The sequence below is a fragment of the Ursus americanus genome, chromosome 23 (genome assembly GCF_024610735.1).
Source record: "Ursus americanus isolate L20-20 chromosome 23, mUrsAme1.1.p, whole genome shotgun sequence".
NCBI classification, from domain to species: domain Eukaryota; kingdom Metazoa; phylum Chordata; class Mammalia; order Carnivora; family Ursidae; genus Ursus; species Ursus americanus.
In genome coordinates, this window is record NC_142149.1 from 39,841,730 (window position 1) to 40,123,580 (window position 281,851).

Below are 281,851 nucleotides of genomic sequence, written 5' to 3' on the forward strand. Positions count from 1 at the left end.
AGAAAAAGATGGCCCCCTGGCACCTGCATCGTAAAACCCTCCCCAGCTTTGGGGTTTCCATGATTAGATATTGGACGTCTTCTCGGGATCTGCACTGGGAGCGGAACCCTGGAGCCTGAGTCAAGTGGGACAGGCCGCAGCAGCACTGCTGGGAGGAGAAGCCTAGGTCTGGTGGAGGCCAGTGACATCATCCCTTCCATCTGGAGGGGACTGACGTCATCAGTGGAAGCTGGGGAGTAGGTTGGATGGGTCGGGGGTGAGTGATTCAGGTTTAAGAGGGCGATGAGAGGAGCAACAAGAGGCCAGCCGGGATGTGCCCCCGGCTAAGTCAGACACTGAGATGGGTCCAGTCTTAGCATTTAAAGGGCCACACAGTGTTGGTCTGTCCACTCTCCTTCATTCACCCCACTCAGTGATCGCCATTTTCCATCCTGGAGAACGTGCATTTGAGACTTTATGGCCCCCATTTATCCTTCTGTCGGTTGCCTTAAATCAAACAAGCTCCTTCCTGTCACTTAATCCCACTATCCTCATGCAAACATGGAGTACATGGCCTTGACCTGACAAATCATGTGAATGCAATTTCTTATGTAATTGGGAAGGTAAGTCTGCTGTCAAAAGAAAACAAGTGGGGCTTCTGGGTAGCTCAGTTGCTTAAGCGTCTGCCTTCGGCTCAGGTCATGATCCCAGGGTCCTGGGATGGAGCCCTGGGTTCGGGCTCCCTGTTTAGTGGGGAGTCTGCTCCTGCTTCTGCCTCTGCCCCTCCCCTCCATTCGTACTTTCTCTCTGGCTCTCTCTCTCAAATAAATAAAATCTTAAAAAAAAAAAAAAAAAAAAAAAGAACACAAGTGATGTGTTCAGGTGTTAAAAATGCCTGTGACCCTCTCTTATCCCCACCACCACGACATCATCTATGTGCCTCCTGCCGCCCCCGCCAAGTTAGTGGAGATTTATATGTATCCTGCCGTTAGTGTCCAGGGTGTGAAAGAGAGGGGGGTGAGTCTTCCTGGCTAGTATCCCTCCGTGCTCAGCAAATCAGTCCCATGCGCATGCCTCTGCCTACCACTGCGTAGTTGGGCCATTTAACTGAAGCGCACGTGGAAATTCCTTGCCATGACCCTTTAGTCTCCTTCAGTCTGGAACGGTTCCTTAGTCTTCCCTCGACTATCATGACCTTGATCCCTATGAGATTACTGGCCAAGTGTTTTGTAGAATGTTTCTCAATTAGGGTTTGCCTGATGTTTCTTTATGGTTGGACTAGATGGTGCATCTTCCGTGGGAAGGTTCCGTGGGAAGGTTCCGTGGGAAGGTTACTTAAGTACAGCTGTTCCCCTCCTGTGGCATCCCATCAGGTGGCGTGATTTTTTTTTAAAAAGATTTTATTTATTTATTCGACAGAGATAGAGACAGCCAGTGAGAGAGGGAACACAAGCAGGGGGAGTGGGAGAGGAAGAAGGCAGGCTCCCAGCAGAGGAGCCTGATGTGGGACTCGATCCCATAACGCCGGGATCACGCCCTGAGCCGAAGGCAGACGCTTAACCGCTGTGCCACCCAGGCGCCCCAGGTGGCGTGATTTTGATCTGTCCCATTACTGGTGATGTTCACTTTGTCACTTGATTAAGGTGGTGTCGGGCAGGCTTCTCCCCTGTGAATTACACATTCCTTCTTTGTAACTAATAAGCATTTTGTAACAATGTAAATATCCCATTTCTCCCTAAGCACTCAAGTGGTGTACTTACTTATTTATATCCAAATGGATTCATTGCTTCTTATTTTATCCAATGGGCTATAATCTCTTCCTCTCATTGTTTATTCTGATGCTCAAGTTTTCCCCAGATTTGGATTGTGAGAGCTCCTTCCAGCCAGCATCTGTGGCCTTTTGACAAGTCCCCATCGTTCTTAAGTGCCTTCTTGCCTTCTGGTTTAATAAGATATTTTAGGTTCATCTTGTACTTTCCCAGGCTCAGCCTTGGGATCTGCCATTTGTCTATGGAGTTCTAATTCCATTTTGTGCAGAGTGCATTTAGAAACCAAGATCTATGCCCTAGGTGTGCTCGTTGTAGTTGGGGGACACACTCGCTCTATCAAACACCATGAATTTATACCTTTTGAAAGTTTTATCATGGACTATAAACCAGTCCGCTCTGGAACTGCAACTTCTCAGGCCACATAAGCCTGGAGCCGCTGGGAGTCATCTTCTTACTACTGAGTAAGATCCTGTTGGGGGAATGAAGTCAAGCAGAGGCAAGTGGATGTGAGAGGGAGAGACACATAGGGTCCCATGGCACCATTAGATCTCGCCACGCCTAAATCCCTTGAATTTTTTGGTTCCATGAGCCAATATGTTTCTTTTTTGTCTAAGGGTGATGTGAATCAGGTCCCTGGCAACCAAAGGAATCCTGATTCATATACTAAGTAGCTTATGAGTGGCTCATCGGTGGCTTTATGCGATGGGATCTAGCCTCCGGCTTTCAAGGTTTGTTTGCCTGCCCTGCAGGGAGAAAGGGGAATTATTTCTGCCTGGTCCCCAGCCATCAATGCCTGAGGCTGTGACTAGACCGCCACCTTGCTCCATGGCATCACTTTCTCCTCCACACGGACCTCCCTCACTTGGCTTCTAGTGTCCCCGGGAGATGGCACTGTGCTGTCCCACAGGCCTCAAGAAGGGCGCCGTGTGGGGAAGGCTATCGGCTCCCTTGGGGGTCGGTGCCAAGCCTGGGCACTGGTTGCCTGTCATGTCCCAGGCAATGACTAGGCTGCAGTGGTCAACCCAGAGTTCCCGGAGGCGTGGCGAGAGCAGGAGGCAACTGCAAGTTTGGAGAAACCAGTGGAAACCCAGACGCTGACAATGACCTCACTAGGGCAAGCCGCTCCCGGGTCCCAGCCCCAGCCCCACTGAGAGCCTCCTTCTCCCTCCTGGGCATCTGCCCTTTTCCTCCTCCCCAGGTAGAGAGGCAGAACCTCTCTGCTCCGGATCTACGTTCTCTGCACCCTTTTCCAGGGTGACTGGTTGAGGGGCTGCCTGGCTGCTTCAAGAGACAAAACTCTACTCCTCCCACAACAAGCTAGGAGAAGCCAGGGGTCTGCAACCAGGCATGACCAAAGCCTGAGGGTTTCCTTCTCCTTCGGGAATGACACCAGGGGGCTTGGCACGATCGTCTAGGGGTGCTCAGCACTCCCCACCCAGTCCTGAAGGCTCTGTCGCCTACAGGAAATGAAGATTGGCTTCGGCATTCTGCCTGCAAATATAGACCTGATCCCCTGGGGACGCTCCTGGACAGAAAACATAGACACACACACACACACACACACACACACACACGCTGCTCACACCACATGCACTCCACACCCACATGCTCAGACCCTCACACACACATATACACTGTACACTCTTCTCCCCACAAACAATTTTCAAAGCAGTACAGTCCATGTCTATACACCAAGCAGGGTTGGGGATCTGGTCCCTAAAGATAACATCAGTGAGCAAAATTCCCATCTGTGTACATTCAAGGCAGCCTTTTATGGCCATCCCGGTCCATTCCAAAATAAGATTTGGTCTAACCTGTGGTTAGCCAAGGGCCGTGGAAGTGTTTCTCCCAAACCAAGAGGGGCCTGTGCCCCAAAGGCTATTTTAAAACTCTTCCTCCCCCAACACGGAAGACAAGGAACTTTGAAGTTAGTATTCTTTTTTTCCCATAGGAAAATGTTTCAAAAGTCTCAGATAAATTTGAGACGAGGTTCAAGGGTAAAGTACCTGGGCTTCCTGGCCCCTTTCCCTTCCTTCCCATCTAGGGATCTTTGCAAGTAGGAAGTTATCCCAAGCTCAGACTTCTTGGGACAAACCCTAGGGCATAAGCCTGAGGGTTTCCTTCTCGTTCTGGAATGACACCCTTCGCCCTCCCCCACCCCCAACTCCCCACAGTTGGCTTTCTCCTGCATGTTAGCAATCACACACCCTTCATCATCTAATTTGTTCAATCTTATTTGCAAAAGTCATATGATGCAACCTTCTTTCTGGGGTTCCTGTACCCCCCAGTGGTCACATCCTGCAGAGGTGATGGCTTCTGTCAGTCTAGGGCAATGGCAAGAATGCAAGTAAGATGTGCCTTGAATTCTGTCCTGGCCACTTCCCAGCTCCGGGGCTCTGAGGCAGCTGCTGACCCTCTCTGAGAATCAGTTTCCCTGTCTCGAACTTTCTTCTCATTGGACTCTTGCAAGGATTAACTGGGATAAATGTTTCATTCATTCCAAAAAATACTTCCTATTTGAGCAAGTGGCATGCGTTGAGTATCAAACATAGAATCCCTACCTTGGGTTTAGTAGCTTACATTGAAGCAGGTGAGGCCCAACACACACACACACACACACACACACACACACACACACACACACACACACAGTACTCAGTAAAGGCATTGTCCCTCCCTCCTCCCTCTCCAGACCTCCAAAGATCTCTTCGTATTGATTTCACTGGAAAATTTCCCATTTCTCTTAAGTTTCCCAGGAACAAGCAGTCTCTGGTGTGGTTTTGCCAATTAGTACATCCCTCTGCAGATGGCAGGCCCGAGATCAGAGGAGTACACCATGGGTACAAAGTCACATGGCAGGCTGGTGGGCGGGTGACAAGGAGGGCGCCAAGCCTGGTTGGAAGACTCTTCTGCCCTGCTTGGATAGTTCCGGGCCTTGCTCCGCCCTCTTGTCTCCTCCCTCCCGGGGTGCCTACTTTGCTCCAGCTTGCACCTGCTCAGGACAGAAAGAGTGTACGTGGCAAGTCCGAGGGAGGTGCGGGCGCGGCTGGATCCAGAGCTCCAACGAGGTCTTGAGGGCATTCCCTGTCTCATGTCTCTTTTCTGCTCCCCTCCCTCTGTTGGTTTGAGTCTTCAGCAGACGTTCATGTAGCAAGAAAGATGTCCCAGGGCAGCCCCAATTCTGTTTCCTTGTTTACTTAGCACCTGCGCGAAAAAGACGGCCCTTCCCAGTAGATCCAGCCCCCAAATCCAGGGAAGACCTCTGATTGGTCCTGCCTGGTCACGTGCCCATCCCAGGGCCTCCGAATGGGGGATCGGGTCTGTCTCCCTTTGGGAGCTGGGCGAAGAAAGGGCACGACCAGCTCACCGCCCCCTCGCAGAATGAGTTTCCTGCTGGAAATGGGGGGTGTTGCTACAAGGGGGGGGGGTCTAGGGGCAGACGAACCCGGCAGGTATCGCCCTCGGAAGCCTACTAAACCCATTAGCAGCTGCGGGTGCCTCTGCCTCCTGGTCAGAGAAGCTACAGGGAGAAAAGAGCAGCGTTGTTGGGGTCAGGTGGATCTGGGCACAGAAGTGTGACTTTTTTTTTTTTTTACATTATTTATTCATTTTTTTGAGTAGGCTCCATGCCCACCGTGGGTCTCAAACTCGCAACCCCACGATCGAGAGTCGCACGCTCCACCGACGGAGCCAGCGCCCCCAGAACTGTGTGATATTAATCAAAGCCCTCAACCCACTCGAAGCTCAGTGTTCTCATCGGTAAAATGAGGATGACAGCTCCTATCACCGACTTCGAGGATTAAACAAGTCAACCCCCAAGTCCAGTACGTGGCGTGAAGGAGATCATCGGTCTACATCTGAGCTTGGCTTCTGGGGCTCCACTTCCTGGACCCAGACCCAGTGGTCTGTAGTTGGGGCACCACCTGCTCCTCCGGCCTAGACTGAATGCAGAGAGGGGCTGACTCCGGGGTGGGGCGAGGGCGGGGGCGGGGCAGAAGGTCTCGCCAGGCGGTGGTGCATGCGGTTTTGCGTTCTGTTGTTTCCATCTTGATGAAACATGTGCAGAATTTACACTGTCACAGAACAAATAGAACCTTGACATATGGGCCTCTATTTATGTGCCTGACTTAACTAATCGTGTTTCATGTTTCATCATCTTTCTATTAGCAAGAATACTATGTTTCTCGGGGACTTTCCTTCTTCCTTTCTTCCCTCCCTCCCTCCCTCCTTCTTGCTCTTTCTCTTTCATCCTTCCTCCCCACTTCCTTCCTTCGTTCCCTCCTTTCCTCCTTCCTTCCCCCCTTCCTTCCTTCCTTCCGTGCCAGGCTAGGGACTAGATCCTGGGGGGCTGGTGCTTAACAGGACAGATACGCCCCCTACCTCCACAGAGCTTACAGTCCAGCAGGGGACTTAAGTGACACAGCCATTTAAAAGCACCTGTGGCAGGTGCTAGGAAGGAGAAACAGATAGGGCTCTGAGAAAGGACTTTGACCTTGCTTGGCGTGTTCAAAAGGGCTTCCTGCAAGAGGTGCCGTTTGAGCTGAGCTCCTCAGAACAGGTGGGGTTCTTCAGTGAAGGAACTGGTTGTGGAGTTGAATGAGGTGGGAGTTCCTGCAGCAGAAAGAGTATCATGAAGAGGCCAGAAGGGAAGGGGTGTCGTGCCCTCCAGGATAAGCCGGAGGGCCAGAGTGCCTGAAGGGAGCAGGGCACCCAGCAGAGCAGCTTAAGACCAGGGAGTGGACAGGGGCCAAGATCACGCAGGGCCTAAAAGCCACACGAAGGCTTTTGGTCTTAATTCTAGCGCAGCGGGACTACAGTGGTTCGAGGACTGCACTGTGCTGGGAGGTGGGAGCTCTTTCCAGGAAGTGGCACTTGGAGGCTTTGCTTGTCTTTTCCAGCTGGGTGAAGAGTTGTCCATTGCTCGCAGTCATTGAGCAGGGAGCGCGGGGGCGCAGCAGGCACTCTGCTTTTGCTATTTCCCCCAGACTCTGCCTTGGGAGTCCCTGCAGTCCTGCCTCCAGCCCAGCCCTCAAGGAGCTCACAGTTGAGGAGGAAGCCTAGGTGGGAGACCACGAAACAGGTGCCCAGAGTGTCCTGTGTGATAAGTGCTGTGATGTGTGTAAGGTTCTGAGAGGCCAGAGGAGAAGTCTGATTCCTCCTGGGGAAGGAGGAAAGGCTTCCAGGAAGAGGTGTCCCAGGAGCTGAGTTCTGAAGGATCAGTAGGAGTGGACCAAGCTGGGTCAGGAGAAGGGAAGAGATACAGGCAGAGCATTGGGTAGGGCCAGAGAGCGCCTGGGACACTAGGGGAACTGCAAGGAGCTGTGGGAAACTCTAGGTAACAAAAACAGCTCTGGGGCCTTGCCCCTTCCCACGCTAGAGAATGCTTAGGAGGCCTGGGACAGCAGAACCTTCCTGTCGTGGTGCCAGGCCTCTTTTCTGGTCCTTCTCCCCCACCCCACCCCAAACTTGCCCTTCAGCCCTGCGGCTTGCTGGCCACCACCTTTCCTGATTATAGATAAAGCAAGGCTGGAGGGATTTACCCCTTAGGCACAATTCAGCCCTGGGGAGGGGGAAAAAGAGGAGGGGAGCAGAAGGGAGTGGAGGGGAGGGCCTTATAACTATTAATGTCTGACCAAGGACTGAGCCCAGGGCTCCTGACTCCAGCCCAGGGATCCCAAAGGAGACGGATGAGCGATTGGTTTCGAGACTCATTCTTAAGACGCCAGCTACAGATACACATCACAAAGGATCTGGGTGATAGCAACAATGGGGAGGAGAGACTGTGGATATTCTTAATTTTCTTTTTAAAATCTGTGCTTTCTGAGTTGTGTGTAATCGGCAGATACTGGTTTTGTGATTAGAAACAGTAAAAACATAGGAAAAACTTTGTAGGAAGAAAAGCAGAAAATCAAATCATATCTACAGTAAAATCCTAGATTTTATTTTTATTTATTTATTTAAAATTCCATTTTCTTTTCTTTTCTTTTTTTAAAAAGATTTTATTTATTTATTTGACACAGAGAGAGAGAGAACAAGCAGGCAGAGCAGCAGGCAGAGGGAGAGGGAGAAGGATGCTTCCTGCTGAGCAGGGAGCCCAATGCAGGACTCGATCCCAGGCCCCTGGGATCATGACCTGAGCCGAAGGCAGATGCTTAACGACTGAGCCGCACAGGCGCCCCTCTCTTCCTGAGTTTTTGTATGTGCGTGTCCAGATTTGAACATGTTAGATGAACCTATTCACCCACCTGCCCCCTAATCGGTCTCCCTGCTTCCGTGGCGCGTCACTGTGCTGGAGGAAGCCCCGATTCTCTGTGCCTAGTGAACTCCTACTCAACCATCAGTACCCAAGGATCACCCCCACTTAGGGAGGACTTCTGGGGTGGGTGCTGTGGTGTGTCACCCAGAAGTCCTCTTCAGGATCGGGGCCCTCATTCTCCCAGCTGCTGGGAGGGCTGGAGGCTGACATTCATAGAGGGATCTCTCCATGAGCTGTGTGGGGTCAGCCTTCGTCCACCGCCCAGTGCACTGGGGGAGAGGAGGGATGCGTAATGAAGACCCAGGCCCCTTGTTTTCATTCAGAGCGCCTCTGAAGTGCCGTCTCTACCCCAGAGCTCCCTGGGATCCGCTGAGACCTTTGCTGTGGCTGTAACATGGTTTCTCCCTCTGCCCAGTGCTGCTGCCTTCACTCTCCCATGGACGCTAGTCCTGAGAGTGTCCTGCCCGAGCAGCTTGTCTGACCAGAGACGCCTTCCTTGACTTCCCAGGCTCGGGCAGCCCCCTTTATCACATGCCCTCCCAAAGCGCATGTCTCCTTTGTAAGTTTTATGTCCATTGTGCTATCAGGCTACTGTCTGTTTCCTCCCCTGACAGGAGAGTCACGCGCCTTGCTCCACATGGCCGCATGGTTAGAAACATTTGTTGAATGAATAACCTTATTAAGCATCTAATCTAAACCCTTAGGAGGCCATCAGCTTTACTTAGGGCTCCAGAATGTCTCTCCCATTCATTCGTTCACTCAATAAATATTTACTAAGAGAAACTAGGTCTCTGTCTCTCAACACCCAAATAATTCCAGATGGTTCAAAGATGTTTACATGTAAGAAAATAAAGCCAATGAAGTTCTAGAAAAAAGACAAGTTATAGAAAATAACTTCAGAACATGGAGGGCCTCCATAAGCATGACACGCAAAATTTGAAAAAAAAGTTACTATACACCATCACATAAAATTCTAAAGCTTTATAAAGCAAAAATAAAGGTAAACAAAGAAAAAGAAATCAATGCAGAATATTTGTAACACCTACCTATGACAGGAGGCTGACTCTTCGAATATACCAAGAAGGCTTACAAATCAAAAAGAAAAAAAAAACATAGAAAAATGGGCAAAGAATATGAAAAACTATGAGAAGCCTTATTTATATTCTAAGAAATGCACATTACACAAGAATACAATGTAATCTTTCTATCAGAATTGAACAAGTTAAAATGATCGACAGTGGGGCGCCTGGGTAGCGCAGTCGTTAAGCGTCTGCCTTCGGCTCAGGGCGTGATCCTGGCGTTCCGGGATCGAGTCCCACATTGGGCTCCTCGGCTGGGAGCCTGCTTCTTCCTCTCCCACTCCCCCTGCTTGTGTTCCCTCTCTCGCTGGCTGTCTCTCTGTCACATAAATAAATAAAAAATCTTTAAAAAAAAATGATCGACAGTATCCAGTCTTGGCAAGAACGTGGATTAAAATTCCTGTTTATTGGCAAAAATTGTCATGAGGTCTTTGGAGAGCAGTTTGGTAATATCTATTAAATTAACAGCATTCACCTCTTTTGACCTCACAATCCTACCTCTGGGAATTTGTCCAAGGGCATGAGTTTGCACAGAATGTACAAATTAGAGCGATGCCACATTGTAATTGCAAAAAAAGATAGGGGGTACCATTCATGGGGAATGGTTAAATTGTGATCAATCCATACGATGAAGTCTGAACATCTGTTTTGAAGAATGAAGCATCTACGTACTTGACATGGAAGAGTCCATGATGTATTAAGAAGAAAAAGCAAGCCTGAGTGGCTCAGTCAGTGAGACGTCTGACTCTTGATTTTGGCACAGGTCATGATCTCATGATCTCAGGGTCATGAGATGGAGCCCTGCATTGGGCTTCCTACTCACCGGGGAGTCTGCTGCCGATTCTCCCTCTCTCTCTCTCTAAAATAAATAAATCTTAAAAGAAGAGGAGGAAGAAGAAAAAGCAAGTTTTTTAAAAAAAAATATTTTATTTATTTATGTGACAGAGAGACAGCCAGCGAGAGAGGGAACACAGCAGGGGAGTGGGAGAGGAAGAAGCAGGCTCCCAGCGTAGCAGCCCGATGTGGGGCTCGATCCTGGAACGCCGGGATGATGCCCTGAGCCGAAGGCAGATGCCTAACGACTGCGCCACCCAGGCGCCCCAGAAAAAGCAAGTTTTAAAGCAGGCATTTCCCGTTTTGGGTGGCGGGGGAGATCTTCAGGGTATGTGTGTGTGAGAGAGAGGGCACAAGTGCGTGCACAGAAAACACACCTGGAAGGATGTAGCCCAAAAGTGTACTGATGAGGGATTTATTACAGGGAGCTTTTACTTTCCGTGTCGTACGTTGTCCTTGTATTTGAGATCTTGATAACGAGTCTGCATCACTTTTGAAATCTTAGAGAGGAAATAGTATGTGCAAAGGTCTGAAGCAATGAAACGCATCTGGGGACATAGGCTGGTCCAAAGGAGGATGGCGGAGTGAGATGAGGCCACAGGGCAAGGCGGAGACAGGTGGCCCAGAGATCCGGCACCGTCCTGAGGAGAGTGGGGTTCGCTCTGGTGCAGCCGGTTCTCTGCATACGCACCGGGAGATCCTCACAGTCTCCGTGGACTCCCTCCTCCACCCCACTGATCCTGGGAGTCTCTGGGGCTCAGTCCTGCGTCCCAGTCTCTTCCTCTCCCTCTGTGATCTCATCCATGCTGCTGGCTATGAAAGCCATGTTCACAGGAGCCCCTTCCACATCTCTCTCGCTCGATCCCTCCTGACCACAGGCTCAGATGCAGAAGTGCCTCTTGGACACCAACATCTAACAGGCGGCTCAAACTCATCAAAACCCGACTTCTGACTCGTAGCCAGCTTCACACTCCTGCTTCTCCTTCAGCCTTCAGCTCAGTAAATGATGCCCCATCCACCCGGTGAGTCTCCTTGATTCCCCTCTCTCCTTTCCTGGAGCCCTCGCCCCCCTCCAATCCCTCAGCAGGGCTGGCCTGCTTCATCTCCAAAACCAACCTCAGATTGTCCCTTTGTCTCCATGACTCCTGCTGCCCCTTGTCCAAAGTTCCGGAATGAGAGAAGAACAGGCGGACGTTTTTAGGGCTTTCCGGAGGGAGTCACCCCACACGTTTGGCAGAGCCTCAAAGGCGGCCAGGGGTGGAAATGATTTCGAGTGGGAAAGGGGAGGCTTCAGGTGCACCCCGACTGGACGCTGCTGGCAGGGGAAGCCAGACGAGGCTAATAGAAGGGGGGCAGAGGGAGAAGCAGGCTCCCCACTGAGCAAGGACCCCAATGCAGGGCTCGATCCCAGGACCCTGGGATCATGACCTGAGCTGAAGACTTAACCGACTGAGCCACCCAGGCAGCCAAGCTGCAATTATTGATCTAGTCTTGGCCATTTGGGGTGATGGCAGAGTTCCGTTCTCACAGTGGCCTGGCCTCTCAAAGTGACCATCTCCTTTCTCACAGTAACTTTCCCATTGCTCCTGCCTCCTATTCTTGCCCTGTTTAAAGAACCCTGGCCTCCGTGGGGACCAAGTTGTGGGGAAGCTGCTCACACCTGCCCGCAGTCCTCCTCCTACATTGCCCCCCGCGCTCGAGGAAAATCCAGTCTCCTGCAGCGCCTTAGCTCTGGCCTCGGAGACGTCCCCGTGCGCCCGGCTGGTTCCTGTCGTGGGGCCTGTTTGTGAGCTACACACTCACCCACGGATCTCCACGTTGTGGCCCCTTGACAAGCTCTGCTCCGATCAAACACCATATGCTGGACCACGCTGTCTGAATTTACTCCCACATAAGTCTACCAAATCACCGGGCATTCTTTTCCCCAAAGCCCTTCTCGCCAGCTCTCCGAGTGTGTCCTGGTGCTCTGGCGTTGACCGCTTTACTGTCTGTCTTCCCCGCAGGAACGTTATCTCCATGAGGGCAGGGACCCCATCTGTTCCTTTCCACACAGTGGCCCCAGCCCTGTGCTGAGATTGGAACCTGCTAAATCCTTAAGATAGGTCTGCCGAGTGGAAGAGTGAGTTGAATGGATGAATGGAGAAAAGGCCGACAGCCCTGGAGATGGAGTCCGTGTTCTCTTGCTCTACTCCCAGGGATGCACAGAGCACCAGGCTGGTGCTTTGGCCGCATCTCCCCTAAGAACAGAGAAATCTTGCTGAGGAAGTCGACTGCAGGGCTAGAAGGGGGCTCTATTTTGCAAGAGAGGACTTAATGCCATCTTTTGGGGGGGGCTATTCTTTCGTTCTGAGACAAACGCCCCAAATACACTTTGGCCTCAAAAAACTGCAACAGAGACATTTCCGATCTAGCATCTTAAACGAACCTGCCTTCCAGTAGATTTGTCTTTATTTTTTTTTAAAGATTTTATTTATTCATTTATTGGAGAGAGAGAGAGAGAGCGAGCACAAGCAGGCAGCGGGGCAGAGAGAGAGGGAGAAGCAGGCTCCCCACTGAGCAGAGAGCCCAACGTGGGGCTTGATCTCAGGACCCTGAGAACAGGACCTGAGCCAAAGGCAGATGCTTAACCGACTGAGCCACCCAGGCACCCCTTATTTTATTGTTTAATTTTTTTAAAAGATTTTATTTATTTATTTGACAGAGATAGAGACAGCCAGCGAGAGAGGGAACACAAGCAGGGGGAGTGGGAGAGGAAGAAACAGGCTCATAGCGGAGGAGCCTGATGTGGGGCTCGATCCCATAACGCCGGGATCACGCCCTGAGCCAAAGGCAGACGCTTTAACCGCTGTGCCACCCAGGCGCCCCACGTGCACGTGTGTGTTTTAAATCTAGCTGACAGGATTTGCTAATGCACTGATTGTTGGGAAAGAAAGGGAAGAATCAAGAATGACTCTAACGCTTTTGGCAGAGCAAGGGGCAGGATGGTGTTGCCATCTTCTGAGATGGGGGAGACTGGGCGAGCAGCAGGCTGAGGGTGGGGGCATCAGGAACTCCATTTGGACACGCTGAGTTGGTAGTTGTCTGCTAGAAATCCACACGGAGATGCGGAAAGGTGGGTGGAATTTGGAGCCCACGGACAAGGTCAGCTTATAGGTGCGATGGCCGGTGGGCCCCGAGGAGGGGAGGACAGAGGCCTGCCTGCCCCAGCACTCCATGGTTAGAGGCTGGATGACCAGGGAGACCCAGCCAGGAGACTGAGAAGGAGTGGGTAGTGAAGTGCAGTCAAATCTTCCTAACCTAAACGTCAGTTTCGCTGTCATAAGTAGGGATTAGTAGTTATAGTACTTCCCTGATAAGGTGGCCCTCAGGATCCTGAGCTATGCATTAACAGTGGTCAGAACAGGACCTTCCTCGCAAGTAATAAGTGCTCAGTGTATGTTAGCTAAAAATCTGCACCTTGTCTCTGAGCCTTGCGAAGAATCGCTCAACCTGGCCGCACTGGTCTTAGCTGTGAGGAGAGAGCATCTAGGGGGAGGGTTGGAGCCTGTGTTGACCAGGTTGTCCCTGCGCCTGGCACCTGGGGCTGGTCGAGGCCCATCACGGAGCCGGGAGCTTTGTGTGACAGGCTTAGCTCCCAAAGGGGAGGCCCAGACACGCCCAGGGACAGGGCATGGATGAAGACTGTGATTAAGGAGGGTGAGTGTTTCAAGTCCTTGTAAGTGTGATATTAACCAGAAATGTGACCTCGTTTTATGCTCCTGAGCCTAGAGTCCCCTCGGATGCCCAGGCCACAGGGAATAGACACAGGTCTGCTGCATTTCAGCTTCCATAGAATGGGGATGACCCTTGCAGGTATGTAAATAATTGTAGGAACTAGTATCTTTCAGCAGCTCCCTTCCCCTCTAGGCATTTATCCACCCACCCAGCTCTCTCTAGTCCTGTCGGGAGAATAAGAAGATCAGTCCAAGACTACAGACTCTTCTCCAGTGATGGTATTTCAGGGACACAGTTGTGTTTATGGGGAGCTGTAGGTGGCAGGAGGGAACGTTTCCAAGTCTGTCTTCTGCCTGGGACTAGGTTAGTGCCGCCTCGATGTCTTGTAAAACAAGTCCTCCCAGCATACGAAATCCAACTTGAGAAAGACCTTTATACTAATTAAATGGGTTCATTTGGTACAATGATGAACCACAAACTTTTTGGAGCACTGTGCAACGGGCAAAGATCCCTTCCCTTGGATTGCTCAGGGCCCAGGGCAGGAGGCAGAAGAGGAAACAAAGTGTTTTGATGCAGGGCGTCCTGTGATCTTGGGACCCAGCACAGGACTTTGGAAGCTTGGAAGAGGTGAGCCAGGCCAGCTGGAAGGGCAGGGAGGCCTTCTAGGAAGAGGCAGCACCTGGGTCCTGAGTCTTGGGTTGCGAGTTGGACTGTATGAGTAAAAGGTGAGTGGGTGATGTCTGGGCGAAGAGTACTTTGAAGGTCATTTGGCTTGTAATTTGGTAGGTCCAGGGGCCTAGGCTACCTTTTGGTTATTCTGTGAATGTGGGGCCGACCCCCAACAATCAGTTTCTCTGGGTTTCAACCCAAGGAATACCACCACATCCCGAAGATGCAGAGTTCAAGAGAACTAATGTAGGTGAAAGAACTCTGATGAATTTCAAAACAATGGGACAATAAAAAAGGCAACACATTATCGTTATCATTAGTTATATTATGGGTGTAGAAATATCTCTTGGCAGTCAGATCCTAGGAATTTTTTATTATTATTATTATTTATTTATTTATTTATTTATTTATTTATTTATTTATTTGACAGAGACAGAGACAGCCAGCGAGAGAGGGAACACAAGCAGGGGGAGTGGGAGAGGAAGAAGCAGGCTCCCAGCGGAGGAGCCTGATGTGGGGCTCGATCCCAGAACGCCGGGATCACGCCCTGAGCCGAAGGCAGACGCTTAACCGCTGTGCCACCCAGGTGCCCCTGGTTTTTTTTTTTTTTTAAGATTTTATTTTATTATTTATTTGACAGAGATAGAGACAGCCAGTGAGAGAGGGAACACAAGCAGGGGGAGTGGGAGAGGAAGAAGCAGGCTCCCAGCGGAGGAGCCTGATGTGGGGCTCGATCCCAGAACGCTGGGATCACGCCCTGAGCCGAAGGCAGACGCCCAACCACTGTGCCACCCAGGCGCCCCAAATCCTAGGAATTTTTGAACCTGGCGTCGGACACGTGCTGGATTACTCGGAGGTAGGCAACACACCAAGGGCACAGGAAAATGAAGAGCTCGGCTTCAATGAATTTATCTAGAATTTTGCAATTAGAAGATCTAGGGAGGAAAAAAAGCCATTTTCACTTCAGCATTCATGCAGATTTTGTGTTTTGTGGTCTTATTTTTATTTTGGCTCCTATTAGTGGGAATGGGTACCATAACCTTTCAGCGCTTTGACCCCGGCAGGGATATTACATTATCTTTAATTTCTAGTCATTTCCCGCCCCCTTTCAAACAGCCTGCCAGAAACAGCTGCCAGCCTTTACCTCCCCGATTCACATTCATTGCTCCCTTTTGCAGGCTGTGATCAGTGGGAGGCTTCTGAAATTGGAAAATTGTATCAGAGCTGTGGAAATGATTGGAACTAATATAGTGTGCTTGCAGGGCCAGGCTCCGAGGCTGAGGGCTTTTCATGCGCTGTTCACTTAATCCTCATGACAGCCCTAGCCAGGCAATTATACAGGAGAACCTAGAGGCACAGAGAGATAAAGTCACCTGGTTAAGATCATGTTATGAATGAAGGTTAAAATGGAATTTTTAAAAAAGATTTTATTTATTTATTTGAGAGAGAGAGAGAGAGAGAACACAGGGGTTGGGGAGGGGCAGAGGGAGAAGGAGAAGCAGGCTCCCGCCGAGCAGGGAGCCCCACGCGGATCTTGATCCCAGGATCCTGGGATCATGACCCGAGCTGAAGGCAGCTGAGCCTGAGCCACCCAGGCGCCACTAGAACTGGAATTTAAACCCAGTTCTGGCCTTATTCCACCGTGCTGGCCCTTGACCTGACCCTTGACCATTAACCAGACGGGGCCAAGAGATGATCTCATTCTGAGTCTTTACGGAACTATGTGACATGAATATGGAGCCCCGTCCACTTCCAAATCTGTATTGCCAGATTCTCTGCTCGGGTTCTTTCACATATACGTATAATAGATGTGAGTATAAATTTAATAAGAAAGGGAGTTGCTTTCAAAGGAACCAATAGAATATTTAAGTGCCTCTCAGGAAATTCAGTTTTGCAGAAGCAACACAGTGTTCTTGAATTATTGGCTTTCTCTTATTATGTGACATTGGCAAAGTTCCTGATCATTCACGCAACAACAGTTTACTTAGCACCTGGTATGTGCGGTGCACTGTGGAAGTACTAGGGATGTAGGAATGGGCGCCACTGCTGGCTACCAAGTCCCTGCATAAAGAAGGAAGCAAATCCATTGGCCAAGCAGGTTGACAAATAGCGATATCCGAGGAAGGAAATGAACGGGGCAGCATGACCCAGCGCCAGGGGCGGGAGGGCCGCTCTGGAGAGTGTGGCTAGGCGGAGCCTCTGTGGGGAGGTGGCACGTGAGCTGAGAGCTGAAGAGTAAGAAGACGCCGTGCATCTGGTCAACCGGAAAGTGGACGTGAAGGTGACAGTCCTCATAGGTTCGGGGTGGAGCCCTGGAGCAAGCTTGATGAAGAGGATGAAGGGCTGGCAAGGAAGACCGAGCAATAGCACTCAGAGAGGCAGGAGGAAAAGCAGATGTCTGAGGGGCACGGAAGCCAAGAGAACTGTTTCAAGATGGCGATGTGGCCACTGCTTGAGAGGCTGGCTCTCATTTGGGATCGTGGCCACCACTGGCGACCTTGAAACGAGGAATTTCGGTGGAAAGCTTGTCAGGCTGTATGATGGAGACCAAACTAGACCAATAGGTTGGAAAAAGCATGAGAAGTAAAGAAATTGAGCATAGACAACTCTTCCAAGAAGCTTTGCTATGAAAGTTAGCAGAGAAACAGGGCAGAAGCTGGAAGGGCATTTAGGGTAAAAGCAAGGGGTGCTGTCCGGTCTCCCATCCAAGATCTGTTCTCTGCCCATTCATGTCCCGCTGTGGGATCTGGGAGGGGGACCTTTTGTACTGCATCACCTAGACTGTCCTGCTAGAATGTTCCCAAGTGGGTTCAGCCAAGAGGAGACAAAGGCAGGAGAGCTGAAGGTAAGAAGGAAGAGAGGTATTGTGTTCCTCCCCTCTCCCTCACTGCTTGGGGGCCTTGTCTCCAGCAGGAGCCCTGTCCCTTATGCTTGCAAGTCCTTCCTGGCTGTTCGCTGTTCCCTCCTGCATGGTACAGAGAGCACTATATCTTCCCCTGCCCTTTGTGCACTAGGAGCTGCCAGGCCTACCCAGCGCTGCTTGTCTCTGGCTGCCCCAGCATTCTTGTTTGGTCCCTTAACGGTGTAAGTGGCCTGTTCTTTCAGGTCAGTTGAACAAACTGAGTGAAATTTTGCTTCCTGCCAGGACTCTAACTACTACAGAGGTCTGCTTTCCCTTCCCCTTCCTCCCTTCCTTCCTTCATTCCTCCCTTCCCTTCCCTTCCCCCCTTCCCTTCCCCCCTCCCCTTCCCTTCCTTCCTCCCATTCCCTCTCTCCCTTCCTTCCTTCCTTCCTTCCTTCCTTCCTTCCTTCCTTCCTTCCTCCCTTCCCTTCCCCCTCCCCTTCCTTCCCTTCCTTCCCTCCCTCCCTCCCTTCCTTCCTTCCTTCCTCCCTTCCTTCCCCCCTTCCCTTCCCTTCCCTTCCCCCCTCCCCTTCCCTTCGTTCCTCCCATTCCCTCTCTCCCTCCCTCCCTCCCTCCCTCCCTTCCTTCCTTCCTTCCTTCCTTCCTCCCTTCCCTTCCCTTCCCCCTCCCCTTCCTTCCCTTCCTTCCCTCCCTCCCTCCCTTCCTTCCTTCCTTCCTTCCTTCCTTCCTTCCTTCCTCCCTTCCCTTCCCTTCCCCCTCCCCTTCCTTCCCTTCCTTCCCTCCCTCCCTCCCTTCCTTCCTTCCTTCCTTCCTTCCTTCCTTCCTTCCTTCCTCCCTTCCCTTCCCTTCCCTTCCCTTCCCCCTCCCCTTCCTTCCTTCCTCCCTCCCTCCCTCCCTCCCTCCCTTCCATGAAGGGGGTACTAGAACATGTCTGTGTGCAAATGAGAATAACGGCAGAAAGGGAGAAAACGATGATGCAGAAAAAAAGCAAGATAGTTGCTGGACTGGAGGCCTCAAGCCTGCTGGAGGGGCTGTGGGTCACCTCTTCTGCGGTCACAGGAGGACGGGCAGGGAGCACAGGCACAGGGCTGGAGAGCTGTAGATTTGGTCTGATGGCCTCTAGTTTCTCCCTGAAGGATGAGCCCAGAACATGAGCTGACAAGTGCAAGGTAATTTGTAGAGAGAGAAGAAAGCATGAAATAGCCATCTCTGGGAACACCTGGGGGGGCTCAGTCGGTTAAGCGTCTGCCTTTGGCTCAGGTCAGGATCCCAGGGCCCTGGGATCAAGCCCCGCATCAGGCTCCTTACTCACTGGGGAGTCTGCTTCTCCCTTTCCCTCTGCCCCTCCCCCCTGCTTGTGCTCTCTCTCTGACAAATAAATAAATAAAATCTTTAAGGAAAAAAAAAAAGAAATAGCCATCTCTGAGAATGGGAAAATGAACTTTCTAGGAAAGACTGGTAGGCTTGCCAGGCCTGAGAAGTGCCAATTTGAGGTTTGCGGTCATGAATTTAAAGAGCAGCCCGTCAGCAGAGCCGTGTTTTTCTGCGACATCGTTCAGCTGCTCTGGCACAGGCCTGGCGAAGGTGGAGGGCTGGGTTTTCCGGATGCTAGGACTTCGTTAGCCAGGTTCCTCCGGCGGGAAGACAGGGCCAAGTTCGCTGAGGGGGCTAGCCAGGGACCAACCATTGTGATGGAGCGAGGACTCTGCGTGGGGCAAGGAGGGAAGGAAGGCTGAGGGCAGGGGATAGTGGGTAAAGGTGACAATGGGCACAGGTGGGAGGGTTGATGAAGCGCAGGGGTTGGGGCCGGGGGAGCTGGAGCCTGCAGTGACAGAGCCGAAGTGTGTGGGAGATGCCGAGCACACCGTGGTGGCTCAGAAGGACAAGGATTTGAAAGTGGAGGTGGGGGAAAGGGTTGGGAGAGTAGAGGGTACCCATGTCACCTCCTGCCCTCCCTGGATGGGTTTCTCTCCACCAGGTTGCCTGAGGAAGCACACAGCAACTGGAGTGACTTCCGTCTCAGGGCTGAGAAGGGACCTTCTCAACTCGGCTCTTTCTTGTGACCGGAGCCAGAGTGCGTTCTGAGCACGTGGCACTGGTGGTGGTGATTTCTGCTAGAGCCAGCACCTAAGACCACACAGGCTTCCTCGAGAGAGGCCCTGGCTTCTTCGCCTATAAAATGCAATCCAGGGGCGCCTGGGTGGCTCAGTCGTTAAGCGTCTGCGTTCCGCTCAGGTCATGATCTCTGGGTCCTGGGATCGAGCCCCACCTCGGGTTCCCTGCTCAATAGGGAGCCTGCTTCTCCCTCTCTCCCTCCCTCTGTCCCTGCTTGCGCACTTTCTCTCTCTCTCAAATAAATAAGTAAAACCTTTAAAAAAGATAAAATGCAATCAGTCCTTTGTTTATTCAATCCCAGGTTAAACAGTCGTGTGCCAGGCCTATCTATTTCCTTTATCTCTTTGGGCCACCCTGGAGGGAGAGATTATTATTATTTTATTTAAATTCAATTAATTAGCATATAATGTATTATTAGTTTCAGAGGTAGAGGTCAGCGATTCATCAGTTGTCTATAACATCCAGTGCTCACTACATCCCGCGCTGGAGGGAGAGATTCGTACACCCATTTTTATAGACGAGGAGCACAGGCTCAGGGAGGGGTCTCCCAAGGTCATACGGAATCTGTATGAATCCAAGAAGGCTCATTATCCAGTCAGGGAAACGGGCAGGGGAAGAACCAAAAATACATGGTGTGTGCAAAGTTCTACGGGCATCTGGAAGTTAGAGTGATTCTGTTGTGGGAGGGGTGGTGGGGGGCATGTGAGCTCCATCTCCAGGATGAGTGGAAATGTATGTGGGGGAGGTGGAGAGGAAGGACTGCAGAGAGAAGTGACAGCTGAGCGAGGTCACTGTGACATGACACTCCCCGATGTGACCCACAATTGTTGAGTAAAGGCAGTCGGGAGCAACCGCTAAGCAGGGTTCCTAAGCTTGTCTACAGCCCTGGGGTTCATGGATACCCTTAAGGGGGCCCACAAACCCCAGGAAGTTGTTTCACAATTGTGACTGTGTGTGTATTTTTCTTTCCTGGAGAGACTTTTTTTTTTTTTTCCAGATTTTTAAAATTGGGACATGGACTCCAAAAAACCTTGAGTGGCCCATGAACTTGGACAGGGCAGCGGGGCCTGAGAATGAAGGACTTTGTGGGCCTTGTTTCAGGAATTCATACTTCAGCCTGAGGTCAACGGGACCCCATGGGGTTTTCTAGCAGGAGAGCAAGATGGGACAAGCCTTAGAAAGCACAGCATAGGTTACTGTGAGCGTTCCTTTCAAAGGAAAGTCTATTTATAAACTATAAAGGGCTGTATCACTGCTCTGTTCCCAGAGGCTAACGCAAGGCGTAGCACATCACGTATTGGGGGCTCAGTGGATATTTGGTGAATGAATGAAAGAATGAATGAATGAGCACAGGGAACAGATTAATAGAGTCCATCTCTCCAGGGTGACTCATGCATTTCCTGGATAGTTCGACTGACGGTAAACGCCATGAAAACAAAGCTTCTTCTGTACTGCCCTAGGTTCCAAGAGAAACCTGCCACCTGTCAGTCCTGAGCTGGGCGTGGAGGTGGGAATGGAGCAAGTGGGTGCAGCCACACCTGACTGCAGGGTAAGGTTCCTCCGACAGCGCCCCGCAGGGTCTTAGGATGGGCAGCGGCCAAAAGGGCCCAAACCATTTCTTTCCTCCTTCCTCGTTCAACCGCTCGGCTTGTCGGGCATCCTGTCTATTTCTTCCGTACCCTCCTCGCGGACTGCACTTGAACCTGCGTCTGTGACCTCACGTAGGCAGCAGTCTCAAAACCAGCGCCCCTGCTGCGTGCCTCTGCCCCTCTCACATCCACGCTTCATGTGGTCAGAGAGATGTTTTAAGACACAATTGTTAGGAATGTGGCTTCTTTCCATGTACTTAGAGAGCTGTGCTTCTAAAACTTTAACACGTACTCAAAATCCAGGCTGCGATTCAGCCGCTCTGGGGTGGGGCTGGAGACCTTGCATGTCTAACCAGCTCCCAGGCGATGCAGGAATCCTGGACCCCATTAGGAGTAACAAAGACTTAGAGAAGAATCCAAACTTCCTTCCCAAGTCCTACTTTATTGGGCCCCTTCCCAGCAGTTACCACCTGCCCCCGCCCCGCCCCGTCCTCTCCAACACCTGTTCTTCTCTGCTGGTGCTGTAGCCACACTGGCCTTCGTTCTGTTCCTGGAGTGTGCCAAGTTGTTCCTGCCGCAGGCCATTTGCACGTGATGTTCCCATTGCCTAGAATGCCCCCTTCCCGGAGCTCCACATGGCTTGCTCCTTCTCGTTATTTAGATATTAATTAGACAGCAGTCGGAGAGTACTTCTCCGACCACTTCAGCTAATGAAGCACCACAGATCCTGGGGACTCGCTATCAGCTATTAGCTTCCCCCCACTTCACACCACTTATCCTTCTTCGAATTTATTCTGGGAATATATTTGTTGACTTGTTAACTTCCAGTCTCCGCTCTCAGGTTTGTTGCACGGGAATAAGGACTTTGTTTCCTCCGCTTGGCCTATCCCAGAGCCTGGCACATGGCAGGTGCCCTTCTCGTGCCTCCTGGGTCTAAGCATGAACTTGGCCACGCGGCTGCCATGGCGTTGAGACGCACGCAGGGTTTTGCAAACTTCGAAGACTTAGTGTGCCGATGGAGCAGGTCCCTGAGGCCGAGGGGAGGGGGAAAGGAGGGCGAGAACTCTCTGTACTGAGGATGCCTCAGAAAAAGTCTCAAGGGCGCGGAGATGAAGTTAAACCTAAGAATCGCCACATGGTGGATGAATCCGTCAAACCAGGAGAGGCTCGCTCGGGAGGGTGGGAAAGGAAAGTAACTAACGTTAGTTAAGTGAGTTGACTAAGGATGGCGCTTGGAACAGTGCTGCCCATAGTAAGCATTTAACTAATAAATAAAAATAAGTATGTCGAACCCTTACTCAGTGACCATTGCTTTGCAGAATTCTCTCTGTTCATCCACAACACGTGACCTCCATCTTGCAAATGAGGACAAAGACTCTCCGAGATTAGAGAGGGCTTGCCCGGGGTCAGACAGCCACTCCGAGCCAGAATTGAGAACCCCATGCCCTGAGACAGCTCCGGGGAAGGTCGAAAACGCCACACTCCCTGCCCCTCTCCCTGCTTTCTGCTGCCTCCCAGCACCTGTTGCCATCAGCCATACTGGGCATTCATTCCACTTCCTTCTTTCTTGTCTGTCTTCTCTCGCCAGAATACAAATTCCCGGAGGGCAAGGATTTTTGTTTTGTTCGCTACTGTTTCCTTGAGCCTAGAACAGGGCCAGCCACATAAGTAAACACTTAAGGAGCACTTACTGAATGTTGAAGGGATGAATGGAGGGGTTATTTTGCAAGCCTTGCTTTCTGCATCTCTGAGAGGCAGTTCTGTAAAAGTGTGGCTGACGGGATACCCGAACCCGCTCCAGGAGGGTGTCAGTGCCTCCGAGATGGAGTGGGTAGGGAAGCAGACTGACTGCTTTCAACAGATCAGAAGGAAGACCGTGTCCACAGAAGAAGGCCTGGCCACACGGAGCCCGGAGGGACAGCAGCCAGAGAGGCAGGGTTTGTCCAGTGTCCAGCCCCAACACCACGGCCAGGCTGGCAGTTATTCTCCTCAGGCTCTGGCTTCCCCTGGGGGGAAAATGTGTCAACCAGGCCCCAGTGACAATTACAGCTCCATGGAAATGCATAAATAGGCACTTCCCAGGAAACCTCTGGTGAGTTGAATTAGAGTGAGTCAGTCACTCAAGCCCGCAGCTCTGGCTGCTGAACAGATTATCGACCAGCAGGGACACACTATGGACGGTCCCTGGACATAGTTCTCTGGGCCCACTGACCTTCCTCTGCACCACCGGTTCTCGAAGTTCAGGCTCCCAGACTCACAGCGGCAGCAGCAGCACCCGAGGACTTGTTAGAAATGCAAATGCTCCAGCCCCATCCTTAAGCCACTGGATCAGAAACCCTAAGGGTGGGCTCCATCACTGCCTATGACCAAGACCCCGGGGAGATTCTGATTCACGCTCAGGTGGAGAACGACAGGTGCACAGTTCTCTTCCGGGAAGTTACTACTCTCCTGCAAGGGCCGTGGGCTGGGCTACGGTTACGGTCAGGGGTGGGGGGCTTCATAGATACAGAACAGGGAGTCCTGTTTTAAATGAAGTGAGGAGTGGGAAGGGTCAAGAGTTAGGGAGGAAGCCCCTTGTGTTCCAGAGAATTATCAGAGGAGGGGTTAGTTTGCAAAAGCACATTTTAAAGTTATCATAGTTTTGTATTTAAGTTTTGAAATTTCAAATGACATTAAAGGAAGGTTTAATATAAACTGCCACCCAGTACTATGTGTAGAGTTCAGGCAAGAATACAATGCTGGGACCTTACCTCCTGTTCAATCCTCATTCTTCAAACAAAGATGGGAGAGAGAGACAGACAGACGCAGAGAGAAAGAGCCCAGGCCTGGGCTGGCCTAAAAGCTAGGAGAAACTCAGCAGAGGATGTGTCTGAAGAATTCATGAAATGGGTTGCACAACTTCATGGAGCTCCTGCTGTGGGCCATGCGCTGTGTTGGGCTTTGGGAAGAGGATACAAAGATAAATCAGCCAGCCTCTTCTGCAGCCAAGGCACTTACAAGAGAAAATTCAGAGCTATTCCTTCTGGTTAGCAGATGTTGGAAGTATGGAATTGTGCTCTTTCGATTAGAGTCTTGGCTTTTCGGTTTGGCCAAGTAACAGGGCACATGTGAACCCGGCAGGAGGTAGGGGGTGGGGGGAGTGGGGGGATGGGTTGCAGCTTGAATGCTGAGTTAGAAGGCACAGACAGGCCCGCACAGACAGGCCGGCACACACAGGCGAGTGGCGGTACTGTGCCCGTGTCCACAGCTGGGCTCTGGGGCCATGGTTAGGACATCTGAGGTTGGCTTGTAGCAATTGCTAGCATTTATCCAGTGGCAAATGTGTCAGTAATCAATTTAGGTCTATACATTAACTCATTCTTCATATGAACTCTATGAGCTAGGTACTATCATCACCCCATTTTTACTGATGCAGAAACTCAGACACTCAGGGGTAAGCTCACTTTGCCCAAGTCACAGAGCTAGGTCGAGTGTGAATTTGAACCCAGGCTGTCTGTTCTAGAGCACTCCAAGCTCATGATAAATCAATGTGCCACCCCAGGCGTCTGGACTGGCCTGCTGGGTTGGGGTGGCGGAGGGACGGGATACTTACTTTGGTGGGTAAATAGGTTCCTGAAGAAAGCCCTCAAGTCTTTCTCCAGGCCTGAGCATTCCCTTTGGCGTAGACAATCGAGAGTCCAATGCTCTGCGAACCAGCCAGAGGACAAGTACTTTAGGCCCCTTCCCACTAGATGGCGGCTCCTAAACCCACATAGAAATTCTGGAACCTCCACTGTCCCCATCTTCCAAGGGTTGAGCTGCGGCTGCAGAATTGCAGGAAGCCCACCCTCCGGCCCCTGCCCCGCCCCATCCGGGGGTCGTGGGAAGCCCCCAGGCTGGAGGCGGGAGTGGCGTTGTGGGGGGCGGGGATAGGGCGGGGAGACGAGGCTCCCCTGGCTCTGGGCGCCCGGGGGAGGAGCTGGCGCGCAGCAGCCACTCCCGGGCCGCAGAGGCGGGGCGGTCTCGCACAGCCCGAGCCCGCCGCGGAGGGGGAAGGTCTGGACCGAGGCGCACGGGGCTCCGGGCACCGGGCGCGGATCCGGGCCCCGAGGGCGCGGGCCGGGCGGCAGGTGCGCGGCGCGGACTACAAGTCCCAGCATGCCCAGCTACCCTGACCCGGCCCCTGCTGCCACTTAAAAGCTGCGGGAGCCGCAGCCGTCGGGTCGCCGCGGCTTTCGCTTTGCCGCCGCGGCTGGGCGGGCGGGAGCGGCGTTCTCGGCGGCCGGTTGTCCTAGCGTCCGTGCTCCGGCTGCGCCGAGGGGCGCTCCTCGTCCAGTCCTCCCCGCTCGCGGATTCCCTCCCTAGGCGCCCGCGCCTCCCGGGCTCCCCGCCTCGGCCACCCCGCGGCCCCGATGCCGAGGCATGGATAGAGCGGCGCTGCGCGCGGCGGGGATGGGGGAGAAGAAGGAGGGCCGCGGCGGGGGGGACGCGGCGGCCGCGGACGGGGGCCCCGGGGCCGCAGCCAGCCGGGCGCTGCAGCAGTGCGGGCAGCTCCAGAAGCTCATCGACATCTCCATCGGCAGCCTGCGCGGGCTGCGTACCAAGTGCTCCGTGTCCAACGACCTCACCCAGCAGGAGATCCGGACCCTGGAGGTAAGGGGGCCGCGCGCCCGGGAAGCGGCCCCCAGCACCTCCCTCGCTGCCCCGGTGCACTCCTTCCCAGATGCATCCTGGAGCTCGGGTCGCCCCTTTGAGGGTTCCCCTCCTTCCTCCACTCGCTGATGCGGCGGCTTGGGGACCCAGGACCAGCTCCTCACCTTGGGCGGGATTTGGGGGGGATGGGCGGAGCGGGAACTGGGGTGGAGGCTGGAGGCGCCCGTGGGCGGGGTGGGCTGCGAGCAGGCATCCCATTGCTTCCCCATCTCTGCCCCCACCCCATTTCCATTTTGCGGGGCTGCAGGACTCATTCTCCCACTGAGTCACACGCTGGACTTTTCCCTGTGTGACTGTGACGAGCAGCCGTGGGCTGGGGTGACGGGGTGTGTGTGTGGGGGGGGGGGTCCCCCTGAAGTGTGACCACAGGCCCGCCATTCTGTCCCTCTCTCTTCCCCTCACGCCCCAGACTCCGGCTTGTTCCTTCCTTTCCTCTCCTCCAGGATTTTTGTCTGCCGCTTTTCAAAACGTGTTTGCTGAAACTGCATTTTTACTGTTCAGGCATTTGGTGCTTTCCTTTCTCACAGCCACAGCATTTCACTGCTCAAAATATAATTACCCACCGACTCCCCCACTCCTCCGCACACACTGGATTTTGGTTTAGGGAGGATTGTGCTGGGCCACGACGCCTTTGGTGGGAAGATGACACTATTTAAGGGGTTCTGGAAGAGCGGGTCTCCAGTGTAAAGAAGAAATAAGATCTGCAGGCCCTCCTCCTTCAAATTATAGCTGGAAAGTATAGTATTAAAAGGATTTGGAAGAACCAGTCAGAAGGGTGGTTGGGTTTTCAGAAAGGGGGAGTCTCACCCTCCCCCATACACAATAGAGGGAAACTAGTGCATTCCCAACTAGCTTTTGTCCGGAGACTGGAAAAGGCTGCGAAATGCCAGGCACCACTTAATTGCTTACGCGATCTTGAAGAAGCACCTTCTTTCCACCTTGCACCGGTGCATCTGGCCTTCGGCAGATCTGGGACTGTTTTGTTTTATTAGAACCTTAATTTCTCAACCTTCCTGCTCCCCCCCCCCCCAACCCCTTATTGCTGATTGCCTCCGCCAGCTGTCAGAGGGCCAGCCAGTGATTTTGAGCACAGCAGAAGCCGAATCCCTGTTTGATCCAAAATGCTTGGGGGTGACTTCTCTCCTGCAGTTCTGTTTTCTTAAGAGCTGCACAACCGGGGACATTGGAAGCATCTAATCAGTGCTGGCTATTACTCTTTTTGTTCCAGTTGCTATAGCAGTGATGACCAGGGCTTTGCTTAAAAAACAAACCAACCAACACCCCCCCCCCCCCAGCTGTCCCTTCTTGCATGCATGCTGCTGTTTTCCAAGTGGTGAGAGAAACTGGTTTCTTGAACATAGCCGAATGTGTTTGCCCAGCAAAGTTCAGTTTTTACACGGACACAATAGGGGGCCTGTGTGGCTTAGTTGTGGGAGGAGGGATCATCGTCGGGTAGCATGTGTCTGGTTGGACTGCTGTGTTACTGAGATGAGAGAAAGTTCTCTGTGTGGGCCTCTCTCGGGTTGTCCCCATGTCGCTCCGAAGAGCTCCGGCTTCAGAGTGGATACAGGAGAACCGTTTACTCTTCATTCCCTGCAAACGGTGCCTTGCCCCTCTGACTTCCAGAGTCCTTCATTTTGGCAAAGGTATGGCATCAGGACACCACAAAGCATCCAGCTCTTGAGGTCTCGGGGCTCCCTCCCAAGGGTTTATTGGAGGATGGTCTCTGGCAGCCAGAAACCCATCCAAAGGCCCAAAGGGGGAATACCCAGCTCCCCGTTCTCTCCATGGTGTGGATTTAGAGCCACCCCACTCCCTGAAAAGGCAGGACCTGGTTTGTTTTTCGGGATGGGAATTTAGATCCTCGGAACTGGTTCCCTAAGGCTGTCTCCAGCTAGTTTGAATGAATCTCTTCATCCTGGAGGCCTCAGCCTCCTAACCTGAACAGGGAGGTTGGAGTGGATCTCTTCAGGCTCTCGTGGCTTAAAATTCGGTGGTTTAGTGAAGGGGCCTCAGTTGGGTTGAATCAAATGTTTGTTAACACATGCCCTGTTTAAAAATAGTTCTAAAACCCAGATTGACCAAACTGATAAAATGGGGGGGAAGTGTAGTCATCAAAGAATTCTGCTGATAGGGACAGTGTGGTGGACAGCTTTGAGTTCAGGTTTGGGGGGGGGTCTGTCTGTGTGATCTTGGGCAAGTCCCATGACTTCTGAACCTCAAGCTTTCCCATCTGTAGAATGGGGATGAGACTGCAGAAACCTGCAGTGTTGCGAGTCTGGAAGTCTGTGTCTTACCACCAAAAGATTCTGCCTATAAACTTTCCCTAGTGAGGGTCCAGTGACATTCATGACCCATGCCACCTGCAGGGGAAGGTACTTTTACAGAGCTGGCTCCTGTTTCCTGGAGGTAGGTGACCCAGGCCAGGAGACAGTCCCACCAGCATGGAGTGAGGTAGACAGGGCAGCGGCGATGTCCGCTCTGGATTTCTTTTCTCCTCTGCGGGCTCCTCTCCCATCATATTCCAGGCCAGGGCCCCCAGGGACCGTGCTTGCAACATCGGATTCCTGGCTTTTGAAGAAAGGGGCTGACCAGAGGGCTTGGCTTACGCAACTGCGCCCGACTTCTCCCAGAATGTTAGGAACCCCAGCCCACTCTGGCCTTCGTTCAGTAAGCGCTCGCTGGGAGAAACAGCACGTGGGCTGCCCCGGAAGCCTCTGACCTGGGCTCAGCTGCCGGTGGCCGAGATTGCGGGTTGTGGTGATGTGCGGGGATCAGCGTGTCCAGCTGCCCTGTGAGGACTTTCCTCTGCGTAGTGGTCCAGTTTGGATTCAAAAGAGTGGAAGGAGGGGGGCCTGGGTGGCTCAGTTGTTAAGCATCTGCCTTCGGCTCAGGGCGTGATCCCAGGGTCCTGGGATCAAGCCCTGTATCAGGCTCCCTGCTCCACCGGGAGCACTTGGAGCCTGCTTCTTCCTCTCCCACCCCCCCTGCTTGTGTTCCTTCTCTCGCTGGCTGTCTCTCTCTGTCAAATAAATAAATAAAATCTTAAAAAACAAAAACAAAAACAAAACAAAAAAGAGTGGAAGGAGCCGGGGTTTAATGTTTGCCTCCTACCTGGCAGCCGGTGTGCTGGACCCTTCTCGGTCTCCTAATATTTCCTGGAAATCCACCAACCTTCACCACACAGTTTTTTCTCTCTAGATGGGGATGGGGGGAGACAAAATCTGAACTCAGAGTCTGAATTTGCAAACAGGAGTTGTGAGGCTACTTCGTCCTGGTGGAAGCTGGTGCCCTATCTTCATCAGACCCTCCTAGGAGGTCTGAGAACTCCACCCCCCCAGGCAGGATAGAATGTTCCCGTTCCCAGGTGTGCTCACATCGGAACACCTGGCTGTCCTCACAGGTGGGCCTGGAGCCCCCATGCCAGTTCTTTGTGGGCCTTTGTGGGCCACGTCTGTGCTGGGCTCTGGGGAGATAACAGAGCCTCGGGAAGATTCGTGTTCAGTGGCCTGGTAACTTTGCCCTTGTCTGCCCACCTGCTAGTACTTTTCCAGAAGAGGCCAAGGCATGCCAGGTCTCCTCACCTTGTGCCCTTAGAGAGAGAAATCCCTCCTATGCAAGTGACTTGGAGAAAGGAGTCCCCAAAGGATCTTGCCCATGGGCCTTGCTGGGAAGGCGACACTGGGGAGCTGTGGTAGGTACAGGCTGTGTTTGGCCCCTTCCCTGAGGAGTGGCCTGGGAGCCAGGAGGCCCCTAGGGGAGGCCCTGCCGCTACTCGCTACTCGGAAGGTCAGAGAGCTTGCCTTTCATCCAGCTTGATTGTGGGTGACAGAGGTCAGAACCCTGCTGTGAGGAGTACCCGAGCGCTCCCCGTGCCCCCTCCCCCCGGAACTGCTGGAAAGGAGAGCGGTCCATTCATCCTCACAGATCAGGCCCTTGGGCTTTGCATGGACATCCGCTCACTGGACACACCTTCAGGTATTACTGGTTTGCCTGCTGAGCTCGCTGCGGCCACGCTGGCAAGGATTCTGAGGCAGGGCAATGCTCTCCTGGACTTTGGGGGACACTTTGAGTCCAATGGGGAGCCAGGCAGGTGAACTATAGTGCATCCAGTAACTTGGCTTGCTGAGTGCTTAGGGATCAGGAATAATGACCTAATGGTTGGCCAGGCTAGCCTTCTGTTGTTGTGGGAAATGTTCCCAGAGTCTTGGTGTCCCAGATTATGTCCCTGGCAGAACTGCGAGCGAAAGCTGGTTTCCCTTTTCCCATCCGCCATTGCCCCAGAGGGGGGCATTTCTCTCCTTCTGCTCCATTGCCAGAGTTTTCAGCCTCCTGCTGGAGGGACGCAGAGATGGGGCACTGTCCCCTTTGGCGTCTCCTTTTGCCTCGGCAATTTTCCCCTGGTGGAACTTGCCACCAGCGTTCCTCAGCGGTGGCCGGGAGAGGGTGCTACAGTTTTCCGAGGCTGGGGAGGCCTGGATAGCCCTGGAGGAGGGCCTCACTGTGGCTGCAGCCCCGAGTTCATGCCGATGCCAGGAGGTGGCTAGTTTGCTGCCTGGGGACAATAATGGGAAGGCCTTCTTCCCCTCTGGGCCGGCCCTACCTTCAGGGGAGCGGCATTCCCCACCACAAGTATTCTGGACCTGCCTGCTGGCTGTGGTCTGGAGAGGGACTGCAAAGGCCCTGGTCCTCAGTGACCGTGTCTGCGGTCATGGGGGGACGCAGGGAATGGCCTGCCTGCACCGTGAGGGGGACACAGAACAGAAACAGTCTTGTTCACCTGTTCTGGGTCGGGCACTCTGCTGGGCTCTTGTGTCGCCTTAGGACGGTTTATTCTCATTTTGCAAATGAAGACTCCGCGGCTCAGAGACCTCAGGAGGCTGGGTGAGCAGGTGGCCGTCCTGGGTTGCCTGGTCTTCGGAACCTACATTCTGAACCTTGCAGCGGCCTCTCGCGGACAGGCTGGCCATTCTGATCAGGATCAGAGCTGCTAAGCCCCGGGAAGTGGCCAGTGGAAAAAAAAAAGGGCAGCGAGGGGTGTTTGTTGGGTCCCGATGACTGGGCCTACTGGTGGCCACCCCAGGCTGTGCGGCCTCTGAGCTGGGCTTGGGGCCGCTTCCCTAAAGTGCAGCCCGGCACATCCTCAAAGACGGGTCTGTGCTGGTGTCACCCCGAGAAACGAGAAGCTGCCTAGAGATCGGCTTGCTCATAATTTTTTAAATGGATACCTGCCTTATTCTTCGTGAATAATCCCTCTGGTGTGCAGAATAGTTTAGCTTTCTCCTTTTTACAAAAATATTTCAGAAATACACATAATGGTCTGTGGTCAGTGTAAAGAAGAAAATACGGATGAGCAGAAGGGAAAAAAAACGCCCATGATGGCCCCTCTCAGATCTGGTTAATTCTGCTAACATTTTGCTGTATATTCTCTCAGCGTCTCTGCCGTCTGCATTTGCATACAGACACACGCGGGTGTATTCGTGGAGCTGACCATGCGCCTTATAGTGGGAGATCTTCTCCCTACCAGTACACACAGATACACAGCGTCACTGTCGGTGGCTGCATGGTGGGGTCATACCATCGACTCCTCGAACCAGCTCTCCTGGTGTTGGCCTTTCAGGCAGTTTTCAAGTCTTGCTGTTACAAATCCTGCTGCAGAGAGCCTCCTCCTAGAAGTAGAATTTGCTGGCTCCAAGTGCAGGGACACATGCAGTCCTAATCCTATTCTTTAAAATCTTGGGGGCGTAGGGGCGCCTGGGTGGCTCAGTGGGTTAAGCGTGGCTCAGGTCGTGATCCCAGGGTCATAGGATCGAGTCCTGCATGGGGCTCCCCGCTCAGCGGGGAGTCTGTTTTCTCCCTCTGCCCCTCCCCCCTGCTCACGTGTGCTCTCATGCTCTGTCTCTTAATTAAATAAAATCTAAGAAAGAAAATCTTTGGGGTGTGATATATTGCCCCTTCCCCAGCACGAATGGCAGGATTTGTAAATGGCACCCTTGATGCATTTCCCCATTTGCCAGTGCGTCTACATCCACGGTGAGGTCGAGGACGATGAACAGGAGACAGGAAGGACATGTCCCCAAGGTGGAGGTACCGGGTTCTGTGTGGGCGGTGTTGGGTTCTAGGTTTGCAGCTGCTGTGGCTGAGGGTCTGGGGTATGTGTTGAGGACTGTGGATTCTAGTTCTGTGGTTGCCTGCAGCAAATTGGGAGGGGGCTTGGGCTGACCAGTTAGAAGAGGGAACGTTACTTGATGCAAGACTGCGGAGGGGATGCTGGGTGTCAGGTCTTGCTGTGTCCAGGGACTGGGGGCCTCTGTGCGGGGAGGTCTTTATCCCCAGGAGCTCATGAAAGGCACCTCACTGAACTGGAGCCTCGTGTTCCTCACCAACCACAAATACCGATCAGATAGATAGCTCTTTGGGGTGTCTTGGCAAGAGGGTTTCAAAGGATCTTGAGCTTTCCATTTGGTCCAGCCTTGTCATCCTGCAGGCGACTTGAAGGCCTGAGGGGGAAGTGACTCGGCAGGAATCCCTATGAGAGAATTAACCTTGTTGAAGGGTGGAGGAGGGACCAAGCCCTGGGCTAGGATTCAGATCTGAAGAGGGGCTGTCTAGACTGATGGCCACAGCCTGCTTTCTCACGCTGCCTGCTTTCTCACTGTCCCGTGCTGCTGGGGTCCTCGCCTCCAGGAATTCCCTGTAAGAGCAGGCAGATGGGTTTGCCTTCCCAGCCCCAGTCTCTGTGTCTTGGGGGCCCTGGGCAGTGGGGAGATTCTGGGGGAGCAGCTTGGGGTATCCTGTGGGTGGGCCCTTTTTTTCAAAACCAGTCTAGCCAATGGGTTGGCTCAGTCAGAATGGGCTCTCCGACTCTTTGAACCTGTGTACTTTCAGGGGCTTCTCATCCTTCCACTGAAAGATCCCCTGGGACTGGGGTGCGCATGAACTTTTACTCCTGCAGGGCCTGCTGTTTGTCTTAAATTCGTACAGATGTTGCATTATCTGCCACAATACATTGTTGTTGGTTTTAAGGTCAAGGTAACATTATAAATTATTTGCTAACACTTCCAGAAGATACCACCTTATAATCCAGTGTTTTTGTGTCCATCTTGGCTTTCTGCCCTGTCGTAGACCCCAGGTAGAGACGCGGAGGGTCAGATGCTGGGATCAGAAATGCTTTGTCATCTGTTCCTAGGCATGACTGTCTCTCATCTGCATTGAAAAAGCCTCAGTTCGAGCTGCGGCCACATAGAAAACCTATATATTTACCTGCGTCTGTATTCCTCTGCCATTCTGGCCTTGGTGGGCAGCAGTGTGTTTTAACTGGGCAGATTGCCTTTCAAAATAATGGAGCTGAAGTATCCTGTTTGCTTGCCATTTTTCTCTCCTTTTCATTTTTCCACCCACAGAATAATTGCAAGAATGAATTAAGACTTGTGTTTAAAATTAAAAAAAAAAAAAAAAGAGGGGGCAAGAAAGCATACTGCAATCCATGGAAAGACCAGCTATGGTTAGGAAAAATAACTTTTTGCATAGAATAAACCACAGCCTCCAATCTGTAACATTGATGAGGGTTTTGCTTTTGTGGTGAGATAAACTGCTTCTTGAGCGGTGGGGTTTCTTCAGCATGGCACCCGCAGCTTTTGAGTCCCAAGTTAGCCAGTGAATTTGGGTTGGGTTTGGGCAAAGATGAGCAGCACTGGCTTTATTCATGGTGCATTCGGAGTTTTTGTTGGCTGGGAAAAAAGTTACGGGCATATTTAAAAAGGTGACTTGAGTGTTCTCCGTCATTGGGCACTGTCTTGAAGCCTCCTCCCCCAGTCTGGGGCCCTTGAAAGGGCTTAGCAGCTTTTCCCATACTGTACCCGTGAAAGAGGCCTTCTGGTGGTTAAGAATGCACCACATCAGCCCCCTCCCTCCTGGAGATTCCTGAAGATGATTAGTGTTTTAAAGGCTCTGAGAAGTCCTGCAGCAAGTGTTCCCAAACTTATTATTTATCCAGGGATCTTTATTCCATTGAACATAGTTGGGAAAGTACTTCCTTAAGCCATGAACAGGGAAAGAGGCAAGAAAGGGGAGACTTAGTTTCAGCTAATCTTTATGTTTTTATGATGCTGGCGTCCCATTTGAGATTCCGGTTTAAATCAGGTGGGTTGAGGAGAGGTTGGTGACTCCCAAGACTTACCAAGCTGTGTAGGGTTGCCTTTTATCAAGGGAGGTGCTTTACAAAGAGAGGCAGAGTCTGTTGTGGGCCCCATACCAGCACTTAAAGACACATTCCACCTAATCCTTCCAACTAGGTGAGGAAAGGAGGTCCAGAGAGGCCTGGGTGCCCGGTGTCCCTGCTCGTGCTCTGCCCCACATGCCAGTTAGCCTGGTGTCAAGGGCATGCTCTCTCAGGGTCTACCAGGAACCTCAGGACCATGCTAGTGGGCAGAAAACAATCCAAGAGCCATGCAGATGGCTGTGGGTGTGTTTGAGCCTGGGGCTGCTGAGGGCAGGGGAAGGGCTGGGCTGCAGACAAGGAATGCTTTTTAAAACAAAAAAGGAAATGCTGGCTCAGAATGGAAAGGAAAGGAAGCAGCTTCCTGTTTCTCGTGCTGGCTTTTTGAAAGGAGGAGCTCTCTCTAGCCCTTTGGCCAATGGAGGCCTGGGTCTGCCTGGGCTACTCTAGGTCCGCTGGACACACTGCTCTCACACACTGCCTGAGGTCTCAGAAGTGGAGGGTTAGTTTCACCCTTTTCATTTTCTCCGGATTACTGATCGAATGGATAAATGGTTTCTGAATGACTATCCCTGCTGTCGCAAAATGGATGTACCCTAACAGCTGACTTTCACTGCAAGCTTACTTCATGCCTGGCCCCCCCTGTTAGGAGTTTTCTGTGCCATTTACTGCCCCCAGCAACCTTGTAAGGAAGGTCCTATTGTTATCCCCATTTTACAGAGGAAGAAACCGAGGTACAGAGAAGTTAAGTGACTTGCCCAGAGGCACACAGCTAAGGAGATACCAAGCTGTGACTTAAACGTGGACAGTCTTAATGACCTGCTTGGATGCCTGGCTTACATTTGCAAACTGCTCTCTCTTCCCCCTGAAAAACCTGTTGGCATAGAATAATTGTTTAAGACTCTGGTGGCCTTTGTCTAGGATCCAGGGACAGCCCCAAAGCCTCGGCCAGGCACTGGTGATTTTTAGATGCAATGCCTGGGTTTGAGTTTACATGTTTTTGAAAACTCTATTATGGAAATGTTCAAACATGCACAAAAGTAGAGAGAATGGTAGGATGAACCCCCACACAGCAATCCCCCATTTTCAGTAATAAACAGCTCTAGCCAGTCTTGGGTCATCTATGGCATTTGTCCTCTGAGTAAGCCTGGCTTGGGAGTGGTGGCTCTAGGCGGTTGGCCTTAAGGAAGCAGAGTGACTCAGGGAGGCCTTCTGGTCCAGCCCTCTGCCTCCAAGCAGAGCTGTACCTACCCCAGCAAGCAGGTGGAATCGCTATACTTTGTCTCATGAAATGACTGTCTCTGTTTCCTCTGGAAGCTTGCCCTGGCTTCTGGTAGCCACAAGGTGCAGGGAGGCCATGCCACCAGCTAAGCCAAATCTCCGGCCTGCACCTGACACCTGTTCTCAGACGATGGAGTCCAGGAATGGTGCATTGCCTTCCTTAGTCCCACTGCTCTGCTGTGGGCCACCAGAGCCCGTGGTCACACTGTGGCGGTCCTGATTTCCAGTCCACTCATCTCCCTGGTTCTAATATCTCCCCTTCGGTTTTTTTCTCTTGCTTTATCTACATACCACGAGATGTGTGTATTTCAGCCAGCATTTATTATTATTTTTTTAAAGATTTTATTTATTCATTTGACAGAGAGAGAGAGAGCACGAGTAGGCAGAGCACAGGCAGAGGGAGAGGGAGAAGCAGGCTCCCTGCTGAGCAGAGAGCCTGATGCAGGGCTCGATCCCAGAACCCTGGGATCATGACCTGAGCTGAAGGCAGACACTTAACGGACTGAGCCACCCAGGCGCCCCTCAGCCAACATTTATTGAGCCCTGCTGAGTGCGGGCCCGGGGAGAAGAGTGGGCGAGGAAGGGCAGACCCAGTTTCCAGGAGCTCCTGGCTTGCTTGCCCTTTGTGCTTTGTGTCTCACGGTTCTGCTCAGTCCTTCCCAACGCCTGGTCTTGCTGACCACCCTCTGGCTTCTTTTCTCTGTGCTTTCTTGCCCCCAACAAAGGTGTTATCCTTTGTCGTTTTGTTTTCTTTGCTTCATGCTATATTCTCACAAGCGTTTCTCAGGGGCCCTGACACTTTTTGCTAGCTGCTTCAGATCAGGACTGGCCGCCCCAACACAGTCATGATCGGGAAAGGACGGTCTTGAGCACTAAGGAGGACATGGAGGGGTACAGTGAGGACCTCAGGGTGTGCATGGGCTCTGGGGGTAGAAGGTCATGTATACATCGGGACTCTGCTCCTTGCTAGCTCTATGACCTTGGGCCGGTTCTTTAGCTTTCTGAACCTCAGTTTCCTTGCTAGTTAAAAGGAATAGGAGTAGGTTTCTTTTGGACTCGTGTGAAGTGTTGCTGAGATATGGGAGGTGTGTTGGACAGTGCCTGGTACTTAGAAGGGATTCAGTACTTTTTTTCTTTTTTTTAAGTTTATTTGACAGAGAGAGAGAGACAGTACAAGCAGGGGGAGTGGCAAGCAGAAGGAGAGGGAGAAGGATGCTTCCTGCTGAGCAGGGAGCCCACTGTGGGGCTCGATCCCAGGACCCTGCAATCATGACCTGAGCGGAAGGCAGACGCTTAACCGAGTGAGCCGCCCAGGCACCTCTGGATCTAATACATTGTAACCTCCTCTCAGCACTGTTCTAAAACACGTTTGCATAGTTCTTTCTTCTCTTCCTTTCGGTCATTTTAATTGCTGCATGATATTCCATCCAGCGAACGTGCCGTAATTTGCCAAAGCATTTCCCTTATTATTGGACATTTCGGTTGTTTCCAGATTTCTGCTATTATAAACAATGTGACTGTAATCGTCTTTGTACAGACGCCGCTTTATTTTTGTTCCAATTCTGAATTCATTTCCTTGGGATAATTCCCAGGAATGGAATTATTGGGTCAAAGAGCATGGGTCTTTTTCGTGGTGGGAATTGCTAAACTGTTCTCCATTTTACGCTTTTCAAATGATAGCTATCTTAAAAAAAATCGTACTCCTGGGTAAATATCTTGGTTGGTTTTTTTCTTTCCCCCCAATCTTCTTGGCCTCTGTTCTTCTCCCCCGCTTTTTCTTTATATTTATTTTTTGCCCTTGTTAAATCATTCCCCACCTTTCTGTCTTCTATTAAAAAAAAACAAAAAACCAAAAAAACCAAACAGTTGTAATCGACAAGGAAGATTGTAATATATTTGAAGTGTGGAAATCTTTCCCCATCCTGAACTTGCTATTTATTTCTCTCTTCTGTCGATTGATCGAGTGACCATTGAGTATCTCCCGTATACCAGGCGCTGTTTTAGGCCCTAAAAAGAAGTACTGAGAAGACGGAGCGGTTCCTTTAGCGGAAAGAGAAAGATTCAAGCCAGCACACAGGGAAGGGGGCCTGGGAGAAAGGAAAGGAACCTGAAAGGGTGAGAGCGATGGGGGCCGAGAGGAGGTTGCTGCTTTAGCTTCGGTGGCCAGGAAAGGCCTCCTTCCCGGAGGTGATGTTTGAGCTGAATCTTGGACAGATGAGAAAGCAGCAGCCTTATGAAAACCTGGGAGAAGAGTGTTCTAGGCGGAGGGACCAACTTGTGGAAGAGCCCTGAGGCAGAAATGAGCCTGGTGTTTTCAAAGACGGGAAAGGAGGCCAGTGTGCCGAGAGGTCAGTGGGACATGGTGGCCCATGGGACCCTGGTTGGCCGTGAGTGATGCGCTGTGAGGTCAGGGATGTAGACAGGAGTTTGGGACTGTTTCCCTGCCGTTGGGCCGTGGTAGAGAAGTCCTGTACTTACTCAGCAGGTAATTGTTGCCCCCCAGTTACGTGCCGGGCACTGTTCTGGGATATCAGAGTAAATAAGAAAGTCGGCTTCACAGACAAGTTTGTAAATGAGTAAACCACTAGAAGGTGCTGGTGAGGGTGTGAATGAAAGCCCATCGGGCGGCACAGTGACTCATCTCTGCATCCTGAGGTGTGCAGGGACTTGGGAAATGTTTCTTGATTTGAACCAAGCTGTGCTCTGTGCCACCAGCCTTCACCGTGCTAACTGAAACTCAGTTCTCTCCTGTAAGGCCTGGAAGCCACAGCCTGCCAAGTTGGGGGGTTGGGGGGGGGGACCCTGGGCCTCTTGCAGGGAAGGGGCCCTGAGAACTGAGGTCGCCAACTCAGAAGTGGGGCTGCTGATACCAGGTATGAGTATCTAGGTGCCACTTATGGGAAACAAGGCTGAGAAATAGACTCGGGAAACCCCCTTCTTGCTGAACTGCTCTGCCCGGCCCCATCCTTCCCAGACCAGGGACTCCGACTTGTGAGTCTTTTTGGGAATATAGACTAGAGGGCACTGTGCTTTTCAAGGTTGTTTTTTTTTTTTTTTAAGATTTTATTTATTTAATAGAGAGAGATGGCGAGAGAGGGAACACAAGCAAGGGGAGTGTGAGAGGGAGAAGCAGGCTTCCCGCTGAGCAGAGAGCCCGATGCGGGGCTCGATCCCAGGACCCTGGGATCAGGACCTGAGCCGAAGGCAGACGTTTAACGGCTGAGCCACCCAGGCGCCCCAAGGTTTTCTTCCCTTAGAGCAGAGCGAAGAGATAGGGAGGGGTGAGGTCTGAGCAGATGGTCCAAGAGACTCAACCTCGGGGCAGCCTAGAATGTATTCACCTACTGAGCTGTGACCCTGTGGCAGTTCCAGGAACTGGGCCTGTGGAAGCTGTTGGCTGCCATTTTGTTTGGAGCAAGCTAGATGACACGTAAGCTAGAGGGTGCTCTGATAGCATTGAGTTGGGGATCAGCTTTGACCAGCTCCTTGGGTTTCTAGTCTATGAGTTTATTGCCAAATGGGAAGGGAAGGCCAGATCCTAGGAATATGGTATCTTGGGCTCCCCATGTCCTCCTCCCTCAGTTATAGCTAACCAGAGGCAGTCTTGCCCAACTTTAACAAATCAAGCTTTTTACAGATGTTCTTTCCATGATCTCCTCAGTAACGATAGCTTTACTAGCCCACTTGGTGGGTGAGGAAATAAGGCCCAAAGTCACATGGTAGTTGGTGGAGCTGGGGTTCAAATCTAGAATTGTCCTAGTTCATATTCGTGTTCATTTCTCTGCACTCCTCAGAAATCTGCTTGATCTTGGGTCATGTCTGGAGCAGAGAGGTCAGAAAAGGCTTTGGTAACGCTCAGCGTTTTGGAAGAACGCTAGGTGGAAAAAGGTTTCAAAGTCTCTCCTTTTCCACTGGGTTTGAACGGGATGACCTCAAAGTTGTGAAGAAGTGGAGATGATCCCGATTGGCAGGTGACCCTTTGCAGCAGAAAGGAGGCACAGTGGGAGGTGATGGCTCCGGGTGGGGAAGGAAGCTCGAGAGAGAAGCATCCTTGTGTGGGGGAGGGGAGGGGGAGGCGCGTTCAGAGCCAAGGCTCTTATCTGACTCCATCTCAAAGAACTTGACTTCTGGTGTAGAGCGCTCTGGTTAGAAAGGCAACGAAGTGGGTCGCACTTGGGCCTGGTGCGGGCACAGTTGGATCTCGAATGTTGGTGGTGAATTTTAGGAGAAAGAAGGTAAGTCCCTGGGGAGATTCCCTGTGGTGGCCCTGACGCGCCCCGGCCCCAGGGGACAGAACAGCGAGGAAGAATCCATCAGCGAATGGAAACTTGTCTCTTCAGGGGACAGGAAACTTTTTATGTGTGGTTGGTCTGGTGGTTTATGAGGAGAGGTGAGCAGTAGAGACAGAGCCCTGGGCCAGTCTTGCAACTGCATCTTTGACAATGTTGAGAGTTTTAGGAAGTAGTTTAAAAAAAAAAAAAGTAAAAAGAAACCAAAAGCCAAAGATGTTGTTTCATCCCCATACCTGTGAGCGGTCAGCCACGTGGGCTCTGATTGCCACGGGACTAGTGGAAACCTGTTCGTTCGCACCCTCCCCCACCTTTGGTCCCTAAATCAGAGGGGGCTTCTGACTATTCTTAGAAAGAGACTTAGGTGGCCTCAGATGACCAGACCTTGTCTTGGGCATCTCACAGCTTAAACTAAACTTCCTTTCAGGCCTTGTTTGGTTTAAGCAGTTTCCTGGTCTGGCAGGATTTGTTTTCTTAGCACCCTGCTTGTCAAAGCCCCAATTCCACTTGTCACAGCTAACTGGCCTCTGTCACCCTGTGGCCGCCAAACTAGCCTGGGCTTGCGTTCCGAAAGTCACACTTGCTGTTCTCCTGAGGAAGTGGAGCGGGGCTGGGCTCCTGGGGTCCACTGCTGGGGCTCCCCACTCCTGCCTCCTCTTCCCCATTTTGATCACAGGGTGGATTTTCTCTCTCTCTTTTTTAAGTAAATTCTGCCCCTGACATGGTGCTCGAACTCATGACCCCAAGCTCAAGACTTGCCTGCTCTACCGACTGAGCCAGCCAGGCCCCCACGGGGCGGGGGGGGATTCTTGGTCTTGTTCTGGAAGGCTCTGCTAGCCGATACAGGGCTGCTCTGTATTTGGATAAGAGGCCGGGAGGGTAAGCAGCACCTCGTAGGAAGGAGCACCGATTCTGGGCACTGGACAGCCTGGGTTCGAGCTCCACACCCTTGCTGGCTGGCTGTGCATCTTTGGGCAAGTTGCAGAACCTGTCTGAGCAACAGTTTCCTCATCTGTAAAATGGGGATTATAATAGGATTGTGGTTCATAGTAAGCGGGATGAGCCGTGAAAGCTATAATGCCTGGCACTGAGGAAGAACCTTTTTATATTTGTTTTTTCAACAAGTATTTAATTAGTGGGTGGGGCCCCCACTGTGGGCTGGGCACTATTCTAAACTTGGGGAAATAACAGTTAACAAAATGGACAGAAGTACCAGTTTCGTAGAACTTCGGTTTTGGTGTTGGGAGATGGTAAGGTAGTAAGCAAGTTAATAAAATAGATTGATACATTGTGACCGTGCTATGGAAACAGTGAGAGCCAGGAAGAATGCCAGGGGCAAGGGGTGGTATAATTTTTTTTCTTCTTAAGATTTTATCCACTTAGAGAGTGCGCGCGCGCGTGCGAGCACTGAGGGGAGGAGCAGAGGGAGAGGGACAAGCCAGCTTCGCGCTGAGGGCAGAGCCCGACGCGGAGCTTGATCCCACGACCTTGAGATCATAACCTGAGCTGAAACCAAGAGTCAGACGCTTAACCGACTGAGCCCCCCAGGTGCCCCAAGGGGTGGTATAATTTTAAGTGACGGGTCAGATGGCTTTGCAGAGAGGGTGATATTTGAATAAAGACCTCAGAAAGGTAGAGAGGGACACCACGGGGATATACCAGGGAAAGAGCTTTGGAAGCTGAGCACAGCCAGGGCAGAGGCCCAAGGGAGTGAGTTGGAAGTCCTGACGCGCCTCCAGCTGGTCCCCTGGGCAACTCGGAGGCAGGTGCCGCGCTCGGGGGAGCCCGGAGCCTGGCAGCGAGGAGGATGGAGTGATGAGAACGGAAGGTTATGGGGGTGCCAGGGTTACAGGTGGCTCTTCAGCAGCCTCGCGTCCAGCCTGTAGAATCCTCTCGGGATTTTGGAAGTCAGCCCTCATTTCTTATACGAAATGGAGTTTGGGGGTCGTATACGCACTAAGCCTGCTCCCAGAAGCTCTGTTGCTGACTTACTGGAAGCGTACTGGGAAGCGGGTCCTGGTTCTGACTGTGGGGGGGGGCAAGCTGCAGCGGCTTGTGTTCGTCCCGCGAGCCTCCGGGCAGGAATTTCTCTCCTTGTCTGTTAACACCAGGACAACAGATACTCTTTGACTCGGTTCATCCCTGCAAGGGAGCTTCTTCTAAGGCATTCACTCCGCGGGAAAGAAATGCAACATTTATGAGATTATGTGCATTATCTCCAATACAAAAAACCCCCAACAGAACAGATGTCTAGCAGCGAAGGGATAGTTAAGCATACCCTAGGAGAGCACACGATGGCTTATTAGGTGCGCGGCTGTTCTTAGGAAGACAGAGTGGCCACACAACCATATTTATATTACATTAAGTGGAAATACACGGAATGCAAAATTGCATGTGTGCCGCGTTTGTAGTTATATAAATATGCAAAAATATATCTGTCCGTGGAAAAAATCTAGGAGAGAAACGCATCGTGTGTGCGGGGAACTGTTTTTGGAAAAATTCTTTGATTATCATTATTATTTTCCTTCATTCATTTACTAAGGTAAAGAATGTTCGAGTGCCTGCCACCCTTGAGGTGTGAGCTGGGGCTCAGACACAGTGGCGGACCTGCCCTGAGCCCCCTGGCCTGAGGTCCCACTTTTCTCAGCCCCCTCGCCTTCTCAGTGCCCTGGGACTGAAGGCTAGCCACGTGGTGAGACGCAGAGCTCAGACCTGCTGGAGTAGAAATGAGTCTTGGTCCTGCAGCTTTTCTCCAGGGTGTTCAGGCCTTTGTCGAGCTGGTCCTGGATTCGGCTGAGAAGCAGAGAAGTTTCCAGAGCTGCCACCCCTCCTGAGGGTAGCACGCTATTCCCAGCAAGCAGTCCTGTGGGAGCAGAGCCTGCCTGGCACTGAGAAGGCTTCCCGGGTTTTGGGTGCCCGGCCTGAGCCATGCTGGGGGCCCCCAGTCAGCACCCCTGTGCTTGTGACCGTGAGGCCATCTGTGTGAGGGGCTGTCCGAGAAAGGAGAACCGCTGCTGTGGGCTCCGTCTCTGGGTGCCAAACACTCAGGAGCTAGACCTTGCCTGTGACACGGTCCCGGGAAGCTGGTGGTTGGCTCAGAGAGATCTTGTGGAGATGTCGGACAACCACTTACAGTGCTTGCTGCCCATACTCTGAATAAAGTGCTCTGGGTGTTTGGACGATGGAGGGAGGTGATGAGGAGGACATTATGACAAAAGCAAACGTGGAATGCTCTCGATTCTGGGCTCTTGGCTGGCACCCAGAATACCACACCCCACCAGTCTTTCCAGCCGCTCTGGGAGGTGGGTGAGTTCTCACCACTGTAGCATAGGAGGGAACAGAGGCCCAGACAGCTGGGTTAGCCTCCTGACGTCACACCGATGGGGACAGAGGGGAGATCCGGTCAGGATCTGGCTGACTGCAGAGCCCATGCCTTTGCATTTTCTGTGTCACAGCACGCTTTGGCTTCACAGAGACAAGTGTCACCAGTGGACCCCTCTCTGCCTCCCACTTCCACTCCCTGTCCGTCCATCCCAAAATGCCATTGTCTGTCTCCTTGGCAGCCCCTCCACTCGGCACACCACATGCTTCCGGGACAGCCCTCTTTAAGAAGTGTGATTAGAGCCCTTCTGCGTTAGAGAAAGGATTTCCTGTCTCTTTAAGGACAAAGACTGTGTGTGACCTCTTCATCCAGAAGTTTTAGGGCCCTAGTACAGTGCTTGGTACATGGCAAGTGCTGAGTAATTAAATGAGGATGTATTGTAATCAGTGCTAAATTAATCTCACCGCATCCTAAAGAAATAATGTGCATCAATAATAATAATAATAATAACGATATGAATCAATGCAGAAGGCCCTCCAGTGCAGAAGTTGGGAAAACGGCCTCTGGAATCAGACCCAGACAGCCTGGGTTTGAATCGTGTCTGTGCCGCTGCCTGCTCCTAACCTTGGTGAAGTTGTGATTTCTCTGGGTCTCAGTTTGCCCATCTGTACAATGGGGGCAGTCCTAGTACGGTTAGGGCTGCTGTGAGGATTGATGCGTAAATGCGTAAAGCGTGTGGAGCAGATCTTTGCCACAGTGAGCGCTGCATGGACACGAATTATTGTTCTTTACCGTTCCTGTTATTGTCACACACAAGGTTAAGCAGAGCTGGACTTCTAGGGAGACTCCCCACATCCGAGGTGTGGATTCTTACCCCACCTCTGGCTGCAGAGCCCCGGTCAATGCCACCGACCTCCCTGCCGGTTCTCCGCCCCTGTCCTAGGGCTCTGCTGGTAGAGTGGGTGTGAAGCTTATTTCCCCAGGAAGACTGGATACACCTCGGGGTGGGGGTGGGGGGAAGGCTGGGGCAGAGCCAGGCCTGAGTCCAAGCTGTGTCACTTTGTGAGCCTGGATGGGCCCCCTCGGCTTCAGGAAACCCAGTTCCTAACCTGGGAAGTGAGGACAGTCGTCCCTACTCCATGGGTCATTACTGGGATGACGAGAATAGGATCCGTGCTGTAAGACATGGCATTGCAGGCACTCAGCCCATGTGCCTCTCTCATCCTGGAGGGCGAGGGCCACTCTCAAACCTGTCCAAGTCCCCCCAAGCCTGTACCAGTGAGACCATGGCGTGCGTCCCCCAGACTCTGTGCCAGCGAGCGAGGGTTGTGGGTGCAGCACTGAGGCTGAGCGCACCTCTCCTCCTCACCCCCCTGCCTTGTCTCTGCTCTTCCTTTTGTTCCTTCTGGGGCAGCTGCTGCAGGGTGAGGAAGGTGTCCTCCCAGTGCAGGTGACAGACGGGCCACTGGGAGCCTCCGTGGCCCTCACCCTCCTCTCCCTGCTCAGACCCCAGGCCCCTCCTTTCCCGTCAAGCACCCTTGAATGCTTGGGAGTGGCAGACACTTGGATTGTGGTTCAGGCTTCCCTTCGGAGGTGGCCCCCCAGCCTCTGCTGGTGGTGTCTCCTGCCGGGTTTCCTGGGTGAGGGATGCTGGGTTCCGGCCGGAGGGACAAAGGGCTTCCGAGGGCCGTAAGCTGCACGCGCGGGACATAGTTGCAACCATGGATCCAGACTGTTGAAAGGAGGGTTGTCCCCAAGGCTCTGCAGGCACAGGTGGGGTGAGAGCCCTACTCAGTTGGGCTGTGAAGGTCACCGGCTCCTAGCGGGCCTGATGGTTGGGGTGACTGCTGGCATTAGGGGCGACCTGTGCTGCTGGGGGCATCGCGGCCCAGCGCCATTCTCAGCAGGACAGCTGGCTGTGCTGGCCGGGGGGTGGTGGATATCGTGGAGAGGAATCCGGAGAATTCCTTGGTGTGGGTAAGTCTGAATGTAAAGAGGATCCCCGTGAAGTTGAGGGAGAGATCCAATGATGAAGCGTTCCTTTAAAAATGTAAGTCAGGGGCGCCTGGGTGGCTCAGTCGTTAAGCGTCTGCCTTTGGCTCAGGGCGTGATCCCAGTGTTCTGGGATCGAGCCCCACATCAGGCTCCTCCGCTGGGGGCCTGCTTCTTCCTCTCCCACTCCCCCTGCTTGTGTTCCCTCTCTCGCTGGCTGTCTCTGTCTCTGTCAAATAAATAAATAAAATCTTAAAAAAAAATAAAAATGTAAGTCAGCTCGTGTCAGAGCCCTTCAGTGACTCCCAGTCCCCTTGGTGTAAAAACCAAAGTTAAGGCAAGGGTTTCTCTCCTCCTTTCCATTCTCTGCCCTAGCCCCATTGGCCTCCTTCCTGCTCCTGGAACACACCAGGCATCCCACCTTGGAGCCTTAGTCCCTCTTGGAATGTTCTTCCCTCAGGTGCCCACAGGGCCCGCTGCCCCTCTTGAGCGAGCGAGGTTTTCTCTGACCTTCTCTGGATGAAAGCACCTCCTCTCTGCTGTCCCCCCCCCCCTCGGGCTTCGTGTCCCCCACGCCTTGTACAACCCATACACGGCGTGTGCATTACTCCCGAGTGCCATCTTTCCTCACTAGAATAAGAGCTCTAGAACGGGAGGGATTTCTACCTGTTTTAGTCACTCATCGATCCTCAGCACCTCAACAGAGTGGACTCTTCCATAAAATTCAGATCAATAGAAGAAGGAAGAAAGGCAGTGATAAAACAGCCAATGCCTAGGGGCGGTTTGGCTGTTGGAGCCCAGCGGGAGCCACTGAGTAATTTTCCAGTTTTGGAAAATTGGAGTCATTATGACACCAGTCAAGCCTCCAGTGGGTCTGGGTGAGAACCGTCTCCTAGACGCGCGTGTGTGCGTGTGTTCTGTGTCTGCCGGGATGATGCTGGGTGTGCCCCAGGCGTTGGAGACTAAGGTGGTGGCTCTGTGCCACGGGTGTGAGGAGCCCCTCATTTATGTTCTTGGCATGTAAGTTCGATAAAGTTATGTGTGTGAGCACTGGGAATTTGGGTTAAGGACCAACGGGATCTAAAAAGAAGCTGGCCCCAAGGATGATTGCAGCATTATTTATACTGACCGAGATGACAAGTAACCTGAGCATCCAGGATCCTAAACGTACAACGTTGGGATGACGCACAGCGTGTATCACAGCGCGTTTAGATCTTAAAAATGCCAAAAACTTGCCAAAACCTTTACTATTTATTAGTGTTTGTAATATACCGTTAATAGAAAAAAAAATAGGTTACTACACGGCATGACACCAATTAATTATTAAAAATGAAATATGTGGAGGAGAAAGAGAAGGTCATGCACGCGCTCGTTAATGCTGGGTGGCTTGTCCCTGAATTGTGGAAAAATAGCTTATTTTCGGGGCGCCTGGGTGGCTCAGTCGTTAAGCGTCTGCCTTCAGCTCAGGGCATGGGATCGAGCCCCACGTCAGGCTCCTCCGCTATGAGCCTGCTTCTTCCTCTCCCACTCCCCCTGCTTGTGTTCCCTCTCTCGCTGGCTGTCTCTCTCTGTCAAATAAATAAATAAAATCTTAAAAAAAAATAGTTAGCTTATTTTCTTCTTGGTGCTTTTCCTTCCCAATTTTTCCTCAGTAAATAATGTGTTTCTCATGAATTAGGGAAAAAAGTTGTGTTCTAAATGTAAAAATATTTTGGCTGGATTTTCGTGTACTTTAAAATGTGACAAACACTTCTCGTGTTTTGTTTTTAGGCCTATCGTAATGTTTTAACCACGTGATTACCCAGACCTTGTCCCCGACTTAATGCGAATATCTGCTCCCATGATGTGGCTCGAGTCTACAGATCAAAAAATAGATTTTTTTTTTCAAATGTTGTGAACTAGGAGCTTGAGAATGAGGAGGGATAAAATGGAAAATTCACAGAGCAACCCGTTGACGGGTTCTTTGAAGTGAAATTATGTGTTCTTAAAAATTATCTAAGACCAGGAAAGAGATCGTTAGATCCTATCAGCTCCCTTACGAGTGACATAAAAATAACAGACAAGTGCTTTTTCTCTGTGACTTTCGGTGCCATTTCACTCTGAGATTATGAGACTGAGCTTCTCTTCTGGATGAACCTCTTGTTGAGGAACCATTTGCAAAGCCTGAGGCACATCGAAAAGGCTGTGCTGGGCTGCCCGAACCCCTTTCGGAGTTCACGCCCCCACCCCAGCTGCCAGGAGTGATGGCTGCTGACAGCTGATGGCTGACTCCCTCCCTGGGATTGGCCTTCAGCTAAAGGAAGCTTCCTCTCTTTGGATGGGGTCCCAAGGCTGACCCCTTGCCTTCGTTTGGGACACCTCGAAGGGCCGTCCCGGCTCAGAGTTCCCATGGGTCTGGCACCTGATGTCCTAGCCCAGCTGCCCGTCTGCCCAGGCCTGCTTACCTCACGGGTGTGAACTGTTTGCTCCTTAGGCAGACCTCCTCTTCAGAGTCTGTTTCTTGGGAAACCCTACCTCACACCCTGATTTTCCAGTGAGGAGGTTGTGGAGAAGAAAGTGGGACCCTCCTTCCAAGCTCTGGCAGTCCTCGCTGACATGAAGGGAGCTTGGCTCTCAGAATTGCAGCCTGGTGTCTGCTTGTCCTCTGACTCCATTCGTGAGGAGTGGCTTTGATTCTTTTTTTTTTTTTTTAGATTTTATTTATTTATTTTAGAGAGGGAGAGACAGAGAGAGAGACAGAGACAGAGAGACAGCACGAGCAGGGCTAGGTGCAGAGGGAGAGGGACAAGAAGACTCCACGCTGAGTGCAGAGCCCCACGCAGGGCCTGAGCCTGGGACCCTGAGATCGTGACCTGAACTGAAATCAAGAGTCAGATTCCCGACTGCCTGAGCCACCCAGGTACACCTAAGTGGCTCTGATTCTTGGGGTCCTCGGTAAAACCCGAAGGCCGCAGACATTGGCCTGCCCGCCTCTCCAGCTGTGTCTCCTGTGGCTGCTCCCAGAGACTGGCCTTGACCGCTGGGGACAGGCTGCCTGCCACAAGCCGTGGCCTCCAAGGGTTTGTGGGGCTGGACCTGAAAGGTCTTTACCTGTGCGCGGGCAGATCCGTCATTCTGCCAGAATCTTCGGCGGCCCTTCGCTTGCTGCTGTCAAGCACCGGATTTTACTGCGACTCTGTTACAAACTCAAAATAGTACCAGACCGGGGGGCCTTCTGTTGATAAGTGGATGATAAATGGAGGACAGTGTAGCTCCTTAGCATTTGGTTGGGGGCCACTCCTCATGCCTGCAGGACAGACAGAGCTGCACCTCTTCATTGTGGCACCTTGCCTGCCTCTCGAGTCCAGCGTCTTCTCTGGCTACTGGGCCCCATCCCTCGAATCTTAGCGTAGCCGCAGGGAACTGCCATCTCCCCTGGGCCGCCCTGTTTCAGGCCTTCAAGCTTCCTCTCCCTGGAATGCCTGGAATTCCCCCTTGTCTCACTGGATGGCCTCTCTCATCTGTTTCCTTTCTCTTTCCTGGCCTATCTTTCCCCAGCAGGGAATGTGCTGGGCCCTGGGCCCTGAGCATCTTGGTTTTTTTTGAGACTTCCCTTGTCTTTGTTCCTTTGTGGCCCCCTGCCCTGTGAATGCTGGAAACTTCTCTCCTGCCCTTTCCTCCCTGTGTTGGCGTGGTGCATTTCCTAGCTGGTCCTCTGACCCCCACACTTGCTCTTGCATACCTATCAGGAAAGACATTTTGATCATGTGTTCCTGGCATGGGTAGTTTCACCTACAGATTACACACACATTCTGCTGTGCCCACTGTATCATGGGTATTATAATAATACAGCCCTACAAACAGGCTTTTGACAGGATGAGATAAAGAAAGTTCTCTTTTCCTTATCGGAGGAAAGGGCCTCTGAACAAGAATTCCTGAACTGAGAACTAGCTGGGGGAGAGTCAGGCATCGTGTCTCCCCTGCCTTCTCAGTGCCTGGTACAGATCAGATGGACGTAGCTTCTGGGAGGGATGTTCGTGTTTGGGTATGAGAAGCTTTTGCCAAGAAGCAGACAGCCCAGGGAAGTGTGGGTGTTCTGACGGTCTGGGTCAGTCTTCATGTGTGGGAGTCCCTGTGGGGAGCCATCCGCCCAGGAGGGTTATAGCCTGTTCACAACTTCCAGAGGCTGATAATAACACTATTAACACTTTTCATTTATTTGGCAAACATTGACTGAGCACCGAATGTATGCCAGACGGATGTCGCAGGAATTGGGGGTGTAGAGGAAGACGCCACCTCGAGTCCCGCCCTCGGGAAAAACTGGCCAGGAGGTGCCCAGTTCCTGTCTGGCATGATGAGGAGGCGGCCGAAGGTACACGGGGTACCTGTGAGTGAGGGGGTTGGACGTCAAAGGTGACTTCTCCAAGGAGGTGATTCCTGATTGAACCTTCCCAGTCAGAAGGGCACTGGGAATATTCCAGGCCCGGGCAGAGGGTGGCTGTCGTGGGAGCTGTGTGTGGTGTGTGGCTGTGGTGGGGCGCCAGGAGTGTACCTCCCGTCTGTAAAATACGTCTCTCGTTCTCAAGATCTTTGGAGAAGTTTGTGTGACTGAGTCCCTGTACTAACACTCCCCTCCCTGTGGGATTTAAGGATTTATCCCCACTCTTATAGATGTGGAGACATCCCAGAGAGGTTTAGGAGACTTCCCAAAGAGGGCTAGTGGCCGGTCCTAGATTAGAGCCCCCTCCCGTGCGCAGTCCACCTCCCCAGCCCTGCGGCACCACCCTGCCCGCAGGAGGGGCTGGCTGGGCCTTCACAGCAAGGTAAGTGGGGGGGAGGGTCCGCTGTTCCCTTGGACCAGTGTGGAGCTGATTCTCTGTTGGGGGGTGAGGGTTGGTGAGGGTGCCAGGTCCCCTGTGACACAAAGCCTTTTCACCCAGGCTGTCACCCTGGCTTGGCATCAACACGGAGGTCACTAGGGCCCTTGGTCTGGAGCCGAAGCAGAGAGGGCAGCATCCAGGATGGAGCCCGGGCTCTTGATTTATTTGCAACTCCTGGGGACATGCTCCCCCTTTAGAGTGTGGGGAGGAGTGGGAAGTCACAGGCCGGATTGGCCCCTTGCGGGCCGAGTACATTTAGAGGAAGTCCCGACCCTTGCTAGAGGAGAAGTTCTGTGGACAGGGCTGTGTCTTGCTCAATGGGTGGGAACGGGCTTTGGAGCCCGACCGACCTCAGTTTGCCACTTGCTAGCCCTGTAACTTTGGACGGGTTACCCCCAAAGCCTTGACTTCCTCTTCTGTAAAATGGGGTAACAGCCAACTCTCCCCATAGGACCGCTGTGAGGCCACGAAGTGCCACGTGCAGAGAGCTCAGCAGGGTGCCTCGTGTATTAAATGCAGCCGTCTGGTAAACGTTCTCCAAACCTTAGCTGTTGTCTTTACCTTCCGTGCTCCCGGTGTGCCCAGCTCACAGTGGGATGCTGTGTGCTGAAAAGAACATATGAACTTGGATTCGTTAGCATTTATTAAATAAGGAAGTATTAAACTTTGGATTGAGTTGTTTCTGGCCTCCGATAAATGAAACAGGCGCGCTAGATTTTTACTGCAGGGAAAACCGTCCAGTTTTCTTAAACTCCCCCTGGCTCTGAGGTTTTATGATCCTTCTGCACAGCCTTGAGGATTTTCTTCAACGTAAACACACGGACGAGGGCGGTGGTTTACAACCAGAGTCTGGTTTGGCTTCTGGTGCCTGGCTGCTGGCTTGGGTCTGGGATCTAAGACTGTCGAGTGGGTAGGTGTGGTGCCTGGTTGCTGGCATGGAAACACCAGGGTAAGTGCTTTCCGCCCCCCCCCCCATGTGGTTATGACTGCAAAGTGGCCAGAATGTGGAACTCGTCCCGTGGGTTTGCCGGGCGGTGGTTTGCCAGGCAGCGGTTAGCCAGGCGGATGCCTACCGAGGACGAGGACGCAGGAGTGGCTGACAGTGCCTGGAGGGTCAGGATGGGAGCCCTGGAGCCCGCCTGCCTGTCTGTCTGTCCTTCTGTGTGCCCATGGGTTGGAGGCGGCAGACCAGGGGACATGGGGGCAGGAGACTCCAGACGTGGGGGCTCCGACCTTGACTATGCCCCGCGACTCCCACTGTGGGACTTGCGGGCGCCCCCCTGCCCCGATTCTCCCTGCCCCAGCTGTGACTGGGGTGGGGGAAGGGCTGCAGGAGGGTTTGACCAGGCCGGGCAGGTGGTCCTTGGCTTTGAGCAGCCCGGGCACCACTGGTTGAGAGAGTTAAAAGTGGAGAACACTGGCCTGCACCTGGAGGCTTGGCCTCTCTTCCAGTCTACCGCTCCCTTGCTACGTGGCCATGGATAGGACACTCAGATGCTCTGGGCTGCAGCTTCTTCAGCTGCAAAATGGGGAAACTGGCCCCCTGGGTACTTTCCCGATCTATGATGCCAAAACACCCTGGAGGGTTGCCAGGGACTGTTTTTTTGTTTTTTTTTTTTTAAGATCGGCAATTCATGCATGTGGTAAAAGATATTGAAAGTTATAAAAGGATATACAGTCAAAGCAAACCTGCCTCACACTGCACCCCGCTGCCCCGACCCCCCCAGTTTCCCTTATCAGAGGCATTTACTTTGAAGTTTAGAGATTTTCTATGCATATGCACCTACCCTTAGAAATTTTTTTTTAAAGATTTTATTTATTTATTCGACAGAGATAGAGACAGCCAGCGAGAGAGGGAACAAAGCAGGGGGAGTGGGAGAGGAAGAAGCAGGCTCATAGCGGAGGAGCCTGATGTGGGGCTTGATCCCATAACGCCGGGATCACGCCCTGAGCCGAAGGCAGACGCCCAACCGCTGTGCCACCCAGGCGCCCCCACCCTTAGAAATTTTTAATTGTGAAATATCATATACTCAAAAGCATGCATAAAATGGATGTGCGGTTTAATAAACTGAACACCTGTGTACGTGCCACTCAGGTTGAGAAATAAGAGAATTCCCAGCGCCTTAGGCAGGACTCATCCCGTTCACCGTGGTCCTCGCCCCGTTCCCTCGCAGGCGCGTGCTGTCCAAGCTCTGGTGTCCTTTCCTCTGCACGTGCTCCACCTGGGAGACGGGCTCACAGCAGGACAGGTAGAGCTGTCTTGTTCTTTTTGATAGCCACGTATGATAGTCGCGTAACATTGCCTCCCTACGGATGTGCCATTATCTTACTATTATTTTTTACCAATCCCCTCTTGCTGGATATTCAGGGTGTTTCCAATCTTTTGTCGTTACCAACAATACTGCAGTCATTTTTCTGTCTTCCAGGAACCACCATTAATTAAAATATGCAGTAAGAGGTCTTATTGCATCAGCCTCCCTGACCTGCCAGTCATTTCTAGAACAACATGGAAACGCTCTAGCAGGAAGCCCTGCATGGCTCCGCCGTCCTCAGGCATGGATGTCTTGGGCCACTCGCCTGGAACCAGCGCTGCCTATCTGATGCTGCCCTTTCCCGGACGCCCCTCGGGGCCGGGTCTTGGAGGGTGTGGGATCTCCAGTTGGGCGTGTGCCGGGTTGCTGGGGAGAAGCGCAGGGATGGGAACACAGCTGCAGGCTTCCCTCCAGGCAGAAAAGTTCCTTTTCTTTTGATTATGCAATGTTCCAGCGAGGGGCCTGGGTCTGCTCTTCTGCTTTTCTTCATCCTTCTGCAGACGGGAATGAGGCAGGGGGGCTCGAGCGGGTGCTCCGGCCAGGCCAGTGTGTTTTTGGACCGCTCCTCCTCACTTGTCCTTTCCTGCTTCATCTGCCTCTTCCTCATGTCCTCTTTCTCTTTTTGTTCTTCCTTTTCTCTTTCTTCATTCCCACACCAACCCCTTTGAACTAAAATCCCTGGGAAGCTGGCGGATTCCTGCATCCATGCATGCAAAAATTCTGGCCTGCCTGTTCTCTCCTTTCTTTCCCGGTTCTGAGTGTGGACAGTCCTGGGGCGCCTGGGTGGCTCAGTCGGTTGAGTGTCCAACTCTTGGTCATGATCTCAGGGTTATGAGATCGAGCCCCCCCATTAGGCTCTGTGCTGGGGTGTGGAGCCTGCTTAAGATTTTCTCTCCCTCTCTCTCTGCCCCTCCTCAGCTCTCTCTCTCTGCTCTCCTTCTCTTAAAAAAAAAAAAAAGATGAATGAGAACAGCCCCTGGCATAGAAATTGTGGGGTGGTGCACGATGAGGTCCGAGGCCAGTGAATCATCGGCATCGGGGCCTTGGCGGCCTTTTGCTTCTTCTTTCTTCTTTTGAGCGGATCTCCTGCCGCTGGTCTCTTTACTTCCTCCTTCAGGGTCTGTGGCTGTGACGTGGGGAGGATGGACCTGGCCAGGAGGTCACAAACAGGCCACGATGGAGAGGATGGCCTCCGGATTTGGAAGGGTGAGGGGCTGGGAGGTGGTGGAGTTCTCAGGGGGAAGAGGAGGTGGCAGGCACCTTCTCAAAGTGACAATGCTCCTTGGGTTCACCAGTCTGGGCAGAAGCTTGTCATAGTTGGTTCGGGGCGAGGCCAAGAGTTCTGGGTCTGGAAGCATTTTTGTACCTGTGAGTCTGCGTGGACCTGTGTGCTCAGACGGCTCTAAAGCGCTTAGCAAGTGTGTGGGCTCCAGAGTCGGGTCGCCTGGGTCTCTCCAGCCTCCACCTCTTGCCAGTGCCCTGGAGGGACCTTATAAAAATTATTGCGTCTCAGTTTCCGCCTCCGTGAAATGGGGCTGTTAAAGCATGAAATGAGATTATCCTTATAAAGTGTTAAGCACGGAGTAAATGACGTCTGAATGTTAGCAGTTAGTACTGTCTTTTAGGTGGTTTCCGAACATTTCAGGCAGAGCAACCCCCCCCCCCCCCGCACGTGAAATCTTTTGTGGAAGTGCTCCAGAGCGCTCTTTGCAACTCGTAAGTGTAATTGAGTTGTGCCCCTTGATACCACCTTTGTGCCTGGTACTTTGACAGTTCTTATTAAAACTGAAAATGTATATTGCTTAGGATTCAGCTATGCAACGCCTGGGAATCTGACATCTGACACGAGCCATGCCTGCCTACACACGGCTATATGTTCACTGCAGCTTTGTCCGTAGAAGCAAAAGGTTAGAGACCCCTAAGGGTCCAGCAGGAAGAGAAAGATTGGATCATTTATGAAATACTCTATGCCTGTAAAACAGACAAGAGAGATCTATGGACTGTCTTGGAATTCTTTTCATGATCTATTAAGTGTAAAAAAAATCAGAGGCAGAATGATGATACATGGTGTATTCCTGTTTTTTTAAAAGCTTCTCAGTACGTGTCTGTGCCTCTGTGGACAGATGCGCACAGACCCAGAGAGCACTCCATCACTCACCAGTGCCTCCCAGACTGCTCCCAGCGCTTGACTTTTGGGGGCTGGAGAAGTCGGCATTTCTTACTCTAAGGAAGTTCTTCCCTGCCCCCCCCAAAACCAAGTTCTTTGGGTGGTTTTGCTTTCCAGTTGGTGTTGTCCTGCAAATTAAGAAGAGGGAGGCCGTCCTGGAGGAAGCGTGGATTTGCACAGGTCTCTGTGGGAAGAGTTGGGCTGTGGGTGCAGGCTCTGCTGCTCTTGAAGGTGGCCTGCGAACGGAGGCCCCTGGCTCCTGCCTCGTTTGGCCCCTGGGCAGGCTGCGTCTGGGGCTGTGTTCCCGGCACACTCTGCTCGCCATCTGTTGCGGAGGCAGTCGTGAGGCCGTTAGCAGTGCTTCCCTCACAATAGGCCTCCCCTAGCAGTGCTTCCCTCACAATAGGCCTCCCCGACGTGATGGGATCACCCTTTAATTATTTACAGGGGTCAGCCACCTGATGGAAGCCCCTTGCTGGGGACAGAGGCTACCGACAGCAGGTGATTGCGTGTTTCAGGGAGAGGCGGGACCAGGAGGGTGCGCGCCACAGCTAGGAGCAGGCGGCCTCAAAATAGAAGCGCACGAAGCATCTAGGAAGGTAATTTTACACACTGATAATCTCGAGGTTGTGGTTCAGGGGTGAACCAAGCTCAAGGCAGCCAGCCCAGCACACATCGGGCCGGTTTGCTTTCCCGGCAGCCTGGGGAGGCAGGGTCTGCTTAGGTCACGTCTGCGTTGCTTTGAAATCTGTTCAGAGGTACGCCTGCTTGTTCCCAGGGCTGACCACTCCTCTGGGACCTGCTGGGGCATCCAATGGCAAGACCCTTCTCCAGAGCCTGTAGACCTGTGGCTAAATACCTGCCCTGCCTCTGGGCCATCATGTGACCTTGGACAGGGCACTTCCCCCTCTCGGGCTGAACTATCTTTCTTTTTCTTTTCTTTTCTTTTCTTTTCTTTTCTTTTCTTTTCTTTTCTTTTCTTTCTTTTCTTTCTTTTCTTTCTAGATTTTATTTATTTATTTGACAAAGAGAGAGACAGCTAGAGAGGGAACACAAGCAGGGGGAGTGGGAGAGGGAGAAGCAGGCTTCCCGCCGAGCAGGGAGCCCGATGTGGGGTTTCATCCCAAAACCCCGGGATCATGGCTCAGACCCTGAGCCGAGGGCAGACGCTTAACGACTGAGCCACCCAGGCGCCCCTGGGCTGAATTTCTAACACTCCTAAATCAAGGGATTGGATGAGGCGAGCCCCACGGTTTCTCAGCTCTAGAACATTCTGTGAGTAATACACTCACACGACACGCTGTTGCAGGGGGAGGGTATGAGCTAGACGGAGGCCCAGAAGTTGAGGCTTGGTGCTTTAGTGCTTGCCATCGGCCCTGGGCGCCCATCCTGATCTGCCGTGTCGACATTGAGACTCACCGGGCACCAGGAGGCGATGGGACATGTTTTGAGCTGAGCGCCACCTGTGAAATGGGACTCACACTACTTGCCTTGCAGGATGATGAAGATTTGTGAATATACGGTTAAATTCCTGGCACGTGCTAGGTGCTCAGCAAATGGTATTACACACTTAGTACTTGGCATTCCCAGCCCTGCTTTTTGTCTTAGCTAGAAAATGTGTGCCACGTGGGGAGGGAAATGGCGATTACCTTGTTTTAGAGATGCCACTTCATAGAAAGCATTGGCACTGGGCCTTACTGACCTTTCCCAAAGCGACGTGTGTTCCTTCATCGTTCGGATTAAGGTTGGCATTCATGTTCACTCTGTGATGTCTGTGACAACTCTAATCTCCTTCACTCCTCAGGAAACCCTATGAAGTAAGAGGCACTATTGTCCCCATTTTATAAAGTAAGAAATTGAGGCTCTAGGGAGTTAAGTGATGTGCCCACGATCACACAGCCAGTAAATGGTTGGTGAGGGCAGGACCGGAGCATATCTTTCTTTAGAGCCCTCGTCCCGTAACCATCAGTGTGCGCTTTCAGAAAGGGGGGGTGCGTTAGGGGACCAAGAAAAGCGGTAAAACACCTGAGTCAGACAGGAAATCATGCGCTTGAATTTCTTAATGTGGTAGATTTTCTAAGAGACATTAACAGTCAGCTCTATTCCGCGCTTACGGCTTGTCAGCCCTGCAAGGTGGTGGAGCCCCAGGGTACATTTGATTCAGACGATTCCGTTTTCTGTCTTGTTTATTGCAAGTGACCTTGAATTACCTAAGACCCAGGGAAACGCGTTCTTAATTTTGCCCTTTTAACAATAATGATCTCCCCCCTCTAGCTCAGATTTAAATAGTCCTTCTGAGTTGTCACCCACTTAAAAAGCATAAAAAATCCCAACCCCACACTCTCTGTAATTATGGGGTAGGGTCGAGAGGGAGAGTGCTGAATGGGGAATAATGCGATCTGCGGAGCATTCTAAGTTGTGCTGGTTATATTCAGTGGCAGGGTTGAAGGCTTGTGCCTGCTGCTGGAAAGTCACAAACAAAACAGCCCCTGCTTTCGCCGGGAGGTTTGGCTGTTCACTGCCTTTAATTTGGGGCACCCAAGGCTCCCATTCTGTGGTATGAGTGGTTGGCTGGGTGCTCACGGCCTTTTCCTCCGCCTGGCCAGAGAGAAACAGCAGAGGCCTGGAAATGCTTGCTGGTCACCCGTGAACTGGAAATCGGGCTCCTCTTCCTCTTCCCCTGTCGGATAGCAGGGGAAAAAAGTACAACAAGCTTCCAGGAACAAGTAAGAGATTTTTTTTTTTAAGGCCCTTTAAACAAAGACTGGAAATTCGGGAGTGAAATTGCCATAGGGTTTTGGGCAGGGAGCATATAGGATTATTCCTGGGGGAGGTGGGCACGTGCAGGGGTGGGATGTAGGAGGGGCATTTTGCCTGACCCGCCAAGCAGGTGAGCACTGTGGGCCTGTTGGAAGCGAGGAAGGGAAGGCGGGAAGGTGTCGACAGGTGGCAGTAATTTGGAAGCTCCGCCTCTGAGTGAGGTCACGGAGAATCCATCTACCCTAGGTGTGAAAACAAGTGAAAAGGCTGGATTTCACCTGCCTGGGGCCCTGGGCCTGGTCAGTGCCTTCATGGACCCCGGCTTGTCGCCACTCCAGCCCGCCATGACTCTACAGGGTTAATGTTTCCCTGGAGACCAGTGGAGGGACTGATATTTTGGATTCCAGAGACGTGAAGGAACAGGTCTTTTAATTTACATCGAAAAGCAATAAAGAGCAGGAAGGAGATTTCTGTCATTTGCATTAAAAAAAAAAACACCTATGTAAAATGGCTCTTGAAGGAGCTGGTTCCCTGATCTCCCCCCCCCCGCCCCCATCAAGATCGATCTCGGTTGGTAGCCCTGTCTCAGGCTCTCTCTTCGAGAGTGACATTGGGTGGCGTCCCTTCCAAGTCCTCCAGGAAGCCAATTTTGGACCCTGGCCTCTGACTCAGTGTGGCCTGCTGGGTGGCTCCCCGCGCTGGGAGGCGGCCCTGGCAGTGTCCCTTGGCCCAGCCCAAGAGCAGGTGCCCCAGGTGATCCTGCTCTCTTACTGTGCGGCCCGAGAGACGCAGGGAAGGGGCTCCCGGGCAGCGCAGGTCCGAGGTGGGTGCAGCCACTAAGGGCGGTGGCGGTGGTGGTGGTGGCGGTGGCGGGAGTGAAGGGAGGGAGGGCTTTCTCTGGGTGGAGGCCTCAGGTGTGCGGAGTGGCTGTGAGTTTCGCTCCGAGCTGGAGGCTGGGGTGGTTTCCTAGCTGTCTCCTGTATCTGTTGGGTGGGGAAAGCAGTTGGAAAAGTGGAGCCTAGTTTTGGAGACAGTGCCTGCTGGAAGCAGGGCAGGCGCTTGTAAGTTTTGGAGAAGAATGAGTGCCTTCGGGGCAGAGGGGGTGGGGGTATATTCAGGAGCGCTCCCCTTCCTTCCCCTCCCCCCTGCCCAGGTCTCTACTCCTGATCTCTCACTCCCTTGGCCTGATCCAGTGTCTTGGCAGAAAAGCTGTTTATTTGTGCATTTGCCCTTGTGTGGCTGTGTGCGCCTGTGTTTGTGTCTGTGTGTTAACTCAAGAGGAGACCAGAGGCCCCCTCCACACAGAGGAGGTGAGGTGCGGCGGACAGCCTGGGCCTGGGGTTCCAGGACGTTGAGTCCTGGCGTCTGCCTGGATGGTGACTGAGAACTATTTCCTGCATCTCCCTGGGACCTGGCCCCCTCCTCTGGCCACAGGGGTGGAGATGGGTAATGAGTCAGGCTCGGCGATCATTTCTAATGCCCCCTCCAGCCCTGAAATTCTCTGAACAGTGTCCAGTAAGACTGTGTCTACCAGGTAACACATGACTGCCAAGCGGGTATTTTAATCACTGCAATTTTGGAATACCAGAGCCAGTTCTCACAGAGGGTTCATCGCTTCGTCAACCCTGTGGTGCCTTGGAACCGGAGCTCGTGGCGGGTCTGTCATGGGTTCAGTCTTCTTGGATCTGTCTGTCCCTAATCAGGCACAGACATTCTCTTCAAAGCCCCAAATCATGGTTTTTTTGTATTTTGGATTTTGTTGTTGTTGTTGTTATGTTTTGTGAGATTATATTTGCCTGTTATGGTTATAAACTTTTGTTGTCCCATGTTACCCCTGGGACCTCAGAGGGAGCTGTTTGGAAAATGCATCCTTTTTGGGATGGGATGCTATTGCCTGGAAGCCTAATTTAATGGCTGGGTCCTGTGTGAACAGATAGTAAATGTTTCTGGAACCTTCTAGGCCCTGCCACTGCCCCATGAGGACCCCCAGGCTTTGGCTTGTTGGGACCTCATGGGCCAGTGGTCAGGCTTGGCATTTTGAATCCACTTTGGCCAAGCTCCCAGGATAGGCCTGTCTCCTTCAGTAACTGGGGCCTTATTTTGGGTAAGACATTGAGGCCCATGGGTGGTGGTTAATGTTTGCTCGATGGGATGTCTTATATCCAGCCACCCAAACGTGACCAGAAAGAGACAGCCATGACGCATCTTTTGTTTGTCTCCAATTATGTTTAATAAGATGGGGGGGTGTACACAAAAGATACTTCTAGTGAATGAAACCCCAACTTCCCTTAAAATTAGAAACCTTAAAACCCATGAGTTGAATAGAAAAACCCAAATAATTTGCTGCCCTCTTTTCTGTTTTGTCTGGCCTTGTAGCTGATTCTAAGTCTTTGAAATCTGTCACAGCCAGACTTCCTGGTCCCCTTTCCTCACACCTCTGGGCCCAGTGGGGGCCCCTGGCACAGCACAGGGTCTGTTCAGCCGGGCCTCTGGTGGACCAGGCCTGAAAGCAGGAATGCAGATGGAGACTTCGTGGGTGCCATGGTAACCAGCAAGCGAGGCCTGGGGACCTCAGGTTGATGATTAAGTCCTTCGTGCCTTTCGCGATGTGGTTAGTGGCCCTCAGGATTCCCAACCCCCAGCCAGACACAGGGGCTTTTCCTCCTGTTATTTTCATCTTCAGTTGGAAAGACTGTCTTGGAGGGGCTAGCAGTGTGGAGGTGGGGAACGTGGCTCTTGGCGGGAGGGGCGGGGGGCGAGTGAATGTGCTGGAAGCCACAGCTGTATCATCTTCTTGAGGTGAGGGTGGGAGCACCCGGGACCAACCCTTCAAGTTCTGCTTCTGTTGGGAGAGTTCCTATTTGTTTTCATTGTTATGTAAACAGGAAGCAATAGATCCTCGCTGTTCTGGTATTTTCTCTGGGGGCAGCAGTAAGTGGTCTCTTCCTCCCTCCCCTGGGGGAGAAAGGGATGCTGGGAGAAGGGGAGGTGGAGCTGCTCACTGAGGCGGGCAGGTGGGCTGATGTTTGGTCTTCTGCTCTCAGTTGCACCTTCATTTTTACGTGCGGGGCAGTGAGTGGCCATGCATCTGGGCTCATCCTGGGCCGCCTTCATCGTCGCGCTCCACCCCCAACCGTCTGCAGGAAGGTGAAGGGCTGGCAAGCCCCTGTGTAGGCGCTGAAGCTGGGGTCAGCGGAGTAACCAGCACAGGAGTGGGCCGTGGGCTGCTGTGGCCTCGGGTGGGATCTGTCCTCTTTCTGTCGCGGGGCGAGCAATCCCAATTATCTTTCACTTCTCAGTAGTGGTGTCCTTTCTAGAAAACTCGGCTAAGGACAAAAGGCAGGGTGGGCACCCCGGACCATTTTAGGTGACACCCAGATGTGGCATTAGTTACCTGAAGTCCCCTGAGAAGCCCTTCGGTGGCCTTGAGGAGAAGGTCCGAGGCCATCTCCCTTTTTAAGAAGCAAAGGAGCATAGGACTAGGAAGAAATGGGACCCGGGATGCCAGACTTCTCAGAGAAGAGGGTCCGCTAGATTTAATCTCGTTGTTTTGTTGCCGCTCGCCTTGCTTTTCTGGAAATCTTCTCTGACTGGCACAGATAAGCATCCCCTTGGTAGCAATTACGTTAATTTTTTAAAAAGTGAGTAGATTTAAGAAAACAACAACGCTAGCACTTGTGGCGTGCGCCAGCGTGTGCAGCCACCACTGGTTAAGCGGCTTGTTCGGGGCCCGGCAAGTGCCCGAGAGGGAAGCCCTCTTTCTGGGAAGTGTGGGAGCGTCAGGGCACACACCAGACGGGCAGGGTGGTGGTTTCTTCCCGGGATGGGCAGACAGGTTTGAACAGGTTTTGCTGCAAAGATGCGGAGTGTGTGTACGTGTGGTTATGCGTACGTGTGTGTACGTGTTGTGCGCACACGTGTCATATGAACATGTGCGTGCAAGCGTATGCGTGTTTTTTCTCAGCAGCAGTAGTACTTAGCCCTTCGAGGTGCCTCCTGACCGACTCTAACGCCCAGCCTTTTTGGGGCAATCCTGTTTGGGTGATTTTAACCACAGGGAAGCAGCCCAGAAATTTCCAAGGAAAAAGCTGCTTTGCCGTATCCCTTTTTAAAAACTGTGTCTGAGGTCCTGTTTTCCAGACAGCCTGGTGGTTCCCAAACTTGAGTCATTCCCAGAATCGCCTGGGGACCTTCATGGGGACAAAGGCTTGGGACCTGCCCTGCCCCGCCCAAGGGGACCTCTGTGTGCCCCAGGGTGATGCCGATACACTCCAGTGAGCAGCCCGTGGGCTAGGTTGCGGAGCCCAGCTCTGGCTGCCCATTAGAATCACCTGGAGAGAGAGCTGTGGAGGATTTTGAGGCCTGAACCCCACCCCAGAGAAGCCCAACCAGAATCTGGGGTGGGGCCTGGCGCTGGGACTTAAAAACTGCTTTCGGGTCCTGGGGAAACTTTACTCACGCCCGGGAGCGCTCAGGATGGAACAGAAGGACCCATGAGGCGTTTAAAAAAAAAATTAGTGTGGCTGCAGAGGGACATGTCTGGTCCAAGTTCATTTAGTTTCTGGGGGACTTCTGCGGGAAAGTGGAGACAGGCAAGCAGCCCAGGGTGAGAGGGAGAGTGGCACCGGGGTCAGGAGGGCTCAGAGCTTCCAGCAATGCTAAGGTCATCAGAAGGGCTGTTACAGGTTTGTTCAGAGCGAGGAGACCAAGGACCCAGTAGCCCTGCAGCCCAGCCAGGGCAATGCGGTGGGGGCTCCTGGCAGGAAGACAGAAGGGAGGGGACAGCTCACGGAGGGGGGCTGCTCTGATTTCTGTGAGGCCCCTGGGCAGCAGGGTAAGCCAGCTAGGAGGACAGAACCGAGGCTCTTCAACGAGGTTTCCTCACCTCGCCCTCGGGAGGGGACTCTGGACCCTTGGAAACCTGGCCAGTCCACCGTTACTGGTCAGTTCGTAGAGCTACGAAGAGAGAGCCAGGCTCCTGGACACTGGAGGGTTGCAAAAGTTGTCCCAGTTTTTAAGAAGTTAGGAAAAAGTGAAGCCATAGTCTGGTGAGCTTGGGCTCCCTTTCCAAGGAACTTCCAGAAAAGCGTTCCTAAGCAGCTGTTCCGTGAGCCGCTGTGGAGCTCAGTCTGGGGCAGGGCAATGACCGCTTTCTTTTCTCAGAGCAAAGCACGCCAGGCTGCCCTTTCCTACTCTGGTAGGTAGCCAGCCGCCAGGTCTGGGAGGGCCTCAGGCCTCTCTGCGAAGTATTTGGCAAAGTCCTCGTGATGCCGCCTTCGTGGGCTCCCTGGAGCGACCTGCACTCGATAATCCATCTATGAACGTCCTTGTGCCAAGATTCAGAAATAGGGCCTGGATGGGATACAGCCGTGTGGCTTTGGAGTAAATTCATCAGCTACCCCAAAGAGAGGGGTCCCCTGAAATGTGATGTTGAAGGCATCTGCTGAGCTCTCTGCTTGGCATGAGGGCAAAGGGGATCTGACGGTTTGGCAGATATACAGCCTGGGGAGCCCGGGAGGGGAGAGGGGAGACCAGAGGGGCTGGAGTCCTGTGCGGTGTCTGTGCCATCTCTACCCTGTGACCCCGCCAGGCCTGGCACAGCCCCTTCGTGAGTGTTAACTCTGAATGCTTGAATCATGCTTGGGTGAAACTCCAGGATGCAGAATTTAGACCAAAGGCTGTGCACGTCTATAGTAATAATTGCTGGCACTTAATGAGCCTTCCTGTCCTGTGCTTCTCTCGTACGTTATTTCATTTAATCCTCGTGGCAGCCCCGCGAGGCGGCATTTAGGATTGTTCTGGTTGCTTTGGTGGCAGGACTTTGACCAAGGCTATAAATTAAGTCATCATTATCATCATCATCGGGATTTATTATAATGATCATCACAGTGATCACTGAGCACTTCCTACATGCCAACCACTAATACTTTGCATGCGTTGCCGTAAATCCTCATAATAACCCTTTGGAGATTTGGGGATGATTCTTCTTATTTAGAGGTGGAGGACCTGAAGATCAGCTGGGCCGCTGTGGCCTATGCATGCAAATTTCTTCTTGTCTTTTAAGTTTTTATTTTAATTCCAGTTAGTTAACATATGGCGTTTATTAGTTTCAGGTGTACGATGTCGTGATTCAGCACTTCTATACATCACCCCGTGCCCGTCACAACAGGTGCGCTGCTTAATCCCCATCGCCTGTTTCCCCAGTCCCCCTGCCACCGACCTCCCCTCTTGATAACCATCAGTTTGTTCTCTAGAGTTTGTTTCTTGGTTTGTGCCCCCCCTTTTTCCTCCTTTGCTCATTTGTTTCTTAAATTCCACAAATGAGTGAAACCATGTGGTATTTGTCTTTGACCTATTTTACTCTGGCTCCGTCCATGTCATTGCAAATGGCAAGATTTCATGCTTTTTAATGGCTAAATAATATTCCATGGTATCTGTATACCACATGTTCTTTATGCATTCATCAGTTGATGGGCGCTTGGGCTGCTTCCCTATCTGGGCTATTGTAAATAATGCTGCTATAAACATAGGGGTGCGTGTATCCGTTGAATTAGTGTTCTTGTATTATTTGGGTAAATACCCAGTAGTGTGATGGCTGGATCGTAGGGTAGCTCTATTTTTAACTTTTTGAGGAAGCTCCACACTGTTTTCCACAGTGGCTGCACCAGTTTGCATTCCCACCGATGGTGCAAGAGGGTTCCTTTGTCTCCACATCCTCGCCAACACCTGTTGTTTCTGATGTTGTTGATTTTAGCCATTCTGACAGGTGTATGTGACTATGCATGCAAATTTCATGCAAATTCCTAAAGGGTGTCCCTGGGGTCGGACTGGTCCAGGGCACTGGGTTTGGTGAGGGTTGTGGCCTGGATTCCTGCCGCCATCCTGCCTCCTGGCCCGGTGCCGTAATGCAGGGCCCGGACCGCACGGCAGTAGGTGAGGGCCCTGAAGATGAGCAAGGGTGAGGAGATGGTCAAAGTCGCACAGCAAGGAAGTGGCAGAGCTGGAATTCCAAGGCTGGGCTGTTGATTCTGGAGCTGGTGCTCCTAAACAGCATCTAGGCGAGAGAAGTGTTGCCCATCAGAGCCTTCCAGTGTGGCCTGGACTGCCCCAGGGTTGGCGCTTGGGAGAGGTCCAGGGAGACAAGGTGGCTGTCGTTGAAGGGTGCCTCTGCCGATTCTGAGAGCCTGTGACCCAAATAAGGCATCTGAAAATTTAAATGTCTTAGAATCTGACATTTCTCTTCCACGTTCCTTCCCTTTTCCTTTTGCTGATTTAAAGTCAAAGGCAGGGGCACCTGGGTGGCACAGCGGTTAAGCGTCTGCCTTTGGCTCAGGGTGTGATCCCAGCGTTCTGGGATCGAGCCCCACATCAGGCTCCTCTGCTATGAGCCTGCTTCTCCCTCTCCCACTTCCCCCTGCTTGTGTTCCCTCTCTGGCTGGCTGTCTCTATCTCTGTCAAATAAATAAATAAAATCTTAAAAAAAAAAAAAGTCAAAGGCACCCTCTGCTCCCCTCCCCTGCCCTCCGGCCCTGGGGAAAGGGCTGCTTGACTCATGGGGGCTGGGGTGTGGATGCTGGGAAGGGTGGGCTGGCCTCCAGCCTTGGGAGGAGGACCATCTCACAGTCATGGTAGCCGGCGGGGTGACCATGTCACTGGTCAGGGCCTTTTTCTGGGCAGATACTCGTTTATCATCCATTGCTTGCCCACACTCGAGCGCCAGTACATTCTGCCCGACAGTCAGTCGGCGTTATCGTGACAGAGATGTCTGACAGTAGGCCTTGGGGATTGGAGAGCAAATAGCAAGAGCATTGCAGCAGCCGCCCAGCCTTGAACTTGGAGGCGGGGGTGGGGCAGCCAGAGGTGACCTTGGGCTGATTGAGGGCCTGTGCTGCTGTCTCAGGGAGAAATCTGGGCCTGGCCCTTCCCACGTCTTCTCTGGGCCTGCAGTGCTCGCAGCAGCTCTGGTGGGGATACTAACAACGAGCCTGTATTACTTGGAGGTGGCGTGATGCCGGCTCACGCTCCCGGGTGCAAGGCCCCGTGCTGAGTGCTTTATGGGCACTTGCTGGTTTACTTCTCCCAACGACCCTTTGAGGTGTGGGTATCAATGAGTATTCCTATATTGCAAATGAGAAAACTGTCTTTTAAGGTAGTTCTGAGTAGGGAAGAGGATGCTGATATTTTGTTGAGGAGAGATGATGCTTTTTTCTAAGTCTAAAGCAGAGGTTCTCAACTGGGGCCATCTTATCTTGCAGGGGACGTTCAGCAATGTCAGGAGACAGTTTGGGTTTGCTACTGTCCTCTTGTGGGTAGAAGCTGGGATGCCGGTAAACACCCTGCCGTGCACAGGACAGCCCCTTAACCGTAGAAGTATCCAACCCAAATGTCAATAGTGGGAGGCTGAGAAACGGATATCTAAAGAGAGTTAGAAACAGTCAGTATTCAGCCTTTCACCCAGTTTGATATCATTAACTTCTTCCTAAAAAAATTAATTGATCGATTAATTTGTCAGAGAGAGAGGGAGAGAGAGCAGGAGCAGGGGGAGCAGAGAGCCCGATGCGGGGGCTCGATCCCAGGATCCTAGGATCATGATCTGAGCTGAAGGTACACACTTAACCGTCTGAGCCACCCAGGCATCCCTGATGTCATTAACTGCTGCTGAACCCTGCTTGCGGTCACTGGTGCAGTTCACCATCTACTTCTCGTCCTCCCAGTGAACACGAGGTAGGGGCGCACCTGCTCCCTTCATAGAGCGAGGTGGGGATGTGACTTGTGTTGGCCGATAACATGTGAGCAGGAAGTAATGTGACATTTCAAAGTGGAAACCTTTAAGAGTTCAGGTGCAATTCGCCACATTGCTTCCTCCTTACTGTGGCAACCATCCGAGCTCCCAGATGGTGGAGGCGCCAGCAGCCCGCGTCCTGGAGTGAGGAGGACCAGGTAGAGGTCTTGGTCAACTTCTGTGCACGTACAGGGTGCAGGAGAGCTAACCGGTTGTTATTTACACCACCGAGATTTCAGGGTGGTTTGTTTTGGCATAGCCTGTCCGATGCTGGCTGGTGTGTTCTCAATAGAACAAGAAAAAGCTAGGATTTGGATTAGGCTGGTGGCATGTGTTTTCGATCTCTCTAGATCCTGTGGATAAAGGCTCGAGTACCCAGAATTGGAGGATTGCATGCTCTGAAGATGTGCTCAACCCATGGGAGGTTTGGAGGTGCTGGCAGATTGCTTCGTAGGAGAAGGAGGAGTTTAGAAGAACTGTCAGGCCCATCCGGACCTTCCTGAGGTCTAAAGAGGTTAAGTGGCGTAGCCAGTCATCTGTGAGTCCCTGACTGGGATGCTCCCGCAATTCAGGGAAGGATGTTGTCGGTTCCTGGCCTGGGAATGCTCCAAGGGCAAAGTCCGTCTTTACCTGCCTAGGGCTTCTTGCCGCATCTGACACCATATTGTTTATCAAGTGAATTGGGTGGGGGGACAGGGTAGAAAGTGTCAGATGGTGTGCAGCTGGAGGGCCTGGAGGGTTCTGGGGGAAGAGGTGACCTGAGGGCACGAAGGGCCTGCGTTCAGGGGTGGGGCGTGGCCTGGGTGTTTCTCACTTTCTCTGGGTTTCAGAAGTGCAGGAAGCACCCGGGGTCTCTATGAAAAAGGGAGACTGCAGGGTGGGGTGTCTTCCCGCAGCTCGCCCTGGCGAGGACCTCTGGCCTCCCTGGCGGTGCCTAAGCCGGTACTGCCCTACCTGAACAGCACGCATGGCTTTGGAGAGGGTGTCACCATGCAGGCATTGCTCCAGAAACTCATCAGCGGTGCTCGTCTCCCTCAGAGGCTCGGGGAATGATCGTGGCGCGCCAGGAGCAGGCTTCTCCTGGCCCGGAGCCAGCGCCCTTCCCAGCCGCGCACAACAGTCAGCTTGACTCATGCGCCCAGGTGCCTCGGTGTTCCCACCGACAGACAGAAGGGACATAATCAGGAGAGCCTGCCCCAGCTGCCTTTCACTGAAGGGGTCCTGTAAAGCCAGGGACAGATGCCCTTACAAGGCAGAAAGGGAGGAACGGCATACTGAGTCTCTTGGCACTCTTTCCCGAAGGGGTCAGGATGGGAGCCTTGGGACGGCTCTGACAGTGCCGCTGAATGGACACCTGCTGGCTGTGGACAGGGTCTGAGCTAGGAACACTCATCAGGGGGACTGTTTAAATCCTCAGGTTGCTGGCTGGAGGGATCTGTTGTGGCCCCTGCAGCCCTGGCCTCCCCATTCCAGGTGCTCCTAGTCTCAGGGGTTGGTTCTCACTGTGTGGGCTCCACAGTGCACCCGCCCTGCCCAGCAAGACCGCCTTTCCCACAATGCCTGCAAGCCTGCAGGTGCCTGGGTGTGCTTCCTGTAAGTCCGCTCCTTTCCCCTGCACTAGCTTCATGCATCCGGGTAGGACTGGTCCTTAATCCAAGAAGGTGCCAGCAGGGTCCACCTCAGCTGGGTGATTCATTCAGATCCGGCCAGAAGAGGTTCAGAATTGTTACGACAGGTAACATGGCATAGAGGCCGAGAGGCCGGCCCTGGAGCCAGACGGCCTGGGTACGAGTCCCAGCCTCGCCGTTCCCTAGCTGTGTGATCCTGAGTGAGTTACTGATCTGCCCGTGACTCAGTTGCCTAATCAGCAAAACGGGAGTGACCGCAGTATCTGACCTCCTCCCTGACCTCCTCCGTAGCGTTGTGGTGCGGTTCCAACGAGCTAGTACATTTAGTATGGGCAGAATGCTTACAGCCGAGCCGGGACGCCATACACATGGCAGCTGTTCATATTTTTTATTGCTCTTTCCCTCATTTTGTGCCAGGTCGTGGCATGACCAGCAGGTTGCCGTCAGCCATGCTCTCCCCAGTTCTTTGATGTCACCATCGTGTTCTCACTCTCACTGGAAGCACCAAGCACACATAGGTCAAGTCTTAGCTCCCCAATCCCCCACCCCCCCCACACTGGGGGAGGGGGGTATGGGACTCCAGACCTTGGGGGCAGCTTTGTGTATACTTGGTTTTCTTGGTATTTCTCTCATTTTTGCTCTTCCCGGAAGGTAGCCGCCTTTAAAAAAGGATGCGTTGCATCAACAGCGTAATGACGTTAAAGAAAATTGGCTCACTGCCCCTGACCTAACTTAAGCGTTGATGGCTCCATGCCTCCTGCCTGCCCTTGTCTGTAGGCAGATAGGCATCTAGTCATGAAAGAGCAGACACAGGTTGGGACAACGCTGTCTCCCCCACTGCCCCAAGGAGAACACACTGGAAGGCGGTAGAAGAGTAGTACATTTAAGGCGAGGGGTCTGGTGGGCTTTGGCTCAGGGTGGCCTTAGCCCTTGCTGGCCGGGCCATCTTGGGCAAGTTCGTTTGACTCAGTGGAGCCTTGCTCTCTCTCTCACGTAGCATGGGGATAAGACTATCCTGACTCCTGACTTTATAGTAATAAAAAGTGGTACTACAGGTAAATATCCTAGTTAGTGTGGTTGTTGAACAAAGCATACTCTTTTTTTTTTTTTTAAAGTAGGCTTCATGCCTAGCATGGAGCCCAACCTGGGACTTGAACTCGCAACCCTGAGATCATAGACCTCAGCTGAAATCAGGAGTCTGACTTACCCGACTAAGCCACTCAGGTGCCCCCAAAGCATTCTCTTTATTAGAAAAGCTGTGCGTGTTTACCATGCAGTTTTTACTGACTGCCTGATATTTGGTTGTATGCATCGAGCCAGATTTTTCCAACCTGTGTGTGGGGTTGGACATTATTTCCCTTTTGATTGTATTTTTCTGGAAGCAATAGTCTTAGGGGCTGGCAGCTGCGAGCCCCTAGAGTCAAACTTTACCCTTGGAAGTTAGTGACTTGGTGTTCTTTGGGGTTCGCTGAGCTGAGAGGCTGCCCAGAGCCCTAATGAGGGTCAGCTTTTATCTCTTGATGTGGGGGCGGGGGTGCCCCTAGGCTGGATTTTTCTCTAATGTGGTCTGGGTGTAGGTTCAGCTCCCTGGGGGACCGTGCTTTGGTGCTTTGGTGCTTCGTGCTTTGCGTTCTGCAGGTGTCATGGAAACCCCCCAGCCCTGCCCAAGCCCGAGGAAGAAGGAGGGGAAAACTTTTTCACAGCGGACAAACAGGTATTTCCTGTTGGCCCCCAGCTGTCAGAGAAATCGGCCCCCTTGGTAATTCAGAAAGAGGAGCCCCACCCAGGCCACTCCCCACCCGCCAGGGGTCAGAAACTCCCAGGATTTAATGAACAGGGACAGCTGCGCTGTCCAATGAAACTTTATGTAATAGTGGTTAATTTCCACTATTCTGTTCTTTCCTGTACGGCAGCCATTAGACACAACGTGGCTATTGAGCCCCGAAAAATGGGGCTGGTCCACCCCGGGATGCGCTCTAGCTGTAAAAATGTGCGCAGATTTAGAAGCAGTGTGAACCAAAGAATGTAAAAGATCTCCTTACTTTTCAATGTTTTGTGTGTTTTTTATTACACATTATAGTGATTTGGGGGTATGATTGGTTAAATAGATACCATTGCAATGGATCTGTTTCTTTTTCTAACGTGGGTACTAGAAAATCCGAAGATCCGTAGGAGCTAACATTATATTTTTTTGGGCAGCACTGTTCCAGAGCGTAGGCTGCCAGCGCTGTCCTGACTTGACTTGGAGAGGGGAGAAGTGAAACCCACCTGGGCACCCCCTAATCCCTCCCTGTGCCGCAGGTGCCCCGGGGCAGAGTATCCACAGAGGCAGCTACCCTGGTAATACCTCTGGGGTCCTGGGCACAGGAAGTCAGGTCACTGAGGGAACTTCTCGTGGAGTAGAGTGGCTGGCTTAGGGTGGACTTAGTGGGGGGTGGACACGGGCTCAAGGGTGTCCTGCCGGACCTGATTTCATGAGCCCTGGCTGGGGTCCTGGCTCTAGCAGTTAGAATAATGGCTACCATTGGTGGGGTGCCTGTGACACCCCATGCCCTGTGCTTCATCCCTCTGAACCCTCCCACTGGTTGGGAGGGTCCACGATGCCCATTTTGCAGATGAGAATCACAGGGCCTGCGTGGTAGTGTATTGGCCCAAAGTCCGACCGTCTGGTCAGTGCCGGCACTTCCGGTGAAACCTGTCTGACTCGGGCCCTTTGCCCCACTCCGCTCCTCTCTGGGCTCAGTCCCTCTTTTCGCTCTGACTCTCCGTGTCCTGCTGAAAACAGAGGGGCTGGACACTTGCTCCCAGGAGGTGCAGGAAGGGCAGGGGGTAGAGCACAGGCTTCAGACCAGGGTGCCCGACCTGGAGAGAAAACACTTGTCTCCATTGGGCTCTTCTTTCCTGGGTTAACTGAGTGTTGGCCTGAGTTGTGAACAGCCCCGTCAGAGAACCCGGGCGCCCAGAGGCTGGCCAGCCAGTCCCGATGCCCCAACAGATCCTCTGTAGGGCTGGGCCGGGGAAAGCCCAGGTTTCTGTGTTCCTGGCATTTGGGTGCGACCCTGCTTCCCGGGCCACGTGCCTTTTAAAGATCGGGTAAATATTGGTTGAAGAGGCCGGAGCCCTCTAGTACCTAGGTGTGTGTTGAGGGGGCCTAGGGCTCCACCCGCTTGTCCAGGGGCCAGGGTGGGGGGCAGATTTAGTTCACAGGCAGTGGGGGGGTTACTGTATAATCCTAGCTTGGGAGCCAGGTTCAGCACCCCCCGACCTCCCCACCCTCACCCCAAGTGTCCAGGGCATTGGCCGGTCCCTGTCTCCACCCAGATCCACCTGGGCCACTTCCTCACTGCTTGCTCCGCCCTGACCTGAGCTAACACGGTGGTTTTCTTGGTTTTCTCTTTCTCCACGGACTTCCGTTCGTGCGTCCTGAGGGCTGTGAGTCTTGGCAGCCGCGTCGGGAACCACCGTTCCTGACAAGCCTGGGGAGGTGGCAGGGGTTGTCCTCTACCCCACGCTCTCCTGGGTCTCAGTGACCTCATGCGAGTCACTTTGCCTCCCCGAGCCTCCGTTTCCTCATCTGTAGAAGGGGAATGTTGGTCATGAGAAAACCCACCCCGAACAGAGGTGAGGGTTGAGAACGTGTCCGAGGGCTTGGTGAAGTGTGTGGTACCACCATGAGTGGTCATTTGTGTCGTTCGATGGCCATTTTGCAGACGTGAAGGAACTGGAAGGAACACCAGTGCTGGAGGGGCGTCTGGGTGGCTCAGCCGGTTAAGCGTCTGCCTTCGGCTCAGGTCATGATCCCAGGGTCCTGGGATCGAGCCCCGCATCGGGCTCCCTGCTCAGCGGGGAGTCTGCTTCTCCCTCTCCCTCTCCCCCTGCTTGTGCTCGTGCTCTCTCTGTCAAATACATAAATAAAACCTTAGAAGAAAAAAAAAAGACCACCAGAGCTGGAGAAATCTGAGCCCTAATACCGAATAGCTGAGTGGCCTTAGCTTCAGGTAATCGAAGTAACGTACCCTCCGGAGCCTCAGTGGCCTGATCTGCAAAGTGGGGTTGCTGAAGAGGCTTTAGCGGAGACTGTGTGCCTGGCTTGCCCGGAGCAGATGCTTCGGCGCCTCTCTTCTCCCGAATGCTGGGGCCGGGCTATGGTCTGCTGAGCTGAAGGCTGTCGGGGGAGTGCTTGTCTAGCTTCTTTTTAAAGTGTACAGATACCACTTCCTGGCTCGGTTCTCAGCAGTCGAGGAGTTTTAATCCTTTGAGCATCCTGCAGCCTCCCAGGCACACGTCTGGGCCCGTGTTATCTCAGCATTGGCAGCTGCTCTGCTCCAGTAACAATGTGGCGTCTTAGCAAGTCATGGAGCGCCTTCACGTCCCCCATCTTCATAGCTCTCCCGGCAGCGGGCTGGACGGCCATTGTCCCATCTTAGAAGGTGGGTTCTCAGAAGGTGGGGTGAGCATACCTATGCACATAGTCCTTGGAAGAACAATCTAGAAACCCCAAAAGAAAGCCTTGCTATCAGATTCTTTGCTGTTCACTTCTTTCTTAGGAAAAATGTTAGGAGGGTGGGATAGAGATTTTGTAGTACGTTTGCTCTTGCAGAATAGTTGCCTGGGAAGAGGTGGACAAAAAGTGTGTGGTGGGGGCAGTGGCGGGCCGGAAACTTGCCATTGCTACATCCCTTGCCACCTGTAGGGAGCTGACTGTTGGGTGTAGACCCCATCATGATGACTTAGAGCCAGGAAGGGTCTCTGCTTTTAGTTCCCTCCCGGTCTGAGTGCTTTGGGGGTTCCAAGCTGGTAAAGGGAGTACCCGGGAGTGGTTTTGCTCGCCTGGGCTGAGGGGGTGTGCAGGCTGCCTGTACAATGCTGGGAAGAGGTTTTAACACCCATGAATGGGTGGGGGCATCGATGGGCACTTGGGGACTAGAACTCAGAACGAAAGGACAACAGCCTGCCCTTTACATCTGTCAGGTTCTACTCAGGAGGGACCTGTGGACGGTTGGGTTTCTTCCTGCAGGACCCTACCGTGGTGGAGTGCTAGGCTGGCAGGGCTTGGCCGTGGCTTGTTGAGGCATCTCTGTAGAGAGAATATGTGCTTTAAAGGCGGTTTGGTCAGCCTTGAAAGCTTAGGACGGGGGAGGGGTCCTGAGTGAGCCTCAGCAGTACCCAAGCAAGGTTTCCTAGGGGACAGGACACCCCAAGCCATGAACCTTCTGTGCCTTCCTTCCATTACTGTGGTTAGCTGTAAGCTTCCAGGGTGTGTGTGTGTGTGTGTGTGTGTGTGTGTGTGTTTTCCTCAGTGCCCCCAAACATGGCAGTTTTCAAACTAGGTGTTCGGTAAGGACAAGCTCTCCAAGCAAACATCCGCTTGAGTGTAAGCCTGCTCTCCAGGGGGCATATGTGGATTTACAGCCTTCGTGCGAGAGCCGACCCGAGACAGCCGTTTGTCAGCATCAGACCCTAGAGTGGCTCTGTGCCGTCGCTAGCTGTCTCGTGTGTGTTCAGTTAGCTTGGGCCCGTCCTCAGGGCTGGCGGCGGGCTAGCCCCTAGACCCGCTGTCTCCTCACGGAGGTCCTGGCTATGGACTGGGCTCTTAGCTTTTGCTCTGATGGCTCAGCAAAGCATCCCCCTCTTTCCGCCGTACTGACTTTTCTAGTGCTTTCTGAGCTTCTCCTGTGTTAGGTCCTCGTCACTAATCTGTGGAGTAAATGTGTAAGTCCCACACTATTTCCTTCCTGCAAGGGGCTTACAGTTCTGGTTGTGGGAGATAGAGACAAATATACTTGAAGCCTCTTAGGGAGAATGTGGTGTGCTGCCTCGGCCAGTTTGTGGACGAACACAAATGTGAGCACCGCCCCCCCCCAAAGAGAAAGGGGGGGCACCCTGGCTGGGGTGGGGGTGGGGTGGTAATAAGGTAGCAGGAGATTCGGGTTCAGTTCAGATGTATCGAGTACCCAGAGTGGGCTGGGTTTGTTATCCAGGTCATTCTTCTTCATTTTTTTAATTTTTAACTATTTCTATTGTAAAATATAACATAGAAAATACGCAAAACATAACGGGACAGCGCCGTGAATGATCACAGAGCGAGCACCCTTATAACTGCTGTTGGGATCAAGAAGTGGAACCTTGCCAGCACCCCAGAAGTTCTCCCTGGTCACAACCCCTTCCTCTTACGACCCAAAGTAACATTGGCCTGACTTTCACAGTCGTCACTTCCTTGCTTCTTAAAATAATTATTTTACCGGGGCGCCTGGGTGGCACAGCAGTTAAGCGTCTGCCTTCGGCTCAGGGCGTGATCCCGGCGTTGTGGGATCGAGCCCCACATCAGGCTCCTCCGCTGGGAGCCTGCTTCTTCCTCTCCCACTCCCCCTGCTTGTGTTCCCTCTCTCACTGGCTCTCTCTCTCTGTCAAATAAATAAATAAAATCTTTAAACAATTTATTTTACCATATTGATAGGCATCGCTGAGCACCGTCATTTCGTCTGGCCTGCTGTCCGGACCTCCTCTTGGGAGAGTCAGGCTGTAGGTACTGGTAGTTGATTTTTTTTTGCTCAACGTTCTACTTGTGAAATGAAGGCGTTTTTGTCGCACGCAGCCATCCCTCATTTTCACTGCAGTGCTCTGTTCCATCGAGGGGTTAGCACAGTTTCTGTTCTCCTGTTGGTGGACATGTGGTTTGTTTAGTTTGGGAACATTACCCCAAAATCCTGCTGTGATCATCTTTGGACGTACCTTTTGGACACACCTGTGCGTACACACGCGCGTGCACACGTCTTCCTGCTTCCTGTTGGGTGTCCCTGGTGGTGTAACTGTGTCACCTTGTTCCTTCTTTCCATCGGCCCCTGTCAGCAGGTTGGGGCGGGTTGGCTCAGCTCAGCAAGTGGGAATCTTGGCTGCTCTCCTGCCTCCGTGCTCCTTGGGTTGTCTCTGAGCCCCTAGTGGGGCCACATCGCCTTTCCAGGCATTGCGGGAGTTCCCGCTCGTAAGGCCTGTGTTTGGGTCTGGGTAACCCTGCAGGGGGACTGTGTGTCATGTGACAGACCGGTCAGGAGGGTGGGTGGACAGTGTCGGGGGTGCAGCCTGTCCGTCACCGTCCTCCAGGTGGACCCGAACGCCCAGCCCCTCGGAGCTTCGGTGTCTGCCCACAGTGTTTCCCCCTGAGTGGCCCTGCCACCCCTCCAGCATACCCAGTGGAGAATGGTCAGGAAGGCCCAGGCCTCAACCAAGTCTCCTGGCCGCTGCTTGCGGTGCAGCTAAGCTCTTAATGTGTTTTCATAATGAAAGCAGAAAGGTCCCATTGTGGCACTAACGCCTTTGCCATAAAGCGCTTTTTGTTTCCTAATAAAATTCCAAGTTGCAAAAGCAAGTCAGCTTAGCAAAGACACAATACCAGTGAGTGGCCACTTGCCACGCGTGGCAGTGAGGCGAGCTCCTGGTGAATCACGGGGGGCCGGCCGCTGGTTTGTTGAGGCGTCCCAGGGACACCAGGATACTTTGCAGACCCCTTGGAGGAACACAGTAAGATACTGAGGGTGGTTTTGGTCATCTTGGAATTATAATCTGCTGTTGAAGTGTCAGAGTTAACTTGGCTCCGTGTCTAGAAAATCCAGATGGGGGCGCCTGGGTGGCACAGCGGTTAAGCGTCTGCCTTCGGCTCAGGGCGTGATCCTGGCGTGATGGGATCGAGCCCCACATCAGGCTCTTCTGCTATGAGCCTGCTTCTTCCTCTCCCACTCCCCCTGCTTGTGTTCCCTCTCTCGCTGGCTGTCTCTCTCTGTTGAATAAATAAATCTTAAAAAAAAAAAAAAAAAGAAAATCCAGATAACACTGGGTTAAACACATAAGGGGGTTATTTTTCTCATGAAACAAAAAGTCCAAAGTCAGGCAGTCCTAGGGCTTCCTGTTGACCCCTTGTGTCTCTTTGCTGTATCATCCTTAGCGTATAAACTTTTCCCTCAGGCTCAAGATGGCTGCTGCAGCTCTGGGCTTTGCAGCTGCATTCCAGGCAGGAGGAAGGGGAGAGGGAAGCTGGAAGCTGGTTTTTGCTAACTGACTCTTACCCGTTTGAATGAGGAAGACTAACTTCTCAGAAGTACCGAGCAGTAGGCCTCCCTTTACGTTTCAGTGGCTAGAACTGGGTCATGTGGCAACCGCCGGTTGCTAGGGAGCCTGGGAGATACACGCTCTACACAAAATCAAGGGTCCCTGACGTTCTGGAAGAGGGGAGAATGGATACGGGAAAGCCGCTAACAGCAGGTGCCCCGACGTGCTGGAGCGTTGGGAACAAGTTCTTGTGCCGGAAAGTCCATTTCCTTGGTAACACACTTACTCCCGTGAGCACCAGAATGTGTTTTAATCATTCTACATGGATCCAGAAGGCGCAGACACGGTTTTTGAAACAATCTAACGGCCCCGGACTTTTCACCGTGGCTGGGGAGCCTCAGTGCCTCTCTTGAGGTGTGGTCTGAAGGGCCGCTTGGCCTGAGACAAGTCTGCTTTTTGAATGTTGGGGCTGCTGTGGTTTCTCCCGCCTGTTCCGTCATTGCTGTCACATCTTGTGGTCTCTGTGCACTTGTCTCTACCTGCCATGGTTCTTCTCACCTTCAGATTGTCTGCTTTCTATAGTCTGTGGACAGGAGACCCCAGGGCATCAAGTGTGACAGAAATGCGCGTGGATGGAGGCGGCGGCTCTGGGGACAGGGGGAAGGACAGGTTAGTTCGAGCCTTCTCGCACAGGCTCTGGAGTCCGTTTTATCCCCCCAGGGGCCTTTGCTTTCTTCTGGCCTACCAGGTAAGAGAATTAGTGATTATACTTCAAAACAAAACCAGAAACAAACCAAGGACGGTTTTCGGTCCTAGCCTCCCATCAAGGTGATACCAGGGAATCGGTTGTATGTGGCTCACTTGATGCTGATTTTCCCATCACCACTCCGCTAACTTCCACCTTGCCTCGTCTGTGTGTCGGAATGTAGAACCCCATTTTATAAGCACAACATCTGTAAAACCCGAGAGACCTATCACATTCAGGCAATAAACAAAGGAGAAAATCGGGAGATGTGGCTGTGACTTCAGACAAGTTACCCAATCCCTCTGGGTCTATTTCCTTCTCTGTAAAAGGAGGGTAAATATTAATTGCTTTGGCATCATTTAAAGAAGTAAATTAGAACGGGTTAAAACATGGAATCGTTGCCTAGCATATAGTAAGTGTACAATAAGAACTATTGATACTGTCATCATTATTACAGAAGGGGCGGGTTCAGTGTGGGAGCAGGCCCCTGGGAAAGTATGTGGGCAGACCGCAATCTGAGCCGTATTTACCTGATGGCAGAGATAAACCCATTGTTTGGACAACACGAGGGAACCAACAACAGATGTCTTAGTGTGTCTTTGCCCTTGCTCCCTTCCCGTGTCAGTGCAGAGTGCAGTTTCTTTTTCTTCCTTCCTTCCAATAATAATTTTATATCTGATTAGAAAACTAGGTATGTGTTCATTGTGGAGAATTTGAGAAACGTAAAAACATAAAAAGAGAATTTTAAAATCACTCTTAAGACACATGTACCTGTGTGTGTGCGTGTGTGTGTGTGTGGAGAGACAGAACTTTATCTTTTTATTTATTTATTTAAAAAGATTTTATTTATTTAGTTGACGGAGATAGAGACAGCCAGCGAGAGAGGGAACACAAGCAGGGGGAGTGGGAGAGGAAGAAGCAGGCTCCCAGCGGAGGAGCCTGATGTGGGGCTTGATCCCAGGACTCCGGGATCACGCCCTGAGCCGAAGGCAGACGCTTAACCGCTGTGCCACCCAGGCGCCCCTATCTTTTTATTTTTTAAAAGATTTTATTTATTTATTTGAGAGAGAGAGCGAGAGGGAAAACACAAGCAGGGGGAGCAGGGGGAGAGGGAGAAGTAGGCTCCGTACTGAGCAGGGAGCCCCATGCGGGGTTCGATCCCAGGACCCTGGGGTTATGACCTGACCCGAAGGCAGATGCTTAACAGACTGAGCCACCCAGGCGCCCGAGACAGAACTTTAAAAAGGTGGGGCCACCTGTGCTTTCTGCCCCCCTCCCCATTTTCATGCACAGTGAACCAGGTGAATGGTGCTATGTTCGGTACAGCTGCACAGCGTTCTGTAGGTGGGTTTTTACCCAGTCGGAAGAGACCCCCGAGGATTCAGACCGACTCGCTTTCCTAGGTGATCGTCGGGAACATTCCCTCGGCCCCCTTCCATACTGTAGAAGCTGCTTTGTCCAGCTGTGAGACTAAGTGGATTGCGGTTGGGTCCCCGGGTTCTGTAACCGTGGCTGTTGTCAGGTGGGATTGTGAGTAGAAGATGGGGGGTCTGGAATGATTTCAGATGCAGGCAGGTGTGTCGTTAAGGCAGAGGGACCCTTGTGGACTAAAGGAGTCAGATGATTTAAGTTGTTTATTCATTCAGTCATTACTGAGGACCTGCTATGTCCCACGACATCAAAGGCTTTGCACGGGGAAGGGCATCCAGGGAGGGGGCCTGCCCAGCAAGGCTCTGGAGGTGTGGAACAGCTTGGATGGCTCAGCTTAGTAGCAAGGTGAGGCCATAGCTCTTAGCTTTTCATTTCTAAAGCGTTTCATGCTGGGCGGGGAAGCTGCACTTGTGAAATTTGGCATGGACTTTAATATTCTTAAAGTGAAAAGAAAAGGCTGAAGGTACTTGCTTTGAAAGCACTTTCTCTGGGAAGTGTAGACATTACTCAGAATAGCATAGAAGTAGTTTCTAATAATCCTAATAATCCAGTCTGCCCGCCTGTCCATCTGCCATCCGTGTGCCCGCCCCCTATGAGGCACTGTGCTGGGGTCCCGGGGCCTGCCCTTGCCGGGCCCTCACGGCCTGTCGAGGGAGGCGGACATCTGCGTTAATCACTGGTGTTCTGTGCTGACAAGTCCTATGGGAAAGCAGAAGTGGGAGTGGGAATCTGTTGGCAGGAGTGGGGAGAGCTTAAGATGGTGATGTTAAGATGGGAGAGAAGGGGTACCATCAACCCCCGCCCCCCCAGGCAAAGGACACGGTCACACTACTGCCAGGAAGGTTCCACATCCCTCGGTTGTGGCTGCAGTGGCCAAAAAACTGGGAAGAGCCTTCAAGGCAGCAGACATTCGCTGGTGCCTGTCTTGGCTAGACGCTGCGGTAGGACACGTGTATCCGTAACCCCACGTCGTGTTTTAGAGTCTTAGATATTATGGCTCAGACGTTGGGTGATTCATCCAGGTCACGCTGCCCCGAGCTGGCAGGGCTGGCCTTAGCCCCAGGCTGGCTTGAGCCTGAAGCCTTGGGCTGCAGAACTCCCTTCTGGGCCTTGCAGGCTGCTGCTGCTGCTGGGAGGGATAACGGCTGACCAGAGGCCTGCACAAATAGTGGCTTGTGGCGGTCAGCAGATGGAAAGCCTGGCCGTGGTTCCCCTGCAGAGGGGCGGTCCTGCTGATCGGAACTGAGGCTTTGGACTAATCAAAATAGTAAATTACCTGGATGGCCCCCACCCCTTAAGAAGCCCCAGTGACTCCACAGCCCTCAGATGTGGGAGATCTGGGAGCCTCAGCCTGTCTCTGCACCTTGGTTGCCTACTCTCCAAATGCGTGTCCCGGCCTGCCCTGGGGCTCAAGCGTGAGGCACTGTTGAGGCAGGAGGACAGGAAGTCCCTTCAGGGTTGTTTGTTCAGCAACACTCTTTCCCATGCCCATTTTACAGTGGAGGAAACTGAGGCTTGCTTCACCCCCAGCATTTGGTCAGCACGGCTCTCTCTCTGACTTCCAGGCCAAGGGGAGTTTGATGCCAGGAATGAGGAGCCAGACAGTGATGGCTAGTTTGCGCCATGCTGAAAGTCACGGGACTCAGCTGTCCCTGGAGTGAGATGTCCCCTCACCGTACAGCCTTCCCTCGGGCACCCAACTGAGGCCGGGACTGAGGGCCCTGCTCCATGGGCTGGGCGGTGTGAGCGCCTCGAGTGGCCAGGTTGTCGTGTGGAGCTTTGGGGGATGGTTAGGCCAAATGAACAAGCAGAAGGGCTACTGAGTTTTATGACCCTGTAAACCCTGGACGTTGGGGGGCTGGTGGGTGTGGCAGAAGTAAGGGACCTGAGCCAGCACCGCAGGAAGGCCCGTGGCACGGGCTTTGAACCTGGGCCCTGGAGATGGGGAAATCTCTCGGGGCTGCCTCCAGATGCTGGACAGAGGGAGGTCTCAGGAACGGCCGATGGTGCTTTGCTGATGGGAAAGGGGATGAACCCACAGGCGATGTCGGCGCTCTGCGGAGCTCCTTGGATCTAATTATTTCATGTCCCCCCAACGCTCCTCCGTGGAGCGTTCTACACACGTGGAGACAAGGTTCTGGGAAGTTACGGACCTTGCCCAAGTTCACGTATTAAGTGGAGCTTGACTCCCAAATTCTTGCTATCTCGCCATGACAAAACGCCCATCCTGTTTGGGGTGCACTCCGAGATCCAGGTGGTGTTAGACCTGGCCACCGGCTGGGCAAAGGAGCAGAACTCAGGAGGTAGATACCACCCTTAGGTGATGGTTCGGGCGCCCCTGCAGGAGCGAGAGTTCTGTGTCTCCCTCCGGGAGCAGGAACGTTGGAAAGCTCAAACCTCTGAGTTTGTGGCCGGGAAACTGAACGAGTTAATCTTACGCTGAGTGCTGTGCCCACCAAGTGTTTGTTAAATAAAGTGAAGGTAAATAAATAAATAAGTAAAATGCTAATCACGCCCCCGTTGGCCCTGCAGTCTCGGCTGGCTTCTCCATGCAGAGCGTGCACAATGCAGCTTTGTTCTTGGGCCCCTTTGTCTGCAAGAGGCCTCTGCGTGGCTGACTCACAGGCAGGAGGCCAGGCTGTGCTTGCCCGAGTTTCCCAGGCCCCCCGGCCGGCCACCTCCAGCTCCTGCTGTTTTCCACCGGGGCTTCCGGACAGGGAGGTGACCCTCCGTTCCGTGGACGGCAGGGGACGCCGCCTTCAGCCTGTGGTTACCTGTTTCCCCAACAGACAGGAGGAGAGGGTGAAACCCTCCCCTATGAAGGGACATCCAGCTGGCTGAGAGCAGGTAGAGAGAAGGTGAGCTTTGGAGACGGTGTGATATTTTCCATTTGCCTGTCTTCCTAACTGTGCTCTTGGAGAATTGGGCCTTAGATCATTACATCCCTGTGAGAAGGGAGCTGGTACGGAGGTGCTGTTGGCCTGTCTGCTTTGTGACTTGGGAAGTTCCGAGGACAAGTTGGTCTTGTGGAATGGGATTCCCAGCCTTCAAGCACCGGTGGCTGCCACCGCCTGGATCGCTGCTTGCCACTGTGGTTCTTCACCCTGTCCGTATATCACCTCGGCTGCTTTTATTTTATTTTATTTTATTTTATTTTATTTTATTTTATTTTATTTTATTTTATTTTATTTTTTAAAAGATTCTATTTATTTATTTTAGGTGGGGAGGAGGGCAGAGAGAGAGAGGGAAACCCAGGCAGACTCTATGCTAATTGTGGAGTCCGACAGGGGGGCTGGATCTCATGACCCGGAGATCATGACCTGAGCCAAAATCAAGAGTCAGGTGCTTAACTGACTGAGCCCCCCAGGCGTCCCTCCTGGGATGCTTTTAAAACATACTGATGTTGGTGGGGCACCTGGGTGGCGCAGTCGTTCAGCTTCTGCCTTCCGCTCAGGGTGTGATCCCGGCGTTCCGGGATCGAGCCCCACATCGGGCTCCTCCACTAGGAGCCTGCTTCTTCCTCTCCCACTCCCCCTGCTTGTGTTCCCTCTCTCGCTGGCTGTCTCTCTCAAATAAATAAATAAATAAATCTTAAAAAAAAAACCACCATAATGATGTTGGGGACACAGCCCCAGCCGGATGGACTTCATACTCTGGGGTGGGCCCTGGGCACCCCATCCCTGAGCTCTCTGTCGGCGATGCTATACACAACGAGGGGTGGGAACATCCGTTAGAATGCTGGGGATGAAAAGACTGTTCCAGTCGCTTGTCCCTCCCTCGGGTTTACCCACAAGAAGGACGATGAGTTGGCAAAGGCTACTCTGGTAGGGGCACACTGGGTCAGAACAGGGCTTCCGTTGTGGGACCCAGGCTTTCCCCCAAGCCCTGACCTCCTGGTTATGGGAAAGGAGGGCGGTTGTTTGGCGTGATGTTGATAATAAATTGTCCGCTTGTCACCCATGCTGGTAGGGAGACCAGGCTTAGCGTCACCTTGTCCGGGAAAGCCTGCCAGTGGCTTCCAGCTAGTGTTTAGTCTTCCCGTCCTTCTCCGTGCTCCCTTTATCTCGCATATTGTTGACATTGCCTCCTTTAACGTAGCATGACCATTATTTATTTTCGGGGCTGTGAGCCTCCCGGGGTTCTAGCCGTCGTTATAAACCCGTGCCGGGATAGAGCAGGCATTCAGGAAGTGTTGGTGGGGTGGGAGGGTGGATACCTGTCCAGGAGTGTTCCATCGTTCTTCTGAGCCACTGCGTTAAGTGGGTCAAGGCATCTACCCTTCTGTATCTGAATCGAGTCCAGATGAAAAATGCATGGTCAGACCGAGTCAGGAAAAACAAGACTGGGAAGGGGCTGTGTACTTGATCAGGGGAAGTCTGGCTTACCTAAAATAACAACCACTGCTTCTCCCCAGCCCTCCCTCCCCTCTGCCCTCCTGCCCAGCGTCCTTTCACAGTGGGCAGATCCAGTAAGCGTGCAGCTGGAATCCCTGGCTTGTGTTTGGAAATAAACAAGTTGGCCCCTCTCTCTGCTTGGGACTTTCCTTTATCAGGAGATACTCACAAGCCACCACCCCAGATGCGAGGTTTCTTTCCAGCAGCCGGAGAACTCTGGGGGAAAACAGGGAGGGCTCAAGATGGGCCAGACACCCCAACCCGTCTTCTTCTGCGTTCATGTTGGTTTTGGGGGAGGCTTGAGGGGATGTGGATGCAGAGGACTCCCCCTACCTGCCTCCCTTTTGCAGGGTGGCCCATCCCCACGTAGCAGCCAGGAAGCCTACTGGGGAGAGGAGCTCAGGCTGAGGTATTCCTGTGTGTCTGCTGCAGCTCATTCAGAGTATTTAGGGGCGTGCGCATGCTGGGGGGCGGGGTTGTGGATATGGAGGCAGATGACATCAGCAAGGTAAAATAACAGTGATTCAAACAAGTTAATTTTTCTTATATCTAAAAGAGGTCCAGAGGTAGGTAGCCCTTGGTTGGTGTAGTGGATCTGCAAAGACACAGGGAAGTCACATTCCTTCCAGCTCATCCCCTCTGCCATGCCTTGTTCTCATGTGCCAAGATAAGCTGCTAGAGCTCCAGCTATCACAGCATCATTTCAGGCAGTGGGATGGATGAGGGACTGGGGGAAGAATGTGTTCTTTAAATATTCTTTTTGAGATGGCCACATGACACTTGGATTTACGTGTCCTTGGCCAGACGTTAGTCATACAGCTACACCTAGCTACAAGAGAGGATGGAAATGGGCCAACTAAAAATCGGCATTCTGTTAGGAAGAGTAGAGAATGAGAAGTGGGAGGCAACTAGATGATGAAGGGCAAGAGAGAATGAGGTTCGCTCAGACCTCAGACAGCTTGCAGGCAAGCTGCCCCTTTGGGATTTGCGCAGATGGGTCTGGAGTTTGAGAGAGGGGTGGGCCCAGAGTTTCTGGTTGAGGGGGCATCAATATACAGGTGGTGATGGGGTTCTGGGAAGGAATCTCCCGTGCCGTCAGAAGTAGGAAGGACAGCTGGAAGCCAGGGGCAGGCAGGAGGAGAGGCTCCCTGTGCCAGCTGCCCTAGTGAAGTCAAGCAGATATACATGGAAATAAGAAGACTGAGTCTGCAGGCTTCTGCAAGAACAGTCCCAGTGAAGTGGAGAGACCGAGACCTCTGGGTCTGAAGGAAGAGGAGGGAAGGTGGACGCTGGAGGGAAGGTGTTTTCTTAGGATCTAAAAGACTTGAGTGAGGGTTTAGAGGCTGTAGGCCAGCTCGACCCCGTTTCTCTAACCCCAGCTGCCTTCAGAGGGAAGGAGGTGACCATGGGGGGTGATGAGTTCTCCGGGGTGAGCAGAGGCACGCCGAGGGAGTTCCAGGCCAGTCCGTCTGCGTGGGGGCTCCTCCAGCGTGAAGCAGGGAGACCCAGGAACCGGGAAAGAACGAGCAGTTAGGTAGAAGCAAGTGAGAGAACTTGCTAAGCCACAGGAAGGAGCTTCAAACCCACAACTATGAGGGGATTCAACACACCTGAGTATTTCGTTTTCTCCAGTAGCAATTAAAGAAGCAGAGAAGGATCTGTTCCCCAGGGTCAGGAGGCACAGGCTGGGTGTCAGGAAAAGGCAGGAGGCTACGGGGTCCTGGGCAGGGGTGATGGTGGAGTTCAGGCAAGGTTCAATTGTATTTCGTGCTCTTTCATAAGTGGCAGAGAAGGATGGGACATGTTTTAGAATTATTCTCATTAGAAATGGTGAAAAAGCTAAAAAGTCATTGCTGAAAATCTGATCACCCTTGATACACAGAATTGAGTGCTTTCAGTCACCCAGATCGGCGCTTCAAAAATCTTGGCTTGCATTAATTTGTAGGCTTATTTAGTATTAAACTGTATCCGCTTGTTACATCCACTTGGATGGGGCAGCGTATCGTCAAGCAGGTTGTGGACTGCACAAGGGGCTGAGAGGTGCTGAAATCCAGACTGCCTCCGTTTGCCAGGCACGTGGCCCTGTGCATGACTGTGCTGTGTCTCCATACAGGCAGGGACACCCTCTTTCGACTTGGATCAAGGGCTAGTTCTGGCCCTGAACTTGGGTGTCTTAATCTCTCCATGCACGTTTCTTCTTCTGTGGCAAGGATAAATGAGTTACCCCAGGTAAAGTGTCCAGAACTGTGCCTGGCACTTGTTAGGCACCATTCAACGATTGGCTGCTGGGATTATATTTAATTGGGGAGTAATTTGAGCCTCCTCGGTCACCTTTTCTGAAGGCTTATCTTGTTTGGTTTGTCAAAGCCTGGCATTTGGAATGGGTTTGGGGCTCTTGATTGCTTGCAGTTTGGCTGAGCTTGCATTTCCCTCCAAGGATTCTTTCCAAACCTTAAGCTTTCCCAGAGTGCATCTGCTTACTCTTAAGGCAGCTGACCTTGGCATTGCTGGTGCCTTCGTCATCTGAAAGGTGATGGAGTGGTTGCGGACAAGGACACACCCCAGGTGGGCTGGCGGAACTAGCTGTTCAGAATTTTTCGTGAATTCTCTTCCGAAATGTAAGACTGGAGAGCTAGAGGCAGTTTCCAGGGAGAATGAGAGCAGCACTGTCCAATCCAGAACTATTTCTGTGAAGGGTGGGGCCTCACCCCTACGATATACAGGTCTGCTTTGGAACTGGGAGCTGACTTCTGGTCCATGGCCTCATTTTGGATGCAAGTCAGACCACACACGATGCATGAGAAACAGCAGCATGTCTTGGGCTATGACCCATGGCCTGATCCTGGTCATCACCCTCTTTAGAAGAAATTTTTGTGTTTTCTGCATTTTAGGACAGATACCTTTTCAGAGTAGAATCTTTCTGAAATCCAGATGCATTGTACGCTGGTCTAATGTGACACTTTTTGTTTTCCGCACATTCTCTTGTTATATTGGCGGTGTGTTTTACAAATGTTTTATAAATTCCTACCTCACCCGGGTGCATCCAGAATGAAGTTTGTTTGGTCCGTAGAGAGGGATCTGACTTTGTTGACTTCCAACAGAGAGCAGATGGGGGCCCCGCCCGCCAGTGTATCAGGTAGGTGCTCGGTATAAGTGAACACAGGCTTTGAAGGAACCTGAAGCCAGAGTGGTTCAGTCATTTGTTAAAGGTTGCACAGCTGGAAAAGAATGGGTCCAGGATTTGAGCCCAGCTCTGTCGGACCCTAACATGTGGCCCTTTCTCCTCTGCAGACACGGCTCTTCTTCTTTACTTCTGCCTTCTGCTGTTTTCTGTCTGCAGTGCCCCCTTCTCCCACTGAAATCCTATTACTCTTTCATTTTGAATCACGTTATGGGTTTATAAAGAGAACACATGTTCTTAGAGAAAATACAGAAAGCCTCAAAATAAGATTCTGTGTTTCCAGTGTTTACATTTTCATGTTTATTTTGCTATAAACCATACTTTGACCTCAGTGAAGCTGAAAAAAGAAAAATCACACTTTAAAAATTGCTTAAGGATCCATCGAGATTATATTGTGGATGTAGTTTCTGATCTGGAGTTTTTACCTTGCTATAATATCATGGGCATCGTCCATGCCATTAAATGTTCTTTGGAAATGGGATTCGTTTATTTAGCCGCTGCAGCTTTCTGCTGTGTAAACACACCGAAATGTAGTTACCCGCTTCCCCACGGTTGCTATTTTAAGTTGCACTTCCGTGAATAGCCCTACGTGCATGCTTAATTGTTTCTTTAGGATATATTCCTAGAATATATCCTGAGTAAGGCCGCTGCGTGGTTCTCGGCGACCATCCAGGAAGGCTGGCCGTACTGCTCTGCGCTCCCACCGCAGCCCACACCCGGGACCGTTGGGAGTGGCTGCAACCCCATTTGCTTTCCTCCTGCGTTTCCTTGCTTATGATTAAGGTGGAAGGATTTGTTACAGTTGCGCGGGTCTGTAACTTTCCTTTGAGATGCGCGTGGATGTTTCCGTAACCTGTTTTACTGACCTGACCCTGTCCGGGGGTGCTCCTTGTTCTTCGAGACCGAATTCAAAGCCCCCTTTTTCATGACCCCTTCCCGGCTACCTGTCATTTCTCTGAAGCTGGAAGTTATTTTTCTTTTTTAAAGATTTATTTATTTGTTTGAGAGAGAGAAAGAGAGCACATGAGTGGGAGGGGCGGAGGCAGAGGGAGAGAGAATCCCAAGCTGAGCACAGAGCCTGAATCCAGGGCTGCATCTCACAACCCTGAGATCACGACCTGAGCTGAAACCAAGAGTCAGACGCTCAACCGACTGTACCACCCAGATGCCCCTGGAAGTTATTTTTATTTTCACCTCTGAATTCTCAGAGCAGCTTGTTATCTTAAAACAACTTTGTCAAATACCCCTTTGCATTATAACTTGATACCTTTGGCCCCTGATTAAGGGGGGGAAATGGGTCTTACTCATTTCTGTATGACTCGGAGGGCCTGGCACAGTGCTCGTAACTAGCAGGTGCTCAGTATTCTTAAATGGATGGATGGTGGATACACACAGTTCTTAAAAATTAAAAAAAAGGGAGGGCTGGCTCTGCTGGTGGAGCACATGACTCCTGATCTCGGGGTTGTGAGTTTGAGCCCCATGTTGGGTGTAGAGATTACTTTAAAAAATCTTTAAAAAAATGCAGCAAAATGAATCTAATGCCATCTTGTCACATTGTTTTCTTCCTTTCTTCCTCTTTCCTTTCTGAGTCAGTGAGATTTTGCTCCGTCTGATAACCTGTTGGGGCTTTCGGGGGAAGACCGGGCATGGCGGCCCGGCCAGGGCTCTGCGTCGAGTAGGACACCGACGGTTGGCTGCCCACCCAGACTTTTCTCCCCATCAGCTTCCGTTTTCCTCTTTTGACAATTTAAAACGTAATATTCTCCCTAATCATGTTACACAATGCGCACGTGGTAATTCTAGAATATTTGGAAAACGGAAAAGTAGAAGGAAGAAAGTGATTACCTGTGGCCTGCCCACCCAGACTCGGCTGGCGTGTGGTTGACGTCTCGGCCGTGTTTTCTGGGAGCTGCAGCTTCCAGGGACACGTGTTTAACCGTCTATCGTGCGGGAGAATCGCACAAAAAAACTTCCCGTGTTTTTTTAAAGTTGTTCGATGGTTTTGTACTGTCGTAAGTGGTTTCACCGTCGCCTCCTCGGGCCCTGCTTCTCTGGGCGGGTCTTTGGGTCTCGTTCCCGCTGTGTCACCCTCCTGGATGGGACGGACAGGCCGTGCACAGCGTTGCCGTGTCGCTTCTTCAGCTGCACCCCCGGGGGACAGACTCATACCAGCCCTTCCCTTCTCTCTCCTCCCCTTGTGGCCGGTGCCCCATTTGCCTCTCGGTGTGTGTTTCTCAGTATCCGTGTGAAGCAACATATTGAGAAATGGCTTCCTTTTCAGGAGGAAAACTCAAGTGCTTGAGCCTCGAGGAGGCCACACAGGAGTGCAGAATCATGGCCTGCGGGTGTCGGGGCCGTGGTGTCGCCTAGCCAGCCCCTCCTGCCCGCCGAGGCTCACGGGTGCAGAGGATGTCGGGGAGGGAACATTTAGCTTTTGGAGGGGCCGTAGGCCTCAGACCTGACAAAGCTGCTCTCCCTGGTTGTAGACTCCGGTCACTGTCCCAGGTCCCCCTAGGAGTTTATAGTGAACACCCAGGTCCATTTTCCGGCTGGTCCCAGGCTTGGATCCTGTGTGGCAGATCAGTCCTGGGTGAGTCCTAGGGGGCTGCTGGGATGGGAGCAGTTCTGGAATGATCTTCAGCCCCGTTCCTCTGAAGAGCTGCTCAGGGCATGCCGTGGAGCTCCTGACGCCAAGCGGCCCACTGAGGGGCTGCAGTTACAGAGGTAATGTGGCTCAAAAGTCCAGGGCTGGGGCTGCGGAGGAGCACTGCCTGCGTTCACACCCCACCCGACGGGTACTTGATCTCTGTGTGTACTTTCCTCCTCACGTGGGTATAATAACACCTCCTCCAATGACATGAGTTAGCGTTTATAAACTTCTTTAAATAGTCCCTAATTTGCTAAGTAAAAATAGGGCCCCAGACGCCTGCTAAGCTTCTTGGTCTCGCAGCAGGTGGAACCCGTGCCTTCTGCCTTCCAGCAGCGAGGGAAGAGCGCTGGACAGCAGCCAGGAGACCAGGAGGCCTTTCGACTTTTCTCTGTGGCTAGGTCACTGCCCTGTCCTGGGCCTTCATTTCCTCACTGGTTATTCGTTACATATAGGAGATGACCTTGAAGGCCTTTCTCATTTTAGAACACTCTAGGATTTTGTGGTTGGAAGGTATTTCAGATTAGCTCAAGGAGGGGCCAGTCCTGCCAATAGCCCCTCCTGGTTGGCGTCGTCCTCAGTCTGGCCCGCTTGCAAAGACTGGTGGCCAGGAGGAGATCCAGAACCCTTTGGGGTTTGCCTGGAGTTTGCTCTGCATAGGCGAGCTCGCCTCCATCTGGAGGGTGAATTCAAGTCCTGGGTCACCGGTCATAGGAGAACCGGCCTCCCTGGGGATGTAGGGTAGGTACGGTCCTGCATGTGGAGTGGGGCCAACGTGTGAGCTACCCGTGCCTCTGCTCTGTGGGGCTGCAGTGCACCCCTGCCCGCAGAGCTCACTGCTTGCCCTGAGGTCTGCATGTGAGCGAAATCGGGTCTTACGCAAGAGCTGGTGTGTATCTCTCTGCCTCGAGTGGCAAAGTCTGCAGAGCTCTTAGCAGAGCTCTCACAATCGGGGAACCAGCAGGAGGAGGCTCTTCTGTCTCTTTCTGCCGACAGGTAGGAAGGAGTAGGATGTGGATTGCAGGCCCCTGAGGAGGGAAGGACTGTGTGCTCTTGCAGGCTCTGCTGGTCCTCCAGGCCTTCTAGAACTTTCTGGCCTCCTACCGGCGGGGTGGCAGAGCCTCACCTGGGTTTGTGCGGCGTGTAAGTGACGTGTCTGCTGGGGGAGCACGGTGGGTAGGGTTTGGTGTGGGGTGGCTTACAACAAGATGAAATGCAGTGCATTGAGTCAGGAGGGGCAGCTGGGGCATTAGGTCCTCCCGGTTTGAGCTGGCTCTCTGAACCGCTGAATCCTTGTTGGTAAATGACGATCCTCACGCCGGGATGCTTAGCCCTGGCTCACACTAAGCGCCCCCAAACACCTGTCAGTCAAGGAGGTAATCTAGTCTGTGCTCCGAGCATGGACTCAGCAGTTAGACTGCCTGGCTTCAGATTTTCATCCTGCCACTCAGTAGCCTTGTGACTTGGGACTGCTCCTTGGCCTCAGTTTACCCCTCTGTGAAATGGGGATAGTGCTAGGGCCTCTCTCACAGGCTTGTTATGAGGTGTAAGTGACTTAATGTAGATGAAATACTTAAAGTGGTGCCTGACTCCTATTAAGCACCTAGTCAGTCTTATGATCTGATTTCTGCAATAAGTTGTGGTCCGTTGATTTTGGGGAGGTTGGCAGCACACCCGCTCTGTTTGTTTGGGAATGGGCCCTCTCTCTGTCCAGCTGGAGCTCGTCCAGGGTGCCGGGCGTGCGTGTGTGCGTGCATTCTTGCGTGTCTTTGTCTTTGAGCTGTGTCAGAGAACAGCCCCCGTTAACAGCCTGTGTGCTGGGCCCCATGGCTGCTCTGCCCCCCGCCCCATGCTCTCCTCAGCGTGCTTCCTCAGCTTGTTTTTTTTAAGACTTAATTTAAAACTTTTTTTTAAGGTAATCTCTACACCCAGCATGGGGCTGGAACTCACGACCCCGAGATCAAGAGTTGCGTGTTCCTCTGACTGAGCCAGCCGGGCTCCCCTGGTTACGTGCCTCTTCATAGCCGTTCGGTTTGCCTGGCTCTTCTGCTCAGTCCACTTGCAGGGGTTCATGTGGCACAGTCTGGCTTGTGTGTTGAGCTGCTCCTGACCTCCTAGAAATCCAGTGAGGGTCAGGAAGGCCATCCACTGTGCTGAGTGTATTCTAGCCTCACTGGACCGTGTTTTCATCTACCCCTTTCAAGGCACACATGGGAGTAGCTTGGGGTTTGCCACGTAAATGGACTCATTCAGGAACATGTTTAAGAATCTTAAAGCAATAAACATGTCAGAATTTAACTGCCTTCAATGATAGTAAGATACTGGAATTTTTTTTATGAGTTTATTTGAGAGAGAGAGAGAGAGAGCACAAGCAGGGGGGAGGGGCAGAGGGAGAAACAGACTCCCTGCTGAGCAAGGACCCCCCATGTGGGGCTCAATCCCAGGACCCTGAGATCATGGCCTGAGCCGAAGGCAGACGCTTAACCCACTGAGCCACTCAGGTGCCCTGAGGTACTGGAATTTTTATGATAAAGATGATGGGAGATGAGTGTTAAGAGTCTACCAGGCCTGGGGCTAAGCACTTTCCATTTTTACATTTTCCTCCCATAAAGGTAGTACTCCCCCCCCCATTTTACAGATAAGAGAACTGAGGCGTAGAAAGGTTAACTCAAGTTGCCCATGTTAAGGCAACTGGACAGCAGATAGAGGTGGGATTTGAACTCAGGTCTGCCAGGCTCCAAGCCCAAGCACGTGACTGGCTTTCATTCCTCTGGCTGGCATTCCTGGAATGACTCCACAGTGATTTTCTGTTATCCGAGCCCTTTCTCACTCTCTGCTCGTGGTCGTATGGGATGTGTGGATGACATGAGCCCAGTTAGCGCTGTGTCCGCTGAGGTGTGCAGGGCTCGGGAGAAATCCAGTAGTCTTTGGCTGTTGCTTGTTGGAGAGGGTGGTCTTCTGCTGCTCCTGTCTCCCAGAGCTGACATCACCTCAGCCCCACTGCAGTTCCATCCCAAACTCTGTGTGTGTGTGTGTGTGTGTGTGTGTGTGTTTTTCCTATCTTCCTCTGCCCAGATAAAATGAGAGCTATGAAGATTTTATAAGGGGTAATTGAATGGCCATCACAGATCCCTTAAGAAAAGAGGTGTGGGTGGCATTGTCAAGCTGCCCCCCAGACTCCTTTCCCCACGAGGCATCTGAGGAGTGACCCCAGCAAAACTCAGTGTTTCAGGAGTGCTCAGTTTTAATCTACTGTCCCCTCCTGGGGTTGGGGTCGGAGGAGACTACCTCGCGCTCGAAACTATTTGTTTCTACAGCTGGTCGTTCTGGTTCCTCCATGGGGAGACGGCAGATGTGTCAATAGATCAATCAGCGACACCTGCATTGGGACACTTGCCTTTTGAGTTCCCCCAGCGCCCTGTCCCGGTCTGCCTGTCAGCTGTCAAAGCCGTCTTTCCCATGATTGAGGTTGCAGAGAAGGGAGATGGGGACAAATATTTGCCGGTCGCTTCCAGCAGTCGAGCTGCGGGACAGGTATTGTATAGTTTTTGTCTTCACAGCTGTGTTCTGAGGCTCCCCCCCGCCCCCCCCAACCTGGCTGCCTCATTTACAACAGGAAATAAAGGCTCAGAGACATTGTGTCAATTGCTCATGGTCTTTTAGCTTAGCGTGGGGGTGAGACTTGAACTTGGATCTATCTGACACTAATCCCCATGATCGGCTGGGCCCACTCTCCTTAAGAGGGTGGCATGTTCCCTGACAGACGGGTTGGAGAGGGCCAGACAGAACCAGCAGCCCTATGCTGGCTGGAGAAGGCTCCTCTTGGGTCTGGCCCCTCTGGCGAATGCTGCCCCTCTCTAGCCCCTGTCTATCTGACCCACCCCTGGGGGCTGCAGGGAAACTAGAGACGAACTGTTAGAGGAGTGGGCTTTTAAGTTCTCAGCCTGGGAGGTTCCCCTCTGCCTGGGAGGAGAGGAGGGGCCAGAGCTCAGGAGTGGGGAGATAGCTGGGATGGGAGCTGCCTGTGGCCTGACGTGGCTTTGCTGAGCTGGACCTTCAGGTAGCAGGTAGCAGGCCCTCTCCCCCCTGAAGCGCCCAGTGAATCAAACAGATGGGCTCTCTGCTCTGTTGGCCCTTCTGCTGGAGGAACTCAGCTCTTCAGTTTCCTGCATTCCACGGGGTTGGTATGCCAGACATTCCCTGGACAAGCAATCAGGGAAGTCTTGTCTTTATAGTAAAAATGCTCATAAAACATCTCTCGAATCTGCTCCTTCCTCTACACCCACGTTGCCACTAATGACATTACCTTTTGTTCTCATCATTTGCTGAATTGCGGTGACTTTTTAATTGATTTTCCTGACTCTGGTTTCTCCACACCCACTCCAATCTGTCCTCCACATGGTTTCCAGAATGATGATCGTTCAGAAATGCAAATCTGATCACGTGTTTTCCTTTGCTTCCCTCTCCATGCCTGTGAGATCGAGTGTAGATACTTCTGAGTGACATTCTGGGACCTTCCAGAACCTTCCTGGATCTGCATGTGTGGGCCCTGCCCCCTGGCTGACTTTGCTCTCCTGCTCTTTCCCATCCTCTCTACTCCTTGGCTATTGGCTATATCTTTTTTTTTTTTTTTAATGTTTCTGTCATGGGTGCATGGGTGATTCAGTCGATTAAGCATCCCACTCTTGATTTCGGCTCAGGTCATAGTCTCAGGGTCGTGAGATTGAGCGCTGCGTCAGGCTTGGCAATGGGCATGGAGCCTGCTTAGGATTCTGTCCCCCCCCACAAAGTTTCTGTCATTACTCTGGTCTTTGCTCATGCTGTGCCCCCCACCCGAAGTGCCTTCTCTGTCCCTTACCCTGTGTCTGTGTGCCATATATCATGGCCCACCCCAACCTGTTGATGCCTTCCCAGCATCTTAGCACCACGCCCCTCAATTAGACCCAGTCTCCTTGGGTTTGTAAACCTCTATTGTGGCAGAGATGGTATGTTCCATGTGACATCAGCTGTCCTGGTCCGGTGGGTCCAAGAAGACCCTATAGGAGTCCCAATCAGAGGTCTCATGTGACTCGTGAATGAGACAATACACATGAAATGCAGAGCACAGTGCCTGGCACGTAGGAATATCCAATTTCAAGATCAGTGCAGGGTTTTGGTAAAAACCATCTTGGAATACAGACATTACTTCAAATTTTGTAGATCATAGACCTACCTAAACAAAGATTAAACTATAAAACTTACAGAGCATAGGAGAGACCCATCTTTGTGAATGTGGGCTTGGCAAAAATTGCTTAGGAAATGAAAAGCACAAACCAAAAAAGAAAAAAAATGGGCAAATCGGACTTCATAAAAACATAGCTGCTCTTTGAAATTTGGAAGGACTTTTGGAGCGATGCTTTTGGATAGCATGTGGTCCCAAGAGGAATGAAGGGATACTTTTTCCTCTTGTAGGTTTTCTGGAAGCCAACAGGAAGCCTTCGGCTTAGAAACATTAAATTAGAAGCTTTAGAACGAGGTTTGAAATAGTGTGGGCATAATAAGCGTTAGCAGAAAGGACCGCTTTCCTTTGCAAGTAGCAGAAAACGGGACTTCAACAAATAGGCCATTCGGTTTCTTCTATAGTGAGAAGTTTGGGGTTAAGTGGCTTATGTATTAACAGCCACTGAACGGTGCTGCTGTCTCTGGTTCTCTGGACAACTGTTGGCAGTCAGATCTTTAAAGCAGGAAGGAGGTCCTGGACAGCCCCAGAGACTGCCCCACTTGGGAGGAAAGCAGACCCTTCCCAGCAGTCCAGTGGATAGGTCCTCGCGTCCCTCTGACCAGAACTGTCACACATAGCTACAGGGCAGGCTGGACGTGGCCACAGCCATGCTGGGACCCTGTCCCACGGGAATCGAGGCTGGGACTTGTGTTAGTGTGATGTGAAGTCAGCGTAGAGAAACACTGACTCAGACCCGTTCATCACCGGGCACAGTGACAAAACAGAATCGGTCTGTGAGTGAGGAGCGAGTCAGGAACGGACATTAGGTAGGTCATGAGCAACGCCTAAGGCAGAGGCTGTCATCACTTGGGGGAGTTTGCCATCGCATCAGTTGACCTCTGGTTGTCCGCGGCACTCGCCTGCACTTGACCCTTACTCCCTCCATAGCCCTTTATCCTTTTCTGTGGTGACCCGGGTTGCTAGGCAGACAGTCCTGTCTTGCTTCTGGAGAGAAAAACCTTCTATGTCCCTGGCATATGGCACAGTATCCTGCACACAGCAGGTGCTTCCAGATCGAATTGGAAGTGCTTCCCCTCCCCCATCCCTTCCTTCTAGAAGCTTCCAGGAGATGAGGTCTTCAGGATTGTTAAGGGGGTGGTCCCATTGGCAGGACTCCACCCTTGCATTAGATTGTGCCCTCTGCCTTTTTTTCTGGGTCCCCGTTTAGTAATTCACACCCGTGTCCCCTCCGGGATGTAGTGTCAGGACTTCTCTCGGATAACCTTTAGTACTTGAGGGGTTATGGGCTAAGCCGTGCCCTGTGGGCCTGGCGAGCTTCAGTCAGGCAGATGGAGTGAGTGTTTGAACGGAGACAGAGGCTGCGTCATTTAGGAATCTGGTTTGTGGGCAACACCTGTGCCTGCCCTCCCCTCGGTTTCCCTGCAGAAGCACCGAGCATTGAGACTGGGGGGGGGGTAGGGAATGCTCATGGGGTGGACACACCTGCTCCCTTTCTTTGCCTCCCACAGTCCTCTGGTGAGGCCTGTTCACGGATAAGTCTGTCACCTGCACTAGGTGGCTTAGGACTGTTTCACGGTACCTGGCATTGGGAAGAAGTCTCCTGACGACTTGTTGCACGATTATAGATAGAGCTTTATATTATATCATAGAGGATTCTAGATAGAAGATTGTAGAAAGAGGTTCTCCTTCCCTTCCTTTGTGCCTTCACTTGAGGCCCAGGGCTGTGGGGGGTGAAGCAGGTGTCTTGCTTTCTCATGATTTAGTTCATTTTGTCCCACAGCCCCCCCGGGACTGCTGGTTCGAAAACACACAGAGTCCTGGGGGCTTAGAGGATTGAACTGGGGCACGAAGCAAAACTGGAAAGGTAGCCCCAAGACAATTGCTTCACTAGCTCTCCAAGCTAGAGGTTGCTTTCTGAAGAGCATATGTGTTTGACTCACCCGTGGCTTCTCAGGTGGAGGCTGTCTGAGCATATTTAGGTCAGGGAACTGCCTTCCTCTTGAAAATCTTTCCTGTCAAGTCTCATGACCACAGCGGAGCCTGCGATGGAAGAGGGGGGTGTTGCCTAGAAAACCCCCGTCTGGAGCCGTCCACCCTGGCCCGGCTCCAGCTCTCTCTTTCCCAGGAAGCTTTGTGCATACCTCCTGGTCACATCCGTCTCTCCTTTCCCTGCATACTCGTACTTAGTGCCAGGGCAGTGACAGCCGGTGATGTTATCTAAGGGGGTGCTGACTGCACTGTACTTTGGACGGGCTCACTGGTCCCAGGCTGGCACTCACATCCATCACCGAGGCCAGACACGGATGGCATTTGGTCTCAGCCTGGGCCTGAGGCTCCCACCCGCAGCCTCTTGTCAGGCCTCGGAGTCCGTAGCTCCAGTGGAGTCAAGGAAGGGCAGGGAGCCCTGAGCTCCCAGCTGTGGCCCTGTCATCTCTGGCCTCCTTGGGAACAGCTCCACTTGTGGTCTGGGGCAGACTTGTTTGTTTGTATCTGAAGTTCCCCGACTCTGAGTTTGACGTCAGGGCAGGGTTGCTGGTGGGAGGCCTGGCGGGGAGATTGTCTCCGCACAAATGCACACGGCTGGCAGCTTCCCCAGGAGAGCACAGGCGCGGGACAGAGCCGGGCCGAGGATGGCTGGTTGCAAAATGCCCAGCCTGGGAACTGAGGTCACTTTCTCTTTTCCTCGCCCCACTGGCTTGGCACTCTTGCTTTCTCTGCCCCTTGCTCGCCAAGAACAGCCCCACTGGGTCCCCTCGAGGGCTCCGGGAGGCTCAGCAGTGCTGGGGACCCAGGGCTGCCTCTGGTGCTCTTGGAGCTGAGTGCTGTGGTCGGCCTGTGCCTGTGTGTGGAGCTGTCAGCTGCGTCACAACCTCCAGAGGCCTCCTTACATTCTCAGAAATCATTTTGCAACACATTGGCCATGGCAGCCAGAGCAGACGCCTTAGCTGGCTGGGCTGGCAGGAAGTCCGCAGAAGTGCACTCTGGCTTTGGGGAGGGGGTAGGAAAAATAAGAGGAACAGCCCAAAGGCCTGGGCAGGGCCAGAGGTGCCTGGGAAGGAGCAGCAGTTTCAGGAACCATCTAGGGAAGATGGGAGTAAGTCTCAAGAGCTTTAGCAACTCCCTAAAGTTTGGGATGGGGTGGATAGGGGCTTGGCACTAGCAAAGCCTGCTGTCAGCATCTTCTTAAAGAGTACGGTGTTGCCCACATGGAGGAGGGAGTCAGGGTCCCATAGGTGTCGGCTAGCTGGAGGCTGGTCCAAAGTGGCCATCCTGGTGCCTCTCACCTCATTCTGCAAAGAATCTGGGATATCCTTGAAAGGGGTGGCTCTAGGTACTGGCAGGTTTTTTTTGTTTTGTTTTGTTTTTTTGGTTGTTTTTTTGTTTTGTTTTGTTTTGTTTACAGATTTTTATTTATTTATTTGTCAGAGACAGAGCACAAGCAGGGGGAGAGGCAGGCAGAGGGAGAAACAGGCTCACCGCTGAACAGGGAACGCGATGCGGGACTCAATCCCAGGAACCTGAGCTGAAGGCAGACGCTTAACTGACTGAGCCACCCAGGCATCCCAGGGTGGTGGCTAGTTTTAGTGAATTCAGAGCTGGTTTGGAGCCAGGGATCGGGTGTAGCCCAGATGATAGGTTTTGCAAATTAGGATCAGAGCTGGTGGCCCGCTTGAGTGACTGGACACATTTGGAGAGTGGGGAAGTCTGTGGCATTTATTCAGAGGATTTACCACCCGTAGCAGGCTGGGCATTGCTGGGTTTGGGGCTTCTGACCACAAGAGGGGTAGGCCCTGCCCCTGGCATCTCACGCTGGCCAGGACTGCTCGATGAGCTGGGGGGTGGGTAGCGGGAGTCATTATTCTGGGAGATGGTATGGCACAGCGTTGGGTTGAGGTCTGAACACCTTCTCTAACCACGGGCTTCAGGAAAGTTACAAAGCTCCTGGTGCACCAGCTTCCTCATTTGTGAGATGCAAATAGTGAAATACACCCCTAAGGCTCATGGGTTTAGCATATGTGGTTTGACAGTTTGCGAGTGACCCTGAGCGATGGGCCATACTCGCCAGCGTGCTGAGGCTGGGCTCAGAATCACAGACGGCTGTGTGCAGGGTGGGCGGGCGTCCCTTAGTCAGTGAGTGAGCCAGGCCCGCTGCCCAGCATCCACGTCTCGGCACAGCTCTGATTTTCTCGACTTGATGTTGAGTACACAGTACTTCCCACCAAGAGTCCAGAAGGGTCTGTGGTGTCCTCATTTACGCTCGACTGTGTTTTGTGGGGAGAATGATATAGATGCTGAGGCACATTGCCAGCTTTGGGGTTATGTGAAGGTTGGGACAGCACTCCTGTGCGTTCAGGGGTCTGCAATTCCTACCTCCTGGACTTTTCATTGAGAATCCAGGGAGAGAAAGTGATAAGTTACTATGTAAAGAGAAGAGCTCGTGCTAACTACTAGGGTTGATAATTGAATAATGACATGATAGCATGATAGGTATATTTGAGAGAGCCCGTTGCTGTGCCCGGGAATCTGGCGTCCATCCCTGTCTGTGCCTGGGGTTCATGTGTCCATTTATCTTTCAGCCTCTGTCACATTTGTCCCTGTAGACTGTACCGCCTGCCCTGCTTGAGCCCTGAAAACCTGTGACACTGAGAAGGCAAGCATCTGCTCGGTGGCCAATGCCGGAGGCAGAGTTAGGGTTACAGATGTCTTGACATCTGTCTGCTTCCATAGCCCGGATCACAGATTTGGGGTCAACCAAATGGGGACCTCCCCATCCCAGGCCATGCACAGTTAGGGGATAGGTGACTTTTTTTTTTTTTTTTTTGCAAAGCCAGTTGTCTGCAAAGCCATGTTTTCTGCAGGGGTGCAAAAGCCTGCATAAAGAGTAAATCCAGATGCCGAAAGTCTTGAAGCTCGTCCTCCTGTGCTTGCAGGCTGAGCAGGGCTGAGGCTAGGAGCGTCCTGTTCAGTGAGCAGTTCACCTGTGCTGGCTGTCGGCCCGAGCACCTTGCGTGCATGAATCCCACCTCGAGTTTTCGGCGGTGCTATGGAGCATGCGCGGTTTCCTCCAGTCTGCGGGTGAGGAAGCTAAGATGAAGTAAACTAGGCACGGCCGCATGGCGGGGAAGTGAGAACACCAGGGCTGGCACTTCGGTCTGCCTGGCTGCTACGCCTGTGCTTCCCTCTCCGGGTGATGGAACAGTGGACAATGGGAGGTGTGGCCCCCGACCAGTTGGAACAGGTGCCGGGGGTACAGGGAGGCGTGGGCGCCTGCGTGACCACGGGTAGGATGTTTGCCCGGTCATTACCAGCGCACCGCCCCGCCGGTCAGGCACAACGGCTGGCCCCCGTCCCACTGCCCTGTGGGAGCCTGCGGGAGGTTTCTGCTGGGACGGCCATTTCAGCCAGCGTTGACCTCTCTCTTTTGGGGGCAGGCAGCTACCTGCCCACCCACTGTGGCTGCTTCCAAGGCACGTTGGTACTCTGGCTGCAGAGGAGCGCGTGTCCCAGGTCAGCCGGGCTCGGGTTGCCTGGGACAGCTGGGATGCTCTCTGAAGGGTGAACTTGGGAGCGGTGGATGCCTAACACAGAGGCATGTTGGGACGAGCTTTGAGCAGAGCAGACGTGGAAGGTCTCTCAGGTTCCTGGGCCCCTTGAGTTCTGGGAGCAGCTTCCCGTTCCTGCGGAAGTTTCTCTCTCCTGGTGGCATGTACTTTGGGAGCTCTGCCAGGTGTCTGCTCTCCAGAGATGTCTAACAGCTCCTGCCTCAACAGAAGCCATGCTTCCGGCAACCTCCGTTTGGGAGGCCCGTGTTGGGTCATGCTAGAGCAGCCGGAGGGGTGACAGTCTATTATATCTGCGTTGGTAGGGATGCCAGATGAGACAGGAGCACTCCGGAGTTGATGCCGCCCCGCTCCGGCCACGCCTTCAGGTGCTGACGGTGGACGTGCGAGTGGCTGAGGGAGGGATCGTGTTCGCTGGAGTCAACACGTGAGCCAGGTCCTGGCCCTCATGCCTTTAAAATAAATGTACCAGATCTGTGAGTTCCACCAGCATTGTCCTGAGGACCGATGCCAGCCGTCCGGGTCTTCTTTAACCCTGGTCTCTGAAACGGGTACAATCCCACCCACATCTGCCCTGTTGCCCAGAGAGGCTGTAAGAGAACCCGAAGGCTTGGCTTGGTGAGGACGCCGCCACCGAGCACGTGATTTCCTTCTTCCAGGCGCTTTGCTGAACATTTTACCTCCCTGTTTTCTCACGTAAATCCCCACGACAGCCTTTTGAGGCTGATCGGTCCCATTTTACAGGCGGTAAAACTAAGGTTGACAGGCTAAATCTGCGTCCCCTCGCAGAGGGAGTGTGGTGGCAAGGGGCTGAGAGGCCAGGCCCATCTGTCTTGAGCCCGAGTGCTGCCTCTTGGATATGGTTGGAGTAACCAACAGTAATGTAGTAGGACCTGTCATTTTTTCCCCCCTTATTCCAAGCAGTTTTATATATGGTGACTCACTTGGCCCCAACTTGCATAAAATGATACCCTTTTTATAGGTGGTGAGATTGAAGCTGAGCTAAGGGGGATTTCCCCCAAGATCCTTGATCTGGGGGGACACTTAGTGAGTGCCTCCTGTGTACCCTTGTGGCTGGTCCTGCCTACCAGCTGTTAAGCCAGGCTGAATGTCGGGGCAGGGGTGGGACACACATTCAGTGAAGCAAAAGAATATTGGGGGTGGGGGTTGAGACTTCACTTCCAGCCCAGGGTCCTCCCTGGTGGCCCCAGAGCCAATGACTCTTTCCCTCTTGCTGCTGGTCCCTTTGCTGAAACCCCAGGTGCTTTCCTATTCCGGAAAATTTATATCTTGCGGTTTTGTGGTTAAGAAAAAATGACACTGCCCCTGAACGGTCCCCTTGTCGGCCCCTGGAGCTGGGCTGGCAGGCCCCCCACTGCGGTTTGTCTGGGAAAGTAGCCCCCGGGTGCTTCTGCGACTGTGGCCAACTTTCCAAAAAGTGAGGTGGACTTGTCTTGCTCAGCTGGAAGCTGGTACACCCTGGGTCCGTGCATCCTTTGTGAATCAGAATAGCTTGGCGACTTTAGCAGAAACCAAACCTGTAGCTGTCCTTTCTTTACAAGCTCCGGCGGAGAGCAGCCGCCGGGACATCAGACCTGCTGGCAGGTGGGTCACCACGCACTGGGTGTCTCCCCCTGGCCTTGTCTCAGCACAGCCGGCTAGGCATATGGGTGGCTAACTGGGCGTAGTGAGGAGTCCCTTCAAGTTCTGCATCGTCCTCCCCATGGGACTGCTCCGTGCCATCTAGCGGGGATCTCCAGCAGCCTTTAAGAAAAGAAGCCACTTGTTCCCCTTCTGGGGAACTTGCCTTGCTTTTTGAGACTCTCAAGCTCCCGAGTGACCGCTTGTGCAGTTGGCCTTTGTTTTCTGCGATCCTTCTGGTAAACGTGCGTACCTGTCAGGCCTGCAAGATGTCTCGTGTGTTCATGTGTCCATTCATCCAGCAAAGGTTCCACAGGGACAAACCGTGTGTCCCAGGGGCCCTGCTGGTTCCTAGTGGGGGCCCAGAGCACAGACACACACCTGACCTCGTGGAGTGTACAGTCTAGGGAGGGAGACAGACGAGCACAATATGAGAACTTGGGTGCATGCTCTGGTAGGGGAGGCGGGCAGGGGGAGGCTGAGGAGCAGGACTGAAGGGCGTGGGTGGTGCTCCCTGGAAGGATGGAGTTCTAAGCTGAGCTGTGTGTGGCCCAGGGGTCACGGGAAGAGCCTTCTGGGCAGAGGGCCTTGAGGCCAAAAGGGCCTGGATATGCGGGAGGGGGCTGAAGTCAAGAAAGCTTCAACCCTGGCTCATTGTGGAGGCCAGGTTGGCCAGTCTTCATGTTGACCTGTGGTGGCCAAAGTGGTGTGTAGAGTGGACGTGTTCTTAACTGGCTCCCAGGGGCCTGGCCCTCAGTTCTCACGCCCGTGGCGGACGGCCTTCCCTGCTGCTGCTGTGAGTGCCTGCAGCCCGACCTGTCTCATGCGGAAAAGAACGGTTTTGAGTCCGTCCAGTTATCTGATGCTTGGCCCTGTCTTTGGTCAGCTCTTCGAAGCTGTGGTTGGAGAGCAGCTTGGATGGAGGGAAAGAGCGTCTGTGAGAAGCGCCTCAACGCGGGGATGAGGCCCGTGTGTGTCCTTGCCTCTTTCCTTCCTCAAGCCGTGGTGAGCACATTGTATACCGTAGTAGGCGTGTGGGGACAGTCCCGCATGAGGTGGACACAGTCCCTGCCCCGATAGGTACTGATTTAGGGACTTATGTAGCCTTGGGGCTTTTCTGTACCATAGTTCAGTCCTCCCAACAGACCATGGGCTCGATGTCGCCACGCCTGTTGTACAGATGAGAGAACCACAACTCAGAAAAATGAACCAACTTCCCCGAGGTCACGTAACTGTTAAGTGGCAGAACCTGCATTTGAACCCCGATGCGGTTCAGCTCCGGAGCCTGGTGCTGTGTCTGCCGCCCTGCGAACTCACATCTGTTGGGGGCGACCGGGTCAGAAGTGCGAATATGAGGCCTCCGTGACAAGGGCTGCCTTAGCGGTGTAGACCCCGTGTACACAAGGGGAGACGGGGATTACGAGTAGGCCTGAGAAGTCTTACCCAGTTCCCCAGCCTGAGGACACTGGCTGGAGGAGGAGGGGACTGCAGGCGTTGGAGCAGAGGCCCAGGGGTAGGACAGTACTGGAAGTCTTGGGGAAATAGCTCCTAGATGAGTGTGCACCTGAAGGGCAGGGTGGACCGGAGCTGGAGTGGAGTGGAGATGAGCCTGGGAAGGAAGGTTGGGGGCCCTGATTTTGGATCTGGCCTCTGGTCACCCTGGGAGGGATGGATCGTTGTGGGGGGAGGCTGGACGAGGGACACGAGTGCCTTTACCTAACTCTATAGGATAAAGTGGCACCCACACCTTCTGGTGTGTTCACCGTGGCTGAAGGTGTTCCCCGGGGCTTAGTCCCACGGTGGGACAGCGAAAGCACCTCTTATACAGGATGACGCGGGCTTGCCAGCCTCAGCAAGGAGTGTTCCATGAGCAGTGGTGCGCAGGGGCGTGAAGAGTGTTTATTAGCGGCGTCAGCTTGGGGTACACGTGCTTCAGGAAGGCCGGGCTTTGCCTCCGTGTCCGTGTCTCTATCGAAACTGGGAATTGGGAATAATTTTTGTTCTGACTTGCTGTTCCCTCCCTAGCATTTGTGCCCACTTGCCACTGAACCCTCTGAGAGTGGCAGGACTTAACAGTGCTCAGGGCCACATGAGGGGGCCGGTGCCCTTCAGTTTGCGAGCCCAGGACCGAGGCTTCTAGGGGACATTTCAGAAAGGCCGATAGAGAAGCAATGGTTTTGTTGTCCGTGTGGGTCTCGTTTCATGCCTCACAAGGATTCTTTTTTTCTTTTTTAAGATTTTATTTATTTATTTGAGAGAGAAAGAGAAAGAGCATGAGCGGGGTAGGGGAGGGGAGGGCAGAGGGAGAGGGAGAAGCAGACAAGGTGACAAGGGAGCCTCATGTAGGTCTGGATTCCCGGACCCTGGGATCATGACCTGAGCCAAAGGCAGATGCTTAATGGACGGAGCCACCCAGGCGTCCTACAAGGATTCTTTACCTGGGGTCTGTGGATGAATTCAGGGGGTCCATGAGTTTGGAGGGGAAAAAAGTGGAACCTTTAGTTTCACTAACCTTAACTGGAATTTAATATGTTACTCAGTTTGGATGTAGGCAACAAGGCCCATTTGTGTGACTCGGTCACTGGCAAAAAGCACAGCTGTTTGCATATTACGTTACAGTCGTGGCGATATCTAAAAAAGTAGTTTATGCTTGTCACAACTTCAAAGCTATGCTAGTTATGAGACCCGCGGCCAGCTATTGTTTCATGCTGTAATAAAGAAGGGCTTTTAGGGGCGCCTGGGTGGCTCAACTGGTTAGGCATCCGACTTAATTTCTGCTCAGATCATGATCTCAGGGTCATGGGGTTCCAGCCCCATGTCAGGCTCCGTGCTCAGCAGGGAGTCCCCTTGGGGCTCTCCCTCTGCCCCTCCCCCTGCTCACGCCCCTCCCCCACCTCTCTCTCAAATAAATAAATAAATCTTTAAAGAAGGAAAGGCGGCCTTTTATTTTAGTACTCTATCACAGGTCTTTTTTTTTTTTTTTTAAGATTTTATTTGACGCAGAGAAAGCACACAAGCAGGGGGAGAGGCAGAGGGAGAGGGAGAAGCAGGCTCCCCACACGGGGCCCGATCCCAGGAGCAGACGCCCAACAGACTGAGCCACCCAGGTGCCCCCTCTATCACCATTCTAAATAATATTTTGAGAAACGTGTTTAAATATAGTTGGTTTCTTTATAATCCTAAGTGTTTCATTTGAAGCATTATTCTTAGAAAGGGACCGGGGACCTCCCTAGACTGCTGGAGGGTTCTGTGGTCCCTAAATGGCCAAGACTCCTATTACCAATTTGGGAGCCTTTCTAGATATTTGAAATGTTATATCATTAATTATTATTACTTTTTAGTATTGTGAGTAACAAAGAGAGTCCTTACCCTTTAGAGAAATCCGCTGCGAAATTTGCAGATGAGGAAGGAAGGAATTAACAAGGAAAACCCTTGAGGAGAGGTGGAACTGGGAAGTGGCTCCACCCGGCAGGGTCTCTGCACAGGACTTTGAAGGTGGTGCATGCCTCTGGGGAAGCTTGAAAGTCACCAAGAGGAGGCTGTTAGAGTTTCGCCAACGTGACAGGAGCCCTCACGGGGTCCCTGGGGCCCTGGATGTCAGCTGAGCCTGGCAGCTGCCTGGTCCTCCTCTCGGGGCTGTGAGCTCATTTCCATTGGTTCTGCTCACCCTTCTTCTAACCAGCCCTGAGCCGTGACCGGGGTTGGGTGGGGGCCTCCCCTGCACATCCCGCATTCCTCAGTACTGTGCAGGCACCTGGTTGGAGCCCAGGGTTTGTCAGAGAGAGCACCAGGCTGAGCTAAGCCAGGCTGTCCTCCTTTAAACTCACCTTGAGATTTTAGCCTTTTGAGAGGCTTTTGAAAACTGTAGACACCGTTCCTCTGGAAAATGCACGGACTCGTACTCTGAAATTTGCATACATTTTAGGGTGTGCTTCTTGAAAGCCTACTGGTGAGCCCAGGTCAAGGACCTTGGCCAGTCATGCCACATCCCAACAGGCATGGCCGGCACCTGGCATGCTCGCGTGTGCCAGGCACACACCGAGTGCTTCATTTCTTCTCAGCCTCCCTGAGAGGGAGGTTCTGGTTTGTTTGTTTGTTTGTTTGTTTGTTTTTTAGATTTTATTTATTTATTTGGCAGAGAGAGACACAGCCAGCAAGAGAGGGAACACAAGCAGGGGGAGTGGGAGAGGAAGAAGCAGGCTCCCAGCGGAGCAGGGAGCCCGATGCGGGGCTCGATCCCAGGACCCTGGGATCACACCCTGAGCCGAAGGCAGACGCTTAACGACTGAGCCACCCAGGGGCCCCAGGAGGTTCTGTTGTTATCCCATTTTCTGGAAGAGGCAACTGAGGCTTTTCTGGGTATGGGGGTTCAGTAACTTGTCCAAGGTTACAGGGCTAGGGGGTGCCTGAGCCCCCAGATCCCAACCCAAGCAGTCTGATTCTAGGTGGGAAGTCTCCTAAGTGGGAGACTCATTCTCTCCAAACCCCCACGTCTTCCATACGCTCACCTACTGACTCCTGCCCAACCCCTCCTCAGGCAGGAAGCCCTTCTTTTTTTTAATAAAGATTTTTATTTATTTATTTGACAGAAATAGTGAGAGAGAGAGAGAGAGAGAGCACAAGCAGGGAGAGCATCAGGGAGAGGGAGAAGCAGGCTCCCCTCTGAGCAGGGAGCCTGGCGCAGGGCTCGATCCCAGGACCCTGGGATCATGACCTGACCTGAAGGCAGATGCTTAACCAACTGAGCCACCCAGGCGCCCCCGGGAAGTGAGCCGGCTCCTGGGGATAGTGCTTGGGGCGGCCCGAATGAACCGGCCTTTTCTTTCCTGGGCTCCCACAGGCGAAGCTGGTCCGCTACATTTGCAAGCAGCAGCAGTGCAAACTGAGCGTGGCCCCTGGCGAGAGGACCTCGGAGCTCAACAGCTACCCTCGCTTCAGTGACTGGCTGTGTACCTTCAATGTGAGGCCGGAGGTGGTGCAGGTAAGCGGGTTGTGGGACCTGGGGCGGGGAGAGGGGGGAATGGTTGGGTGGGGGCTTGTTAAGCAGAGGGACCACACACAAAGCCAGGAACTAGCTCTGCTGGGACTGTGACCGAAAGGCCATGCTCTCTACTGTCACAGAGGGGACCCGGGAGGACAGCGGCCTTGGGAGGGACCCAGGGTAAGTGTGGCTGTAGCCTGTGTCCTGGTGCCACTGCTTAATGAGCTGGACAGCCTGACCACACTGATGGTTCATTGATTCCCCACATAAGGACAGCCCGCCAACATTTCTGGAAACATTGGCTGTGTGACAGGCACCGTGCTAAACACTTTGTCTAGATAATCTCACTTAATTCTCGCAAAACCCCGCGAAGGAATTACTGTCACTATTGCTATTTCATACTCGAGGAGGTTAAAGCACAGAGTGGGTACGTGACTTGTTTGAAGTCCTGCAGCTAGCAAGGGATCACTTTGGGATTTGGAAACAAGAGTCTGAGTTTAGTTTTCTCTTGTGTCTGCTGTAATGCACTCTTTTTCCTCCTCGGTTCCCTCTTCCTATCCATCCAGCCTACACCCCCGCCCCCCCCAACGAAATAACTCATCAGCCAGTGAGCGTGGAGAGTGTGTCCTATGCCAGGTGTCGGGGGCACAGGACAGCTCTCGTGAGGCATCAGTAAATGAGTGCATAGTAGGTGTAGTTCACTCAGTCAGGTCTTTTAAATCCCTTTGGTTCTAAAATTAAAAAGATTGCTCTTGCTATTGTTTTAAAAGCAATACGATTATTTATAGACACTTCAGAAAACAGAGGAGGAAAAAAAATCGCATGTATATTCCCACTACTCAGTGAAAGTCCACTATCATTAAGAGTTTGCTATTTCCTTCTAGTTCCCCCCCACACCCCCCGCTAACACGTAAGTCTTTTTAAAATTTCTAATGGGTCAGACCCGTGCCGTAAGGTAGTTACTAGCCAGCTTCGCTTTTATGTACTTGGAATGTGGCAGATACGCACTGAGATGTGCTGTGATTTCAAAGATAGAAATCCAGAGAGTTGCTGAATTCTGAAGACTTCATACAGAAAAAAAGTAACATATTAATAACTTTTCATGTTTAGTATACATCCAAGTATACTATAGTATACACTATTTTACTATAGTATACACTATAGTATACACATCCAAGTATAAAATAGTATACACTATTTTGGGTATATATATATATTTTTTAAGATTTTTTTATTTATTAATTTGACAGAGAGAGACAGCCAGCGAGAGAGGGAACACAAGCAGGGGGAGTGGGAGAGGAAGAAGCAGGCTCCCAGCGGAGGAGCCTGATGTGGGGCTCGATCCCAGAACGCCGGGATCACGCCCTGAGCCGAAGGCAGACGCTTAACGACTGCGCCACCCAGGCGCCCCTATTTTGGGTATATTAAGCTAAATAAAATGTTGTTAAAATTAATTTCATATATACTCAGTTTTTTAAATGTGACGACTCAAACCTTTAAGTATGTGGCTTGCATTAAATTTCTCTTGGGCAGCCCTGGTTTAAACCATCCCAAATAAACAGTTTGGATTTGCTCTTGCTAACCAGCATGTTTTCTTCGTACTGGCACACTTAATAACCACCCCCCCCTTTAAGTAGCTGCTTGGTGTTCGATAGCATTATGGGATGTGGTTTATCAGCCAGAGGCTCATCCCAGTCCTTGCCTATTATACGTAACACAGCGGTTAATATGATTTATGCAGCTCTTTGTATATTTAGGAATTTTCCCTGGGAGAGATTTCCTGGACAGGAAGTGACGCGATCATTAAAGGTCCTGTCATGGGGAGGAGGAGTGGGAGTACATGGGGGTAAATGGGGGGGAACCCATGGGGTGCTGTTAACACGTCACATGTGTCTGGCCTGGCCTGGCTCTGGCAGCCCTCCTATTTGTGGTGCAGGCCAGCAGTTACAAAGCTTCCAGGAAGGGGAGCCTGGGTGGCTCAGGGGTTAAGTGTCTGCCTTTGGCTCTGGTCATGATCCTAGGGTCCCAGGATCGAGCCCCGGGTCGGGCTCCCTGCTCAGTGGGAAGCCTGCTTCTCCCTCTCCCATTCTCCCTGCTTGTGTTCCCTCCTTCTCTCTGTCAAATAAATAAATAAAATCTTAAAAAAAAAAAAAAGCAAAGCTGGCAGGAAGGAGCTGGTCTTTGTGAAGGTTGAGGGAGCCTACCCTGTGAGATGGAGTTTCCTGGGGCTTTATTAACACTTACACACGCACACGTGTGCGAGGAGCCACGTCTCCCCACCCACCTGTCTAACAGCTTCCTGCCACCCAGGAAGGAGATCTCAACAACATGTAATGGTTGTCTGTGGTGACGTGTTTAAAATCATGGACTTGGGAGCTAGGGAGAGTTGAGTGGTCACCCCTGCCCCCCAGCCAACCCAGCCTTTACCGCGCCCCTCCCCTAGTCTCAGAGACAGAAAGCAGCCTCTCCTCACAGCTGCGTCTGTAGCTTGCAGTGGAGGGTGCCGGGGCCCCACAGAGGTAGTGACTTGCCCAGCGTCTCACTAGCGTCATCCCTAACTTGACAGACGAGGACCACGGGTTCAGAGCGGCCGAAGGGCTCTGTGACGGTCCAGAGCTGGTGACAGGGATGCTCTCGAGGTTCAGACCCGGGCCTGCTGGGCTCCAGACTGTGCGTTGTAACTTCTTCCGAGGGCCCGAGCCACCTCTGGCGGATGGCTTAGCTGCTCAAGGCCTTTCCTTGGATCTGCAGAGATCTGGAGTGTGCCGGACACCTGGTTCCACCCAGGTCCGTCTGGGAGAGAGGAGCCAGGTGTGCCCATCGCAGAAGCCGGGACCATGGAGGCTGGCTGCAGGGGCGTGTAGGCCCCTGGAGAGCCCCATGGGGGCAGCTGGGACAGGGGTCTTCCTGCCAGGCCCAGAGGCATAGCAGCTACTGAGCCAGGTGGTGTTTGAGTCATGCTGGCGGTAAGGGAGGGGTCAGGCAGGTGGGAGGGCCCAAGAGCAAGATGGGGTTTGGGAACCAGGCTGCTACCCGGCCTGGGGGACTGGGGTAGACATAGAGCAGAGAGCTCGGTGGAAATGATGGGCTCAGGGTGAAAGAGTAGGAGTGTCTCCAGCTGCCCAGGGACCTCCCCGGTGACCTGGAGATCATGACGCAGCTCAGAAATGAGCATGTTTCAGGCCGAGCTGTTGTTCTTCCCCTTCCATTCACAGAGATGTATTTTCTTCCCACCCCTGCCCATCTCAGAGAATGGTGGCATCATCCACCCAGTTGCTCAAGCCACAACCCAAGAGGCCGTCCCTGAGTGTTCCCTTGCCCTCCCTCACATGTGCAAGCCCTTCGCTAGCCCTGTGGGCTCCGCCCCCCCAGATCTGCAGACCTGTCCCGCTCTCCATCCCCAGCGCCAGCACCACCACGGTCAAGGCCAGCATACCTCTCTTGCCTGAACTCTTGCAGCAGCCCCTTAGCTGTCTCCCTACTGTATCATTCCCCTTCCACACAGCAGCCAGAGTGCCCACTAAGAAACATAAACTGGATCGTGTCATTTTCCAGTGCTTCCTGTTTCTTTCCGAATAAATGCCAGATTCCTCACCCACTTGGGCCTCTGTTGGCCTCTCTGACCTCATCTCTCTCGCCCTCCTCTTTGCTCGCTCCGGTCTGACCTTCGCACTCCCTCTTCCTCTCCCTGGAGTGCTTTCTCCTCGGACATCACTGTAGCACCAGGTCCATTGTCACCTCGTCTGAGCGGTCTTCCCTGAGAACCTGATCTAAAGATCACTCCTATCCCTTGTTTCCTACCAGTGCATCTTGGCTGATTTTTCTCGATGACACCGACCACTTCCTGGAGTGTATCTAACTTATTTGTTGTGTGTGGTCTGTCTGCTGGCTCCCACTGGAAACCTCCCATATGGAATAGCTCCATAACAACCCACTGAGTGCTGGGCTTGTTGTGACAGTCGCGAGGGAGGAGGGGTGAATCTCATCGTTTCGTCGTGGATGTCCCAGGAGTCGAGGGTTTGGTCCTGAGTGGGTGGTGACACAGGTTACTTCGAGGTCTGGCTTTTCATGCCCTGCAAGAGAAGCCCCTTTAGAATCATAGCCCCAAAGATTCATTCACCTCCCCAGCTCTGCTCAGCTCCTCACGAGTCGGCCTCTGGGAAGAGCCCTGGGAAAGTTGGTGCCCTTGGGAAGGCTGGGACAAGCCAATGCCCCAAGGAGTCCTTGGGCCTGTTTGGCACTCCTCTTCTGACCATACCAACATGCCTCACTCATAAAGGGCCTGTGATTCCGGGGAGCCTGACTAGCCCTTTGCTGTGAGGCCTCTGTACTCTTGTTCCGGGCTGCGCCATGACCTCTGCGCCTCTTGTGCTCTGAAGCACTTGGCGAGGGTCAAGTGGAGGCACAGTAGTGCTCCCTGGGGTGGAGGAGAGAAAATTCAGGCAATTTCCTCACCTTTCGTCCTCGGCCACTGTTACTCCTGAGTGAGAGCCCACCTCACAGAGACTGCTAGAGGTTTGCACACAGGTGGCTCGAAATAGCCATCTGGGGAGTGCAAAGAAGGGGAAGTCAAGGGAAGGCTGGGAGAGCAGGAGCGGGGTGGAGGCAGTTTTCTGAATCAAGAGGCCGTGGGAGTTGGCTCAAGGCCTAAGAAGGGCAGCAGAACAGAAGCTGGGCCCGGGTCTGCCTCCCACTCCCTTTCTGGTTCCAAAGCTCACTCATGGGCATGCTCAGTAGGAGTTTGGAGGAACTGAGGCCAAGGGGGTGGGAGCAGGACAGGGGTGGGCCAGCAGCTTTCTGCATGGGTTTTAAGAATCCCAAGGAATCATTGGCTGGGTATTCGTATGTCTTCCCCAGACTCTCCAGACCCCTTCTCTCAAGATTATTGTTTCTTCCCCTTAAATCTCAGGTTGGTTCTTAGCCCCGGGCCAGAGTATGCTGAAGGTTAGAAAGAAGGGCTGTTGCCATTAGTAACCCCTGCCGCTGCTGATCCGGGAGGGGGCTGCCTCCACGTGGCTCTGCTCCTGGAGTCTCTCCTTGTACCTGTGTGGGGGGCACAGCGATGGGGGCCCGGAGTTAGAGCCGTTCCCCGGCACAGGCTTCAGGGTGGGTCCTGGGGGTATGGGTCTGAGTTTTGGACTCTGACGCCCACCCTACCCTGCTCACCCTCGGCCCTGATGGGTCTTCTGTCTGCTTGTAGCTGGAATTGGTTCTAACACTTCCACCTGTCAGAGATTGGTGCAAAGCTCAGAAATCAAAGCTCCAAACAGCGTAAAAACCCATGCTTTGCTTAAAAACAGAAAAACAAAACAAACATGACCTCAGAGATAGAACCCTTTAGCTTCTGAATGTCATCTGAACGTTGCTTATTTTCTTAAATAAACATTTGATTTTGGAATTGTTTTAGTTTTACAGGAAAACTGCAGTGGTTGTACAAAGTTCCTGTAGACGGCCTTCACCCAGATCCCCCCATCGTTAACATCAGACGTTACCGTAGTACGTCTGTCAGAGCGGAGAACACAGTGTTGGTACACCACTGGGAACTGAATTCCAGACTCTCTTTGGATTTCACCAGTTTTTCCATTAGTGGCTTCTTTCGGTTCTAGGAGCCAATCCAGGATAGCACATTGTTCTTATTTACATACACATTTGTTTCCTTTTTATTTTTGTTTTTTATAGTTGCTAAAATGGGCTCGTACAGTATTTTTTAAGTCTTAATCTCAACTCTGTGTTAGTCATACAAATCCATCTCATTCCTCTCTCATGGTAGACTAGTTACGAGGGAAGATTTCCTCAAGCCAGCTTAGCAATGACTGTGTGAGGGGTTCCCATCTGCACACGTGGAGGCTTCAGCTTGTGCCCCAAGAGTCGGCGTGCCCGCTGCACGGCGCCTGGCCTATGGGAAGCCCTTGGCAAATACTTGCTGGGTGAGGGAGTGACTGAGGAATGAATGAAAGTCATCACAGGATGGAGGCTGGAGATGGAGACTTGAAAACAGGGTTCTATCTATGTGTCCCTTTTTTTTTTTTTTTTTTGCTGTGGTTGGATTGTTGGAGAAGGGATCTGAATCATGAAGTCTGGCAGTTTTCTTTGCTGAGCCGTCTGAAGGGCCCCAGCACTGGCGTAGCCCATGGTGGTGGGAGCTGTCCCTTCTGGCCTCTGCGTTCTCTGTTTATCTTGACCCTTCCGGGAAATAGTGCATTTCTGCTGCTTCAAGAGAGGGGTTGGATGTGGAAGTGGCCCCAGGCTAGTAGTGGCCTTTCCTGGTTTCTGGTGTGGATGAAGGGCCTCTGTTCTCCTCCTTTCCTTTCTGAGTTAGGTCTCAGCCCCCTACAGCTCCAGACCCCAGTGGTGGGTGCTTCTGATATACATGACCTTTGATTTCTCTTCCTTCCTTTCTTTCTTTCTTTCTTTCTTTCTTTCTTTCTTTCTTTCTTTCTTTCTTTCTTTCTTTCTTTCAAGATTTTATTTATTTTTTTGACAGAGAGAGATAGCGAGAGAGGGAACACAAGCAGGGGGAGTGGGAGAGGAAGAAGCAGGCTCATAGCAGAGGAGCCTGATGTGGGGCTCGATCCCAGGACTCTGGGATCATGACCTGAGGCGAAGGCAGACGCTTAATGGCTGAGCCACCCAGGCGCCCCGGGACCTTTGATTTCTAACTCCGTTGGAGACAGACAGTCCGGAGACGCCTTTGTCTGTTTGCCCCAAAGCATCAGATCTCCATCTAGAGCGACGCTGTCCAGTAGATAGCAGCATTCTGTACTGCCCTACCCAACGGAGCACTTGAAATATGAGTGCAATGGGAAAGCCAACATTTAAATTTTGTTTTATTGTCATGAATTTTCACGTAAAGAGACATATGGCCCTCGCTGTATTGGGCAGTGCACGTCTGGAGCCTGCCCTGGCGGGACCCTGCGCTCACAGCCAAAAGGCTGGAAACACTCCCCCCACCCCAGGAGCTCCCAGGCTGCAGTGAGACTGGCCGAGAGTTGACACCAGGCGCCCTGACAGAAGGCAGCATGGGGTCTAGGGGAGCGAGCCGGCAAAGCCCACCTTGGGAGGTCGGAGAAGGACCAACAGCAGGGAGGACTTCCCTCAGAGCTGGGAGCTAGGCTGGCAGGAAGGGCAAGAGGGCGGGAACCGTAGCAGCAGAGCCCCTGAGGGCTGAGAGCTGAGAGCGCTGGTGGGGCGTCCAGGAAGTGCTTGCAAAGGGCTTGGCCTGGGAAGGGACTGGCGAGCAAACGGTCCGTTCGTGGCCATCTTCATGTGGGGGGATTTATCTGGAGACCAGTGCAGTGCCTGTGTGTGCACCAGAGGGGAGAGAGAGCATTAGAATTGTTTTCGGGAAGCTAAAACCCCTGCCGGCGAGGAGCCTGGGTTTATCATGAGGACAGTGAAAGGTGAGACCGCGCTGGTGTGGGAACGCGGGGCACCTCGTGGAGGGGGGCCCTCGGGCCTGGCACCGCGCAGGACAGTGATGCGGAGGCAGGGAGGGTGCCTTCGCCCTCCCCAGACACCTAGAGTCACACACCGTGGCTCTTTCCACCCCCACCCCCCAGATCTTCCACAGGTTAAAAGTCGCAGCTGGGGGGAAGTGATTTCAGAGCCTGCTGGCGTGGAGCCATTTTGTTTTCCTTAGCAATTTCCCCGCTGGAAGTTGCTAGAGGAAGTGGCGAGCGCTGGCTGGGATCAGTCCTAGCCGCAAGAGGTGGGCGCTGCAGAGGCCGGGATTCCAGGGCGCGAGCCACAGGCCTCAGGCCCCCCCGACGGAGCTCTTGCTGCTGGCATTTTCTGAACTGAAGATGCAGGCGGGTCCGGTAAGGGGTTTTTGTTAAGGCCCTGACGGGGCAGGTTTCTCTTTCCCCTTTCCTCTCCTACCCTCGCACTCCCGTGTTTAAAACCAGGCCTTCTCTTGGGATGGGGAAGAGAGCTACCCGAGGTCTGCCACCGGCCTGGTTCCGCGTGGGCTGGGAGTGGCCGTGGCCCCGTGTGGGCCCTGGCGGGTGGGCCGTGTGAAGCCAGAGGCCGTGGGAGAGTGAACCAGAAAAGTGAGCTGCTATTTGGCTCCTGGGTTCAGCTTGCATGCACGTGAATCCTACTGCCGTTCCGCCCAGCCTGTGCTCCTGTCCATCTTCCTGTCATCCCCACCCTCTCCCCGGGGAGCCAGAGGCCCCACTGTTCAGCGGCCTTGCTCTTGGCAGCTGGGAGCGGCGTCTGAGGGCAGCGCACGCTCTCACCGGGCTGCGTGGAGGGATCTGCGTCAGCTTGTGGGCCCCGGTGGCCTGGGGCTGCCCTGCGGCTGAGGATTGGAGGTGTCAGTACCAGCCCAGCGGGGTGGGGAGATGGAGGCCTGGGGGTGGGCTGGCGTGCCCACGTCACCCAAGCAGTCAGGAGAAGAGCTGGAGGTGGGACATGGGAGGAGGGTGGCGTTTTGTGTGTTTAGCATCCTGTTCAATCCTTACACCTTGGGGGGGGGGGACACCTTGGTCCCCATTCTATAGCTGAGCAAACGGAGGTTCAGAGAAGTTGAGTGACATGTCAGTGTCACACAGTGAGCTGATAGCTGGGGCAGGATTCAAACTCAGGTCCCTGTGGTTCCAAAGCCAGTCTCTCTTCCTGGACTCCACTTCTTTCTTAGATTAGCCCAGCCGAGGGTCACTGTGGCAGTTTTATGATTGACTTGATCCTTTCTCTTTCTCTGTACCTCCCTCCTTCTCTCTCTCCCCCCTTCCTTCCTGCCTCCCTCTGTGCTTCCTCCCTCCCTTCCTCTCCTCCTCCCCTCTTCCCTTGCTATCCGTTCATTCTACATCCGTTGATCACTTACCCGGATTAATTACCGCTGGGGATTAACTGCTGAACAACATATAGGCTTCCCTGGGGGCTCCTCGGGGGGTGGGATGTACACATCTACAAATAAGCACCATGGAAACAGGCTGACGGGCCCCAAGGGAGGAAGGGCTGAGATGGGGCCGACACAGAGCTGAGGGCCTTCCTGTGTTGCCTCCTGTCCACCCAGCCATGCACTCGTTCCGTGTATACTTAGCTCCTGTCATGTGCCAGGCCCTGTTCGAGTGCTGCGCCTGAGTTCCTGTCCTTACTGAACCTGCATCTATTCCTTCTCTCCAGTTGACAAAGTGATTTATTTTCTGATTCTGAGCCAGAGTGCCCTCTTTTAAGCTTTGAGTGTGAGGTTGCCCCTGGTTTCTAGAAATCTGAAAAAACCAGAGCATGACTGTTCTGGACCGCCCTGAACCGGTCGGCAGGTATGAATGGTGAGCCCGCCTCCTCAGTCCTCTGGACTTCTGGGCTGCCACGTCCAGTGAAAACCGACTAGACTGGGCCTGCCATGCGGGCAGGAATCTGGCTGTTCTGTTCACTGCTCTGTCCCTGCTGTCTGGCACATTGAAGATGTCCTTGTTGAATGAATGACTTCGGATCAGATCATCCAAAGAGTTTTGGTCCCTTGGGCTGAGGGGTCTCAGGAGCGTTCTCTGGGCTCGTGAAGGTTGAGTTGCAGGGGCTGCTGGGGGCAGGGTTGTGGGGGCTGCCGAGGGCAGGGTTCCTGAGCAGACCCTGCTGTCTTTGGTGAGGGGCCGGACGTGGCACGGCTATGTGCCTTTGCCCTGCTGTGGGATGACTTTGGCTAGGGTGTCCCTAAGCCGCCTTTGGGACCACCCAGCTCCTGGGCTGTCAGTTTGTGTTTGGGGTCCCCTCCTCCGGGACTGGCCTCAAAGGCAAGATTGCTCTAGAACACGCCTAACCAGCCAGATCGATCACTGGGATGTTCTTGTGTCAACACCACCCTGTTTTAATTACTGTAAACAAAAGCCCCTTCTCTTATTGCCCTTCTTTTAAAGGAAAATCAACATATGCATTTTGGTGGCTCGGTTCTCCTCTGTATACTTTTGGGCAGGTAGAAAGATTGGAAATAGACAGCCCAGAACCTGGTGTTGGGAGGCAGATAGAAACTTGATTTTGCCACTTGCTCAGGGACAAGTCCCTTCCCTCTCAGCCTGTTGACTCGTCTGTCAGTTCTCTGGCTAGAAACTGAGAGTCCCTTCTCATTCCTTCTGCTTCCTTACCTCCACATTTGATCAGCTAGCAAAGCCTCCTGGTTCTATGTCCAGATATACATCCCAAACCCACCCGTGTCTCTTCTTACTACTGCTCCCCTCCCCCTTCACCCCATCGCAGGCCTAGCTAGTGCACGGACTTGTGCAGTAGCACCTGCGTCACTCTCTGTATCTACTCTTTTTTTTTTTTTAAAGATTTTATTTATTTATTTGACAGAGATAGAGACAGCCAGCGAGAGAGGGAACACAAGCAGGAGGAGAGTGGGAGAGGAAGAAGCAGGCTCATAGAGGAGGAGCCTGATGTGGGGCTCAATCCCAGAACGCTGGGATCACGCCCTGAGCCGAAGGCAGACGCTTAACCGCTGTGCCACCCAGGCACCCCTCTGTATCTACTCTTGCCCACTCCTTCATTTCATCTTTCATAAGCCAGGAGTGATTTTTCTTAAAGCCCACATCTGATCATCTCACTTTTCTGGGTACAGTCCTTCATTTAGTGTCTTGCCCTCAGCGTAAAATCCAAGCCCCTTCACCATCACCTGTGAGGCCCCGAAGTATTTGGCGTCTGCCTCCTTCCACACCGTCTCCTGCCCCTCCTCGCTCTTTGCCTTGTGTTAGAACACGTCAGGTCTCCTGTCATAGCCCAGGGCCTTTGTATGTTCTGTTTCCTCTGCCTGGAAATTTCTGTACTCTCACGGCTAGGATCTTCAGATGTCTGCCCTTCAGAGAGGCCACCCTGTCTAAAATTAGATGCCCCCCCCCATGTCTCAGCGTGTGCTTTCCTTTTTAGCATTTATTCACAAATTTCAATTACATAGTTTTAGTTATTTTTTGTTTTGTATTCTGTGTTTCCTGTTCGGGTGTAAGCTCCCTAAAGAAAGGACTACGTATTTTGTGTGCTGTTGTACCCCTAGCATGGGATAAAGTGCCTGGCGCACAGTGGGTGTTCAGTAGCTGTCCATCGATGAGATGGATGAAGGGGAGGGATAAACAGACGGAGGAATTCATGGTACGAGGGCGCACAGTAAGTACTTACAAAGTACAAGCTATTATGTTCTCCTATTAGTTAGAATGTTCCCGTAGCAAGTTCCAATGCCGACTGGCTTACACTAGACTTGTCAGCTTAAGTAATAGAAGTCCAGCGAGGTCTGGATGCAGAGGCTCAGATGATGCTGTTACAGTGTACTTCCCAGCCAGGCCCAGTCCACCCAGGCGCCAAGGACACCAGCAGCTAAGCCTGCATCGTGGTGGTGCTTGCCCATGGAGAGCTTCTTCCCCTAGGACTGGAGCTGCAAAATCGCACGGAAGGCTCTGCATGGCCTGCCTTTGGTCACGTGTTAGACCAGAGCCAAGCGCAGGGCTTGGAAGATGAAAAACTCCAGTTAGCCCACACTGGGTCATGGCTCAGCCCTGGAGCAGCAAGGCAGAGCGCGTGGGGACCTGAAGGGTCAGTACCACCTGCGCTCCTGGAGGGAAGACAGCCCTGCTGACGCAAGAAGAGACGTGCGTAAATGCTCGCACCCCAGAGAGCAAGAACGGTTATACTGCAGCTGCTGCGGTCCCCACCCTCACCAGGGGCTCTCCGTGGGGATGGTCACCTGGCTTTCTTCTGAGGGTCTCCGGGGTGACCGCTGTGCCCCATTTCCATCAGTGAGCAAGACTCCTGTGTCTGTGTGGGAGACAAAGGGCCTCAGGCTCGAGATGGTATGTGAGGTCTAGACCCTGGCGTGGGGCCGGGGGGGCAGCAGAGATCACATTTCTAGAATAGGATCAGTGAGCCTGTCCCCTCATTTTTTGTTTTTAATGACATTTCTCATTTTCTTCACTGTGACGGTAATAAGTATTTTAGATTGGGAAATATAGAGAAGCAAAGGAAATGAGTTACTTGTAATCCTGCACAGAGCTAATCATTGCTTCTTGGCTTTCTTTTTTTCTTAATATCCAGTAATATACCTGGATATTCACTTTCAAAATCTGAAAAGTGTAGAAATGAAAACAGTCATTCTACCATTTATGGTTGGTTTACCCCATAATCTTACTACTCTGAGGAAATGCTATAAACATTTTGGTGCATTTCCTTCCAGTCAGCCTTCATTGTTGGCTTTTCTTTTCTTTTTCCTTTTTTTTTTTAAATGAAGTTTATTCATGAATTTATGCTATAAATTCTTTTCTTTTTTAAGATTGTTTTATTTTTAAGTAATCCCGCTACCCAGCGTGGAGCTCGAACCCACAACCCTGACGCATAGAGTCGCACGCTCCGCTGACTGAGCCAGCCAGGCGCCCTGTGCTCTAATTCTTCAGTGAGTGTTCCCAGCGTGCCTGGTGCTGAGCTGTGAGCTTTACACAGAGTGTCTCTCATTCAGCCATCCCAATAACCTTAGGAGATGATGTCTTAGTCCCTCTGGGCTGCTATAACAAAGCATAGACTGGGGGCTTATAAGCACCAGAAATTTATTTCTCATAGTTCTGGAGGCTGGGAAGTCCAAGATCAAGGTGCCAGCAGATTCAGTGTCTGGTGAGAACCCACTTCCTGATTCATAGCCCGTGGTCTCTCTGCTTTGTCTTCATGCGGTGGGAGGGGCCAGGCGGCTCTCTGGGGTCTTTTATATAAGGGCAGTAATCCTATCCTGAGGGCTCCACCCCCTAATACCATCACCCTGGGGATTAAGTTCTGCGGTGGGGGCATGCGTATTTTGTCTCTAGCAGGAGGCAATGCTTTTATGACCAATATGCAACTAAGCCAGAGAAACTGATGGTGTCGCTTACTTGAGGTCACCTAGATGGTACGTGGTACAGCCAGGATTCCTACCCAGGATATCTGGCTCCACACCAGGGGTGACAAAATCCACACAGACAGACAGACAGACACACACACGTTTTAAATTATCATAGATAGAACCATGTGGTACCTTCCCTCTGTGATGCCTGAACATTTTTCCTTTTTCAAAATTTTATTTCGAAGCAACATTTCCTAAATCTAATCACAAATGTACATTGCAGGAAAATTTGAAAATAAAAAAATAGAAAAGAAAACAAAATCCCGCACAACTCCACCAGCCACTATTAGCCAGCCCCTTAACTTCTTTTACATTTTTTCCCCATGTACATCGATCGAGTAAAGTTCGCTGTTTCCAGTGTATCATTCTAAGAGCTTTGACAGCTGAGCCTCATTTTTAATGGTTCTCTTGTGTGCCATCTAGGGCATCTGCTGTCCTGTGGTGGTGCAAACCAGCCAGCCCCAAATGTGTGAGAGCTCCAGGAGGTTGGGGTAGTTGGAGTTCGTGTGGGGGTGGGGGTTCCCCAGATGATTCACAGGGAGGAGGGAGATGAGCGTGTTCCTTGGTGACTCAGGTCAGACTTTCTGGAGGTGAGCAGTGAGGCAGAGACCACCTCTCTGTCCAGGGCCTGGTATCCCGGGATCCTGGGTGCATGGGTCCCCAGGTTCCCAGGTCCCCAGGCCCCTGTATCGAGGCCCCCCAGAGCCTGAGTATCTCACAACCAGCACCTGCTCTGGGAGGTATGTGCTGACTCCCCAGCTCCCAGGCACAAACTATTTTTGGCTACAGTGACTGTTCACTACAGTCATGAAAACAGAAACTCCTCTCCCTGCCTTGTCCTTCTCTGAGACACTGCGCCCAGGGCTGTGGCTGCCGGGGACCCTGGGCCTGGGCCCCTCACCATGCATTGCCTGTGGAGCTGGGTGATGGCCAAGGCTGCAAGGGGCACGGGGACCCCACCACCTGTGGTCCTGCAAGAAACAAGAAGCCTGGACCAGCCCAGGCTGGAGGGTTGCAAGGTAGGCACTGGGGTCCGGGATCAGGCGGCCCTTGTGTGAGTCCCCAGAACCGGGTACATTTGGCTGGGCTCTGAGTTCTTGGGTTGCTCACTGTCTGTAGAACATGTCTGGGGAGATCTCGATTGTGATTTCCATTTCTTTGTTTCATTCCCTGACTCTCTTGCGGTACAGCGGCTGGGGAACCATCAGGATCTTACCGAAATAGATCTTCCCCATCCTTCTGGTGAATTAATGACTTTTGGCTTGTTCACGCTTTGGGTTTGAACAGAGTACGTAGTTGTTCTGAGCCTGCTCCTTCTGCAGGGAGCTTAAGCAACTGAAGTTGCACAGGCAGCCCCAGCCCCGCCTGGCAGAGCCTCTGGTCGCCCAGGCCAGCAAGGCCAAAGGGTGTAGAGGCTGTGAGTGCCAGCTTTGGAGTTACACGGACCAGGGTCCAGTCCGCGCTCCGGCGCTCCTTGGCTGCGTCTTAAGTGAGTAAGTCGATCTCTCTAAGCCTCACTTGCCTTCGCTACCAAGCAGCTATACGCAGGCCATTTCACGAGCAGCGACAGTACCAGTAGTGGTTATTTTTGTGACGAGACTGTTTGTGGAAAGAGGAAGCACGCAGAGAAGCTGAGTAAGAGTCCGTGTGCCTCGGCCCAGGGCAGGTCTCAGGCCGTGTCACAGGACCTGGGTGTTTGGGATTAGCTGGTGATGTGGGGTTTGCTGCTGCTTGTCGAGAAGAAGGAAAGCATGCACTGCCATCAGTGGGCGTGGGTAGAGGTGGGTAAGAACACGGAGTTGAGAATTTCTACCCACTTGCTATCTTTACCAAGACGTAAGGGACTTCAGGCTCTGGGTGAGGCGAGGAGCCCAGAAGCTCACTGCTTCTGGATTCCGTAGGGCTCTGGGCCCGTGAGGCAAGCAGCCTGGCCTGGCATCCCTCAGCCTAGCGTATTTGGTGGTGATTCTCAGGGTAGTCCTTACCCTTTTGGCTCACCTCCTAGAGCAGCTCCGAGAATCTGGCAGGAATGAAACCTTTGCATCTGGGTGAGGAATGCCCATAGGGAACAACACTGAGCGCTCGCAGGGGCCCGGGATAGCTAGTGTCCACACTGGCAGGGGTGTTGGGAAATCTGGGACCTGGTCTTGGTGCTGTTGTTCAGGGTGACCCAGGCAGGTCCCCTCCCCTCTGTGGCCCTCCGTTTTGTCGTCCATAAAATGAGCGTTGGACTACATTGTCTCTAAGGTCCCTTTTAAACTTTGCCCTTTGACCTTAGCAGAGGAAGGATTTCCCCTCTCTTCATTACCCCCTTTATGCCCTCACACCTTGGTGGCACCAGCGATGGCCTCCTTGACTTGAGTCTTGGCTGTCCACTTGGGCTCCACTGGGTTCCCATACTTTGAGGTCCATTGTGGCTGTGGGGCAGGAGTTGTTTACAGGGTTTCTGGAAAACTACAGAGATCTCCTGAAAGATCTTGGTCTCCTGGTTGGGTGCCCGTGGGGTAGCGTGGAAACAATGTGGCCCCTGTTTTCAGGTCTCCGGCCTGGTTCTCAGGTCTCCGGACTGGGCTCACTTTCTGTGGCCTAGTGTATCCCCCACCCAGACAGATAGACAAACAACCCCAAAGGACAGACTGCATAACTGTGCGTTAGCACGTGCCAGGGCCCTAAGCAAAGCTGCCGTGGCCTGAGGCCTGTTCGCCAGTCTGGGTGCGCTCTGGTGCAGTGGGCCTCGCTGGCTGAACTCAGCTCCTGCCCTGCAGGTATGGAGGAGGAGGGAGTAGGAGATTGGTAGACCCGCCTGGGAATCCTCTTTTTGATGGTGTGTTTGGATGGGGAGAGCTGAAGGGGGCATCAGCCAGCAGTAAAGATGGCCACACCCAAGAGCCCCTGTCCGTGCCTTTGCCCTCAGGAGAGCTGGGGTTTCCTATGTGGAGATCCCTTTCAAACCAGACTCCACTCCCTGCACCCTCTGCGTGGAATTAGCAGGCATCCCAGTTTGCCAGGTACAGTCCCGTTTTAGGGCTGTTGTCCCCAGGCAGTTACAGCACCCCTTCTCCCCTCTGAGGTGTCCCTGTGGGGAGGGTCCCTCAGACACCCACCCTCACTCAGCAGCCTCTCGCCATGCAGCTGCTGGCCTGGCTCGCATCCCCACTGCCCCCCGCTTGTCCTGCTCTCACCTGCTGTGTCAACCAGGGATGCCAGGGAGGGCCTGCTGCTCTGGGGAAGCTGTGCCCCCCCCTGCCCTACTTGTGCAGGAAGGGACTTTCCTGTTTGCCAGTTCCCCAGAAGTCAAGCGTCACCCAAGGTTCGTGTCGCTCTCTGGCTGCTGGCAAACCCTCCCCCTGTCCCACTCTGACCCCAGTCTTATCTTTGAATGTTCTCGTTTTTGTTTGTTTGTTTTAGAGTATTCCATTTCTGACTTGAGGCTTACTCTGGAGTCTAGTGGGCAATAGGGCTTTTTCCCCCCATATCAGCAAGCATCCTGGGTGTAGAGAACTGCTCCTGGAGAAGCCTGTGTGTCTCGTGTCTCCATTTTGGAAGTTGCGCGTACTGAGGGGTAAGCATGCAGCCCTGAAGCTGGGTGTGTGTGTGTGTGTGTGTGTGTGTGTGTGTGTGTGTGTGTGTGTGTCTAACGCTGGACGCGTCTGGCTGTTTTCGAACTGCAGCCTGGAGGAGCCATTTTGGGAATGTGTGTCGATGACACAGAGGAAGGTGACAAAATGCAGGTGGCCCAGATGGCAGGTGTGGGCCTCCCTGGAAGCCTCTCCTCTGGGTCTCCTTCTGCACGTTGTGTGCTGTGCTGAGGGGCCGGGCGGGGACAAGACCTGCCAGCACAGAGGCAGGTGGGAAGGAAGGAGCAGTGAGGCGCAGGGCCCCAAGGAGATGGAGCCCAACAGAGTTGTGTGTTTGCTGAGGGGCTGGATGACCCCCCAGGATCAGGGGTTGCCAAACGGTGCCCCGGGGCCAAGTCCAGCCCACCACTGTTTTTTTGTATAGCTTTGTAAACGAAGAATGGTTTTTACGTTTTTAACTGCAAGAAAAAAAGAGAAGACTGTTGAATGACATGTGAGAATGATAGACATTCAAGTTGCAGTGTCCGTACTTAAAGTTTTATTGGAATGCGGCCTCACCCATTTGTTGACATACTGCCTGGCTGTTTGGCGCTCTAACGACAGGGTCTCTGACGGAGACCATATGGCCTGCAAAGCTGAAGATAATTCCCTCTCTGTTCAGCTTGCCAATCCCTGTTCTGGGTACCTCGGGGCTCACAGGAGACACAAGACAGGCTGTCCAGGAAGGGGGGGGGTCCAGCGCCTGGGGCGACAGCGCATGCCACCAGAAGCTGGAGATCTGGTGCCAGGCAGAGTTAGGAAGCACTGGTGTCCTCCAGAGGGCACGAGGAGAACGAAGGGCCTTGAAAAGGAACGTGGGGGAGAAGACCCTGGGAGGCCACCTGCGGGAGCTTTTAACCCCACAGCCAGAGCTCGACCTAGCTCGGCAGGCGGGGGTGGGGCGGGATGTGGAGCCAGGGAAACCGGATGTGGCCCCAAGTAAACTCTACCCTGGGCTGAGGAGCTCACTCGATAGAGCATATCAGTGGGCAGCAGCGCAGGCTGGGCCAGCTGGCTGGGAATAGGAAGAGATGGCCGTGCCTCAGCCTTCCCAGTCGGGCTGTGTGGTCTTGGGCAAGTTACCTACCCTCTCTGAACCTTACCACCCATCTCAGGATGTTATGGGGACCGTAAGCACTGATCTCTGTCGTTCATCTAGCAGACACCTGGCCCCTAGGAGAGGCATAATAAGTGGCTCATCACTTGGCCTTTCTTGACCTCCTCCTCAGCTCCTCTCCTTTGACCTGCATCCGTCCACCTCCACACCTTACCCCACCACTGCCCCATCTTTCTGCAGCTTTTAAGCCCAGACATACCAATGCATAGGCCAGAGACAGCCACTCCCTGAAGATTCCAGCCTGGCTCCCCACTCTGTAAGCCCCCACCCTGTCTTGTGGGAGGGAGGGAGGCAGGCACAGACCTCTCCTGGGACATCTGGGAGCTTGGGCTAGGCTGGGGTTGAGTTGGAGGAGTGTGAGCCTTATGAGAAGACAGGCAGGGGTCAACCCCAGGGCGTAGCCCTGCCCTACCCCAGCCAGACCTGCCTTCTGAACTGGGCATTCTCAGACACTCCCTGTCCTGTGCTTCTTTAGCCCGACTTAAGGCCCTGCAGCCTGTCTTCTCTCATGGTCCCCACCCTGAGAAATTCTGATTTGATTGGTTTGAGGTGAAATGTGAGCGTCAGGACCCTTTTTAAAAAGCCCCCCCACCCCGCCCCCAGGTAATCCCAGGGTGCAACCAGGGTTGAGAGCCACTACTCTAATTCAGCCAAACCCACTCATTTTGCAAACGATGAAACAAGACTCCAAGAGAGGGGTAGGGACTGGCCCAAGGTGATGGGGTCCCAGCGAGCAGGTCTGGCCCTTCCTGCACTATGTTATCTGGCTGGGAGGTGGTGGAGAGAAGCCTTCCAGAAAGTGGTTGGCTTCTCCTGGGAGAGGGGCGATTTCTCATTTCCCGGCGCTGAGATAGGAGGAGACTGGGCCCAGGACCGGTCTGTAGACCAAGCCAGTACCCTGTGGACAAAGCTGTCTGTTGATCTCCACGGAAACCCCAGAAGGCTGCCCGATCCAGGCCCTCACTGACTCTGCCCACCCCCCCCCCCGCCCCGTGCCTCACAGAATTTCCAGCTGTTGTCACCCAAGTCTTGCTGTCCCTCTCCCTCAGCCCCAGCCATGGGCAGAGGGCAGAGAGGAGCATCTGGCAAGTGTTGCCTTGCCAACTGGAAGCACATAGGCTCCCCACCTGGGCTGCCAGAGAAACTCCCTTGCTCTTCCCCCTCTCTTTCCCCAGCTGCCCCCCTGGCCTCGGAGGGGTGTGCAGGGGTCTGCATCACCATCCACAGGGCTCTGGGGGTCCACCTCTGGCCTCTCTGGTGTGACCAGTCCCAGGGAAGCCTCTGTGGTGAAGGGTCCTGGGCCTTTCGCTAATCCACAGCCAGGGAGGTGGGGCTTGGGCAGGGGGTGCCCCTGCACCCACACACCAGAAATCTGGGTTCTGCAAACGGACCCGGAGAGCCAGCAGCACTGACCCATCCTGCGCTCTCGGACCAGAAGGCTAACTAGAAACACAACGTGTGGGTTTGCTTCTTGGCCTTCCTTTAACCCAGGCCTTCACCGGAATTCTGCCTGGAGCTGCCCCACGTACTTGAACGTGGCCCACAAACAGGCGTTGGAGCCCCTGGCATTTCTAGATTTCTGACTGACCATGGTGAGTGCGGACGACTGTCCGTGTCCGCCGGCACAGGTTTCTAAGTATAGACCCCAGGCAGCCCCACGGCTGCCGGTAAGTCCCAGCATGCCATCTGATACTCATCTTGGCCCCTGCCGTGACCTGCTGCCAGTTGCTGAGGGGAGGGGATAGCTGTGTTTGGCCCGGCCCGGCCCCGCCTCCTGCTCTAGAGAACAGAACCAGCAGGTGAATTACCATAGACTGGGAGTGACCTCAGCCCTCCCCCAACCCTGCTGTCTAATGGTCATCGGGAAGAATAACTTCCCTGTCACCTACCAGAGGACATAAACCGGGACTTGAAGGAACAGGCCGAGGCCGGGAGCCAGTGTCCTCCGGAGCTCTTGCTCTGTCCCAGGTTCTCGCTGCCCCACTTCTGTGCTCAGGTGTGAACTGGAGCCTTGCCGGAGCCAGAGCTTGGGGTCCCCTGCACTGCCCAGGCAGCACTGTCTTCCCTTCTTGGTTTCTAGTTCATGATTTATTTTTATTTTTATTTTATTTATTTATTTGACAGAGAGAGAGAGCCAGTGAGAGAGGGAACACAGGCAGGGGTAGTGGGAGAGGAAGAAGAAGCAGGCTCCCAGCAGAGGAGCCTGATGTGGGCCTTGATCCCAGGACTCCATGATCACGCCCTGAGCCGAAGGCAGACGCTTAACGACTGAGCCACCCAGGCGCCCCCATGATTTCTTTTTAGACAGGAGCTGGGATGGGGTGGGCAGGAATCCTCCTCGAAGCGGTGTGGACTGTCAGTCTTCATCCCCTCCGAGAGCCCCAGGGTCCAGGTCCTTGTCTTTGAGACAACTTGCCATCTTCCGCGTGCCTCCAGGGAGGTGGGAGGCCCTCCTGGGACCGTGGGGCCTCTCAGACTGGAGGGGGCTTCAAAGCAGCCTCGCCTGCCCGCTCGTTGGTGGGTGCGTGAGGTCACCTGCAGCTGTTGGTGAAACTCATTCCCTAATGTGCGTTCCATTTAGAGATGATCCAGAGACGTTGCAAGGGGTCTAAAAGAACTCCTAACTCAGACTTGGCTGTGCCTGTCGTGGTGGGTGGGCAGATCACATCCGTGTGTGAGGTTTGGGGGTGCCGAGTTGTGTAGGGCCACGGCTTGAAGAGACATCAGGGCCACTCCCAGGGCCTGCCCGGCCACTCACCCAGCCTGACCACCGTCTAGCTGGAGGTCCAGCCGAAAGCTGGGGGCATGCCTTTTCTTTGTATACTGATTCCCCTGGTTCCAGCGTGCTTGCTCACCTCATGCACTTTCCCACCTTGACTGAGTTAACTTCAGGTCTGAAATCACTTGTAGGGGTTGAAAGGCCAGGGCACTTTGTTTTCATGGTGGGGTCCCAGGGCCAGCGTGGACACCTCACTGAGAAGGCCTGTCCACCCGTGCTGTGTTGTCTACGGCATCTGTCGCTGCGCTGCCTTCCCTCCCCACTTGCCCACGGAGATAAAGCTTTAGAAGTTGCTGATGAGACAGAACTTGGGTGTCACATCTTCATAGGGTCTCCTTGCTGGGGCTCTGTGTACCTCACAGATGTGGTTGTTGGTCTGCACAGTTTTGCAGTAGTTATTACCATTTGAAAATCAGCTACTTAATTTATTTATTTATTTGAGAGGGAGTTTGAACATGAACAGGGGCAGAGGGGAGGGAGACTCTGATGTGGGGCTCGATCCCAGGCCCCCAAGATCATGACCTGAGCTAAAGTGAGATGCTCAACTGACTGAGTCACCCAGGTGCCCCCAAATCAGCTATTTTAAAATAAAGATCCAGTTTTTTTCCCTTTTTTTTTTCTTATTTAGAGGGGGAAACAACTGGGGGAGGGGCAGAGGGAGGGACAGACTCTTAAGCAGGCTCCACGCCCAGCCCAGCACAGAGCCTGACTCAAGGCTTGATCTCACAACCCTTGAGATCAAGACCTGAGCTGAAATCAAGAGCCAGAGGCCTAATTGACTGAGCCACCCAGGCGCCCCCAGATTTCTTTATAGTAAGATTTAGCAACCCTTCCATTGCCTCCCCTCAGACCCCAACACTGAGCAAAGGCAGAGGGTGGGTTTCTGATTATAGCGTTGTCCTTGCTGCTGTTGGCTTCCTTGTTGTCCAGTGAAGAGAAGAAGTGTCTTTACTACTTCTGTCTCGAATAAAAGATGGATCAAGAGGGCCACATCCCCCCTGGTCTCCTTTCTTCCCACGGCCTGGCCCTGAGGCTTGTGTATGGGAGACTCTTACTCTGCCAGGTAACTTGCTGACTGGCGGCTAGCTTTCTTGGCTGCAGCTTTTAGGTCGAGTGGGGGTGGTCCCTCTCCCCAGTTCGGTGATCTCACCCTGTAGGAGGGGGAGGGGTTTGGAACGGAAGAGCCCTCGGACACGATGACCATGACCGTGTGCTAGCATTCTCATGTCACGGGTGGACACGCACAGTTCACGCCCCGGGAAGCTAGGCTCATCCTGGGAGAGGCAGGAGCAGCTCCGATTTTAAATGGGCCCCTGGATTGGCTCTTCTGCCCCAGTCCCCCCGCCCGCCCCCGAGTTTTGTCTTGCCGGCCCCTGGTTTGAATCGGAGCATAAAGAGAGGGCAGAGGAGGAGGAGGAAGGTGGCCTTTGTTGCCTCGTTCCTGTGTGGTGGGCTGATCCACGAAGCCTCATGGCAGTGGGAGACACTTTCCAGCTAATTTGAAACTTCAAGGGAATACCTTCTTTCTTCCTTTTTTTTTTTTTAAAGGAATGGATTTGAACATATTCTTTCTCTCTCCTAAGGGATTACTTCACTTTGATAAAGAACAAAGAAGTTCCATTTCATAGTAATAGTTTTTTCCCCAAAAAGTAGGTGGAAATGAATTCCTTTGCTTTGAAAAAAATTATTTCCCCTCGGGGTAACTGTTGTGCCCCAAGGCTTTGCCAGGTTGAGGAATGATGGGGGTAGGGGGGTAGTCGAAGGAGCTTGGGGTCCCACGCACGTGGGTCTGTCTGTTTCTTAAGTTGCCCTGCCTGAGGTCTCTGGCAGGTGCACCTCGCTGCCTGTGTGTCCTTGCTGGGTGGTGCTGAGCCAAGAGCGTATACAAAAGCACTGGGCGCATTGTCCTGGCAGATGGCTCGTCATAATAAAGTACTTACTGTGTTTGAGAACTGCAAACTCGGTGTGGGTGGGGAGGAGAGGAATAGAAAGACCGAAAGGAAGAAAATCCCTATTTGCATGATAATTAGATTGGGGATTGGGTTTACTAGGCTTGTTTCTGCATCTCTGTTCTGGAGAACTGCTGAGTCATCACAGGCTGGGGGAACCGCAGGCTTGGTGAGCTCTGAGGACACTCCAGGGAAGGGTGGTGGGTCGTCTTGTGCCGTTGCGTAAAGCTCCACGCCACTGCCATTCGTTCTTGACAATATTGCCAAATTGGTTTTCATAGTAGAGGGAGGGGAACAGATGTCAAAACTGCATTTTGATGAAGAGCGTCTCAGAGGCCAGTGAAGGAAGACACAGGGATTGAACAAAAGCTGCTGCCTGGGGACCTTTATCTGACTAGCCTCCTGTCCGTGCCGTTATCAGCGGTTTCCTGTGACGCTCTTGTTTTATCATCTGGAAGGATTTCTGACGACCAAGGGTTTGTCCAGCCGATGATGAGCTGCTTGGTGCTTCTTTCGCGTCTGTTTTTCCAAATTTCAGTGTGAATCACTCTAAACAGCTATGTGATTCTTGTCCACAGCCCTGGAGATTGAAGAATATACGGACAAGGACACAAAGGTGCAGGGGTGGGGGTGGGATAAAGAATATACGGACAAGGACACAAAGGTGCGGGGGGTGGGGGTGGGATATGGCCAGACCCCAGGCCTCAGCCGTGGCCCCCACCACCAGCATCGCAAAAAACGCCCAGACCGTTGCTCTTAGCACTCACTGCGGGTATCTCCATCAGGTTCAGGTCAACACCTGCGTCTACGATTTACAGCAGCGTGAACTGACAATAACTCTTCTAAAAGAAAATTACACAGCTTGCTGACATCAGTGAAAATCCGCTTAGATTCTGAAGAACTGCAAGCTCTATGTGAATTGTTTGATGTGGGATGTCTGGCCTTTCCTGACATAGAAAATCTGGAAAATATAGAAAGGGGCCAAAGAAGAATAGGAAGAAAAACCCTGATCCCCAATCCCACGCTCCCTTCCCGACCCCGTCAGGTGGCTCTTGGAGCTTTCTCTGTGCTAGGCCATATGATAGTACTTTGCAGTGACTTGTTTTTTTATGTCAATTACCTGCAAATCACTTGAGGCCAGAGACATGTGTCATCTTTCTGTGGGTCTGCTCCAGACTTGGTATCACATAAGGCTCAGAGCAGTCGGAGCCGGAGGGGTTTCCTTCCTCCTTGATGAGAAGAAAGAGCACAAGCTTTGAAGTCAGGCCTTGATTCAAATATTCATTCTCTGTATGAGTTTTCTTTTTTTTTTTAGAAAGATAATCCAATTTTTTTTTTTTTAGATTTTATTTATTTATTTGACAGAGATAGAGACAGCCAGCGAGAGAGGGAACATAAGCAGGGGGAGTGGGAGAGGAAGAAGCAGGCTCATAGCGGAGGAGACTGATGTGGGGCTTGATCCCACAACACCGAGATCACGCCCTGAGCCGAAGACAGACGCTTAACGACTGCGCCACCCAGGCGCCCCTCTGTATGAGTTTTCTGTTGCCGTTTAACAAATAACCACAAACATAGCGGCTTAAAACATCCCCCGTTTCTCAGCTCACGGATCTGTAGGAGGAGAGCAGGATGAAGGGCTCAGGCCACTCAGCTGGCTTCCCCGTGTAGGATCTCACCAGGCCTAAGACCTTAAGGTGTTAGCAAGGCCGGCCTCTTACCTGGAGGCTCTGGTGAGAAGCCGGGTCTAGGTGCCTTGGGGTTGTTGGCAGAAGCCAGTTCCTTCTGGCTGTTGGTCTGAGGCTCCCTTTTCTTTGCTGGTCAGCCAGGGGCACTCTCTCTCCTAGAAGTGCCCTGCGTCCCTTCTCATCTGGCCCCTCCGTCCTCAGAGTCCACATGGAGTCCTTGTCACACCCCAGTCTCTCCCTTCCTCTCTGCTACCTTGAACCCTTGAAAGGTTTTGACTGAGAAATAAGGTGCCTAGACGGCGCTTGGTGAGGGTTAATTCTTTTTAATCCTTCTGTTAAGCCAGTTTTATTTGGAATCTGTCTTGTCTAATTCAGATAGAGCAAAATTGCAAAGGGCCGTCTTTATCTGAAGTTCTTGTCATTCTAAAAAGTTGTCATGATTCATCATTTTTCTGTGCAGAGGCATAAAAAGAAACAAGCGGGCAGAGTGCCCTCATCGTAACTTTGCTGTTTTTTCTGTCCTTCCCCCACCCCAGCCCTGAAGCTTTGGCGTCTCAACCTCAGCTGCTGTCTCTGGGAGCGCTGGGGGTGGGGGCGAGAGCCGGCTGCCTGTGTCCTCTGACAAGTGGTGGCTTCTGGTCCGGAGGCCGGCCTGCCAGCACCTGGCCCCTGCCACTCAGCGGGGAAGCCCAGCCCTGGCCATGGAGAGGATGAGGAGGGTGCCAGGGCCGGCCTGATTGCTCACCGGCTCTCCGCCTGTCCCTTCTGTTCTTCCTCAGGAGATCCTCAGCGAGCTCACGCTGGATGCCCTGCTGGACATGAATGAGGTCAAGGTGAAGGAGACGCTTCGGCGCTATGGGGCTAATGCCGAGGAGTGTGGCCGCCTGCAGTATGCCCTTGCCTGCCTGCGGAAAGTGACAGGTCTGGGAGGTAGGACCGGCCTCCCCAGTGCTGAGGCCAGCCCCGTTGGCTCCCTGTCTCTCCACTTGGGCTGGGACACCAGCCTTCCCTCTCCAGGCCTGTCCTTGTTCTCTGGGGCCACTGACAGGGGTGGGGCAAGTGTGGCCCAGAGTTTCTGGGGTGGCGTGGAAAGGCCAGACAGTGGCCTGACCTAAGATGGAGGGTTTGCACCCCAACTGTTCTGGCTAGGATGAACCCGGGGAAGCTTTTGCCGTCGTCAGAGACCCCAGACCGGTCCACTGGGTGGGCCCTGTGTGATTTCCCCTCTTTTGAGCACACCTGTTGGGCTCCGAACCCTCCCTCGGCTCCCTGCATTCCAGCCCCCTCCCCACCTCGGCTCACCCCCAGCCTGCTCCCTACCTGCTCCTGTCTCCATTGGCTGCTGGGCTGTGTGCTTGGAAGGCAGAAGCATGATGAGAGAAATGGTATGGTGTTTCAGCTGTGAGCGTGTACACGGCCGCCCCAGGCAAAGTGTGTCATCCTGGCATTATGAGGAGTTCCTCGGGAATTATTGACAGGCTTTTTAAATCTTGCCTTGGAAATGGCTTTAAATGCCGTGATTTAACGTTCCCACTACCACACTGAGAAGGCTTTACAGTGAGCCTAATGAATGGAGTTAGTCCCATTTTTTTTTTTTAAAGATTTTATTTATTTATTTGACAGAGATAGAGACAGCCAGCGAGAGAGGGAACACAAGCAGGGGGAGTGGGAGAGGAAGAAGCAGGCTCATAGCGGAGGAGCCTGATGTGGGGCTCGATCCCAGAACGCCGGGATCACGCCCTGAGCCGAAGGCAGACGCTTAACCGCTCTGCCACCCAGGCGCCCCGAGTTAGTCCCATTTCTAATGCTCTGAGCCACCTGTCTTATTTCTGGCTGCCTGAGGCTTAAGGAAGCTACTGGGGTTTGTATTCTCCTTGATCACTCCCCTCCCCGCCCCGGAGGGGATTGGGCTTGATTTCTTCCTGGACCCCTTTGTCCCAAGTCCTCTGAACACAGAGCCCGGTGTGGAGAGAGCTTCACTCAGTTCTGAAGACTTCGACAGGCCAGGCCTCCCAGCAGGTGCCGAAGAATAAACATGAGAGAGACATAGTTTGCATTCTCATCCCCACATGTTACAGAGGAGACTGAGCCCAGAGAGGAGACAGGGCTTCGCTGAGGACACACAGCAGTGGGTGGCAGAGCTGGGATTCCAGCCGCAGTCTTTGCGGGCGGCTAGCTTGTTTCCACGTTGTGGAAATTTAGAAGTACTTGCCACCCAAGCCGGGACTGGGGCGGGTGACTCTCGGCCCTCCCTCCTTATGCCTGAATTGTAAAGAATTTGTGGAGGGGCCAGGAGTCGAGGGGTGGTGACCTATTTGTGCTGGGTAGATGACCGCTTATCATGGGTGCCGAGCTAGGGAGATCCCCAACTCCTTAAGTGCTAATTTATGAAGCCAGGCACTTGACGTGTGTGTGGCAGCACCTTTGTAAGTGGTGGTGGGGAGCGCCTCTTATAGCTAGAGCGTCGGAGGCACTGGGGGAGTTGTCTGGGGTCCCACACCTGGCACGCCCCAGAGGAGGGTCTTCTCCACATCCTTCTCATCTGGTCTCAGCTGTGGACCCCAACCTCCCCAAGAGGGTCCTGGCCACGCCTCGCCCACACGGGTCTGCCCAGCGATGACCATACTTCTGGGGCACCTGCTGGGGACCGGGTGGGTTCCGCGATCGCCCTGCCTCTCAGGTCACGCGGTCAGAGTCTATTTTGCAACTAACAGAGCTTGGTAAGAGTAGTCTAGTTGCGGTAAAGAGGGACCATGGAATACGTCTGCCTGGGCCCAGCACTCTTAGAGTCCGCGGGACCATGGTCTGTGACTTAACCCCACTGTGCCTCAGTTTCCTCATCTGTACAGTGGAGGTCATAACAGTATTCTCTCATCATATTGTTGTGAGGATGAAATGAATGACGGTCAAGTGCTTAGACCAGAGCCTGGTGTATACTAGTGCTGCTTTCAGTATTAGCCTTGTGGGGTCGTGGAAAATGTTGAACACATTTGCCTTGTGGCCCCTGGTCTTAAGAAAAGTGAGTTAAGGATGGTTCACTGTGCCAATGGCCGGTGAACAAGGGAAATCATTTCTGCTGATGCTTCGTGTCCCTCATCCATAGCACACATCTCTCATCACTCCCCAGCTCTCCCTGCTGAGCAACTCCAGACTCATTTTCGAGAGCCACTGCCGGTTACCTGGGGTTGGCGTGCGCGTCGAGACCCATCTGCCATCCCTGGGCGGGCTCAAAGCAGCGGTGACTCAATGGGCATGTGAAGCGTTTGGGACTCGTTTCCTCGGGTGGCAGACCTGTGCATGGGTCACGGAACTCGCTCTTCCATCCCCTCAGTGAGAGACGGCCAGAGCCTCTGGGAGGCCAGTCTCTAAGTTCCAGTTGTGGCTGCAGTTTCTACAAGAGCAAACGCTAGGAACACACAGACTGAGTCACTCAGTCCGTGGAGTTGATTCCTGAAGAGAAAGTCCCGAGGCAGTGAAGTAGGGGAAGGGTGCTTGAGGAGGGAGGGCATGCACGAGGAGCCCTGAGCGTTGGGAAGGCCACTTTCTCTCTACCATCCCTGATAAGTGGCTGTCCAGGCTGGGCTGGAGCGTCTCTCATGACAGAGAGCACTTCAGCTCGCCAGGCTGGGCCATATTTGTAGGAGTCTGTGGGAGGAGGCCTACTGCCGCGGTCAGGACCGAGGGCCCCCCTCCCGTCCCACCTCCTGCTTAGCAGCCTGGCGGCAGCGGTCCCATCCTCCCTGTTGTGCTGGGAAGACGGAGCGAGACAGGGACAAAGCACACAGTAGAATAACTCCAGTGTGGAAGTTCGTTTTCTCTTAAGTCAACGTCTGCCTCCCTGTACTTTCCCCTCACTGGTAAAATGTGGAGGGGGGCGTCTTTTCCTTCCTCACAATGGGATCTCTGTAGACAGGCCCCTTTCTCCCTGCCCCCACCCTGCAGTGTCTCCCCATCCCTTATAAACTCTGACCTAAAGTCCTTAGCGAGGCCTCGGAGACCCCTCCTGAGCTCGCCTCTTGTATCTCTCTGGCTCGTCCTGACCTCTCCAGGCACGAGGAACTCTTCGTGGTTACCAGAAGGTGCCACGTACTCCCTGCCATTGCATGTGCTGTTCGCTCTGCCTGGTGCCCCTGCTTCACCTTCTTCTCCAGCTCACTCAGCCCAGGCACCACCTCCTCTGGGAAGCCCCCGACCTCCAGGCTAGTTAGGGCAGACGTCTCTGTCTCAGCACCCTGCTGTCCCCGTCTTCGGACTGTTCGAGCACAGTGGATGTCTTTTGTCGTGGCCTGACGCCTGGCATCCAGCATGTGCTTGAATGAATGGACAGACTGGGCTGTTGAGTTGGAACTGCCCAGAGCCTCAAGGTCTGGGGGGTCCACTGTGTGGGCAGCCAAAAGTCACGAGCTCCCCTCAGAAGGAATTGGCTCTTGATCCTCTTCTAACCGTGTCTCTTTGCTAGCAAATTCCCAGGGCAGGTGACTACTGAAGGTTGATACACTGCTTTCCTGGTGTTTTAATTTTCTTGACATGGAGTTATCCTCTTCAAGCACCCCAGCTTCCCCTTCCTGACTCGTAAAGATCAGTTACCACTTCCCTCTCTGAGGTCACCCATTTTGGGGTTGGGTTTCCCGGCTTGCTCCCTGCAGACCTGCCAGCAAGAACTCTGGACGAGCCCATTCTCTGTGGGCCTCATTACCCCTCTAGAAAATGGGGACAGTAATATCTGAGCCGGTGGCCTCACAGTCACAGGTGACACGGGTGGTGATGTGTGTGCATGAGAGGCCTCTATAAAGGCTGGGAGTCGAGGCCTGCCTCGCAGCCCTGGGCAAGGTGTTACCGTCTCGGGGCCCTGGCCACCTCACCTGTAAGTCCCTCTAGCTCCGACCACCTGTGACTCCACTTCTTGGCCCACAGGAGGGGAGCACAAAGAGGACTCGGGCTGGAGTTCATTGGATGCCCGGCGGGAAAGCGGCTCAGGGCCTTCCGCAGACAACCTCTCGCCGGCCAGCCTGCCCTGGCCCCCGGGGAGCACCCCGCTAGGCAGAATGGGTGGCAGCACCCAGGGCCCACGCTCCGTGTCCGTGTCTGCCCTGCCCACCTCGGACTCCCCAATCCCCGGCCCCTGCGAGGGCATCTCGGACACCTGTATCCTCCTGCACACGAGCGGCCGGCTGACCCCCCGGGCCCTGCACAGCTTCATCACCCCCCCGACCACACCCCAGCTGCGAAGGCACACCAAGCTGAAGCCGCCGCGGACGCCGCCCCCACCCAGCCGCAAGGTCTTTCAGCTGCTGCCCAGCTTCCCCACGCTCACCCGGAGCAAGTCCCACGAGTCTCAGCTGGGGAACCGCATTGACGAGGTCTCCCCCATGAGGTGAGTGTTCCCGCCAGGCTGGTGCTCAGTGTGCCATCCCCTGAAAGTTCTGTCTACGGTTTTCTCATCATAAAGGAAATACGGGCTTTACTTTATAAGGACAGATAAAATCAATCGACCTAGAAGGGTGCAAAGTGAAAAGTGCCTCCATCTCTCAGTCCACTTTCCAGGCTTCATTAGCAGTTTGGGCTGAATCCTTCCTGCTAGGTTCTTTCTGGACACGCGCGCGCATGCGGAATGGTACCATGCATTAGTCAGGATAGACTGGGTTATGCTGCAGTAACAAATAACCCTTAGCTTTCTGGGTCTTAAAGCACCAAAGATTTATTTCTTGCTCTTGGCTACTTGTCTACTGTGGGTCGGCCTCATTCCAGGTCCCAGGCTGATAGAACAGCCACTTTCTGGAACATTGTCTGGAACATTCCACTAGGACAGAGGAAAAAAGAATTTTAGATGTTACACACTAGTTAATTGCATTACATTAATTAGTTACATACTAGTTAATTCCTGCAAGTTCCACTCACCATTCGTGGCCCCACCCAAACAAAGGAGCCAAGAAATGTAATTCTCCCATGTGCCCAGATGGGGAGAACTGGCATACCTGGCTAAAACCTCTAATGATTACCAAATACCATGTATTCTGTTCTAGAGCCTATTTTTTTTCCTCTGAAGATTTATTCGTTAGAGAGCACAGAAACACGAGCTGGGGAGGGCCAGAGGGAGAGGGAGAGAATCTCCAGCAGACTCCCACTGAGCTCAGAGCCTGATGTGGGGCTTGATCTCATGACCCTGAGATCATGACCTGAGCTGAAACCAAGAGTCAGACGCTCAACCATCTGAGCCACCCAGACACCCCTAACCTATTTTTCTCCACTTAGCTTGATATCTGAGAACTTCATGTCCATACATCTTAAAATATCTTACCCTTCTACGTAAAAAATGTTCTTAACCTACGTACTTAAGTAGGTACTAATAGTGACATGGGCCAAGATGCAGAAGCCTCGTAGCTCCTGTTGTTTGTAGGGGCCGGTGGTGTGCGGTTCCCCCACCATTTTTCCTCAGTCACCCCATTACCCTTGCAGAGCCAACCAGATTATCAGTTTTGCATATACCTATAATTATTCAAACTACCCATCTTTTTAACTTCTTTGGGTCATTGCATCGTATAGTTTAATTCTCTCTTCCCCTCCTGACAGACCTTTAGGTCGTTGTCAGTTCTGCCATTGTAAGAATCGCCCTCGTCAGTGTACTCTTGTGGGCAGGGCAGAGGGGAAGGAGCGAGTTTTCTTTGGGTGCCTCCTAGGGTTGGGGAACTTGGCTTTTCTCCTGACATGGGCTCTCCTTTTCCAGTCTTGGGTAGGCTTGCTCCCGCTGTCCCAGTGCGGGCTGTCTTGGGTCCCTTATGGGATGGGCCCTGAACATCTCTGATGGTTTTGAGTGTGTCAGCCAAGGAGAGAAAGCCATGCCATGACCTCCCGTGCCACTCCTCATCAGCCTGTCCTGCTGGGACCTGGTCCTCCCCTCTACCCCCCAGAAGGGACTGCAGCCTTCTTCCCCTTGGGGATCCTCCTGCCCCAGAGAGCTCTATATAACTACCATGGGGACACACGGACGTGGGTCATTAGAGGCCATCTCAGTGCATAAACCCAGTGCGTCTGTTTCTCATCTTCCCCTGAGAAGAGCGTCAGAAGGGCTCTGGTCTCATTCTGGGCTCTGGGTGGAGAACAGAGCCTCAGGCAGATGACAGCACTTCCTCGGATCCCACAGCTGGGGAGCTGGCCTCACCCTGGGATTCTGAGTTGTGTCTACACAGAGCCACCAGAACTAGTAGTGACATGGACACTCGGGTCACCTTGCTGCTCTCAGCCCACAGGACAGACTAGGTGGCTTGGGTCTCCCCCAGTTCTCTTTGTCCCTGGGGTAGCGGCACCCCTTGGAGAGGCTTGCTCAGGGCACGTCCCCGTCTGCCCCTCCTTGAGGACCACCTGGCTGTTCTCACAGCTGTTCTCCTCGTCCTTCTGCTCCAGCCACTTCCCCTTCTCCGCCCGGAGCCTGAGCATCCCTCCCCGCGGGGCTCTGGGCGGGGTGTCCCCGCTGGTGGGTGTGTGACCTTGGGAGACTGTGAGGCTGTTTGCTCGGTTGTGAAGTGGAGTGAACCCCAGCGGGCTGCATGGCTGGCGAGGCTTAGACACGCTAACGTAGGAAAGCACACGGCACAGGGGTGGCTCCGGTACCCATGGGCAGTAACTTCTAGCCCTTTCCATTGAGGAATCATCCCCACAGTCATGCAGCCAGCCTGCCCCATGCGCCAGGGGCCCAAAGCCCTTACCTGAGCATGTTGCCCTCTCCCTCCCAAGGGGGGAAGGTTCTGGAGAACACACTGAGCCAGCATGGTGACATCATCCCACTTTCTCTCTCTTTTTGTCTCCTGCAGGTTTGGTAAGAGTGATTCATTTTCATCCCCTCTGCTCCCCGGGAGTCATGTTTGTGTTGCTGTCCCCATCAGGGGTGGATTTCCTTGACCCTCCCTCAGCCTGCTCGGCCTTTCCACCACACAGAAGCAGAGGTGCTGGGGACCGCCTCAGGACAGAACTCTAGGACGGGTGACCTCAGCCCGGCCAGGAGCTGCTCTCTGCGAAGCTGAGACCTGGAGAGCGTTACGGGCCGTGGACAGTCCCCACTCAGGCCCTGTCTGTCCCTGGCCATCCCCACAGGTGACCTCTGGCAGGGAGCCTTGCGTGCTGGGCTGCTGGGGTCACCCAGAGGCACGTGCCGTCGGTCTGGTGTAGGTGGATATGAGCTGATGTCTTGGGACCCCTCTTTCAGGAGAGAGGCAACCCGGAGGCAGGAACGTGGCTTGACTCTGCATGAGGCCCCAAGAGATTGGAGGGCGTGAATGGGAAGGCCCCTTTGGGAGGGGCGGAGGGAGCCCCGGAGGCCCCCGAACCCTTTTCCGTCTGTCCACCTCCAGCTTGGAAGCAGGGTCTCGCACTTGGCTGCGCTGTAGGGCTTCTCTCTCCTAAGTCAGAGCAGAGGGAAACAACCATGCCTCTGGGTCTGCTTTGAATTGTCTCAGTGGAAATGCAGAGACGTCTGGTTTGGGCCTGAGCGAAATAGCCGTTTATTTTTGTCCTATCCTGAGCTGGCTAAGAGGAGTGACGAAGCCGTCACTAGGGTCTTAGTGACCAGGCGGAGTGTGGGGGGGAGCGCGGGGTGGGGAGCAGGATAATAGGCTGGAGTTCTGCCAAAATAAAGCTGGCTGCAAGACCCCCAGGGAGGTATAGGGGGAGCAAGGAGGGAGGCTGCACTGCCCCTTCCCCAGGGCATGGTGCAAACTTCAGGCCGTTGTCAGAGCCTTGGGGGAGAATGCAGCACCCGCAGCCCTAGGACAGTCCAGCCCTAGGACAGTCCGTCCTGTCAGCCTCCTGGTTGCTGTAGTAATGCAGGGACCGCAGCAGTGAGGCCGCTTGCCTAGCATGCGGGGAGGCAGGCCGAGGTCTTCAGGGCAAGTGTTTCATCTAGATCGGGGCACTTGCTGCCTGGCCCACATGCCGTCTCCCCTCCCTCCTATCCCACACCCGCAGCAGACGTTACAGGTCAACCACAGGTGGCATATATGGTTGAAATCTCATTTTCCATAGTCCGTTTCTCTTAGGCTGGCAGCCTAACCCCTTTTAGACCCATGTGCTTTGCTGGCCTTGACTGCTCACAGTGACGTGGGTCCCAGGAGGGAGTTGGGACAAGTCAGCCCCAGGGCAGATGTGCCAGAGAGAGCTGGGGCAGTGTGATTGGTTTTTGAATCATCACGGGGCAGCAGAGGGCCCTTCTGGTTCTGATCAAACTCCCCTTGGTATGGGAGGAGGAGTCAGCACCCCAGCTCGCCCTTCTCTCTGTGCTCAGGTATGTGGGACTTGGCATTAAGTGAACCAGCACTTAATGAGCACCAGGTGTGTGCCAGGCCAGCACGTGCGGCGGGGGGTAGGGGGTGTTGCTGGCTTTGAGGACAGGAGACAGCCGCAGATCCCTCAAGCACCACGTTCCTGACTTTCCTGGGTTATGGTTCCTTTTGATAACTAGATAAAAGTTTAGACCCTCCTTCCAAAGAAAAGACCACAAAGCTTACCAATTCATAGGATTCCCAGAACCCTTGAAGCCCATCAGGACGTAGTGAGAACCCCTCCTCCAGGAGGAGGTAGGCTATGCTGAGTAGGGGCAGAAGCAGGCCGGGGAGGAGGGGGAGGAGTGGGGTCCCCAGGCAGAGGAGGGGCAGGAGGCAGTGGGACACGTGGGCTGCCCATAGATGAAGGCTCACCTCCAGCTGCCCCACTGCCTGACCTGTAAGGCCTGAACACTGGGGATGCTATTCTAACGGGGAACCCAGGATTAGGACAGGGAGAGCCTAGGGTCCCCTCTAGGAAGGCAGACGGAATGCTCATCTCAAAACTCGGGGCCCGAGTGAGACTCCTCAGGAAGCCCCGGGGGCTGGCCCACGTCGGGGTGTGGTAAAGCTTCACCTTGTCCTTGCGCTGCCTGCCAGCATCTGGCACTGGAGGCTCTCAGAGCAAAATTCTCAAGGTGCTTGCAGCTATCAAGGTACAGGACGTGCTAAGCAGCCTCAAACCCTCCACCGCCAAGGGCCAGAGACCTCCTGCCCACCAAACGAGTGACCCACATTAAGCCCTTGCAAGCCGGTGACGTATGGATACATCCGTGCGGGAGTGCGAGAGGTGGACATCGGTGGAGACAGCTGTCCTCACCGTTGCTTTGCCTTCTGCCTCTCAAGGCTGCCTCCTTCTGTAGCTGGGAGCCACACAGGGATGGTTTCCGAACCATGGGGGGAGACCAGGCAGTCACGTTCCCAGGAGAAGCAGGGCCAGGCATGAGGGTAACTGTGCTGGCCCATTGGTCTCCGTGGCCTGTCCCTGTTTTGAATGTTCAGGGACACCTTTATCTACTGTTCAGTAAGTCCTCTCACCCACCCAGCCTGTGATCTCTGATCTAGAAGGCCACGGACATGGGCCTCTCAGCCTTCCCAACCTGGCCTCTCTCCCTGCAGACCTCCCACACGGATCCCCACAGATGGTACGAAGGGATATCGGGCTGTCGGTGACTCACAGGTAGGTGAGCCAGGCTGGGACGGGGAGGGGGCCCAGAGCTGGGCTGGGGCCTGCATGGACTGGGGCCCCCACTGAGGGGTTGCTTTCATCGTGTGGGGAGGGGTCTGTCCTGATCCTTGTTTCTCGGGGCTCTTTGCTACTGGTCTGTCCATCACCTCGGTGAACACAGCCCTGTGCCCGTCTGGAACCCCTGCCCATCACCAGTGGCTGTATGGGCTGGCTGGACCCTCCCCGACCCCACCCCTGCACCGAGGGAAAACACAGGTCTCAGGAGAAACACGGTCCCAGTCTCAGGGAGGAGGAGCTGAGAGCTTCCTGCAGATCCAGCGTGAGATCATGGGGGGCCTACAAGTGGCCGCACATCAGAGCCCACGAAGCTTTGAAACCCCAGACTCCCCTGGCCCATCCCTGAAGTTCTCAGCTTGGCAGTCTGGATTTCCAACAACGTCTGGGGACTCTGGTGGCCGGTCATGTTGGCATGGGCTGATGTGGGCCTGTGACGTGGACCAGCCCGAAGGCTCGGCCTCAGCACCGTGAGGCTGGTGTGTGCCACAGACAGCAGGTCTGCGTGGCATCTCGTCGCGCTGGACACCCCGCAGAGCGGCGCCTTGGCACGCCTGTGCCCTGGCTGTCCCCACCAAAGGCTGTGGGGAACACCACAGGGCACGCTTGTCAAGAGCTTTGCAACTTGGGGCGGCCTTTCGTTTCCGCCTGGAGCGTGAGTGCTGCTGCAGTGAGCCTGGGAGTCTGGCCCGGCGTTCTTTTTTTTTTTTTTTTAAAGATTTTATTTATTTGACAGAGAGAGAGACAGCCAGTGAGAGAGGGAACACGAGCAGGGGGAGAAGGAGAGGAAGAAGCAGGCTCCCAGTGGAGGAGCCCGATGTGGGTCTCCATCCCAGGACCCTGGGATCACGCCCTGAGCCGAAGGCAGACGCTTAAGGACTGAGCCACCCAGGCGTCCCTGGCCCAGAATTCTTGCCCAGAGGTGGAGACCCGGCTGTGGCTCTGAGGGCTTGAGTAATTTGCCTGAGGTCATGCTGCCCGTAAGATAGCGGCTGAGTCCTCTGGCCGTCGCCCAGGCCCCTCTGGAGCCTCGTCAGGGCTGATCCCTGTACACTGGAGTCTCGTGGAAGAGAGGCTGCTGCACCACGATGGGGACAGGGCCTCCCTCCTCCGTCCGTGGCACACCCAGTGGGGTCTTCTTAGGCTGTGAGGGGGCTGCTCAGCACAGGACGGGAGCCCCACCCTTTCCTCCTCCGTGGGCTGCACGCCTGTGGGCAGGAATCCCTCCGAGCCTCCGTTTTCCCCTCTGCAAACCAGACTCCCCCCAGTCCTGTGATGAGGATAAAAGGGGGTGCCGCGCAGCTGAGCCTCACTTGTCCGGCCCTGGGGTGTGCCTGGTGTGTAAGCACAGACTCCAGCCCGAGATCTGGTATGTGAGGGACACCGGGATCGGCCGGCTGCTGTTTGTTTTGTCTCGGGCGCCCCTGGTTTCACAGAGGCTGTGGGGCTGTGGCAGCTTGCCCCGGGTGCTTCCCAGACCGCTGCTCCCTTCCCCTTGTGGCAGTGAGTTCCAGAGGCTGCCCCCCATGCAGGGCAGCGGCACCCCTCTTGGTGCGACGTTGCCAGGTCACCCTGCCTTGCCCCACCCAGGTTCTGGGCTCACTGTCACACCCGCCTGGTATATTAAACCCAGATTCCAGGCCTCTCTTTCTCTCTCAGGATGGTCTGAAGTGTTTCAGTCTAATCATGGTCCCTCCCTGGCCTGGGACAACTTTTACCCCCCACCCCACACCCCTTCCTAGCACTTGGACTTTCTCAGGCCCAGACCTGACTGCCGTGTTGCCCTATTTTCAAGATTGCAGAGGGGAGGTCGTCTCAGACACCTCTGAGCTGCTCCCCTTATCCCCGCTGTTAGCGTGAGAGGAGAATAAAGCCCAGAGAGAGTATGTGGATCCCAGAGAGGCAGGATTAGGGCTCCTTAATAGGCATGTTGGGGACATGGGTGCCTTTGTCTTGGTCCCTGAAAACACCCATGTTGGCTGGGTGGAGACAGTAGCGCTCGTGTGCACTACACACTCGCACATATGATCTCCCCGGGCCCCTGCGAGGGAGCTCCAAGGCATCCCACAGCCAGTAGCCTGTAGGAGTCACACTGGTGCAGTCTTACCCCAGAGCCCATGCTCTTGCCCTGTGCTTGGCCCTAGTTGTCTCTCAGAGAAGCCATGCAGCTCTGAGTTTAGGCACCTGGGGTGCAGACCCCATTGCACAGCATCCCAGCTGTGTGACCCTGGGAAAGTCACCTAACCTCTCTGATTCCCTCGTCTGTGTACTTAGAATCTCCGACCTGCCTCACTCCCCGGGGCGTTGTAAGCAATGCGTGAGCTCATGTTCAGGATACATTACAAACCGTTCCCCAAATACTGTTGCTATTTGTTGTTGTTACTGTGATGGACTCTGCTTTCAAAAATCTGTTCCTCCAAAAATGTGAGCTCTTTCTGCCCTTCGGCCTCCCCACCCTGTGGACTCTGCCGTACCACCCACTCAACCCCTTGTCCTTCCTTCCAGTCTGTCTTTTGTGTTTTTACATTTTTAAAATTTTGATTTAGTTTGGGTTGAAAGACATTCGAAATTCAAGAGGTGTACAGAGAGGGTATCTATGCGGTCCCCTCCTGCTGCTGCCCCCAGCCCTCTGGGTCCCCCTGTGGGCAGATCTTGGCAGTTTCTTGAGATATTTTTATACAAGCAAGTACGTACGTGTATTAAACATGCTGTTCTATACTTCTTTTCTTGTAAAGACGGAGGCACCATTTACGTAGAACTGAGAGCACAAGTGCATTTTTATGTATGGATACACCCATGTGTACCCCACAGGTGGAGCTCCAGAGCATCCAGCACCCCAGAAATTGATCTTCTACCCCTCCAGGGTCATAGCACTACCACCCAGGGGTTACTGTTCACTTCTGTCCTCATTGGTTACTTCTTCCTGCATTTGAATATCATATAAGTGGAGTCATGTACTTTTTCCCTGATAACGTAACTTGGAGATCGTTCCATATTTGCGCAGAAAGGTTTTCTTATTTAATTCTCTGGCCTCATGGTGTCCGATGGTGTGGTTGGACTGTACTTTCCAGTCAGTCGCCTGCACACCTCAACAGCATAGGCTGTTCACAGTCTTTTACTGCTGCAGACACGCGGCGGGGAATAACCTTGTCTGTACCTCATTTGACACCCGCGGGAGTGTCCCCTGGATCATTTCCTACAATGGGAATCGCTCGGTATGCACACTTGTAATTTCGATGGCCGCTGCCAGAGAGCTGGCCTCCGTGACCATGCTGACTTTGGGATTTTGGCAAGGATGACATTGTGGCTGGGAACTCTGAATGCCCTGGGAACAAGCAGTGGCCCTGAGCATCCCTGCCGTGGGAGAGGGCACCGGTGGCTCCGGGATGAACCTCCGTCTTCTGGTTTCCTGGGCGCCCTCCCCTGTCCGGGCTCTGGTCTCCCAGCCACGGGAGCATTTTCCTATGTCCCCCTGCTGCAGGTTCTCCACCAAGTCCTGGTTGTCCCAGGTCTGCCACGTGTGTCAGAAGAGCATGATGTTTGGAGTGAAATGCAAGCATTGCAGGTGATGTGCGGAGGGTGGAAGGGGTGGGAGAAATGAGTGAACTCCATACATTGGGTTCAGTAGGGGTCCTACTACTTGATGCTCAGCCTTAGGTTAAGTCAGAGTTCACGGGAGCCCCTTTGAGAGTTCTTTTTTTTTTTTCTTTTTAGGTTTTTTTTTTATTTATTTGGGAAAGAGAGAGAATGAGAGAGCATGAGAGAGGGGAGGGTTAGAAGGAGAAGCAGACTCCCTGCTGAGCAGGGAGCCCAGTGTGGGACTCGATCCTGGGACTCCAGGATCATGACCTGAGCTGAAGGCAGTCGCTTAACCTACTGAGCCACCCAGGTGCCCCTCCCTTTGAGAATTCTTAAACCTGCTATTTATAATCCCATTCAGCACACCATGATATGATCAGCCCTCCCTAGGGAGATGAAGGAAGCATCGAGCCAGGCATTCCCAGAAGAAGGGGAAATTGGGGGTGGGCTTTGAAGGATGAGTAGAAGTCTGCCAGGGAGACCAAGGAAGAAAGAGCATTCCAGGCCTTACACCTTGTACAGAGTCCGAGAGGAATGGGAGGACTGTTCTGGAAACTATACGGAGTTCTAAAGTTTAACCTTAACGTGATAGCACACAAGATGGGGAGAAGGGTCAGGTGGAGGTGAAAACAGTGGCTCATGGCGTTCACAGAAGAGGAGAGTTCAGGGAGAATGTTGCTTCTATACAAACCCAGCTTTCTTGTTTCTTACCATGGTGCTTTCTTGTAGGACAGAAGGACGAGGAAGGGAACAGCGTGGGCGGGGGGGGGGGGGGGTAGAGTGTCCTCTGTTGCTTATAGAGGACGGACCTGGAGTCACTGCTCCCAGATCACTGCCCCTCCATTGCTTTGTGACCTGGGACAAGACACTTGCTCTTTCTGGGCTTCATTTTCACAACTGGGCAGATGGTTCCAGGTCCTTTATCTATCAGGATGGTGTCCAGATTCTGAGCTAGTTTGTGTAGGAAAGGCGCTTAGGCTCCCGCGAGACCAGAGGCCACAGGTCTCATGCATGTCTGTTGGATAAGTTGTGTTTTCCTGGTGACTCCCCTGGCCACCAAGGAGACGCCAGAGTTTTCCACCAGTCTAGGTCTTCTGTGGCTCCTGCCTTTAAATTGGGGACTTCCCGCTCCCTTTCAAGCAATGCCTTTCATACAGAGAGCACAGAATGACCTCTGAGCCCCACACTCTCCGATGATCGTGGTGTGAGGTTGGTAGGGCCCCAATGTCAACCCATTTGATTGTCTAGAACCCCAAGACAGGGTGCAGCAGGCAGGACCAAACTGAAGGCCAGGTCTTTCCATTTGGGCCCGTGCTGACCCTCAGACCATGTGGCCCATATTGAAATGCAGCGGGAGGGGCCACCGCTCGCATCCCTGGAATGTTATGGTCATGTAGACGCTCTCCTTCTGATTCATCTTTCTCATAAGTTCAGATTTTTGTCTCCAGTTTTCTGACTGTGCGTGGAGGGTGTCCTTTTCTTTAGAGAAGAGAAAGACATGTGACCCACAAAAGATAAAATGACAATTAAAACTGCTTTGCTGTGAGGTTAGGCAGACGACCTTGGGAACGTCTCAACAGACACTGCTAGGACGATCAGCGTGGAATATTCCAGACTTCTGGGCTAATGTTTGTTGAGAAATGGCGTGGAGATTGAGGCAGTCACGAGTGAGTGTTGCCCTGGGAGCCCCGAGTGGCCCTCCGCGCACTGACCCTGCCGCCTTCTTTACCAGATTGAAGTGTCATAACAAGTGTACAAAGGAAGCCCCTGCGTGTAGAATATCTTTCCTTCCACGTGAGTGCTCTCGTCTGCCTTCTGGGCTTGGGGTGTACTTTGCCGTAGCTTGATCTGCTTCCCTGCTCACGGTTCCCTCTTTTCCTTCTTAAACAGAACCTAGGCTTCGGAGGACGGAGTCTGTCCCCTCGGACATCAACAACCCGGTGGACAGAGCAGCTGAGCCCCATTTCGGAACCCTCCCCAAAGCCCTGACAAAGAAGGTATGCGGGCGGTGGCCCGCCGGTCCTGTGCTTTTCCCGGGAAAAGCCCCCCCGCCCCATCCCGCGCTGGGGCTCCTTCTGTAATGTGGAGGTCCAGCAGGGAACTGGGGCGTACAATCCATGATCCAAGGTCAGAGGGTGGCCTTCAGGGATCCTGTCTTTAGCCATTTCGTAGACTTCACGTTTATGGCCAAATCCTAGTTAATGTGCCCATGACCTTCCCCAGTTTAACCGAACATTTCCTGAGCCCTTAATATGAGTCGGGAACTTTCTCCATTGATCTTTCTTTTGATCCTCACAATAGTTCTAAAAATCACATACTGCTATCATCTCCTTTTTAGATGAGGACACTGGCTTGGGCCAGGCTGGGTAGAGGTTGGGGCAGGGAGAAGAGAAGCAGGTGGCCTGGCCCACGGACACCAGGGACCCAGAAGGTGTAGCTTGGGGGGGGCTCCACATCTTACTGCCCGACAGGGGAGGCCGGTGCCTCAGAGCTGCTGGTGCTTATGGGCCCGCCCGTGTCCTCTCTCAGCCTCCCTCCACCTGTCATTGCATTTCCCCCGACAGTGGCATTCCCACCAGGGACAGACAGGTGGAGAAGAGGGTTGTAGGACCACAGCTGAGCTCCAGTCCTGACTAGTCCCCTTTCTTGCCCCTGTGACCTTGGGTGAGTTCCTTTACCTCTCTGAGCCTCAGCTCCCTGGTGCGTGAAGTGGGGATACTCATGCTTCGTTGACAAGGTGTTGTAGGGGTAACGAGGGGCCGTTCGTGAGCTCACTTGTCAGGAGCAGCGCTGTTACTCAGCCTGTCACAGATACAGACACACTTCCTCGGCGGGGGCACTAGGCACCCCATCTGCCACTCCCACCCTGCCAGCATTGTTCTCGTCTGGCAACACCGGATGCACCCCCATTTATGCCATATCCCCCCACACCCCTTCGCCCAGCCCTTGTCGGTTCTTCTGAACCCACTCGGGGCTCCTCCTCCTCCAGGAAGCCCTCCTGCACACACCTGCTCGGCCCTGACCCAACGTAGTTCTGGGTGGTGCCTTCTCTTACCTCACCGAGGGCACTGACCAACTGTCATCCTTCCCTCACCCCGATTTATGGTCATTCTCATAACACAAGTAGTGGTCACTGAGTTCTCGCCACGCGCTGTGCCGAGGGCCATGCCTTTGGCCCATTCATCCCAGGGGCCAGCCTGTCTCTCCAGTGTCTTCTCCAGCTGCCCTTGTTCGTAGCAGCTGTGCCCACTCCTACCTCGGGGCCTTGGTGCCCACTGTTCCCTCTGCCTGAGACACTCTTCTCAGCGTTCACACACTCACTCCTGGGAGGCCTTGCTGGGATGTGGGCTGAAGACCAGGGTCCCTGGCTGCGCCACGCACTTCCTGGTGCTTTTCATGGCCTGGCTGCATGGTGCGGGCCCCTGTCTGCCTGCCGAGGGCCTGTCTCCCCAGCGCGTGGCTGCTCTGGACGGCGGGGCCTCGTCTTCTTGCTCCTGCCTGGTCCCTGGTGCCCGCATTGGAGTCCGGCACACACGAGGCAGTGAGGACGTGTTGGTATGGAACACTGAGCCCATGAAGCGGCAGCCCATACCCCCGTTTTGTCCAGAACCACTGCGGCTCAGAAAGGTGGCTGATTTGAACCAAGTCACACGGGTACTGAGTATAGGGGCCGGGATTCAACCTGCCCGGTAGCTACTCCCCCTGCCTGGGCTGGCTCGGCCCTAAGAACAGGGATGGGATGCGGGGTCACTGCGGGGTGAGCGGGGAGAGGAAGGGCCCAGGGGACCCAGCTCCCTCCCCCACCGGCCTGTGGTACCAGGTGGTGATGGCTGTCCCTGGACGGTGAGGGCCACTGTGTAGCTTTGTGGGTTCCGGGGTCCCCTGGACACCCCAGAGCATTTAGGGCCTGCAGAAGAGAAACCTGAAGAACTCAGCGTTTCACCTAATTTGGCCCCAACTTTTTGGTTTAAAGATTTTATTTGTAAGTAATCCCTACACCCAGTGTGGGGCTTGAACTCACAACCCCGAGATCAGGAGTGGCATGCTCTACCGACCAAGCCAGCCAGGCGCCCCTGGCCCCAGCTTTCTTGACCAAGGAATTCCAGCCCTCTCCCCTGAGGGATTGGAGTTTGGGTCTGGGAAACTGGTCAGGGCCGGAGTCCCACCTAACACAGAGTCCCCCTGCAGCCCTCTCTCATCTGGCCCTTTGACCTCTCTAGGGCCCAACCCCCCGGGCAGTCCTAGCCCAGTAGGTCTGCAAAAGAGCAGAGGGAGCATTTATAGGCACCACTGTGTACCACACACTAAACCCTTGTCGGACGCTGAACTCATTAAAAACCCTGCTGTGTGCCAGGCGCTGGGTATATGATGACCGGGCGCCCACCCTGCCCTCACAGGACACACGGAGGGGGTGGGGGGAGGACATTCTTTGGGGAACCGGCCAAGATCGCTGCACTTGACAAACTGTAGTTCAAGTGCCCTGAGGGGAAGTGCTAGCTGTAGAAGGTTGAGAACAGGAGCGTGGTCCCCACTGTTCACAGGGGCTTCTGGGAAGAAAGTATGTGAGCTGAAGAAAGATGAGCAGCAGTCCCTTGGGGGGTGGGCGCTGAGGTGAGGGTCTCTCTGTGCCAACCTGCCCTTGAATATTAGACCAGTGAAATGTCAGGGTGCCGGGCAGACCTCGTCATTTTCGGCGGGGTGTGGGGGTGGGGGTGGGGTCTCAGCATGGGATACGGGAGGGGCTGGCTGGGCAGGACCCTGACAGTCCCTGCCCACTTCTGGTGTCTCTGGTCCCACAGGAGCATCCTCCAGCCATGAACCACCTGGACTCCAGCAGCAACCCGTCCTCCACCACGTCCTCCACGCCCTCCTCGCCGGCACCCTTCCCAACATCATCCAATCCGTCCAGTGCCACCACGCCCCCCAACCCCTCTCCTGGCCAGCGGGACAGCAGGTTCAACTTCCCAGGTACCACACCTCGGGGCTTTGTGTGCCTTCCGGATGGGGTCAGATGCCCCTTCTCAGCACGCCCCAGCAGGCTCAAGGTCAGACGGGAGTCAGGCGCTGTGCCAAGCTCAAGTACATTACCGTATTTATACCTGATGAGAGCTCCGGGGTAGATGCTTTTATCACAGCCATTTTACAGATGGGGTCACTGAGGTTCAGAGGAAGTGTCTTGCCCTCAGCTATATAACACGTAAGGGACGGGGCCAGGATCAAAGCCAAGTCCGTCTGGCATAAAGCCCGGATTCCTGACACAGTCCCCGTACTCGCCTCCTGTGCATGGGGTGGCTTCTCATGGGCACGTTCACTAAGGGCTTCTGAGCAAACAGAAGGCATGGCAGGAGCACGGGGAGCTGGGGCAAGGCCTGGGAGAGGGACCCTGGGGCTCAATTGCTTACCTGCTCAAGTGATCTGAATAAGCTGCTTCGGGGGGAGCTTTTGTTCCCTCTTTGTTCCCATAAAACAAGAGACCCCGTGAGGTTGGGATTAGGTTATTCCCACTGTGCAGATGAGAACACTGAGTCTCGGGGGGAGTACCTGCTCTGTAGGGCCAAGGTCCCCCGTCTCTCAGCCAGGCCTGGGGTGTCCCACCTTTCCAACGTACAGAGCAAGGCCCACTCACCTGTTTCAGGATGAGCCCAGGCTGTGGCCTCCCTGGAAGCTCCTTGCAGCTGGTCTCAGCCCCCTGGGTATTTCGGTTGGTGGCCAGGACGAAGGAGCAGCCACTGGGACACTCCAGTTTGCTCTGGGCCCGGTCAGGTCAGGCCCCACCTGTCACTGGCCCTTGGGGCTCCAGGCCCAGGAGGACAGAGGCACAGCTTATCCTGTGCCAGGGGACCTTCAGCTGGGGCCACGTGCAGCCAGCAGGAGGCCAGGCAGCCTCTCTGGACCTATTTTACTGGGGTTCCAGGGATTTCTTTTAGGGGTGCTGGGAGACTGAGATTTTGTAGGAATCCTTTCTCTTTTGCCTGTCCCTTTGCCTTAACGTGCACCTGGCTGGAGATCTCCTGCACCATCCCAAGCACACCCATCCCCTCCCCGCAATGGAGCCCTAGCCCATCGGAGTGACCGCCTCTCATTCTGCTCTGTCATTATGCTCTGAAACTGGGTCTTTTGCTAAATTTCTAGTTTGGGTTTTTCTAAAAGGAAGGCCCTGTTTGAAAAACAACAGCCACAGAAAAAGTCTATTTTGTGATGTCAGCCAGAGCCGCTCAGCTTTCCCTGATGTCCGTGGGCCCTCGTCCTGTGCACAGAGCCCTCACTCTGTCCAGGGTCTATGATCTCGCTGGTCATGGCCGTGCCTGGGGCCCGGCCCCATGGTTAACCTGGGGAAGGAACAATGCCTACTGTGCACCCACTCTGTACTGTGGGGTAGCAGTTACGTTTATCTTGAAGAATAAACCTGGGGAAAGGCTATCTGTACCCCTGGTTTTACCATATGACAGCTGTGTTGGAGTCCAGACACCCAGCGCATCCCCTCCAGTCCCCCTTAAGAGAGGTGGGTTTGTGTTCTGTTTCGGATGGTGACGTCGGGTTGCTGAGGCCCCAGCACCTCTGGGGGTGAATGTGGGGCTGAAGGGGGCAGCCGCTCCTCTGCACACGGCCCAGCCGGCTTTCACAAGCACTGTTTCCTCACCCTTGTGTCTCGCCCTTCTGGGCTTATGCACACGTCACAGAGAAGCGAGCCTGGGAGGTGAACGGAACGGGCCAGGCCTCTGACAAGTCCTCCGGGGCCAGCCCCTTCCCTCCCGGGGGCTCCTGCCAGCACCGGCTCCCTTCCAACTCCCTTTCTCCTTCCTGCATGGATCACCCTGCTCTGCCCCACCCTGTAACCAGCCCCCCTCGCCACGCCCCTGCATTTGCTGTTCTGTGTGTGTGACTCACCTCCTCTTCTGTTTAAAGCTGCCTACTTCATTCATCATAGACAGCAGTTTATCTTTCCAGGTGAGTTCTCTGCATGGTTCCGCTAACTGCCCCTTCCCGTGAGCCCTCTGTCCAGCCCCCCTGGGCACCCTCTCCCACGGCACCTCTGAGGGGCCTGAGTCTCACATACACCTGTTTTGAGAGCTGACCGTGTATCACAGCTGGGAAAGGGAGCAGGGTGGGTCGCCTTAAGGGGGGCCCTTCACAGGGGCAGTGACCTGCTGGGAGGGACCTTGGCATCCATCCTGTTCAGCCTCTTGCGCAGAGATTACAGGCAACTTATCCAGGGTCACACAGCCGGGAGGTGGCAGAAATCCAGTTTGCAGAATGAAGGGAGACCTTTCTGCCAGTGCCTTATGAGCATCTGTTAGGATAACTTCCCCTACGTCATGACAAGGAAGCTGCTTGCAGAAGCTGTCTTAGAAGGGGAAGCCAGTTGCAAGAAGTCTGCAGGCTTCGCTTTAATGGGCTTCGCCTTCCTGAGCGTTGCTGCCTGACACCATCTGCTGGCGGTAAGATAAAATGCAGCCTTATTTTAGAAAGTTTTCAAGGAGACCAACTTTCAGTGATTTCCTTCCACAAAAATTGTTTTTGCACAGCCACTGCGTGCACAACCTTTGCATTTGGCTACATTCCTGCCCCCGAGGAGTTATGTGGTTAGTGCTTATTTCTCCAGCTGAGGATGACAGGCATTCGCATAAGTAATCGGCAACCATAATTCTTAATTTAGCCATACGAAGTCTCGGTGTGTTTAGACAAAGACTGTAGCTAATTGTTTTTCCCTGGGTTAAACAGACTTGTCTTGAAGTCATGGTATTTTGGTTAGTTCAGGCTTTTCTTTTCCCCAACCCAGCTCTGTTAGGGGAGCAACTTGGAGCGTTTGTAAATTCTTACAGGACTCTCCGTATGGCTTTGGCTAGGTGTGGGCAGGTTGGCAGGGGTCAGGGGCCTGGGACAGGCCTGGAGAAGGCTCTCTGAGCTGCCTCTGGTTTCACACCCATTTTTGTTGTGGTTCCCCTCCAAGAGCCTCTCTGGTTACCAGCTCTAGGACAGCATATGGGGAGTCCTCAAAAGCACTGGGAAAGCGTGGCTCTCCTTCCAGAAGGGTCCATCCTGCTCTGAAGATATGTCAGGGGGAAGGAGAGGGAATGTAAATCTATTAAAACAAACACAGACACATTTTGGAACAGAATGCGAAATACGCTCTTAATCTTTAAGGACAAGCACGCGAGGCCTCAGAGACATGATTCCCTCCCACTTGGGGTGCTGTTTCCTCCCACTGCCCCCTGCTATGCGCGTGTTTATCTTCTGTGGAAATAGTTGAGCTGTGTTGGATAGGTAGTAAAGGTCAGGATGGCCCTGGTAGTCTGCGGACACAGTGCAGTGGTATCTGGGGGAGGCCTTGGCAGAGGCTTCTGGGGGCCAGGATCCCCCAGGAATGGTGCATGTGTTCATTTCCCAGATAAAAAGGCCCACGGCCTCTATCAGATTTTCCAAGTCTTGTGAGGTCCCAGAGATGTTGAGATTCAGATGATCTTCCAGGCTAGCCTTGGATAAAGCCTTGGAGAGAGCTGGTGCCGGGGGAGGGGGGGGTAGGGGTGAGGGGGGTGTTGGTGGCTGAGTTGGGTGGGTCTTTGTCCTAGATGGCAGGGGTGGCTGCTGATAGCTTGAGCCTCTGCCACCTAGGGTCTCTCTTCTTGTATTGACTAAAGAGGAGGAAGGGAGGAGCCCACCCAGGCCTGGGGTTGCCAGCCGCAGGGCGACCGGAGGAACCAGAAGGACGCAGGCAGCAGAAGCAGCCGTGGAGGGGTTTAGTTCCACACTGGGGTGACCATCTGTTCAGTGTTCCCTGGATGTGGGACTTTCAGTGCCAAAACTGGGAAAGCCCCGCAATCGTGGTCAGCCCCACCTGCCCAGTCTTCGGCCCGGGGAGGTGTGGACTGTGCCTTCCTTCCTCTCCCCTGAGGGCTGCTCCGCCAGAAGCCAAGGGGGTGGGGCCTCTGCCTCCCACCAGAAATGCCAGCTGCCGAGCCAGGCACCAGGTGTCGCTGCTGAGCCCCCTGCGAGCCCTGCCGGGGCCTCTGCCGGCCTGAGCCCGGGAGTCTCACTGCTCTCTGCTCTCAAGGGCCGTTGCAATCAGCTGCGGCCTCTGAGCAGAACTCCCACGTCCAGTCAGTCATACCCAGTTTGCTTTTACCATTTGCTCCTAGGGAACAGTTTGGCCGCAGGGGAATGGGGTTCACTGCAGAATCTCAGTGTCCTCGCTCACCTGGAGTCCCTTCCCAGCACCGAGCGGTGTGGGCAAAGCCAAGTGCCGTGAAGTTTGCATCCATGTCCCGTTTGAGGAGTGGCAGTGGCCTGGTGAACACAGACACAGCCTTGTGGGGGCTGGCTGCTCGGGGAGGACCCTCTCCGCTGGGGGAGCTGGCTTCGCAAGCACTGCATCCTTTAGAGGAGGGGGTGGGGAAGGGGGGTCTCAGCCTCCGTGTTTGCTCTTTGTTTCTTCCAGACATTTCAGCATTTCCACAGGCAGTCCCATCCCCTGACGCTGCGGATAGCACCCGGTAGGCCTCGCTATGCTGTGTTCTCTTTCTTTTCCATGGGGACTTACTAAAGCTAGACCACTTGACCACCTCCCACCCTTAGCACCTCCCACCCCGCTTTTGAGTCTCTGACCTCCCGCTCTGGACGCTGCCGTGTACCTGGGCCAGCCGGGCGGGATCCTCCTTGGGCTAATGTCCTCCCTGGACCAGTGCACTCAGCCAGAGGGTTTTACTGGCCCCCTGTGGGTACGGTCTGCATGGGGAGGGATATGTGTGAACCGGGGGCAGTCTTGTGACCCGGGAGAGGTGGGCAAAGGCCACTCAGAGTCAGAGACACCTACGAAAAATAGCTCACGTTTACGGAGCCCCTGCTCCATGTCCGGCTCCGCTGAGCCCTTGACTCCCGTTCCCTCACACAGTCCTCAGCCTGGTGAGGTAGGTATCGAAGTAGGTGTCATCCTTAACTTAACAGAGGAGAAAGGCCCCACAGAGAGGTTAAGAAATTACATGAAGTCACACAGCTAGGAGGAGACAGAGCCGGTTCTCAAGTAGAAGTTCAAGTCCCATGTGTGTGTGCTCAGAACCCCGTGCACCAGGCATCAGATTTGAAAGGGTCTTGGTGGTTCCTGCCCACCCCTCAACCCCCACCACCCTCAGCTTAGTCTGAAGAAGGCCGAGGCCAAAGAAGGGAAATGGGGTTTGGTCTTCGGCCTCCTGTCTGTCTCTGCGGCAGCCAGACGGCATTTCCCACAGGCAGGTGGGTCACAGTAAGGATGCGGGCCCCGCAGCCCTGTCTCAGACCTCGGGCACGGGAGTCTCCTGCCCGGCTGAGAGCTTGTGGCCCGCCCTCAGGGCCTCCCTGACAAACTGTTTGACTCTTAGGCTCGACAACCAGCCCAAAGCAGACGTGTTGGAGGATCACGAAGTGGAGGTGAGTGAGGAAGACACACACCCCGGAGACCCTGCCTTCTCTCTCCTCTCTTCCTCGTCCCAGCACACACGGGGGCCCCATCTCAGGAGCCCACTGCGGCAGGTGCACAGCAGGGAGGAATGATGAGGAACACAACGAAGCAGGCTTCTTTTTGTTTTTTAATCTCTGAAGCTAAAGTAAGCTCTCAACTCTCATGGTTCCCACCCCTAGCCCGGGCCCCAGCGTGGGAGACTCTAGTTCTGTCCGTTTGGGGTGGGGCCAGGCATCTGTATGATGTCAGAGCCCCCCAGGTGATTCAGATCGTAGCCAGGCCCAAGAACCACTGTCTTAATCCTTGAACCTAAGTGTCAGCGGAGCGTGGCTCCCCGGCCATGTGGTGTGGCTTAGAATGTTAGCTGACTGACTCCTGCCGTAAGGACAATCAGAAACTCGGGGTAAACAAAGGAATGCCCAGAAAGGATAAATGGGGTTAAATTCGTCTATGCCAGGGGAGGTTAATGCCCCTTCCTAGTGAGTAGATCTTGGAGCATTCTCGGGAAGAAGGGCATCAGGGCCCACCTAGGCCACGAGCCCTATTTCGTGGGTGAGGACATTGAGGCCCCGAGGTGCTAAGTGACCCACCCACTGTCCACAGCAAGCCAGTGCAGAGCTACAACGAGAACCCGGGTGTCCTGACCCCATGCCTCTCTCTTGGGGCTCTGGGGCGGGCGAGTCGGCTGAGCCAGATCCGCCACCCGTCTCCATGCCTTCCCCCTCCTTTAGGCCGAGGAGCCAGAGGCCGGCAAGTCAGAGGCAGAGGATGACGAGGACGAGGTGGACGACTTGCCCAGCTCCCGCCGGCCCTGGCGGGGCCCCATCTCTCGCAAGGCCAGCCAGACCAGCGTGTACCTGCAGGAGTGGGACATCCCCTTTGAGCAGGTGGAGCTGGGCGAGCCCATCGGGCAGGGCCGCTGGGGCCGGGTGCACCGCGGCCGCTGGCACGGCGAGGTGGCCATCCGCCTGCTGGAGATGGACGGCCACAACCAGGACCATCTGAAGCTGTTCAAGAAGGAGGTGATGAACTACCGGCAGACGCGGCATGAGAATGTGGTGCTCTTCATGGGGGCCTGCATGAACCCGCCCCACCTCGCCATCATCACCAGGTGACCGAGCCCCTACCTGCCCCCACCTTTCCCCGAGGGCCCCAGTGTTTGTGGGGATGCCCTGGAGGACGTGGAGAGGTACAGATCACTGCCCCATCAGATAACTCCATTGACACGAACAAATAAACAAAATGATTCCTAAGGATAGAATCAAAGTTTCCAGAAGGGTACAGAGTGAAAACCAGTGCCCTCCCACCCCACCTGGGTGCTTCTCCCCCAACGTGGATACTGCGAACAGATCCTTATCACACCTTCTGTTAAAATAAAGAAGTTTGTATCCTCAGGTTTTTAAAACTCTTCCTTTGTAAGAATAGCACAGGTCCTCCTGGTTCGCACCCGCTTTCCCCAGGGTGAGCGCAGGTCTGAGGCCAGCCGCAGTCTTCAGCGCTCACCCAGCATTCCTGGCACAGCGTCAACCCCAGCGGTGTGCTCGTAAATGTGGAACCACCAGTTCTGGGTGGTGGGTGGCGAGGGAAGACCTAGTTTGTGGTATCTCTCAATTCCTGGGTGTAGATATGCCCCCCACAGCTGATTTCAGGCTACCAGCATGAATCACTGAAAGTGGCCTGGGCTCTGGGTTCTCTCTCTGGCTGATCACTGGTCTCCCCGTTTATTTAACCGGTCCTGTTTAGCTCGGCACTTTGCCATAATGAACATGTTTGTTTCCCCACATCGGTGACCTTCTGGGAGGGCACGTGCTGGGCGAGAGGATACGCATGTGACGCTCTGCCGTCCACTGTCCGTTTCTACCGCGACCTCCATGTGTGACTGTCCATCCCCCAGCACTGGGGTGTGAGGCTGAAACGTTTCGGCCCGTGGCATTCAAAAAGTTGTTGTTGGGTGTTTACTTTTACAATCAGTAACAGTAACAAGAGGTTAGTGAAGATATTTTGGAATATACATGGAGGTTTCAAGAAGAAACTAGAAATCACTTGAATCCTATCCGCCAAGAGCCCCCTCCTTAGTATTCTGATGACATTCCCTATAGCCAGACCTGTGCTTTGCAAGAACCTTTCTTCTGCCCTCAAGCAAACTGTATTTACTAAGTAAAAATTAATTTCCCTTTTGCCTGTTTATCAGAGAAATAAAGCAGAACCACCCAAATTCCTGAGCACTGTGCTACCGCCCAGGTCACCACACCAAGGGGACAAAATGGTAGCCCAAAGCACGACGACGTGATGTGTTGGCTTACACCAGCTCAGCACGCCCCAGGGTTTTAGGACGAGGAACCGTCAGCCAATATCCCAGACCCCTCAACCAGTTCTCAAAGTCTTTGAGGCTTCAAGGATTCCGTCTCCTTCGAGAGGTTTCCTAAAACTAGCCCCTTCATGAGCTGCTTTCGTGAACTTCTGCCGGGAATAGGGGGATGAGCCATACATTCTCTCTGGCTCCTTGCTCACCCTGGGTTTTAGGAGTCCTTGCCGGGGGGGCCCAGGAAACTTGAACCCGTTGTCCAGTAATCACACTGACACCCTGATGCCACCCCCTCCTACAATGCCATTACTATAATGAAGTTTCTGTGATCAGAGGACAGAAAAATGATCATAAGAATCATTACGGAGAGCCCCAAATGTTGCCTGGTTAGAGTGCTAAAAGACCAGATTCTTCCCTGAGTTTGAGGGGCATGCTTCTGCCTCGAATCCTCCAAGGCTGGGCTGCTCTGGGTGGCCAGGAGCCTTGGTGAACTGGGTTTCCTGTTCTGGGGTGGGTAGGTCTGGAGCCGCAAAGACTGGTGTGTGTGTGTGTGTGTGAGTGATTTTGCACACTCAAGCCAGGCCCAAGAAGGAATGGGTGTCGGGCCTGGTGAGGAACGAGGATTCTGGCGCCCACAGTCCAGGGGACAGAGAGAGTCCTCCAGAGGCCTGGGGCACTACTCTCTCCATGGCTCCTTTCAGGCTTCCCAAGGGCTGGGGTTTGGCTGTACCGGCCCCACCCCTCAGTCTGACCCCACCACTCTCGACAGCTTCTGCAAGGGGCGGACGTTACACTCGTTCGTGAGGGACCCCAAGACGTCTCTGGACATCAACAAAACCAGACAGATCGCTCAGGAGATCATCAAGGTAAAGGGTTATCCAACTGGTTCCAGGGTTCCTGGCCATCCCCCTGGTCCGTCCCTTCTCTGAGCTGAGGCGCCTCAAGGGTGGGACCCCATCGCCTTCCCTCTGTCCGTGTCTCACCCACGTAGAGCCAGGAGCTAGACGTTCAGTCTGTGATGACGGATGAATTGGTCGGGGAGGAACGCAGGAAGCTTTAAAGACACGTGGCCTGAGTTCGAGTCCTGATCACACCAGCTGTGTGACTTTGTGCAGGTCATTCAGTCTCTCTGAGCCTTGGCTTCCTCCCCCATAAGATGGGAATTCCAGCGTAGCCTCCCCCATCAGATTGGCACAAGAGTGGAATGGGGTAATTCGCTGAGAGCCAGTTGGGCCCGGGGCCTGGTGCGCAGGGAGAGTCTGCTAGGACTAAAGGGCAGGGTGAAAGCCCTCGAGCTTTCTGCCTTCCAGTGTCCAAATCCGAGTTTCAGGAGGACTGGCCCTCGGGCAGCCTTTTTTCTTTCTTCCATCTTTTTTTTTTTTTCTTTTAAGTAAGGAAACACAAATAAAGGAAAACTTCTTTATGAGTTGCTTTCTTTAGCCCCAAGCAGGCTTGGATAAAAGCCAAACTGCTGCTGGGTAGGGGTTCCTCTTTTCTTGTTTTTGTTTAAAAAGCTTGCTCTGACCAGCTCCCCCAACTCCCTGTCCCCCGACTTCTCTCCTGCCTCCACCTCTACCTTTCCTTTTTCTCTCTCCCTCCTTCCACGCATCATGTGTGAGTGTGTGTGTGTGTGTGTGTGTGTGTGTGTGTGTCTTTAGCAAGGAAAACACAAAAATCACAGTGAATTTATGAGCAAACCAAGATTTCCACGTAACACTTACCATGTGGCTGAATTAATGAGTTAAACTTTTAAAGCCTCGAAAATAAAATAGCACAGGTATGCCTTCATCTGCGGTAAGTCTCATTTCAGAGAAATTGGAGAGAGCTGCTGGGTGTCACACCTGCTTCATAGTGTCCCCAAAACTCGCTGGACCCTACTCCCCTCTATCTCTCCTGCTCTGCCCTCCTCCCCTAAAACTGTTTTCACTTCTTATGGTCAGAACACTGGGGAATCTGTGTCTGGTTCCTGACTGGCTGAGGTCGGATGGACGAGCTATCTGGAAGATTCTAGGGGCAGACAAGAAAAGTTACGCAGAGATTTTAGAACTACAGAGCCGGAAACTGCCTCTCTGCTCTCTTGTTTGGTTTTTCTCCTGCCGAATAGCTGTCCTTCCCCCGCTGGAACCTTCTGCCCCCTTCCGCTGGAACCTTCTAAGCCACTTCCTTTTGTACTCATCTGTGGTGTTTTGAGGTTCGAAATATAATAACAGGGTCCTGAACTTTGGCTAGGTTTGTGATTTGGGGTTACTCTGGAAACACTGTGAAATTGTGGGAAGGGCGGGCAGTCTGTGCTCCAGACCTGGGCATTTGACATCTTGTCTCTTGAAGCTGGCTTTTTGAGGCAGGTCTCTTATCAACAAGGCTCAGAGGGGGACAGGGACGTGTCCTCAGTCATATAGCTGGTCCCCGTTCAGCCCACGGGGGGTGGGCCGCTGAGGAAGGTTTGTGCCTTGGTTTGATTTGGGAAATGGGCAGATATTCTAGGAATGACCTTCTTGCATTCAGGATGGAGTTTTGGAAAGGAGCAAGTCACCCTTTCCTTGAGCTCTCTGCTTCCACGGCAGGGGGACAGCAGACCCCATACCCTCCCCATCTCTTGCCTTGTGTACATTCTTCTCCGATGCTCTCCCAACCCCCTCGGACCGAGCTCTGGCCTCACAGCTTTTCTATTTCTGAACGTGGTTTCTTGTTTACCATTTTACTTCTCACCGCCAGATAGCGTGAAAGCCGCCGAAGGACTCTTCATAGTGTGTGAAGTGTCCTCAGTGTGGGAGCCTGGGAGGTGGCTTTCCACGGGCCTCTTTCTGAGCTGGTGGGGATGGCCGCTTCAGCCGTGGCCTCTCGCCCCCATTCCCAAGGGCATCAGGGAACATGGGAGTCTTGGGTTTCATGTCAGAAGACAGCTTGACCTTGGATGAGATCGTGCCTGTGTCAGGTCACCTGTATCCCATACACCTGGCCAGTGTGCACTTCCAAATCGAGCAGTGGTTAGAAATCCCCAGCCCCACCCTTTCCCTTGGTAGATGAGGAAACAGGCTCAGAAGTCCAGTGTCCAAGGCCACACGGTGAACTAGAGCCCGAGCCGAGATAGAACGTGGATTCTGGACACCAGTAGTAGTCCAGGCCTCCCTCTACCCCAGCACAGACACTGGGACCACCTGAATTCAGGGACTCTCTATGGGAATTCCTCTCTGTTCCCAGCCTGAGCCCTTGCCTAGCCTGAGGGTAGAGGCCAGTTGTACAAAGCCTGATAGAGACGCTATAGGTACTCGATTTCTGTATGACTTAACATAGCTCTTCATACACTTCCTGCCCCCCCCCAGCTCCGCACCCATCACCCTCTCCACACTTCACACTTGAGCCAGGTATACGGTGCCTGTGGGACAGCATGGTGACATGGACTAGCCTGGAACCAAACCTCAGTGCTGCTTAACTGCTGTGTGGCCTGGGGCAAGTGACTTCCCCTCTCTGAGGCTCGGTTTCCTCATGCGTGCAATGGAGACCATCCTGCGTAGGATTTGGAAGATTACTTGAGGGGACTTGGGTAGGGCGTCCAGCTCGTGGCCCAGCCCAGGCGGAAGCTGAATGATTATCCCTTATCTTCCCGCCCCGCTGACATGAGGCTCACTGTTTTCCAGGGCATGGGCTATCTACATGCCAAGGGCATAGTGCACAAAGATCTCAAATCCAAGAACGTCTTCTATGACAATGGCAAAGTGGTCATCACAGACTTCGGGCTGTTTGGGATCTCAGGCGTGGTCCGAGAGGGCCGGTAAGTTGGCTTTGGGTGTCTGCGCAGAACAGGAAGGAGCTGGGCAGTGGCAGCTGGGCTTCGAGCTACAGCTCTTGTTGTCCGTTGCTGTGGGGCAGCCCTCCCTGCAGGAAAGGCCAGGTTCACTGAGGTCCTTTCCTGTGGTTCCAGTCCGGAGTCAGGTTTGGGTGATGTTCGGGTCCCTCCTATTTAGCACTTTGTTCTCAGGCTGACCCCCGTAAGAGGCTGGGTCCCCAGGGTTCACGACCGCAGTAAGGAAGAGGCGATGAGGAAGAAGAGCATCAGGTTTTATTTCCCCAAATCTTGAAGGGTGGGGGTGGGGAGAATCTGGGGGACCTCCGGGAGGAAGAGTGGCAGTCCGGCTGGAGACCGAGCCCCAGGCTGGGCTGTAAGATACACAGGCAGACTGATTTCCTGGGGTGGAGAATCCACTCCCTGCTAATACCAGTTACTGGCCCGCTTTCCTGGAAGAAGCTGGTTATCACTCTTCCCCGGTGCCTCTGCAAGTGCAGATCAGCGAGCTATTTTCTGGGCCATGCATGGGTGGCGTGCTGGCCCGGGGGCATAGGTGTGCTAGGCAGCCCCTTGGCTGCTGGCTGCTAGCTGAAAGGCCCCATGCCCTTGCCCTGGCTTCTTGGTCTCCAGGCGTGAGAACCAGCTAAAGCTGTCCCACGACTGGCTGTGCTACCTGGCCCCGGAGATCGTCCGCGAGATGACCCCCGGGAAGGATGAGGACCAGCTGCCGTTCTCCAAAGCTGCTGACGTCTATGCATTCGGGTGAGGAGGCCCCTGACGTCCCCCATCCTGGGGCTCGGAGGCCAAGTGTGGCCAAAAGGAGGGGCATTGCTGGCAGAGGGGGCGGGAGGGGGGGTGCGTGTTGTGCTCTGAGTCCTGGCTCTGCCGCTTGTTGGCTAAGGGACCATATCCTCGACCACCCCTTTCCCGCACTGTAGAAAGCAGAAAAGTACGGTACCTCCTAAAAGGTTGCTTCACGAGGACTAAGGTGATTTCTGGGTGTCGGTCTCACCCAGTGCCCCGTGAGGACGCTGACCAGAGCTCAGCACTGTCCCTCTGGGAAAACCAGGGGGTCCTGCCAGCCCGCCTCTAGTGCCCCACGAAGCTGTCCAAAAGAAAAATAGAAATATAACGTGAGCCAGATACAGAATGTAAAGTTTGCTCCCAGCCACACTAAAAAAAAGAAAAACAGATGAAATCTGTTTGAATAATGTGTCTAACTCAATAGATACAGAACATGATCGTTGCAACATGTCACCAAAATAAAAAATTCTGGAGTTATTTTACTCCCACAAAGTTTCCAGCAGCCGGCGAGTCTGTCACACCTCCAGCACCCCTCAGGCCCGCTCTCCACATGTCCGTTGCTCAGTAGCCCACGTGGCTCATGGCCCCTGCACCAGACGGTGGGGGCTTAGGGAGAAGGTCAAGATGAGTCAAGAAAGGCGAGGGAGCTTGGAGAGGCTGAGTGAGGGCCTCACCCTGTAATCATGGGGTGCCTTCCCTCGGGGGCAGTCTCTTCGTCTCCTGACCTGGGACTATTCCTTCCTAAGCATTGCTGTGTGCCAGGCACTGGGCTTGGCATCTGTCACTCCTCAAACAACCTTGGACGTAGGCATTAGCCCCACTGAGGTTCGACGGGAACTCTTTTGGGAGCCTGTGCGGCCTCAGACTTCCCATCGCAGGAGCTTTGGGCCACGGGTCCTCTTGTACCTGGGAGGAGCCACCAAGATGCTGTCACAGTAATTCTGGAAGCCTGGTGGGTGGGGAAAGCTGGAGGAGGATCCTGGATGCTCTGGCTGGGTTCTTGGCACCCTGGGTGTGTGACGTGGGCCAGGCAGTTCAGGAGCTCACGCCGCATGGGCCGTCCCCACAGGACTGTTTGGTATGAACTGCAAGCAAGAGACTGGCCCTTGAAGAACCAAGCTGCGGAGGCCTTGATCTGGCAGATTGGAAGCGGAGAGGGTATGAAGCGTGTCCTGGCCTCCGTCAGCCTGGGGAAGGAAGTCACTGTGAGTAGCCACCTGTTCTCAGAGAGGGAAGAAGGGCTAGAGGGCGGGGGGCTGGGCACACGACAGGTGTGCCCTCCTTCATTCACTCACCTGAGAAATGGGGCCTGGAGGCAGAAGTATGCCAGGCGGGCCTCTTTGTTGCCAGCTAAAACGCCCGTGTCCTTTATTACCCAACTATTTTTCTTTAGAAAAACCATTGTCTTAAAAAAAAAAAAAGACTGGAAAGAAATAAAGGTCATGGTTTTAATTGAGTTATGAGTTGAAAAAGATAGTAGAGCCCTGTTTGTTACTTACATGAAAGAAGATGATAAAATCCTCCCCACACAGAATCCTTGCTTTTACTGTGGCGTCGAACGAATCTCTCTCCAAAGCGTTCTTAACTGCTCTAGAGCAAATCAGAGTTTCCACAGCACGTTTGTCAAAATGCCAGATCGTAATACAGGTGCGGACCTCCTGTTTCTGAATACTGCCAATGGTTTCTCTGCGTTGCAGTTTCTAAGTCCCGTGGCCCTGGCACAGTGGTGTAAGGAAGCCAGGGCTCGGTGTTTTCAGTGCAGTCAACCGTCCCCATGCTAGTGAGTCAGACGGGTGGGACGAATGGGGGCCAGCCCGGATGTGAATAAGCTCCAGGAGGTTTCTGGGTGGCCTAACACTGGGAGTGCCCGGAGGGACCACCGAGTGCTGGTCCCCTGAGCTCTAACGGGGCTGTGAGCTTCTTGCTGAAGCCAGGGACGGTGCTGGTGGAGTCACTGTCTGCAAACGGGGGCAGGCACCGTGAGAAAGGCAGCTGATCTTCCTTTGGGACCTGACCAGATCTTCGTATTTTCCTCCTTTGACTGGTGGCAAGCGGTTAGGGCATCTTTGGAATGCTCCTTTATGACATTGTGTCTGGGGTGCTTTATTCCTCGGTAGGACCCGCCATCTGGTTGCAGTGCAGACTGTCTGTACAGGTATGCACCTCCAAGAGTGACACCAAAATGCTAATCTCCAGCACCAACACCAGGCTCTTATTTGGCCCATTGATAGCACCTCATCTGGGGTGTTGAGCAAGGCAAGTGGGTGATGAGTGCCTCCGCGATGCTCTTGGCCTTCATCTTTCCCATGGCACAGCCCCAGGCCCCTTAGGGAGCTAGTGGTAAGAGAGGTTTGGGCTCCTGGCCATTGAGTTGTTCAGATAGCAGCTAAACCAGCTACTACCTTCCATTCTTTTTTTTTTTTTTTTTAAGTTTACTAATTTATTTGAGAGAAGAGAGAGAGTGTGAGTGAGGCATGGGGCGGGGGGGATTCAGAGGGAAGGAGAGAATCCCAAGCAGACTCCACGCTCAGTGCAGAGCCTGACGTGGGGCTCGATCCCACGACCCCAAGATCATGACCTGAGCCAAAATCAAGAGCCGGACACTTAACTGGCTGAGCCACCCAGGTGCCCCTTAATTTTTTCAAATATATATCTTTAACAAAATCAGAATCATAACATGGATTCTTTTTAATCATGACCTTTCTCCACATGGTCTTTTGTTATGCTTATTATCTCAAATCATTGACAAATCCTTATTTTTAAGCCTGTCTGCCCTTGTGTCCTCCGGCTTACACCATAATGTAACTACTTCTCTGTTGGATGTTTAGGTTATTTCCAATTTTTACCCGTTACAATAAAGTCATGGAGGACACCTTTGTATAAACCAGAGTGTGCCTATACGTTTGTTTTATCCAAAGGAAAAAACAGTGAGTTGCTTTCCTGGCAGCAGTCTCAGTTCTATCTGTGCACTCTTAGAGTCTTAGTACCCAGAGTGGTAGGTGCAGTCTTCAAGAGGGGGAAGGCCTGGAGCAGAGTATGGAGCCCATCAGAGGCAAGGGAGTCAGAGTTCAATGCTGGCTACAAGTCAGAATCTTCTGGGAGCTTTTCAAAAAACCAGGACCAGGGCCTCCACCAGAGAGGAAGATTTAATTGGCCTGGGTTGGGTCTAAGATCATAATTAACTTCTTTTATCTTTCATGTTCTGTTCTGGATTTCTTACAGTGTGGGGTCATGGGCCCTTTGAAGCCTCTTAAGAATAGATTAGAGCCAGGGAGCAGGGAAGTGGAGACAGAGAAAAGGTTCCAGCAATCAGCTCGTGACTCATGAAAGTTGACTTTCCTGTCTGGTCTTTTTTTTTTTTTTTTTTTTTTAACACATTGCCATTGGAGGGTAGAGGGGGGCATGGGTCAATGGCAATAAAAAGTGCTTTGAATCATAGTCAAAGCAGGGAGTACCCTCTCGGGGAGGGGGCACCATTCTCTGCCCCTCAAGCCACACTGCTGTAAGTTTACCACCAAGTTTCTGTGCCACAGCAGCCACAGTCAGAAGTATGCACAGAATGACCTCAAAAGGCCAGAACGCTTCTTACTGAAAACCAGCAGTGCCCTACCATAGGTCACTCTCCAAAAAACCAAATTCTTGTTCCATCAGCTTTTCACTCCCTGTCCCTCTGCCCCTTCTCCTCTGCTCAACTTCCATCAGCTTTCCCTTTATCTTTTATTAAGATTGATTTGTGTTGACGTGATTAAATCATCCAGGCTATGTCTATAGATTGAGGCTAAAGGTGAAAACACAATAAATACGTGTGCGCTATTATCATAGAGTGCAGTTGCCATTAGCTGCTGATTAAGTAGTTCACTACATTTTCTTATTTGTGGGTCCATCTCTTTTCTTCCATTCTGTCGGTTACTCAAAACTTACCACAATTTTGTTGGCTTCACACATGGACCATGGTTTTCTTGTGCAGTTTTAGGTTTTTCCTGTAGTTTCTAATTGTCTTTCTTTTTTTCTTGCTGAGAATGGTCACAATACCTTTACCATATTCCTGAGGTCTTGCAGCTCCTACATACTGCTTGTGGAATGGAATTTGTTCCATTCTTATCAGGGCCCACTGATTTCTTATAATTTAGGTAATGGAATTTTAGTCCTGCTGTAGTGCTGTCATCCTTCCATTTCTTTTCATTCATCCCTGGGTCATTTCTAGAATGTCATGTATCTCATGTCTTCCCTTTTCTTTATTTGCATTCCAACAAAATGAGAGTGAACCCTTAAGGAACTGCCTCCCAGGGGATGCATAGGAGATAATCTTTGAATCTTTACATGCCTAAACAAGTCCAGATTTTGTTTTCACACCGAGAGGTTCACAATAATCTTCCCCAAGAACATGAAATTTTTGCTCTGCTGTTTACTAAGTGTCCGGTGCGTTGCTGAAAAATCTGATATTAATCTTAATTCTCAATCTTTTGTAGATGCCCTGTTTTATTCTCTTTGGGGACAGCTAGGATCTTCTCTTTATCCTTGTTACATTGAAATTTCATTAAAATATGCCTTGGAATAAGTTTATTTTTCTTGGTTTAATGTTCTTTTTCAGTGAGGTCCCTTCACTGGGCCTTTTCAGATGAAGATTCCAGTTTCCCTCAAAAGTTTCTGGGAAGTTTTCTTTTATTATGTCTTTATTATATAATTTCCTGCCCTATAGTTCCTTTGTTTTCTCTTATGGAAACTCCCATTGGACAGAATTTGGTCCTTAGTGAGTTTCTTTGTCTTTTACCTTGTTTAATGTTTTCTCTTCCCTGCCTAAAATTGAGTGCACAATCTGGGGAATTTCCTGGATTTTATCTGCCAGTATTCCTAACTAATATTTTGTTTCAGAAGTTATTAATTTCAAGCTCTTCCTTATTTGTTGGTGTGTTTTTTATTGCACCCTGATCTAGTTTTATGGATAGACTAGCTTCTACACACACACACACACACACACACACACACACACACACACACACACACTTTTCTCCAGAGTTGGTGTTCTGGTCAGTTTATCTTTGGTCTCTCTTGTTTTCCTGACCTGGGGGGCAACCCCACGAGGTCTAGCTGTACTTAACAAAAACCTGAGTTGCCGAGCCTAAGTGGGTGAGCACTTTATTTGCAGGTCCAGAGAGTAGGCTGGGCAGCAAACTGTCAAAGTGAGGGCAGCTTTAAGCTTTTTTTTTTTCCTAAGTAAATCGGGGCAGTCGGGACAGGTGTTCTGCTGACTCTCATGTGCTGCTCTCTTTTTCATCCTTCTGGTCACTCCCAGCCTCCATTCTTGTAACAGTGAGGCTCCCTGCTCTGTTGCAGCCCCACCCCACATATATTCTGAGCATCTTGCATTTCTTCTGCTTTCCATTCGAAAAATCTACAACCCCATTTTTTTTTAAGATTTTATTTATTTGAGAGAGAGGGAGAGGGAGAAACAGACTCCCTACTGAGCAGGGAGCCCGAGGCGGGGCTCGATCCCAGGACCCTCAGATCATGACCTGAGCCGAAGGCAGAAGCTTCACCGATTCAGCCACCGGGGCACCCCTACAACCCCACTTCTGATCTCTTTCCTGTTACCTGTTTGTTCAGCTTTGTTCCTGTTACTGAAGGGCGGTCTACGAAGGAAAGAGGGGAGACAAGCTCATGCACTTTGTTTTCCACTGGAAGCATGAGAGCTCTTCTGAGATTCAGTTATTTCTTAGCCCTACTCCAGGCATGACCTATCTTCTTAATATGGACAGGCTGTTGGGGGACCACCAGATGGAGGAGGGGGGCTCGAGAGCATCAAAGGGACCCTGTGCAGAGTACCCGAACTGTGCCCTCCTCCCTCCCAGACCACTCTCACCCCCACTCCTGCCACTCTGTTTGCAGGAGATCCTGTCTGCCTGCTGGGCTTTCGACCTGCAGGAGAGGCCCAGCTTCACGCTGCTGATGGACATGCTGGAGAAACTGCCCAAGCTGAACCGGCGGCTCTCCCACCCTGGCCACTTCTGGAAGTCTGCTGAGTAAGTACCCCTCGGTGGGCAAAACTCACCAGCCGGGCCTTTACAGCCTCACCTGGTGTCTTAAAGGGCCCCATCCGCTCTGTCTGCATAAGACGTCTGGGGAGTACACAGAGCAGGTTAGCTGGCGGGGACTAGACACGTCCCCTCGCGCAAGTGATACTAGGCTCTTGTTTATTTCAGCGACTCCTTCTGAGACACGAGCGTCTCCAGTACTCTTCTGTGAAAACCTACATATCCCTGTTATCAGAGCAGTGCTGACGCTGGGCCTGGGCTAGGCCCGGACGAGAGGAGTCTGCCTCGGAAGGGGCCAGACAGGGCCAGTGAGAAGCCAGAGCAGTGTGGGTATTAGAGCATACCAACATCAGCACAGCTGCTATGACTTAAGTGCGGACTCGAGATGGCTTGCTAGTCCCCAAATCAGCCTCCTGGGATGGGGACCACGTGGCCCGAGGTTCTGTGCTGCTCTGATGATGGAAGTCCATCTCTCTTCTGTTGACTCACACGATGCTCTGTGCCCCTTGGTACTGGGCGGCTTTCACTCCTCCCATACGTTCTGTCTCATTCCCCTTTTGCCTTGTCCCTCTGACTCTCTCTCCCCGAACACTCAAAAGCAGACCTCTGCCCTGCCTCGAACCTTTCATGGAAATCTGAGGAAGTCCTTTGTTCTAGGCCTCAGTGTCCACAACTTTAAAAAGTGGGGTTGGGGCCAGATCAGGGGGTGGGCTTCTAGCGTGGGGAATGCATTAGGCTTTGCAGGCGCGGAGGGAGGTTGGAGTCACAGCTCCTGTCCTTGGGATTCGTAGCATGCCCAGCAGCAGCACGAAGCTGTGATAGTACCGGGCACGGTCTCTGTTGCAGGGACTCAGCTCTGCCATTTGATGCAGGAGCAGCGAGGGACAACATGTAAACCAGGGGGGTGGCTGGGCTTGAACAAAGCTTTCTTTATGGGTGCTCCAGCTGGACTTCCATGCAACTTTTTTTTTTTTTAATTTTTATGTTCTTTATTTGAGAGAGAGAGGGAGAGCACAAGCAGGGGGAGTGGGAGAGGAAGCAGGCTCCCCAGTGAGCAGGGAGCCCAATGCAGGGCTCGATCCCAGGACCTCGATCTCAGGTCACGACCTGAGCCGAAGACAGATGCTTAACCAACTGAGCGACCCAGGCACCTCTCGTGCAACTTTCACACATCGTGAAACCTTCTTTTGACTCCCCCCCCCAACCCATTTAGAAAGGCAAAAACCATTCTTAGTTTGTAGATTGTGTGGGAGTGGATGGGACAGTCCATATGTGAAGAGACCCCTGAATGATAGGAATGGTCTTAAACTTTTTTAAGGCAACGGGCGCTTTCTAAAAGTGCAATCTCCCCGAGAGTCCCCATATATAAACCAGAGAAAGTGGAGCTGCTGTTCATAGTTGCGGGGCAGGAGCCTGTCCACACCCCCAGGGTGGCTCCTGCGACACCTGCCGACCATCACTGAGCCCTGGAGAAGCTGCACCTGGATCTCCTACCTGCTGCCCAGGTGTGAGGTGGCAGCAGCGTCCGTCCTAGTCTAGAAAGGGCCAGTTGGTAAATATTTTAGGCTTGTAGGTCATATGATCTCTATCCTATGTTCTTGGTTTTTTTGGTTTTTGATTTTTTTCTTTTTAACCTTTAAAATGATCAGTGTTTTTGTGGCCTGATTTGGCTATATCTGTAGTTGGCTGGCCCATCTTGAAAACAAACCAAACTGGGTTTCAAGCTACAGGCGAGGGGAGGCCCAGCACGGGTCACTTGATTAGAGGATGCAGGTGGCGGAACTCATTGAAGAAATGTGGTAAACCGCTGATTGAGGTCGTATGCAGGGACGGCCTAGAGGAATGACAGTTTGGGGTTGGGAATACTGTCTCTTCAAACGCCACCTCGGTGTCCATATTTCCCTCTTAAGATGGGTCAGAGTCTAGTGCAAATAGGGTGCAACAGAACGTTGCCGTTGGAGGTGTGGGTTCTCCCCAGCCACTGCTGAGTACCTGCAGCACACCTGGGGAGACAGAAGGCCAAGGCCAGGCCTGGCCAGCCAGGAGCTTGCGGTGTAATTGGTGAATGGATGAGGGAATGATGCTAGCACTCGAAGTGCCGTGACAAAGAACAGCTTTGTGGGAGCATGCACAGGGCCCCCTCTGCCCACCCAGGGAGCTTGAGACAGGGTCTCCAGAAGAGGGGTCGTTGGAACTGGGGTTCCAGCAGGGGCTGTCCTGGCAGAGACCAGGAGACTGGGGTTCCCCTGGACTCGGGGCAACTTATTTAAAATCCTGGGCCCTGGTTTTGTTGTCCACAGAAGAGAAGGCTGTACTAGGCGGGTCTGGCATTCAGGAAATGATTCCAGATTCCCTAAAGACTGTAGAGCCCCCTTCTCATTTCACAGGTGGGAGACAGAGCCACACATGGGTGTTGTTCCCTGCCTGAAGCCATCTTTGTTAGCTGCTGAGGGGGAAAAATGCCAGCCCACCTGAACGAGCCTCTCAGACAGAGCTTCCTTCCTGTTCATGATTTCTGCCTCAACACATTCTGCCTCTAATTCTCATTTTCTCCTTTCTTTTCCATCTGTCTTGTTGCTTTTTTATTTTCGGGGGGTGGCGGATGTGCTGGCCGGTGCTGTCATCTCCCCACTCCCTGTCATCCTGATCCCCGTGGCTCCTCCTCCACCTGTCTGCTTCCGGTGCACGACTCCATCACCTGCGGGACTACGCTCTTCCCACCCTCGGCCAAACGGTCGCGGGGCACCCCCAGTCGCTGGCGGAGCCGCTACTACGGGAAAGGGCGTGACGGTCACCTGGACTTTAAGAACTCCTGTCCGGCTCTGGAGGAATAGTGTGTCTTCCGTTACTCCCCTCATTCTCTGCCTGCTCGCACCCTGCTTCCTGTTCTCGCGCTGCATCCGGCTTCTCCGTTTTTATCTGTTTTGTTCCCCTAAGCCAAAGTGATACTCTTGTAGGCGAAATGGCCACCAGCAAGGGTCCTACAGGCTTGTGTGTCTCTCGCCGGGCTGAGAGGAGGCCCATAGCGCATGGCAGGACCTCTGTCCACTCACTGTGGCGGATGATGGCTTGTCCCTGGGTGGGAGAGAACTCAGAGCCTTGGTCCAAGTCCAGGGTGCCCTTTGACCAGAGCTTAAAGAAGGGAACGCAGTAAGCAGAAAGAGTGAACTTTCAGAAAGTCTGTTTTGATAGTCAAGGACTGAGGGGCCATGGGTTCATTGGCCAACCTCTGTCTAAACGTTCTGTGACTGTCCCAGGGGAGCTTGGGACAGGTGCTTTGTGCCGGGTCCCTTCTGAGCTCGCTGTGCTGCCAAGCCTGGAATGGAGCGGGGACACCTTTTTCCCCTCTCTGCAGGGAAAGTGGGCCCCCCACCTTCTGCCCTGGCCAGGCCTCTGCCGCTCCCCCTGCCCCTCCACACGCTCGGGTTCTGACTCTGTTCTCCTCTCTTCTCTTTCTCCCCATAGGTTGTAGGCCTGGCTGCCTTGCATGCACCGGGGGCTTTCTTCCTCCTAATCGACACTCGGCACCGTGACTTCCGCTCAAACGCAAACTGATGTGCGGGCACTAACCCAGGGGATGCGATCTCTGCTGCTCCAGGCATCTCTCCCGAGACTACTTCTTTCGCTTTTTTAAAACTGGCCCTCTCCCCTCTCCACGGCCCGTGTGTGCCTGAATAACGACTGTCTATGAGGACCCCCTAACAGACCCCCCACGCCACCCAGGAGAGCCACCTCCCCTGATGGGACTTCATTCTCTAACTCTTCCTCTGCGGGGCGGCGCCGGTGTGTTTGGGCGGTCCTGTCTCCCCACTAACACCTCCGTGAGACCGACACCCCCCCGAGCACATGGGCCTCCCGCTGGCTGGGTCCACGGTGCAGGGGAGGGCTTTTGCTTGGCTGTTAACCTGCAAGGTCTTGTCCAACAAGGAGTGGGATGATTTCAGAGCTGCCCGAGGCCAGCCCCCTCTGGGGGTGCTGGGGGTGCTGGATGCCAAAAGTCCCATTGCTGTGAGAGACACTAGCTGGGAAGGGCTTTGTCCACAGCGGCGCCCTCAGAAAAGTGGTCCTAAAACGAACAATGTCACTGATGAGAGCAAAGCTTCTGCTGCCCATCCCCACAATGTTACTCCCTTTACAGACGCAAAGTACCAGCCCCCAAGTCAGCGTTCATCAAGAGTGTGGCTGAGCGGTCCCACACAGTCACTGCGCTGCTTCCCAAATGCAGAATCCTGGGGTTCCCCCAAACCGAGTCCAAGTCTCTGGAGACAGGTTCTGAGAGTCTGCATTTCTTCTTGCCCCCCAGAGGCAAGATGTCCCCCTGCAATGTTTGGCGACCATTTACAAAAGGATTGTGTGAGGCCACTCTCGGTACTTGGGGTCCGGTTTCTCTTTTCTCCCAGTCGCACTCGGAGCAGAGCTCTCCTGGGCCGCCAGTGAGAAAGTAGCTCCGTCGAGCCTGCGGCAGTGACGGCATGCCAGGTGCCGGGGACTCTGAGACTAACCAGCCCCTGCCCCCCAGGAGGGTGTGCGGCCCAGTCTTAGCACCCCAGCCAAGTCCGACCAGGAGCAGCTTTGCCAGGGCTGTTGGCTTGCAGCCCTTCTTGCTTCTTGCTGGGGCGGGTCCTCTGGGGAGCTTCTGAAACCGGCCCCTCCTTCGCTAACATTGTCCTGCTTCCCATCAAGACCAGCGTGGCTGTAACCCATGTTTTTGTTCCTCTTTGCAGCATTAACAGCAGCAAAGTTGTACCCCGGTTTGAAAGGTTTGGCTTGGGTGTCCTGGAGTCAAGTAATCCAAAGATGTAGCCAGCCGTGCAGTTTCTCTGCCGATTTCTTTTTTCTTAAATGTGTTTCTAAAGCATCCAAACAACCACATGACAAAACACGAGAACACTCTTCAGAACATCAGTCCACCCTCCCAAGTGCTGCAAACCAGGAGTACAGTCCTCGACTCAGACCATTCGTCCACAAAAACACCCAGCCGGAGATAGAGCCGCACCTGCCATTTCTTAAAGTGATACCACCAACAACCAGCCCTGCCCCAACAGGCAGCGAATGTTTACATGTGTGTTTCTGGGGCGTGAACTCGATGCTTTACGATAGGTAATAATAAAAAGTGTCCTGCAGAGGCCAGGCTGGCAGCACTGGCCAGGATGGCAGAAGTGGCCTTCCCCTCTGGAGGACCCTGGCGGTGGTGAGGAAAAGGAAGAAAAGCATCGTGACTGTGGCGGTTCTTGGGGTAGGATGGGGACCACAAGGTTTGACCTGGACTCTGCTTTGGCCCTAAACCCTATCCGTGGGGAATGTCTCTTTGTGGGGTTCTCCCCCTATCCTAACAAAGGGACACTGTCCCTTTTTCCTCTGGCAGAGGAAACCCTGGCTAGGAACCAAGCTGGATTATGAGGGTCAGGAGTTCCCAGAGGGCTTGGGTTCCCTTTGGACCCCAATAATCCAGCCTGTACCTGCTGGAAAAGTCGAGACAGATTAAATCCAAATAATGTCTGAATTGATCCGGGGGTTGGTGGCCAGGGTTTCCAGCACCTGTAGAGAGGTTTCTTCCACACAGCTTCCAGGAAGGCACCAAGGAGATGGCAAAGGGCTTCAGCTTTTTAGACACATCCCAGTCCTGGCTGACATTTGATCCCAGAGCTAAGGCCTAGCCCAGCAGCTGCCTGTACCATGAAAGCTTGCTCGGTGAGAACGAAGAGGGTAGGGGAAGGGAGAAGTGGCAGGCAGCAGGTTCCCAAGCCCACCCTCCCAGCCACAGGGTGACCTGGCTCTTCAGAAGCCCCATCAGTCATGCCCATGTTCTGGAATTTCTCACTGCTTCTCCCCCAGTCCCAGTCCTACTGGAAGCCCATAGCCACTCCTGACTCTTCCACTGTCCTTGTTCTGAGCTCTTAGAGGGGAGGCCCGTGCCTCCCACACCGTTCATCTAGACCCACCCAGTCCGCCACTTCTCAGCCTCCCCATGAACCGAGTCAGGACCGCCTGTGTGTGTACCTTTGCACCAGGAGGAGGGGCTTGACTGGGGAGAGTCTGTGACGTGAGTGCATCCTGACTATCTTCATTAGAAGCTGTCACCTAAACAGAACAGCCCAAATGACAAAGAAGCCTTCAGTGGGTGTTCGCCATGTTAGGCCTCAAACCAGAACTGACCAAGGGTGATGAGGGTGGAGATGTGGTTTGATTCAGACCCAGAAAGAACCTGTGTCCATGCTCTGAGCCAAGATGGGGGGGCATGTGGCCCTCCCATCCCTTTCATTTAGACACACCTAGCAAAGCTCCCAATCTTCAGAGCCTTCCCTGGAGTCCGGCTAAAATGTCATACGAAGCAGGCCGCTGCCTAGAAGTGGTAGGGCTGCCTTCCTGACTCCAGGTCGGGCACCCCTCGGCTAACCCACGCTTGGAGAGCACAGCTGTGCAGCAGTGCGAGGTATCCGGGCTCCCGCTGCACATTAACGCCCCAGACCTGAGCTCCTTAACCCTTCCCAGTCAGGGTATGTGGGGAAGACCAGAGCTGTAAGCCAGCTGGATTCAGCTCTGGGTGGGTCTTTCCTCTTCTGTGGGACTGCTTGCTTCACCCCCTCATCCCTTGGCCTCCCCAATGAGTGTTACACCCACGGGTCAGTTCAAGAAGCTTTCATCGAACACCGACAGTGTCTTGAGCAAGTGCAGGGGACCCCGCGATGGGAGCTGTCACAGTCCCTGCCCTTAAGGAAGTGACACTGCCAGGAACACTGAAAGGGAGTTGAAAGCTTGGAGGACAGCCCCTTCATCTTCAGGACCCTGGACAGCTGCCCAGCCCTTGGCCTAGCCTCTGCGCTGCCTGTCAGTTAAGAGAAACTTGGTCCCCTTCTCTTTCTCAAAGTGACTGTGAATTGAGGTTGGGAAGACATGCTTGCCCTTCTGTGTGCTCTCTCCGTCTGCCGTGGAAACACATGAAGGACAGCCAGATACTGTGAATTCAGGGCTCACGGCCAACTGTGAAGGGGATGGAGAAGCTGGGACGGCCTCCTTGGTGAGAGCTCTGGAGGCTGCAGAGGTCCCCACTGGGGCCTGAGAGTGGAGCCCAAGCTTTGGTCCTTCGCGGCACGCCCCCAGCAGCCCCTCCAAAACCCTAGGGCCTGTGTCCCTGCTGCCTTTAACCCCCAGAGCCGCAGCCCCTGGGTCTCCATCCAACTCGAGGTCTTCAATCCTAGCAAGCTCCCTGTTGGTCATGGGCAGTGTAACGACGTTGACCTCTCCATGTCACCAGATCAGTGCAGGGTGCTGGAATCCCTCTGTCCTCTTGTGGCATTCTTGTGATCACAGGAGGCAGCTGTGTACCCTGTAAGCCTGCACTGCTGTTGTTGTGCTGATTAGGGGGCCGGGTGGAGACAAATGTGAAGCCGTTTAGGGAGCTCGTGTGATGCTGCGATGTCAGCCCGGATTTCAGTAGTGTGTGTAAAGCAGCGTCTTCCGTGGCCACAGGCACACACTTGCTTTTTTGAATGTGATGTAAAATTTGTACAGTAAAAGTTTTTATATTTTCTATCAACTGCATTTGTCTTCCAGAAATGCTATTAATTTAAATTAAAATGGTTAGTATTAATGAATGTGCTGTATCCGTTTTTTGCCACTGGCAAGAACACATCCTTTGTGCCAAGCCTGGGTGTCCGGAGTTTGTGAATAAAATTGTACCAAGGTGTCTGGGGCTCGTGTCTACTTGGGTCGGTTCCAGATGAGTGTGAGGAGCCACTCGGGTGGATGGCATGAGGGAACAGGAATGGGGGTGGGGGGACAGGGGGGCTGGACCCCCTTTAGGAGCTCCTTCCAAAGAAAGAAGGTATCCATGGACCTGGAAGGCAGACGGAGGAGACAGAACGGCATCAGAGGACGGTCACCCAGCCTCCAACAGCAACAGCTCGTGAGCAGACCCAGACCCTGCCAGTGTCTCTCTGCCTCGTGGAGGCTGTGGGCAGTGGAGTGCTCATTTATGTGAATCTATTTCTAGGGGCCTCTGCTTTCCAGTCATGTAGAGAGGTGCCTTGAAGGTTGGAGTAGGCAGGACAGATGGAGGAGAAGGGGAGCCGGCATTTGCAAGGCCCTCCTCTGAGCCAGGGAGGTGTTTTGTATCCATCACCCCCCACCTCAATGTAATCCTCACAACCACGCCATGAGGCAGGAGTTGTGATGTTTCAGCTAAGGAAACTGGGGCATGAGGTTAAGATACCCAAGATGACATAGCTGGAAGGTGGCCACGACTTTGACTCCATAACTTCGACTCAGCAGAAGTCGAGGAACTGACCAGTCGTTCACTGAGCACCCGTGCTCTGAAGGCGCTAAGTGCTAGAACACGGATAGAAAGGTGGTAGTGCCCTTGCCCTCAGCTGTGAGTGCCAAGCGGCCCAAGGAAAGGGTCCCTCAGTCTGCCTGGCAGGCTTCGTGGAGGAAGTGGCCTTGCAGCTTTTACGGTGTGTAATATGCCTGGTGCAAATAAACAAGAGCAGGGCATTCTACCCTGTAGGAACAGCATATGCAATGGCTCAGAGGTCTGGGAACACGTGGTATGCTTAGGAAATCATGAGTATTCAAACTGTTGTACAATGGAACTTGGGGAGTAGATTGGGGCCGGAGAGGATCTTGCAGGTGCCAAGCCAAGGAGTTCAGACTTTTAACACAGCAGCCCTGGGGAGCCACAGAAGATTCTTGAGCAGGGGAGGGCCATATGTAGATTTATGCCTTAGATACATAGGGACAGGAGTGGGGCTGAACCAGAGGCAAGAGGATAATGACCTGAGTTTGACTGGATGTGGGGAAGAGGTGAGTATCCAGGTTAACTCCCCAAATGTCTGCCCTGCTACTGATAGAGTGGAGCAGGGAGGGTCATGCTCAGGGGCATCCAGGTGAGCTCTGCATGGGCAGAGGGACATTGCCCAGCCGCACGCCTTGCTGTAGAAATGAATAAGGGCAGGGACGAGGAAAATTTAAAATGTGACCTCATTCTTGAGGACCCAGTGGTAAAGCTGAGAGTCCCCAGTTATGGAGACTGGGGGGGGTGCTTTTTTATCACTATCATATCCAGCATGTTTTCCCTCGTGATTTTTGATAAGACATCTGGCTGCTGGGTTTCTTTTTCTTTCTGGTAGGCCATTTTTATCTTTCGAGAAGGTGCTAAATAAAAGCAATGGACATCTGGAGGGCCGGAGAGCAGTTAGGTTAAAGTCTAGCCAGGACAGTGAGGCTCTGGTGGGGGTCCCTTTAAGATCCCTGGTTGGCTCAGAAAGAGGGAGGGAGCATTTGCACACAGGGGCTCTTTGGCACATTGTTTAATATTTAACATTCCCTAATTACCTCTGTACTCTGAAATTGGATTTTTGTATGCTATTGGATTCGAGCAGGCCTCTGCGGGAGTAGATGGTTCCAGGTTTGGGCACAGGAGAGAGAGGACTTCCCTGGGGTATAGTGGGGGTTAGGGGCAGTGCTGGCAGGCGCTGGGAGCTGGTGTATGGAGGAGAGAGACAGGGTACCACCAGCTGCCAAAATAGTGGGAGATGGTAATGCCGCTGGGTCCTTGGGAATTCAGTTTTAAGTTGTATCCTTGCAGGAGAGCTTTGTAATTGGAAGAATGAACTCTCATCCCTTAACTGCTAGGCGGAAAAGAATGCAAATAAATCCAGTCTTTAGGAGTGCATATCTCAAACTGTCCACAGGAGCTTTGTGTCTTCAGAAGCGAGACCCTCAGAAAGTGTGTGTGACCCTGAAACGGCCCCTTCCTGTGCCGGAAGCCCAAGGGGCCAGTTGGAAGCAGTGGTTGATGAAAGCCCCTAAAACATGCTCTAGGGGCCAAGTACCAGCCGGTTTGCAGGAGAAAGGAGCTCGCTGCAGGCAGCCGATTCAGAGGCAGGCGTGAGAGCAACAGGCCTGAGCCTGACGGAGGATGTGGCCGACACGGAATTCATGCTTGTCCTAACGTTTGTTCCGGGGAGGGCGGTGGGGGCTATGGGGAATTGGAGAGCGTGCTCTCTGCAACAGCTGCTCGGCAGCTCTGCTGACTTGTTGCCTCCTGGGAACGAGAGCCTGGTGTTGCCAGACCTTCCTTTTTGTTTGTCATTCTTCTCCTGTGTTTGTCTTTAAGAGGAGCTGGAAGTCTGGCTTTTTATGTGAAATCTCCCAATTCCCAAAAGTCGGCTTGCATTTTTTTTTATTCTGTGTGTAGGACCAACGAAACCAGTCTGCAGATGGGTAGTCGCACGTTCTGGCCCAGCTCTGGGTGTGGGCAGGAGGCAGCTGGGCAGAGGACCAGCGGACCCCGATGCCCAGCACCAGGGGCGAGGCTGTGTGCTCACCCTCCTCCCCGCTGCTACGCACTGCGTGCTCTGGGGTCGTGCCCTGACTCACCATAAACCACGGCCCCCCTCCCCAAGGCACGGGGTCGATGGTGGGAGCCTGACATGTCATTGGACTTCGGGGCAAGTGGGTGTCCTCTGTCAGTGCCCGAGTCGGGTAGATGTGTGGGGGCGACTTACATACCAGAGCTCAGGGGTCCGCCCCCACCCCCCACCCCCGCATTAACACTTCTTCACCTTGGGGACTGGACAGTCCCCAACCGTCCTGCAGATCCCGCTCGCCTCAGCAGGGCTGCCCTAGGAGGGCCTGACCCTCTGTTCCCCTGTCTGTCCCAGAACACATCGCCACTGTCCTCCCAGCTGGGAGCTGCCCAGTGAGAGGTCCCTGCTTACTGGTAGGTCCTTAAGATGTCTTTAGGCAGAACCGAGACACAAAAGATGTAGATTCATTTGTGAAAGTCACAGTGAGAAAGTGATTCTCTTTCCAAGTTATCTTTCGATCCGTGTGGGGACCTCAAGAAGAAAGTCTCGTAGCATCTAGAAGTAGTCTCTAGTGGGGGCGCCTGGGTGGCACAGCGGTTGGGCGTCTGCCTTTGGCTCAGGGCGTGATCCCGGCGTTCTGGGATCGAGTCCCACATCAGGCTCCTCCGCTATGAGCCTGCTTCTTCCTCTCCCACTCCCCCTGCTTGTGTCCCCTCTCTCGCTGGCTGTCTCTATCTCTGTCGAATAAATAAATAAAATCTTCAAAAAAAAAAAAAAAGAAGTAGTCTCTAGTAGCATCACCTCCTGCCAGCGCCGATCTTCCTTTTAACACAAACTGGGCCCGTTGTAGACTCAGAACTTTCGCTGGAGCCTAAGAGCCTTCTCCCCCCAACCCCCACCTCTTAAATGTCATAAAATACACATAATTATTATATTAACCATTTAACTGTATGGTACCTTAAGGCCCAACCCCAGAAATGGCACAATATCACTTACGCATTCTGTTGGCCACAGCAAGTCATGAGCCAAACCCAATTTGGGACTGGGAAAGAAGATGCCATGGCTTTTTTTTTTTTTTAAGATTTTATTTATTTTGAGAGAGAGCATGAGTGAGGGAGAGGGGCAGAGGGAGAGGGAGAGGCAGGCTCCCTGTGGAACAGGGAGCCTGTTGCACGGGGCTCGCTCCCAGGACCCTGGGGTTATGACCCGAGCTGAAGGCAGACACTTAACGACTGAGCCACCCAGGCACCCCTTGACTCCATCTCTTGAGCAAGATCAAAGTTCCATTGTGAGCAGCCTAGACAGGGAAGCGTAACTCTTTGGGTGCCATTATTGTCACAGGCCATCAGAAGAAGTATATCTTTAAAGATCCTTTGTGCTCTAGCCCTTAGAATGTAAGCTCTCAGAGGGAACAAGGTCTCCTATGTGGATTAATTCTGGGAAGGAAAAGCCAGGTCCTCTCTGTTGCTCCCCAAAGCTGCATAGACTGGGAGGGGATTGGTGAGGGTGGCCCCGTGACTGCACACAGACGAGATGAAGCAGCCCTGGGGGCATCGACTCAGCAGGTCAGTGGCTGGGGCCTGGTTGCTCAGGCCACCTCTTCCACCAACACCAAAATGGAGGGAGGGCTGTTGGGGGCAGCTGGGGGAGCACCCGGACCTATGAGCCGGGCTGACCTGATTTTTATCCTGGTTTGGCTGCTCATTACATGTGTGGCACAGGACACTTCTCTGATTTGTAGATTCGTCAATGATTCAGCACAGCCAGACCTGCCAGGAGAGGGACCAGAGGTGACAGATGTCAAATCCTTAGCCTCCTGCCGGGCAGACAGCACTCTGGTGTCCATTAACACTGCTTCCTTTCCTGGGGAGTGTTCCCGGTACATGAAGAGGGACTTAGCTCCTGAAAGCAGCGTAGGGAAGGAAGGAGGCATTGGGAACCGGGAAGGGGCAGGGACCGGGCTGGGGCCAGGAGCAATAGCCAAACCAGGTTTCATCTTCCTGTGGCAAACACCACGGGCTGCCAGCCCGACCATCATCTGTCTCCCCGGCTCGTTTAGCAACAGAACCTAGAGGTGGGGCCACTGAGAAGCTTGAACTTCAGGGCTCTTCACTGCATAGGCAATGGGTTTTCGTGGCCACAGGTGTTTGTAACATTTGCAAGAGGTAAGATGTATTGAATGAACTGGGTTTTTTTTTTTAAAGATTGTATTTATTTATTTGAGAGAGAGAATGCAAGCAAGTGGGGGGGCAGAGGGAGAAACAGGCTCCCCACTGAGCAGGGAGCCCAATGGGGGGCTTGATCCCAGGATCCCCGAGATCATGACCTGAGCCGAAAGCAGACACCCAACCAACTGAGCCACCCAGGAGCCCCTTGAATGAACTGATTAACACTACTGTCTTCTTCCCCTCTGACTTCCACTCTGTCATATGGCCTCTTGAGTCAGGTAGTATTGGAGAGGCCATATACATTTTGTGGATCGGGCTAAGAGTTGTTGAGGTGGGCATACGTTTCTTCTAGGTTTAGTGGGATGTATTTATGTTGTTTGTAGCCACTTCCGTGAATAATTCAGTTATTCCCAGCCATCCCAGTTTAGCAATGGCTTCTAGAACCCTCCTCCCGCCCATTGTGCCAACTCACCTGGGTCCAGATACAAAGATGCGGGGCCAGAAGTGCATCCCAAGGGAACATGTCCTACGTTGCCTGGTCCCCAGAGCGCACACTCAGTGGAGTGCAAGAGGCAGGCCATTGGAAAGACAGAATGACCTTTCTACTTCCTTTATGGAAAATATGTCAAATCATCACACAAGAAGCAAAGAGTGTGCAGCCAAAAAAGTAGGAAAGTATTATAGTGCCAGGAAATTAATACAAAATAATGTTTTTCTGGAATTTATCATGTTTGGGGCATTTGTTAACTGCAGTGGTTTGAATGTTTGTATCACCCCAAAATTTGCATGATCGCCTTCACCCATTTTGCCTACCAGGAGTTTTTATTCATGTAAGTGGTGGTGGCTTTCATTTATGGTAATGACCATGAAGTTTGCTTTTATTTATTTTTTAAATGAATTTTTTTAAAAGGTTTTATTTATTTAGGAGAGAGAGAGCATGGGGGGGGGCGGCGAGGGGCAGAGGAAGAAGCAGGCTCCCCGCTGAGCAGGGAGCCTGATGCGGGACTCGATCCCAAGACCCCCAGGATCATGACCTAAGCCGAAGGCAGACACTTAACCAACTGAACCACCCAGGCACCCCTGAAGTTTGCTTTTAAAATAAATGCATATAAGTTCATTAAAAGGAAATTGGGAAGTAAGACTAGTCCCAGGCTAGTCACACAAGGACTAAAGGCAGAGACAGCGGTGCGTCTGGCTAATTAAGTTACAGGACACTAATCTTTTGTACACCTGGTGCTATATGGCTGCTCACATGGTTCCCCACCGAGTGACCTTGAACGTACTTGACTCCAAGGTTGCGGCAGGCTCTGCCACTCCTTATCCCTGCCTTCTGTGAAAGGGATATCGCCACTCCTTCAAGACTCAGCCGAGGGGCCATGTGGCCTCACCACCCACAGGCAAGAATTGTAAACAAACAGATATAATTTCGGGCACGCCTGCTCTGTGCCAGGCACTGACTTCAGTGCCTTCCAAGCATTGGCTCCCTTAGCCCTCACGACAACCTAATGAAATAAGACCCATGATGAACTCCATCTAACAGACGAGGAAACTGAGGCTTACAGAGTTCAAGAAACCTGCCCGGTCTCACTCAGCAGCTGGGCCCCCACTGAAAGCTGAATACACTTCCTTTATAGCCCGTTAGTGCGTTTCATAACTTGCATCCCCACCAACCCTAATGACTGATGAGCCACCGGAGGGAAAGGACAATGCCCTTTCGGTCTGCGGTCCCCAGAGCCAAGCGCGGGGCTGGGCATGCAGCAGGTGCTCAGTAAATGCTTGTAACGGAAGTGCTAGCAAGTTTGTGCTTCTTCAATGGAGTTCCACCTTCCCCTGACATCGGAATCCTCTGGGCTCAGAGGCGGACTCACCAGCAGCCTAAGAGGCTCCGACCGCTGGGCGCCTGCTTGTGCAGGCTGTGGGCGGGGCCCTACGCTGTGTTTATTTGGTCATCTGTTTTAGTTAAGTAGGTATTCTTTTTCTTTAACATGCCCCCCGGATTTGTAATTTGGGTCCCACAAAACCCGGATCTGCTTGAGGTGCCTGTTGGAAAGGCAGATATCCAGACTCATCTCCAAACTACCCAATCCCAGGCCCTGGGAGAGATTCCAGGCTCACCGAAGTTGGAGTATCGCGCTGCTAAATGTTTCCACCCTCCCCCAGTGCTGGGGGTATTTGCTTCAGGGCTCCCAGAAGAGTTACTGTTGTGGTCTACCTCTAGCCTCCTTTTCCTGGAAAGCGGTGGATTCCAGCAACAGGAGTTTCCTGAGTTCTGAATAGTTTCGATTCCTTCTTATCAGGTCAAGACCTGGGCTCTGCCAGTAAGCGTTGGGCTGGGGGTGGGGGCGGGGGGTAAAGGTGGGAAGGGGGCCAAGCCAGGGGAAGCTTGTAACCCTGTCCTGCCACCGTCGCTGCCCTGCCTCATGAAGGGGTCCTCGTCCTCTTCCCCTTTCAAGATACGCCTTCCCCCTCCTCCCCCATTCCTTCTAAATCACTGTTCAGTTTTGATTCCTGCTCTGAGAAGGAGTAAGTCAGCAGCCTCTGGGGAGGAAGGTCAGACCTGGGGTGCAGTGGAGCTCACGACTGGGTGTCCCAGAGTCACTCCAAGGAAGTCTGGTGGCCGTTCATTTGCCCCGTGTGTAACCCTGACAGGAGAGCCCATTCGAGCCATCAAGCCTTCACCGAGAAGAGACTAAGAGGAAAGGCGGGGGCCGGAGGAGGGACTTCTCTGCAGCCATGGGAAGACAGCTGAGGGAGGCTGTTCTCCACACACCACGTCCATGCTTCCCCTTGAAATGCCCAGGAAGGTGGAGAGGCAGCCAGGCCCACGGGAGGTGCCAACCAGGCCAGCTGATCATTGGCGGGGACGTCACACTGCACGGTCTCTTCTCAGGGGATGCAGTCGCGCCCCCTTATCCACAGTGTCGGTTACTGGGGGACAATTCTGGTCTGGAAGCCGATGACCCTCCTTCCAACGTACTGTCTGGAGGTCCATAGAAGCCTAATGCTGCGTCCCTCCCCTCGCTTCACCCCTGCATGCAAGCATTTTACCATTTCACGGCACAGGAAGAGGAAGGGGGGGTGCGGTATGGTATTTTGCGAGAGAGAGAGAAACCAGTCACATGACTTTTATTACGGTATTGTAATTGTTCTGTTTTTTTATTATTGTAATCTTCCACTGTGCCTACTATATACATGAGGCTTTATCGTACGTACGTATGTACAGGTAAAAGCGTAGTATTGTATACGGCAGGTGCAGTATCCAGGTTTCAGGCATCCCCTGGGGGTCCTGGGAGGTACATATCCCCTGGCAGAAAGGTGGGGAACACTGTATAGGATGTCTTTCCTACTGACATAGAGCAGGGTCTGTTTTTGCTTAAAAAAAATTTTTTTTTGTAATTTTGAAATACACATGGAGTTGAGTTCCTTGGGCCTCTCTCAAGCTGGGTTTTAGAAACGGAGGTTTCCTTTGCACACAGGTGAAAAGGACAGAACGTAAGTGTATGGTTCAGTGAGCTTTGACAAGTACCTACACCCAATGGCCCATGATCTTACTGAGACAGCATCTCTATCGCCCCAGAAAGATCCCTCCCACCCGTTCCCAGGGGCAACCACTGTTGGATCTCTTTCGTCAGACGTTACTCATGTCTGCTGCAGAACTTCACAGAAAGGGAAGCATTCACTGTGTGCATTTTGTGTCTGCCTTCTTTTCCTCAGTGTCGTATCTTTGAGACTGACCTATCTTGTGTGTATCAGTAGTTTGTTTCATTTTGTTAGTGTATTCTGCTGTATTCTCTTTACTACGACGTGTTCATCTATTTGTCTCTTGGTGACTACTGGGTCTATAATACATAAAAGCTGCTATGAAAGTCTTACACAGCCTTGGTGTGGACCTGCGATTGTATTTACTCTGAGTAAACACCGCAGAGTAGAATTTCTAGGTCATAAGGAAGGTATGCGTAACCTTGGGAGAAACGACCAGAACAGTTTCCAATGGAGTTTACAGGAATCGGAGTAGGACGTGGTTACTAGGAATCTGTAATTGCAGGAGCTTGTCAAGCAGTCTTCTCTGCTGGCTGTTACAGTCTGAAGGCAGCAGGGCAGGCAGGGCAGGAAGAGGACAGGGACGCAAAGGGTGGTTGTGGAGCAAGGACAAACTGGAACCCGTGAGACTGAGAGCACAGAACACATTTTCTCCCTCTGCCTCCAAGCCTCTATCTTTGATGGTGAGCACGTCCTGCGAAAGAAGCATGAGCCTTTGGTGACACACCTTAACGTGCTCCTGGAACAGAATTAGGAGCAGCCGAAGGAGATGCAGTGGCCCAGCCGCCTCCCCACACCAACAGGACAGAGAGCAGGAGAGCAACATTACGCATGCGTGGCAGCCTTCCACGTGCGGGAAGAGTATGGACACAACTTCAGTTCCTCTTTGCAAACTGCCTACAACACCCCTTTGGTGGCCCCTTCAAATCCAGAATTATGCAAAAAAAGAGAGGGGGAGAGAGACAGAGAATTCAGGAAACATAGTCCCTGCTTCACTAAGAGGTCCCCATAAAAATACCCCGCTCCGTGAAGGGGACTGAGAGTGAGTTTAGCGCGATGGGCGCTGAACCACGTGTAGAATTGTCGAATCACTCCATGGTACCCCTCGACTAATGCAACACTGTACGTTAATTATACTGGAATTTTTTAAAACATCACTCCAGGTCTTGCGCTTTTATCCAGCATTACAACCTCTGCCTTGGGTTTGGAGTGCTTCGGCCTGATCCATTTCACGGCATGGTGGATTCGGTTGGGTTTAAGCTGACAACGTTACTTGTTTTCTATTTGCGGTGGCTGCACTTTTCCCTCTTTTTCTGATTCCTTTTGGATTAAATGGCATTCTTTAAATGCCACATAATCTTTTCGACATTTTACCTTTTCTTAGCTTATCCTCTGTTTTATTTCTTCGGTGGTAGAATTTACAACACATTCAGGAGCGAGTCCTGCCTCTGATTGCAAGGCACGGGATTTTTCTCACCAACCTAACAGAGAGGCAGTACAATGATGTGGTTAAGAGCCCATTCTCTGGCAGGCAGGGAGGCGGGGAAGGAAGGGTAAGAGGAAGAAACTCCCTTAATTTACGTAAATGTGTGTAAACGGAGTTGGGAGCCAACACCCATGAGAATCTGATCTTTTCATCACACACCAAAATCGGGCAGAGGTCCTTGGACTTTTTCAAGGTTTCTAATGTGTGTGTATGTGTTTTAAAGATTTTGTTTACTTATTTGACAGAGGGAGAGAGAACACAAGCCTGGGGAGCAGCAGGCAGAGGGAGAGGGAGAAGCAGACTCCCCATTGAGCAGGGAGCCCAATGCAGGACTCGATCCCAGGACCCTGGGATCATGACCTGAGGCGAAAGAAGATGCTTAACCAACTGATCCACCCAGGCACCCCCAGGGGAATGTGGTTTGAGACAATCTTATCATTACTTCATAAAGTACAAGGTCACCCCAACTTTGTCTGATTGTACAAGAAAAGAGGAAGAGGCAGAGTGCAGGCTAATGTTTTGTTAAGTTTCTGTTTTGTGCAAGACACTTTCCTTAGCCCAAGACTGTGAGTCCCTGACCCCCACCGTTGCCGAAGCTTCTCTCGTCTTCACACGGAAGTTAGTATGATTCTCCAAAACTAGACATCTGATTGTGTTCGTTCCCTGCTGAAAGCCTCCTAGGCCGTCAAAGCGAAACCTGTACACCCCAGGTCCCAGGGAGACCCACGGACGCCCTGCGTCTGCACCAAGAGACGCGTCCACGACTGTAGTTCACAGCGGCTTGAGTTGTAGCAGGAAAGCTGAAAACAACACAAATCTCCAGCAGCAGAACAAATGGATAAATGATGGAAAAGCCTTACAAAGGAACAGCAGGCCACAGAGACAAATCTCACACACACCCCAGGAAGTGAAAAGAGCCAGCTCAAAAATATGCCAACTAGTGTCTAGTGAGAGAAGTCCGAATCATACTTCCTCTCAGGGGTACTGGCTGCGACGAGTCCTGACGCGCCTCTGGGGGTGGGAGACATGCTAGTTCTTAATGTCGGTGGTGGTTACATAAATGTTTACATCGACAGCAAGTTTCACGCTGTACACAAAGGATTTGTGCATTTTCCTGTTTGTAGTTTCTACCTCAATTTAAAAATCAACAACTTCTAAAGTAGTGGGGAGACTGGGTTCCCGGGGACCTCTCCGCAGGCGCTGCATGGCTCCCTGGGCCCTGGCCCCGCTCCCCTCTCCCTCCTCACTCCTCCCCTACCGCATCCTTCCGGTGTCCACTCCTCTGGGCTCTCCGGGAACTCCCAGCAGGCCCGCCTGCCCTTATGGGCCCGGCAGGAAATGCTTTGGATTCTGCCCTGTGTCACCAAATGGAACAGGGACCTGGCAGTGACTGATTCTTGTCCTGACAGTAGAGACCATCAGAGCCACATTCTCAAAAAATCTTCATTATGGTAAAATACACACAACGTAGAACTTAACTATCTTCGCTATTTCGAAGCGTACAGTTCAATGGTGTTCAGCACTGCGCGTTGTCGTGCTACCATCCGCCTGCAGAACATTCTTCGTCCTGCAACCTGGAACTCCGTACCCGTGAAACAAAGCCCCATTCCCCCGGCCCCATCCCCTAGCAACCACAATTCTGCTTTTTTTTCCATCCCTTCGACTGCTCTAGGTACCTCCCCAAGTGGAAACGCAGTGTTTGTCTCTTTGTGACTGGCTTCTCTCGTTCAGCATAATGTCCTCAAGCTTCGTCCGTGTTGTAGCGGAAGTCAGCACTTCCCTCCTTTTTGAGACGGTGTAATAGTCACAGTAATATGTATATATAGACACTCATACATGCATATTTTTAATCCCTTTATCCATCGATGGACACTTGGGTAGCTCCCTTCGCTTGGCCATATATATATATATATATATATATATATATATATATATAGTGCTGCTATAAATATGGGTGTTTAAATATCTCTTCGAGTCCCTGCTTTCAATCCTTGACGGCAACACGTGAAATGGGAACGCTGCATCCTGGGGGGTGGTCTGTGTTTGGTTTTTTAAGGAACCACCAAACTGTGGTGTTGCATTGGTCTCAGCCGATAAGTGATGTTGAGGGCTAGAAAGGCCTGGGCACTCATTGACCCCATACCACTTGGGATGAGCCCCACCCCCCGCCTCTGATATTTCCCCCATCGGAGCCAATGCTGCGACGGCACCAGCCCTTGTGGGGCACTGGTGGTTCTTAGGACTTTGAGACACAGCTCAGCAACAGCCATTGGGGAAGTTTGAAAATACGAGGTTTCTTGCTCATAAGTCCGGGAGGGTGCCCAGCACATGGGAGCCACCCAGGGAGGCTGTAGGGAGAGAGAGAGAGAGAGAGAGAGAGCGCACAGACCTGGAGTTCTGCCTTTATGGGGGTCCTTGGGGGTGGCTAGGAGGGAATTAAGGTGCAGGAAGGGAAAAGCAGGCTCCCTCATGGGCCAGTTATCTAGGCTCCCCAAGACTTTCTAAAAGGGGCATTTCAGGGGAGCCTGGGTGGCTCAGTCAGCACGTCTGCCTTCGGCTCAGGTCATGATCCCAGGGTCCTGGGACAGAGCCTTGCATCGGGCTCCCTGCTCAGTGGGGAGTCTGCTTCTCCCTCTGCCGTTCCCCCTGCTTGTGCTCTCTCTCTCTGTGTCAAATGAATACATTGTTTAAAATCTTTAAAAAATAAAATAAAAGGGGCACTTCATGGATGGGGGCCACCTGGGGGCTGGAAGCTGGTGATGCATTTACTCAAGAAGGCGGTCTATGAACTGGCTGCCCCGCCACACATGGTAGTTTCCTTAGAGGCCTCACCATTTTCCATGCCCGCCCACAGAGTGCCAGGCTCCTTCCTCCTCGTCCTCCTCGACACTTGTCATTTCTTGCTATTCGATGGTGGCCATCCTCATGGGTGTGAACAGATCCTTTGGTCTACGCTGCAGAGATCAGAGAGCTCCAGACAAGCGTCTGGGACTTGGAATAAAAAATTGCTGAAGGAACTTTCTGGAGGGCTGCCTCTTGTCCCCCTAAGACCAGACCCAGGCCCTGGGAATGGATGGTGGTGACCGCAAGGTGATGTCAAGCTGTCTTGAAATGTCTCCCTTCTGTCTTAATTAGTCTGAAAATGCATCGGCCTTTGGGTTCGATTGTCGCTGCCTCCCCCTACCCAGTAGTGTGGGAGCAGGGGGCCCTACGACCCTTGTTTCCCAGCTGTGACTCACCTCCAAGGTGCATGTTGATAACCAAAGTGCTTGTCTGCTGGACCTCTAGCTGTCCCTGCGTCTCCCCAGGCTCGGGGGGAGTTTGGGTTTTATTAACAGGACTTTATCAAGATAGTGTTTTCTATGGAGTGAAATGCACAGATCCTAGTTTGGGGGGCTGAGTTTTTACGTCTGTAAACAGTTGTGTGGCCACCATCCATACCAAGTTCCAGAACATTTCCAGCGTCCGGAAGTCTCCTCCGTGTCCCTCCCAGTCAGTGCTGTCCCCGGGCCATTGCTTTTCTGACCTGTCACTGAACTTGGTGCAGATGGAACGGTCCCAGCGAGCCTGGTTTCTTCCATTCGGCCGCGAGCTTCACTGAGGTGTTTTCCTGGATCCGTGGCGCCCTTTTGTTGCCGAGGGCTCGTCCACAATGTGTTTTTTCTTTCTCCTGTTGGTGCATATTTGTGTTGTTTCCAGTTTGGGGCAGGGAGGAGTAAAGCTGTCCTGTGTTTTCACTTCTTTCTGGTAAGTATCTCGAAGTAGACGAACCAGGACAGAGGAGAGGCAGATATCTGACTTTATGCTCATCCATCAAGAAGTTGTCCAAAGTTGTCTTATTTTATATTCCGATCTGCGGTGGACGAGAGTTCCAGTTGTTCCATATCCAATCCCTAGTGAAATTGTCCCGGTGTCCCTGGTGTCCCTGGTGTCCCCACGAGGACTCCAAACACCTTCCCTTTCTTTCTTTTCCCTCCTTTCTGCCCCAGCTACTGTCTGCCCCTTAAATCCGGTCGAATTCTGATTGCTCTAGGAATATAGTGGGGATGGAGGGTGGGCAGAGGGGACACGTGGTCTCAGCCTACGGTGGCCTCTCCGAGACGTCAGTCTTTGCAATGTCTGGTGCATCTAGGCAAGGCGCGAGGCGGAAGACAGGGGCAGAGCCCCCGTGTCTGGCTCGGGGGCAACTTCTCCCCACTCGGTGCCTGGACGACCCTTCACTTCTCCTCTATCTTGGCCGTAGTTTCTCTCCCGAGTACGTTGCAGGGACCCGCTTCGCTTTAGGTAAGTTGCTTGTCACTTGTCCCCTGACACAGCCCATCTTGTCATTTCCCTTAACTAGGTGCTGAAGCCACTTAGATGCACTTTATTTCATATGTTCCCCCAACCTCATGTCACTTGACATGTCCTATCATGTCCGGGACTTGCCCTCTCCTCGTTCTAAAGCCCAGCGGGAAAAGGGAGAGGGGAGAAGAGAAGAAAGAGATACTTCCATAGAGAGGGGATCCGAAGCTCCCAGGGCACCACTATCCCCTAGGAGAACAATTCCCATTACCGTATTTTCTAGTCGGAAAACACTTCTTTCCACACGATTGTGTCTGCGTATGAGGAATAGAATTTTGAAAGGGAGAAATGCTTTTTTTGAGAACCTAAGTGTCCTATAGCTTAGGTTGCCACTGGTGACCGGGGTGACCCTGGACATGTCCTTTAGACGCTGAGCCTCAGTTTCTCTGTTTGTGAATGGGTACAAGCAGGCCTTCCTGCCACCGCCCTGTGCGCAAGCATGCCCATGACACAGCCCCTCTGCTTTCTGGGCCCCGTGAGCAAGCACACTCAGGGGACACGGCCACACACTTATGGACGGTGTCATCTAGAAACTTGATGTTGAGTCAGTGGGGTCAGGCTCTTTGAGTCTATATGAACTAAACACGATTCTGTCTCAGGGGTGGAGCCCAGAAAGAGAGACGAGGGGAAAAGGTCACTGGGCTGGGAGTGTCTACTTCCCTCTCCCGGGGTCATACCCCCAGCCTTCCTTCCACATCTTTCTTTCTCTCTTTCTCTAGACCTACTTCCTCTTGCTTCTGGCTCCTCCCCATCCCCATCCCCATCCCCATCAAGCAACTGCCAGTTTGCTTTGGTTTCTATTTCCTGGTTAGCTCCTCCCAGTACCGAGGACTGCCCGGCTGTGGTGAGGAGCGGTGGTGGTCACTGAAGCGGTGGAGAGATGGCCTTCAGCGGCTCCCAGCCTCCCTACCTGAGTCCAGTGAGTTCCGGGGCAGCGGGCAGGGGTGGTGCTGGCCTCGGCCGCAGGAGGCAGCTGTGGGTCTCTGGGGGGATGACTATTGGGTGGCAGCAGAGGAAGAGGGCAATTGTCTCAAAGAAGACACAGGAAGAGGGACAGAAAGCCAAGTAGCAGAATCCTGACACAACACTTCTCAGGGCTGGTGGGTCGATCATCACCAGCATTTGTGGCTTTGACTGCTGTTCACTGAGCTCCCCTGGGAGCCTGTCCTAGGTGTGGAAAGTGGGGGTGTAGGGTGGCGGGGGGGTAGGGGAGGCAGGCATAAGTAATAACTAGAAGAGTGTTGGCTTGTTTGTATGAACGGGGAGGTAAATAGGGTTTCTGGGGGGGCTGGCATGGCACAGCCCAGCATGGCCGTTAAGGGTACTTACTTTGGAGACGGCCTCCCTGGGTCCAGCCATTTACTCGCTGGGTGGCCTCAGGCAAGTTACTTTTACCTCTCTGGGCCTCAATTTCCACATCTGGAAAATGGGGATCATCCTTGAGCTTACCTCCCAGGGTTAAGTAAGGAGGCAGAGTATCTGGAGCGTTTGAACAGTGCCTGGCACATCTCAGGAGTGAGAAGGAAGTGGGCTGTCCCTGCAGCGTGGGGCTCAGAGGGCTGCCTTTTGTACCTTTGGCCACATATGTGTAAGTTCTGTCTGCAGATGGCCTCGTCTAAACCCTGTAAGCCTTATTATCCCCACTTCATACATGGAAAACTGAGACTCAGAGAAGTTGAGGTCACTTGCCCGATGTGCCCAGATGGTAAGTGGCAGATAAGGGAGGTGACTTGCCTTACCCCCAGGAGAGGGAGGTGTCCACAGAGAGAGCGATGATTACAGAAGGCAGGCAAGCAGCAGCCCCAGGCCCAGGAGGCTTGTGTCCTGGGCCCTGCCCTGTAGTAGGAGCCCCTCTGGGCCTTGGCAAAGAGCTTGCCAAGGGGCCTGGGCCGAAGGGCTGACAGTGGACGGGGTGGGGCGGTTGGGGCCATACGGTGGGCAGGGAAGCTGCTAGCTCCGCACTCAGCAGGGGCCCTGGCTTGGCCTGTTTCCTCCCCACTGCCCGCTGGGTGGGTGGGTTGTCACTGGAGGAAGCTGGACCAGGCCCTGTTGTTGGCCTTTCCTCCATGGGGCTGTCAGGGTCAAAACGTGTCACCTTAGGCTCATTCCGCATCAGATGGGGGATCCCAGAGATCCTTCCAGGCCCCGACATTTCATTATTCTAACTAAGTTTTACTTTCCAATCCTTGCATTCAGAATGTTCAAACCAGAAGGGAAATCCTGCTATGGGCAACAGTGAGTAAAAACAGGGCCTTGGAGTCCAGACAAGAGAGGATAGGATGGGTGCAGCCTCTCCAAGCACCAGAACACCTGCCCTCCCACGTGGGTGCCCTCTCCCAGGCGGCCCGCTGACATCCAGCACAGTGGGAAGGTCACGCGGCCGGGCTCCTTGGGAGTCTGGCCCCCATTCCTTGCCCACGTGGCACCCGCCTCAGCTGGTCAGCGTTATCAGAGGTCCAGGACAGAATCTGGAACCACAGTCAGAACAAGACTCGATGTTTGGTCTGGGGAAGCGCTTGGTGAGCCCGGAGCAAGGACTTCTGTGCTGTGTCCTGAGAAGCAGCCTGTGTGGACAGCATGGGCGCTGGGGTTCAAACCCCATGCTGTTGCTGACCGGCTAAGTGGCATTGGGCAAACTACCAGATTTTTGTGTGCCTCAGTTTCCTCTGTAGAAGTGGTGCTAGTGCTGGGTAATGAGGTAACAGGGCAGGTTAGCCACCAGCAGGGCCTGAGAACCCCTGGGGCAGCAGCACCCTTTAGCTAAAGTCTCCTGCTGCCTCCTGCTGGTGAGTGCCCTCTGCCGGCTGGGCCCCCTGGCGACACTGTCCACCCTCCCACCTGTGGAGCCCGGCTCTTCCGGACAGGAAGAGCAGGAAACCGTCCTCAGCCTCCAGGCACAGGCAGGAGCCGAGAGCAAGTTCTGACCTAGCAGAGGAATGAATTCCTCCCAACGCTAATAGTTGCCCTTGTCGAAGACCTGGAAACCAAGGGCTTTCTGTGTGGCATCTCATCGAACCCTCTCAAGAACACCGCCCGGCCGGTGCTGTTGTCCCAGTGTTCCGAGAAGGGATCTGGGGTGCAGACAGGTCAAGTGACTTGCCCAGTAGGAGAACTGTTAGCACAAGGAGCTGGGATGTGAACCCACGTCTGTGGGACCATAAATCCAAAGGTTCTCTCTTTCTCTTTCTCTCTCTATCTCTCTCTCTCTCTCTCTCTCTCTCTCTCACACACACACACACACACACACACAGGTCCAAATTCCACAGCCGCCTTGGCCCGCCAGGCTTAAAACCACACAAATTTGTTTTCTTACAGTTCCAGAGGTCAGAAATCTAAAAGTGTCAATAACGCTTCAGGGGAGACTCTTTCCTTGCCTTTTCCCACTTCCAGAGGCCACCAGCCTCCCTCGACCGGAAGTCCCGTCCTCCATCTTTAAACTCAGCAGCTTCTTGCCTCTGTCGGCCCAAGTCCTACTACTGACTCTGCTCTCCTGCCTCCCTCTTTGAAGACCCCGAGGCCCACTCAGATGATCCAGGATAACCTCCCCATCTCAAGATCCTTAACTTAATCATGCCCGTAAAGTCCCTTTTGCCTTGTAAGGTGGCATACAGTATCCCCGAAGTCCAGGCATTAGAATGTGGGCTTCTGGGGGCCGGTGGAGAGGGGGTGTTAATTCTTCAGCCCATCATACCTCCTTGGAGCCAACCGGGGTTGTCAGTGTCCTCGAATCCGTCCACATATACTTCATCCATAATAAGTAAATGCATGGGTATGGCCTCCCCCACCCATTTTGTTATACAAATGGTGTCATTTCCATATCATTCTCAAAGAATCCCCTTCTTCCTCTTCTTTTTTTTTGTGGAGCCTATGTGGAATCCACTGTATGGAAATACCATGATTTATTTCACCATTTTCCTCTTCGTCAACTTTTAGACTCTTTCCAATCCTTTGCTATTCCAATGCTGCAGTGAATAAACTTGTCTGTAGGATTATACTCCATTTATCGTTTTTTTAAAGATTTTATTTATTTATTTATTTGAGAGAGAGAGAGAGAGAGCATGGGCAGGGCAGAAGGCAGAGGCAGAGGAAGAGGGAGAAGCAGACTCCCCACTGAGCGGGGAGCCCAACATGACACGGGGCTCGGGGCTCCATCCCAGGACCTTGAGATCATGACCTGAGCCAAAGGCAGATGCTTAACCGACCGAGCCACCCAGGCTCTCCAGATTATATTCAGTTTAAAACAATCTTGTTTTTCAGAATTTGGGGACACCCACCATTTAAGACATACTGAAATCTCCAAACCTTTCCGGGGAAATCAGTGCTTGAGATTAACCTGTACTGCCCCATCCCCATGATCCGAACACTTTCCGCCACCACCCCAGCCTTCCTGCTGGGCACGTAGGACCCCACGTAACCACAGTCTGATTGTAGATCTTTACACCTCAGCGTGAATAGGCTTCGGGAGGGCGGCGTTCTTGCCAAGAGTATTCGCCTTCGAAACATATGTCTTGTGACAGGATGAAAGGCTCTTATGAGCCTTTTAGGCCTCAACAGATAAATGAGGGGAGTGTGTTTTCAGAGAAGTATGCCACACTGGGCCGTAAGCTGTGCCAGGCTGACTCTACTTCTCCAAAACCACTGGGATGGACCGAGACAACATGAACTCAGAGAGGCAGAGACGTGATTTGCTCAAGGTCACCGAGGTATTTAGTGACAGAGCGCAGACCTGAGCCGAGGAGCAACAGACGTCCCCTCTCCCAGATGCCCCTGTCGCAGTCCGTCTGAATGAGGTCCCGGCATCATGGGCGCTGTCCCGGTGCCCATCACCACCCTGAGCAAGGGTGGGCTTCCTTGGGTTCCGAATGGCCGTGTACATGCTACTTCCTCCTCTTAGAAGCTGTCCCTTCCTGTCAGACGCTCAAGGGCGGCCAGGGCCCCAGCCCATCCTCTCAGAGCCCCCCAGGTCTCCCTGGCACGATGGCAGAACGTCTGCTTCTGCTTCCTCACAGGCCCGGGAGATCCGTGAGGCTGAGACGCCCTAGCACGGGGCCCACACACCCAGGCCACCGCTATGGCAAATGCTGAGGGAACAGGCAGGAGGAGGCAGGCCCACTGACTGACCAGCATTTTTTCCCCGCAGGGCATCCCCTTCTCCGGGAAAATCCAGGGGGGTCTCCAGGATGGACTGAAAATCACTATCAAGGGGACCGTTCTTTACTGCAGTGGAACCAGGTACCTGGAACGGTTTCTTCTCTCTAGACTCAGCCCTTAGCAAACCAGGGCACCCGTCAGCAACCCCAACACCCTCCGAGCCACCTGCACCCGGCCCAGAGGATCCCAGGTGATCTACGTGACCCCACTGCCATCTGCCAGAGCATCCGGGGACCATGAACATCGACTCCCCACAGACATAGGGAGAGCAGGAGCTCACCGGCTAAGGAGGGGAGCGGACCAGCCCAGAGGCAGACAATCATGTTCTGGGATCGAGCTTTCTACACTATAACCCAGAGCTGCAAAAGTATCACTTTCTTCATTTCTCATAACTGCCCAGAGCCCTCATTTGGCTGGTCTAGAAATATTTTAAACTTGTCAAATGCATTTTGGTCTCTTTCAGTTTCGAGATATTTTCTGGGAAATGCTAAGTCCATTCAAAATACAAACACCCTTTTCCTGCTTTACCCACCCCCCCTTCCCAAGGGGGACTTCCAGAGGCTGGAGGCCCTTCGGAAGCTCACGCAGCCCTGGCTGACCTCTGCGGCAGGCAGGTGGCCCAGGGCAGTGGGGGTCTTGCCCAGTTTGCACAGGGTCTGTGTCCATGGGGGCTGCCTGCTGAAGTCCACAGCGCCCACGAAAGCCCCTCTGGACACGTGGTCCTCTCTCAGAAGCCTTTCTGCCTCAATCCCAGATGTCTCTTGCTCCCAGAGGTCCTCTCTGTCATCACCTTGCAGGGACCTGGGACCTCTTGGATCCCTTCATGCTTCTCCCAAACCCAGCCCTACCTCAGCTCGGCGCTTCTCCATCACGGCTTTCCCTGCCAGGTGGACATGGCCAGGCTGACCGTGACTTCTCCGAGAACCCCGAGTGCCCCCAGGAGACTCAGGGAACGAGGCATCGGGATCCCCTTAAACCCTGCCAGCAGGGGACTCTGGGACCTCCCCTCTGAACTTTCCTCCTTTCTCCCTCTCCCTCTGCCTGCCCCTCCTCCAGCACCAGGAGGGCTTTCTACGCCCATCCTGTCCCCATTTCTTTCTGCAAAGCTTCTGCGCTCATCCTTCCCCGGGGCAGGATTTTCTAAGGACTCAAGGAATGAAGCTGGAGGACCACAAAGTGAAAAATGCACCCAGAGACATTTCAGAAAAATAGTCTCCATTTTAAGAGGAATATAGACTTAGAATTGCTGTTTCCAGAGTCCGTGGGAGCCTCCTTTCCCGGAGGGAGGGCTGGCTGGGCTCAGGGCCATGGCAGGTCCCTATGGGCCTTGCTGGCTGAGGGTTCTCGGAACCACCTCGCATTGAGGACGACATCCAGAACTCATGCTCCTCCAGCAAGAAATCGAGTGGCCTGTGCAGGAATTGAACAGAATGTCTCTCAGGGGCGCCTTTGGACTTGGTGCAGGGCCTGGCCCTGTGGGGGCTGTGGATGACAGGAGAGCGCTGTGCATTACCTGGGGAGACCCAGGCGACCCCGAGAAGCAGGCGGTCAGGCTCACGCTGAGTTCAGGGAAGGCTGGGGTAGACAGAGGTGCCTCGGAGGAGAACCTCAGACTGGAACTTGGCTTTAGGACTGAAGGAGCTATGTCTGGGAAAGGGCAGAACAGACATTTATTGTGCACCTTTTGTGAGCCAGGCCCTTTGGAAAGTTCTTTGTTTTAATTCCTCACCTTAGAGCCATAGCCATGCCCAAAGGTGGTTTTGATGGTGAGAGGCTTCCTCCGAGGACAGAGACAGGAATGGACATTTACTCGGGTGGGGGCTTCCCGAGCACCCCCTCACTGAGCATCCCCAAGGAAAGGACCTGACAAGCAGTGTAGAGCTGGGGTCCGGGTCCAGGCCTGCTGACTTCAGGGCCACCACTCCGCATGTCACACGTGGGACACACGCCAACCTCCAGGGAGAGACGGACGTACATACTGAAAGCTGTCACGCCCTGGGAGCTACCATTTATTCGATGCTTCTCTGTTAGTACCTAGCTCTGTAGGTATATTCCATCAATTTCAGATCTTTTTTTTTTTTAAGTTTTATTTTATTTATTTGACAGAGAGAGAGAGAGTACAAGCACAAGTGGGGGGGGGCAGAAGGAGAGGGAGAAGCAGGCTCCCCGCTGGGCAAGGAGCCCAATGTGGGGCTCGATCCTAGGACGGAGGCATCATGACCTGAGCCGAAGGCAGACGCTTAACTGACTGAGCCACCCAGGAACATTTCAGATGTTCTTTAAATTTATTTTCTTCTTTCCCAATTGAGCCAATGGGGACTGACCTCCAAGTATCCACTCAGCAGGAAAGGCTCTTGCTTCCAGGCACATTGCTGGACTTCCCTCTCTGATACAAATTTGAATCCATTTTCAAGCCCATGCTTCCTGTTGCTAGCATCAACGTTTTTCTTTACCTGGTTTCTACATGTTTTTAGAAAACCACACTGTAAGGGCAGAATGCAATCACTACACAAAAACACATGAAGAACCCATTAGGAGAACGGAAAGGATAGCCGCAAGCTGAGGATGGCCCAGACCTGCCGTGCACGTCGTGCACAAGTTCACAGACACCAGTCAAGGGTGTGAGGTTCCCTCTCACCTCCACCCGCAGTAAACCAGGCTACAGAACGCCATCTGGTTTCCCTCCGCCTAGGTTTGCTGTGAACTTTCACAGTGGCTACGGTGACAATGACATTGCCTTCCACTTCAACCCTCGGTTTGAGGAGGGTGGCTACGTGGTCTGTAACACGAAGCAGAACGGATCCTGGGGCCCGGAGGAAAGGAAGATGCATATGCCCTTCCAGATGGGAAATCCATTTGAGCTCTGCTTCCTGGTGGACAGCTGGGATTTCAAGGTGAGCAGCTGCGCCCCTCACACCCCTTCCCGCTGCCGACCTCCCAGCCCCATCAGGTGTGGTGGTGAGTAGCCTTTATAAATCATACGAACCTGTATTTTTTTTAAAGATTGCAGGTATGTATGTATGTATGTATGTATGTGTTGAGAGAGTGCAAGCAGGAGGAGGGGCAGAGGGAGAGGGGGAGAGAGAGAATCCCAAGCCAACTCCACGCTGAGCACGGAGCCTGACTCAGGGCTCAATCCCTCGACCCTGAGACCATGACCTGAGCTGAAATCAAGAGTCAGACATTCAACCAACTGAGCCACCCAGGGGCCCCTGTAAAGCACACTAGCCTTTAAATAATCACGTGTACAATGCCATTAGACAGACGGCAGGACCTCTCCCTTGTAGGCGCCCTGTGGCGGCTACAGTCTCCTCACACACCTTCCCCTGCATCTCCAGGCACACCTGGTGCTGCTTCTACTCGGGAAATAAGAACTACATACATCACCATGGTGCTTTTTGGCCCTGCGGGTCTTTAAAGTTCTAGTTAATTCCATTCCTCTGCTGTAGCCATTCAGGTTCTAATGGCTTAGTTTTGCATGGTGTTGCACATTGCGTTAGTAAGCAGAGTAGCGTCTCTGGGCTTGGGAGACGGGGTGTGAGTACCCCCGTGTCTGTCCTCCTCGGTGTCAGCGTGGATGTGCCAGCCCCTCAATGTACAACCAGGGTCGCCTCTCCTGTGCCCCCCACGAACACGTTAATGTATATTTAAAGAACACCTCAGAGGAGCTAAGATTAGAAAGATCAACTGACTGCAATAAACAAGCAACCAGAAGAACCAAAAAGCAAGCAGAGACTGGGCTCGGGTGCACTATGGATCATAGGCCACGCTCTTACATGGCGCAGCTCTGAAGGCTGGTGCCCCTGACCCCAGGGGCCAGATGTGAAAACTAGACACAGGGCTTGATTCCCGGAAGCAGGGGCTCAGGTCCCCCACCTTTTCTTGGGGAAAAAGCCCTCTCCTGGAATGTATCCTCGTCTTGGCAGGTGGCGGTGAACGGGAACCATTTTGTGCAGTACTCACACCGCGTGCCCTTCCACCGTGTGGACACCCTCTCTGTCACCGGGGCTGTGCAGCTGTCCTACATTGGCTTCCAGGTCAGACTGTCCACCTGGCACCTGTCTTGGGGGACTGAGTGCAGGGCCCTGTCTAGCCACACCTGGGCCCTGCTGGGTGGGCTTGATGGTAGCAGCCAATCTCCTACCCAGGTGACTCTGGGGACACCCCTCGAGCTCCCCTGTCCTGTCCTTCTGTGCTCCTGTCTTTGTCTAGAACGCTTGCCTCAATCTCCCGGACTCCCGGGCCCCTCCTCTCTGTCACTGTCTACTTCCGCCATGCTTAGGAGGCCATGTGGCTCCAGAAAGAACTTGGGAATCAGACTGAATCTAGCTCAGCTCTGCTCATTGTCATCAGCTGTGGGATCTTAGACAAGCAACTTTGCCGCCCCGGCCTCAGTTTCCCCATCTGTGAAAGGAGCACCGTCACTGCTGCCCCATGAGTTGTTGTGTGAATTCAAGGAGGTAATACGTGTCAGAGGTCACGACGCAGACTGCACAGGCCCACACTAGGCTCCCTCTGTGTTTTAACATCTTCGAATGTGTTGCCGGCATCTAAAAGGTCAGGAGAAGAAGTTCTGCATTCTGGAGATAGGTGGCGGTGCTGGCTGCACAAGTGTGAATGTACTTCATGCCTCTGAGCCGTCCGCTGAAAATTGGTTGAGATAATAAATCTTATGTGTATTTTACCACAATTAAAAAAAAAAAGGCCAGGCAGTATCCCATGGAAATCTGGATTTCTAGTCTTTGAAAACTAGGAGGATAGGGGTAAGCTGGGCCCACGTTCCCACAGGGCCGCAGGAAGCTGGGTTGGAACTGCTATTATCACTTCCAGTCTTTGTGCTCCCGGAGATCAGAAAAGCATAGAGTAGGCCCACAACAGTTACAAGCTCCTCTCTTTTTTGTCCTAATCTCTCGTATTGCCTGCCGACCCAACTCTCTCCCCTATAGGCCTGGGGGACAGAGCTGGCAGGGAGGAAGAGAGGGTGGGTAAGGAGAGAGAGAGATGGAGGGGAGTGGAGGGGTGGGTGGGGAGAGAGCTCACCGGCCTCACTGGAGCCTAGTTCCCCCCTCTGTCCCCCCACGTGATCCTGAACACCCAGCACTCTCCTCCCTGCCTGGCTTCCTCCCTCTGGCTCAGGCCCCCGCCTTTCCATGCTTCTTTGGCTCCATTAATGCTTCTCTTCATGCCCTGGTGCTTTTTGTTTTAACAGAACACCCGAGTAAACTTTACCCAGCCTGCCTTCTCCACGGTGCAGTTCTCCCAGACTCCCTGTTTCACACCCAAGCCCAGGGGGCGAAAGCCAAAAGTGAGTTCAATGTGGAGGCCTTGGAGGCCGAGCATCTCAGCAGGAAGGACAGAGGGTCCAAGAGGCTGGTTCCAGCAGGCAGGCCCCATCACACCCACCCGAAGCTTCCCTGTCTCCACCACACCACCTGGCCCGAGCTGGGGACCTGGGAGTCAGCCTTGGTTCTTCTTTCCCCTCCTTAGTCTCCCTGCAGTGATCCCACACCTCTCCCTCCCGAAGCCACAGTCTTCCTTGGGCCAGGCCATTTCACCCTTGACTACAATGACCATGGTCTAGTTCCCTGCTCACCCTGCCCACTGTGGCTGTGACCCTCCTCTACCCAAATCTGATCACGTCCTCTACCTGCTTAAACATCCCAAAGGTTCCAAGTCCTTCTAAATAAAGCCCCGATTCCCCAGCAGGACGTGCAGAACCCCGCTCCACTGCCCCCCCCCAGTCTTGCCCCAGCCCACCTCCTGGCCACACCCCCTCACCCAGGACGCTCAGGTGGCCTCCACTGCTCACTTGAGGCTTTCTCGGGCTGCCATGCTTTTGCACCTGCAGGCTCGGTGCTAACACTCCCCGCAGCCAACCTTTACCAACCCCTCGGTGCCCTGCTTAAATGTCACTCTTCAGGACCGTCTTCACTGCTTGGAGCATCATGGGATGCCCCCGTGTCCCCGTGGACTTCATCCATATCCATGCTATCCCAGTCACTGTGTCCTGTTGTAATTGTACTTACATGTCTGTCCCTGTCACTCCACCCCCCTCCTTCCCTACACCCACAAGCCCCTCGTGGGCTGGGATTGTGGCTTGTTCATGTGAGTATTCCCAGCACTTTGCATGGTGCTGAGCAAGCAGCAGGGACTCAAGGAACGTGGAGTGTGGCCTGCACAGCCAGCAGAATGAGAGACTGGCGAGGGCAAGAACAAGCCACTGCATGGGGACAGGGTCTAGGACAGAAAGGGAAGCAGGGCCTGGCCCTTCCTTTGGCCACTGGAGCAGTGGGGGCTAAAGGACAGGGCGCCTCTTTACCACCCAGCCTTTCTGTGGCCTCTCGAGGTCCCGACGGGGCCTGTGCCTCCCGCCATGCTGACTTCAGGACTGGGAAAGCTACGGGGAGTCTTTGCAGCCCGACTTTGGCTCTGGCCTGGGGAATACAGGGTATGGTAGATAGAATCAGCCAGAAGTGGGTAGCTTTTGGATTTTATCCCTTGCTACCTGGAGGGGCCTGGGCAAGCTGATTAGCCTTTCTGAGCCTCGTTGCCTCACTAGGGAAACAGGAGCTGAGGATGCATCCCTTATAAATGTCCTGAAGCCAGAGCCTGGCACACAGTAGGCCTTCACTAAATGCTTCAGCTTACGAAAGAGATACGGCACGGGAAGTCATGGTTTTGCCTCTGGGAGCTAAGGGAAGCTCTATGGCCTTTTCCTCCGAGGAGCCATTGAGGATGTCCCTGCCCTCAAGGATGGTGTACCTGGGACGGGGGTGGGGCCGAGGATCTGGGCACCACAGGCTCTGGAAGCCTTGCTTGGGAGCAGGAAGGAGGGGAGCATGAGTCTGGGGAGGCCTTTCTTATGACAGTTTCTGCCAGTGTCTCCCCTGCACGTAACACTCATGTTAACTACTGTTTGATCTCATCCCCTTCAGTCTGCAGGCATTTGGCCAGTCAACTCGGCTCCCATTGTAAGTCTCTTGCGTTCTCCTGGGATCGTCTTCCTTTTGCTTCTTCCTGTGGGTTAGAAGGAGGAGGCAGGGCTGGGCACAGAGTCTCTCCCGTGGCGGGGCGCGGCCGAGGCCAACCCTGGCCATCTGCCTGGTGGTGGGAGGAAGTGGGGCTGGGGGGGTTGGCTAGCCCTCATGGGTTGGAAAACAGCTTGAATTGCCACTCTCTGCTCAAGCCCCCTGCCCTTCTGTGAGCAGCCACAGGAGCCCGAGCCCACCACACTCACTCCTTCCTCCTGGGAAGTGAAGCTGTGCTAGACCAAGTCCCCGAGAAGAAAGATGGGCCACGGGCCACAAGGGCAGCCTATTTCTTCTCCAAGTAGAAGAAACCTTTGCCCCTACCTCATCCCCTTGAGGGAAGAAACACCTCTACCCGCCAGTTTTGGGGGCGCTGGTGGGGTGGGGCACGGTTGGGCTGGGTACACGCTCTCAAGATGGCTGCCTCACAGGGTGTGTGGTAAGCGGTGTCCTCTGGTGGCAGGTGGTGGTCTGTGCGCTGGTGGGAGCCAGTTCAAATCTGAGTTTCTTTCTTCCAGACTCAAACTGTCATCCACACGGTGCAGAGCAGCCCTGGACAGCCGTTCCCTGTAAGTCGGGTCGCAGCCCCACCACATCCCCTTTCACCGGGTGCTGAACTCAGTAGTCCCAGAGGCAGGAAGGAAGCCATGGAGCAAGGAGGACGGGGGTATGGGGTGGCCCCTGCTCAAGAGATGTGAGTAAAATTCCCCTTGGGCCGACAGGGAGTCTGGATCAGTGTGGATGTACCCAGCGGCCTAAGAAGCAAGTCCCCTTAGGGACCAGCAAGAAAACGGGTCCTTCTGTCACTGAAAGGGGAGCGCGGTGGTCCTAGCATCTGGGTCCTGAGGACAAGCCTTGGGATGTCACTGCTGGTAGCACGTTTCCCCTGTGACTCAGACGGGAGGTCTGGAGTTAGTGGGGCTGCCTGTGGAAGGGCCGAGGGGCAGGCAGGTGCCCATGATGAGGTCAGGGAGCATGGCAAGAAGTTCGAGCGAGGCTGACTTGGGAAGGAAGGCGAAGGGGAGAAGCCAAGGGCCTCGCAGTGGGGCATCCCCTCGAGGACGCGGAGGGGCTCGTGTGGGTGTGCACTCCCAAACTGAACTTCCTGGTGTCTTTCAACAGAATCCTATTGTCCCACCTATGGCGTACCCCACCTCAGTCTATGTAAGTGGTTTCTCTGGGAGGGGCGGGGGCCTTGTCTGTGTGGGGCAGAGTGGGGAGTGGTGAGTGGCTTACAACATCAGGGCAGTCCTATAGTAAGCTGAAGTTCTGGAAACACCCAAGTGAATCAAAAGGCTGTTGAAGGGAGCTGTCACCTTTGAAATGTCCTTTCACCATGAGCCTGTTAGAGGACCTTCCCCTCCCAGCCCAGTATTTTTGTGTGCAGCCCAAGTGCTTTTCACGACAGTGGAAGCCCGTTACTTTGAGGAATGCTGGAAAGTCTTCCTTTGTAGTTTACTAAGCCACATAATGACATCATGGAGCTCTTTCTTTCTTTTTTCTTTCTGTTTAAAGATTTTATTTATTTATTTGATAGAGAGAGAGAGCGCGCGCACAGGCAGGCAGAGCGGCAGGCAGAGGGAGAGGGAGCAGCAGGCTCCCTGCTGAGCGGAGAGCCTGACATGGGGCTCAATCCCAGGACCCTGAGATCATGACCTGAGCCAAAGGCAGACGTTCAACACACTGAGCCACCCGGATATGCCTTTTTCTTGAAAATATATTACTCACAGGCATAGCTGTCAAACCCAGTTGATAGTCCAAATTCATGGAAATTGGCACAGAGCTGCCCTCCACAGCTGACCTGCCCCTCTCCCCACGACAGCCGATGCCTTTCTTCACCTCCATCCCGGGTGGGCTGTACCCCTCCAAGAGCATCTTCGTGTCAGGCACTGTCCTGCCCACTGCCCAGAGGTAAGCCACGGCTCTCAAGAAGGAGAGACACCCCAAGGTCCTTCTGGTCGTCCTCCTGGCTCTGGGCAGGCTGGGACTCCGGGCTCAGGGGACAGAGGAGGTTCACGTGAGCTGCCCACCCCCCAGGTTCCACATCAACTTGCGCTCCGGGAGTGACATCGCCTTCCACCTGAACCCCCGTTTCGATGAGAACGTCGTTGTCCGCAACACGCAGATCAACAGCTCTTGGGGGTGTGAGGAGCGAAGCCTGCCCCAAAAAATGCCTTTTGCCCGAGGCCGGAGCTTCTCGGTAAGGGGCCGCGGCCTGGACCTCAGAGGGGCTCAAGGGGCAAAGAGAGCGGGGCGGGTGGGGGCCCCTCAAACCATAAAGGAGCTGACACCTCTGGGGTGGGGGCTGGTCTCAGAAGAGAAAGTGCCCCCAGATTGCTGTGTTCTTGTCCTCATGCTGTCCCACGGAAGGTGGGTGGTGGCACCTGCTGTTCGCACATGAGGGGACAAACACCAGCGCAGGTCCCTGGCCTGAGGTCAAACTGCCCGTAAGTGCCAGGCGGGCCCCAAGCATGAGCTGTCATTCATTTATTCAGTCACGCATTCATTCAACAATCATGGACAGATCCCTGGAAATAACAACGGGTCTGTGCAGAAAGCAAAACAGAATCATGGGCTCGAGTGAGCTCTGGGGCAGGGGCCATGCTGCCTTAGATGGGGACAGCTCTCAGAGGCGGCCATAATGTCACCTCAGACCTCACGGACAGAAGCCGCCTGCCTCGCCAAGACCCCAGGGGGACATTCCTGGGGGGCAGCGGAGAGGGCAGCTATCACTGCAAAAGCAGGGAGTCACGCCCAGGGCCCGACTAGGGACCGGGAGGCCACGGCTTCTGAGTCGGACAGAGTGTGGGTGGTATGGCTGGAGGTCCCATCCCACAGAGCAGGTGTTCCCAACCCGACTCCACGTGCAAATCACCTGAGGAACTTCAGAAAGAAAAAGCGATGCCCGGCCCCACCCCTGCCTGGACATCCTCACCCACATTGACAGGATGACTGATGGAGGGCCTCGAGAGCCTTGGAAAGGATTCTGGGTTTCAGTGCAGTGTGTTGGTGTGTTTGAAGCCAGGGAGGAATAGACTTCATAGAGAGCTGTGTGACTTTGAGCAAGTGACTTAACTGCTCTGTGCCTCAGTTTTCTCATCTAAAAAATGGGGCTAATAAGAATCTCCATCACATCGAGGTGTAAGGATGAAATGAAAGAATGTCTGTGACAGGCTGAGGACGGGGCCTGGGGCACAGTAAGAGTGCCGCCAAGTGTCCGGTGTCGTGATGATGTTTTGACGGACGTGGGCCCTCTGCCTCCCGGAGAGCGTGTGGGGCGGGAAGGACAAGTCAGGAGGCTGCAAGGCAGGAACACAGGCGCGGAGCGCTGCTCTGTGCCGGCCACTGGGGACAAGGATGGCCCAGGCCAGTGTTCCTGCCCCTAGAGGCTCAGGCTCGGTGGGAGAGTAAGGATCGGGTGGGGGGCGCCTGACGAGGAGGGCTCAAGGTGGGTGGGAGGAAGGCAGGGGAGGCTTGCTGGTTGGGGAGAGGCTGGCGTGAGGCTTGCTTAGATCGTGTTTGAGGAAGGCAGGCGGGCAGAGGGAGACATGAGCCCGCAGTTAGGTTGGGGGACTTCCAGAGGGGAGTGCGAGTGCTGTGGTCTCTGTCCAGGTGTGGATCACGTGTGAAGGCTACGGCCTCAAGGTGGCCGTGGATGGTCAGCACCTGCTGGAATACTCCCACCGTCTGAAGAATCTGCCTGCCATCAACAGCCTGGAAGTGGGGGGCGACGTGCAGCTGAGCCACGTGCAGACATAGCTCGGCTCCCTGGCCCTGGGGGTGAGGGCGGGCCGTGTTGCCGACTGCCTCCGCTCCTCACCTCCCTCTTCCCTGTCCATCTCCCTGTCCCTGCCCCAGGCTTTCCCAGCCTGCCGTGGAGCTGGGACTTTTCTGGAGAGAGGGCATGTTTGTCTGGCTCTGCTGCTGGCTGGGCCGGCACCCGGGGCCACGGCTGCCCACATCCTACCATCTGAGGAGAGGGGGGTGGTCCCGCCAGGCTAAGCCCTATGTTCTGTCCCCTTGGCAGAAGGGGAGGGTCTTGGGCCTTCCCGAGCTCCCAGACCAGGCGTACACCCTGTCTGCCTCTTAGTCACATCCCCACCCCGCCAGTCAAATCCATCCCAGCCCCAAGCCACCCCCTGTTCATTCCACGTGGGAGGCCGTCTCCCGGGCCCTTCCCCCTTCCCCTTCAAGCTTTCCTTACACCCAGGACCCCGCCCCCCCGCCCCGCTCCAGAAAAGTTAGCTGGTACGCCACTGGTCTGTACCAACTAACAGGACCTTTCTCAACAGGGGCTCTGCTCTTTCCTAGGGTCTTTCAGAGAAAGACACATGCTTATTGGCACATATGTACGGGGTCATTGTGGTTATTGAATGTGTTTGGAACATTTTGGAGTCTCTGGAATTGGGGAGGTTCTGGGTGAAGGCAGGGGGGCAGAGAGCATGGGCTTGCTTTGATGGGGTGGGTCCTGATATCCACACCTGCCCCGGGGTTCCCCACCAACCCCACATGGGTGGGAGAAAGCAGGTTGGCCTCGGGTCTCCTGGGCAGGCATCTGTGATGCAAGAAGCTTGGTAACAGGTGAACCCAGCAAGTAGCCTCACACTTCTGGGACGGGCCAAAGGCTAGGCCAGAAGGCCAAATGGCAGGGCTGGCTTATCAGACCCGTGTGTCCGCATGGGAGGAGGTGGCGGGTGTGGTGTCGGGAGGAGCTGACACCTGTGTGTGTTCCACTGTGGGTCCTGGCGTTAGGGGTTAGGGTGTGGTGGGGACAGTGACTCAGCATGTGGGTTTCTACCAGCCACTGGGCCAGTGCAGGAGGGCCGGTTCTGTGTCCACGTGATGCCAACCCGTCCTGCTGCCTCCACCAAGGATCAGTGCCTCGGGAAGCAGGCTGGGGCTCCAAGCATTGTCCTCGGACCAGCAGCGCCTGGGAGCCCGTCAGGAAGGCAGAATCCCGGGCCCTGCTGTGGGCCTCGGAATCAGTCTGCCTTGTAACGAGATCCCAGCAGTTTGTGTCTATCTCGGAGGGGAGAGGCACTGGTCTAGGTGACCCTGATCTTGACCACGTTGTTCAGATGCATTGTGGGGGCGCTGGCGGCCAGCATGCCTCTTTCTCCCCCCTCCCCCATCTGCGTAGGGGAGAAGGGGTCCAGGGAGCCAAGGAAACAGAGGCCAAACCCAAGCTGGGAGCCTGATTTCCCAGAGCCCACTTAGCCCCTGGCTGAGTTCCTTCCTTATTCTAAGAGAAGGAAACACGGCGCAGCCCCTTAAGAAGTCTTCCCCATGGAAGCTATGTGTCCTTCACCCATTGCCAAGTCTTTGCCACACGGTCCCACCTCACATGCTTTGTCACCCAGGTGCCAAATTATTATTGGGCCAACTCTCATGAAGCAGGCAGCCCCAGAGCCAAACATGGCGACTTTCTACGAGGGGGTTGTTGGGCAAGGCCTTCCCTGGGGAGCCGGCATCACAGGCAGTATGAGCGTGTGAGGTGAGCACCGTGTGAGGTGAGCCCCATGTGAGGTGACCTCCCCTGTGAGGTGAGCCCCGTGTGAGGTGAGCCCCATGTGAGGTGCCCCCCTGTGAGGTGAACCCGTGAGGTGAGCCCCATGTGAGGTGCTCCCTGTAAGGTGTGCCCCCTGTGAGGTGCGCCCCCTGTGAGGTGAGCCCTATGCGAGGTGAGCCCCGTGCGAGGTGAGCCCCGTGTGAGATGCTCCCGTGTGAGGTGCGCCCCCTGTGAGGTGTCCCCCTGTGAGGTGAACCCCCTGTGAGGTGAGCCCCCTGTGAGGTGCCCCCCTGTGAGGTGAACCCCCTGTGAGGTAAGCCCCGTGTGAGGCACAGCCCAGGCCCCACAGGCAAGCCTGGCTTCCTCACCCCACATTACAGGTCTGCAGGTGTGCACAAGACTCCAGAGTGCTCCCCACACCTGGTGACCATTTCAGAGAAGCGGCGTGGCCAACCTAGTGTGTCCCTCTGTGGGGCGTTTGGGTCCAGGTCGCACCACCCACCAGTGCCCAACTCTGCAGAACCGAGTTGCTTTCCCTACAAAACACGCCCACACACATACAATGTGGTTAAAATAAAATACATTTCATATAAATATCTCCATCAAGGAGTCATACGGGGAAGGCCCAAGTGGCCCTTGAGAAAAGACTGGGGTTTGTTCCTTTTTTAAATACAAAGTTATAAATAACTGTACACAAGGCGGCTAAACACAGGGTAGCACGACAGCGCCTCCTTCTGGTCACTCAAAGTGGTGCAGTCAGAAGAAGGTTCCATCCTCACCCACCAGCTGGGCCTGGCACTGCCGCTTTAGTCTTCAAGGGACCTGGGAAGGCCCAACTCTCTATTATCCGGGAAGGGTGGGTTCAAAGGAGACAACAGGTTCCACTCAGTCCAGGCTGCTACTCAACAGCAGGTCAAGTATCGGGTTCGGTGGGGAAGGAGATGTGAGGCTCCAGGATATAATTTCCTTCCGTCTCCCCAGGCCCTGTGACGTCAGATAATCGAGAGTTGGCTCCATCAGTAAGTTCTGAGGCAGCAGCTTTAACTTCTCCCGTAGGCTGTTGTAACTTTGGGATCGCTGGGCTGCTTCGCTGCCCCATCTTTTTTCACCTCGTAGGGAAACACAGCACCAAAGATATCTTCATGATAGCGCTTCTGGCTCTTTAAGGGAAAGCAGAACCAGGGTGTCACTTTGCCGGTCCAGCCACCTCTCATTCATCAGGTCCAGGCCAGGACGAGCCCCTGGGGCTCCCCCAGCTTCCTTATCCCACGTACACTCATGAGCCATCTACCTTCACAACGGTCACGCTTAGAGTATCCTCGAGTCCCACTAGACTAACTCCCATCAGCACCTGTGCCGCTCTGAACCACCCGGACAGCTCCCCAAGCCTGCCTCGTACCCGGCCCCCAAGATGCTCCAGGAAACGGGGGCTCTGAGATAAATACGTCTGGAAAATGCCGCATACTTTCTCCCAGTCTTGAGGAGTCACGATGCACGGTAGCGTGTTAGAGGCTCTGAGGAGTCTTGTCATCACCAACGTGCTGCCCTTGTCTCACTGACCAACAGACCAGGAGGGACGGGCCGGCCTTCTACGCCCGTCTAGCTCGGACCTCCAGCCACCTCTAGGATTCCTTTGAGTTTCAGGACTACCCTGAGCCTGACTCCTAGGCCTGGCTCCCCCGCCCGTGTCCTTGAGCTGCTCCCCAACCCACACACCAGCTGCCGTACCTTAAGCTGGAAAAAGTAGTCCTCCACCTGCTCCTCACTCAGCCTCAGCTTGGCAGCCACCAGGAGCTTCAGGGTATGGGCCACATCCCGGGCCATACGCACATCCCCACAGACATAAAGGTGGCCGTGCTCCTCGTGCAGCACGCGGAGCACCTCGCTGGCCAGCCGCTGCCGCAGGATGTCTTGAACATAGACCTGAAACCAGAGGAGATCGTGGGTCCAGGCCCCTGCTGCCGGCGGGGCGGGGGGGGGTGGTGGTGGTGGAGAGGAGAGGAAAGGGGGGCGAGGGGGAACCCTGCAGTCAGGCCTGCTGGCCAGGAGGAGGCAGTGAGGGGCACGATGGGCTGCAGGGTGAGGACCCTCCCAGCCGGAACCTTGCCCCGGGATCGGGCTCAGGGTGAGGACGTGCACTGGCATCCTGCCCAGCGCGGGCCCGGGCTGGGGCCCGAGAGACGAATGTTGGCCGCTGCCCCGCCCTCAAGAAGCTGACCATTCAGTGAGGCCCCTGCATTCACTTCCGATTCACCATGCTTCAAAGAGGCATCAATCAAGCCACTTCCCCTGCCCAGGGCTCTGAGGCCCACCTGCGTACACGCCAGAACTGGAGCCTCTCCGTGCAGACCACTGGTGGAACTCCCCGTATAATTCAGAGCAGAGCACAGAGCGCTGGGTTCCCCAGTTACACAGAAGTCTAGGAGCCTCTGCTCCTGTTCCCCACAAGATGCCCAGCGACCCCAGCACTGTACACAAAACACTGGGTCTGGGAGGAGCCCAGACAGAACAAACTCACAAGGGCTGAGGCGAACGTCTGTCCCGACTCCCCACGTTCATGGGGCTAAGCGCCCCCGAGGGCAGCAGGGACCATCAGCGGGGCACGGTGTTTAAGCATAAAGCCAGCCTGGACCACATCGTCCTGGGCAGGTGCTTATCCCAGGGGAGGGCTTTCAGCCAGCGGGGCACTGGCACTAACCCACCACGTGACCCTCTTTAGTCCTCGATGTCTCAGGGCCCATCTCTTCTCCTGGCACAGTGAATGCATTGCTCTGACGGGTGTGGAACTGTCTCCGTTTCAGAGCGCAGATGAAGGCTCAGAAAGCAAGGGGCTTGTTGGGGAGCCAGCCCGCACCAGTCTGTGCTTGTAATGCTCTGCCCACCGCACGGGCCGCTGCCGCGTTTACCTTGGGCTGGCAAGGCAGGCGAGAGTAGGCTGTGTGCACCTCATGCAGTACCCCATTCTGGGCCATCTCCAGCATCTCCTCCCGATACAGGTGGTCCTCATCTGGGCGGCGGCACCCGAACACCAGGGTCATGCGGCCGGCCTGGAGCCCTGGGAGACGGCGTGGGCTGCAGTTACCAGGCTGGCCACCAGAGGGCGGGCCATGGCTCAAGGCTTCTCCAGCCCGACAGCTGACTTGAATTCTCATTTCACGCCCACAAGTGTCCTGCCCCACTTTACAGATGAGGAACCTGAGGCCCAGGGCATTCATCACTTGTCCACACAGGCAAATGGGAGGCAAATGGGAGGCAAATAGGAGGCAAATGGGAGAGTGGGCGGTGGTATAACCCCAGTGAGGTCCCAGGGAGATGCCAGGCCACCTGGTGCCCCCTCCCCACATGTCGGGAACCTCCTAACTGTACCTTTGTACTTGGTGTCATGGAGCCGCTGCTGCCAGAAACCGCGGAAGGGGGCGATGCCTGTGCCAGGTCCGATGAGGATGCAAGGATGGGAGGGGTCCTCAGGGAGCTGGAAGTTGCTGGCACTGAAGGGGACAGATGGAGAAGCTCGGTTCTCAGACACTCTGGGATGGAGGCACGCTGGACAGGGGCTGGGGAGCTAGGGGTGCAGCAGGGCGGGGTGGGGGCAGTAGTGTGGTGGGGGTGGAGAAGACAACAAGCTCAAATTTGATTTCCCAAGTCCTGGAGTTTGCTTCATTTTCCCTGTCCAGGCACACCCTCACCTCATCCTGGGCTCCTTTTGAAAAAAGGCTGAACCTCATTGTACTCTGGGGACCCCACTGCTGTCCTCTCTGTCCCTACTGGAGACCTGGCCATACTCTATTGCCAGGGGATAGAATGGAGAGGCCCAGTGTGACCCCCAACGCCTTCTTCAAGGGCCCAGATCCCCCCCTTTTTAAAGATTTTATTTTATTTATTTGACAGAGAGACAGCCAGCGAGAGAGGGAACACAAGCAGGGAGAGAAGGAGAGGAAGAAGCAGGCTCCCAGCAGAGCAGGGAGCCTGATGTGGGGCTCGATCCCAGGACCTTGGGATCACGCCCTGAGCCGAAGGCAGACGCTTAACGCTTAACGACTGAAACACCCAGGCGCCCTCAGATCCCTCCCTTTCAAACCAGAGCTCCAGGGGCCAGTGGTACCACAATGCACAGAGTGGAGGGGGTGCTTACCTTCTCACGAAGCAGGGTACTGGGTCTTGGGGCTTCAGGCTACTGAGCCACGTGCTACAGACACCGTGGTGCAAGGGACCTTGGCCATCTGTAAGGACAACACAGACTTGACCAACATTGATCCCCACCCCCCATCCCCGGGGGTGAATTGTCCCAGAGGCTCCCCCTCAACCAATGAGCCTCCTGGGAGTGTCCGCTCAGGCACTCTGTGGGCTTTAGGGAGGGGGCAGTTCTTCTCCCACTTCTGCGGTCCACCTTCCATGCAGCCAGAGGTGGGGAAAGCTGAAAGGCAGGTCAAGAGTGTGCCAGCCTCTCCTTCTGCCACTCCAGAAAGAGTCTCAGAGAAGGAACATGTACAAGGTCACTCAGATCGCAGTAAAATCAGATCACAGCTCAGCTTCCCTGACTCCTACTCCAATACTCCTTCCAAGAGTTTCCCAGCCCACCACATAGCTCTGATGGCAGCAGCCCAAAGTGGCCCTGCAGGGTGGCCACAGTCGCGGCCCCACCGTGTCTTTGTGAGGTAAAGCCCTTGCTGGGAGGAACTCTGAGTGATGGGCAGCCTCCTGAGCATTCTGGTCTGCTCTGACCCCTCTGCCTCCCTAGCGGCCCCTCCTTGGGCCTGTGGAAACCCCCACTTTCTCTGGGTTACATCCTCTTCCCAAAGGCCCAGCATTTAAAGCCATCCCAACCAACCCAAGAAGTCCTGTTTTCCCTCTGAATGGGATCTGGCTCTCACAAGATATACCCCCTCCCCTCTCCCTGTCTGGGCACCGGGACTTGACCTGGGCAGATGTTCTCCAGCAGAGCTGGCAGTCTCTGCCCAGTGTTTAGAAACTGCGTGACTGTGCTCTTCACCCAGCTTTGCCGCGTTACAGGCAACGCTCAGTTACAGAGGGCAGGGCAAGGGCACATGGTTCATTCGGTGCAGGAGCCAAGTCCAAGTGGACAAGGTTTTGTACCTGCCAGTCTATGTTAGCCCGTCCCCTATCCTCTGCCCTCAGAGCACCCTATGCTTTATAGCACCCACATCATGACAATTATCTATTTCAATGAGTCTCTCTTCACTGCCCCTCTAGACGGGAAGCTCTATGAGGGCAGAAGCTCCATGTGCTGTGTCGCCATGCCCACCATCGTGGCAAGCATAGAGAGAGGTGAAATAAACCATCGCTGAGTGAGCGAGTGAGCAATCAAAGCATAATCACCCTGTACCCAGCGTAGATTATTAGGAATACTAAGAATCACTGGGCTCCCACTACGTATTGGGTGCTTTCTCCATGTGATCTCATTACATTGTCCCAGCAGTAGTAGGACCACAGAGTGACGCAGGATGGACCCAGCAGTCAGACTGCGTGGGTTTGAATCCCGGTTCTCAGCTTGCTCACAGTGCAACTCTGGGGCTTAACGTCTTTCTGTCTCAGTTTCCTCACCTGTAAGATGCAAACAGTACCCATCTCATGTGGTTACTGCTAATACATACACAGAGGGTTCGCTCAGTGCCTGGTTCATAGTAATCTCCGCCACACACCTGCTACTGCTATTAACACCCTGGGTGGCGGGTTTTAACTGATGAGCAGACCCCAGCTCAGAGATGTCGAACCGCCACCCGGTAAGTAGTAGAGCTGGACCTGCTGCAAAGCCTCTGCCCAGCCTTACCTCGGGTGCGGTACGTGAGCACGGCCACGGTGAGGTGCACCTCCGTGGGTGTGCGATCCCTGGAGGAGCTGATGGAGTAGTACCGGGGTTTCAGAATAGGGAGCTGGGAGAGCAGGAAGCCAGCAGACACCCGCAGGGACGGGAACTCCTCCAGCACCTCCAGGAATGTGGGGCTGTTGATGAACTTCCACTTGTTGTATTCTGAGGGCTGAAAGCCAAGGACAGTGTGAGTGACTCAGGGCACAGGCCCCACACGGAGACAGGAGGCTGTCACAGTCCAGCATTCATTCGTTTATTCATTCACTCCTTGGTTCCCTCAACCAACACGTCCAAGTGCCAGGCGCTGTCCAGGGTGCTGGAGAGAAAATAGTGCCTGTCCTGGAAGCACTCAGGCCAGTGAGCAGCATTTATCTAATTCATGTGCTTAGAACTTCACCGTCTGCCACTGGCGGGCAGGAGTCAAATCTTTATTACAATCTAATTTTGGACAGGGCTTTGGAATCATACAGACCTGGGTTCGAACAGTGACTGGGTGCCCTTACTAGCTGTGGGGTCTTGTCCCAATCATTTAACCTTTGTGACATGAGGATAGCATCGTCTCCCTCATGGGAACGTCGTGAGAATGAAATGAGAAAATGTGTGCTGAGTTAGTAACTGCAGCCACAGGATAATGGCTGGACTCAAGACAATTAGCGAGAAAGATGATGGTAATAATGCCATCCAGTGCCTTTTGCAAAGACATGGGCCTAGAAAGTTGCCAGTGAGTAATGCATCCTCTCACGTCCACATCTCCATTCATCCTCACCATCCATCCTCCAACACTTCCTAAGGTCCACGCTTATGCCAGGTTTGGGGAATATACAAAGACAAGACACAGTGGCTCTCCTTTTCTAGCAAATTTCTAACAAAGTGCACTTTGATAGCATCCTGCAGATGCTCAGAAAAGTTCAGTTCACTCGACACAACTGTGTCCTAGAGATGGGATGGGGGAGGATACTGACTTCACACCAGCTTTTGACAAGTCTCACTTTGGGAAGCTGGGTCGGATTCCCCCTTGGAGGTTAAAGACCAGCTCTGGGTTCTGGTTCCCCCTGACTCTGGGACCCTGCCCTTCCCTCACCCACCAGCCCAAACTTCACCTGGCACAGGGTCTCTAGCCTCTGCCTCTCGGCCTCTTCCGTGGCCAGCTGTGCCAGCTTTCGGAGCAGCAGCGGGGTTGGGGGGGTGGTGATGTCCAGGAAGTGGGTGAGGGCCTGGCTGAGTGAGCACGGGGGCAGCCGCTTATCTCTGACCCAGTAGCTTCCTGAACAGGGAAAGAAGGAGTCAGAATGGTAAAAGAGCCCCATTTAGGTTTCCTAAAGGGTGATGAGGCCTCTGGGGAAGACACCGTCCACCCTACAGCTGCAGGGGAGAGACACTGAATTTCTGGCTCCGGGAACCGCGAAAGTGTTCATGTGCCCAATGCACGTGCAAGAAAGTGGTGCCCAGAGGTAGGGCTGCCAGGGAAGGCTGACCAATAGCCCTCCAAAGGGCACCCAAGTTGACATGATCCTGAAAAATCAACTATGCACCAGAGTTCAGTCCCTCTCTGGTTCAGACCTGAACTTTAGCAAAACCCCCATAGGTGAACTATAGACTCACAGTGACTAAATTCACCAAAGACTGATGTACACTCCAGGGACTAGTTACTCATTTAGAGAAAAGCCCATGACTGCAGTCCCCTCGGGCTATACCAAGAGGTATCAGGTGAGCAGCAAATCACCCCAAAGTGTCAAGTCTCAAGGAGTCCCAAGAGGCAGTATGGAGGGCAGTCACAGTGTGGACCCTAGAGCCAGTAGACATGGGTTTGAACTCCGGCTGTTCACTTATTAGCTAGGTGACTGAAGCCTCTGAGCCTTGGGTTCTACTTCTGTAAAATGGATGTGATAACACAATCTGTCTCATTGGGTTTGTACGAGCATTGAACGGAATAGCGTATATGTAACAGTAGAGTGTCTGGTACGCGCATGCTCAATATTAGGTAAAAATATTAGTATTAAGTTATTTCATCCAGACCCAAGGCCTGATGAACCACATCAGTCTTCCTACAGTCATAAGGACACCTCTGTCTCCTCACACCTGGGTTTCAGGAGTGTCCGCATTTCTCCTGGACAGTGGGAGACCATGCCACACTTTTCTTCTCCGATCCCCACTCTCCTTTTGCGGCCGCTCTCTTTAGGGGTACACATTCTTTGGAAGCAAGATTATCACCAAGGCCAGAGAGGTATTCCTATGGGCTGGGAGGCTCGTGGTTGTTGATTTCGTTAGCGTCTCTCTCCTAGTACCTGTCGCCCCCATGCTGTGCTCCCCACACAGACTGGGCCTCACCGTACACAGGACGGGGTGCTCCAGGCCCTCCCTAGGACAGCGTCTTCTCCCAGGTGAGGACGGCCAGGAGGGGTCTCACTGTCTGGGTCACCTACAGCCTGCCCCTGTCTACGGGCCAAGTCAGGTTGGGATTAATGAGACCCTCAGTGGGTGAACAGCAGGACATTAGAATGCTGTGAACTTGCAAGAGGGATTTGCAATTTGGGATCCAAGGAGACTCTCAGGGCATATGTAATCCCTTGTCTGAACTTCTGGACAAACGTTCATGAGCCTGTAGGAAATGGACTGTGTTTATTTGGTGCCAGGAATTGTGGTGAAGGCTGCATGTGCATCTACTCATTTGGTCTTTACTACGACCTCACGAGAAAGGCTCTCTCATCTCCATTTTAGAGATAAAGAAATAAAGCCTCGAGACGTTGACTCATAGGCCCAAGACCACGCAGCTAGTAAGTGATGGCTCAGGGACTCGAACCTTCAAAGACCAGCATTTTTACACTGTTCCCACATTTCTCCATTATGTCGTCAGGCAAACTGCACACATGTTTACTGTGAAGCCTGAAGAGACAAGGCATATAAAATGCTGGCGTCTAGTAATTACCCAACAAATACCACCTGCTACTGTGATGATGATGATGATGATGATGGTGATGAAGAATATTCCTGCCTATCTGCTTCCTGTACTAGGTAGTGAGCTTTCTGAGTGTGGACACAGAGTCTCACTCATTTCTGTAGCCCAGGGCCTGCCTAGTATATAGATGCGATCAACCAGTTAAATTTTTGATGCAAAAATAAATCAATCCATCGATTAACAAAAAAGTGGCTGGGTCAGCAAAAGAGTGACGGGAATGAGACTCCCCAGCCTCTGGGGTTGGGCAAGAGCCCCAAAGAAGTATCCCTTCTGTTCCAAAGCTGCAGTAGCACGGGCTTGGGTGGCCTACCCACTCAGCAGGAAGGACGGGGTTAGGTGCTCACAGTGCAGACGTGGGACCAGACCATCTGGGGAGTTGGGGGGTGTCAGGGGGAGGGGGTGGCATGCTGGGGCCACCGTGCAGAGGTCTCACCGTTCTCACTGAGGATCTCCAGGTGCACAGGCTGGTGGGGTGAGGGGCCGTCTACCACTCTTTCCAAGATGCCTTGCACCAGGGCCAGCTGGTTGCTGGGGCAAACCCCGAGGTGCTCTCCAGGCAAGTAGCTCAGCCCGCGGCTGTCCTCACAGGAGAGCTCCACCAGGAGGGTGGTGCGGCTGGGGAAGGGAAAAAGAAGTCTCTGGTGACGCCACCAGGATTTCCTCCAGAGCTCCCTGATGGGCGGGCCGGCTTCCCCAGGAAATGTGCCCTCTTTCATTTTCCTGCTCAGTTCTGGGAGCATGGGTCAGATCAGGTTGCTGGTATCCCCTGGAGCTGGGGTGGTCAAGAGGGCCTGGGACCCACCAGGCCTGGGGTTTCTCTGTGGGAGAGGGTGGGCAGCCCCCTTCCTGGGCAGCACTCCCGAGCCCACCTGGGCTTGACCACACCTTCCACCTAAAGAAAGCACCCCCCTGGGATATCTGCTGGCATTTAGGACAAACTCTTCCTTATCCCCAGCGCAGATATGGCTCTTACTAGAACAAAGCCCAGTATTCCTAATGAATGGGGGAGGACAGCACAGATGAACAAAACCTACAAGGAATCCATGACACTCGTTTCTCCCAAAGAGGAAATGTCCTTCCCTGCCAAGAATTTTCCTGAAAGTTCTTAAGAGCCAAATGGTTTGAGTTTCTCTTGCCCTCCACCTTTGGTGAAAGGGTTTAGTGACAAAGGACCAGTAGTAAAGCAGGTGCCTAGTTCTCAAGCTGGAAAACCAGCCTGTGGTTAATAGAGACCAGTGCTAAAGGCACCAAGGTTACAGGGGTCACCAGCCAAGCCAGTCCTACTGATGGCATTGCGATTAATGCCAGTGCATACTTCTCTCCTTTCAAAGACTGACTTGCTCCGGTCTGGCCTTCATTAAATTAAACTTGTGGACATCCCCCATGCAGCCCCGCGGCCTCCCCTACCTGGACTGGGGACTCTGTAGATTCCGCTGTGATTTCAGCCTCAGGGTGAACACCTTCTTGGCGTGCATACTGCTGAGGGCTGTGGGGGACAGAGATGATGAAGTGGCGGAGACGCTCTTACGCACTGGTGGGGGGCAGCCTCCCCGAGTCTGAGTCCGTTATGCCTGGACACCACCCCTGGGGTGTCCCACCGTGATGGCAGCGGGGGAGGGGGTTCTTTTGCTGTTTGCCTGCCATGTTTCTGAATCACAAATAAAGGCACTTGGTCTGGCAGGGGTGTTTGTGCTGCTGCTAGGTGTGGGGGGGATGCATTAGGAGCCCACATAGGGGCATTTCTAGGCCATCCCCAGAGCCGGGCATCTGCAGGAGAGCATAGTTGAAGTTGGGGGTGTCCTAAACATGCAGAAAGCTCCACAACTACTGTACTTATGGTACAAGGAGAGAGGAATCATGGAGGCCCAGCATCCAGAAGGCACCGTCACAAGTTCACGTCCGGCAGCCTGGGATCGGCTCCACGAGATGTTTACAGCACTTGGCTGCTGTCAGAGCCAGACAGCGGGGACTCAAATCCCAGCCTGGCCACATGCCAGCAACCTGCTTCCCCTCCCTGAACTTTAGTTTCTTTGTGCCCTTCTTTTTTTTGTTGTTTTTAAGTAATCTCCGCACCCAACATGGGGCTCGAACTCAGAACCCAGAGATCAAGAGTCGGATGCCCCCATCAACTGAGCCAGCCAGGCACCCCGGTCCTTGTGCCCTTCTTGCAAGGTGAGTGTTTGGGCTCACTCAGAGCAGGCGGGCGAGGAGCCCAGCACAGTGCCTGGCACACAGGAGGCCCTGTGCTGGCTCCCCTCTCTCTCTACCACCCACCCAGGGCTTCCTCCTGAGACAGCCTCCCTCAGAGATGAAGCACGCTCTCCAGCCTAGCACCCAGCAGGCTCTCGGATCGAACGAGAGAGAGAGGCCTGGCAGCCCTCCGCCAGCTGCCTCTGTTCAGAGGGTCCTAGTGGTCTCCTCAACCGCAGAGACCTCCACCCCGGCAGGAAGGGCCACGGGCCCCGTGCGGCACGGCGCGGCAGGTACCTCTCTCGAGGTCCAGAGGCTGTGAGTCCTGCACGAGCCTGTAGTGCTGTGGGTCCCATGTCACGTTGCAGGTGTAGAGCCTGGGGATCTGAATGCGGTGTTTGCCTTGCACCTCGAACGTCTCACAGGCCGCCTGGAAGAAGATGGGGCAGACCGGTGTCAACCACAGTCACTGTCATCCTCAGCAACATCATCACCAACGACGGGGCCTTACAAATCGGTTAAGCGCTTCCTATAATGACTAAGCATGTTCGGACTGGGCCGCTGTGAGGACTCAGAGAGGAGGCCGGGCTCGGCACACAGGTGCCACGGCTATTCGCACAGATGCTCATATGGACAGGATCTCGTTTTACCTGCACGCCCACCCCTGAGATTGGATCACTCCCGTGCTCCTGGTGTGGAGTCACGTGGAGGCAGTGCGGGCCTGGGAGCCAGGTCTGCCCCGACTCAAGCTGGGGCTCTAAGTACCGCTGCTGTGTGAAATGCTCTGCTTACTTAGGAGGTTTTTTGTTCTTTAAGATTTTTTAAATTTGAGAGAGAGAGAGAGTGCAGGGATGGGGCAGAGGGAGGGAGAGAGAGAATCCCAAGCAGACTCCCTGCTGAGAGTGGAGCCCAATGCCGGGCTTGATCCCATGACCTTGAGATTATGACCTGAGCTGAAACCAAGAGTCCGACGCTTAACGGACTGAGCCACCCAGGAGCCCCAGTGAGGAGTTCTTTAAATCAGGGGCATCGGGCCACAGGCAGCAAAGCTCTGCTGAGATTCCGACACAGGTCCAAAGGACTTCACTGCATAGTCCCTGTCCCCAGGCTCTCTGTGGCTGGAAGACTGAAACAACGCTAAGTCATCAAGAGGTGACCTGGACAGTTAGAGGGGGAAGATCTTAAACCGAAGCTCCCGGAGGATGGGAGGTATCTCAGCCCTCTTCCCCCACCCAGGGACACAAGTGGAGTTCTGGGGGCTGAGGGAGTGCAGCAGTGACCTGAGCCTTCAGGCCACACCTAGGACCGAGCCTGTAGGACTAGGCAGGGGTCATGCCACCCAGAATGCCCAGCATAGATGTCCTGGGCAGGAATGGGCTGTGGCCTCCCTGTCCCCGCTGTGGAGGCAGCTCCCGCTAAGAACTGACCTTAAAGGTTTGCACGGCCCAGCTGCGGAAGGCTTCCTCCTGCCCACTGAGCTCGTCCCCTTCCCCTGTTGGGGCGAGCTGAGAGGCCCCCAGATGGGACAACTTCTGGTCGATGTCATGAGCAAAGGCACAGAACTGAGGGTACATGCTGGAGCCGAGGCCGAACACGGCATACCTGCCCGAGGAGGACACACACACGGAGACTGGAGTGAGCCCACCCATGTAAGCATCATGGAGCACGACCGGCCCGAAAGCCAGCCTCCAACACTCCCACTCCTGCTGGACACAGGACCGGTCAGTACATGCCATCTTCGGGTCCTCTCCAGCTCCCGAGCCTCATCACCAACTCCCGGGACCAATCCCATGCTTGGCCTGCAGACCTGTGAGAGGGACTTGGTTTTCCTAGCTTGACCCTCAACACACTCCGAGGACAGGCTCTCTCTGTGCCTGGACATCTTGGACAAGACCCCCTCATACACAACGAATACCCTCCCTGGAACCAGGGTCCCAGAACGTGTAGGTCCATAAGGCAGGGCTCGGACAAGTGGGAGTGGGGAAAAGCCTTACCTGAACTTGTTGGTAAGCTCTTTCAGCAAGAAGAGAGATTTTTTCAGTTTCTAGAAAGAGAGAGAACCACAGAGTTCTCAGGACAAGATTCATAAAAGCACTGCTTTTACTTTTTTTCTGGTGGGCCCACTTCAAAACTGGCCACATCTGGCAGGAGAAGGCTCAAGGTCCACAAACGAAAGTTGGTTTATGTGTGGGGCCCGTTGGCCGGGGCTCAGGGACAAGTTGAGCCTTAGGAAGTCATGTGGGCCTGACCCTTGGTGTAGCCCAGCTCTGGTAGAGAGGGGGCCTGGCATCTCCAGAGGGTCTTCTATCTACTGGGGCATGAGCCTCTCTTCCTGTTTGAACCTGGTAACAATGACGACTGGCCCCGTGCTCTCTAAGGTAACTCTAATTTCCAAGGAACTCAAGAGAATTTTAGGTGGAATGTGACCCCGCAGAAATAGTGTTAAATCACATGGTAGGAAAGTATTCTCTTTTCTGTAATTTTTTAAAAGTTATTCCTGTTTCTATTATTATGCTTGTCTTTACGAAAACTAGGGAGAGTCTCAGCTTGGAACTACTGGAGCCTGAAGACCTCTAATACTTGCCTGTTACTCATTTAAAAAAAAAAAAAAGCAAGCCATGGTCAGGCAATAGTATCTAGCGAAAAGTCAAGAACTTTGTTTGGCTTTCATGGGATTTATTTTTTGTCGGCTTTCCATTTGTGGGAGTGATTTAAAATTTCCTTTACATGTGAATTTTTGAGTTTAAAAAGGTGGGTCAATTTACTTAAAAATATAAAGTCTGTGATAGGAAGGCGGTCACATACACATGGCGATCATTACAGAGACGGCAGTCAAACGCTGGCGCTGGGGCACCCAGAGTGGTCTGAGCACACTTCCAAATGTCCTCCGTAGGACATGCTGGATCGCCCGGATCCTTTCCTTGGCCCCCTCGGGCCCTGGCACCCTCCCCCCCAAAGAACACTGGGACCCGAGCCACCCACCTCTCCGTTGCCAGGGGAGTCTCCATTCCCAAACGTGCTGGTCACCACCAGGAGCAGCTGCTCGTCCTCCAGATGGCGCAGCCTATACTCGTCCATGCAGAGAACCTGCAGGGCCCCAAGGGTGGACATCAGCCCCCCACGCCATCCCCAGACACCCTGTGCTTCCCTTCCCCACCCCGGCCAGGAACCCCCTCATCACCGGGTTCCCCCGGCCCCGCCCACACCCAGCACAGGCGGGGCCCAGAGGCAGGTGCCCCACGGATCCCCGTCCAGTAAACCCACATGAACACTTCGCTCCCCACCCTCCTGCCCCACGCCAGCCCCATCGCCAACACTTCCACAAGCCCGAGGCGGGGGGGGGGGGGGCTCGCCTCCAAAACATGGCAGGTCCCAAATCGGAATGCCCCCCGCCGCTGTTTTGAATTCCGAGTGTGTGGACATATTTTCCACAAAAATGAGATAAGTGGGTTACAAAAATGATGATCCTTTTAACGCCTCAGGAACCCAACCGCTTCGCCTGAAGCTCATCTCAGGTGACATGCGTCACCGCCTCCCTGTTCGACCCACACCCATGTGACGTTTCCAGGGAGGTCTCAGCGAAGGATAAACTCCAGCACTGACGGAAGGCATGAGTCACCCTCTGGGGTTTTGTTTTATTTCCTATTCATCCTTTGCCCCCTTCACATTTAGCACTGTGCCCGGTACAGAAGGTGTTGAGTAAATGCGAATAAAATTCACCTATGGGAGCACATGGATATTGGGATGTGGCTTAGTAGAGTGTTTCTCAAACTGTGTTCCCTGGAACACCATGGAAAACTTAGGTACTATGTAACTTTGGGAATCCCTGGACACACATCCGTCCTTCTGTCACAGATTTACAGTCAGCACATCCAAGGCTCTGGGACATTCAGGAGCAGGGCAATCATTTTAACTTTCGCCAACTTGTCTGTATCCAGGCAGAGGAAAAAGGCCCGTGTCCAGCTGAGCTGGCTACCTTGGGGTTGAAGGCGCAGCTGAACAAGGCCCCCAGGTCCCGGGCCAGCGTTTCTGACTTTCCTGTCTCCGTCGCAAAGAGGATTGTGGCTCTGACTCGGGAAGCCATGGTCTTGCGCATCAGCATGGCGGAGAAGAGCACAGCTCTGTGTGGACAGACAGACAGACAGACAGACAGACCGACACTGTGCTGACTCAGCCTTCCAGAGGAACACGGGGGCCCGAGAGAACGGGAGGTGGACGGTGTTTAAAGTGTGGCAGCATGAGGGAAAGGAACACACGTTTCTTGCCAGCTATTGACCCTGACCCATGGCCTTTCTCTTCCCATCACCCGCTCAACCCACTGCTCAGCCCCGGGGGGAGATGGAGGACAGAGAAGGTTGGGCTAATGGTGGCAGGTATGCCCCTTGGCGTCTAGACCCCTGCGAGCCAACCTCCACAGAGATCATCCTGTCTCTTTGTTCCCTGCCCGTCGAGGCCGAGAAGAGCAGCCGCTTAGAAGGAAAGGCTGCAGTTCAGGCCTCAGGACCGGCCGCTCGCACTTACTTCACCAAGACTTTGAATGGAATCTTTCTTCTCCGGGGTCTCCGCTTCTCATCCTGCCAGGTGTGGGTTTTCCAGGCTTCCACCTTCAGAAAAGAAGGCACACGTGAGGGCAGGTGCGCCCTGGCTCGGCTCCGGTGTGGGGATGCGAGGGAGAGAGAGGACCCTTCGTGCCCTTTGTGAGGCGGGGGTCCCCGAATGCCGCACTGGAGAGGACTGGGGCTCTGTCTCCCTCCGAGCTGCAGCTCCAGTGGCCAGCTTACAGCCTGCACACGCCGGGGGAGGGTCCACTGGCTTATTCTCCATTAGTGTCCCCCCAGAAGGAAGAGCCCCACTTCACTTTGTCTTTAGCGTCTAATCACTAGGCAGGTCACATGATGCCGAGGCCAAACTGGGCACCTCCTTTGAGAGGAAAAGGAGGTGCGACCACAACGGTACTAACGTCCCCAGCAATCAGTCACCCTGATCTGCTATTAGCATCTGAAAGTAAGAAAGCTCTTCCCCAAATCAAACCAAAGTCTTTTTTCAGACAAAACGAACTGGTTTCAACAGGTGACGGTGATAGAGTGAGTCGGGGTTGGGCGCCAGTGCGTGGGATCCACACGACCTCCTACTGCAGAGCTAATACCCGTCGCCTTTAGAGATGAGGGCAGCGGGGCTCCCGCGGTTGAAAGGCCCACCCAAGATCCCACAGCTAGGAGGCGGCAGAGGCGCCTGCAGGCGTGTCTGACCGGGTGCCAAGCTCTTCACCATCGCGGGCTCTGACCATTTACAGGTGGGGGAAATGGTGGTCAGCCTCAGAAGCGGAAGCCCCAGCAGAGCAATGGGCCCCTGATGGTAGAATAGAAGGTCTTTCCTGAAGTCTCACTCTCTGTGGGAACGGACAGACGCTGCTCAGCGTCCGTGAGCGCAGCCTGAAAAGCAGGGGTCTGTGTGTCCCCGACCCTCCCTGTGGGTCCCGCACGAGGGAGCACGCACACCCTCTTTCCACCCGAGTCCCAAGACAGAGAGGAGAGGAAAGCCCTCCCTTACCTGGTAATAGTAGAAAGGGGACAGGACATAGTTTAGCATCTCCTGGTGGAACACAGGAGTGATGCTCCCAGAAATCGGGGGGACCAGCCAAATCCAGTCGGCCGGGCAGCCCCCTCGGGAACGGTACTCGTTCTGCATGTACTTCATGAACGACTCTGCAGCTGAGTGGTGGTCCATGATGCTCACATTCCGCTTCTGAATTAGAAGGAGGCAAAGAGGGGGGTTGAGGCGAGGGATGGGGGAGTCAGGAGTGTGGTCTGTCGGCTGCGGGGCTCCCAAGATGGACTGCGGAAAAGCCGGGCAATCACTAAAATGGGACAGCCATTGCCCTGGCCACCTCCTTGCTGCTAGAAGTAAATACCCAAGTAGAAGACACTTTCGGAGCCTCCAAAGGAGCCCCAGAAATCATCATAGCCATGGTAAGCCCACGGGGCACCTGGCGGGACCCCCTCGGCCCTCTAGGGGCAGTGTCAGCTTCCCAGGCCACACCTACAAGTCTCCCCCAGCTCCCAACGAATGGCTCCCTCTGGATGCTGATAAATCCAACCCCAGAGCCTTCTTGCCACTTGTTAGTAGAGAGTTCCAGGAGTCACTTCTCCGAGAATGTGGCTCTCTTGGCCAAGAAGGAACCGGACATCTCTGGAGAGGACTGAGTGTTGGGGGGGAACCGTAGCATACGGAAGACAAGTCACCACAATGTCGCACATCCGAAAATTAGAAGCCAAGGGGTCTGAGCCTTCCCGGAATGATCCAACAGAGGCAGCCACACCCCTCACTGCCTGGGGCGACTCATCCAGTCCAGAGACATTTGTTTCATGTCATGATTCACACCGTGGCCTCTTATTGGCCATGCGACCTTGAGCTATTAGCTGCTGAGCCTCACTGAGCCTCGGCATCCTCATCTGGAAGATGGGGGTAAGAAGAGTTTCTACAGCATGAGGCTGCTGAAAGGCTGCAGTAACTTAACGTAAGTAAAGCAAGAACGGGCACAACAAGTGTGAGCCGCCATCCTTGCTTCTACCTGCCAGGCAGCGCAGCAGGCACGGGCATGACAGAGGGGAACATGGGGCCCCTTTTCTGCATTAGATTATATCCTAAGGGGGGAGGCGGAGGAAGCTGGCCATCCACGTGGTCTGCTGCGAGATATAACAGAGGAGAGCGCAGGGGCTGCTGGGGGACAGACAGGGCTGAGCTCATACACAGGCCTGGAGGAGAAGGAGGGGATTCCAGAAGCTGCTTCTAAGTGGAGGCAAGTCTTTTTTTGTTAAGATTTTATTTATTTATTTGACAGAGAGAGAGAAAGGGCACAAGCAGGGAGAGCGGCATGCAGAGGGAGAGGGAGAAGCAGGCTCTCCACTGAGCAGGGATCCCAATGTGGGACTCAATCCCAGGACCCTGGAATCATGACCTGAGCCGAAGGCAGACACTTAACCAATTGAGCCACCCAGGCGCCCCATAAGCAGAAGCAAGTCCTAAGAGATGGGCACGAGTTAGGCAGGGCATGGGCATAGCTGGAGGAGGACGCTGCCCAAGTCACAGCCAGAGGCATGAAAGGAACCCGCTGATGGAGGGCTCAACGGGTCTCTGCAGTCTTACCCGTGTACCAGCGCCCCCCCCCACCCCGTGCTACACCGGCTGTAAGCTCAGAGGCTGATGACGGTAATAATGAATAATAAGACCAATAAAACTAAGGCCCACTGAAGGTTCGCTAGGGGTCGGCCAGCACGGCCAAGTGTTCTGCATACATTTTCACTGAATTCTTACAATAACCTAGTGAGGGAGGTCCTCCTATTTATTCCCGTTTTTACAGATGAGGACATTTATCGTGAAGGAGGGGGATGAGGAAGTGCCGGAGACTCTAGCAGCGCGGGGTGTGGTCAGCCACGATCAGAACACAGCCGAAGACCAGCAGATTTTCCGGGACATTTCTGCACCCTGCAGTGACAGGGCTGGTGCACAGAGCCCCTAGGAGTCAGGATGTGTGGTCCACGGGCACGGGGTCCTTCTGAGCTGGGCCAGCCCCTGGGGGCTCTTCCTGTACCCCCTCAGTGCCCCCCTCCCCCCACCCTCCAAGAACATCAAGCAAAGCTTGACCTGTCTATGGGGTGACCAGCCCTGGGAAACTGTGTGATTGTAAATATTTACTGGATGTTTAATGTCAACTCCCTGCTCCACTCCGCGAGGAAAGGGGTTTTGTCTATTTTGTTCACCACTCATATTCTTGGCCAAGCCTAGTGCCCGGCACATGCAAAATGTTCACTCTATTTTGCTGAATGAATAAAGGACTGTCTTCCTAGTGGTCGGGCTTCCAAGGCACCTGCTAGCTTTGGGGAGACAGTCTTAGCCTCTAAAGTACTATCTTCAGGGGCGCCTGGGTGGCACAGCGGTTAAGCGTCTGCCTTCGGCTCAGGGCGTGATCCTGGCATTCTGGGATCGAGCCCCACATCAGGCTCCTCTGCTATGAGCCTGCTTCTTCCTCTCCCACTCCCCCTGCTTGTGTTCCCTCTCTCACTGGCTGTCTCTCTGTCAAATAAATAAATAAAATCTTTAAAATAAATAAATAAATAAAGTACTATCTTCACGCATCCTCTGCCCCCTTCCCAAAAGGAAGGGGAGCATTCATATGAGTAAGAGCAGTGGACAGACCGGAAGGCTCAGTCCCACCCAAGCACTAACCCGGGTGTGGGCCCTCAGGGTGGATACATTCGCCCAGAGGAGGGAAGCGAGAGCAGCCCCTGCTCGTGTGGACATGGGCTCTCATTCATTCATTCAGTACATATTTTTTCCAGTACCTCCGATAGCCATTCTTCCACCCTCTAGAGACAGAGTAGTGAACAAAAGGGACAGGCCCGGCCCTAACAGAAAGACAGGAAGTAGATATACTACGTAATGTCAGGAGCCAGCACGAGTAATGAAGAAAAATAAAGACAGAGTTGAAGAAGAGAGACTGATGGGATGGGGGTGGGTAAGGGTGCCATCTTCCATGGTGTGGTCAGGAAGAGCGACTCTAAGGAGGAGACAACAGAGACCTGGATGAAGGGAAGTAGGGGGTCATGGGATGATTTGTGGGAAGGGTGTTCTAGGCAGAGGAGAAAAGCAAGTGCAAAGGCCCTGAGGTGGCAAGTATCTTGGTGAGTTTGGAAAACAGCAAGAATTCCAGAGTGACCAGAAGAGTGTTAGAGGACAGAAGTCTGACTGGAGTGGCTGGAGGACTAGGAGATGTAGGAGATCTTGCATCGGGTCAGCTGCAAAGGGAAGCAGGAAAACACGGCAGTAGCTGGGGACTTACTGGGTTAGCTGGCCGTTTCTTTTTTGGAGATGGGAAACATGACAGCCTATCGGTCGCTGCTGAAAATGACCCAGCAGAGAGGAAGACACTGATGAGACAGAAGAAGGGGGGCGGGGTTTTCAGGAGTAAAGTCCTTGAAAAATGGAGGGGGACTAGGATGCAGTGCTCAAGCTCGGGGATGGACACATCTTGAAAGGTAAGGAGTTGCCTGTTGCTAGAAGCATTCAAGTTTACACTAGAAGACCCAGAGTGAGGAGGAGGGCTTATCTGTCTACATCCCCAGCGCTGAGTACAAACTAGGTGCTCAATACTGGTGTGATGCATGAAAAAATGGACAACACTGTCAGGGGAGAACCAAGCATGAGATGAATGGTTGGACCACATAACCTTCTGACCAGAAAGTCTCCAGACCTACAAAACACGACGTACCTGGAAACTGTGGAGCACAGCAACATTGATCTCAACGACAGCCCGGTCCTTCCAGAGTGAGGCCAGCTTGTGCGTTTCCAGGCCCATCCTTCTGCCCACTTCCTGCAGAGGCAGAGTGATGGGGTGAGTTGGTCCTCAGGACTGCCCCCCACCCCGCCCATGACAGACCCACATCTGCAGCCAGCCCCGCCAGACGGTCCCCGTTACCTCCAGAATGTTGTAACGCTGAACGTCACAGAAGTCCCGGACCCCGATCTCCGTGCCCATGTACCAGCCGTTGAAGGGGCACCCCGGGAACTCGAGGCCGCCCACCTCAAGCAGCATGTTGGCCACTGCGGGCAGGGCGTACCACTTCAGCTGGAGCTCACGGAACCACTCGTACCTGGCAGGGAAGAAGAGCCAGTGGTTACTGGGGCCTGTGCTTTTGCCTATCCTCACCCCCCCAGCCCTGACAAAAAAGGCTTCAGAAAAAGAGCCAACCAAGAAAACTCCTTCCCAAATGCTGTTCTCGAAATTTGTCCAAGCTGGAGAGGTGAATGGGGCACAGTAGGCATCATTCATTAATTATGCATTCCTTTACCCACTCGTTCATGCAAATGTATGGTAAGCAACACGTATGTGACAGGCACCATGCTAAATGCAGAGAACATAGCATAGGGGTTAAGGACTTCAGTGTCAGAAAGCCCAGGTTCAAGTTCTGCCTTACCGCTTACCAGCTCTGTGGCCTTGGGATGTGAGTTAGCCTCTCTGAGCCTCAGTAACCCCACCAGTAAAATAGAGATACTAGTACCAAACTCATGGGTTTACTATAAAGATAATGGTATTGCTCATTTATAAATTCATTTATTCCAGAAATATTTATAATTGAGCACCTACTATGTGCCAGGTACCCTTCTAGGTGTGAGGGGTAAATAGCTGAACAAGAAAGGCAAGATCCCTATTCTCAAGGAGCTTACTGACTAGAGTCTAGACTTTAGACTATAAGCAAGTAAACAGATGAATAGAAAAATAACAACAAGATGATGTGGTAGACAGAGGGAGAGTGTCTGCTCTAGATTGAGTGTTCAGGATAGGTTTCTCCAAGGGGACGACGTTCAGGAAATACCTTGCTGTCAAGAAGAAATGAATCCTTTAAGTTTCTGAGGAAAAAGCATGTCAGGCAGAAGGAACAGCAAGTGCAAAGGCCCTGAGGTAGGATTGAGTTCAGTGTATGCAAGGGATAAAAAGAAGAGTCCAGCTCAATGCCTGCTACTCAGTGAGTCTCAATATATGGAAATATTTTTGTGATGATGATTGCTGCCCAGAGCAGGAGCTGAACCAGAGGAGCTCCAGAAGTCCCTATGGCCCTATACTTGCACCACAGTCGGAAGAGGGGTTGCTGAGAGAGTTGGCAGGAAGACAAGGGGACTGGACTGCTCAGTGTGAGAACGTTAGAGGCTTTTGAGGGCTTTTCTCCCAAGGTCACTGCTTTCCAAGTTCCTAGGGCCCCATCTGTCTAAGCCTCTGCTTCCCCCTCATCATCAACATATCCTCCTAAGTCTGAGGCCCGAGACCCAAGTCTGGGGTTGCCGCACAAGCGTCACCAAGGCAAGCCTTGAGAGCCAGCCCTTCTGGACACTGCCTGCTGCTGGCTGGGCTTTGGGGGCAAGGAGGGGCCTGAGGACTGAGCTCTCCCCAAGGCGGGGATGGAGCGTGCATGTTAACACACACCCCCGCACCCCCCGCCTGCTTACTTGGGATGTTCCATGGGCACCTCGAGCACAAGGTCAGGTGGGATTTCGAAGAACTCCGGATCTTGGCCATCCGCCTGCAGCACCAGGGGCACCACGTCGAAGCGACTGTACTTGGGCTTCCAGCCCAGGTCGATGCACAGCTGGGGGCAAGACGGGCCCAAATGAGTCTCCGGACCCAGGCCCCTGACCCCTCTGGCTCCACTCTGCCAGCCAGCACAGCTGGATCCCGTACCTGGGTAAACTCCACGCTGGCGGGGTCCCCCAGGATGGTGCCATCAGGCATCTGGTAGCCGGCATACCGAATGAGCTGAGCGTTCCAGACCCGGAAGTCATGCTTCCCATCGCTCCGCTGGGGGAACACGGTGATGGCCGACCTTCTCCAAGACAAGGACAGTGCCATGTACTCCTCGGCTTCGGTGGGGGCTCCCAGCCAGCCTCCCCCAGTCCCCCTCCGCCTCCTGTCTTCCCGTTCCCTCACCCTCTGCATCTGAGCTAGCTGAACCGAACCCCTACAGCAACACCACACAACACGCCAGGCTCTCACTGGCCTCGGTGTAACCTGCCCCCCTCCCTGACATACCCTCTTTCTCTTTCATCTCCTTCCAGTGCCTCCCTTTCCTTCAAGACAAATTCAGGGGCCACCCCCCTCCAGGATAGTCTCTAGCCCTCCGGTAGGGTTAGCTTTCCCAGCCTTTTCCCTCACTGCACCTTTCTCTCGTGCAGCCCAGTTAGCGGATGCTTGTCTAGTGCCAGGCATAGGTTCACAGTGGGCTGGAGCAGGGTCCTAGGTCTTAGTCACCTCTGCATTGCCCCCACCCCACTGCCATGCCTAGTCATGGGTTGGGTCCCCATTATATGGGCGCTGACTGTTTGCTGAACAGAAGAATGAATGAACGACTGAATGGGCTGTTCAGTCCTATCAGCCTTGACCTCTTTGGTGGTGGGTAGGAGAAGGTAAGGTTGTGGGGGCGGGTGAGCAGTAATGAGCAGTGACTCTCCCGGTTCTAAGAAGAATGACACACTGGAGCCTTGAGCTGCAAAACCAACCTCTCCTCCCTTCTAAAAGGTGGGGAGCCTGACCTTAAGCAATGAAGACATTGCTTCTTTAAGATCTCCCATTCCCTCCAAATGGTTCCAAGTCAGAAGGAAACCGAAGACATGGGCTACAAAGAGGGGCTAAGCTCATGGAGACTTGCCGAAGACGCCTGTGTCTTTCTCCTTTCTCTTTCTCCCCGGCTTCTCCTGGAGAAGCTTCCCCTAAACCCATCTGCATTCTTTGGCTCAGACTCGGGGGCAGGGTGGGCCCCAGCTGCAGCCCCAGGGAAAGGTGCACTCACCTGATGTTGCCGTTGTTGGTGGCATACCGCAGGTGTCTGCAGATGTGCTCGAACATTTCCTTGGCAGTGGAACAGCTCCGGGCGTCGAAGACCTGCACACAGCCCACCCAGCCCAGACCATCAAGGACTGTGAGGACAGAGGTCCCAGGGTTGATCAGAAGCTGAGTTATGAGGAACTGAGGACGTGGCCCAAATGCTCCCCACCACCCAAACACCAAGCAGAGGAGAGCGTTCTCTTCTCTTCTCTGCGTCTACACCTCCTGTCTCAGGGCTGCCCTGTCCAGCCTTTCTCCTGCTCTCCTGGGGGAGCCCAGGCAACCCCTCTCGGAAGACCTTATGAAAACCTAAATCCCAAGAAAATCTGACCTCCGAGCATGTGAATGGGAACTCGCAGAGCCCTCGCCTGGTGCCTCCACAACATCAGCACATTTTACACGGGGCTCCCGTCACATTTTCTTTCAGCCTGTGTTGGTTTCACTGGCATTTCTCATCAATTTCCCTGTCCACGCAATTTCCATATTATACAGCATTTACCCCGAGGTAAAGCCGCCTAGGAGGCGAGGATAAAGACAGTGTCTCCTAGGCGCCAAGAATTCAAACAGTCCTCTCTTGCGGCACCAGGGTCTCAACTGGTCATTCGGTTTTATTTCTGTGTTTAGTGTGAGAGAACAGACCCGCTAGAAATCTTGTGCTGAAATCAGAGTCTAGACATCCGGGGAGAGCCCTATGAGCCCCCATCTCACGTTCACGAACATGCAGAGAGAACCGGGGAGTCCCGCCCCGGCTGCTCAGAGCCGTCTGCTCAGAGCCTTCCCGCCTCCCCATTTCCTCCCCTGCTCGGGACTGAGGAAGGCCACCTGCAGGTTGGACCACTGGATCCTCCCGATGCAGCGGGGAGCGTTGCGCCAGGCCTGCTTGGTGGCGAAGATGAGCTCATCCCCCGTCAGCTGATAGGTTCCTGTTGTTTCTATCTCCTTTGTTACCGCTTCCACCCTGGCCAGATGTTCCTCTATTTTTGCTCTGGGGGACAGGAAGACAGCAGGAAGATCAACAACGAGATGGCCTTAGATGGGGATTCATTCAATGCACAGAAGCAGGAACTGAGCTAGGCTACCAGGAGGGCAAGATGTCCTTCACAGAGACGGGCCAGCTTCCCAGGTGTGGGACCCTGGCCCGAGCTCAGAAGGGCCCCAGGCTTCTTGGCTTAATGCTCTGCTGTTCCTGTCTTGAAATTCTTCAGCATGTTTGAACAGGGAGCCCACATTTTCATCTCTCCGCTAGCTCCTGCCAGTGACGTTGCTGGTCCTGATCCTGGGGGCACCCTTGTTTCCAGGTGCTTTTTCTCCAATCATTTCATCTCAGCTTGGCAAGAATCAGCAAGGAGTGCAATCCTCAGACACTCGCAAGACCGAGACGTACCCCAAGTCAAGCCACAACCACGTCCTGCCTCCTGGCCAACATCCCATGGTCCTGAAATGAGCAGTCCCTCCCATGCCAGCTCCTGTGTACTGAGTACTCTTTCTGAGCCAGGTACTGGGCGAAGCCACTCACAGTCAGGGTCTCACTGAGTCTGTGAGGGAGGCTTTTTTGTGTCCGTTTTCTAGTCTGGGATATGAAGTCTCTGGCAGGGTACGTACCAGCCCAGGAGCGTAAGTATGACAAAGAGCAGGTAGGACTCAGCTTCAGGTGGCCTGATGCCAAGCCCCAGCTCTTCACCTTCCACCCTCCACCCTAGGGGGGATGGCAAGTGCAGAGATGTTGAGGGCCTGCCCACGCTTCTCTGAACTGGGATGGGTGCTCAGGGCCCAGCCTGCAGGGCCCCAGGGCCTACTCAGGAAGGAGCCCTCCACAGGGTGACTTGACCTCGCAGGGCCCCCTGGAGGGTGCTGTTTCTCAACCTCCGCCCTGCTCAGCCAGGACTCCCAGGGGAGATTTCTTTTTTTTTTTTTTTTAAGATTTTATTTATTTATTCGACAGAGATAGAGACAGCCAGTGAGAGAGAGAGAACACAAGCAGGGGGAGTGGGAGAGGAAGAAGCAGGCTCCTAGCGGAGGAGCCTGATGTGGGGCTCGATCCCATAACGCCGGGATCACGCCCTGAGCTGAAGGCAGACGCTCAACCGCTGTGCCACACAGGCGCCCCTCAGGGGAGATTCCTAAACTGCTCCCCCTCACCCCTCCCAGGCTGCAAAAATATCCTCCAGGGAGGGGTTCAGTCAGAAAGGCTTTGAAACACACACACGCATAGAGCAACCTTGAAATTTCCAATCAACACCAAAGACAAATTGAAATGGCAACAAACAAAACTATTTCAGGAATGAAGTCCTGATTAAGGAGAGTGGACAACTCAGAACAGAATGGCCTTTCTGTGGATGAAGAGTGTCTTGACAACTCTTTCTTGATTAAAGAAAAAAGCTCAGAGACAAAACATGTGGGGCTCTATCTGCAAGGACACCCTGGGCATACGGACCTGCTGGGTGAGGTTGAGACTGCCACACTGGGAGCCCTCCCGCCCCACACAGAGCTTCCAGCAGGACTGCCCGCGCTGCGTCTGAGCCCGGAGACCGTAGCAGTCACCAGAACACGGATACCCTGAGTTCACTCCCTGGTGTTAATAGGAGACTATGTGGGGAGGATTATTTTTTACATTTTCCCCCAATTCCTTTAGAGTTTTGTATTTTACCACTGTTTTCATACAGTCTTATTTCGAAGGCATTACAGGTGCTTTGATGCCTATCAGTGCTGAAAAAGAGAGTGTAGCTTTTGGCATCGGTGAACGGATCTGAACAGAACATTCAGCAAGTTACAGTTTCTAACTGTACAATCCTTCGTTCGCTAAAGACCGAACCCGCCAGCTGTCTGCAGCTCTGGCTGCTAGTGTGACCGTGGGGATGGACTGCCGTTTGTCACTCACATCCTCCAGGACCTCTTGACGGGTTCAAGGTATAGACTTGGGACCGAGAAAGGACCTTCCCTCTGTGAGAAACAAGTGGGTCTGAACAGCCACTGGTTGCTTCCCGGGGCTAACACCCTCCCAATGCCTTCCAAACGCCAGCAGGACCTTCCAGGTCCAGCATGAACTTGGAACCTTCGAGGTCAAAGAGCTGGATGCTAGAACACAGGTTAAAAGCAGGAGCTCTAGTGCCAAACTGCTTGGGTTCAAATCCCAGCTGTGGGGCTCCCAAATGTCTGACTTGAAGCAAATTATTTCATCCGTGGGCTTCAGTTCCTATAATGTGGCGAGTTCCTACAGTTTGTAAAATGGGGAGGATCGTAATGATTCTCCTGTCATAGAGTTGTGCTGAGCACACACTCAGCACCCACTGAATGTAGTGTTGATACAGTGGCCCAGTGAGGCCCATCAGGAGAATTCCTAGACCCTAAGGCTCATTAGTCATCAGCAGAGCTGACAGCCCAAGGACCCTGAACCTCCTAGCCACAAAGCACTCTACAGGGGTCGTGGGTACACGGCACACACGGCAGCCAACCCCCAACAGGTTACTCAACCCAGCTTTATGTGAGAGTCACCGGAGGAGCGTTTAGAGACCACAGAGCTCTGCCCCCTCCACACTTCTTGAGATCCTGATGTCCTTGGCCCAGGGTACCCCGGCATCAGCATTTTGCAAAGTCCCCAGGTGACTCTACCCACAGCCAGGGCTGAAATCGGAGGCCCTGGCAGATAAGGGCCCTTTGCATAGACTCAAAGCCCTTTCCCACTCGGACATCACAGGGTCATAGTAGAGGGGACGTATTATCACCAGGAGCCGCTCTTTCCGCCATGGGGGTGCCAGGGGCACTTCTGTGATTTACTTTGTGCAGCGAAGAGCTGCATGGCCGACACCATAAAGGCCACACTCCCCTCCCAGCCCGTAAAACAGCAAATCCATTCCCTCAGCCATTCTGTCTTACAATCCCTTTGTGTATTTTTATTTTAAAGTTATAAATGGGCTTACATTAATAATCATATATTTTATGAAACCCAGGAATACAGGACCTCACAGAGTTCAGTGCAAAGAGCACGACCTGTCCCCTCCCAGTCAGGCGGCATGGATTCTAGCTGGGACTGGGCTTCCCTCTTCACACCTGGTGGAGGAGGGTTTGACCGGGTGGTCCTGAAAGTCCTTTCTCTCTCAATCATGTCATAATAAAAGGGTGCATATCAGCTCATTGTCAAGGTTACTCGGTGCCAAGACCCTGCTCTAAGCTGGGTTCTATTCTCAGCCCATTTTTACAGATGAGGAAGCTGACCGGCAGAGCGGGTGAGCAGATGCCCCAAGGACACAGGGCTGGTTACTGGCGTCGCCAGGATTCAAAGTCCAACAGCTACACTCCTGACCCACACTTCTAACCACTACTACTATGCCTCTTTTGCTTACGATTATGAGAACCTACTCTGGGGTCTTTCCCCTTGGAAAACTGTGCTTGAGCCCTGACTCCACTGTGAATCTGGGAAGGGAAAGGGCCTGGGGTCAGAGGGAAAAGACGGCACACAGGAGAGCTTGGGGAAAGGGGGCCACAGCGATCCAGCCCAAGTGAGACTTACTCTTTGAAGGAACCATAATATTGGTTGACAAATTCAATAGCTTGAGGCAGAAGCTCGTCTGGGGGGGTAGGCTTGTTCCTGGGTCCTCTGGTCAAACTTTTGGGGTTCATGATGGCTCCCAGACAAGACTTGGACTTGCAAGCGATATCCTGGGAAGAGAGAGGCAGGGAGTGAGGGAGCTGCTTGGCCCCTCAGGAAGGTGTTGACAGGGGTTCTTCTTCCGGGCCAGCTCTCCTGGCCACCTCCTTCCACTCCCGCTGCTCCAGCTTCCTGCTGCCCCTCTCCACCCTTATGGCACCTCTTCCTTGGGGTCCACCAAGCTTTCTCACCACCCACATCTCCTTTCCTCTACTGGCTGACCCAAGTGGGTGTGAGCTGGGGTTATTCCCAGAACCTTGGGCTCGGTCTCTACTCTCTGGACCAACTCAGACCCAGGGCCAAGTCAACAGCTCGATCCCTGGGAATATCTCAACTACCTTCTCATTTAAAGAGGCTGATGTGGCTCCTGGGAACACACTTTCGGTATTCAGCCAAAATGAACCGAAAGGAAAGAATATAAATCCTAAAGTCAGAGAATGGCACAGAAAAAATGCTGGAAGGAAGTACACCCAAATGTTAACTGTGGTAATTTCTGGAAGGTATGGGAAATCCTGCTTTCATGGTCTTAAAATTTTCAGTTCCTTTCTACTTCACAATCAGAATGCATTCTCTAGTTAGAATAAGACACTTAGGAGAAGGAGCCTTGAAGGACACTTACTCCAACTACCTACTGGCTGTCTGAGCTCCTCTCTAATCTCCCTACCAAATAGCACTTGAATCCTTCTAGTGACAGGGAGCTCACTATCTACTGATGTAGCTCAGCCCAGCTTTGGGCAGTTCTGTTAGAAAATTCTCTCTGGGGGCACCCGGGTGGCACAGCGGTTAAGCGTCTGCCTTCAGCTCAGGGCGTGATCCCGGCGTTATGGGATCGAGCCCCACATCAGGCTCTTCCGCTATGAGCCTGCTTCTTCCTCTCCCACTCCCCCTGCTTGTGTTCCCTCTCTCTCTGGCTGTCTCTATCTCTGTCGAATAAATAAATAAAATCTTTAAAAAAAAAAAAAAGAAAATTCTCTCTGGGGGTGCCTGGGTGGCTCAGTCAGTTAAGCATCTGCCTTCAGCTCAGGTCATGATCCCAGGGTCCTGGGATCGAGCCCTGCGTGGGGCTCCGTGTCAATGGGGAATCTGTTTCTCCCTCTCCCTCTGCTGCTCCCCCTGCTTGTGCGCTCACGCGTGCTCTCTCTCTCTGTCAAATAAATATATAAAATCTTAAAGAAAAAAAAAGAAAAAAAAGAAAAAAAAATTCTCCCTCTTACTATGCTGTCTCTCTAAAAGAGACGGAATTTCTTCCTGTAATCCTTTATCCCATCTCCTAGACCGTCCAGCATCCATCAGGGGACTGCCAGGGGGCTTGGCATCGTCTGTGTCCTTCTGTCATTTGTGTGGACCACAGGCCTCTGTTCCCAGCACACAGTGCCCAGCAGATAATTGCTTTGCCCGGGGGATATCCATGTGCTGTACTAAAGGCCCGAATGGCTTCTCCAGCTTGGGACAAAGGTGGTTCGCCCTGAGCCCCAGACTTCTCACCCCTTTGGCCTTATGGTGAAGTGTGTCTTGGAAGGTCATTCCACTGCCCCAGTTTTTGATCCTCACATGCCGCGGGCAGGCCGATGGGGGTGAATCCAGCTTGATCAGGGATTCTGGAGACGTCTAAGAGGGGGAAAACACCAAGGATTTACGAATGCCTCCACCTAGAGCTCCACATGTCTCCCCTGGGCCCTACTTTGGCGTGGGGTGGGGGGCCATGGGCGGAGAGCCAGGTCAGGATGTGGGTCTGTATCCCTCCTCCTTTCCCGGCAGCCTGGCCACCTGGACCAGTGCCTGCTAAGAGCTCCAGGTGCCTGGGCCACGGGCCAGGCTTCTCTCCTCACTCAAGACCCTGCCAAATGCTCCCTCAGTGGAATTGCAACAGGAGGGACTGAGGTTAGATGCAAGGGAGACTACTGTCACAGCCAGTACTGCAGAGACAGAAATGAGGACAAGGAAGACTATACCACTGCCTTCCCTGGAGTTATTTAAGAATATGGAAACCATCTTCTCTCCCACCTCCCACCCATTTCTCTGCCCACCTCTCTGGAACGCTGAGGTCCAAAGCTCTTAGGAAAGACGGAACCGGTGGGCTAGAGGCTGGGGGCTGGGACTGGGGCTCAGCTGCTGAGTCTGGGATTAGGTTGTGGTGTCCCACCCTTGGTTCCATGAATGGCCGCCTTTCATCTGTGCCTGTCGGCCCTCACTGGCAAGCCATCCAGGGGCCATAGCACCATGGGTCCACTACTCCTGCTCACCATGGATCATCCCACTCTCCCAAGGCCCTTCCTCATCCCTACGTGTGCCCCTGGGGGTCCCCACTCACTGCCCAGACCCCAGCCTCCACCAGGCTGCTCAGCCTGCATCTGCCTGGGCGAGGGAGGAAGGGGCTTCCCACACCAGTGACTCACTGACCTTTACTGTCCCTGTGAGCGACTGGGGGGACTCATTCCGGTGCTTGCCGAGGCTGTGACACTTGGGGTCATCCTGTGTCACTAGACTGTAAAAGGAAACAGCCAGCATGAGATAGAGTATCTGAGGGCAGAGAGGGATCTTGGAGCCCCTCTCCCCCCACCCCCCCAACAAGCCCTCATTTGATGGATGGGGGAACTGAGTGGGAGTGAATCTCACAGCTGCCAGTCAAGGAGGATGTGTGCATGTAGTGCGGGAGCCAGCCGGGCAGACCCAATCTCCCCACCATCATCACCCTCCTCCTCCCCTTCTCTTGCCTTCCCCCCTACAAAGCGGGGAGCTAAGCCAAAGCTAACTGCCCAAATGGTGACCCACAGAAACTCTGGGAAGGTACCCCCTCCAAAGCCAAGTACAAATGTGGGATGAGACTGAGTGCCCAGAGAATGGCTCCTTCAACCCCGCCCTCCCAGGCCAGCAGCAGTGCCCACTACCCACTTGTTTGGAGGGACTTGGGCTTTTTTATGTAAAGCCCCTGATTTACCTTGGTTTATTTATTTATTCTAAATTATTTAAAAAATAAATTGCTATTATTTACAGTAAATGTTAAGCATACACCAGTAGAAAGAATGCTGTAATAAATCTCCATGGGCCCTTCCCCCCCCCATTCAACCCCACCCAATTGCCAATCTTGTTTGAACTCCACTCTCTTAACATTTGCTATCATTTCAAAGCAAATCTGAAACATCATGTCATTCAGATATATCTCAGTAAGGATATCTGGAAGTCAAGGACTCTTTTAAAAAATATGTTGCTTCTATTTATTTTATTTTATTTTTAAAAGATTTTATTTTTTTATTTGACAGAGAGAGAGCGAGCACAAGCAGGGGGAGCAGGGCTCGATCCCAGGACCCTGAGATCATGACCTGAGCCGAAGGCAGACGTTTAACCACCTGAGCCACTCAGGCACCCCTTAAAATGACAAAAAATTGCCTGTCCTCGGAAGACGAAAAAGCCCTAGTAGTCTGAAATCGCTTAGAAACCACTGCCTCTGGTTTGGAGATCCAGATTTGTTCTCCTGGCAAATGCTACAGAGAAGAGAAGGCGTGTGACCTCTCTAGGTCCTTTACATGTGAGCACCCCCCAACAGTCACACCCCACACATGCCTCCTCCTCGTGAATCACACGACAAGGGCCCGCCAGTATCAAATCTTGTTGCATTCCGTGTTCTTCTGGCTATTTTCTGCGGTGGGCGTGCATGTGTGCACACGTCCAAGGGGAAAGGAAGTCAGAAAGTTGTATAAAGGTCTCTTATTTTCCACTTTTTTTTTTCTTGTTAGAGAATGCAAGCACAAGCAGGGAGAGTGGCAGGCAGAGGGAGAAGCAGGCTGCCCGCCGAGCAGGGAGCCCAATGTGGGGCTCAATCCCTGGACCCTGGGATCATGACCTGAGCCACAGGCAGACGCTTAACCGACGGAGCCACCCAGGCGCCCTCTCATTTTCTACTTTATACATATTTGTAATGTGTTGGAATGTGAAGAATGAGCATGTATTACTTTAGTTATTGGAAAAAGTAATGACTATATTTACATGAACGTTATATAATTAACTACATACATCAGATAGTAGCAGTATATGATTTATAACGTTAAAGAGATAGTGTCTCTTTAAGAGAATGTACGTATCAGAAAGCAACTTCTACCCGAATGGAGTGATTCAAAAGCCGTGTAAAAGGCCTTCCATGTGACCCGCTGCCATCACCATGCTGGTCCAGACTGGGGGCCCCACCAGATAAAAGCCCAAATAGGGTCGTCTGTACAGTCAGAACAGGTAAGCCATGGCTGAGCGATCGTCCCGGGCTCCTTAAATCGGAAGATGCCTTGAGGCTGGGGTCCTCAGTGAGGCAATGCCCCACAGCTCGTCTGGATCTTTTGCCATCACCCCCACCCCCACCTCCACCCTTCTTGTTCTTGCTTCCTTTTGCTTCCTTGTGACCACAGGACTGGAGAATTTGAGAAGCGTACTGGTCCACAGTAACGTTTAGATGGAGAAATGCTGTCTTCGCACACTTCACGTAACTACTACTCCCAAATATTAAAAAGCTACCTGAAAATCCACTCCACAGAGGGTCCACAGTCCGCCTGATCCCATTGCCTGTGGCTGCACAGTTAGGTTCTATCCAGTTTCTCCACTATTATAATGCCTCAAACTGCGTACATGGTCTGATGCTGTGTGTGTGTGTGTGCGCGCGTGTACCTGGGGGAGATGCCAGTAAATATTAACAGTGACTAGCAGTAAATAATGACAGCATGGGTGATCTGATTTTTCCTTTATAGGTTTCTGCATTTTCCAACTTTTACTACGACTATGCATTCCTTCATCATTAGGAATCGTTTTTTTTGTTTTGTTTTGTTTTTAATTTGGAAAACGAAGAAACAAAGCTAGGCACAGTCCCGGTTCTCCCCAGGTGACTAATTTCTTTGGGCTAGCTGCTGGGAGACCGGGTAGCTGGAAGCCGGGTGAGCATACTAACGATCCGGATGCTTGTCGCCCAGTTACAGCGCGGTCTCTCCAGATGCTCCTGCAATCTGGCTCAACCCACAGCTCTGCTCAGCCCCGTTTGGTCCTTCACGGGAGCAGCGGACCCTTAAGAACCTGCCATCGGAAAGAGTGCTGCAGTGCGGTGCTTAGACCCAGTAACTGCCCACAAGCCTCAGAGTGACTGAGGACGGCTGAGGTCGGAGATGCAGCATGCGGCTTGTCTGGGGTAACGGGGGTCCTGACGGCCCTTGCATTTTCCGCTCCTGACCACCGCCACTGCATACACGGGGAGGGGGGCGCTCTGGGAAATGGGTCTAATTAGTAAAACAAAAACCTCTTTGCTCTCTTAATTCTGTCTGTCCTAAGCGTGCAGCAGCCCCAGGGCTGAAACATCCGGAAAGTTCCCAAATGCTAAAACATCCACAGTTCCTACTCCTGCCCGCCTAGACGCCTCTCCTGGGAGCACGCGGGGCTTCTGTGGGTCGTCTGTGGCTACCGAACTGCAACCTCTGATGCGTTCTAAACGAGGAAAACACTTGATTTAAGTAAATCCTCATCGGAATCCTACGGCGAGAACGTTCCAACCCTCACAGTTTGACGGAAAACCGAGGATCGCAGCGGGTCAGAGCCGCGCGCCCGGGTTCGAGCCCGGTGCCGGCGCGGAGCCGCCCGCCTCCCTCCCAGGGCGGACCCAGCCCGGCGGGAGTACCTGGCTCGGCGGGGGCCGCACGCGGGCTGCGGCCGCAGGATCCTGCGGAGGAGCCGGCAGAGCCGGGGCCGGGCGGCCTCGCACGCAGCCCCCAGCCCCTCGCGCATGGCCCCGGCGCGGGCGCAGCTCCCAGGGCGCCCCAGCCCGCGCCGCCCGGGCCCCTTTATCGCCGCGGGACCCCGCAGCCCCCGCCTCGGGGCGGAGCGAGCCGGGGAGCCGCCACCCCGGGCTTCACCCTGCGCCCGGCCCGGGGCCGGCCGGTCGCCCCGCCCCTCCGCTTTCCGGGCCGTGTCCCCAGGCCCTCTACACCCCTCGGCGTCCGCAGGAAGGTCGGCCTTTGGGGCGCCTCTGGACTCTCTCCGGACCAAGATCACGGGCTGCGCGGCCGGCCTCGGCCTTATTTATTCCTCGTGAAATAACAGCAGTTTATCATGACGATTCCCACCATATGGCGCTTTGAGTGTAGAAAGCAAACTTTCCTGTTATGACCTCCATCCCTTACTAAGTCCAGTCCAGAAGGCAGTTCTGTATTGTTTCCTCTTGATTGAGAAGGCAGCGGGGGGGGGGGGGGCGGGGGGGGCAGAGAAGTTAAGGCTCTTGCCCGAGACCACAGAGCAGCCCCCCAGGCCACAGCTCAAGCTCTCTTATCTCACAGGGCTGCCGCCAAGATGTACTAATTCTCTTCTGGTATTCTGTGTGATTCCAGGAAGGAAGCCAAAGGAAGCGCAGGGTTGAGGGTGACTTTTAGTGGGAGACATGGTGTGCTCCTGGGTCCTGGTCCTTGCTGCCTGAAAGCACAGTGCCTCCTGACTTTACTACTTCTGTGAGTTGCTCCGAACACTGAAAGCCGGGTGACTTCAACCTCAGAGTACGGGGGGCCTCCTGTATGTACTCCAGTCTATTTAATCCCAAACCCAAGGTAAAGTGGAATGAAAGAGAGTACCTGTTTATTCTGAGCCAATTGCAGCCCAGCTAGCAAACCTCAGCTCAACTTTGTTCAGAACGCCTTACATCTTCACCTGGATGTTCCTACAGCTGCCTTTGTCTCTAACACACACACACACACACACACACACACACACACACACACACACAGCCCAGGCTCACTTCCTAATCATTTGTTTACATAAAATAGAGAATCATGAGTCACATATAATAGGTTCTTAGTCTTATTACATCTGAACAGATTCTAAAATTCCTTTTTAAAATCAGAATATATTAATTGGCTCCATTGCCTTCAGGATAAAATCCCCTTTGTAATGCTACTTCCTCTTCCAGGAACATCCTCTCCACCCCACCCCACCCCTCCCCTCCCTGTATGATAGCGGTCCAGCTGGGCCTTCCTCCTCCCCAAAGCCTTCTCCCACCCCACTCCTCCCCACACTTCCGCCAGGGCCAGGCCCCCTGCCGTCTCTACAGAAGAGATTCTGGTGCACCCGTGCCGTCCTCTAACTTCATGTCTGTCTCTCTGCCTGCCCCACCTTTGCGTCAATATAGAAAGCTCTTTTAACATCCCATTCTGCCTAGACTCCTGCCAGAAGCAGAGGAAGGCACCGTTTCCCCCATCCACTTCCTCCCTGACAGCAGGAGCTCTGTCTCTTTTCTTGGTCCCTTTCTCAGCCCATAGTAGGCCTTCAGGGAGAGCCCACTGAGCCTAGAGGTTATGATTTTGGACTTGGTGCAAACCTCAGCTCTACCACTTCCCAGATGCCGACCTTGAGTAAGTAAGTCACTCAACCTTGTAAAGTAAGGGTAATAACAGTTCCTGCCTCAACACTGACACCATAATAAGAACTTTATAAGCCTTGGTATTTTTAGCTGCTGTGTAGGCAGTTAGTAAATGACTCAACTTATTGTTTGTTTAATTGCTAAACAGAAAGGTCTCACGGCCATCTCCAAAACCCCCAGCCCGTGCCAGGTGAGTAGCCCTTGGCGAATAATCGTTCATGGACTTGGACATGCCCAGGACCACGAAGTGGCAGCTCGGTGTGGTGGTTATGAGCCAGACTGTTGGGTTGGCTCCTGGCTCTGTCATTTGCCAACTGTGAGATCTTAAAAATTACTTAAATCTTCTAGGCTCCAGTGTCCTCATGGCTACGGTAAGAGGATGACAAAAACTCCTTTCTCACGAACTGTTAGGAGGGATAAATGAATTAATGTGCGATAGTTTCTCTCCATCGCCTCTAATACCTGTGAGAGCCCTCCCACCAGCTCACCCAGCTTAAGAAGATGAGTTGGCTAGTTTGCTCCAAGTCGACCCACAGTCTCAGGTTTCCTGAATGGTCCAAACCGCAAGTCAGGAATAACTGTCAGTATTATCAGAAGTATGGGATTCAGGCCTCAAAGCTATAGGCCACACTGCGGGGGCTAGGAGAGGAGGGGGATTCAGGATGATCTCAAGATGGGGGTGGGGTGGGTCGAGTGGGTCTGGGTGAGCGGAGGGAGGAATGTGCCGTGTGCGGGCACTGGGGAACTGGGCAGGCGGGATGCCCCCACCCCTGTCTGGGAGGGGCAATCATACAGAACACCACAGTCAAGCCTCAGTGTGGTGACAGGCCATGGGGAGCCACTGCAGACTCTAGAGTAGGAGCATGGCTTGCCAGAGGTCAAGTTGGAGTAAGAGAGGTCAGAGGCAGTGAGAGGGGCTGCAGCCGGGAGGTGAAGAACAGAAAGGACGCATGATTTGGTGACCTCCTGAGATCCTAGGAGGAGTGAGGAAGCTGCTGTCAGCTGCGGCATTTGAGTGTGAAGCGCCAGGAGGACACCTAGAGGTTCTCCAGCCCTGCGCTCTCACCTCTCAGTCTCTTGGTCACCACAGCTCAGGCTGCCTGGTTTCCAACACGCCCTCCTTCAGTTCCAGCTACTTGTCTTCACCCCCCCCACCCCACGCTCTACCCTCTCTTCAAGTCCACCGAGCCCACCTGACTTCTGGGAAGCCCTTAGAGGGGACCCTGTTTAACACGGCTCAGCCCTGGGCTAGCTTCCCTCAGCGAGGGCAGTGACAGCTGCCACCGATGCCCTTTATCGAGCATTTCCTCTCTGCCAGGCACGGGGCGAAGTTGTTTACATGTGAAAACTCATTTAATTCTTACCATGACCCCAGGAAATAGCCATTCCTACCCCCTTCTTGCAAATGAGGAAACCGATGTTCAGCGGCTAGGGGACTTGCCAAAGGTCACAAGGCTAATAAGTGGCAAAGCCACCTGCTTATCTCCAAGTCCATGCTCTTAACCTTGCTGCTTTTCTGTGGCCTCCGGCAGGTGCGCTCAAGGTGGCCGTGCTGCCCACCAGAGTCCACGGAAAGCTTCTCTGGGGTGAGGTGGGGGCGTGGATGGGAAATCAATAACGAGTCATGTGACCTGGGGAAGTCACTGCCCTCTAAGAGTTTCTATTTCCTCATCTGTAAAATGAGACAATAACTCACACTTCACAGAGCCGCTGCGGGGCTCAGGTGAGACGCAATGCAGGTGAAGTACCCTGTATAACCTCGGCACGGAGTTACTCAGTAACTCAGGGCGCCCGGGCAACGACAAGAGACCCTAAGAGTAATTGAGTTATGCTATGTATAGGCACTCTGCTAAGTGCTTGCTATGCACATTCTAGCTCCTCCTCAACGTGCTATGAGGTGGGTCCCCCAGGTGTCCTCATACCACGTCTGAGCATTAGAGAGGTTCACTTGCCCTAGGTCACGCAGCTGGTGAGAGACATCGCAGGGCCAGCTCGTGCAGCCCAGCACAAGCCTTGGATACCATTTGCCTAACACCCTGGTACTCTGCACCAGGCTGATGTTCAAAATCTCACACCATTCCCGAGGCACACACACCAGTGAATCAGAATGAATGTCAGCCAGGAGGCCGCCCTGGTTCTAACCACTGAGGTCCATTGCCTCCCATTCTCAAGTCAGATATTCCATATCCCTTCCTATCTTCTTCCCCCAGAGACTCCAGAATCCTGGAGGGGCAGGACTCCGCCACGTCCCTTCTTTCTTCACATGGTATCAGGCGTAACGAGGTGTCCACTAAACAGTGGCTGTGCTAAATTCCAACAGGGACGTCCAAGAAGCCACCGGCGAGAACAGATTTCCAGTGAGAAGCCAGAGCCAGGGAGAGGAATTCTGAGTTGGCGACACAGAGCAGGGAATGGGAGCCCAGGGGAGACAAGCGGCAGGTGGCGGCAGGCCAGAGCTTACCTGGAGGGGGCCTGGCTGGCTTTCCCCACATTGTTGTTGATGTCTGTTTCCTCGGTCAAGTCGAACCGGTAGGATTTGGCCTTGAACAGGAGCTGCCAGGGACAGGCCATCGCTATGGCTTTGCAAAGCTGGTCACTTATCTGGATTTAAACTCAGAGGTTCTTCTCTCTGGGGCTGACGAAGGGGAAGGAGAGGGTGTCAGAAGGTTAGGAAAAGTTTGCGAGCCTCCTCGATATGGTTAGTTTATTACAGAATCAGTACAAAAGCTGACATAAACAGTCTTAAACACCCGCTTCATCCCTGCTTGCAACCCCTGTTCCTATTTTGAGGTTGGGTTTGGGGGTCCGCAGACATAGGTTTTAATTCTACAGAGCCACATAACAATCTAAAGGAAAGACACTGAACCCCATAGCTCAACGAGGACAAATCACGTACGCTTTGAGCCTCCTTAATGGGACCTGCGGGTCCCCCTAACCCAGGGCAAGGTGGGGAGGATCCCACTTGTGTTGAAATGTGGATGTCTTTGCCTGGTCCTGCAAGGTCATTCCCAGGAGTCTAATTAGCAGCTGTCATGTTACACCTGTCATTGGAGAGCACACTCAAGTTGTAGCTGTCCTCCTTTAAGATTTTACAACTGCTGTCAACCTACTGTTTGCTCCCTCTTTATTATGGGGGTGGGGAGCGGGGTGGGGAGAGCGATATTTGTTTGTGAGATTGTTTGTGAAAAAATGCAGTCAACCCTCAACATTCGAGACCACATTCTTTAAAAAAGGGGGAAAGGGACACCAAAGTGGAGGCCCAGGTCTGGTCTGGGCTTGCCCCCAGCATGCCTTCTCAATGGCAAAGCCCCCTCCCCTGCAAGGCAGTGTGTGATGTGGCCCATGGAAGAATCTTAGAGGCCCCCAGATGGGTTCAAGTCCTGGGTCTACTAGTTCCATGACCTGGATCAACATATTTATTCTTCATCTGTAAAATGGACGTAATAATATTCATCTTAACAGAATTCGTTTGCCAAGGGAGAGGTGCCCATTATAAGGACTGGAGAGGGTAATCTGGGTAGAGATTCTTAGTGAATTCCTCTGCGCTCTCTAATCTGAATTTACCAAAAAGGTTTTCCTTGAAATGTAGCAAATTTTGCAGGAAAAACATCTAAGCAAGATGCCCTTTTCAAATGGCTGAACCTCTTGTGGGCATTTCTTAGACTTTCCGCCAGTTTATCTCTGTAGGACGAAAACTCCCACAGTTTTCAGGGCCTTCCCAAACAGGAAGAAGCAAAACCCTCTCGAAACAGTAGCTTCCCCAGAAATGAAGACAACTCACCTCGCAGCCAGCGGCACTGCCTCTGCGGAAGACGGACAAGCACCCAGGGGGGACTTGCACCCGGACGCCTTCGGAACCACCTCTGACTGCCCGGTCCTCTCACTGAGAGGTCGCAGACCAGTGACGCTGAGTTCTCTGGGGCCAGAGAGTTTCGGGCTCAACTGACTGCAAAGTTATGAGCACACTGGCAGCTAAGATGTATTTATACCCACCCCGGGTCATCCAGGGAGCCGTTTTGCATAAAGGTCTCTTTTTGTTGTTTCCAAAGGGAGTGTCCCTGGCTGGGTGGACAGTTAGCCAATTTATGAGTGGGGCTCCTGGCCTGTGGGTGACCTGGTGCTGCTATTACATCACTCCGTGCGGGGCATCCTCAGCAAACCCACTGCTTCCTGGTCCCAGGCCCATGGTGGCAGCTCGTCAGCCAGGGGTGGGGGTGGGGGGCTGTCTGATAAAGGAATCATCGCGGAGCTGGGTTTTATTTAGCTAAGCCACATTCCCCTGGCTTTCAGCATCTGGGTCCTTTTTTCCCTCAGCAGGGAGCTCTCTGGTTAATTCCTGTCCAGCCTCTTAGTTTTCCAGTTTGTGGCAGGAGTCCAGGAAGCTGGGGAGTACTGACAGCATGGAACATACTGGAAAATGCCCAGGTTACAGAAGTCCGGTGATGCTGGATGATGCCAGTGTTCCAAACGGGTCACTGAGATACTCAGCTTGCGGTTTGGGGAGGGGAAGGAGAGCCGCTGGCACAGGGAGACCACCCAGATGTTGGTGCCGCTGATGTCTCACCCTTCAGCTCTAAGTAAGCTACGGTAGGACGGCAGGTAGGATTATTTTCTAGAGAGGAAATATTCCTGCTTTATAACGGAAATTCTTTTGTAACTTGTTCTATGGAAAATTATCGTTTTTTATGAGTCCATTTATTATAGTACTTCAAATACAGTATTCCTGCATGGTACGAATCGTTCACCACGATCTCACCATCCTGACATATCACCGTCCATCCAACGGTTGCCATCCGCCCATCTCCTTCCTGCCCACCCCAAATTAAATGCAGCATCATAATGGATTGAGTTTGTGTAAGATAAACCGACTCACAAAAAAAGACATGAAGAGAAGCTCAAAGATTTTTGTCGAATGAATGAATGAATGAATGAATGGAAAATAGGAGTAGACTGCAATGAGTTTCAGCATATCAAAGCCACCCTTCTTTCAGGCTTTAGGCAGTTCAGTTCTGGGAAACCAATCTGCCTGAGGGAAGACCCTGAGTCCTTGGGCTCAAAGAGTGCAAAGCTAGGAGAAAAGAATGATGGATAATTCTGGTACAGTGTGATGCTTGCAGTGATAGAGGGATGGCATGGGTGAAGTAGCTGAAATCTACATTGTTCAGGGAAGGTTCGCAGGGGAAAGGACACCAGGACAGGGTTTTCAGGGATGATTAGGAGTTTGCCTCACTCTAACCCCTATTCCCTCTGACTGCTCCCCCCTATTCTGGCTATTCTTGCAGCAAATATATGTATTAATTCCTTTAACCCCTTCAGCAATCTCATGAGATAGGTACTATTATTTGCCATTCATAGAATCCTCTAGAATCCCTTCGAGTTGGCATCAGAGCAGCCGGTTGGTTTTGCTGCAGGAAGTGCAGTTCTTCGGTTCTGTGCTCTGCCCAACACGTGACAGCTGGGCTGTGCGTGCGTGGGCTGGGAAGCCCCAGGACATGCGTGCTTTGCCCTTCACTTGAGGTGGGGTGCCCGGCTCCATGTCAGATGCTCTCAGCCCCGAGGAAGAGGACCCCTCCCAGATGCAGCTCCTGGGAGTGTCTCCATGTCCTCATCATCTTGTTGTCAGCTGGCCTGTGCAAGGACCCCCCTTTACGTGACCCCCTGAAGTGCGGGGTGCTTAGAACTATGCGGCTGCCTGTGTGTCTCCTGCCGCCTGTGATTCCTCCCCTTTGGACCGGCAGGGAAACCGAGGCACCTGGAGTCTCAGGGGCATCTGTGGCAGAGTCAGGATGGAACCCAGATCCTTTGACAGTCTCCCCACTAAATTATGAGTCCTTGGGGGTAGGACCAGGCCGTCCTCACCAGCCAATATCCCAAACACCTACTGATTGGCGTAGAGTGGGCCCTTGGGAAGCATTAGCTGAACACTGAGTGGTACGGAGCAAAGGGCCTCCGGAGGGCCTGGTGCAGGCAGAGAGCGGGAGCTCTTTGTTCCCCTGTTCCTTTGCGTTCTGCTCTCGTTACCAGCCTGAGCATTGAGGCAGCCACGTCACCTCAGTGCCTGCCCTCACCCAGCAGGTGCCAACCCCACGATGTTCTTGGCCCGTGGCAGGGCTCGGGTCAGCAGTCACTGTCCAACCCAAGCACCAGGCTTTGAGGAAGTGGCTCTGATGGGTCTGACAGGTCCTGGGTTCTAGTGACAGCCCCACGACTGAGCTGCTGTGTGACCTCAGAAAAGCCACCTCTCCCTCCCAAGGCCTGACTTCTCATGCCACCCATGATTGGCCAAGATTAAAGTGAGGGGATGAGAACCAAGAAAATGCTCTGAGCTATGGAGCAAAAAGGCAGCCAAGCAAGAATCTGTGGATCAGAGAGTAACAATTTGCCTTGTGACAAAGAGCAAGCAGGGGACCTGACCCCTCCTCCAGAGTGCCCTTCCTCGGGGGGTCAGCCCCCACCCCCATACAAATTCCCAATTCTCGTTCTCTCTCTGCAACATTGCATTCATTTTTTTTTTTAATTGGGATAAAACTCACCCTGGGGTAAAAAAAAAAGTCACCATTTCCACTATTTTCAAGCTTACATGTCAGTGGTTTGTAGTATATTCAAAATGCTTTGTATATTCACAATCACCACTATCCCAGTACTCTCTGAGTCAAACAGCGAGGAAGCGAGTCAAAATAGCAGTAAGGTTGGTGACGCACAGAGAGGTTAAGAGATTCCCCAGGGTCACACAGTGGGGAGCCTCCGAGCTGGAACACACGGTGGACTCTGATGCCCACCCCAGAGCTCCCGTGTGCACGCGGGGTCCAGGGCTGGCCCCATCCTGGAGGTGTCATGGATTTCCCTCTCTGCATATCCGGTGGCTTTCTGGGCCTGCCCTTGGCCCTGCTCACCCAACAGGCCGCATTCCTGGGCCCGTTCTGATGATGGATGATGCAGGTGAATGCTGCTGAGGAGAAATCAAAGAGCACAGAAGGGGAGGCAGGGCCGGGTGGGGCTGAGGAGGGTGGGGGTGGAGGTACTGAGGCCTCTGGAGAAACACCTGCCCCCCCTCCTTTCCCGCACGTCTTTGGCACCAGGCAGCCAGCCGCCAGCACTGGAAGTTCTCAGCCTCGTCAGCCTGGGACTGAGCTTCCACCAGCTGAAGTCAATCTGGTCCCGTGCCAGGTTGTGGAGATGGTTCAGCTCCGGCGGGGCCTTGGGAGGCAGCCTCTTTGAAGCGCTTTCTACAAAAATAACGTGCAGAGAGCACACTTCCTAAGCAAGGCACCTGCATGCATCAACCATTTAATCCACACACAGCCTGGGAGATGGCTGTTATGACTAGTCCCATTTTAGAGATGGGGAAACTGAGGCCCAGCGAAGTTGAGTGATCACACAGTTAGGCAGTGGTGAGGCTAAAACCCTGGAGTGCCAGCTTGCAGGCCGGGGTCCCCCTCTGCACCTCCTCCAACTGTCAGCCCCTGCAAAGGGCAGAACCAGGACAGACACAGCTCCAGGGGAGCGAGGCTCCAGCACCACACCCTACTGCCTTTCTTGGCGTCTCTCCTCCCCTCACCCCCCGCTCTGTAATAAGAGTTCCCCATGATAAGCATTACGGCGACCACGGACTCTGTAACTACAGCCAGGCCCCGAGCTTCCCACTCATCCTCTCAGTCTACAGCTCCGGCAGCCGTCCGCGAAGAAGGTACTATTACTTCGCCAATTTGACAAGGAAGGAAACGGAAGCACAGAAAGGTTGAGCCACCAGCCCAATGTCACTCAGCTCTTAAAAGGCAGAGCTGAGGCTGGGCCTCGGTCTGAGACCAAGGTCTTGCTGAGTCCAGATGACTTTCCACCTTGGGTGCCCCTCTCTACCTGCCCATGTGGCTGCCTGTGAGCCCCCCCGGGGGCAAGGCGAGCAAGGAGCAGGAAGGGAGTGGGAGACTGAGGCCAAAGTGAGAGCCGAGGATTACCTGGGCTTGAGTGCTCTCCCCGCATTCCAGTGTCTGCTGCCAGCTCTGTGCAATGTAAGGCAGGTGCAGGGGCCCCAGGAAGGGTCAGAGGGGTCCCTGCCACAGGCCCCTGTTTCACAAACCCCAGGGAATCCTCTCAACAGAACTTTGAGGGAGCTACCGTTATCTCTAATTTACGGAGGAGGAATCTGCAGCTTAACGAGGTAAAGTGACTTGTCCGAGTTACCCAGGGAGCAGGGCAGAGCTGGGATTTGAACCCGGAATTATCAGACTCCAAAGGCAGTTCTTCCTATGCCGTGTGCTTACGGGGTGCCTGTGAGGTAGGACTCAGCAAGATGGGAGGCAAAGCCGTGATCCCAAAGACACGGCTCTGGTCCTTCTTACTCCCAGAATATGCATAAAATAAGTGAAGGAGGGCCACCCTTCTCTGTGCTCTAAGCCCCACAGGACAGGAGGGCTGTGCCATGCTTATGTCTGAATTTCTGTGGTATACAGTAGGTGGCCCAACATTGATTGCATGGAGGATTTGTGTACTATGTGCACAGTGTTTTACCCAACCTCGTGACAACCCGGCAATGAAAGTGTCCTTGTTCCCATTTTACAGGTGGGGCATTGAGGCACAAAGAGGCGGCCCACTGTCTCAGGGACCATGGGGCAAAACTGGGTAACCAGACTCCACACTGGACGTGGATCTTGCTTAAGATTCTCTCTCTCCCTCTTCTATTGCCCCCCCCGCCCCCCCCCCCCCCGCCAAACTGGACAGCCAGAAATGCAGTCCTGCGTCCTCCCTGCGCTGAAGCCAGGGAGCCGTCCCCTGGGGGGCGCTGTGCTGACCCCAGGACTGTACAGAGCTTTGGGCTGTGCTGCTCAGAGGCTCAGGGAACAGGGCCTCCAGGGGCAGCGGGGGCTCGGTGGGGCTGCCGTCCTTCAGGCAGGAGGGCGCTTGAAGGACAGAAGGACTGATATGGGGGGAGGGGACAGAGGAGGGCGCCCCAGGCCAGAGGAGAAGCCTCAAGCTCCACTGCTTCTAAGTGAAAGCAATGATGCTGGTTCTCCCAGTGGAGATGCTGTACCTCTCTGGACGGAGGGCATTGCCACCGCTGTCCAGGAAGCTCCAGCTCACCGGGACGCCAGTAGGAATAAAGCAAGTAGCAGGGTGTCAGCACATGGTTGTCATGGTGAGGCGGAGTGCTTTCAGGGAGGTGTGTCACCTGCTGTCCCGGTGCCCCGGACCATTTGGAAGCAGCCCCCCGAGCTTTAGTGGGGCCGGGCGGCTGACGGCCAGGTGATAGCATTTCTGCACAGGGCCCTGTGACAGTCGGGCTTCCTGTCCCCGTGCTGTGCACATGTGGCTGTGAGGCCAGACTGGACTCTGTGCTGCTCCCGGCTCAGCCAGGTGAACTTGGCCAAGCCCCCAGCTTCAGGTTCTTTGGCTGCAGCGAGAGCTTCCTTGGACGGTTATCCCAAGGCTAAAATGAGATCCTGTCTTCAAAGTGCCAGGCACCCAGGAGACCCTTGCCGTTCCCTTCCTAGCAGATGGCGAAGCTGAGGCCAAGAATGTCTCATTCCCGAGTCTCACAGCAATTCGTCCTGGCTCTAGTCCAGAAGCCCCCGACCTCCCTTGTGCTCCTCTGGGCCCATCTCCTCCTCTCCTCCTCCTCCCCAGGGTCGCTGGTACCACCCCCCTGTCAGATGGTGACGTGGCTCCCTTGAGTCTTACAGCACTCCGTACACAGTAGGCGCTCAGTAGCTGTCCTTACTGATGATGCTGAAGGCAAGGTCCACATCTGGGTAAACTAGGGTCAAATGACAGGTCTCCCAAGGTGTGGTTGGTGCACCTCAGGCAATCCACAGGGTGTCTGGGGTGGTACCTGGAATAATGCTTTTTTATTTTAACAGTTAATATTGATGTGATTTCTTTCTGCAACCATTTACTGGTTTTCCACTTGTGCAATATGATAAAAATTTATTTTAGAAATATATTTTTTAAGTTAAAAAAGAAGTCGTTTTAAGCAAAAAATATTTAAGCAAAAAATAGTGTAGGTTGAATGCAGGTGTGACAAGACTGATGAAAGTGGAGCAAAACCACAAGGAAAATATACCAGAAGGCAGGCAAGTTGGACTGCTCAGCACTTGTGCGTGCGTGCGTGTGTGTGTGTGTGTGTGTGTGTGGTGTGCGTGCATGCGTGTGCGACTCGTGGCAAGTCACGTGTCCTAGCAAGGCTTCCCTCCCTTCACCTTGATACCCTAAGGCATCAAGTCTCAAACAGGCCCTCCGCCCCCGAGCCCCACGCCATTTGTCAACTGACCACTGGAGGGCGTGAGTCACACAAATTCCAGCCACTGTCAGGGGCTCGGTGGCTGGTACCACCTCGGATGACTTGGAGATGACAGAAGTGGAGGGATTTTTGTTGGAAATGCCCAGGTGGTCACCTGGCGTGGACAGACCTAAGGTGGCCCGTACACGATGGACTACTTCGCTCGCTGAGTCCCTGGAATGTGACTCATGCTGGCTGGCTGGGCCGGCACAGTGGGTCAGGATCTCACCAGCTTGCGCGGGCGGTCCAGCCAGGAATTTTCTTTAAGGGTCAGATTCCTTGCTGACCCTCCCCAGAACATTCTTTCTTCTCTGCCCTTCCATGCTTCCTTCTGGGTTGAGGATTAATACATACAGCAACATCCAGGCAGCCCTGGAGGTATGGTACTTTGAGAGGCAAGGATTTGGTTGCAAGTAGTATATTTGGAACGAGCAAGGGACATCAGAGGTAAATGGGGAAGGGCAGGCGGCCATCAAGCATGCACTACTAAGCCAGTTACCCCAATGGGCAACTGGAGTTTAACCCCCCAGGGAAACATAGGATGAAATGTAGAGCCCAGCCCAGAAGGGTCCCACCCAGGGGAAAGGCACCTGGCTGTTTGCCCAGCAATTCCAGAGCATCGCTGGTTGAGGCTGCTCCCAGGGAGGATTTAACTCCCCAAGGCCTGCTGTGGGCAGAGTGGCCTTCCTTGGTTCTGGAAAAGCCCTTAGGCCCAGAGATGCAGATGCTGGCAGCGAGAATTCACAGGGTGCACCGGAAGAGAGGTGCAGGGGGAGCATAGGTGGAGCCCCGCAGGTGGGGGGAGGGCTAGGCCAAATGGAGGAGGAAGAGAAGTGTCTGGTCACTTTCTCCCCAGCTTCAGCCGCTGAGGATGTCGGATGCTGACCCTGAAAAGCTGTCCATTTTTGGTTGGGCCATGTGAGCCCTCCGGGCCTCGGTTTTGTCAACGGTGATTCCCTGGAGCCTTTACAGAGCTGACAGCTGGGCTCTCGGAGTCTCTTCCACTTCATGGGTGTCTTATCTCTGGTGCTCTTGGGAGAGTCCTCTTCCTGACCAGAGTGCCCACCAGAAAGCAGGACAATAACCAGCACCTCCCAGTCTGGACTCTGGCGCACAAAGATGTTCAGAGCATCGCTGCATGTAAGATGGGTATTGCTGCAGAAAGGCATGCTGGTCCAGCTTTAGGGTGGACCACATCATCAAAGACATGAAGCATAGGCAGAATTTTTCATGACGAGGAATAATGCTTATGGTATCAACAGAAAAACTTCAGGTGATGGTGCACAATGATCCCCACCGCATCAAATAAAGACAGCAGGGAAAAAACTGTGAGAAAAAATGCTAGAATGTTAACAGTGGTGGAAATATGAGCAATAGCTATTTTCTTCTTCATTCTTCTCCGTACTTCCCATGTGGGCAGGGGAGCGGTACAGGGGGAGTGGGCAGCGTGTTTGCCGTGCATACACATCGGGACCTGGAGGAGAGCTGTCAGAGGAGATGGATAGCCCCCCACGCCTCGGCCCCCCACCCCCCCGCGATGGAATGCTTTGTTTCCTCCTGCCTGGCTGGTTGCTGAGCTTACATGGGAGACACCTGCCTGACGGTCGGTCAGTCGGTCGGAGGGAAACTGGCCCTTCTTCCGATATCTGTACCTCAGGGCCCTTCCGGCCTCTTCAGGAGCTCCCCAGCAAGCCGCACATGCGCTGTTCTCTCTCCCTGGACTATCCTTCCAGACGGCTCCCCCCGCCCCCGCCCTCCTTTCCCCCAGCTAACTCTAATCCCCTTCAGAATCTGTTTTACTTCTTTGTGCTGTCATCTCTAGAAGGCTCCCCCGGCCCTCCATCCCCAAGCTCCCTAGGATTCCCATCTAGCCCAACATGGATCCCACTATTTTAACGGTGGCTCAATCATCTGTCTCCTTTACTCGAGGCCATGTCTCACAATCTCTGGGGCAGTAGCCCTGTGCCTGGCATATAGTGGGTACTCCGTAAGATCTTTTATTAAGACATAGTTCACATGCCATCAAAGTCACCTTTTAAAATTGTACAATTCAGTGGTTTTTAGTATATTCACAGGGTTGCGCCACCACCACCACTCTCTCATTCCAGAACATTCCCATCACCCCAAAAAGAAACCCCATAAGCCATTAGCAATCACTGCCCATTTTCCCGGGCCCCAGCCCTAGACAACCTCTAATCTGCCTTTTGTCTCGATGGGGTCACTTATTCCGGACATCGTATCTCAACGGAACCATGCAATGTGCAGTCTTCTGTGGCCGGCTCCTTCCACTCAGCAGGCCGTTGTCAAGCTTTGTTCATCTTGGAAGGGGTATATTCCACAGTATGGACAGAGCCAATTCTTTCCTCCGTTCATCAGTGGATGGCTGCTTGGGTTGCTTCCCCCGTGTGGGTAGTATGAATACGCGGCTACGAGCATTTGCACACAGGTTTTTGTGGCAACAGATGTTCAGTCCTCTTGGGCGTATACTTAGGAGTGGGATTGCTGGGTCATAGCGTAACTTTATGTTGTGTGTGTGTGTGTGTGTGTGTGTGTGTGTGTGTGTGTGTGTGTGTAACTTTTTGAAGACCTGCCAGACTGTTTTGCAAAGCAGCTGCTCCATTTCACGTTCCCACCGGCAGCGTGTGAGGGTTCTGATTTCTCCACAGCCTCACCAACGTGTGTTGTTGCCTGTCTTTTTACTGTAGCTTCCAAGTGGGTGTGCAGTGGCCAATGGCCTTTGGATGGATGCATGGATGGACAGACGGACGGACATGCAGAAGCGAATGCCAGTCTCTGAGCCATGAGCTCTGCTTCTGGCAGGACAGACTGCTCTCCAGTCGCTGGGTCTGCACCATGGAGAGACACAGCCACCTGCCTCCCGCCCTACACTGCGGTTCCAGACACCCCCTCTGCCTCCGTCCCTGGTGGCTCCAAGCATGCAGGGGGCTTGGGCTCCCCGAGGCCCATGGAGAGGCTCTGCTTGGACCAAACTCTGGCACCCCTCTAGGCCTCAGTTTCCTCTTGGAAATAATGAGCCGGCTGGTGGGAATGCACATACATTGCCCACACAGGGCGCAGCGCACGGGGGAGGGGGGTGGGGGTGTCTCCTTTTTCCAGTCTGTTTTCTCAGTCTGTCCAATACGTGCATCGATGTTGCCTCATTCATTAACTACTGGAAAAGAGCTGGAGAAGAGGGGGCAGTGGAAGCGGGGGAGGGAGAAGGCCAGCCGAGAAGTTCATCTATGGCCGGAAACTGCAGCAGGGGCCAGCTGGCCACTGAGGGGGTGGGAGTCGCAGACATTCCTGGGAGGATTAGCATTGGCCTCAGGAGGGGATTTCTTCCCAGCCACTGGTAACCTCAAGCACTCCTGTTTTCTGGATCCCTGAGCCTCCTGTGTAGGGCCTCGGAGGGAGTGGGGAGATGGGGGGGGGTCACCTGAGAAACCTCACAGAAGTTTTCCAGATTCCAGGCCCAATCTTAATAGACAAGTAATGGCTGGCTACTCAGAGCCTTACAGCGTGGAGGGTTTTAAGGCTCAGTAGGAAAAAGTAGCAGCATCTGCCCCAGGCTCAGGAGTGGGGCGTTATGAGAGCAATGACCTGTGTCTACTGTTGTGGCCACTGTAAGGCCGGCTCTCTGTGGATTACCTAAGGAATTTGTTGATTGGGGCAGTTAAAAGGTCAGGAGAGAGGGGCACCTGGGTGGCTCAGTCGTTAAGCGTCTGCCTTCGGCTCAGGTCATGAGCCCAGGGTCCTGGTATTAAACCCTGTGTCCCCAGGTTGGACTCCCTGCTCAGCGGGGAGCCTGCTTCTCCCTCTCCCGCTCCCCCTGCTTGTGCTCCCTCTCTCGCTGTCTCTATGTCTATCAAACAAATAAATAAAATTAAAAAAAAAAAAAAGAAAAAGGTCAGTAGAGAAAGAGAAGATATAATAAATTGCTGACATAACTGGGGGGTGGCAGCCGTGGCTCTGCCTGCCCCCTACCCCCGGGAAGCTCTAGAATCATGCAGGCCCCGCGGAGGTTACTGTGTAAGCTGCCAGATGACCTCAAGTCCCCTCCTCATGAAGGGAAAGGTCTATGTGTTGGCTGGAGGGAGATTATACACTCTCTGTCTTACCAGAAGGGAGACCGAAGGGTGCGGTGGATTGAGAGAGGTGGAGAAAATGCGGAGAAACACGGGCAACTTTGTGGCTGCAACTTTGTTCCGGGCCCTTGTGTTGTCTACAATTTAGTATTAACTGTTATGTCATGAGAACTTAACTCCTAGCTGGAGAAACTCCTTCTAGAAGTGTCAGGACATCTGCCCTGGCACGGCCACTTCTGAGAGGTTTTCTGGGCCTGGGTCTCCCTGCTGGGTACCATGTGATCCATCCCAGTTGACTGGACGTGGGTGGGCTGCTCTCCCAGGGGCAGCCAGTGGCCCTGGAGGCAGCCTGCTGGGCCCTCTGCCTCAGAGGGTTTGAGCTGGAGACGAGGAGCCGCGGTTGATAGCAGGGTAGATGTCCGGAAGACCCCTCAGAGAGAGGAGAGGGCAGGGGGCCAAGGGCCGAAGCCACAGTGAGTAGCACTCGGAGGTGGGCCAGTGGGGGGCGCATCACCCCAGCCAGGCAGTGTAGAGAGAGCCCAGGCCCCAGGGCAGACGGCGCTTGGGGTGTGGAACTCCCCCAAGGCTGCGTGACGCCAGGCTGCGGTCCAGCCGCCCAGCTTCCTTATTGCCCAGAGAATTCTACAATAAACTGCTATACCCCGAACCTGTGGGAGGGGCTCGCCTTCTTCCGCGAGGATCCTGCTGCTGTTTATGGAGGGAGTCTCCTGTTCACGGTAAAAATGAGAGCAACCCTTTCACCTGCGATGGAGGAAGTCAGGGAGCTAGACCACGATAAGGTGTCACAGCGGAAAGTACCCTGATGCTGCATTTTCCCGGGCACTGAGGGAGCAGAATTTGGCTGAAATTCCCGTTGAAGGATGGGGATTGAGGAGGGCACTTGTCCCGTGAGCACTGGGTGTTGTATGTAAGTGATGAATCACTGAACTGTACTCCTGAAACCAATATTGCTCTGTGTGGGGTGCCTGGGTGGCTCCATCGGTTAAGCATCTGCCTTTGGCTCAGGTCATGATCCCAGGGTCCTGGGATCGAGCCCCGCATTGGGCTCCTTGCTCAGCGGGGAGTCTGCTTCTTCTCCGTCTGCACCATCCACCCCCCAACTCGTACTCTCTCTCTCTCTCTCAAATGAATAAATAAAATCTTTTTAAAAATATTGCACTGTATGTTAACTACCTAGAATTTAAATAAAAATGTGAAAAGATAAATACATAAATAAAACGTATAATATTCGTCAGTTTTTCTTGGTTTATAGAAATATCCATGTTAATGTGAAAATAAGTAATTTAAAATTAGGATTAAAGTGAGCATTTGCTTATTAAAAAAAAGAAAGAAAGAAAAAGGAAAGGCAATCCACCTTTCACAGCCTCGCAGGGACTGGAGCAAACGGCCAGTTTCTGATGCACCCATCTGTCCCATGGGGAATTCAGAGACTCGGGCTTTCTCACCCCACAGTTGGAACGGTCACACAGTGCTTGAAATTACATGGCATGTGCCACCTGACCTGTTGGAAGCATCAGCAGTTTTCTCGGCTTCTGCTCCATTTTCTGCACAGTAAGCTGTGTGAAAACGCCTTTCCTGCTTGTGGTCCCTCAGAGTGATGAGTACAGGTGTCAGGAGGGTGGGACAGGATTCCCAGGGCAGGTAATTCCCCACAATGGTTGGATTTTGTTTTACTTTTAAGATTTGCATTGCCTTCTTTTCTTTGGGGGTACAGGTCTATGAGGTTTTTTTTTTTTTTAATTTTTAAATTTTTTTTCCTTTTTTTTTTATTCACTCGGGAGAGAGAGAGAGTGCGCAGGAGAGAGAGCATGAGGACTGGGGAGGGGCAGAGGGAGAGGCAGGCTTCCCGCCGGAGCAGGGAGCCATCGATGCGGGGCTCGATCCCAGGACCCCAAGATCATGACCAGAGCCGAACATGCTTCACTGACTGAGCCCCCCAGGCGCCCCATGTGTAGGTTCCCATCACCACCACCACCATAACCCCCGGTATGTTCTCTGTCCCTATAGCTTTGCTTTTTCTAAACTGTCATATACGTGGAACCGTGCCCTGTGTAACATTTCGGGACTGATTCCTTCTACGCAGCGTAATGCCTGTGAGAACCACCACGTTGTTAAGTATGGATACTCTGTTCTGTTTGGTTGCTAAAGAATCCATGCGGATGAACCACAGTCTGTTCACCCCCCGAAAGTCATTTGAGTGGGTTCCAGTTTCTGACAATTATGAGAAGGGCTGCTTTAAACATTTGTGTGCAGGTTTTTGGGTGAAGGTAAGTTTCATCTCTCTGGGTTGAATGCCCAGGAGTAAAATCGCTAGGTCACGTGGTAAGTGTCTCCGCATCCTCTAACCTGTTTTCCAGGACGGGTGTACTGTACAGCGTTCCCGCCAACAACGGGCGAGCGCTGTGGTTACTCCGCAAACTGGCCAGCGCTTGGTATTGTCAGGTTTTCGTTTGCTTCGCCATTCTAACAGCTGCGTGGAATCTCATCGTGGTTTTGCGTATCCCGTATTGACTCATGATGCTGAGTATCTTTCCAGGCATCGATCTGCCATCTGTACATCTTGGGTGAGGTATCTGTTCAAGTCTTTGGCCCATTTTTTCAGTTTGTTTTCTTACTGTTGCGTTTGTGAATTCTTTATACGCCCTGGGTATCCTTTGTCCGATAGGTGATTTGCAAGTGTGTTCTCCCAGTCTTTTCAGCCTCTTAAAAATGCTTCTTGCAATAGGAAGATCGGTAGGAGGAGGAAGGGAAGAATGAAGGGGGGGTAAACAGAAGGGGGAATGAACCACGAGAGACTATGGACTCTGGGAAACAAACTGAGGGCTTCAGAGGCGAGGGGGGTGGGGGACTGGGATAGGCCGGTGATGGGTATTAAGGACGGCACATATTGCATGGTGCTCTGGGTGTTATATGCAAATAATGAATCATGGAACATTGCATCAAAAACTGGGGATGTACTGTATGGTGACTAATATAACAAAATAAAAATTATTTTTAAAAAAGTGCTTCTTGCAAAACAAAGTGTTAGATTTGAACGTGAGTGTTAACTAACACTGTTTAGTGTTAGATTTTAATTTAATCAATTTTGATTAGCTTTATCAGTTCTGTTTTTTACAGATCATTGACTGGGTTTTGAAGAACATACGCACTGAGCCGACGGGGGAGGAAGGGAGGTCAAAGCAAGGGACAGAACATGTGCAAAGCCGTAGAGGCCAGAAAAGTCTGGCTGGAGCTGGAGCTCTACCGCAGGGGGTGGCGGAGGACTGACTGGACCTTCCAAGGAACCGGATCCCAAGGCTCTCGGGTGCTCTGCTGAGGAGTGTGGACCCCTCGTCATGTAGTCGTAAGGGCACGACCGAATGATATGGCAGTGCTCGCTGTGATTCTGGTTAACTTTTTCTTTTCCTGTAAGAGTTATGTAGAATTTACTGTAGAAAAATGTAGAGCAACAAAAAGACAATGAAAATCCTTGGTAATCCTACCGCTTAGAGGGTAGTTACGCTATTAATATTTGGTATTATCATTTGTTTACATTTGTATTTTTTGTTTACATTACATTGCTTACATTTATATTATCATTTGTTTACAAAGATGAGATCACGGCAAACATACTGTTTTGTAACATGCTTTTTGTGTTTACTTCACAATAATATATGTGAGTGAACACCTTGCACATATCATTCATTATTCTTTCCCATATCATTATTCTTTCCCATATCATTTATTCTTTTTTTGGTAAACATAAACTTTTTCCTTTGTTATATTTTTATGTAACATTTGATGCATTCAAATTAAAACATGTAACATAAAAACATAATAATATCATGAGCTACCACCTGGCTGAAGGACGGGGACACAACCAACAACATTTTCTGTCGGCTAACATATATTTTGTTTTTACTCTGCCCCAGACATGTCCTTTATTTTTTTTTTTAAGATTTTTATTTATTTATTTATTCGACAGAGATAGAGACAGCCAGCGAGAGAGGGAACACAAGCAGGGGGAGTGGGAGAGGAAGAAGCAGGCTCATAGCGGAGGAGCCTGATGTGGGGCTCGATCCCATAACGCCGAGATCATGCCCTGAGCCGAAGGCAGACGCCCAACCGCTGTGTCACCCAGGCGCCCCTAGACATGTCCTTTAGATGTAGTAATTCCCACCCCCTCTAAACAATCCTCTGAGGTATAGTGATGGCATTATTTCCACGTTACTATTGGAAAAGGTATAGAGAGGTTAACCAGCTTACTCAAGGTCACGCAGGGAGTGGGTGGCAGAGGTGGGACTGAAACCTTTGGAAACAGAACCAACAGGACATGGGGATGGATGGGCATGGAGAATGAGGGAGGTGGCAGGGTGACTCTTAGGTTTCTGGAGGCTGTGACTGAGGGGCACAGATGCCACTTAGTGAGGCAATGAAGACAGGAGGAGGAGCTGATTTAGGGGTAGGATTAGATCAGAGGCTCCAAGGTGGCCCATGAAGGTTGAAATGGCTATGGGACACGCAAGTGGAGAGGAATGGATGCACGCTGAGTGAAAACATGCACACATGCGTGACCAGCCCCAGGCAAGGGCACTTCCAGCACAGGAAACAGCTCCAGCCAGGCATGGCAGGGAAGCCGGAAGGCTGAAGTGTGTGGTTGAAAAAGTTCACAGCTGCTTACAGCAGGCCAGAGCGGAGAGACCCAGAGACACACAGGATTTGGGGGCAGGTGGTTTTCAACAAGGTTTCTCAGGGGCCCAGGATCTGGCAACTGCTCCATCCGTGAGTGGCTGCTGCTGTCTCTTCTGGGAAGACTCCTCTGAATCTAGGAGCAGGGTTTGGGGTGGAGACCTTGTCCAGAATAGGGTCCTGCCATGCCAGCACCCTGCTGGGAACGGGACACGTTCCTCAGCAGTCAGGGAAGGAGGCAGCTAAAGGGAGATGGAGGGATGGGGAGGGACAGGGAGGAACGGGGAGGTTTCAACCCTCCTTCTTGGGAGACAAAGGGCTCTTCACGATTTAATTAAAATGCCCATTAAAGGCCTCAGGAGATAGGGATTCATTGGGATGAAATAAAAATAGTTGGAGTGAACATATTAAAATTTAATTTCATTCTGGGGGCATCTATGAGGTTCTAATATTAGAGAGACGATCCATCACTAAATTCCCATCTGTCCTGTGGTGTTGGGGGCATTTCTGAAGATGTCCGAGTCCTATTTTGAGAGGCCTGGAGGACTCTCAGCAGCTGAACACATCTGTCCTTTGTTTCTCAGTGAGAGGAGAACTATAGGAGGTGAGAGAGTGTCTGGTGTATGGTGGGAAGGGAAGAAGGAAGGAAGGGAGGAAAGAATAGAGGAAAATAGGTAGGGAGGGAGGAAGCTTTGGATTTAGAATTTGCCTAACCTAGGGGCAAGCCAGAGCCTTGCATGGACAACTTTTCCTCCAGATAACCCCATGACTCCTCTCCTCTCCTCCTTGAAGACTTTGTTCATATGTCACCTCTTCACTGAGGTCAACCCTATCACACTTACTTAAAATTACAGCCCTTCCTTTCCCTGATCCTCCTGGTCCCCCTTGTCCCGCCCTAGACCTTAACTTCACATCCTTAATTTATTTATTGTCTGTTCATTGTTTTTGCCCACTGAAAAGAAGGCCCCAGGAGAGCAGGACTTGTTGTCTGTTTTGTTCATTGATGTACACCCAGTGCCTAGCATAGTGCCTGCCTCAATAAATTTGTTGGGTGAATGCATGGATTAATACAGCAGAGAATAAATTCTTTGTTAATTGCAATTGTCATCACTTTCCAAGGAGAGTGGACCTCAAGGATGGTCCTGGGTGAGTGGAGCCCACTGCTCTGAAGGTGCTTTATCCCCAGGCACAGCTGCCCCTGCAGGTTCCTGGTGTTCAGAAATAAACCACAGGTCAGGGAATGAAATACTCTTCTAGCATCTGTCCACTCTCCAGCGCCGTGCCTACCAGCCAAGTCCAAACCCCACATACTCCAGAGAAGGTGAGAAATACAAACACCCTTCTGCCCCATCCTCAGCGTATCAAAGCAATGTATATAAAAGTGGCTTTTGGGGGGCGCCTGGGTGGCTCAGTTGGTTAAGCGCCTGCCTTCAGCTCAGGTCATGATCTGGGGGTCCTGGATCGAGTCCTGCATTCTGCTCCCTGCTCAGTGGAGAGCCTGCTTCTCCCTTTCCCTCTGCCGGTCCCAACTTGTGCTCTCTCTTGCTCTCTCTGTCAAATAAATAAATAAAATCTTTTAAAAAATTAAATAAATAAATAAAAGTGGCTTTCTTGTCCCTTGCTGCTGCCCAGGTTCACGTAGCCAGAGAGCAGGCCCTGGGGAGTGGTCAGGAAAGATCTGGACAGTAGTCATCTGTCTGGAACATATTAGTCCACAGTCTGCAGAACCTGAGCCTGGGACACTCTTTCTGTTTCACTTACAGAAATAAATAGCTTTGGGTCTCAAAATATTCAGGAGTTTCCCTGGTTACTGTTGCTGCCAGTACTAACTTACTTAGTCGTTCAGAGTTTGAAGCCTGTTTTCTTCCGGAAGCAATCATTTGGCCTGGGGAATATGAACAGTAGTGAAAACATTTAAACATGCAAAACTGGGTTCTTTTTTTCCAAGGGTAGTTTCTTGGAAATCTCATTTTTCCAGCAACAGCTGGAAAATCTTGGCCTGGTGTGATATCCTTCTAAGCACTACGGAGACAAGGAATTTCATAGACGGAGAGAAGCAACCTCTTTCGCCTTTATGTCTTATTCACCTTAGAGTTGCCCAGAACATCTAAACCCCGTGCCCTTTCACCTCTTCCTCCAGGGCATAGTCTAGAAACCCTCCTGAGCTCTGAACACACGACAGGTGTCCAGAACCCTTTTAAAGACAAAGCCCAACCTTAAAAGCAGGCCTCCTATCATGGATTGAAAGGATGGTCTTTTCAGTAACTGGTACTGGAAAAATGGATTTCCTTATGCAATATTATGAACTTTGACCCCTACCTCACATCAAACACAAAAATTAATCCACAATGGATCACAGACCTAGCTGGGAAAGGTAAAACAGCAAAACTTCTAGAAGAAAAGCTAAGAGAATATCTTCATGACCTCGGGGCAGGCAGAGATTGCTTAAACATAACACAAAAAGCACTAACCAGAAAAGAAAAAGTTGATAAATTGGACCTCATTAAAATTAAAAGCTTCTTTAAAAAAATTAAAACCTTCTGTTCGTCAAAAGACATTGTTAAGAAAGTATGAGGGCAAGCCATAAACTGAAAGAAGATATCTGCCATGCTTCTATTTAATAGAAGATTTGTCTTCAAAATATATAACGAACTTCCACAGACCAACAAGAAAAAGACAAACAATTCAATTTTTAGAAATAATAGACAACTTTTACTTTACAAAAGAAAATATCAAAGAGGCCAAGAAGCATTTGAGAAGGTGTTCAACATCATGAACCATCAACGAAATGCAAGTTAAAATCCACAGTGCACCTGTGCAAATGGCTGTAACTAAAAAAATTGGCAATACCAAGTGTTACCAAGGATGGAAGAAACTTCACTGGTGAGTGCAAATTGGTACAAGCCCATTGAAATCCTGTTTGGCGGTATGTACTAAAGCTCCACGTATGCCGATCTTACGACCTAACAATTCCACTCCTTCCAAGCCGCAAAATGAGTCCCTGTGTTCACCAAAACACGTGGCAGCACCAATCAGTGTATCCAAAAGTGGATCACCCAAGTGCCCATAACAAGAGGATGGATAACTAAGTATATTGTGATATATTCACATAACGAAGTTTTATACAGCTGGGGTCAACACACGTGGTCCCCCTATTTAGGGCACGTATATGCCCCATGGCTGCATTTGAGCTACAATGGCGGAGCTGAGTAGTTAGAGCAGAGAATATATGGTCTGCATCGCTGAAAATCCTTTATCTGGCCCTTTATAGAACAGCTTACTGACTCCTTGCACACGGCAATGAAAAAGACTGAATCTCACAGACAAAATGCTGAGCAAAAGAAGCCAAAAACAGAGTGCATCTGTATGATTCAATTTTAGGTCAAGTTCAAAAACAGGCAAAATTAATTTATGGTGATGGAGGTCAAAATAGTGGCTACTTCTGGGCAGGGAGGTAAGAGGAAGGGGGCACGAGGGAGCCCATGCTCTATCTCTTGATGGGGGTGGTGTTCCGCAGGTGTGTAATTATGCAAAAACCTATCGAGCTGCTCAACTAGACTTTGTGCACTTTACTGCATATACCTTCTACCTCAGTTTTTATTTATTTACTTTTGAGAGAGAGAGAAAGAGAGAGAGTGCGTGGACGTGTGAGCAGGGGCAGGGGAGGGGTAGAAGGAGCAGGAGATAGAATTTTTAAGATTTTATTCATTTATTTGGGAGAGAGAGAGAGAGAGAGCACAAGCAGTGGGAAGGGGCTGGGGGAGAGAGAGAAGCAGACTGCCTGCTGGCTCGATTCCGGGACCCCAGGATCATGACCTGAGCCAAAATCAAGAGTCAGAGGCTCAACCAACTGAGCCACCCAGATGACCCCCTACTTCAATTTTTGAAAGGGAAAAGACACCAGTCTGCAAATAGGATCTGCATCAGGCAAAGCACAGTGGGGGGTATTTCTTCCTTCACCCAGAGATTGGAGTTAGCCATGGAGCAACCACACCATGGCCCCTTTCTGAATGGGGCATGCCAAGAAGAGGGATTTTTACCCACAGGCCGCCATGCTAAGTACAACTTGCTCCCGTGCGTGAACCTGGCTCCAAATACCAGGATCCAACTGACGGTCCCAAAGGCAGACTCCACACCTGACCTCAAACTTCAGTACACCTGAGAATCGCCCAGGAGCTTGCTAGTGATGCCGATTTCTGACCCCTTCTCCCCCAGTTTCCAGCTCTTTGGGGTCCTGGATGGCATTGTCAACAAGCCCTGCGGGCGAATCTGACGCAGAAGAGGTAGGGACCACTCTCTAAGAGACGGATGAGAGGACGCGAGGGGGAAGGCAAGGTGGCTACATGGCTCTGGCCGAGACAGGGAAGGAGAGCCTGACAGGAGGATGCAGCCAGCGAGGCACTGCATGAGGATGAGGGAGAGGCAGATGTGGTGAGCATGGGAAGGGGGGCTTGGGGGTCTTCGTGAAAACTGTGGTGGTGTTTTTGGCTGTGGCGGTGTGTAATGGAAAGCTTCTTCCCCTCCTCTCCACAGTGTATTGTAAAGTGCCCCTTTCTTAGTAATATGCTGTGATGTGTGTTGGTGTTGAGCCCTGCTTTCCAGGATGAGAAAAGAGGCTGTCCCCAGAGACTCGGTCACATCCAGGTTTGATAACCATGGAGGGAAATGTTTATCGCCCTCCTTCCAGCGCTCGGGTCAGTCATTCCCGTTAGACTCTCTGGTTTCCTTCCTAAGTTCCAGGAGTAAAGCTGCTTCTCCCCACATTCAGGTAGGTGTCTGCGTAGGTGTGTATGTAGACCCCTGTGTGAACCCCTCCCTGACTGTCATGGGCAAGACCAGACGATACGGCCAGAAGAGTCAGCATTAAATAGAGGACATGAAATGAACTGATGGGAAGTCCTCTGTGGCTGTTCCAGAGAACGAAACAGGTCTTCATATACTGACATGTAATAACCTCCGAGGTAGATTTTTAAGTGTAAAAAGCAAGAGGTAATAGTATCACATGACTTGGGAAAAGCCAAAGGGAGAGTGACACATCTGTATACGCTTTTATGCGTGAAATAGCTCAGGAAGAACTACAGGAAATTGGCACAATTGTTGCCCGTGGGAGGGGCACCTAGGAGACAATCAAGGTTGAGAGGGAGACCATTTTTATTCTAGACTCTTTGGTACAGTTTGATTTTTTTTTTTAACCTGGCTTAAATTTTATTCATTAAAAATTTTTAAATTAAGAAAGGAAAGAAGGAAGAAAGGCAGAGAGAAGGAATGGAGGAAGGAACAGAGTTTTACTAAGCAGACATTGGTTCTCAAAAAGCCAGCTCAGAGTTCAGAGCTATCCCGGAGCAAGAAGGAAGCAAGGCCCTAGAGGGTTCCTGTTGGTTACACCATGATGCCCGTAGGCAACAAGCCAAGTCTGTTCACCATCCCTGGGGCTGCCTCCTTCACTGCTTCCCTCACAGGCTATGGTAAGAACGTGTTGGCTTGTGGGCATGCCCACACCCTGTGTGGAAACACCGTGCTGTGCCAACATGGAATTTCCAGCAGTTTCTCCAGCGCAGTGTAGCAGCTCAGAGGACTCAAAGGCAGAAGCAGGAAGGCTGCAGAGCAGAAGGAGCAGAAGCTCGGCAAACACACTAAGGGCTGAAAAAGGGCCTCCTGGTCACTGTCAGAGAGGAAGAGCTCAGAGGCAGGATGGGGCAGTGGTTACAGCTATAGGCCCAGGCTATCTGGGATCAAATCCTCGCTTTTCCACTTAGAGACTTTGAGACCCTCCGAAGCATCATTTCTCACATGTACAGCAACAGAATCTACCATCTAGGGTATAGTGAGATTAAATGAATTGATGTATATAGTGTTTAACTGACGCATGGTACAGAAGAAACACCTAGCAGATGTTAGCTGTTATAGCTCTTGTATCTTATTTGAATTCTAATAGTACTCTGTAAGGCAGGAAGAGATTATTGGCCTATTTAACACTGATACACCAAAATTTAGATAAATAGATTTCATAAGGGTTAGACAGTGGAGTCACTGATACCAACCTATGCACCCATCACTCAGATCAAGATATAATACTTCCAGCTCCCCACAAGGCTTCTTCATGCCCCTTTCTTGTCAATCTCCTGCTTCAGAAACCACTATTCTGATTAGTTTTGCCTGTTCTTGAACTTCACGTAAGTGGAATGATATGAATGAATTCTTTTATTTCTGGTTTTCTTAGTTCATTGTTATATCTATGAGATTCACTGTATTGTTGAATGTAGCAGTAATTCATTCTTTTCATTGCTATGTGAATTTATTTGGTGGAATTTTGGGTTTTGTTGACACTCTTTATTATGATATCAACAAGAAACATTATTGTTAATATCAAATTTAATGGTAAAATATTGAATACTTTTCTTCTGATTTTGAGAACAAGACAAACATGTCCACTATCACCACTTACATTTAACACTTTACCAGAAGTGCTAGCCAATACAATAAGTCAAGAAAAAGAAACAAAAGAAGATTGGAAAGGAAGCTATAAAGCTGTCATTTTTTTGCAGATTGCATGATTACATATGTAGACAAGCCAAAAAATCTATTACTGGAATTAAAAAGTGAATTTAGCAAAGTTGCTAGCTATAAGGTCAATATAAAACATCAATTTTATTTCTATATATTAGCTGCATTGAAAAATAAGATTTTTAAAATACCACTTACCAACAATGTGTGTGTGTGTGTGTCTATACATATGTCTGTGTGTGTATATGCGAGAGGAGGGGGCATAATAAAGCAAATGTAATAAAAATGCTACCATTTAGGGAATCTGGAAGAAGAGTACATAGAATTCTTTATACTAACTTTGCAAAATTTCTTTAGGTCTGAAATGATTTTAAAATAAAAAGTCTTAAAATGCATTTATAATAGTATGAAAAAACATCATCTACTTAGGAATAAATCTATTAAAAGATGTACAAGAGCTACACTAACACCATAAAACATTGCTGAAAGGAATTAAAGAAAACATAAGTAACTGGAGAGAGATACCATATTCGTGCATTGGAAAACTCAATACTGCAAGATAGCATTGACCTAAAAATGCAATGCAATCTCAATTAAAATCCCAGAAGGATTTTTAAAATACAGATATACAAAGAACCTAGAATAGCTGAGACTGGGGGTTGGGAAACTCTGTAAAGGGCCAGATAGTAAATATTTCAGACTTATAGACCATTCAATCTTTATCACAACTACTTATTTTTCTGTTTGTAACACAAAAGCCACCATAGACAATACATAGACAAATGGGTATGGCTATGTTCCAATAAAGATTTATTTACAAAAATAGGCAGTGTGCCAAATTTGCCCTGTGACTCATAGTTTGCTGACCTCTGGCCAAGACAATCATGACAAAGAAGAAAAGAAAGTTGGAAACTGACTTTACCAGATATCAAAACTTACTAACTATAAAGCTAAATGTGGCATCTGACTACAGTGGAATTTGGCTCCAGTCAGACTCAGTTTGTGTGATATAACTTCTCTTTATGTCAGTTTCTAAAGTGTCAAGAATATATTAGTAATAAAACCTCTCCTCCCCCTAAGTGGTTAACATCAACAGAGAGAAAGCTCTCTGTAATGGGAAACTACACAGCTCTGTGTATGACCTTGCCCTCTTCAACATTTTTAGTAAAGACTCCAGTAAAGACATAACATCGGCTTATATTGACCCAAACCTGAGAAGAATGTCTAATATGTTAGGAAAGAAAATTGCAGTTCATAGAGACTTTGATAAGGATGAAAGAATAAGTAAAGCCAACCAAAAACAAGTTGAATGTTGGAAAAAGTACAATGTGATAGATAAATTGTGAAGTCCAACTTTGATTCAGAGAGATTAAAAAAGAGTTATATACCAAAGTGTCCATAATGCTATTATTTATAACAGATAGTGAAAACAACTGAAATGTCCAACAATAGCAAAATGGTTCAATAAATTATAAAATAGAATATTAAGGTACAATACACTCTAAATGAAGGAATTTTATATAGCCATTATGATCTTATATAGTCTTATTATGAAATGAGGTTTTGAAGAATATGTAATGTCATAAAATATATGATCTGGGGGCACCTCGGTGGCTCACTTGGTTTAGTGTCTGACTCGATTTCAGCTCAGGTCTTGATCTTAGAGTCATGAGTTTAAGTCCCACATTGGGCTCTATGCTGGGCATGGAGCCTATTTTAAAAAAAAATACACACACACACATCTCAATTTTGTGTTTTTTTATTTTTTATTTTTTTGAAGATTTTATTTATTTGACAGAGAGAGACAGCAAGAGAGGGAACACAAGCAAGGGGTGTGGGAGAGGGAGAAGCAGGCTTCCCGCAGGGCAGGGAGCCCAATGTGGGGCTCGATCCCAGGACCTGGGATCATGACCTGAGCCGAAGGCAGACACTTAACAGCTGAGCCACCCAGTCACCCCTCCTTTTTTAAAAGATTTTCTTTATTTATTTAACAGAGAGAGAGAGCACAAGCAGGGGAACAGTGGAGGGAGAGGGAGAAGCGGGCTCCCCGACGGGGAGCTCAATCCCAGGATGCTGGGATCATGACCTGAGCCAAAGGCAGCTGCTTAACCAACTGAACCACCCAGGCACCCCAATCTGAATTTTGTTTTAAAAAAGTTAAAACATACAAATAGACAAGAAGGTAGACTGGACACTAAACATGTTAATGGTTTGATTTGTTTTCTTCTTACTTTTCTACATTTCCCAAAATCTCGCTCTCTTTTATAATCAAGTTGGGGAAATGGCAATAAATACTCTTTTAACATATCCTTGGGTGTTTTTGCTGCTCATAGGCCCAGGATGAGTCAACAGCGAGACAGACACATCTGCCAAAAAAACTAACACAACTCTCAGCTATGTGAAGAGAGCAGAGTGTCATGTAAATAGGAGGTGACAACTTTTGGTCTGCTGATGGCTCATCCTCATATGGAGCCTTGTGTCCAGGTCAGGAAACCACCTTTTTTAAGAACATTGGGACACTGGGGCATGTCCAAAGAAGAATGACCAAGGTCATGAGGAAGATTTATACCATGCATAGTTATTCATTTATGAGTTCATCAGTTCAACCTCCTAGGCACTGTGGGTGAAATGGAAGAGTTGTATCAAAAGATGGTTGATGAATCTAAGGATCCTTATGGGGGCCATGATGGCTGTGTGCAATATTTAAAGGCCTCCTGTGTAGAAAAGGGACCCAGAGGTATAAAGGTTGAAGACATCCTATGAAGGCATAAATAGTCAAATGATTTTCTAAGAGAATGCCAAGACCATTCAATGGGGAAAGGACAATCTCTTCAACACACGGTGTTGGTGAAGCTGAATATTCCCATGCCAAAAATTGAAGTTGGGCTCTTACTTTACACCATATTTAAAAATTGACTAAAAATGGACCAAAGAACTAAAACAATAAAATTCTTAGAAGAAAAGATAGGGGGAAAGCTCTGTGACATTGTCTTTGACAATATTTTTTTGGAAATGACAACAGAAGCACAAGCAACAAAAGAACAAAGAGATACATTGGAATTCATCGAAATTAAAAAATTTTGTGCATCAAAGGAATCTATCAACCAGAGTGAAAGGCAACCTATGGAAAGGGAGAAAATATTTGCAAATTTTTTATCCGATCTTTATGGAGATAGATGAATAGATAGAGAAATAGATAGATGATAGATAGATAGATAGATAGATAGATAGATAGATAGATAGATAGATGATAGATAATATAGGCACCTGCACCTCCTAATCTTTCCTGGACAATTTAAAAAGATTAATATTCAGAATATATATCATTCCAATAACTCAACAACAACACACACACACCACAATTTTATTTTGTTTTATTTTATTTTATATTTTTTAAGATTTTATTTGTTTATTTGAGAGGTGGTGTGTGAGCACAAGTGGGAGGAGGAGCAGAGGGAGAGGGAGAAGCAGGCTCCCCACTGAGCAGCGAGCTTGCTGTGGGGCTCGATCCCAGGACCCCAAGATCATGACCTGAACTGAAGGCAGATGTTTAACCGACTGAGCCACCCAGGCACCCCCACACAACCCAATTTTAAAGAGTTTATATATTTATTTTATTTTGAAGAGAGAGAAAGAGAGAGCAGGGGGAGAGGGAGAAAATCCTCAAGCAGACTCCTCGCTGAGAGCAGAGCCCAACACGAGGCCCAAGGTGGGGCTCGATCTCATGACCCTGAGAGCATGACCCTGAGATCATGACCTGAGCTGAAACCAAGAGTCGGAAGCTCAACCAACTGAGCCACCCAGGTTCCCCCACACAACCCACTTTTTAAAAAGGGCAAAGGACTTGAATTTACACTTCTCCCAAGAAGATATACAGTGGCCAAAAAGCACATGAAAAGATGTTTAATATTACCAATCATTAGAAATGCAAATCAAAACCACAAAGAAGTACCATTATACACCCATTAGGATGATGGGTATTACAAACAAACAAAGAGAAAATAGTAAGTGTTGGTGAGGATGTGGAGAAATGAGAACCCTTGTGTATTGCTGGTGGGAATGTAGAACAGTGCAGCCACTGTGGAAAAGAGTGTGGCGGTGTCTCAAAAGTTAAACATAGCATTACCTGCCAGATGATCCAGCAATTCTATTTCTGGGTACATACCCAAAAGCACTGAAAACAGAGTTGAACTTATTCACAAGTACATATGGACAAATGAATAGATAAAACGTGGCATATACTTATACTGGACTATTATCCAATCTTTAAAAGGAAGGAAATTCTGACTCATGCTTACAACATGGATGAAACTTGAAGACATCAGACTAATTGAAATAAGCCAGTTGCAAAAGGACAAATATTGCATGATTTCACTTATAAGGGGTACGTAGAGTAGTCAAATTCATAGAGACAGACAGTAGAATAGTGGTTGCTGGGACAAGAGGGAGGAGGAATGGGGGTCGCTGTTTAATGGGCACAGAGTTTCAGTTTGGGAAAATGAAAAGTTCTGAAGGTGTATGTTGGTGACGATTGCACAGCAATGTGTATATACTTAATGCCAGTGAAATGTATACTAGTCATGGTTAAAATGGTAAAATCTGTTATGCATATATTATCATAATTTCAAAAAACAAAAATTTTAAAAATTCATAGAGACAGAAAGTAGAATAGTGACCACCAAAAGCAAGGAGAAGAGAGGAATGAAGAATTATTATTTAGTGGGTACAAACCTTCAGTTTGGGATGATGAGAAAGTTCTAGAGAGGGTTAGTGGTGATGGTTACACAACAGTAAAATGTTTTCATGCCACTCAATTGTATACTTAAAAATGGTTAAAATGGTAAATTTTATGTTCTGTATATTTTATCTCAATAAAAAATGTTTATGCAACTGATGAATCACTAAATTCTACCTTTGAAACTAATAATACAGTATATGTTCATTAAATTGAATTTAAATAAAAAAAATTTAAAAAATTTTTTCAGAGGAGGGACAGTGTGCATGAGTGGATGAGGGGCAAAGGGAGAGGGAGAGAGAGAATCTTAAGCAGGTTCCGTATCCAGCACAGAGCCCCACACCGGGCTTGATCCCATGACCCTGAGACCATGACCTGAGCCAAAACCAGGAGTCAGACACTTAACTGACTGAGCCATCCAGGCACCCCTCACAATACAAATTTTTAATGTGATACTATTTTTAATCTATCATATTGGCAGATATTTATTTAAAATATATTACAGAACCCATTGTAAGTGACAGCAGAAAAGCGACATTTTCACGCACCACTTGTGGGTATGTAAAACCATATAACTTTCCTGGAGAGCAATTTGGTAGTATGTATCAAATGCCTTAAAAATGTCCATACACTGGGCGCCTGGGTGGCTCAGTCAGTTAAGTGTCTGACTGTTGATTTCGGCTCAGGTCATGATCTCAGGGTTGTGGGATTGAGCCCTGCAGCAGGCTCTGTGCTCAGCAAGAAGTCTGCTTGAGATTCCTTCTCTCCCTCTCTCTCTGCTTCTCTCCCTGTCCCGGCTCGTGCACACACGCACGCACTCTCTCTCAAAAACGGTCCATACACTTAGAGCTAACTTGAAGGTATTCTCATTGGCCAAAGATGGGACAATGTGCACACCAAAAAGAACTACTGCAATGAATTGAAACTCTTTCAATGTTTTTAATAAATCCTTAAGTGGATAGTGATACTTAAAAAAATTCATTCATTATGTTGGAGGTTGAAGCAACAACAATAATGAGCAACAACTCATTATTCTGCTAATTGATAAAGATTATCAAGCAGTTATCTTGCTTTTCTGGTAGGAAATGTATACAGGACAACCGAATAACTGACAGATAATCAGAGTTAATAAATGCAAAAGAAATGTTATAATTAGAAAATCATCATTTTGTAATTCCCATGAAATAATGGATCTAAGCAATGGTCGTCAATCTCCATTAAAATCATCAAGTGGAAGATTGATGAGAAACTTGATAGCAGAGGAAACATGCTGATATCACCTGAATCCAATGATCTCTCTTAACAAAAATTAAAGTGAGGCCATAGACATTATGTTCTTTCTGATTTGGTGCAACAGAAAAATTGGAAGAACCGCCTATGAAGTATTCTTGAAACTTTAATATAATCTAGTCTCTAGAGATAATTATTAGTTTAAGGGAAACCCTGGGGATAAAGGAAACATATTAAATGCAACCACAGAGAACAATTAGCTAAATTCAGATTGTGGGAAGGTTTATGGGAGAATTGACCCAGATTCTTCAACAAATAAATGGCATGAAAATAAAGGAGTGTCACACCCTTTAAAACAAAATAGGACTGGGAATACCAAGTGTGAGCAAGGACACGGAATAACAGGTTCTCATATGTTGCTGGTGGGAGTATAAATTGGTACAATTTTGGGAAACTGCCTGTCAGTATCGTTAAGGCTAAAAATATGACCTAGCAATTCCTATATATTTACCCAAAGCGATGAGTTTGTGCGAGAAAAAAATACACATACAAAAATGTTTATAGGAGATTTTATTCAAAGTCGAACACTGGAAACAAGCCAAATGCCCATCAATAGGAAAATAAATAAATAAATTTGTACAATGAAATACGACACAGCATAAAAAGAACGAACTGCAGGTTTGCAAAACAACATAAATGAACCTCTCAGGGGCACCTCGGTGGCTCAGTTGGTTAAGCGTCTGCCTTCGGCTCAGGTCATGATCCCGGGGTCCTGGGATCGAGTCCCACGTTGGGCTCCCAGCTCAGTGGGGAGCCTGCTCCTCCCTCTCTCTTCCTGCCCCTCCCCCTGCTGTGTTCTCTCTCTCTCTCAAATAAAAAAATCTTAAAAAAATGAATCTAGCAGATATGTTGAATGAAAGCAATCAGACACGAGAGAGTACATACTATATGATTACATTTATATGAGGTTCAAGAACAGGGAAAACTCACTGGTGATGTTAGAATAGTGGTTCCCTTTGGAGGAGGGAACAGACAGGGAAAGGGCACAAAGGAATCTATGCATATGTCTTGTCATTCCTTACAGAAATATTCTGTCTTAATCTGGGTGTTGGCTACATAGCTGTGTCTATATATAAAAAAATCATCATGCTGTACACTTAAAATTAGTGTACTTTATGCAGTCTACTATTAACAATTTTTTTAAAACAGCTTTTTTTAAAAGGAGGAGGAATTTTAGAAATTTAGGATCCCATGGTGGGTTTGGTTGTGATATCTCTTTGAGACTGTTCCAATCCGAGACAGTTTTTCTGTCTCTTATGACCTTGATACTTTGGAAGAGTACTGGTCAGTTCTTCAATTTTAGTCTGTCTGATGTTTTCTCATGATTAGATTGAAGTCATGCATTTTGGGCGAGAATAACACAGACATGCTGTTGTGTTCTCAGTGTCTCTTACTCTCTCCCATTTATAATTGTCTTACATATTTCTTCTACATACGTTGAGAACCACATCATACAGTGTAGTAATTTTTTATTCAACCATCAAACATAATTTGGAAAACCCAAATGGAGAAGGAAACTATTGTAGTTAACCATAGTTTACTCCTTCCTTTGCTCTTTCTTCCTTCCTAATGTTCTGAGATTCCTTGTTTTACCATTTCCCTTCTTTTTCTAGAACTTCCTTTAGCCAGTTTTTAGGGTAAACAGATTCTGAAGGCACATTCTCTTGGTTTTCCTTCCTCTGCAAATGTCTTGATTTATCGTTCAATCCTGAGGGATATTTCCTACGTCACAGGTATAGAATCTGGGTTGACAGTTCTTTTCTTCGCCACCTGAAAAATTTTATGCCATTTTCTTCTGGCCTCTGTGGCTTCTGCTGAGAAATAGACCATCATTCGAACTGCTTTCTTCCTATAGGTAAGGTGTCATTTCTCCCTTGCTATTTTCAAGATTTTTTCCTCTGGCTTAACTTCTTAGAAGTCTGAGTATAATGTATCTTGGCATAGATTTCTTTAGGATTATCTTCTTTGATATTTTTTTCAGCTTCTTGAATCTATGTCTTTTGCCACATTTAGGACATTTTTGTCCATCATTTCTTCAAATTCATTTTAAGCTTCACTCTCTTTCTCCTCTCCTGGGAATCCAATGTCTTTTGTTATAGTTTCCTAGGTCCCTATGACTCTGTTGTTTTTTTTTTTCCCTTCATTCTATTTCTCTCTGTTGTTCAGATTTGGGGATTTCTATCATTCCAACTTCCAGTTCACTGATTCTTTCTTCCATAACCTCTATTCTTCTGTTAAAGCCATCACCTGAGTTATAAAATTTTGGTTATTGTATTTTTCTGTTCTAAAATGTGTTTGGTTCTTCTTTGATCTTCTGTTTCTTTGCTGAGATTTTATATTTTTTCATTTGTTTCAAGCATGTTTGTCATTGCTTGTTCAAGCACTTTCATGATGGCTGCCTCAAAGTCCTTGTCAGATAATTCTAATATCCGTGTCATCTTGTATTGGTATCTGTTAACTGCTGTTTTTTGTTTTTTTTAGAGAGAGAGAGAGAGCACGTGGGCACACACACACACACACACACACACACACACACTCAAGCTGGGGAGGGGCAGAGGGAAAGGGAAAGAAAGAGAATCTCAAGCAGATTCCCCACTGAGCGTGGTGCCCCAATATGGGGCTCAGTCTCATGACCCTGAGATCATGACCTGAGCCAAAATCAAGAGTCAGACACCTAATCAACTGAGCCACCCAGGTGCCTCTCTGTTAACCATGTTTTCTCATTCAAGTTGAGATATTCCTGGTTCGTGGTGTGCTAAGTGAGTTACAGTTGAATTCCAGACATTTTGGATATTATATTACGAAATTCCAAATTTTATTTAAATCTGTTTTAGCAGGTCTTCTCTGAGACAGCATCAAGCAGGGAAAAGAGGATACTGCCTCATTGCTTCTAGGTGAGGGTAAAAATCCAGCGTCCTCACTTAGCTTCTGCTGGTACTCTGGGAGGAAGAGACAAGAGTGCCTTTTACTGCTCACTCTGTGGTTTCCACTGACATCATGGTGGGGAAATGTTGTTATCACTGGGTGATACTGAAAGCCTTGACTCTCCATGAGGTTTCCTCTGACACTACCTCAGTGGGGAATGGGAAGGGATCCACACCACAGACACCAAGTGTGGGGCTCTAGACTCCCCATTCAGCCTTTGATGATGGAGGTAGATGTGGAGCCACAGTTCTTTCTGTGGTATTGCCTGGAGTAGAGAGTTATTCTCTGAAAGTTTCCTGTTTTGCTAGGTTGTCCCTTTCCTTGTACTTTGGCTGGAGAGAGCAGACTTTTCTTAGGGTTATCATTGTGCTTTTATGGTATTTCTAGGCTGCTGCACCCAGGACACAGTCTGGGATATAGGAGGCAAAAAGAAAATCCTAGAATCCCGAGATCCCTAGCAGGTCTGCCTTCCTCTCTCTACCTCTATGAGTCTTGTTTTATACATCATGTCCAGGATATTTAGGTATACTTAAAGTCGGAGGAATAGGGAGAATTGTGTCTACTTCATCTTGTCTAGAAGTAGAAACCCAGCATTATTTTAAAATGGTATAAATCTGTGTATTTCTAAAGCAACAAGAAAATGGATTTTGCTCCATAGATGATATTACCACTGAAGTAAATAAGAAAGGACTTTATGGCTCCCAAGAATATTGTATTTAATAAAATATTTTGCTTTGAGGATATCTACTTTTAAGGACATTTCATTGGGCAGGAAAAATTAGGAGGTACGGGAAACCATATAACATCATTTAAATTTTTAATTGAACTTTTAATTTTGAGATCATTGCAGATTCACGAGCAGTTGTAAGAAATAATCCAGAGAGATCCCATGTACCCTCTACCAGTTTCACCCCATGGTAACATCTTACAAAATTCTAGTACAATCGCACAACCAGGATGGTGACATTGACACAGAAAACATCATATGGAACATTTAAATCACCACGGCGATCCTCTGTCACCCTTTTATCAGCCATGTTCATGTTCCCTCCCACCCCCATTCCCCTGTCCTTAACCCCTGGCAAATCATTCATCTATTCTCCATTTCTATAATTTTGTCATGTCGAGAGACTGTATGAATGGAATCACACTGTATTTAACCCTTTTGGATTGGCTTTTTTCACTCAGAATTATTCTCTGGAGATATATTCCAGTTGTTGGGTGTATCCATAGTTCATGCCATTTTATTGCTGAGTGGAGTTCCTCGGTGTGGATATACCACAGTTTGTTTGGCCCTTCACTCGTTGAAGGACACCTGGGTTGTTTCCAGTTTGGGCTATTACACATAAAGCTGCCGTGAACATTGATGCATCGGTTTATGTGTGAATGGGAGTCTTCATTTGCCTGGGACAAATACACAAATGTTCAATTGCTGGGTTGTTTGGTAGCTGCGTGGTTCATTTTTTAGGAAACTATTTTTCAGGATGGCTGTCCCATTTACACCCCCACATCAACGTGTCGGTGATCTAATTTCTCAGCATCCTTTCCAGCATTTGAAATTGTAAACAATTTTGAGTCTAGCCATCCTGATAGGTGTTTAGTGATACTGCACTGTGGCTTTCATTTGCATTTTCCTAATGGTTAGTGATGTTGGACATTCTTTTTCATCTGTTCATTCGTCCAGTAAACCTTCAGGGACACGTCCCTTCATGTCTTTTGTCCATTTTCTAATTGGATTTTTTTTTTTAATAAATGAGTTTGAGAGTTCTTTCTATATTCTAGATAGTCCTTTATCAGACACGTCATTGGCAAATATTCTCTCCCAGTATGTAGCTTGTCTTTTCATCATTGTAAAAGTTTCTATCACAGAGAACAAGTTTTTAATTTGATGAGATTCCATTTTTTCTCTTAGAAATTATGCTCTTGGTGTCTAGTTCTTTGCCTGGTGCTAGAGCCCAAAGATTTTCTCCTCCATTTTTTTTTTCTAAAGGGTTTAGAGTTTTACATTTTACATTTAAGTCTGTGATTCATTCTGAGTTAAGTTTTGTGTAAGATGCAAAGTTTAGAGGGAGGTCTATTTAGTTATTTATTTTTCGTAAAGATGTCTAATTGCTCTAGCACCATTTGGTAAAAGGCTATCTTTCCTCTAGGAACTGCTTTTGCTCTTTTGCCAAAAGCCAGTTGGACTCAATTAAGCTTTTTATTTGCATGCTCATCTATCTGGCTGGTTTTACCGAGGTCTGAGGCAGCAAAGTCTTTTTCTTAAGGGGTTCTTTCTTGACTAAGTAACTTCAAGAGCAGTACTTTACAGGGAGCCTGGGATCCCTTCATGATACACATGGCCTTCGAAGTTCCCTTATCATAAAGCAGACTAGGGAAGTCTCAGCAGGGAGCTGACCACGCTTTAGATGGAGGGTTGGACTGGAACAAGGGATAGCAGCTAAAGGAAGGGGTCCTGCCAAGGAGCCAGAGTAAAAAAAATTGGGCCCAAGTGCAGAAAGAGGCCAGAGCTGAAGGAAGGGAAGCCCAGAAGCTGCAAGGCAAGAAGACAGTCCAGATCAAAGCAAGTAGGGGGCCTGGGAAACTTTGGGAGCCAGAGAGGACCTGGGGAGCGGGGGGTGGTTGTTGCTAAAGTCACCCAGGCAGTGACTGACCTAGCGAGCTCCTGTGTGCCAATCAGGAAGAGATCACCCCTTCCCTGGGGTGCACGGAGACTGCACCCGGGCTTGGCAGGTGAAACGAAGGTGAGGAAAGGGCCCTGGTGACTAAGACACTGGCTGTACCGACCCCAGCCAGCACTGTCCCCCTGTGAGAGCCAACCTCATAGATGATGACACTGTCACAGAGGTTCCTGACCTGGGGCCTGGGCCTGAGCTTAAGTGGACCTGGAATTTTATATGGCTATTGCATGGTGGCCCGAGATGCTAAGAAGGTTTGTTTCTGTTTCCCCAAAACTGAGAACCACGGGGACTAGGATACCACATAGCAAGGGCCATGAGCCACCAGTTTGGAAGGAAGCCACCTTCCCCCCAGGCCTGCCGAGAGATAACCCTTGGAAGCACCAGTGCTGCACCCCCTTCTTCCCACCACCCTGGTCTGTATAAAGCTAGAGGGTTGTGGGAGTCTGGAAATGTCTCCTGGGGGTGGAGAGTGTTTGGGAAAAGAAGTTATTCCATCCTTCCTCTCCCTGGGGGTGGAGGGGAAGAGTGGGACTTTTGACTAGTTTCAACAGGGACAAGGGTCAATAAAGATCTGTGGGTATCTGCATGATGGGGAGACTGACACCTCATTGTTTATTCGGATGTCTGCAGAGCTACCAGGCAGCCCTGAGGTTCCTGGAGTGGTATGGTCAAGAAAGGGCAAGGACCACTCCCTCCAGTCCCAGGTTCCCTCCCGCTTCTCTCCGCAGGCAGAGCTCGGGCTGCGGAGGTAAGATGAGTTGGGAGGCTGCAGGTCTGCTGGCGGCGCGAGGAGGCAAGCAGCTCTAGAGCAACGGGTGCTTCCGGCCGGAAGTCCGCCTGAAGATCCCAGATCTCAAGCGACTGTCAAGGCCTGCCAAAGTCCCTTGACCTCGTGGCCCACCAAGGGCGTGTGGTCTGCTCAGGCAGGAAAAAGCACTTCATCACTGACGTTGTTTAGTGTTATCTGTGCATAATGATGATAAATGCAAGCTGCCTTTTATCAGTCTAACGATTGCTTTTAAATTCTCTGTGGTGTCCTCACCACACTCCCTGCCCTCCCTGTATGCCACTTGACATTGATGCTGGGGGGCACAATGAGTCCCTACAAGCAGAGCCCTTAACAGGCACCTCCTCTGACTTGAACCAATCCAAAGACCAGCGAAGGAGTAACCGAGGGGGACAGAGGGGTGGAGAGAGCCGACATCCCTCACGCGCTGCAGACACGCTGCAGACACGCACCCCTCAGAAGGAAAGGAGCCTCCTGGTAGCCTGGGAAGGGGAGGGAAGCTTGGAACTGAATACAAGATTGAAGGCTTTAAATGGACAGAACTTACATCATGAATATTAAGATTTAGTAACTTACACAAGACTGGCTTCTCCCCCAGCTTTCCTGAGGTGTGATTGACAGATGCAACCATACATATTTGAAGTGTACAAAATGAGACATTTCAATAAATACAAATGACTCAGATATTATGGGGACAGATTGAGACATCCTTCAGGTTGCTTGTCGACAGAAGCGAACCTGCAGAAAAGAGGATTGGGAGCAAACAGAAAAATGATACCATTCCTTTTTAGATTTTTTAAAAATTTATTTGTCAGAGAGAGAAAGACAGAGCACAAGCAGGGGGAGTGCCAGAGGGAGAGGCAGAGGGAGAAGCAGGCTCCCCACTGAGGAGGGAGCCAATGCGGGGCTCAATCCCAGGACCCTGGGATCATGACCTGAGCCGAAGGCAGACACTTAACCGACTGAGTCACTCAGGCGTTCCATACCATTCTTTTTTAAAGAGTGAGTTGCAATTCTTCAAGTAAAGCAGCTATATTGGAATTTTTTTCTGTGATAAAACATGTACACATTTTTCTGGAGAGAGGTTATATGCTTTCAACATATTCTCAAAGGGTTCCTGGACCCAAAGGAGATTCAAGAGCATAAGGAACTTCCCAGGCTGGCTACCAACCACCCGGACCCTTAACTCAGACCACTCTTTCCGATGGCACTTTCTTAGTAGCCCGTGTTCAGCAGACATCATCCCACCGCTATGTGACCTTGGACAAGTTACTAAACTTCTCTGTTCCTAAAGTCCCTAATTTGTAAATGAGGATAACAACCCCACCCACCTCACAGGGCTCTTGTGAACATGAAATAAGTAAATGTACGGGAAGTGCTTAGAACAGAAGCTGGTACATAATCATTGCTATAAATGGCTGTTATTACTAATATTTTTATTAATGTTATTTGCTGGACCTCTGGGGGAACCTGGAGAATTTCTGCATGGCTATCTGGCTCCCTTATGAGTGGCTCAACTAAGCGATGCCCATTTCTGAGAAGTCATTTTTTTTCTTTTTAGAGCAAAGCCAATTCTTAGAGCCAAAAACTGAGAAAAAAAAATTAGCCAAAGAGCTGAATCACTTGTCTCACCCAGACAGGGGAAACCCCATGCCCGCCGTGCTCAGAACCGATCCAGGTACCTCAGAATGCACTGGTTTACTAAACTGGGGAAGTTGGGGGCTCTCTTCCTGTCCTTTGACTTGCCAGTGGCTCACTGTCCAGCCAGTAAGGGGACAGCCCAGGCCCGGTTCACAATGCCAGCTCATGCCCTCTGGTCATAAAACAGCTGGTCATAAAACAGCACGTCGTCCTAGAGAGAAGGCTTACGCATTATCCCCGCCGTTCACTTGGCACCTGGAAGGAACCTATGCCTCCCAAAGGGCACATCACTGGAATCTGAGCTGACCTCACTACGCTGTCCCCCACGTGGAAACTTCTCATTAAAAGGGATGGAAGCAGGAGATGGAATGTCTGCACTTAATCCTGTACGTACCTCCTGTGAGCTATGTTGGTTATTAATCCAAAGAAGTTGGGAGCCCCCCGCCCCCCGAATGGCCTACAGGAACGATAGGGTTCACAGTGGTGCTAAACACTGGTACTTGCAATGCAGACGTCTGCGGTCTGTTGTGAAAGAACTAGATGAGAGAAGACAAGAAAACTAGCTCATTGAATCTCTTGCAAATGTGCTTCCAAAAAGCTGCCTTTGTGTACAAAGTCAAGCATTGGAACTGGACCAGTTCGTCTGCTGGTTCAGGAGGGAGAGCTCCGGGCAAGGATATCTGCCCTTGGGCAGGAACCACTCTTCCTGCAGATGCCAGCTCTGGCTTTCTGCCACCATCCCGGGAAGTCCACACTCTAGGTAGAAATGCCAAAATGGGCACATACTTTGGGAATTTCCAATAGCTGACGCTCCCGCTCGGTCCACGAAGTCTGTGCTGTT

General features: G+C 52.5%; 3 protein-coding genes and 1 long non-coding RNA gene across 7 annotated transcripts; 2 read left to right on the forward strand and 2 right to left on the reverse strand.

Annotated features, from left to right (window-relative positions):
- Positions 1-24,894: 24,894 nt before the first annotated feature.
- KSR1 (kinase suppressor of ras 1) lies at positions 24,895-174,188 on the forward strand. 2 transcript variants are annotated; one of them, XM_045773578.2, is made up of 21 exons: positions 24,895-25,499; positions 104,874-105,014; positions 129,788-129,938; positions 133,923-134,382; positions 136,817-136,821; positions 139,439-139,499; positions 143,044-143,127; positions 144,874-144,935; positions 145,032-145,138; positions 147,941-148,109; positions 150,048-150,089; positions 152,578-152,632; positions 153,494-153,542; positions 154,305-154,684; positions 156,648-156,744; positions 159,517-159,650; positions 160,296-160,427; positions 161,539-161,674; positions 166,356-166,489; positions 169,254-169,334; positions 171,226-174,188. In XM_045773578.2, the coding sequence occupies exons 1-21, from the start codon at positions 25,269-25,271 to the stop codon at positions 171,302-171,304; spliced, it is 2,790 nt and encodes a 929-aa protein (XP_045629534.1). In that variant the 5' UTR covers positions 24,895-25,268; the 3' UTR covers positions 171,305-174,188. The 2 variants fall into 2 exon arrangements, with proteins under 2 accessions (XP_045629534.1, XP_087710757.1); XM_087854631.1 differs by lacking the exons at positions 24,895-25,499; positions 104,874-105,014; positions 129,788-129,938; ... (2 more) ...; positions 150,048-150,089; positions 169,254-169,334 and having other exon boundaries at positions 137,584-139,499.
- On the reverse strand, positions 127,348-129,677 carry LOC123777110 (uncharacterized). The gene is made up of 4 exons (XR_006775583.2): positions 129,042-129,677; positions 128,444-128,552; positions 128,091-128,284; positions 127,348-127,903 (listed from the first exon to the last, which is right to left on the reverse strand). It is a non-coding gene; the product is annotated as an uncharacterized LOC123777110 (long non-coding RNA).
- Positions 174,189-189,061: 14,873 nt separating the features above from the next.
- On the forward strand, positions 189,062-204,876 carry LGALS9 (galectin 9). 2 transcript variants are annotated; one of them, XM_087854632.1, is made up of 11 exons: positions 189,062-189,268; positions 193,490-193,581; positions 196,193-196,394; positions 197,427-197,537; positions 198,710-198,805; positions 200,436-200,471; positions 201,047-201,097; positions 201,651-201,692; positions 202,351-202,439; positions 202,566-202,728; positions 204,141-204,876. In XM_087854632.1, the coding sequence occupies exons 1-11, from the start codon at positions 189,230-189,232 to the stop codon at positions 204,285-204,287; spliced, it is 1,068 nt and encodes a 355-aa protein (XP_087710758.1). In that variant the 5' UTR covers positions 189,062-189,229; the 3' UTR covers positions 204,288-204,876. The 2 variants fall into 2 exon arrangements, with proteins under 2 accessions (XP_087710758.1, XP_087710759.1); XM_087854633.1 differs by lacking the exon at positions 198,710-198,805 and having other exon boundaries at positions 189,067-189,268.
- Positions 204,877-206,600: 1,724 nt separating this feature from the next.
- On the reverse strand, positions 206,601-244,012 carry NOS2 (nitric oxide synthase 2). Of its 2 annotated transcripts, none has more exons than XM_045773372.2 (26): positions 243,862-244,012; positions 236,429-236,513; positions 235,514-235,636; positions 233,891-234,039; positions 230,206-230,368; positions 229,349-229,440; positions 228,244-228,385; positions 228,012-228,151; positions 226,486-226,660; positions 226,279-226,380; positions 222,561-222,755; positions 221,532-221,614; positions 220,987-221,131; positions 219,993-220,097; positions 219,005-219,054; positions 218,438-218,612; positions 217,308-217,440; positions 216,228-216,306; positions 215,254-215,435; positions 212,965-213,128; positions 211,826-212,033; positions 210,170-210,257; positions 209,404-209,525; positions 208,944-209,092; positions 207,766-207,960; positions 206,601-207,197 (listed from the first exon to the last, which is right to left on the reverse strand). In XM_045773372.2, the coding sequence occupies exons 1-26, from the start codon at positions 243,969-243,971 to the stop codon at positions 207,078-207,080; spliced, it is 3,474 nt and encodes a 1,157-aa protein (XP_045629328.1). In that variant the 5' UTR covers positions 243,972-244,012; the 3' UTR covers positions 206,601-207,077. The 2 variants fall into 2 exon arrangements, with proteins under 2 accessions (XP_045629328.1, XP_045629330.1); XM_045773374.2 differs by lacking the exon at positions 243,862-244,012 and adding an exon at positions 239,673-239,823.
- Between the last annotated feature and the right edge of the window lie 37,839 nt (positions 244,013-281,851).

Bases quoted from the DNA above. Each gene is read 5' to 3' on its own strand.
- KSR1 (XM_045773578.2), top strand. From the start codon at position 25,269: ATGGATAGAGCGGCGCTGCGCGCGGCGGGGATGGGGGAGAAGAAGGAG. The intron at 143,128-144,873 runs GTGATGTGCGGA...CTTCTTTACCAG, and splicing joins GTGAAATGCAAGCATTGCAG to ATTGAAGTGTCATAACAAGT. The intron at 145,139-147,940 runs GTATGCGGGCGG...CTGGTCCCACAG, and splicing joins CCAAAGCCCTGACAAAGAAG to GAGCATCCTCCAGCCATGAA.
- LGALS9 (XM_087854632.1), top strand. From the start codon at position 189,230: ATGGCCTTCAGCGGCTCCCAGCCTCCCTACCTGAGTCCA. The intron at 197,538-198,709 runs GTCAGACTGTCC...TTGTTTTAACAG, and splicing joins TGTCCTACATTGGCTTCCAG to AACACCCGAGTAAACTTTAC. The intron at 202,440-202,565 runs GTAAGCCACGGC...CCCACCCCCCAG, and splicing joins GTCCTGCCCACTGCCCAGAG to GTTCCACATCAACTTGCGCT.
- NOS2 (XM_045773372.2), bottom strand. From the start codon at position 243,971: ATGGCCTGTCCCTGGCAGCTCCTGTTCAAGGCCAAATCCTACCGGTTC. The intron at 230,369-233,890 runs GTAAGTCTCACT...CCTGTCCCCCAG, and splicing joins TATTATGGTTCCTTCAAAGA to AGCAAAAATAGAGGAACATC. The intron at 207,198-207,765 runs GTACGGCAGCTG...TTTCCCTTAAAG, and splicing joins ACTACTTTTTCCAGCTTAAG to AGCCAGAAGCGCTATCATGA.